This window comes from Podarcis melisellensis (genome assembly GCF_964234715.1).
Source record: "Podarcis melisellensis genome assembly, chromosome: 1".
In the NCBI taxonomy this organism is placed as follows: domain Eukaryota; kingdom Metazoa; phylum Chordata; class Lepidosauria; order Squamata; family Lacertidae; genus Podarcis; species Podarcis melisellensis.
In genome coordinates, this window is record NC_138528.1 from 62,117,768 (window position 1) to 62,406,125 (window position 288,358).

Consider the following 288,358-nt stretch of genomic DNA (forward strand, 5'->3'; position numbering starts at 1 on the left):
AAAATACCCTCACAAATGCCCCTGTTTACAAGCCCTGGTCACAAGCTCCCAAAGGCTGCATTCAGCTAAACAGAACTGCTGCTGATTCCTAACTCCTCCAACAACTTATAAAGGGTTCTGAAGGTTGTTATTATTATTCTTTATTTAATTTACATACCACCCTATACCTGGAGGTCTCAGGGTGGTTCACAGGAAAGATCACAATATATAAAATAAAAACAATAACCCAATAGGTAAAGGTAAAGGGACCCCTGACCATTAAGTCCAGTCACGGATGACTCTGGGGTTGCAGTGCTCATCTCGCTTTACTGGCCAAGGGAGCCGGTGTTTGTCCGCTGACAGCTTCCGGGTCATGTGGCCAGCATGACTAAGCCGCTTCTGGCGAAACCAGAGCAGTGCACAGAAACACCGTTTACCTTCCTGCCGGAGCGGTACCTATTTATCTACTTGCACTTTGACGTGCTTTCGAACTGCTAGGTGGGCAGGAGGTGGGACCAAGCAACAGGAGCTCCCCCGTCACGGGGATTTGAACCGCTGACCTTCCGATCAGCAAGCCCTAGGCTCAGTGGTTTAGACCACAGTGCCACCCATGTCCCACATAACCCAATAACATCCCCCCCCAAAGAGACACATTTTAAAAGGGTATAGGTATAGGGTCAACCAAAGGCCTGGTTAAAAAGGAACATTTTTGCCTGGCACCTAAAGGTGTATAATGAAGGCACCAGGCGAACCTCCCTCGGGAGAGCATTCCATAGATGGGGAGCTACTGTAGAGAAGGTTCCTATTCCTCTCGCAGAGCTACAATTCCAAGAGTGGTTAAAAAACTAGTGACTTTTCTCATGAAAGTCATTGAGCCTTCATCTCACAAATGGCTTGAGCTTAATAAGAATTCTGTGTGAGAGATGCTAAGCAAGCTCCAGTCTGGAATTCCAGGAATTCTAATCTAGGACTTGCAGCTGAAGTTCAGAAGTCAAATATTTTTCAATAGTCAATGCAAATGCCAGATCTGCAAAGATCAGATTGGCTAACACACCAGCAACCCACACATTAGAACACTTTGCTGTACTTTCTTCTCACACAGCTAAGAAAGATGAGTCACTCATTACCCATGAACATTCAGGTAGGTACGGCATTATAATCAAAACTACCTGAGACCAGCATAGGGTTATTTATTCTAACATCTCCAAAAGAAAAGAAGACATTAGAAGATTCCAGGTAATTGTCATACACTTCACATTTCGTCCCGTGTAACTTTGGTACATGCTGCTAAAAGTGATTAAGTGTATATGTGTCACAGTTGTTCACCTATGCAAATACATCTAACAAAAGACAGAAGCAAAGAGTCTATCTTTAGAATAAACCGAGCAAATATGCATAACTTCTGTAAACTAGGTATTTTGCAAAAGATTGGTTTATGGTCAAGGGCAGTGAAATAGGAATGTGTTAGCTGCAAAGCCACTGAAAATAATCCTTTAGCTTGGGGAAAACCAAATGCTGCAGAGCATGGAAAGTATGTCCATAGATATATGCTCTGGACCTCAATACTTGCAATTGCTGATCACCTCTTGCTTGCTAGTTGGATGGAAGCCTTCTTCAGTCCCTGGCTGAGCTGCTGCGACATCATGGAGTGTTCACAGCTATGAGGAGAATGTGAAGTGGTGCGATGTTTATGGGTTTCTTCCTCCCAGGAGACCTTGACTACCCTGACGCCTGCATAACACCCACAGAGCCTCATTTGAATTTCTCCTTTTCGTCTTCTTACCAGATGCAGACGCTTTAACACCAGCCAATTTCTTTAACACCAGCCAGTTTCTCTCTCCATCGCGCTGTTTATTTTCTTTACCATGTGTCCTGATAAATTGTCGAGATAACATTTTGGTCGACCTGATAAAGTTATTGTCCCAATATGATTTTGTGCACTGACCACTATGCTCAGTAGACAATCATAACACTTCCAGGTAGCATACCTCATGCAAAGAACTCAGCATCCTCCATTCCCGGTGGAAAATACCCCCCCCCCCCAAAATGGTTGCTGCTTCCAAATTTCCTTTTACATCCATGAACCATGGCCTCTCTTGGTAAACAAGCCTTCTGCACTGATCAAACCTTTTCCTGATATTCTGAGGTCTGGAAAGTACTATTTATTAATTTAAAAACACATTTCTTCATAATTCAGTGCCAAGTTTCATTGCACAACTCACACCCATCCTTGCGCACACAGCCAAAAGTGTGTATTCTTTGTTTCCGCTATGCAGTTGTCTAATGAACTCAGAGGTGACCTGTAAACATGCACAAATGTAAATCTGTGTACTATATTTTTTCCTCCTCCAAATGCTACTTTCTCTCTCTCTCTCTTTGCGAAGAGGAAGAAAAAGGACATTGGCATTAAAGTAAAGAATTCATTACATTTTTAACATTTCTGTATCAGCTAGTTCTTGGAACGTGTTGTAATGCCGGCTGCCTTGTAAAGGTCCGTGAAATATATCAACAGCAAAAATGTGTTTACACTTTGTAAAAGCTTTTAAATCTTGCCATTGAAAGTGTGCAGCTTTAAATACAGATGTCAAACATTAAATAAGAGTCCATTTTTGTTTATTGCAGCAGTTATTGAGAACAGTCTTCATAGATCATACTTTCCCGGCTTACTTATGGTAGCCGGCTGTAAAGGGGCTTAGGAAGCACGTCCCTTAAATACATCAAAGTTTGTCATGTTTCCTTCAATAATGCTTGCTGTGTATCTAAGAGATCCTCCAGAACTTAAAATGCTTAATAAATTCCATTTAACTAATTGGTCACAAATGCCTTCTCTTGGTTATGAGCAGGGCTGTGGACATTCTGTGATTCTGAAACAATTCTGTGCTAGCATGGAACCAGCTGCAGAAAATCCTCAGAGAAGCTGAACTTGGATTTCGTTTTTAAAAGCAACGCTCCAACCTTTATGGCCGCAAAGAAAGACCTGAAAATATTGAGGCAATGACTGCTGAAATCTGAGAAACTGGCCAGGATCACACACAGCTGCTTGCCCTTCAGAATCACCAATAAAAAAAACCCGCAATCAATATATACAAATCTGTATAGTTTATTCAGGTTGTATAATTTAGTTTTACTGTGGTTTGTCTTTGCGGGGGGTGAGGGGAGGGAAAAGAGATTCCAGATTAAAGTTATTAAACAAAACTCAATATTTATATTTAAAAAAATGAAATGATTGTCACTTCTGAGAAATCTTGTTCATATTCCGTTTTCAAGGATATTTTTCAATGAATAGTTTTCTAAAGCACCTGCTACTCACTATCCACAAAAGCATCTTGGTTTTTTTGTCAATGGCATTCTTGCAACATTTGCTTTGAATTCTAACCCTCCTACTCCACCTTCGCAATGTTACTTCCCTTTACAATATTTCATTGAAGCTCTCTGAATGAAGTTAGTCACAAAGGAATAAGTTGTCTCTAATGACCTTGTGGCAAAAATAAAGTTGTTATTGTTGATGGGGGAAAAATGCTTGCATAAGATTTGTGCTACATTGCCGAAACTGAGTCATCCTGCCTCCATGTCCATGTGGCATGCTCATCATGTACAATGACGAGAGCGCATAGGGGCTGAGATGTAGATGGAAGCCACTTAAGTGTCCCCATTTTTGTATGCAATCAAAATGTATCATCCTGTCAAATAATTATGCAAACACCTTTCCAACTAGTATTGTGCCCCATTTTGCACATTAGCTTTCAAGGCTGAACTTATTCATTCTCATGCATATTGGGTAGGATGTCACAAGAACTGAATAATCTCTTTTGTACATAGAGATGTTTTCCACTAGTGAGAGTAACTTCGTTTTACATGTGTACCATCATTCTCAAAGATGTACTTTAAGCAACTAGTTTTACAGCAATCAGGTGCATGGTTTGATTTGGGAATCTCCTACCATATTGGACTAAGCATTTTGCCCTGAAAAATGCTTAAACTAGTGCAGTGTTTAAGAGATGAGATTTTATTTATAAGTCTAAATTGACATTGTGTTTTCTGGTGACCTTTGCTTTGAGGAGTCAGAAACTGCAGCCTAGCTGACATAAGTGTTAAGCCACTTGGCTCTGTGCTGCTTGGATCTTCATTAGGACAGTTACAGTGTAATTGGGAATCTCCATGGGTGCACGGATATGCCCATTTAACTTCTTTGTTTGTTAATAAGGTATCATTACCTACGGAGATATAAATAAGTGGAAAAATGGTGGCACTCTCCTTGATGTCAGTGTAAAGGCTGAAGCAAGATGTCAGTCCACTTTGTTTCCTGAGTAGTGCATGCTACAACTGTGTGGAGAATTGTTTTCATTATTGAGCATTTCTTTGAAATGAAATAATATGCAGATTCTTTAAGTTTTTGCATCCATCTTGTACTCTCCAAGCGCCATATTCATACATGGCGAGGCCCCCATCATATCTTCCACTCATAAAAAGTGGGAAGAGATTTGTCCTACCACTCACATACCAGGAGTATCACATATTTGTTTAATCCATGAAAAATGTAAAACATTTGAGTACCAAGATCAGCCCTTTACTTTAGCAAAAACCATTCCACTTAGATCTGCAAGCAATTCCCCAGCTTTTGCTCATGACTCTTAAGAAACATATTCAGTTTTCTAAAGCCATCTTCAGGCATTATGAAACAGAGTGAACACACAAGGAGGGAAGTGTTTGGATAACCAATTTAGTCCCGTTCTTATTTTTGTCATCTTCTCATGGAAGGTGACCATCTAGCAGTGAGCCTCTTGAATCCACAAAGGCTCCATACCCATTTTGGAACCAGATTACTGCAATGCAGATATGTGGAGCTGTCCTTTCAGGCTGTCCGAATACTGCCACAAGGCTGCCAACAGGGACTAGGTGTTGCCATCACATCTCACCAGTGTTTTAAAAGCTGTGCTGTCTCCTGGTCTGTCACCAGGCTCAAGTCAAAGTGGTGGTGTTTTCCTCGAAAGTCCTGCATGGCCTAGAACTAATGTATCTGAAGAGCTGCTCGAGTCCATATCAGCCTCGTTAGTTAGGATAATCATCAAAGGTAATTCTGTCCCTCAAGCTCCACATATCTGAGGTGCAGTTGGAAGCAATGGCAGGGCCTTCTGGTAGTACCCTGAACACGCTCTGTAGCTGCCTTGCCCAGCACTCTTCTCTTTTTGATATCAGGCCCTTTAATCAGTCTGTCTTAATCTTATGCAAATTTACAGCAGTGATGGGGAACCTGTGGTTTTCGCAGGGCCAAGGTAACTCGGGCTGAGGGGAGATATAGCCCAACAACTGGAGGGCCGATTTCCCTACTCCTGATCTAGTCTGTCTTAATTTTTCTTTACTGTTAGTTTTTATTTAAAGGAGTGGAAATGTATTAACCATGTTAGAACCTTGGGAAAAGAGGCAGACTTCAGCATAGTTGAAAGTTCTCTGCATTACTCAGGTCTCAGTCGAATTTTAGGAGTGGTTCTGTATAAATTTTGTTGTTGTTGTTCACAGAGTTCTTGACTGGAGGGCAACGTTACCCTTGCCACTGCCACCACAAGAAAATACAAAAATAGATGGAGGAAAGGGGACAGATTCTGGAAAATTTCTGGATCCTTTCTGTTGAGCTGGGCATTAACATGCTTCCATTAAAATCAAGGACTTTTTAATCCTCAGGAGCAGTATGCCACGTATGTCATATCAACCTATGAGTAAAGCAAACTAATTGTAAGAGCCAGAGAGCTTCGAAGGAGGAACAGGTGTGTGACAGACTTTGGTTTTACAAAAAAAAAAAATTTAATTCACAAGCAACACAAGAGTTAATCTAAGACACACAGATACAGACTAAAAATACAAGGACATTTTTACATTCAAGTTGTTAGAAGGTTGTTTCAAACACCAGTTTGAAAAAGGAAATGTTGCCATGTGCAGGAATTTCACTAAGAGAGCACCTAAAAAGCCAATGGTGGGAAACCTTTGTTCCTCCAGAAGCTGTTAAACTACAGCTTCCATCACCCCTGGGCCACTGACTATGCTGGCTGGGGCTGATGGGAGTTGGAGCCCAACAGGACTTGGAGGACCACAGGTATATTGGCCTATTAGGTAAATTTTTAAAAACTAAAGTTCTTACATTCATTCCCTACGAGTCCCAATGAGTCATGAAATCCATGGATACATTCCACCCCTACTCCAAATTCAGCACAGGGAAGGACATACGATATTCCTGAGTCCACTGCCTCCATACCAGGCACAAGCAAGCATTATGATGCATGCACTGTAATTTAGCCAGCAATGCGAGGCAAAAGACATTAAGGCGAATCGCTTAAGATCCGTTTTGCACCTTCCTCGCTGGAATACAGTAGAGCTGGAATACAGTAGAGCTGTTTCTTCAAAGGTCCACAGTATGTAAGGTGTTTGCACCCTGCATTGGGCAGGCATGCAGGGATGAGAGCTCAATGCTACCTGCCATTTATGAAGAGCTGCATTAGCAGGAGGGGAATCTCGTAACATTTCCTTCTTAAACTTTATGATGCTTCATGTACCAACTAAGTACCAACTATGTACCAGCTAAACACACTATAGAGGAGCCCCACCGATCTTTCTGACTGTATTCTCACTGCAAGAGATTATTTCACTGAAATATGGCAAAGGGCAGAGATGTCAAAAGCAGCCATTTTTGAAGTACAATGCAGCTTCCAATTACATGTTAAGAGCGAGTGAAGGATGCACCAAAGCACAGATGCGAGCGTTCGAAAAATACATGTTTGTAAAGTATAATGAATAACTACTACCACAGGTAAGTGAGAAACAGTGCAGAGAGCAGATGGAAAGTTCACCTTTCCTGTCTTGCTAATAAATTAAAATCTGTATAAAGCAAGGATTTATTTCAACGTAGGTAATTTAAAATGCTTTTTTGGATGTCTTGAGCTTCGTGTCTAAGGTTGCATTTTCCTTGCCGTTGTTTCTGACACGTTTTCTTAGCACTTCATTTTGCTTCCAGCTTCTTGTTCTAGTTTCTATGGAACAAAAAATTAGCCATGTTAAAGAGAGACACAGATACTACTGCTTTGATTATGTTTATTATTTCCCTAAATGTTAAGGTTAACAGAACAGGGCAGACGTAGGACTACTATTACTATATCATCATCGTTGTTATTGTTATTATTATTTAAATGACATTAACTATATGCTTGAACTGTTAACTTCTCATTTTTTAATATTGCTATAAATGCTGGCTGCATCTGATGCTGCTAACATATTGTTTTACTTACTGTATTTTTGTTTTACTCCATAAACCACTCAGAGAACCGTGAATGGCTAATCAGTGTCTTAGCCAAGCAATAACTTGTAGTATCCTGTGGCTCAGAAAGTTTTCAAAACTTACCACACATAACTAATATGAGGCTCAGCTCCACCTAATGAATAGTTTGAGTCACACCTTTCTCAGACTGAAGCACTAAATTCAGATAAGGGATTTTTTATATCTGACGTCAGCATCAAGCAACATAGTGTTAAGGTTCAAAGAGAAACATTTGCTCAACAGTAAAAGGCAACAGAAAAGGCTGATTCCTGATCCTGGCACTGTGCTCCTCTGCCTGTTCCCTTTGAAGCCTGACATTTTAATCACCTGATGCCACATGACAGTCAAGTGGGAGACCACTTTTCAAAAACGGCTCCTGGCAAGTGGGCCAGTTCTGGATCTGTGCTCCCAGGTTGAAAGAGGTTCTCCACCCCTGCACACAGAACAAGCACAAGCATGTGCCTTGGAATATTGATAGGGTGGTTTTTTTTTTTTTTTTTGAGATTCTAAGCATGTCTAATGCGCTCCCAGCTTCTAAATTAGGAATTCAATTGCATGATTCTTTAACAATACAATTACAGTAATTGATGCTGGTATCCTTTATTACCTAACATTTGGTACAAATAATTAACACGAAGATAGCATTGTGCAAAGTACTGATAACACTGTATTCGGCTTCTATTAGCTCCGGGGAACGCTACGTGCAGCACTTCACCAGCTGCATAACAGAAAGAGAACATTAATTTTGCCTGGAGGAAGGGTGGTTAAAAGGACAAGAGGTAGCAAAAAGGCAATTGTTTGGGGACCTCTAGAGTATGTGAGCCAGAGAGCTGAGATTGTCCAAATCAAGCTTTCGTTGTAAATGCACAGATGCAACTGGAACCATGATGGAGGCAAAGGCGACCTGTTCTTCGGCAAGGGGAGCCTGGACAGTGGCATGCATAGACCCACATCAGCAAAACTCATGATATCCTTGGCTAATTTAAAACTACCATAACCCTACCATAACCATGCTGCCCAGGGAAATATCCTGCCTCTGCATTCCCCACCACACAAAAAGGTGTCTGAAGAAGTCACTCTCACTGCCGGCAAGAGTGGCTGGGGCCGTGCACCGAAGCAATTATTCTCCAACATCAACTTGTTGGACATGTTGTGCAGATGCCTGCTTATCGTTTTCCAAAGCAACTACTCTAGTCCGAACTTAAAAATGGAAAGCATAATGCTGGTGATCAACAAAAGAAGTTTAAAGGCAAATTTTTAAAAATGTAGTATAAACACCAGCAATTGGGAAACACTGGCCTGTGAGCGCTGCAGTTGGAGAACAGCCTTTACCAAAGGTGTCATGGGCTTTGCAGACAGTCAAACTCAGGATGCAAGGGAGAAACATGCTAAGAGGAAGGCACGCTTGGCAAATCCACACTGTGATCAACTCCCACCCGGAAACCAACGTCCCCACTGTGGAAGGATAAGTGGATCCAGAATTGGCCTCCACAGTCACTTTCAGACTCATTGTTAAAACCGTGTTTATGGAAGACAATCTTACTTGGCTACGAGTGATCGCTAAAGAAGAAGGTGCGTCCACCCACTCTTGACCTCACCACCACCTTGCCCAATGCCGGTAAGCTACAGTGCCACCACTGTCAGAGTGGCAGCATGGCACTGCCCCTCTGGCTCCTGCCTATCACTGCTCTGGATTCAAAAATATATGGGGCATGGCTATAATGGTTAGCACCAAGGAGGCGGAGACATCACAGAAAAGAGGTGGCGGAAGCTAGGCAAAAACCTGCCAGAAGGATCTCATGAGACACTGAAAAATTGTGGAAGGGTGTGGCGAAGAATTCAGCAGCTCCACCTTCTGCCACAGCTATGATGGGAACTCCCAACAAGCAGTGAAGAAGACAACAAACAGCTCCAGGGTTTATGCTCTTCCAAACAGATGGATGAATTGCTAGAAAACATCCAGGCTGTTTAATGTCACAGATAGGGGTAGGTAAAAGTGGGAAGATGTACAAACAGTCCTGACGTAAGGGAGAATATGTAATTCTGAGAATACTGTCAATCCCCTTTGGGCTATTTGGCTCCTCTTTCCCTATACAGTTGACCCTCCGGATACAAACTTAATTGTTTCTGGGGGTCCCTACGTACCCCGAAAATCTGCATCTAGAGGCACCGCTTCTGCGCACGGCGAAACCCGGAAGTACACACTTCCGGGTTTGCTGGGTTCACAACCCAAAAGTTATGATACCCGAAGGTAATGTAACCCAAGGGTCCACTGTATTAAAACATGGAATTGACTAAGTTTCTTAAGGAGTAACTTTTTCACTCAATTTAACTGAGTAGCTAAAATATATCGACCCAGCTGTACATCTAAATTACAACAGCAAAAGACTAAGAAAAATGGTAAATATCGGCCCACAATCTTGCCGCTCCTCCATAGCCACCTACTGCTCAAGGTTGGATATAATCACTGAAAATTGTAATTTGATACTTACCTGTTGATTTAGGGACTCTTAGAGCTTTATAACTTAACATGCTGTCTTGTTTAATACGCTTTGCAGTTGTATGACCGTGCTGATTTGTAATGTCGCTGTTCGATACTGAACTGTAAGAAAAAGTTATAACAAGTTTGCTTTTAGCGCAGTGAAGCTGGCGTGCTTAGTTTTTGGTTTTTGGAACAGAACATCTAAAAGTATATTAGATCGAGGACCACATGTGTGACGAATTTACTACAAGAAAGATCCACCACAGATATACTTGTATGGATTGTGGCTATTTCTTCTCCTGGTCCTAAGAAAAGCTGAACAAGTATGATTCAAATTATATTTCTGGTTTGTGTCTGTGCATTTGTTTCCCAGTGTGATGGAAAAGGACTTTCAGCTATTCTGTGCTGGATTTTTGGTTGTAAAACCTGAGGTGTAATAATGGTTGTGCTTTGCTTTAACGCTCCCGTATAGGAAGGTCAATAGTTTGCAGGTAGGCTCAAAGAAAATAGGAAATGTTCCGCTCAGGAAGTTCTGCACAGGAGCATTGAAAATTCAGTGCAGGAACCTGGCAATTAAAGGGTAGTCAAAAACTAATAAGGAGTTTACTCCTGGGAGTCTATTTTCCTGATTCATTAAAGGTTTAGGAGAGGGGAAAGGATCAAGAAATGATGCTTAACCTTATAACTGCTGTTAAGATTGTTGTTGTTGTTTAGTCGCGTCCGACTCTTCGTGACCCCATGGACCATGTGGTTTTTAAAAATGTGGGCATTGTACCTCCTACAAATATGCTCTGCAGGTAAAAGAGTTTAACAACCAAGCAGGCTTTAAGTTCATTTTACAGGCATTTGCCACATGTGCTACTCCACGTGTAATTTACGTGATTAGATATCCCTGTGGATTGTTGTATGTAGGTCATACTCTCAGACCTATCAAAGTAAGACTATCAGAACACCGATCTAGGATCAGGAACAATGTAATAGATGCTCCTTTAGTGCAACATTTTATTGAAGCACCTCATTCCGATGAGGATTTGACATTTTTTGTAATTTGGACGTATTCAGGACCTGTAAGGTAAAGGGACCCCTGACCATTAGGTCCAGTTGTGACCGACTCTGGGTTTGCGGCGTTCATCTCACTTTATTGGGATATATGGGGTGGGGTGTCCAACAGAAGATCAAGTCATGAGGACTACTGGATTGGGGTAATGTTCCTGCCTTCTACTAAACCACAGCACTGACACACCAGGAACCCATTTCACAGATGGGGAAAACAGCAATGAACCTGAAGCATGACTTACCTTAATAACTTCCTTTTCCTCTCAGCGGCAGATGTCATTGCCATATACGATGGCTTGTTATGTATGGGGTCTGGCTGCCTATTTAACAATGGAGCGACAGCAAGTCTGAAATAACAGCAAGGGGGGGGGGGAGTAGTTGTGAAAAATCCAGAATATTTATTTAAAACAAAAGCCACAAATTCTACAAATAATCTTGCATTCCAAAAAGTGTCGGTATTAAAACAAAATATGCAATGGAAGGATATTTAATTTGCATAGCTTTTAAAAATCCAGAAATTGCCAGTATTGACACTTGAATGTCTGTTTTCACTGGAGGATCTGTTCTGCAATATCTTCAATGGAAATACCCTGGTTTCACCTGGAATTGGGCCAGGATGAGAAATTTGCACAGGAATCAGCAGTTGACACTGTTGGGTAGCTGCAAAGGCCGATGCTCCAACAGGTGCCCTACTGCCAACTTCTGGAACCCTATGACCTTGCTAATGCTGAACATTTTCTTACAGCAGTGCCCTGAAACTCTGTGGTTTACACCCAGGGTCCACTCTAGTACAGTAACCTGATTAGCCAGCCAGGTGCTTCCAGGAAGCCCACAAGCAGCACTTGAAGGCAACAGAACTCTTCTGTTAACATCCTTGCCTACAAGAAAGGAAGATTCAGAGGCCCACTGCTGCTGAACCTACAGGCTGCATTTTGTCATCATGGTTTCTTTTTTTTGCGACTGATGAGACATCTGTCATGGGTTTATCTCATCCCCTTTCAAAGCCATGAGTGCCAGTGGTGACCACTACATCTTACAAAAATGAATTTCATCTTGTGCATTGGTCTGCACTTTTTACAGCTCTTCAATGTCATTTTCAAAAAGAGGCTGCCAGTTGTACCTTTGATTTATTTAAAGGCATCCTAATACAGGCAGATGTACCGTATTTTTCGCCATATAGGACGCACCTAGGTTTTTTTTGGGGGGGGAATAAAGAAAAAAAATATCCCCCCCCCCCAGGCACGGGGCTGGCGCAGGGGAAGCCCAAGCTTTCCCCGACCCCAGAACAGCCTGCTATCCGCAAGCCTAGGGAGCCGCGCCGGTCTCCCCAGGCTTGCGGACAGCTGTGCGATGCCCGGGCGTGCTCTTCAGCGCGCCCGAGGCTTCGAAATGCAGGCAGCTCTGCGCAACCCTCCAGAGCCCGGGGCGGCTTGGCGCCAGGCTCCGGAGGGTTGCGCAGAGCTTCCTGAAGCCTGTATTCGCCCCATAGGATGCACCCACATTTCCCCTTCATTTTTGGAGGGGGGAAAGTGCATCCTACAGGGTGAAAAATACGGTATTTCAATCCTTAGCACATTTCCCATTCTCACCACCATAAACAAGCCAACATTTTCAGAGCTGTTTAGAACAACCCCAAGATCTCTTTCCTGAATACTTACCAGTTCAGAGAGACCACACCAATGAATACGTTGCCATGATTTTTTTATTTTGATTTTTTGCCCCAATGTGATTTTGAAATTGAGCCTCACTTGCCATTTTGTTGCACACCCACTTTGAAGAGATGCTTTTGGAGCAATTCACAGCCTGCTTCGACTTTCACCAACCTGAATAATTTGGTGTTACCTGCAAGTCTGCCTACAATCCCTGACTCCAGTAGCACAGATCCCAAAATAGATCACTGGAGGAACCCAATGCTTCCATTGTGAAAACAGCTCGGTATTCTACCCTTGCTTCTTCACTTGCCTTATTGTCGTGTTTCGCCAGACTTTGTGTTCATGGACTGCAGAGTCCATGAAAGAAAGGAAAAAGGGATCAGCAGGAGGAAACAGCAACACGATCTTTTGGACAAGGCCATACATATTTTAACAATTCAGGCATGTCTTTCAGAGGCCTTAAATGCCACAGTTATCTGACATGAGAATGTGAAACAACTGAGGTCACACTAATTGTGCAAAAAGGAAAGAAAGCAGATAAACCAATATCAGGATTAAAGTGGCGAGGAAGGAGAGAGGATATTATACCTCCTCTTCCACAGAAAATACCTTTGTAAACTATTGTTGCTGCTGTCGGTCACCTGCAATTTGCTTTCAGATTCATTGGGAAGGTAGTCTGTACTGCCCATGTTGCTTTCATATAGAGTAACTGTCGAGTTCATGAGGCGCTCTGGAGTCACGATGCATATGTTATCCCCATGGCTCTCTTGCTTTAATGGCTCCTGAGCCCGTGCAGTGTGACTGTTCATTTCTTGAAGGCCTGCTGCTGCATTTAAGACTTCCTTTACCACAGTCTCAGTATGCAGGTTCTCCACAGGCTTCTGGCAGCCCTTGGGTGTATACAGAATGGGGTGGAATTCTTTGCTGATGGAATCCACCAGGTGATTAGGGCTTGGCCGACTGGATTGCTGAGGACTTTGTGCTGCCATGGGAGACTCCATCAATTTCCGCCTTATTCTTTTGTTAGGAGGTACTCCGTATTCTGCCTCAAGTTCCACATGGGTCTTCACTTTCTCTGATGGCATACCTAAGTTGAAACACAGGCAAGAAGAATCACTTAGGTGTGTGTTCTAGGCTTTGCAGAGAAGAGTAAGAACAGTTCTGTAGAGCTGGATCGAGACCAAGGTAGCTGAGTTTAGGTTTCACTGAAATCAATGGGACAAGTTAGTAGTGACTTAACTTTTTTTTTTTTAAAAAAAAGTTTTAATGTAATTGTATTACTTTAAGTCACCCTGGTCTCCCTTTGGATTCAAGTACAGTGGTACCCCGGGTTACAGACACTTCAGGTTAAAGACTCCGCTAACCCAGAAACATTACTTCGGCTTAAGAACTTTGCTTCAGGATGAGAACAGAAATCGGGCGGCGGCAGCAGGAGGCCCCGTTAGCTAAAGTGGTACCTCAGGTTAAGAACCGTTTCAGGTTAAGAACGGACCTCCAAAACGAATGAAGTTCTTAACCCGAGGTACCACTGTACCTTAGTCTGGATCATTTTAACCCCCTCCAAGCTTTCATTTATTTTTTTTGAAATTTGCATTTTATTTATTTGTTAACATTCTTATATTAGATCGGTAAACGTTGTCATATTACATTACAGGACTTACTATAATATAATTTCCTACATGTATACAAAATTTATATACAAATACCTATAAGTGCACCAGCAGCAGTGTGGGAGAGAAGGAAACAGGGAACTAATATAATAATTTATCAACACATAGTTGATAAAGGACAGCAGCATATAAGCCATAATTAAAAGCAGCTGAGCCAGTACAGAACCATTGTAATAATGGCTGATTGACAGAAAGTATCACACAGTGAAGGAGGCAAGGGCAGTGAGGAACAAGTAGGAGAACTTAAGAAGGAAGCATAAGAGACCATGGAAAACGGAAGGCGGACTATAGCAGTGGGGGTCTTAATTTCTTGCAGCTCATACACAATAAGCAATGGAAAGCAATACTCGTTTCTGTCAGATTGGTCTCCATGGATATCAGGCTATGTCTGATACAACATGAAAAAACATCCTTAAGAGTGCATTGGAACCCACAATGCATTTTCCAAAAAATATATGTAAAACACAGAACAGTGCTGGCATTGTGCTCCCCCCTCCAATAACATAGTGCCATATGATATGATCCTGCCTCAAAGTGATGACATTTTGATCAGAGGTAACCATAAATATGGTCTTAAACAGATTCCTGAGATGTAAAGAGGTTAGTGTTTTGCTGTATTATTTACTAGTCCTTTGGAACCAGAGAGAGGGAAAACATAACTGGCTAATGAAGGTACTCATGGTGGCCAAACACTTGACACTTCAATATTGGAAGGAGAGATCTTCTTCCCGTATAGTACAAGGGATGGAAGACATGAGCTAACTAGACACTTATGAGAAAGCGACTTTACCTAGGCAGAGGAAGGGTGGCAAATTATTAGACAGATGGACTCCCTACATTGATATGTTTGCATAAATAACAAACATCTGGCAAGTTGCGATCTCCAACTGAAGCCCTTACCTCTCTACTGTTTGTTTGGTTTAGTCGCTTAGTCGTGTCCGACTCTTTGTGACCCCATGGACCAGAGCACGCCAGGCACCTCTGTCTTTCACTGCCTCCCGCAGTTTAGTCAAACTCATGCTGGTAGCTTCGAGAACACTTATCCAACCATCTCGTCCTCTGTCGTCCCCTTCTCCTTGTGCCCTCCATCTTTCCCAACATCAGGGTCTTTTCCAGGGAGTCTTCTCTTCTCATGAGGTGGCCAAAGTATTGGAGTCTCAGCTTCAGGATCTGTCCTTCCAGTGAGCACTCAGGGCTGATTTCCTTCAGAATGGAGAGGTTGGATCTTCTTGCAGTCCATGGGACTCTCAAGAGTCTCCTCCAGCACCATAATTCAAAAGCATCAATTCTTCGGTGATCAGCCTTCTTTATGTTCCTGCTTTCACTTCCATACATCACTACTGGGAAAACCATAGCTTTTACTATATGGACCTTTGTTGGCAAGGTGACGTCTCTGCTTTTTAAGACGCTGTCTAGGTTTGTCATTGCTTTTCTCCCAAGAAGCAGGCATCTTTTAATTTCGTGGCTGCTGTCACCATCTGCAGTGATCATGGAGCCCAAGAAAGTAAAATCTCTCACTGCCTCCATTTCTTCCCCTTCTATTTGCCAGGAGGTGATGGACCCAGTGGCCATGATCTTCGTTTTTTTGATGTTGAGCTTCAGACCATATTTTGCGCTCTCCTCTTTCACCCTCATTAAAAGGTTCTTTAATTCTTCCTCACTTTCTGCCATCAAGATTGTGTCATCTGCATATCTGAGGTTGTTGATATTTCTTCCGGCAATCTTAATTCCAGCTAGGGATTCATCCAGCCCAGCCTTTCGCATGATGAATTCTGCATATAAGTTAAATAAGCAGGGAGACAATATACAGCCTTGTCGTACTCCTTTCCCAATGTTGAACCAATCAGTCGTTCCATATCCAGTTCTAACTGTAGCTTCTTGTCCCACATAGAGATTTCTCAGGAGACAGATGAGGTGATCAGGCACTCCCATTTCTTTAAGAACTTGCCATAGTTTGCTGTGGTCGACACAGTCAAAGGCTTTTGCATAGTCAATGAAGCAGAAGTAGATGTCTTTCTGGAACTCTCTAGCTTTCTCCATAATCCAGCGCATGTTTGCAATTTGTTCCTCTGCCCTTTCAGAATCCAGCTTGCACTTCTGGGAGTTCTCGGTCCACATACTGCTTAAGCCTGTCTTGTAGAATTTTAAGCATAACCTTGCTAGCGTGTGAAATGAGTGCAATTGTGCGGTAGTTGGAGCATTCTTTGGCACTGCCCTTCTTTGGGATTGGGATGTAGACTGATCTTCTCCAATCCTCTGGCCACTGCTGAGTTTTCCAAACTTGCTGGCATATTGAGTGTAGCACCTTAACACCACCATCTTTTAAAATTTTAAATAGTTCAGCTGGAATACCATCACTTCCACTGGCCTTGTTATTTGCAGTGCTTTCTAAGGCCCATTTGACTTCACTCTCCAGGATGTCTGCCTCAAGGTCAGCAACCACACTACCTGGGGTGTACGAGCCATCCATATCTTTCTGGTATAATTCCTCTGTGTATTATTGCCACCTCTTCTTGATGTCTTCTGCTTCTGTTAGGTCCTTGCAATTTTTGTCCTTTATTATGGTAATCTTTGTACGAAATGTTCCTTTCATATCTCCAATTTTCTTGAACAGATCTCGGGTTTTTCCCATTCTGTTGTTTTGCTCTATTTCTTTGCATTGCTCGTTTAAGAAGGCCTTCTTGTCTCTCCTTGCTGTTCTTTGGAAATCTGCATTCAATTTCCTGTAGCTTTCACTATCTCCCTCGCATTTTGCTTGCCTTCTCTCTCCTGCTATTTGTAGGGCCTCATTGGACAGCCACTTTGCTTTCTTGCATTTCTTTTTCATTGGGATGGTTTTCGTTCCTGCCTCCTGTATAATGTTGCGAGCCTCCATCCATAGTTCTTCAGGCACTCTGTCCAGCAAATCTAAATCCTTAAACCTGTTCCTCACTTCCACTGTGTATTCATAAGGGATTTGGTTTAGATTGTATCTTACCGGCCCAGTGGTTTTTCCTACTTTCTTCAGTTTGAGCTTGAATTTTGCTGCCCATCTGGTGATGTCCATGTGTAGTCGTCTCCTGTGCTGTGGGAAAAGAGTGTTTGTGATGACCAGCTTGTTCTCTTGACAGAACTCTATTAGCCTTTGCCCTGTTTCGTTTTGATCTCCAAGGCCAAACTTGCCAGTTGTTCCTTTTATCTCTTGATTCCCTACTTTAGCATTCCAGTCCCCTATAATGAGAAGAACATCCTTCTTTGGTGTCACTTCTATAAGGTCTTGTAAGTCTTCATAAAACTGGTCAATTTCAGTTTCTTTAGCACCACTGGTTGGTGCATAAACTTGGATTACTGTGATGTTAAAAGGTCAGCCTTGGATTCGTATCGAGATCATTCTATCATTTTTGAGATTGCATCCCAGTACAGCTTTTGCCACTCTTTTGTTGACTATGAGGGCCACTCCATTTCTTTTATGGGTTTCTTGCCCACAGTAGTAGATATGATAGTCATCCGAACTGAATTCGCCCATTGCTGTCCATTTTAGTTCACTGATGCCCAGGATGTCAATATTTATTCTTGCCATCTCATTTTTGACCACATTCAACTTACCCAGGTTCATGGTTCTTACATTCCAGGTTCCTATGCAATATTTTTCTTTACAGCATTGGACTTTCCTTTCGCTTCCAGGCACATTCGCAACTGAGCGTCCTTTCGGCTTTGGCCCAGCCGCTTCATCAGCTCTGGATCTACTTGTACTTGTCCTCCGCTTTTCCCCAGTAGCATGTTGGACGCCTTCCGACCTGAGGGGCTCATCTTCCAGCGTCATAACTTTTATATGCCTGTTGTCTTTGTCCATGGAGTTTTCTTGGCAGGGATACTGGAGTGGCTTGCCAGTTCCTCCTCCAGGTGGATCACGTTTGGTCAAAACTCTCCACTATGACCTGTTCATCTTGAGTGTGCTGCTCGGCATAGTTCATAGCTTCTCCGAGTTATTCAAGCCCCTTTGCCACGGCAAGGCAGTGATCCATGAAGGGGCTCTACTGTTACACAATTGTTTTATTATTATTCACTAGTGCTATATTTTCTTTGTACTTTGCTTCTTCCTTCTGTATGCAATATTTTAAACATGCTTTCCCTTCCATGCATAGACTAAGCAGATGGAGGGAAAACTATGAAAGGGGCTTAAGAAATTTTATTACAGCATGTGACTTGATTTCCCCTCTGTTCTGCCTGCTGAAATAGTTAGAAACCAAAACACAGAGGTTTAGTACTGCCTTTAGAATGTAGTAGTGCATTTAGCTTGCTTATCTGCATAAAAAAAACCTTTGCATTTATTTCCACCTCTGTCAGCCAATGAGCTTAGCCTTCGTAAGATATTTATTCAAAATCTACTACTGCTTAATTTTGATAGAATAAGTTCGGAAACCACATGTCATCAAGCCACTTCAAAAAAGGAATGTCACCCTAACTGACATGTTTAGTCCAAAACCAATGAAAGATGAACTACTGGGGTGGTGGAGGGGAGATCTTCAGCAATTTAGACAGCATTGCACCACCATTTTAGATCATTCACCCAAACAAGGTGCAACTAGATATAGCCATGATTCTAACCACAAGCTAAAGGTGTCTAGAAGGAAATATTTAGGGTTGGCTTACAAGTAGCAGACCTTTAAGCTGAAAAATAGTGCACAGAAGGTCAGGAAAAAGTGTATCAGAACATCCTAGGTTTTGATGTAGAACATACAAAGTATAGCTATGAATTATACTTATGATGGTGAAGGGTTGACATGCTCTGCATAGCAGTTGGACTAAGCGAGACCATTCCTGTGAATATGTAGTAGTTAACTGTTTAATCTCTGTTCTTGGTCCTACCCTCACAGGAAAATAACAAGAGAATCCTACCTGCACACTTGCTTCCAACTCAATGGCTCAGAGGCATTCTCTCTCTCCCCCGCCCTCTGGTTAAAAATTCAGATTGGTGTTTGGCTAGATACAATTCCAGTACTTCCTCGTTCATAAATTTTAGTCTGAAGTATTCCACATTGCATTTCTAGACAATAAACAAACTTTGTGTGCTCAAAATATTTATCTTCCAACATCCTATGGCCGAGAAAGCCGATTATATGAATAGTGATGCAGGGCTCCAATCATAACATTTTGAATAGCCACTTTGCTGAATATCAACAATATGCTCTGCCCAGAGAATCCAATTATAATCTTTCAAACAGCTATCCATTAAACATTTTAGGCAACATTTTAAAATATTAATTTATGAGGCGTTGCTGTAGCTTATGCATCTGAAAGTATGTGTTTCGGGGAAAAGTAGTGGTTGGCGGACCGTTGGTCTGTGTTTATACATTATAGCACTGACGTTCCTCTTTCCAAAGAAGAAGAAAAAAAGTTTTGTTTACTGTAAGGCACTGGGCTTTTTCAAAATGTCCTAAGAGAAACTGGGAACGAAGTCTTGGGGGAGAGAAACATTTTGGTGAGAGTGCCAAGTTTTAGAAGCTTCTCCCAGTACTGAAACCACTTTTAAATTACCCGTAAATGTAAGCATTTAAACTGTAAACCAGATAGGTAGAGAACACAAAAAGTATTGCCAACATTAATAATTTGTTGAACTTCAACACAATGAGCCATATTTCATACTGCACTGCAAGCTCATTAATAAAAAGCTGGTTGCTGGGGTTCCATGAAGCACAAATGCAAGCCATTAGGAAAAAGGAAACCCCGTATAGCTACTTAATGTCATCAGAATGAAAGAAATCCTTAGCAAAACAATCGTTTCAAACAACGTGGGCCCAAAGTACCTCCTGATTCCTTCTGCTTCACCTCAGTCACTGAGATCTTCCTGCCCCTGATGTGCCCCCTGGAACTCCTTGCCTGTAAAGATCAGGCAAGAGTCACCCCTGCCATATTTTAGAGGTCTTTTGAAAACAGTATTGTTCAGACGGGTCTTGAATGGAACATGAATAGATATTATTGTGGATATTATAATGCTGTACACCAACTTGCTATTATTATTTAATGAAAGTACTGTATATTTAAAAGAGCGATTGTCCTTGTTTATCCTGCCCTTAAAAGTGGCCGGCATGGGCAATGGTCACGGATAATGGGATTTGTAGTTCAGCAATGTTTGGAGCGCCACAGGCTGCCCAACCCTGGTTTACTGCTATGAGGACAAGCTTAGGTGTGCCTTGAACCCTTCTCTTCCAGTGAAGTCATGAAGAGGAGATGATCAGAGGTTGATGATCCTGGCTTCTTTGGACAAACCATAGTTAAAGCTCACCACTGCAAACCCCCTCCCCTACTTTCAACAAACTATGGTGTGCTGAAAATGGAGGCAAATGCTTGCAGCCATGCTGGAAAAGTGAGCCCGCATATATCTAGCCAGTCCCATAAATGAAGATAAATTGGATACAATACTTAAGGATTAATTTAGGATGCAAAATCGACCACATCCCCCCCCAACTTATTACCATATGTGTTATGGGGAAAGCAAATACACCTTATATTAAAGCTGCGTTCCTTTGCACAGTTACCTAGAAGTAAGCCCTATGGCAAGCAGTGCAACTTACTTCTGAGTAAACTTTCACAGGTTTGAGCTGCACCTGCCAAAATATATTCTTGCCATGCTTTAGAATCGACATGAAAAACAGGAGTTGAACATGAAGGTATTCAAATGAATGATTTCTCTCCCTTTCAATTAAGAATTTTTAGACAGCCTTGGCTATGCCATGTCATGCCTCCAGAAATCTCTGCCGATAAAGGAACTCATTTATCAAGAAGTGAGTATACAAAGACAAGACTTAGCATGGTATCAAGTAATGTGAAAAGCGTGAGGGAAGTATTTAGCAAACATGAGTCACAGTCCACAAAAGTCGAGTTCATGTCAAAAAGACATTGATGAATGGGACAAGTTCTAATTGGGTTTGGGACAAAATAACGGGTTGGGATTTTTTTATTCTTCCAGAACTCATGTTAAATACATGCATGAGAAGGTATTTCTGGAATGTGTGCTAAATTAAGTCTGCTCGCTTGTTCGGCTAAAGTGAAATCAAATATTAATGTATTCATTTCAATAAACATTTCTGGGCTTCCAGTGATTGATCCAATTACTCTACTAATCATAAATTTTGATTCTTTCAACAGCTTTCTGACTCATGGAATTCCGAGTTGCAAATGTTGCCTAGTGAATGAATTTTAGCTATTTAATATTCATGTGACCCCAACACGTTATTATGCCAAGCAATTTAAAGATATTCTGGAAGCAATAAATGCAATGTGGGTGTGTGGGAGCTACCAGAACCCCAGCTTGCATCCAAAAGAATGGCAACATTAGTGTGATGCTATTACTTAAGATGGCAGTTGTAACAGGGCAGCTTGGATGGGAAGAAGCTCTCCAGTACGTATTGAAGCTTACAGGTGGGAGAATGAATGAGGATGCAATCCTGCATCTCAAGTCAATGTTTTGACTAACATAAGAATTCACCACAATTAGCTCTTCCCAGTAATAAATTGGCTTTGCTTCTGGTCACAGGAGGAAGTAATGGGCACTTCCCCCTGCATTTAAAAATGGTCCCCACCCCCCTCTCTACTAATGCACAGCTACGCTTAAAGAAATGGGATATCTGAAACAAAGCCAGAAATACTGGCAAGTGCCTGGCTGTGAATGGAGCTCGCGTTCACATCTCACACACAGAGAGAACATGGATCACGCCATCAATCAAAATCCTACTGCGCAAGCCTTAAGAATGCTACTCTTAACTTAGAGCTTGTGTTTTTACTTGACTGGTATAATAATTTATGTTGCACTTCAATGGCAGGAGTTAAAATATCACAGCTGCCTATGATTTTGCAGTCTGCTATAAACTGCAGCTAAAAGGTAAGCCCCGCACTCTTTTTTTGAGGCAACAGTGTATTTGAAATTAAAGTTGTTTCAAGAGCAAAGGATGATGTTGTTATTCTGCTGCCAAGTCTCATTTCTTACTCTCATCCAAGTGCTACTGAAAGCATATAATAACAAGGCTTTGAAGTTGCCAAGCGAGGTAGAAAAGCCAAGAGTGATGGGTTCAATCAAACAGCAACCCCACCCTACTCTACCAGGAGAGAGAAATCTCTAACCAACCTTACAAGTTTTTGGAAGTGCGCTACCAAGTTAAGTTCTGGAACTGAAAACTGCCCAGAGATCTTTGTCATTAAAGTTTACTATGAGCAGCCTATCACCAAAGTACGTCTGTCTGTCTGTTTATAGCAAACACGGGGGCACTGTACTTTGGGCATACACATCCCAAGAACTGAGTTTTGCAAAATATGGAGATTTTTTTTTTAACCAGAAGAACCCTTAAACTGATTCCTTCACCTTTTATAGCCCTCTTCACCAATACAGTGAGAAAACAGTTAGAAATATGGAGGGAAATGAATGGGATTTACTGCTAAAGCTCATCACCCTCAGCTTACTCTCATGTAAAATTTTTGAAATCTTGCTGACTTCTTTGTCTTTGGTCAATGCTGATTAAGATTGCCTTGTCCCTTGATTGCTTTCTATGCCAACTTTACATTGCTAGTTCTCACAATGCCCCACTCCTTTAAAGCACAACCGCTGCCTTTGCTCTTTTTCTGCTCCTGTCTTTAACTACCCTGACTAGAATATCAGAGAATCAACTTTGCTCTAACTTCTGATACCAGCTGACTCTTCTTTGTGTTTCTCACAGTCCATTTATAAAGCCCTGCCTACTCTTTCCCCAAGTTAAAATACTGTACTATACTATATTTCCATCATATGCAAACCAGAAATGTTGAGGTGTGACCAGAAACAAAGGACTGGTTTAGACTGAACAAATGTCTAAGCCTGTTCGTTATCTTTTTTTATGCATTACTAGTGTGCTGAACAGATGCAAAACACCAATACAGTGGTACCTTGGGTTACAGACGCTTCAGGTTACAGACTCCACTAACCCAAATAGTACCTCGGGTTAAGAATTTTGCTTCAGGATGAGAACAGAAATCGCGCGGCAGTGGCACAGCGGCAGCAGGGGGCCTCATTAGCTAAAGTGGTACCTCAGGTTAAGAACAGACTTCCAGAATGAATTAAGTTCTTTAAGCCGAGGTACCACTGTAAATATTATAAATATGCAGAGACGTAAGCTATCATCCACTGATAATTCACAGTAGATGGCATTATTGGTACTAGACAACATAGCTGGCATTGATGGGCATTGCTACACTTAACATCTAAAGGAAGACATTTAAGGAAAAAGAATTTCCAAACTACACTTTCCTAGTAATCAATCCACATTTAAGGGCGAAACAGTAAACTACATATGCTAGCAAGCTGGGCTCACACACCCCTTCCTGTTTAATTCCCGAGATGCCCATTATTTTATTAAAATTATACTGCATACATACTTCAGCGTAAATGAAACATTATGATGACCAATTTATCCAAATATAGAGAATTTTGGAAAACCCTCTGAAATATTCCCACAGGAACATATATGTCTCTAAATTCAAAAATGGATTGGAATCCAAGAGTCTGGTGCCCCCAAAATGGAACAGCTTTACTGTTATGTTGACAAGTAAAGCCCATGCAATTATGCTGCAAGTAAAATATGGATTTTTAAATAAGGAATAATGACCACTGTGTAACAGGTGGCCAATGTTTTTTCAGCCTCTGTGCAAAACCCCATTTCCTGCCTAACATCTTGAATAGATTGCGCACCAAAATAAATAAATAAATAAATAAATAAATAAATAAAACCAATGAACCAAAAATGGTGCAATGGGATCTGTATGAATTGTCGTTTAAAAATTTCCTAACTAAAGATAAGTCAGGGCTTCCCATGACTTTTCTAAGGAATAATTTCTGCTGCTGGTGTTTTTTGTGTGTTGGATCCTTAAACAAAACATAGAAATGTTCCATCCTAACTTATAAGTACCATTTTGTTTATCCAAGTTTAGATGGTAAGAGCTCTAGAAGACTTATAAAATATCCAGTGTTTCACGAAGTCTTGTTCTTAAGCATAGCTCTCCATATCATATTTTGTTTCTGAAAATATTAGCATTTTGTTTAGGAGGGTTGGTTTCCTTTCTGCCTTGAAGGAACCTTTCCCACATCAATCTAACTGTTGAAGAGCACGTGTATTGTAGGTTGGACTACATACTCACATGGTGTAGTGACAAGATCTATTGGGCCTCATCATTTCCTACGGAAGCTGAGGGTGCATTCAGACTAGGGAAGATCAGGAATGGAAGCCTTTCAGTGAAGTTTGCCAATACTGATCCTCTAATTGTAGAAGAAATACCCAGGGTCACCTTGGACTCTCTAAAACCATAGGCTTGGGAAGACCAACAGCAATTCTCCCCCTTGTGTTTGCGCATAAATCAAATTATTTTCACTAGCGAGCTTGCAACTTTCCCCGCAATTCCTATCTGCATCGCTGCTTGCTCTGAAATGTCTCCAGGGAAGGGAGCGCCCAGGATGCAGATGTTGTAGAGGTACAGTAAATGCAGAAAATTACCGCATTAAGGAGGAGTCAGTGCAAACATTAGCGCTCACATTTCCAACAGAAAGCCACAGACAGGAAACAATGTTTGCTAAACCGATTGAAAGGTGCCTCACTTCATTTTATGACCAATAATACTGTTCATGGCATAAATTGGCCGGAACGTACAAATGCCCAGACTATCTACCGATAAGGATACTTGCACAAGATGACTGCACTGCACTAGGAAAAGCAGCACAAAGCTAACAAACGTCTTTAATCTGTCAAATCACCCTTATTTGTCAGGTGTACAGTGGGTATTTTCCTTATCTTAACAAAACAGCCCGCCTCCCAAATGAAACATCACAAGCGCTGTGGAGGAATTCAAAAAGGTTACAAAACAGGAAGGAAAAGGTCTTGCTGTACACAGGTATCTTTAAATAATTATCTGGATCAAGGCTTATATCAACATTTTCTACTTTCTTCGGTGAACTGGAGAAAAGCTACATGCAGACTCATTTCAATGCCCACCCTAGAACTGATATTTTCGCAAGGCTGTAACTGCTACATTAGAAAGAGTTGAGTGATATAGGCAGATATTCCTGAGGGGATGAAGCACACCATTTCCAAGAAAGGGCTTCTTTTGCTATCTTACACTTTAGCTGCTACACTAAAGTTAGGTTTAGTCACATTTGGCTGGATTCAGAATTCAGGCGAGCAGAACTTGTAATAATTATTGGCAGGTCTTTTGTCTGTAAGTTGTCTTGAGTCTCAACAGAGTGAAAGGTGGGGTATATATAAATATAAAATCTTCATAATAACCATTGTCCTATATTGAAAGATTTTTGGCAGAAGGTAACTGAAACCATCAACAGAACTGTATAGAACAACCTTACATTTACAGAGCAAAATATCCTCTTGAATTATTATATAACCAGCACATGGAACCTTACAAAAAGACAATGTGAGTGGACTCTCTGTGCCCTTACCACAAAAAGACTGATCCTGATGAACTGGAAAAATAAAAATGCGGCACCCTTCTACGATTGGATTGAAGACTTATACAAACTCGCAACCTATGAACAACTTGCATATAAACACAGACTTGCCATGGACAAATTCAATGATATTTGGAATCCACTCTTACAAATACAGTGGTACCCCGCAAGACGAACGCCTCGCGAGACGAAAAACTCGCAAAACGAAAGGTTTTTTCGTTTTCGAGTTGCCTCGCAAGACGAATTTCCCTATGGGCTTGCTTCGCAAAACGAAGCTTGCCCCGGGGACAGCGGGTCTTCTCTTTTGAAGCAAGCGGCTGCGGGGAGATCGCGTCTCTCCGCAGCCGCTTGCTTCAAAAGAGATCCCGGACCTCTTTTGAAGCAAGCGGCTGCGGGGAGATCGCGTCTCTCCGCAGCCGCTTGCTTCAAAAGAGATCCCGGACCTCTTTTGAAGCAAGCGGCTGCGGGGAGATCGCGTCTCTCCGCAGCCGCTTGCTTCAAAAGAGATCCCGGACCTCTTTTGAAGCAAGCGGCTGCGGGGAGATCGCGTCTCTCCGCAGCCGCTTGCTTCAAAAGAGATCCCGGACCTCTTTTGAAGCAAGCGGCTGCGGGGAGATCGCGTCTCTTCGCAGCCGCTTGCTTCAAAAGAGATCCCGGACCTCTTTTGAAGCAAGCGGCTGCGGGGAGATCGCGTCTCTTCGCAGCCGCTTGCTTCAAAAGAGATCCCGGACCTCTTTTGAAGCAAGCGGCTGCGGGGAGATCGCGTCTCTTCGCAGCCGCTTGCTTCAAAAGAGATCCCGGACCTCTTTTGAAGCAAGCGGCTGCGGGGAGATCGCGTCTCTTCGCAGCCGCTTGCTTCAAAAGAGATCCCGGACCTCTTTTGAAGCAAGCGGCTGCGGGGAGATCGCTTCTCTCCGCAGCCGCTTGCTTCAAAAGAGATCCCGGACCTCTTTTGAAGCAAGCGGCTGCGGGGAGATCGCGTCTCTGAGGAGATTTCACCCCTCCCATACCCAAGAATCTCCTGACCATCTCCTGAGGTCTTTGCTGACTCTACAGAGAGGAGGAGCAATGAACTGCTCTCTACTTAATTAGTCATGTGAGTGAATCTCAATGTGTGTGAGAGAGAGTCAGTCAGTGAGCCGGAGAGAGAGTGCAAGAGATATTATTTAGAGATATTTAGAGACTCTGCAGGCACTCAGAGTGTAGCATTGATTTATGCCGAATCTGTAGCTCTGTATATAGTTTTGTATGATAGCTGTAGTAATAGAATAAAGAAAGAAGGTATTTTACAGAGCTGCTCTCCGAGTGGTTTATACTCTGCAAGACTCTGCAAAACGCTGCTGCGCAACGACTGCATTACAGAGAAAGTAAATCCGGTGCTCTCAGCTCCAAGCTGTGAGTCCGCAGCACTGTCACCTGTTCCTGTGTCAAAGGAGGACTCTGGCAGTGCTACCCAGCTCGCCTAGCCCAGTCGGGGCTGTAGTGCATGAGTCCAGTTGGTACACTGGCTCAAGGGCGATGCTGACATCGGTTATGGGCCCAGTCGGAGCTGTAGTGCATGAGTCCAGTTGGTACACTGGCTCAAGGGCGATGCTGACAGTCTCTCCGCAGCCGCTTGCTTCAAAAGAGATCCGGACCTCTTTTGAAGCAAGCGGCTGCGGGGAGATCGCGTCTCTCCGCAGCCGCTTGCTTCAAAAGAGATCCCGGACACCTGCCCCAGCCGCTGGGCTTCGTAGCGCTGCTGCGAAGCCGGGCGGGGGGGGGGGGGGGCGGGAACACCTGCCCCAGCCACCCCGCTTCGGAACGCTGCTCCGAAGCGGGGTGGGGGGGCGGGAACACCTGCCCCAGCCGCCGGGCTTCGTAGCGCTGCTGCGAAGCCGGGCGGGGGGGCGGGAACACCTGCCCCAGCCGCCGGGCTTCGTAGCGCTGCTGCGAAGCCGGGCGGGGGGGCGGGAACACCTGCCCCAGCCGCCGGGCTTCGTAGCGCTGCTGCGAAGCCGGGCGGGAACACCTGCCCCAGCCACCCCGCTTCGGAACGCTGCTCCGAAGCGGGGTGGGGGGGCGGGAACACCTGCCCCAGCCGCCGGGCTTCGTAGCGCTGCTGCGAAGCCGGGCGGGGGGGCGGGAACACCTGCCCCAGCCGCCGGGCTTCGTAGCGCTGCTGCGAAGCCGGGCGGGGGGGCGGGAACACCTGCCCCAGCCACCCCGCTTCGGAACGCTGCTCCGAAGCGGGGTGGGGGGGCGGGAACACCTGCCCCAGCCGCCGGGCTTCGTAGCGCTGCTGCGAAGCCGGGCGGGGGGCGGGAACACCTGCCCCAGCCACCCCGCTTCGGAACGCTGCTCCGAAGCGGGGGGGGGGCGGGAACACCTGCCCCAGCCACCCCGCTTCGGAACGCTGCTCCGAAGCGGGGGGGGGGGGCGGGAACACCTGCCCCAGCCGCCGGGCTTCGTAGCGCTGCTGCGAAGCCCGCGCCCCCCAGCCTTCAGAAGAGGTCCGGGGACAGACTGTCCCCGGACCTGGTCTGAAGGCGGTTTCCCTAGGAACGCATTAATTGATTTTCAATGCATTCCTATGGGAAACCGTGCATCGCAAGACGAAAAAACCGCAAGACGAAGAGACTTGCGGAACGAATTAATTTCGTCTTGCGAGGCACCACTGTACCATAAACTGTAATAGGTTAAGATTTGGTGAAGTACAATAATAACCTTGTAAAATATACAGTTTTGGGTCCCCCCCTTTGTTTTCCCTTCTGCACAGGCTCTGTTTCTCTTTTTGGTTTGCGTTCACCATGTCTGGTATACATATAGTTAGGTACGTTTTGAACTTTCAATAAAAAGATCACCATCACCATCATTCTGTCTGCAAGGCACTCGTGCTAGAGAAAGTGGGTGGAGAGGCTGCTCTCCAGACCCCTCAAAAGTTGTTCTGGACAGTTCAGTGACCCTCCAAGGACTGGGAGCTGCAGGGGGTGAAGCTCACCTTCCCAGTCCCTTTCTCCAGCAGCTGCCTCTGCTGGAATTCCAGTCTTTCAGTACAAGGAAGGGGCATTCTGGATCTAACTCACTGTAAATCTACCTTCAAATTTGACCTTTTTCTCCTTAGGGAAGGTGCAACACCTTAAAAAATAGAAAAAGAGACAATTGTCTACTTACGGCAAGGAGTATTCTGGTAACTCACAAGTTGTGGAAAGGCCATGATAGCAGACATCACTGGTGAATCATTTTGTTTTGGTTCTTTTTCAGTCATCTGGTCAGCCCAGACAACGGCTTTCTCTCTGTGAATCAGCTGCTCAAAAGCCTTGAAGTCATCCTCAACAGCACTGTTTGCTAACCCTGCTGTTTTCAAAGCTTCGTACTGCTTTCTTATAACAGAAAGCAAAGCACTTAGTATTCTGTTAAAAAATGAAAGTTTCATGGTAAATAAGCAACAAACATCTCAGAGATAGCACTGCATGCTGCTTTCATGTAAATTGTATTTAAGGAACATTATATATATGCAGACATTCTACTTAGAAAGTATACACAAGCTTTTAAACACCAGTTGCACAGTGAGAGAAGACTATTGTCAGCAAGTCCTGTTTGAATTTTAACACTCTGACCATATTCCCATTAACCTAGTGTTTATATTTGTAGAGTTTCTTTCTGGGGTTAAATGTTGCAGAGTGCCTTCACAATTCTAGATTTGATTTTATGGTCATTAATCCTTAGGTGCCAACCTACATTTTCAACAGGATTCCTATACCCTAAAATATTTGAGTTGATCCTTCTGCATTCTGGATTAATTGCAGTTTCAGAATGCGGCTGCCGATACCATGTAACACCGGTCCTGAAAGACCTACATTGGCTTGCAATTGGCTTTCCGAGCACAATTTAAAGTGTTGGTGCTAGCCCTTAAAGCAAAAAAGAGATCTTGGTATAGGTCATCAACCAGGTCCCTCAAACCAGATAGGTAGTCAGACTAGAAATTTATCATCTCACTGTTAGGCACCAAAGAACTCATTCATCGGTATCTATTCTATAGGCTTCTCTAAGGGGAAAATTCCCAGGAAGGGAAACGCTATTAAGATCAGCTGTTTTAAAAGAGGGGTTATAGGAGTTCCAAAGGGAGCCAGTAATCTGGCTTCTATATTTTAGACCTGAAGTATCAGAGTTGTCTTCAAGGACAGTCCCAAGCCCTTGGCCAAGTCATTGTTTGGTGAGGGGGTGGAGGTGAAAACCCCCCATTCCCCCATTTATAATCAGCTGAAGAGAAGGGCTGGGCTGGGTACCTGTGGTGCATGAGATACCCACGACTGACATGTGCCCCTGAATCACTGGCCAAGAGTGAATTTGGCCTTCAGGCCAGAAAAAAAGGTTAGCTACCCACAGAATGGAACTAGGCACATTCTCCTGCCTACATCTTCCACACTGCAGGACTGCCCTATTCCTGGTTCCAGAGGCAAGACAAGAGGCAAAGCTATGAAGTCACAGCAGTCTGCCTATAGACTACAATGGATGCCAAAATGGCACCCTCATGCTCTGGATTTGATTTGCTGCACGCCTTCCAAAGAGATTGGCCACCACCGAGCTTAAAAGGTCAAAGTGTTCCTACTAAGATATTCTGAAAGAAATAGAGAGCAATCTGTTCAGCTTTTTGGAATAGGACAGAAAAAGAAACGTTGTCGTTGTCACTTTCAGACCTCTTGTTCAAAAGCAGTCCAACAAAAGTTTAATCAAATGTACCACAATTTTCGTGTAAAATTAGCCTCTTTGTAGCCTCCACATACGTCAAAAGCTTTAAGTAGGGAAGCTGTTCAAAATATGGCATTTCAAACGTCGACTTACTTTTCTGTCTGTTTATATTGCTGTTCTTGGAGGGATGCAAGAGTCCTCATGTATTCAGCCTGAGTTCTCAAATCCTTCACTTCCAACTTCAAATGGAAGTACTGCAGATCTCGGTTGAGCTCCTGGAAAAGGGAGCCATGTTGAAGCCAAGCTCATAGGCAGCCAACCCAGTAATGACAGGAATGCTACTACTTTGAAAAACAACAGTCCTACTTCTAGAGTGGAAGTCTTGCCAAGTGATGGGGAATAGGTCAAGAGGGTGGCATCCAATTGTGGCAACAGCCATTCCGTTAACTAACTGTTGGCTTGGGCCAAGGGAAATTTTGTGCAATTTTTTGCCTACCATACACTGATTGGTACTATCATGCTACTTCCCCTTGCGTTAACAATAGCTAACAATGCTTCTTGAATTAACGTTATACCTGTATATATTGAATCTCACTCAGAGCTGATAGCCGTCAATACAAATCAACCAAGGTACTTCAAGTTAAAACCAAACCGGAATGACCTAGGAGACCTCTTATTGAAGCCCCTTAAGTCTGGGACTGCTTGGGAAGCAAAGTATCAAACCCTGCCTGCATGCTGGTGCTTTGAAAGCTTCCAGGCTGGAGGAGGAGGGTACAGGAAACCCCCCCCCCAAAAAAAAACACCACACACAACTGAGGTAAAGTCCTTAAAAATGACCAGTACCATATCTAGTACTAAACTTCAGTGACAGTGGGGGCATACTTGCATTCATCAAGCATGGCTCTCATCCTTGCAACTCCCAGTTATTATCACATTTTTACATGCTAATAACTTCCATTTTCAGCAGTGGCTAAGATATTATTTCAGCGGCAGAGGTTGCGGGAAGAATGCAGCAGACACCAGGTCAATTTTGTTTAGAGGCTTGTTTGAAAAATGGAAGGCAGGTGCTTTGTTCGCTTCCGTGGTTTTCTTCTTTTCTTTCATATGAAGACAGTATCTACTCTTACGCTACATGAACGGCAAGAAACTACAATAGTCTATTGTAGATACACTACTATTCAGGGAAGTACAGCAATTTGTTTGAGACTTTTTTAAAAAAGGGGGGGAGGAATCGATCTATTTTCATTGAAAGCAGTGAAAAAACATGCACATTTAGAAGAGAAAATTGCAACAGAAAATATCTGTCTTCTACCACATTACAAAGCAGCTATCTGCAAATGGTTACAGTTAGCAAGCACTATTTTTAAGTAACCAAGGAAGGACACATGAAGCAAGATGGGAAGTGATTTGGCCTGAAGGGTCAGCTCAAAACCAATTCCCTGCTCACCCTCACTGACCCATCATCTTCCTTCAGTTCTGCCTTTCCAAGCAAATTCCTGGTCTGGAGTGTGGAAAGTCCACTATATATATATATATGATAGAGTCCATATATATATGATAGATAGCCCTTTGCTTACTGCTAGAGTGGAATAAAGAACAATCCCTCTCACTTGAACATCCAAAATATTTCCCAGGAGCCAAAGGGAACACAAGAACAGTACTACTGGATTAAGCCTGTGACCCATCTAAGTCCAGCATCCTGTTCTCACAGTGGCCAACGAGAGGCAAAGGAGCTTACCTGAGGAATATGGCCATCTTGACCTAGGAGGCGCATTTCGTTTTCGACCCGGTGCAACCAATTAGTGTTGTCCTCTAAGCGTTTAGTCTCTTCCGCTTCCCTCTGCTCTATTTGCAAGCGCCGGGTTTTAAGTAACGCAAGCCGGTGGTCGTGCTTGTCAGTCGCCTGTAACAAAACAAACCTAAGTTTCAAACTAAAGGACAGACCTGGATACTATGGCGAACTACATACTACCAAAGCAACAGCCCAGCATCTCATGATGCAATATTATTCAGTTTCCTCAACTGTGCTGGAGTTCACAGGCTGTTGTCGTCAGCGAAGCCCAGTGTCATGCCATCTGTTTTAATTTTTGTGTGGTTTTAATTGTATTATATTTGTTGTAAACCGCTTGTGAAAGCGTGGCATGCAAATGTTTTTATCAAAAAATAAATACACACATATTTTTTTAAAAACTTAAGATTTTACCAGAGGGAAAGCTGACTGCTGTTGCAAGCCGTTCCCTCTCTGTATCAGCTAGTTCACCCCACACTCTCCCAAATCATAAGTAACAGAGTTGGTCCAAATAATTCATTTAGGGTTTTTTTGCCTGAACCCAAAAGGAGTGGGGTGGGTGCTTGAATGTTCTGCATGTGAACCCAATATTTTCCCCAGTGTGATTTCTGAAGAATGCGGCCTCCAAATGCTCTTTGAACTCCCGAATTTAAGACATGGTTTTGACTATTAAGAGCAAGAAAGAAAAAGAAAAGAAAAAGAAAAAGCTGCCAGTATATGTACCCTGCATTTCAGTGTTTAAAATATTTCCTGCTTCGTTCAACAGAAGAAATTTATATCACCTTCCATTTCAGACAGCTATCACTATGCTCAATTGAAAGCAGATGTCTGAGAAAACCTAACACACAAAATTATTTTGCAACAGAACTTCAAAGATTGTCACTTACGGTTAACTGCTATGTGAGGGAAGTTTTATACATTTAAGTATTAGCCACTTGAGCCACATTATATGGGAGAGGCAATATATGAACAATGTATGATTAAAAAATCAGAAGTAAAAAGCCTATCCGTAAAATGCAGAGCCAGCAGTACAAAGTTCCTTCTTACACCACACAGAATAAAAACTGGCGGCTCAGGCTCAAGCCCTCTTTCCTGTCGTTCTTAAAGAAATGTCACAAAATGGAGTAACAGCTGAGGTGGTTCAGTTTGTGTCTTGGTGGAAAGCAAAGTAAGAGTAGAGAAAAAACGCTATGATCAGCAAACCTCGAGGGGCAGAAAAAGTAATGCTTGGGAGATCCACTGAGAGGAAAGTGCACCCAAAAAGTAAACTAAGAGCCAGCAGATTTGAGCAGCAAGATGGCCAAAGGAATGGGGAAAAAGAGTTGACAAGAGAAGCGGGGACCAAGGAAGAAGTATGCAGACAAGTCAGAGGACATATAAAAGATATTTAACAACACAGTGTGAGGTAGAACTCCTATTACGTACTCAGGAGCATAACCTGAGTACTACAAAACTGGTAAGAACCAGTTAAGGAGGAACGTAACAGGTGAATGTTTAACTAACTCCATACAAGGCGCAAGAAGCGTTCTAATAGATACAGTGAAAGTGGGTTGAACAAGTTGTATTTCAAGGACTGTGGTTGGATGAAGAGATGGTGAGGGGCTGGGGTGGCAGAAGGTGATTCAGTTAGAGGAGAAGCAGCTAAGATGATGTACACCTCGCCTATTTATAAAGCTCTGGTAGACTCTTTGAACTTTGTTCGATAATGCTTTACTAAATCAAGTCAGACCGATTAAGAATTTGGTATGAGCCTCTGCACTTGAATCCCCAAGGGAAATTTCCTGGACAGGTGGTGGGACGGGGGGAACCTGGACAGGAGGACAAGGTGAATTCTAATTAGAAACCACGTTAAGAGGATTCACACAAGCCCACATACACCAAAAGCACATGAAAAGATGGTGTCAGCTAGTGCTGCTAATATGTGTGCTGGGGGCTGAATGCTTTGTAGTCATGTGAAGTAGCTCCACGTTCCTCTAAATGAATGTGCATAGTGCTGCTTCAAATGACTGCTGGCACATGTATTGCCAGTGGGGAAGGTGGAGGTTAGCCAGTGCAACCTTGCAACACTCTCGTGCATGCTTTCAATAGGAGAGGGTTCAGGTGAACCCCCCAAAGATCTAACCCTTGTAATTCGTTTCAAGAAGCCCTGGATAACTGCAGTAAGGAGACACACAGGATCAGAGCCACGTTCTTTTCATTAGCCTAACAGCTTGGCATAAGCATGGCAGAAAGGACAGCAGAACTGTCATACTAATAGCTTACCCTCTCCATTCTCTCCGGACCGCACATCATTTCAATTTGTTCATGGCAATTTTTTTGATAATGGGTTTTCAGGATGTTTTCTTTGTGGCGCAGTTCCAGCTTCAGAAACTCTTGCCTGATTTCCTCTCGATTTGCGAACACGCACTTCAAAATTTCTCTAAACCTGCCCCAAACATTTATATAGAAAAAGGACCAAGTTACACAAAACACAGCTTTGTGGCAGGGCGTTACTCCGTAGTAAATAGCAGTTTCAATTAAAAAAATTGGTACTTCAATTCTTTCAAAGTACTTCAGATGGTTATTTGTTTATAAAATGATTATGATGATAATTATTTATTAAATTTATACAGTGCTTTACCATAAAAATACCAAAGCGGTTTACAGAATAAAACCACAAAACATAAAACCATAGAATAAAAACATTAAAAAGTTTTTTTTAAAAAAAAATATTGCTGGTCTACAGCTGCCATCATCCCTGACCATGGACCATGCTGGCTGAGGCAGATGGAAGTCCAGTAATATTTGCAGCAACCTACTGAGTATATAAGGGGCAAGACGGTGTCTCAAATAACCTGTTCTTTCCTGCCATTTAAACATTTAGTGCAACATGGTGGCATATTGATCAAAAAGCCACATTTCCATAACCATAACCCAACAGGACAGAACGGCATTATAATCAGGGAAACTAATAAAATAATCCCCAAATCTGAATGAAACCCCCATGTTCCCATATTCTCTCATGTAAGTGCATCAAAAGGCTACGTTACTGGATTGACTAGCACAAACCCCTTTGTTTTGGTCTAGGCTTTGCACTGTGGGTTGGCTGTGCTTTTCGTTCAGACATTAATCTCAAGGACAGGAGCCAGGAGATATCTGCTTAAACACTCGCCATGCCTTTACCATCTGAAGCAACAATCAGCTATGCATGCCATTCGACAGCTTAGCCAAGGAGCTCAGATGGGACCACCTCTCTTTATTTGCTACCAAGTTTGATACAGTAAAAAAAGGATGTGGGTGGCGCTGTGGGTTAAACCACAGAGCCTAGGGCTTGCTGATCAGAAGGTCAGCGGTTCAAATCCCCACGACGGGGTGAGCTCCTGTTGCTCAGTCCCAGCTCCTGCCAACCTAGCAGTTTGAAAACACGTCAAAGGGCAAGGAGATAAATAGGTACCGCTCCGGCGGGAAGGTAAATGGTGTTTCCGTGCGCTGCTCTGGTTTGCCAGAAGTGGCTTAGTCATGCTGGCCACATGACCCAGAAGCTGTATGCTGGCTCCCTCGGCCAATAAAGCGAGATGAACGCCGCAACCCCAGTGTTGTCTATGAATGGTCAGGGGTCCCTTTACCTTTAGATACAGTACGTTTTCAAGTGGCTTACTAAGCGGTACCTGGTCAAAAAGGAGCGCCAGTGTGCAGAAAACTGACTTTAGCGCATGTGAAAAAAAGGAATAGGCAAAAGGGGAAATGCTGTATTGACAAAGCAATGCTAGAGATTTTCTGGAAAGCTGTCTCCTGAAACATTGGTCATCAGCTGGTGGGCAGGTAGGTGGATTGAGCCTGCAGTAGCACCATAGTTTTCTTGGAGGTTCCCCCCCCCCCCAAGAATAATAGAATTGTAGAGTTGGAAGAGACCCCTGTGATAGCTGCTGCTCTAAAGGATCTAAAATGGCTCTGTCTCCAAGCATAAAAATGTTTTATCTTATAAATTCAGGTTGTCAATACAGCTGTAAATTATTAGAACTTAGATTACAGGTGTGCCTTTTTTGACAGCTTTTAGTAGCTTAAAAACTTCTTAATTGGAGCATTAAAATGCGGGTTACCATGGGAAAGTTCGACTGTAAAAATCTGTAATGTAACAAACGGTGATTAGCACCTATGATCCTTCCCTGGGGATATTTGTCTATATATGGAGTTATAGCAGCTTTAGTTTATGCCAGAGATTTAAAAGAGTAAAATTGCTTAATGTGTTTCTTATACAGAAAAAGGTCATTAAAAAGTTTTCTCGCTATATACACAGTTCTGCAAAACATAATTTTCCAGATTATTTTTAACCAAGTAGGCAGCGATTCTCTCTTAACAGAAGATTCTTTTTTTAAACACACCCCAGTAATAGTATTTTTGAATTCCTGTTTTTGAAATAAATGGTATTTTGAACGAAAACGGAGCTGCCGATTATTTGCTCTTAACACAAGATCTAGGGGCTCAAATTCTCGTGATTATCTTGATGTTACATGGAATATATTCCCACATTCTCAGTGGCTAGTGCTTGCTTCCCAGTTCCTGGAATCCTAATTTTGCCAGATTGGATAAGGACCCACTGTCTCAAACATGCACAAGTTACACAGCTGCACTTTTAACCCTTCCACTGCCCCTGTCAGTATTAGGTTATTTCACAGCTCAGCGTTAGAACTTCAAAAGAGAGATTTTACTGGGCATAATTTTTCTCCTTATGCCTAACTGAATTTCTAGAGCTTAGACAGAAAATATAGCTGTAAACAGCAGTTATATTTATTTATTGAAAACATTTATATTGCCCATTTTACTAAGAGAGCCCAAGACAGCTAAAACAATATAAAAAAGTTATAATACAAATGCTTAAAAAATACAAAAAGGGAAATGGTAAAAATAGCAGAGTAAAAACGAAAGTATCCATGGAAAACCATTTCCAGCACAAAATTTAACAAATTTTGCCCCAGCTTAAAAACACACTTGAAGAGCCTTTCTAAAAAAGGAAATTCAACAGCATGGCAAATAAAAGAAACCAGTAACAAGGAGGTAAGGTGAATGTTTCTTGAAAGGGAGTTCCAGAGCTTGGGTGCAGCAACTAAGAAGGTCCTATCCTTGGTTCTGACTAAACATAATTCTGGGGAGTACAGTCCTGACATGGGTTGTGGGTTCAAGCATCAAGTTTGGAAAATTATTCCTGCATTGCAGAGGGTTGGACTAGATGACCCTTGTGGTCATTTCCAACTCCACAATTCTCCAGTGCCATGATGTAACTATGACACGTGCTACAACGGCCAGATCTTCATTCTCCAGGAACAAGTGCACCAACTTAAGCTGGGCAAAGGCATATCTGGCTACATCTGGCACCTGAGCATTCAAGGTTAAGGACAGGTACCCTTAAAACTAGGAACCTGCATTTTCAGGTGTTGAATCCTTATCCCAGGATAACATTAAAGGCAATACAGTGATGCCTCGCAAGACGAAAATAATCCGTTCCGCGAGTCTCTTCGTCTAGCGGTTTTTTGTCTTGCGAAGCAACCCTATTAGCGGCTTAGCGCTATTAGCGGCTTAGCGGCTATTAAAGGCTTAGTGGCCAAAAGGCTATTAGCGGCTTAGAAAAAGGGGGGGGGGAGCAAAAAAAAATCACAAGACGTTTTCGTCTTGCGAAGCAAGCCCATAGGGAAATTTGTCTTGCGAAGCGCATCGAAAAACGGAAAACCCTTTCGTCTAGCGGGTTTTTCGTCTTGCGAGGCATTCGCCTTGCAGGGCACCACTGTACCATCAAGAAAAGAACAATGGCTGTTTTATAGGCACAATAAGATAATGAAATGTTCCCTCCTTTGTGCATGGGAGTGGACCATATATGGAAGTTTGCTTATTGACCAGGTGTTAAACTCGACTTCCCTATAGATCCCCAGGAGCTTTTACATTAAATTTTGGCAAGGGAGGCCACTGGATAACAATATGAAAGTATGGATGAGCCTCTCTGTTGTAAGGAGTGACCAGGTGCATTATGGTACATTGGCTGACCGGGTACCATTGACCAACTAAGGCTGACAAGAGAGAAGGTATTGAAGTATTTTGTCATCTTATACACACAAGTAGTTGTGGATCATGTCATAACTTTGTACAAGACAACACAATAAGTAAGCATTTTTTTTACCTTGAAATTTCCACCTGTTGTTGATCTGTGGCATGTCTGTCAGGAGAAGATGTTTTTTCCAACTCAAGGACTCGTAGTTTCTCTTTCAGCATTATGATCTGAAACAGGATAGTGTATTTTGAAAGAAAGGGGTGCATGTGCAGTTTGTATCTCATTTTTAGTATTCCATGAGTTTCTTTAAACAGCTTTTTCAAAACCAATTTTTAAAGCCATACTAATGATCTACATTACACCTAATATGACACAGAAACACCAGGTTTTCTGGAAATCTGGGGTATCTGAATGCACAACAATTAATGCCTTCTTTTAATTATGCTGTTATCTTTTATGTGTAACTAAAGCAACATCGGGACGTGGGTGGCACTGTGGGTAAAACCTCAGCGCCTAGGACTTGCCGATCGCATGGTCGGCAGTTCGAATCCCCGCGGCGGGGTGAGCTCCCGTCGTTCGGTCCCAGCGCCTGCCAACCTAGCAGTTTGAAAGCACCACCGGGTGCAAGTAGATAAATAGGGACCGCTTTATAGCGGGAAGGTAAACAGCGTTTCCGTTTGCTGTGCTGGTGCTGGCTCACCAGATGCCGCTTCGTCACGCTGGCCACGTGACCCGGAAGTGTCTCTGGACAGCGCTGGCTCCCGGCCTCTAGAGTGAGATGAGCGCACAACCCTAAAGTCTGTCAAGACTGGCCCGTACGGGCAGGGGTACCTTTACCTTTACCTTTAAAGCAACATTAACTATTCTAGTAACTGACATACCTCTTTCTTTTGTTCTTCACAAATCTTAACGTATTGACTTATATGGCTATCCAAGCTTACGACATTGCTCTTCAGCTGTGAAGAGAAGACACAGTTCAGCTTCATAAACATCAGAAGATAGTATATTCTTCCTTTGCGAAGGAAAACATACTATGTGATCATCATATCAAGCAACACAAACAACAGTCACAAAACCCCCGGATTAAATAAAGTTAACAAAATGGTAATGGGATGGATCCAGACATGCCTAAACATAATAAAAGTCATGGCTTGCATTCAGACTTCCACTCCATGATTATCACCAATTACTCTTTCCTCCTGCTGCTCCCACATTGTTCTGGAGTTTTCCCCAACCCTCCAGAACAGCTTTTCCCAGGGCCAGAGAGGAGAATGAATTGGTGACAATCACCACCTGCCGTTTTTCACCAGTGCCAGATAAACTTTGCTTGGTTTAGTTGCGTTTCAACCCAATGGGCAGGATCCAAAGTTGTACTCATCCCAGGGGGGAATTCCCCACTCCTTTCTGCAGATTACAACACCCAGTAACCACAACCGCTCCCAGGATCTCCTTTAAGTAAGGATACCCTTGAGAAAGGCCTAAGATATGCATTGAGGAGCTACAGATGGAGAAGGAAAATACGGAAGGGAGAAGGGAAATTGGATGTAGGTCAAGTGTATCAAGGAATTGTTTGAAATAATCCCATGAAACAGAGGGAATGGTAGATAAGAAAGTACAAGCAGCAAAGAAGGCAGTTGTGACACTGCTTGCGTAAAAAGAAAAAGTGCTCAGTAAGATTGCCACAATATTTAAAAATATGAAGCAAAAAAAAGAGAGAGAGAGGGCAGTATCTTTTCCCCGTTGCAATTATCCACTCAATCAGAACAAACATCATTTTATAATTTGAAAGCGACAGCACAGAACTTAAAAAGAAGTTTACTTACAGAGGATTTGATGTCCTTGGCTCGATTGGCATATTTAAGAGTGTTATATGTGTCATCATAGAACAGAGAAGACGGACTAACAGCAGCTATAATTATCGTGCGACAATTTCCTCCTAGAGAATCCTTCAGTAAACGAGTAAGCTTGCTGTTCCGATAAGGAATGTGCTGGTTCTTCTTCTGGAGGAACAAAAAAACACACACAGAAGAGGATGAGTGTTTAATGGAGTGCTGAGATTACTTTAGCATCAGACCATGACTTACTATGAACAGCTGTTTCACAATGCACATAAATGACAGGAGATAAAAACCTTGAATTTTTCCCCCACTAGAAAGCCTTTTTCAACACCTAGCCAATCCCTTAAAATGTCCTCCTATATGAGACAGGGTACCAGCAATTTAGATTCTCCAATTCTTGCAAAGAAAGGATGGGTGCTACATTCTCTCCACCTGCAGATCCCTGTACATACAAGGAGTCAGCAGTCTAGTGAAAACCCAGATTCCCTCCCAAATTCAGCAGCAGCAGTTCTGTGTTCCCAGCACAATAAATCCTGAAGCTCAGCGTATGCCAAGCACTGTTTACAGATTTCTAGAGGAACCGCAAGAGGGGAACACAAAGGGAAACCTGCAGTAGATTCAACCCACATCCTATATTTAGTTACTTCTTTCAAGTGCTATAAGTGATTTGATGGGCTTTGGTCAACCTGCTACTGCTATTCATCTCCACTTTAAACAGGGCAAATCCTGCATGGAAGTCCCTGCTGACCTAGGCTTCCTGCTCCAAACACCAAGAGAATCAGCTGGAACGGCTAGCAGCAGCAGAGTGGGTTGCTGCTGCTCACCTGGATAGATAAAAGCTTAAGGCATGGTTAATATGCAAACTAGAGATCAAATATTTTTTTACCTGTAGATCAGATTAATTATGTCACCTGAAAACAAAAGTTCATTTGAACCATCGCCAGACCTGCTAAGCACCCTGACTTCGATCCCATGAACCCAAATTTCACCATATCGTAGTCTTTAGCAATAGGCTAGATTGCGAGGCGTTAAAATGCCTGACAGCAATGGCTGCCAAAGACCCAAGCTCCAAAATTCCCGTTACAATAAATTAATGGGTCACTGTACTAAGTGAATTTTGATTCGTTGGGCCACCATACCAAAATGTTTGGGAACAACTACCGTATTGGCCTGAATGCAAGATGCACCCGAATATAAGCCGCACCTTTAAAATTGGGGGGGGGGGAGAGAAAAACATAGCTGAATATAAGCCGCTCCCTTCCTTGGTGCTCCTGGCTGTATACTGGGGGGGGGGGGGGGAGAGAGAGAGAGAGAGAGAGAGAGAGGGAGAGAGAGAGACAGGCCGAGCGCTGCGCTGTGTTGCTGATGGCCTTTCCCCTTTCTTGCTCTCTCTCCCTTCCTGGCCTTGAGGGCGGGTACCGCTTTGCCATACTCCTGGCTGCATACCGTAAGGTTGCAAATATAAGCCGCACTTTAACTTTTCATGGTTGGAATTTTTGGGGAAAGTGCTGCTTATATTCAGGCCAATACGGTACTTTATAGCACATTCCAAACTGCTTCACATACACTAATTCATGGGTAGGCAAACTAAGGCCTGGGGGCCAGATCCGGCCCAATTGCCTTCTAAATCTGGCCTGCAGACAGTCCGGGAATCAGCATGTATTTACATGAGCAGAATGTGTCCTTTTATTTAAAATGCATCTCTGGGTTATTTGTGGGGCATAGGAATTCGTTCTCCCCCTCCCCCCAAATATAATCCAGCCCCCCCACAAGGTCTGAGGGACAGTGGACCAAGCCTCTGCTGAAAAGTCTGTTGACCCCTGCTCTATTTTCTTGCATGCCTTACCATGCCACTATTCTTTTTGAGATTCATGAGTCACTTGTGACCTAAAAGGTATCCAAGCAACTTACATTGAAAGACATAAACATCCTAGGCCGGGGGGGGGGGGATAATATAGAACATTAACCTTCCTATGCAACACAATCCCAGCTGGGGGAGGTGGTGAGAAAAAAATGGGTACCTACTTTTGGGTCTGCCAGAGCATTAATGATATTGCCAAGGGCTAGCAGTGAGCGATTAATATTTGCCCCTTCTCTAAAACGAGCTCCCTTGGTCTTCGTGGCGCTGGCACGTTCTGAGCCTGCCAAGTCAATGAGGCACATTTTGGCAATACGGACATTTTGATTGATACATGCTGTCCTGTCTTGTTGTCTCAAATAGATCTGAAACAGAGGAGTACAGAACAAGGAAATGAGGAAAGAATCCAGATAAAACAATCACCCTTCCATGCCTATAAGTTGGGCAATGCAGGGAAGGAAACATGCACAAACCTAAGCTTTCTGTAATACAGACTTTCTGGCAGTCATGCAGAGAGTGCAAAATTGAATCGGACAAGGAAATTAAAAATGAAGATATGATGCTCCTCCTTAGATGAACACAGTGTTTCCCAAACTTGGGTCAACAGTTGTTTTTGGACTACAACTCCCATTATCCCTATCTAGCAGGACAAGTGGTCAGGGATGATGGGAACTGTAGTCTAAAAAAACAGCAGGAGACCCAGGTTTGGATTAACACACTTCAGAAAGGATTGTTTATTTTATATTCCCAACATTTTCATCCCACTTTCCACCCGCAATTCTCAAAGTGCCGTTTAAACAATGCAATAAAGGATACACAATCACAGCTGTCAACTTTTCCCTTTTCTTGCGAGGAATCCTATTCGGAATAAGGGAATTTCCCTTTTAAAAAAAGGGAAACCTTGACAGCTATGTACACAATGAAACCACCAATCGGAAAGCACACAATCTGAAAGCTTGCTATTCCAACAACACTCTCTTTGGGATCTTAAAACGTTTACTCAGAAATAAGTTTGCCTGAACTCAGCAATACTTTACTCTCCAGCAACTGTGCATAGGATTATACTTTTGGTTTGCAATCCCAGCCACATTTCCCTGGGACCAAGCACCACTAAACTCAGCAGGACTTCTGTATAAACATGCATAGGCTCAGTCTGCTCTATACTAAGTCAGCTGCTTTAGTGGGAATCACTTTTTGATATATTTTTATGTATAAAAATAAATGAATGCACAGAAGCAGTTAAGCATGAAAAAAAATATTGCCATTTATGTGAGCATGAAGCACATTTATTCCTCACAAGCAGCTATGACACCTCAATAGATTCCTCATCTGAAGTTGAGCAACGGCAGAGACCATGAGAGCTCCCCTCCTGAATGCTATTTAGCACAAAGGATTTAATGCAGACAAGAGTGCGAGCTGGATCTCTCTTCCCAAGACCAAAGCTATTATAGCTGGTGTGCCATAGGCCGAGGATTCTTTCTCTCTCTCTTTTTAAACAAAGCTTCAAAGGTTATCTAAGATCCTCAGACACCTTATCTGCTGTATCGTCTTACCTGAAAGACAGCATGGGACCGAGATGAGGAGGCATTCACATCAGTGGGATGCTGTGTTCTGTTTTTGTTTCCATAGTCCAATATTTGCAAGATCTCCATGGCAGACTTTGGCTACAAAAGGTGGAGGGGGGGGGGAACAGTCAAATGAAACTAGTAAATCTTTTTGCTAGATTTTAATCTGGGAGTTTCATTGTCATGGGATTTCAGTCATAATGTTAACATCGTAGCTTTGGCTTTTGTTGCCATCTTGGTCCCAGACACACACAAAGCAGGTAAGAAGATACCTTTTATCAGACCAGCTTCTGTAGGTGAGCATAAGCTTCAGCACCTGCCCAAAGAAGATTATGTTCAAGATTAACTTGTGCCTAGTGTCGCCTCGAGAAGTTGGGTCAGCTAAAAGGCATCATTTTACTTATTCCAAAACCGCTAGCCGTCAGGTTGTGCTAGGTACATTCTTTGAGCAGGTGGTGATGCCACTGCAAAGTTCATCTTAAAGCCGTTAGGAAGGGAAAGGCATTCACAAACACAGAATTAAATAAACCCAAATCAATTCATTGAGTAAGTAGATCTCACAGTAAGACTTAAACATTCATTAAAATTTAAAAAATAAGATACAATATCCAATAACTCTATTGATAGATAGAAAAATGTGGTTATACCCTATTTGTTGCAGAAGGAACTGAATATTTATAAAGGAGCAGTCCTATGAAAATGGACTCGGACCATTAATGGCAATGTTTGTTATAGGGAATAGTCCTCATCATCTCCAAGGGCTACCTTGGTTTGCTTTCTTGGCAGTTTGCTTCCATGTTCAGCCTTCCCAGAAAGCCTTCAAATATCTGATGTGAAGAGAAAATTATCCAGTAGGCTGAAGTACAAGCTGGGAAGGTGGAGGCAAACATGACTCCATTATCCTTGTTTGGGGCCAGCCACTTTACAACCCTAACCCAAACAGATGAAAATAATCCTGGACTGGGTGAATGGAGGGGGGCGCGGGGAACCTGAGCTGGGGATACGTTGAGGGTGACAAAGTGCACACATCCGTGGCCCCAATTCCCTCCAAAATTCTCCCATACACCACAGGGAAGCAAGAATACAGTCGCCCCTGCACCGTGTTATTCCAGTTCAGAGCCACATGAGCAAGGCTGTTGTAGACTGCCAAGCTTCAGGGCTTAGCAAGAAGAGGACTACCCAGCTGGTCCCCAAGCTCAGCAGCTTCACGCTGATACACTTTTAGGGATGGGGGATAGAATATTCTAATAGTCCCCCCCCCCCATTTTCTTTTTACAGGCCGTCAGCTAATTCTGGAGGGACCAAAACAAAAAAAATTCTTTCCAGTGCACCTTAAAGACCAACTAAGTTAGTTCTTGGTATGAGCTTTCGTGTGCATGCACACTTCTTTGTTTTGACTATGGCAGACCAACACGGCTATCTATCTGTAACTGGAACTCTGGAGGGACCATATCGCTTCACTGTTTAGTTTGCTGCTGCTGACATTAAAGGCATTAAGCAGTAGTAGTACCACCCCATCAGCTCCTGATATTTTTGGCCCTTTGATAGCTGTACAAACGGAAATGGCATAGGTAGAAGAAGACTGCCTGGCAGCAGGCTCTCTCTCTCTCTGCCCCTCCCCCCCTGCCAGCTTCCCTCCAAGCCTTGACCGAAGAAGCCAAGGTGCACTACGGGTGGCAATAGCAGAAACAGACATAGCATAGAGGAGGAGGGGAAAGTGAAGAAATGATAAGGAAGAAATGAGATGACAGACTGGGAGAAATTAGGTGCATGTGTAGCAGATATAAAAAATTAAGAATATGAGTTAGGATACAACTGTGATGAAGAGGTTTTTGTGTTTGATCAAATGCTTCAGCCCCCAAGCCACTTTACTCAAAAGAACTGTTTCAATTTTGACAGCGCAACTTTGAGATAAAGGGGTTGAAGATTGCTACCACGTTTGATTTAAACAGTTGTTTCATAGCAACTGCCTTCGCAAACAGGTCACTTAGAGCGGCCCGCTAGTATTTCAAGTGTCTTGATAAAGTAATGGTTTTCACTGTGTTTTCTTCCCAGAAATAAAGCTTGTAAATCTTCACATCAAGATGGATAGGATTGAACAGATAGCATTCGTGTAAAGGACTTGATTTGTCCATAGTATATGAATCATGGCTTGGGACAGCAGTCTGATCTCTTCTGCTTCTTTTGATAGAATTGTGCCCGTAGTGGGTTGAAATGACTCTGAAAACTTTTCAAGGTATCCCAGTTAAAACCGATTTAGGGGGGGAAAATTGAATTTTGGAAATGAAGCTGCAGGCAGGCACGCTTATCTACTGGGTCAAACTTCATAACTCTGGCATGCATGTAATACTAAACCATGGTTTAACATGATGTGGACAAGACAAATTTGGTCAACAGGGACAATCAATCAGAATATTGTGAAAGTAAAAACAAAACAAATAACCTTCTAACTCACACAAAACCTTACAATACCGAGAGATTTAATGCAAATATTTTCCACGTTCCCCATCTGCCAACTTTTTGGCAACTTAAAGAAAAACAACTTAGGTGACAAACTAGGTACCTCAAACTTAAGATCTCCCTCTTAGGCAAAGCCTTAAAGACTCAAAAACTGCTTTGAGAATTTGTTATAGAATTTCAATTGCTTTGTGAGCTACTCTGAGAACTGTGTTATAGGACTGCCTGTAAATACTGCAAGCAGGCAAATAGATAAATAAGCAGTTAATGAATAACATGGATAATATAAATACGTGCAAACCTGATGCATTGTTAACCCATGAACCAGCACTCCTTTTTGAGGATCTTCTCGAACAGCCAGTGGTCCTGAACTTACAAGCAAATCATGTATCTTCTCATTGTAGACCTTGGGAGGGAAAGGCATTGGAAAAGGCAGATATTAAGATACACAAAGGTAAGCAGCTAATCATACAGAAGGTATCTGGATTTGGTAGGTGTAGTCCCATTTTAAAAGATGAAAAATGCACCTATGCGAGATGGCATGCGCTTCCAGATACGTTTTATCCCTAAGTTTTAAACTCAGCTAAGAGTCCTAATTTTCTGTCCAAATATCCAAATTGCCGTTTTAACTTTCCAGCACAAAGGAGGCAGAGTGGCAATTTGACAGGAGGAAAGCACCAATACATTTGAAACTAGACAAGCAGAAAACTCTCAATAGTGCATGCTGTCATGAGACCTAATCCTAGGCTTGGCTACTGGGAAGTTATGTTGTATTCTGTTCTCTGGCAGCTGGGAGCAAAGCCCTTGGTTGGTTGGTTTGCTCGTTTGATTCCTTTCTTGAATCCCAAGAAGCTCCCTGAGATCAGAGCAGGGGAGCAGTTTTAAATCCTCCAATATCAGGTCAGAGAGGAATCCAAAACACTTCATTTCCAATTCTACCGGCTCCTCTGGTGCTGTAATGCCTTGAGTCGGGAATACTGGTATGTACTCCTCAGAAACATGGGACTGCACCGTAGGAGAACATCTCTCAAGCTGGCTGGAAGACAGAATGTTTGGCTGGAAGATAGACAATGTTTTCTCAGCCTCTGACTAAGCTGGTTTGGGTCCCTTTCACCCTATTCCGTATACAAAAACAACTGTTATTGTGCAAAATTATTCAGCCTGCTTACCTCAAGGTAAGAAACGGCAATAGCACAATGCTTCTCCTCTTTCATCCGCTCTATGGCATTGTAGAGCTCCAACATGGTCCGGTACATCACTCCAGGGTCTTCCTGGGAGCCCAGCATCGTATGAGTCTTCCCAGCTCCAGTTGCGCCATAAGCAAGCACTAAATTGAAAGCAGGCGATCACTTTTAGCAATTGTCAGCCATTTTCAGAAGGTTGTTTTACACAGTTTTTAGAAGTCTGATTGCGTTAGGGTTGATACCTTTGCTGCCACGGGCTTCTTTGGAGGAAGGTCTGAGATACAAACAGCAAAATTGGGTGTAGGAAGGGGCACGTTTAATTAGTGAATCCATTAAGTAGCTCAACATTCGAAAACAGGAGAATCTGGCTTCACCTGATATATATATTTGCTCATTTCGGGGGGTGGGGGGGAGAATGAGGAAAGGGGAAGAAACATGGCAGCCCTTCAACCAAGGCGATCAACTTATCATTCGACTTGTGAGAAGGTGCAAGTGAAATATGGTTGCAGAACGCTGTACCATGTATCTGTGATAGCTAGCAACTGCTCAGAACCAACAGTGTGATGGGGAGGGTCAACAAGAGCTGCCTTCTGATCATGGCTCTGCTGCTGCTTATCTGAATGGGGCTGGGAGGGCTGCATGCTTGCACTGACAGGAGCGCCGGATTGGCAGCGGTGGTTCCACTGGTGCAACCATGAATCCCTCCCCCAACATTGCAACTGTTCTGGTAAGCAGCAGCGCCACCAATGTTGGTCCGCTCCACCACACACAGTACCAAAGCTAGAAGTAACCGTTAGAATCAGAACTACCAGGAAGTAATGGTGAGGAAAGCTATTCTTCATGCTCTTCACTACTGCAATATCTATTTTTTAAAATTTTTTTTTGCAAATGGGATGCAGGGGGTTTTGGCTATCTTTTGCAGGAAGAGAGAGTTACTAGATGTGAAGCAAAGGACAAGAAACCAAACGTCCCCAACAGCTTGGAAAATAGCAACAACCAAGTTTTAAAGCTTATAAATAGATTAGGGGGCAGAAGGACACCCCCCTCCCCTGGCTCAAATTAGAACTGACTACTGATACAGGATTACTTCCATAACTAACAAAGGGAGAAATGCAGCAGAAAGTTACCTGTGCAATTATATCCATTCAAAAAGCCATCCAGCATGGTCAGGGTAGTGTCTTCAAAGACCTCCAGCTGAGAAGAATGTTCGTCAAATACAGCATCAAACACAAATTTGAGGTCCTTGTTTTGCCTCTTGTTAAGATCACGGCATGGAACTTTTTTCCCATGAAAGAAACTGACTTCCTCCACTTTGGGATCAAAGACCAACATATGCTTATCGACAACTTGGAGCACTTTCCTGAAGTTGCCATCTCTCTCTTTCTGACTTTCTGGACGAACACGGACCACTACCTTCACGTGATTGCAGACATCTTCTTGAACAGTAGGAGACATTACGAAAGGCAGTTATGTTGTCTGGGGAAGATCTGTCATATAAAGTAAATCCAGTTTCTTCTGCTGGTGGAACAAAATGAAAGCAGATTAAACAACAACACCTGCACTCCTATACTTGTGTACCTGGGAGTAAACTTCTCTGAATGAGGTAAGTTTCTCTTCTGACTAAACATATAATTGTGCTGCTAAACCAAGCAAGCAAATGAATTTAGGTTAGGTCTAGGGTTGATAATTTGACTGGCCGAAAATGTAAACTGACCGGTTATATTTTTAAAGCAGTAATTTAAGAAAATGCAACAAGAGGTTTATGCAAATGACAAAAAATATGCATGTGAGAAGACACACTGCTCTATGGGTTCCACGTATACTGGGATGTACAATTAAACCCAGCAAAATGTAATTTTGTAAGTGCTATTTTTGGTTTTACAAGCAGCAGTTGATCTGCAAAGCTTATATGTAACTCAATATTTTCCTGCCATTTGTTTGCCAGTGACTGGAGTCCAGTAAAATATGCTGCTTTGTTTGCTCCAAGTGTCCAGCTGAGCACCACAGATCCCATGCAACTATTTTAGACATACTAGAATTCTACCAAAACGGGTTTCTCAACTTAACGTGTGAAGAGTGCAAATATTCTTGTGTGGAGGGAGGATGAGGCTATGAAAGACTCACAAACTTAACAGAAAATAATATCTGCAAGTTTAACTCCTGAAGAAACAAAATGATTCAAAACACACTACAAACACTCATAGTCCAAAGAAACTCTCCTACCACAGAGAAATTTCAACGTGCGCAGGTTCAGAATATGCATTTTCTAGACTGACATAAGATCTAGTTTAAGAACTTGGTTTTTTCTTTACTGTTAATAATGTTCTAGAAGACATGACTTGGTGCTTGCTCACATTGTCATTTTTCAGTTAGAATATTCATATGCATTAGGTTTCACTCATGCTATACAATAATTACTCTGTCAATGCCAACAGCAGTTAGTTAAAGGAATAAGGTCTGGTAAACTCCATTTGTTGAGAGGAAGTCCTTTGTATTCCACTTTGCTACTCCAAATGTTCCCATACAGCACAAGATAATAACAACCATGTTTGGTCTCATAAATCCAGCCAATTGAATGTTAATGGATTCCAGAGTCTTGTAGCACCTTAGAAAATAATGAAGTGGATGGTAATCCACACAAAAAAATCCCCATAATATACGTGGCAGGTTGCTTCTAGTCTGCCAGCGCTTTCAATCACTATCATAAACCACTCTCAATAAAGTGAATACATTGTTACAAATAAGAACAGTGGTGCTCTATCTCTTCAAATGAGACTTCATGCTGTAAGAAAAGTAATGGGAAATGGTTCTGGTAAGTGTGGGGTAACTATCATGATAACCTAAGGGGCCTCACCTAGTCCTGTATCCGGTTCTCAGGGTTGCCAAGCAGATGCCTATGGGAAGCCCCAAAACAGGACATGAACCCAACAGCACTGTTCCACTTGTGATTCTCAGCAAGTGGTATGCAGAGGCATAGCACCTCCAATACTGGAGCTAGTGCATAGTCATCCTGGGTAATAGACTTGTCTTCCATTTAATTTGTCTAAACCACTTTAAAAGCCATTCAGATTGCTGCATATTACATTCGTGAATTCCACAACTTAACTATGGAGTTTTTCCTTTTGTCTCCTCTCTATATTCCATTGTTAAGCTTCACCACATGGCCCTGGGTTCTAGAGTCATGACTCATTTCATGCATAGTTTTCTACACCTCTCTCACATTTTTCCTAAACCTCAAACTCCATAGTTGCAAGCTTTCCTCATAGGAGAGTTGCTCCAGCCCCAGGGGTCATTTTGACTGCACCAAATTTGCAGAGATGATCTCAAGGGCTAAGACTCACAAAAGGGCAAACAAATCAGGACGCATGCTCAGCAACAGGTCATCTGGAGGCGACCAGTCTTGAAGGCGTTTACAAAACTCTTTACGCCGTTTCCATGGGATGCTATTGGTTCAATGTTGCCACCAACCGCGCGACATAGATATGTATTCACCAATGCTATCTTTCACAGCGTAATCCTATAAATGTCAACTTGGAAGCCGTGCCCACTGATTTCAACGGGACTTCATACCGGGTAAGTATGCAGAAGATCGTACCCCCACTCCCTAATAAATACACCGGATCCTAACCGCATTCTAACTCGAAGCCAGCTAGAATTTCCATCCAACCTTGCGCAGGGGTGCAGACTTAAAAGGCAATTTGGGGCGGAGAACTTCCCGATCCATCTTAACTTTCTTTCGATGCGGTACTATAAAGTCCCTGCAGGGACCTGGGCGAACGAATGGAATAAAGTCGCGCGGCTAATAAGCAGCGACCCTCCCAAGCGGTTGCGCTGCAAAAAGAAAGGCAAGCACAAGAGCGCAAGACTCCGCCGGAAAGTGTAAGCAGCCATGGGCCACCCTCGCTAATGCAGCGAGTTGATCGGGACCCTCTTTCAGCTGAACCGAGCTAGACACCCTAGTAGGCGTAAATGGAGATACTCACCCGGGCATTAGGGACCCTCCTTGCTGATCAGCAGCCCGCGCCGCTTCTTCGGGCGTCGCCGCCGCCGCCTCCACGCTCGCTCGCTAGCTTCAGCGAGCCACCAAATTCAAACCCAAGCAGCCTCTCGTTCCACGGCTTCTGATTGGTCGAGGGCCGCATAACGTCATAAGAGCCGCTACGCTTACGACGCGCCCTCGGATGTATTTTGGTCCAAAGGAGGACCCATCCCTCCGCCTTCAGCCGTCTCCTAAGCGAGGGCGTAATGCTGGGATTGTGGACATTCTGCTCGGTTTGGTGGCGCGCATGGAAATAAGGGGGGCGGGTATTTTCAGTGAGCGAATGAATGGAGGGCGGGACTCGCGCGAGCGGGTTGGAGGGGAGAGACGCGTATTCAAAGCAGGGGAAAGTCGGGGTTCGACTGTTTCTGTGCCGAACTGGGACGATAAGAAAGGGATAGTGTCTTTGCAGGAATTGTTGAGCACAAATAAGCAGGGAGGCTGCATTTTGCAGGAATAAAGCAACAGCGAAAGTTCCGTGAAGCAGCGTTTCGTCGTCCCAGTTCAAGTTTCGAATAGAAATAAGCTGTCGCCTAGTAGTCGGCGGTCATCTTAAGACATGAACTTGGCTTTAATTGGTTCAATCGCTGATTTTACAGCGCTATCCTAAACAGTTACGCAGTGACTCAAAAGTAAGCTCAATAGAAATGATTTCCCCCCACGCCGACGCGCGGTCAGGTTGTGCCTCTTCTAGCACAAGCGAGTGACTTGAATTTAAATTTTATTTCAGCCATGAGCTGAAATAGCTCTCAACGCCACAGAGATTAACCGTACACGCGTCTTTTTAGGTGCGCGAGCACTTGAGCTCAGCGCGCAAAGTTTCTGTGCAAGTCTTTAAAAGCGCACGTCCTTGAGGTTGTATGGCTGCAATTGCAGTGCGGAGTGAGGGGTAAATTGGACAGGAAACACCAACAGTTCGCTTGAAATGTTTTTTTTTAACTAAAAAGCAAAACTAGGAGCCTGAGATTGGGAGTTAAGGAATGCTCAGGGAAGGGTTTAACTTTTTCCAGCTCAGCTGGCTGGAAACTGACACCACCCCCAGCTGCTTTTATGCGGGGCGGGCGATACTGTTTTAGACTAGAAAGACATACGCCAGCCTTTCTCAAACTGGTGCGCTGTGAGCTGGTTCGAGAAATTAGTTTTGCCGCTGAAGCACTGAATGGGATCAAGAAAAGTGAACCTCGCGATTCCTTAGTTCGTTTCATAAATTGCAGTTACTCTGAGGAGTTGTGGGTGCTTGTTAAATGTGAAATGAGAAAACAGTAATTCACACGAGAGATTTGTTTGTAGCTGTGTTCGTGCGCGTAGCTGTACAAATACTGAATGAAAAACGAGCGCCCGTTCTGGGCGGGATGTTCTACTGGCAGATGTCAGAGGAACCTGTGCGCCTTCGGGAAGATGCTTTTAAGATGTTCTTAAAATAGAGCATTTGATGAGAGTATCTGCTGGTGGCTTAACGTTTGCGGATTGCAACAGATGTGTGTGGTAGAGAAGAGAAGGACGTATGTTAATGCAAGCGGGTGAAGACGGAGCACAGCATATCCTATAGCAACTCCGTTGGGAAAACGGTCTCTGTTAGGATTATATGGGCTGCGGGAGATTGTGTAGCGGCCAGCCTGATCGCAAACGGGTTACCTCTTACTACGTAACAAGACACGCATCCCAGTATTGTCACACCGCAGCATCCCTTGGAACAAACCTGCCCCCTTTATCCCTAATTGATGTCTCATAAAAAGATAGCTGCGGTTCTGCCGGTGGCGTCATAATTATTTTGCTTTGGGTCTGACAACCGCGTTGCAAAAATCGGGGATGTCCACCGGGAGGAAAGGAAATACGGGGCTTTGTGGAAAGAGGCAGGAAAAAGTCTGCGTAGAGATAATGGAGGGGGCGGTGGAAATCCCGCCAGTCTCGCTGGAGAACCTGCGCATCCCTGCAGTGCATTTGTTGAGTCAGCCCCGCCGCGTTCATCGAGGCCGATTCCGAATCCGTGCGCGCTGTGCACACGACCGCCGCCTTGCAACCCCCGAGCCCGCTTGAAATGAAGGCACTGCAGGCAGGCAATGATCGAGCAGCTTTTGAGCGGGGGGCGGGTGCCCAGTCCCGTATTTGTGAGGGGTGGGGAAAGGGAAGTGGGTGGGATGGGAGAAGCCCTGCGTAGCCCTCTCACCGCGTTGCTGCAAAGGAGGAGCGGGCTCTGAAGGCGGAACTGAAATCCGCAGCGCCTTGTTGCAGGGAGGAAGCCTTTTGGCAGCGCTCCTGGCGCTGTAGGCTGTGCGAGGAGGAGCGTGGGGGGCAGCGGCCTCGTCGAGCGCTGTGAGTAGTACGGTTCCGCCGCAGAGCGAGTGTCCCCAGGCGCCGGGACGGGGGTGGAGAGGCGAGCTGCGAGGGAGGGGAAGGCTCGTGCTGTTCTCCGGATGCGCACACTTCAGAAGCCTTGTCCCCCCCGCCTTCCTAGGTCCACAGTGGACCCCCACCTTCCGTCTCTCTCCCATCCACAAGGGAGCTCACCCGTTGCTAAGGTAATAGAGGTGGTGGTCAGACATTCCTCGTCCCCACTCTCCCTCCACCTCTTGCAGTGAGTAACGTCGGACATGTTCCACGTGTAAGCGCAATGACTCCTTGTCTGGAGCCTGCGAAGAGCAATCGCGACATTAAACTCCTTTAAAAATAACGCGAGGTGTAGAAGAACGAATGATTGTGCCAACATGGCTCTTGAGGCGAGAATGAAGCACTCGCTCCCCCAGTTGCCCCCCGTTTGCGCTAGCTTTTTATTCATTGTGTGGCATTTCTTAAGTGTTAATGCACACCGTTCTCAACTATGTGTGAGGTAAAGCAGGTTGGTAGTCATTCTTGAGTGGAATGAATATGAAAAAACATGTACATTGTGAGTTAAAAAAAGGTTAACACAATCAACTCTTGTGACAAGTAGCCCAAACAACTAATAATTATTGAATAATTCCCATACACACATACTTAAATATAACACTGTCCTAACCTGTTGAATATATGATATGGTGCCAGTTAACATTTGCTAGTCAAATAGTTCTCTCTGTCTGTCATTTCCTGTTGTTTTGAATTTTCCCCCCCACTTATCTGGTCTGTCCACTTTCTTCTTTTTCTGTTCTGCCCCTTAAGTGAAACTCAGTTTTTCAAAATCCAAATTTTCCCACTTGCTGTTTTCAAACAATCTGTGTGCCCGACAAATCTCATTTCTTATTTGATAGTTAGAAGCTTGGTAGGTCAGAAGAATGCTGTAGACGTAGTGTATCTTGACTTCAGTAAGACTTTTGACAAAGTCTCCCATGGTATTGTGCAGAAGCTGGTAAAATGTAGGCTGGATAAGGTAACTGTTAGGTGGATTTGTAGTTGGTTGACCGAACCATTAATGGTTCCTCATCATCCTGCAAAAAAGTGCTAAGTGGAGTTCTGCAGTGTTCTGTCCTGGGTCTGTTGTTCAACATCTTTATAAATGACTTGGATGAAGGAATTGAGGACACGCTCATCAAATTTGCTGATGACACCAAACTGGGAGGGATAGCCAGTGCCACAGAAGACAAAATCAAGGAATTCAAGATGGCCTTAATAGATTGGAGAACTGGGCCAAACCTAACAAAATGAATTTCACTAGGGACATATGTAAGGTTCTACACTTAGGCAGGAAGAACCAGCTACACTAATAAAACATTGCCAGTAGTATATGTGAAAAGAATCTAGGGGTCTTAGTGGACCACAAGCTTAACAAGAGTCAACAGTGATGCAGCACCAAAAAACCCCTAAGGCTATTCTAGGCTGCATCAACAGAAGTATCACAAGCAGGGGTAGTAATAGTACCATTTTATTATGCCTTGGTCAGACCACACCTAGAATTCTGTGTTCAGTTCTGGGCGCCACAATTTAAGAAGGACATTGACAAGCTGGAATGTGTGCAGAGAGGGTGACCAAGATGATCAAGGGTCTGGAAACCAAGCTTTATAAGGAATTGTTGATGAAGTTGGATACGTTTACCCTGGTACAGAGGAGACTGCTTTCACTGTTTTCTCTGACAATAGGAGCTTGCATTACATACTACTACCCCCTTGTTGGATTCAGATCTGGTTCTGACTCAAGGTTAGCCACATTTCAGTGTTTATCCTCAAATAAAGCTCAGAACCATTGTTCAGTTAGAATTCCACCTGATGTCACTTTCATTTGGAGGGCTCTTACACTCCTTAATTGTTCATGCTCCTGCATATTTGTTCATGCTCCCTATATTTGTCATCCTTGCTTCTGTGTTACTCTTTGATGCCAAGGACTTTTGTCTCATTGGCTGCTGGTGTAGACAAAGTCAACTAGTCCCCAAAGGATACTTTTATCAACCTGTGCTAGAGATTCTGTGCCAGGTCCTTCAAGTGTGTTATCTCTGCCTGTAGTGTTTTGTTAGCATCTCTTTTCTTCCAAGCTAAGTAGCCTACAGGTAATGAGCTTCCATTAGGGTACGCATACCTGATGCTTCAGAGGGTAGGTTTGGAAAGCCTGGAAGCTGTTGATCAGGGGCCAGTAAGGTTTATCTGGGCCGGACTGGTCCTGCGGAGATCCCTCTGTGGGCAGGATCGCTCCTGCGTGGGAGCCTGCAATTTCCGGCGTCTGCGCAGACACAATTTCCGGTGCCACGGAAGTGAGTTCCTGCACTGTGCCAGTTTAGCACAGCGCATGAGTGGGCAGCTCAGTTCAGGGGTGGCTTGTGGGCCAGTCAAACGACCTCTGTGCATCGCTTCTGGCCCATGGGCCTTAGGTTGCTGACCCCTGCTGTAGATGATGTTTCCTGAGCATTTTCTGTATGCACGCACCCCTGGGCTCTCCAGTGTCTGCACCCTGTTCTCAGACTCCTCGTCCAAAGGCATAATATAATTCTCCAATCTACATCTTCTTGCTATGTGCCCCACAATACTATATTTTATCCAAATAGATGTGAGCTTGTGTCCTCCAACTCACTTCCTCCTTCAGCCTCTCACAGTACCCTGGCACATGACCAAACATACAAACACGCAAACAAGCTTCCAAACAGCCCAAAGAAACAACCAGCCTTAATCCTAAAGACAAAAGCTGACTCTTCTAAATATTGGCAACCGGTGCAGTTGTTTGAGCAAAGGTGTAACATTCATATGGTTGGCTGCATCACTCAGCAACCCAACTTCTGCATTAACTACAGTTTCCAGACCTGCCTTAAGAGAAGCCTCACACAAAGTGCATAATAGCACAGCCCAGTGATATGAATTTATCAACACAGATATTTTCCAATGAAGTAAAGCCAAGCTTTATGTGAGTTGATTTCCTCACTGCTGTTCTGTAGGATTCCAGCTTATTTGCATGTATTGTCACAGTTATACTTCTTTTGTAAGCCTCAAAACATTTTTTCAAGTGTAAGGACCTCGGTTCAAAAGGAAGGAACCCGTTGTAGTCCAGTTATAATATACTGCCTGACCTCTAGCTTTTCCCAACTACAGTGGTACCTCTGGTTACGAACTTAATTCATTCTGGAGGTCCGTTCTTAAGCTGAAACCGTTCTTATCCTGAGGCGTTCTTTCACTAATGGGGCTTCCCACTGTGCGTGCGGGCCTTATGTTTGCATCCTGGGGCAATGTTCGCAACCAGGAGCAGCTACTTCCAGGTTAGCGGAGCTCGTAACCTGAAGTGTTCGTAACCAGAAGCATTCGTAACCAGAGGTACCACTATATATTTTGATTCTAAGACTGCAGTCATGTGTATACATACCTGAGAGTTTGCTCTACTAAACTTAGTGGAACTAAACTTAGTGGAACTGCCCTGCATTCTATGATCTCAAAGCAGTCAGCATTGTATTGAATTGTGCTTCCAGATAGTGGGATAGCTACTGAGGGGGAAATCCTTGCAAGCTGCAAAGAAGAAGGATACAAGAGATGCTATGAGGTCCGACACTGCTGTGACAAATGTATTGGGGAACTGGAAGGAAATTATTTCCTTGCACCTGCAGCAGAAATGTGGACAATCCATCTGTTTTCCCCAAGGCCTCTTCAGCAGTCACTGGGCTGTCATGCCATTCTCTTTTCAGCAGCCCTCCATTAGTGTGCCTGATCTCCATAGGTTCCTTGTAGCCATTCCTGCACTTTTCTTGCTACCTCCTTATTTTAACATTTTCAACAGACACTTGTTCTTTTTCCATTCAGCTTCTGTATTCTTGCACACTCTTGCGTTCCCTTGAGGGTTTTACTGTTGGGGAAGCTGTAGACTGCAATCCAACAATTCAGTCAATTTAAGCCCATTATTTATTCTAATTGTTGATATACTGCCTTTAAAAATATTTTTCTCTAAGGTGGCTCACAGAATAAAAATAACAGAAACAGTAACAAAACCACCAAACAACATTGCAAAAGCAAAAAAAAAAAAAAAGATACTCAGAAAAATCCTTGTACAATAAAAAAAACCTTCCGAAGACTGCTTGTGATGAGAAAGAGCCAGAAGATGTAGCTGCCTAGGAAGGCAGTTGCACATTTGGAAGACCCTGCCAATGTAATCTTTACTGGGGGGGGGGGGAGCAGAAAGCAGAATACTGCAGATGCTGATCTTAGGGCTCAGTTAGTTTAATATGGATGGACGTGGCCCTTCAAATAACCTGGTACTAGATCATTTAACGCTTTAGAGTTTGACACCAGCACTTTAAATTGAGTCTGGAAACAAATTGCAAACTGTTACTCATAATCCTCCTCCTACAAACATTTTGGCAGTCTCATTTTTCACCAGTTAGTTTCCAAACTGCGTTTAAAGGCAGCTTTGTGTAGACAGCATTATATAGTCCAGCCTAGATCTAACTAGTGCATGGATGACTGAGGCTAGCTGGGCTGTAGCTGGTGAACCATCTGAAGCTGGTAAAAGTGTTCATAGTTACTTATGTAACCTGGCCATTCAGTGATAATGTTGGATCCAGTTGGACTTTTATACTCTATACCAGTGGCGTAGCGTGGGGGGTGCGGGGGGGGGGCCCGGCCGCACCGGGCGCAACATCTGGAGGTTAGGGTTAGGGGGCGCAAATCCACAGGTTAGGGGTGCAAATTACTTGCCTTGCCCCGGGTGCTGACAACCCACGCTACGCCACTGCTCTATACTTGATTCTTAAGAACATAAGAAGAGCCTGCTGGCCTACTCTATGAGAGTGTTAACTCCATTCAAAACAGATTGCATATCTATGTCCAGATCCACAAAACTTCTAGTCACTGGATTTTCACCTGCATCTACACTAGAACTGTCCCTAGACACTGATTCGGGGTTTCCATAGCATCCCTGGGGTTGGCTGGTGGAAGCAAGAGATAAAGTTGAGTATTTTCAGTGTACTGAATGGATGATCTTTCCCAGTAGTATGATGTCAAAGTGAAATAACATGGATGACAATATAATCGGAAGGCATGATATTGGACAGCAGTTGTCATGAGTCCCTTGGCACTTTCAGTGTCAGACCTGGGGTGGCAGATTCTGGAGAAAGACATGGAGGGAGATGACAAATGGGAGGCTAATGACGTGGCCCATCATAGCTGATGGTATTGAAAAACACAAGATAACCAATAGGATTGTGTTTCACCCTCCTGGTGGATGTCATTATCAGGGTGAACAAGGTCCTGAAATAAGGTCGAAACCAGCCTGGAATAATCAGCATCATCCTGAGTTGAGCTGCTACTACCCACTCTAAAACTTTTCCCCAAAGTGGCATGTTTTACAGTGGGCAATATTGCTCAAATCCACCAGATCAGGATAGATTCCTCTGAGGCAAATACGCCTTTAAAAAACTAAAAAACAAAAACTGCAATTCAGAGGGCATTATTATTATTATTATTATTATTATTATTATTATTATTATTATTTATTTGAATTTATATACTGCCCTATACCCGGAGGTCTCAGGGCGGCATCTCATCATCTGAAGCATAGCTACCTCATAAATCCATTTAAGATGTTGCATAGATCAGCAGGCCAAGTACAGTCGTACCTTGGTGCTCAAACGTCTTGTGACTCGAACATTTTGGCTCCCAAATGCCACAAACCCAGAAGTGAGTGTTCTGGTTTGCGAATGTTCTTTGGAACCCAAAAGTCCGACACGGCTTCCACTTGAGTGCAGTTAGCTCCTGAAGCCAATCAGAAGCCATGGCTTTGTTTTCGAATGGCGAACGGACTTCCAGAACGGATTCCATTCAAGAACCAAGGTATGACTGTAGTAGGTTTCAAATGTTGAAGCAGACAGTTCATATTCTCAAGCTGCATAAAGAATCCCATTTCTAAAAGAAAATTCATGTATTGCTACCATGATGTAGATTGAGAACAAGAATGTACAATGAAATGTTCATGTAGCACACAGGCAATCCTATGAGGTTGCAAACATAGGATATGCTCCATGTTTTTCTCCATGATAATGTCTGTCTTCTATTTATAAGCTTCATCCTGGAAAGGCATTATATACTTAATAGTATTTTGCAGAGTAAATTCTTAGCTCATTTTTGCTAACACCAACTCTGAGATGGAATATAGACTAAGAGACAGTGATTTTCCCAGAGCAAGTCAGTGAACTTCATGACTGAATCAGACTGCAAAGCAGGGTTTCTAATATCCAAGCATCATGTTCTGGCTTCTGCTCAATACTGACCCAATTATGCTCGAATCTTTTTGAACTAGGAGCAGTTTGGGCGTCCCCAATCTACACTGTGTTCAATGAGGCATATATGTCAATATGGTTTATATTTGAATAGATCTGTGATTGAGAACAGTTGAATTTGTAACAGATGCTCAGGTTGTAAAGTTATGCTAGTGGAGTACTTGCAAGTACTAGAGTTGGCCAAATACAATAGCATCATTAGTGGCATATGTTAAATAGCATCTTGCAACATTTACTGGCACTGAAATCTCTTTGTGCTGATTAGTAAAACAAATTGCTATTGCTTTTATACAGTTCTTTTAATAGAAGCCATTTTAAAAATGTGAATTTTGACTTCTAATATGTTTTTTCCCCAGGTTGGCTTCTTTCTTTTATTACTTTTATACCCTGCCCTTCAATCAAACTTACCTACAATATGCCCCAGCTGCTGTATTTATGCAAGACCTGCAACCGATTTCCTTTTCACAGTTTAGTTAGATCTAGCCCAAATTGCTTAGGTACATGGGTAAAAAATATACACTCTTCATTAACCCGTAAATGTGAAACTGAAGAAAAATTGCATTTGCATGGTGACGAATACTTAAATGGCGGAGTAGACAATGAAGACTATCAACAACGGCATATACCAGTTATGGTTGAGGAAGTTGTGAATTTTTTAGCACCACGTAAAGGACAGGTAAGTTGAAATTTCTTTTCAAAGTAGATTGAATAATAATAAAGAATTGCAGGCTTTATTTTACACTTAGAGTAAGTTATAGATGAAATTGTTCTGTAATTTATGTCCTTGAAGATTCTCTGTTGTACTGAACTGATTTGTGATTGACTTGAATGTATTTTGCTTACTACAACAATGTTGTTGTTGATAATGATGATGATCGTGGTAAGATAATACAGTACTTCTCTATTTCTATATGAAACTGACTGGAGGGGAGGCCACAGGATCTAGCGTGAGATGCAAGTTAAAAGGTGTCAGAAAGTCCAGCATAGAAGTCATAGAAAGGGTGAGCAAGATCAATAGGGAAACATTTCCCATGTATATTTCAGAATAGAGATCTACCAAAGCTGTCAAAACTGTATCCATCCCATATCCAGGTTGGAAACCAGATGGACAGAGATCAAGGAAGGATTTTTCAAATCCAGGAATGCCTATAGCTGTTCAGCCACCACATGTTGCACAACTTTTTTCCAAAAGAAATGTTGTATGTGGACTTAAACCTGGCCAGGCTACCTCTTACTAAAGTTTTAAAAAGTGGGCAGATCATCACCTCTTAGTACAGGAGAAATCCTACCCTCATCAAGAGAGGCATTAATTTTTGTGGCTCACCATGTTCTTCCTTGCTGACCTTCACCACCAGAGATGGCCAGGCTCCACATTACCTTTGGTGGATCTCACAGAACCCTATCTACATCCTTGAGGATGACCAGGGCATATTCCTTTCAACAATTGATTCTGACACCTCCGTATATAATGTCATCCAATTTGGACTCCCCCTGCCCTGCCCTGCCCAGCATTCCAGGTTCTTACAAGATTCATAAGCCTTCAGCTGGCCAACGAGACAAAAATAAAGTGTGAAAGGATTTCTGAAGCAAGAGGGAGCTTGCAGTGAAGCTGAACAAACTTTGTGTTGGTCTTTAATGAGGTAGACGTGGCATAGTTGGGCTTCCAAAAGGCTTTTGAACATTAAACACACACACACTGAAAAGTCCTGTGATAATCTGTATTAACGTACCATCTCTAACTATACAGAGATATAAGAAAATCTATTTCTTAAGATATTCCCATATGAATTTTTGATTATTATTATTTTGTTGTATGTTGCATTCGATGCTACCAGTTCCAGTGAGACTTCTGAGAGCTATGACAATTAAAGAATTGTGCAGCTTGTTTATTGTTCCTAATAATGAAATCCTGTGCATGCCTGCTTATAAGAAAGTCTTGGGATGCGGGTGGCTGTGGTCTAAACCACTGAGCTTCTTGGGCTTCTGAGATTCTGAGATTCTGTCCCAGCTTCTTCCAACCTACCCATTCAAAAGCATACTAGTGCAAATAGATAAATAGGTACCCCTGCAGTGGAAAGGTAAATGGTATTTCCATGTGCCCTGGCACTCATCACAGTGTTCCATTGCTCCAGAAGCAGTGTAGTTGTGCTGGCCACATGACCCGAAAAGCTGTCTGTAGACAAACACTGCCTCCCTTGGCATGAAAAGCGAGGTGACTGCCGCACCCCATTGTTGCCTCTGACTGGACTTAACCACCCAGGGGTCCTTTACTTTTACCTTTTTTTACCTATAAGAAAGTAAAGTTCAGTGGTACTTACTCCCAGGTAAATGTGTATAGATTTCAGGCAAAGTCAACTGCAAGTTTCAGAGTGAAAACACGAATGATTAGAAATACTTGCACCATATGGCTTTTAAATAATAACAATAACAATACGGGATTAGAAAAAATTCATATTTGTTTTCACATTCAGTGGTAAATGATACTGTAAGCCACAAAAGTGTGCTTCACAAAGATTTATGTGTTAGTGAAGCAAAATGTGAGGCTCCATTTGGCAGAGGATCATCAACGTTTTCTCCTTTAAGCACCAAAACTGTAATTATTAAAAAATAACCAATGTTTTATACTTTGTGTTACTCTATTGTCTGATATTGTCTGCAGAAGTTGTGATTTTATTCATATATATATATATATAATATTATGCTTAAAGGGATATGTGAATTTCTGGTCTGTCTAATCTGTAACTTCAAGCTTCAGCAGCCACTTTATATACAGTACTCAGAATTGCCCCTCTGGAAGAATTTTGTGGTCATTTTGTGCTATGGCTTCAGTCTCAGTGTTGGCTAGGGATGCTGCTACTTCAGAACTTTAAATGCTGTTTCATAACCATGAATGGCTGCCACTTATATGCTTCTGTAAATGATAGTATCTTCAAAGTACCTTTATTACACACCAGTGAATTTTTGTTATGCCTCTTTAGAGTACAGCTATGCAGTTACGATGATGTAGAATGAAAGCAGGTACTATTTTTCTGTATTTTTGTTTATATCCTCCTATCTTAGGGGATGGCAAATATTCTGATTCTGACATGGAGGGTAGTGTATGAGTGCCAGCCAAGTTTGTTGGGCCAAATATTGCACAAAGAGTTAATATTATTTGGCCAGTTTCTTCATTAAAGTTGAGGTCAGTAATCAAGGCCAAAACTTGCTTGCCTTATGGTTGCTTATAAAATGTAGGCTGCTTCTGTGATAGACAGAAACTACGTTTTCCAATTCCTTCCATCTCTTGACCTACTCTAATGCAGTTTTAGCACATTGTTCCTTTTGCAGGCTTGACGGCACAAATTGTAACTATCTCATAGGTACTGAATATATTTGACAAAATATGTATCATAGCAGAAAATGAAGAAAGAGCATACTGGTTTGTTTGGGTGATGGGATCAGAGCTCTTTGAAATAGGTTTGAACTCTTTGCTCTTGCCTGTGGGAAAACTTTCACTTAATGTAAGGGATTGGATTTCCAGGCAAACTCTTAAGTATCTACCCATTGCTTTAGAACCCTTTCCTCTCAAATCCCTTTTGTGCAGTATTCTCTGAAGTACATTGTATGAATGAGTCACTCCCTTTTTAGTTCATTTTCTTCTCAATGGAACGCCTACTGCAGTAAGCCTGCTGAAACATACTTCCTGTAAAACTTGCTATATTAACTATTATTTTAGGGTATTTTTGTTCTAGTTCCCCAAAGGTTCTGTGCTAGTATGTACAGAGCTGTAGTGAAAAATACAAAAGGTCAAATCAACACAACCTTTTTATAGGCACATCTGGTTGTGGAGCCAAAACCACCCATAATACTTCATACCTTGACTAGTGCCTGTCCCTCATCTTCTGTGATTTGGAGGGTCCTGTAGCTAAATGGCTGGAGGACATTTATTTTTCTTCTTGTTCTTTTTTCTTTTTTTTCTTTTTTTTGCTTGCGATAACAGCCAGTAATGGGCAAAGCAAATAAGTGTGGGAGGGCTGCAAAATAATAGATGAAGTGTAGGCGTGCTGGAGCTGAGAAGGGACTGGCAGCATTGGTCTTAAAATGTACAGGCTGTACAATGAGATGCCCACATTGATGTTTCTTTACCATTGTTTAATTCAGCCTCCGTGTTGATGTTAAGTGTATCTAGCTTCTCTGGGAGCCGGGGGCCAAAATATGCATGGCACTAAATCACATGCAGCTTTTCCTGGACTCTTTTTTCCTCCTACAAAATGAAGCTGCAGTCCTCCATGGAAGAAGACCAGAGCTGGAGGCATCTTAAACCTTTCCCCTAATGGCTCTTTTTTTTTTTTTTTGGCTAGAAATTGCTCCTGCTCCAGAACTGCTTTTCAGTGTGCCAGAGAAAAAATGCAGGTAACTTCACACACCCCTTCGTGGGACGGAAGGTAGATAGCTTACGAGAGAAGAATTCTTAGTATAAAAGGCTTCGGAGAAGAAAGGAAGCCTTTTCCCATAGGTCTTCCATGGATGTTGGAGCTGCATTTTGTAAAATAAAAAATGGCAAGGGGGAACTAAGTGAAATCTGTTTTTGTAAAATTCTCTTGTGTCATAATTTTGAATTGTGCAATGGCTTGTGCAGAGTAGTGGGAGCAGCTGTCAATTTTAGGTCTTCTCGGCCATCGAAAACATTTGTTTATTTGGGTTGCTTTGCCATTGGTTGACCAACAGTTCACCATCATCAGGTTTCCTGAGAACTAAATCCCATTGAGTGTGATGGGGCTTGCTTCCAGATAAGTGTGCATAAATAAGATTGCAGCGTGATATAGTAAGCTATGCCATAACTGCTTTGCGATGTTACAATTTCAGCTAAATATTAAAGACAACTTGGGTTGCAATCCTATTCTCGCTTGGAGCTTGCTTTTGAGTAGACGTGTATCAGATTGTGCTGTTGCTAACTCATACAGGTTCTGCCTGAATTGAAGTGATTTCTATAGGTTATTTTAAAAAGCAGCCTCTACTTAAACTACATGATGATTGGCCATAATTCAAAGATAAGCATTTTTAGTCCCATTGATTTCAGTGGGAGACAGTTGAGCAGATTTCTCTCTGAAATCTGAGACTTAAAGTGGGACTTTCTTGATAGGACATTTAGGTCTACATTCCATCCCTATGGTTCATGGCCTCACCATCCAGGCACATCATATTATCTGTTATGTATCTGTGAAGCTTGCATCTCAGCCTCCAAATAGGGGACAGTATATGAGGATGAAATGTTAGATTATATTTCCTCACATCTTACTACCTCAGAAATTCTGGTCTTCTTAACTGAAGTATGAAGTTTGGATACGTTGTGCGGAAATAGCTGCTTCTGCAAATAAAGCAGCAGGCTTAGGATATGCAGCCGTATGAAGGAATTTTCAGGGATCATTTCAGTTTATCTTTTACTATAGCATATGTACACATGGTGATGTGCTGGGATTTATTTGTTATACCTAGTATAAAATGCTTCAGAAGCATAACTGCTCAATACAGTCTTTTTGTTATGAAGACATGAATGTAGTTGCAACATTTTATAGAATAAAATGTCATGGCTCTGAACCTGTGATGTGCCTGCCAAGATTGGGTTGGTGGGCAGGCATCTACTGTAGCTTTAAGTGCGAAAACCAACGGTTGCATCTAGCAACTTAGCTTTCATGTGAATTTTTTCCTCCCTTGCTCTTGCCTACCGGGCAATGAGTGCAGCTTTTCTGATAGCACCAATAATCAGTGAGATAAAACAGGAGACTGGAAGGCTTCACAAATGCAATGGCCTGCACCGAGCCTTCTGCTGTTCTTGGTGTTGTGAATTTTTGCACGAATTCAAAGATAGCGGTACCATTGTTTTAGGGTGTTGGCTTTATTGCAAATGTGGTTCACAAAGTGTGTTCCCAAATACCAATAAGTGGCAAAAAAAGCCTGATAAAATATTAAAATTATTCTTTGATGGATCTGTGCAGGTGTTCACTTACATTGCAGGGTGCAAAATGAGTTCAGAGTTTCAGCTTGATACACAGACGTTTTGGGCAGTTTGAGCTATGCAGATCCTGCTATAGTGTTTCATAACCTGTCTAGACTTTGTACTTGTACTTTGGTTCTCAGCAGTTAGACCTTCTTGGTACCATCGTCATTGCAGTTCCCACCAACTCTCTTCCTATGTACATTTCTACTGAAGGAGAACCTGTAGCTTCTACCAAGAAAGAAAACAGCAAGGCACTTGGTCTGCCCACTGAGAGCCGTGCTGTGTATGCACTTGATCTCATTTTCCTGTGATACTAAGTTAGCTTGCTGCTATCACTATATATCACGTAACAAATGATAGTATTTCAGGAGCCTATTTAAGGCACTATGTTATAATAAAAAAGATGCAGTGCTGTGGGATGACTCAGCTCGTAAATGACGCTGTGTACGCTTTCCCTCTGTGCTATAGCATTAGTCTTAGCACTTCTTTGGCAAAACTACTCACAAGAAAGTAATCTTAAGTCTTTTGAATGAGACACTGGTCCCAGAAGTAGTGATAGGAATAAGTGGTTCTATACTCTTCCCAGGATTGGCTAGCTTTATAAATATTTGAGGACCAGTTTACACACAGTGATTTAGATTTTCAGTTTTCTATCGCACCAGATAGTCCTAGGAGAACTTTAACACTTTATGCCATGAAAGTTAGTGACACAAATGCCACTGAAACCACCCGTATTATAAAAAAATGCTGGAATTAAAGTCCCAGGGACAGGCAATTTTTTAACCATACATAACTTCACTGGAAGCTAATTCTGAGCTGGAAGAGTGGTAGTTATGCATATAGAATCAGGACAACGTTTCCCAATATTTGTTCAGACATATTTTTACATGTTTCTTATTTCTCTGTATTCTTCTTCTGCATAGTTTTAAATCAATAGATGAAATTTCAAGAGTCAAATAATGATTGGGCTTAAGAACTGTGACATGAAAAACCTGATAAAATTCTGGTATCTTCTTATGTAGCTTCTACTTTTGTGTGAGTAGACTGTACCTGAAATAATTGATAAATAGAATGTGTTTGAAACATTATATCCTAAAGCGCTGTTTTGAGATAACAGTAGTTATTGTGGCATAACTATTATTTGGGCATAAGCCATTTCATATGAGAGACAAAGTTATTAAATCCAGCAAGTAATGTATAATTTAAGGTTCATAAGATGCATCTTTTTATAATATTCCCCTTAATAAAATAACTATTTTTTAAATTCTGATTGATGCAGTGAATATTCATAATCAGTATATATCTGTACCATGCGCCACATTTTTATATCTGGAGGGAGTAGCAAATTCAAAAGAAAAAAGCAATCTTAGCACAATAAAGTTTATGTAGAATATTATGGTACAGTACATCATATTTATCATGCAACAAAACAGTTAGATTTAGGCTGCAGACCTATAAACCCTTAACTGAAAGTAAATTTTATTAAACTGTGGGGTGTTTACATTTGAGTAAGCCTGCTTAGGAAAGTGGTATCAGTCACATGAACAGTTTAGGCTGCAATCTAACACTGCTTAACTGAGAGAGAGCCGCACTGAATTCAATATGACTTACAATCATAGAAACATAGAATCATTGCTTCTGAATAGACCTGGTTCGGATTGGACAGTTGAAGTTTAAGGATAGGGGTGCAATTATAGTTCTGTATGGAGGAAGGAAATCTATTTCTCAATTGGCATATGCGCTTGACTCATGTATGTATCAGAAAAGTTACCCTTTAATTAGCACTTGGTAAAAATACATATTTTTAAAAAGTCAAACAATTACCAACTGCTTAAAATTTTCAGGGTCTAGAAAGCATCTTGACAATTTCACAGGGGAATTACGTTGAGGAAATAATATCAGTAGGTACATGGATGCTTGATTGTGGTCCTTTCTGTTGAACCTGAAATGTCATGCGTTAGTATCTTCAACAATTTAATTCTCACATTTGAGCATATGAGGAACAATGAGCATTTGCCTCTGCAGAAGATTCATTTAACTTCTATTTCTATTAATATGGTTGCACCAATCATCTAGCATGATTCATAGCAGCTCTTTATTGCTATTAGTACTCTTACTGTAAAATTTAAACAGTGTAAATGTATTTCTCGTCTCCTAAACGCATTTGATACAGGAAATGATGTAAATATGTAATGTAGAAAAAGACAAAGACGATTACCAGATTGTTGTAATTTTTCCAAGTTTACTTTTATATACTTTCTTCTAAGTAAACCTGAAAATCTGAAATCTACTGCCTGAAATGTCACCTGTGAAAATGAGCAGATGCCAACATAACATTTAGGAGTTTGTGGCATTTTTGTTTAGTAAAAAGGAGCAAGGGGGTATTGCATAGAGAAAAAAGTGAAGAGAGACATGTTCCCTCTACTCTCAATGCTAGAATTCAGGGTTATCTAGTGAAATTGATTGGTGGTAGATGCATGACGGACACATGGAAATACTTCTTCACTCCGTTCATAGTCAAACTATGGAATTTGCTACCTTAAGATGGGATGGCCAATAGTTTTGATGCCTTCCAATGGAAATTAGACAAATCCACAGAAAGTAAGTCTATCAAAAACTGCTTTTCATGATGTGCATATGTAATCTTCCAGTTCCGAGAATGTGTGCCACTGAATACAAGTTGTTGAGAGCAAGAAAAGGAAGGAGGGGTATTGCTTTCAAGTCCTGATTGTTAGCTTCCCAGTGGCATCTATTTGGCAATCAGACGGGCTGTTGCTCTGATGCAGGAGGGCTCGTCTTATATAACAGTTTGGGCAAGACATGATACACGTTTTCCTTCAGATTGAAGCTATGAAAATAATATAATAAGACTTCGGCTAAATCGTTTAGGATGGGGCAAGGTCAGGGATAGAGAACATTGCTCAATGGATGTGGTTAAAGGGGCATGCAAGCCATTTGCTGTAATACAGTACTTGGCATCTCTGGAAAATGTTAGGAAATAAATGAAGATACAGAAAAGTAGAAGAACAACTCCTTTTCCTATTAAATGGGATTTGGAACTGAAAACAAAATACCTTTAATATAAAAGAACAATTAAAACAAGTTTCCTAAAAAACAAAATACTTCTGTAGGATTGTCAGTCAGTAATCTGAGCTGACAACTGTGCTTTAATTAAATTTGAGACTGTTACCAATTAGTCTATAGCACTACAGGCTTCAAGCTGCCTATGACTCAGTGCACTGACTCATCCAGCAAAACTTTTCTTACTAAAGAAATATCCAAGCACCCGCAAGGATGAAAGATCAAAAGGAAAGCAGGTTCACCGACCTCCTTTGCAAAACCTTTCTATTAAATTTCAATTATCAGAACTGTACAATGTGCCCCATATCCAGTTTAGTTTAGTGGTCAAAGCAATTTCAGAAGCACGACATTATTATTACTAAAAAGTAAATAATTCATCTTAAGTATATGTTATCCTAAGAATTCCAATTATGGTTAATATTTGAACTAGTACAAAATGAAGCTCAGTGGCTCATAAATGTGGCATATATAGCTTGCTAATATTTTCAATTACTTAACCATAACTTTTTACTCATTTGGTAATTTTCATTTTATTATTATCCTTGAGGAGGGTTTAAGAGATTCCAAATGCCATTTATATATTTCTCTTTCACACTGAAACCACCTCACTGCCTCTTCTGTATGATTCAGCTACCGCTCACCACAAAATATATAGAAAAAGGTGAGACAAAAGGTTGAGAACAAAGAATATTAAGCTGAACCTGTGTTACATTAGACCAGGCATAGGCAAACTCGACCCTTTAGATGTTTTGGGACTACAACTCCCATCATCCGTAGCTAACAGGACCAGTTGTCAGGGATGATGGGAGTTGTAGTCCCAAAACATCTGGAGGGCCGAGTTTGCCTATGCCTGCATTAAACTATAACTATTTTTACTCATTACAATTTCAGTAAAGATCAGGTGCCATTTTGCCTAAACAGTGGCACCCCATTAATGGAACCCCCTGTTGCTGGAGGTATGATTGGCCCCTCAGAATTGTCTTTAGGTGCCTTTGTAAACACACTTTTTAAACTTGGGCTACATATGTTTGAATCTTTGAGATTGCTTCCGCTGTTACTTTATCTTTGGGACTACAGTTCCCATCATCCCTGACCACTGATCCTGTTAGCTAGGGATGATGGGAGTTGTAGTCCCAAAGCATCTGGAGGGCTGAGTTTGCCTATGCCTGCTGTATGTGTTTTTGTGAAGTTAATTTTGGTATTTCTTCATAGCATCTAAGAGTTAATTTATTGAAATACCTATGCTGAATTTCATAGATTTCTGCCTTAAAAGGTCCTTTTAGGCTGCTACATTTATTACCAAGATTACCATGGAACGACACAGAAATGCCTTTAGTCTCCATTTTTCCATGTTGAATGATGGTGAAATGATCAACCAGAATTTGCTTACTTGGAACATTATCCAGCTCTGCTAAAATCATTAGAAGTTTCACCAATGACATGTAGACTATGTGTTTGTGTTAAATTTTGATGAGACACAACTTGAAATTGGTCATAGTCTTCCCCACTATGATGAGGTGTATTTCTTCTTAAACATAGTAATTATTTATTAAATTTACATCCAAATCTGCATCATGCTTTTTGGCAATGTGTAAAATGGTGAGTCTAATTCCATTACATCACAGCAGCTGAGCCAATTGCTGTCAAAGGATTCCCCATAAATAAGTGACATGTTTGTGTTATGTACCATATTAGATTTCAAGGAGCGTTGAACTTTCATGTACAGTGAAATATGTAATTGATCTAGAAGTCTCTTTTTTTGCCAGGGGGCAGAGTTTGCAGTAGGTCCCAAACGCTAAAAGCAGGACCTAGTCAACGTTACACAACATAAAGAGATTTCAGCTGTAGTCACCAGGACTCTGCCTCTCCCATTATTGGTGCTATACCTTTCTTGAACTCAGGACAACCCTATGTTCGCCTGTCCAGCTCCAACTGTGGAGCTTGAAAGAATGGCAGGGACTTGCTGGTTTGGTCCTGTGGAACTGAGTCATTCCAGATTCCTTGGCAATACTTTTGTAAAAAAAAAACATGCCTATATTGCCCCCAACTTTGAGCTAGAGCATTGGAGTGTGGGTTGGAGATCACTACCTATTTAAACTGAAAAGGTAAAAAGTTTAATGTGTGTTTGTTTTATCACCAGACATAAACAGAATTATAAACGAAAGATAAGGTTTTCAGATACAGAAAGACCACAAAATCTTCTGCCAAGGTGCTTTTGAGAAAGCTTTCCTGTAATCCTAGGTACACAAATACCAAATTATCCTTTGTTTGCACAAGTTCTTATCCATTGAAGGTGTGCACAAATCTACAGATGTCACTCCTGGCTACAGTGTGATGGAAAAGAATTTGCCGTACATTGTTAGTTTCAACTGAAAGGAAGAGACATCTTTATTGCCACGGTGTAGTTTTTGAATTTGTGGTTGAAAATGTTTCCTGTGTTATTTGTATAATTATATTCCGGAATATCACTTTCACAAAACAGTTTATCCCACAAGGTGGGACTCTTTCAGGAAATCAGGCTGGTGTTTTCAATTGATAGGAGTGGTTGGTTTGTTTGTTTTAATTGACAACAGCAAGTACAATTTAAAAACATCCATCAAAATGAGTATTGCAGTCCTCAGTATTCCAAATATTCAGCGGCCAAAAATGTATACCAGGGTGGGTGGGTGGTGGATTTTTCTGTCTCTTGCTCTGAACAATCAATGCAGAAATGGGAAAATGGCGGCCCTCCATACAGTACCTGCACAAATACTGCCACTGAAGCAATGGGACATATCTCCCTTCATTCCCTGTACCCCGCCTCCAATTTGACTCTGGGGGATCAAGAGTAACCCTCAGAACAGTGCATGGGGCAGGGAAGGGAGAACTTCTGTCTGGCAAGCTGATATGCTAGTGCAGATGGAACACTTGGAAGAGTGTGATGTTGAATTCTACCCATAGCTTTTAATTGATTGATTTCTCGCTGCCCCCCCTTTCACAAGTTTCTTACAAATATTATCAGAATTAAATTGAGTTTGAATAACTTTTGGGAAAATTTGCTCAAATAATTGGCTTATAGTTTATTAACTGATAGTTTCTTAACTAATTATTAATAATTGGAATGATTCTAAATAATGTGACAAACCACTTAAAATACAATTTAACATAAGCCTACTTAAGTGCGCAGTAGAGTATGTCGAATCAATTTTATATAATTTAGATATGTTTTTAATCAATAGATTTGTGAATTATATAAAGATATACAGTATTTCTTTCTGTCTTCAAGGTGACTAAGTCTAGTGATGACTAACATGCCCCTCAAGGTGGTTTTGCTCATTAGTTTGTAATGCCAAGCTCAGTTTGCAGACTTTTGCCTGCTAATTTGAAGTTTATGAAACTGCATTTGAAAGACTAATTGGAAGCATGCAATTTACCTTTTAAATTTTGTGTGAGGAGCAAGCAGAGTTGTAAAACTGTCTTGCAAATGGACTGTAATTGCTGTGCATTTTTAATTATGTTAGGTGTGAAGTTGATTATCTGCAATATTAAAACTAGCTAAACACCTGTACACAGTAGGGCGATATAGCTCTTTCTATGTATATTCACAATTTTTTACTTATAATCACCTGAAGTGATAGAATAAATATATATATATAAGTCCTACTGTTTTATTGGGTATAACTTAAAGAACGGGAGTCCACTTTCCAAGTAATTTTTATGTAAGGAATCCTAGTTGTAGTAAGATGCCAAATTGCTTACAATTTTCTACAGGTTTAGTTTGATCTTACACTTAATGTGCCTTGAAAGCACAGAATCCAGCTTAACTAAATAGTGAGCCTGCTTATTATCAGGACATTTGAAGAACTGTAAATGACACATGACTTTGTGCAAATGAGAGGGTTTCTGAAGAGGAGATTTCACCTCTTGCGCTATTCCCAAGATCCTCCTTGGCTACTGTAAGCCAAGCCATTATTTAGCTCACAGTATGCAAAGCACCTGAGCTCATGGTTTTCCTGGTTACAGTCTGTGGTTTGTCTGGAGACCAACCATGACAGTGGCTGCAGATGACACGTTAACCCAAAACATGGTTTAGTTTACAAGCAGGAATAAAATGCCTGCAATCTGTCTGGAAGCCTATTTATTAGCCTGTTCTTGCTAAACTATTCTTTGGCTTTGTGTTATATGAAAACCAGCTCATCGTGTGCCTAACACATAATGTAGATTGCTGGGATCATCTGGGTATTTCCCATTTCAGCCTTAAAGGATAAATGACACTCATTTGGGAAACACCATATACTGTCCAAGTAACTTGTATGATACAGAAATCCAGATACTACTTCTATGACATGGAAGTGGACCATGGGAAACAGTGTTGTCACTTAATCAGAATTCACATTTCTCTTTAGAGGCAAACAGGATTTTCATTCATGCAGAGAAATGGGAAAAAGTTCAGTTATTTCAGCAAGTCTACAACCCAGCAGTCCTCAACCATTATGTTGATCTCTTCCTATTCAACGTGGAACACTACATTGTAAGAGTTTTTTATTATTATTCTCTCTGTGTATATTATTTATTGATTTATTTTATGGCTGTGTTACTGTCATACTTGGCCTTGGAAATGGATGAAAGCGGTGAAGAACATGTTGAACTTCAGATGCTTGCATGCTCTTGTTTGAGTGGGTCTAGAAACATATATTGCCATCCTGGCTTAATTGAACTTTTGGATCACATTTCATTTTACTTGGCTGCTTTAGGGGACTTTAAGTGGATAAAAAAGCATGCTGTTTGCATAAATAAACTTTATTACATGTCTGAAATATGGTTGGCAGTTTCACATTTAATCTTTTGAAAACTTTGCAGGAAATTATGACGTTCCCACAATGGGAAAGTATAGCTGGCTAATTCTGAAATGGATATTTTAAACCTTTTTCTCCACGGAAGCGTGAAATGATTTCCAAACTAAACAAACACAATAATAGTTGATATGTTTGGAACAATAGACCACTCCAACACTTTCTAGTAAACACTTACTATTCAAATTTTAGTTTTGTAGTTTTTCTGCTTCACTGTTGCCATTGCTGTAACCCACTTTGCCCATTTTAATCCAGAAAAAATGGAATAAAGGTCAGTTATTGCAGCAATTCTGAAGCACAATTCTGAAACACAACCATCTCCTCTATGTGTGTTTGTTCACACAGAGAAATAGACGTGTATATTAAACACAGTCAACTTTAATTTTTTATTTCCCATATTTTAAATTTCTCAAAATAGAACTCATTTGCTAAATATACTCCTTCTGAAGAAGAAACTGAGACCCTATAGAGGTTCTCATTGGAGGCTGGCAATTCTTGTCTATTCCCCCTCCAGTTCATCCCCACATCTCCCTCCACACTGTTCCCAGTCCTCTGGAGCAGCTTTTCAGGCAGGGACAGAAGGAAGGAGGAGTTTAAATACCTCCCCACTCCACTTCTTCCATGAACCAAATCCCACTCATGGGAATTCTGGACTGTGTTTTCATGGTTCAGTTTTACTGCTGTTTGCTTTATCAGATTTGTTTTTAGTTTTGGCTGTTGCATATATTTTATCTTTGTAAGCCACCTTGAATCTGATTGTATCGTAGAATGCGGTAAATTCCAAAATTCTGAACTATGAAATAGCAGGATTAATATGCATTCTGAATTCATCTTGCACTTCATAAAATTAATAAAGGAACAGCTGCAATAAGTAAAAACAATTGCTGCCATATATGGCTGAGGAACTGTAGGCCTTGTGCATTTACCACTGTCTTAAGAAGATAATACAAGTCAATGGCACCTTTGTTCAGACGCATAACTATGAATTTTCCAAAACAACATTTCATCTGCCTTGGGAAAGGTGGCTTATAAATCTATACAAATAAAAAAAAAGCATTGTTGGAATGCAAAGCAATAAAGGTTTCAGGTTGAATCTGACAGCATTTGTGTGCTTCTGCATGAGCAGTTTACTTCCTCCTTGCAGCCTCTTGCACACTCTTTAAATCTAATTAAGCAAATTTGAGGGGTGCACAGAGGGCTGTTGGGGATTGGGGGGAGAGGAAGAGGAAGAAGTCTCATTGCATAAGTAGAAGTTTGGTTGTGCAACACTGACTTCCACTTTACATTCTGAGAATTCATTCCTCCTTTTATATAAGGAATCTATAGAGTTCAAGTTTATACTGGCTCAATTAGAGTCCATAGCTGTAAGCTGATAAAAGTGTTTGTCTGGGCATAAGTAATTGTTCATGGACCAAATGATTACTTAGGCTATAAAACACCAGAGTGGCTGCTTGTATCAGCAGGCGATAAACATTCTCTTGTGATGTCATGAGACAAACTTATATCTTTGTTTTTTCTTTTTACTTCTAAGCCTTACGATCTGGTTATTTTCCAAACGCAGTGAAATTCTGTTCTGCTGTCCTGACTGTACTTAAGCAAAACCAACAAAGAGTCTTGTGACTGTTTGAAAATCTGTTGCAGCTTGTTGTTGTTGGTATCTGTCTGCATATAGATCCTCGCCTACATGCACTGTATCATAGGACATTGTGGAGAGGTTACCTGGATATAAATTAACCTGTGGATTGTGTTGCTTGGTCATCATGGTATTAAAACAGGAAAACATACTTTGCATTTGTATGTTCATGTACATTGTTTAAAAGCTTTAATAATTACATTTGAGGGGGAGGGACAACTGCCCTTTAAGGCAGGTTAGGCCGAGCAATTGGGTGTGGAGGTTGTAAATTGCTTGGAGTGCAGTTCAATTTTATATTTACCTGGGATTAAGACCAAGTAAGCTTGGTGGAGCTTGCTTTTGAACAGACATCTATAGAATTGTGCTGATCTTTGTGGTAGAGCATAGATTTGAATCTAGTAGGCATACCAGGTCGAAGTGTGGCACTCCAAAAGCTTCACCAGACTGGTTATTGGATATAAAGTTCAGATTTTATGAACATGAAATTAAATAATTGATTGATTATGCAAGAAAACAAACAAATTTTACTACTTGAGAACTGGGAAGTTGTATAATTTAAGAAGATTCTATTTTAAGTTAAGGATAAAGTCTGTTGCAGGTGGGAGGTTAGGGAGCCTGAAAATCCTATATTAAGAAAAGCTCAGGCAAACCCTGACAGTCCTTGAAGATGAGTAATATGGCATCTCCATGGACCTCAGCCATACTAAAAAGATTCCCATTAAATAAGGAGGCCTAATAAATATCTCAGGATTACTTCTTGAGTGTGAGTGATGTCATGTTTGGAGTTCTGCTGCTGGGAAAATGCTGATAAAAGAGGGACTTTGTTTTTCTACACAAGGGCTGACAAATTAGATGGTGTAAAATTAGCATCAAATGTTCCTGTGTGTTGCTCTGAGGTGCTGTCACAGAAACCCTGGAGTACCAGGCCTTTGCGCTGAGAAGATTCTGATATGGAAAGTGAAACAGGACTCATCCCATTTGCCTTTCTTAAAATAGCTCAGTTTATTTGTTTTAAATGAAGGGTCGGCACAAAGTAACTTCTAAGCATGTATTGTAAGGAGAATAAGGACGTGCACGATATTACCTTTAGAGATCTTTTAGAACTATTTCAGAGTTTGGTTCTGTGTCTAAGATTGCATCCTATTCTTTCCAAATACGCAACTACAAATGAGTGAGAATTTTCTTCTGGGATGATTTTGTTGTTGTTGTTTAGTCATTTAGTCGTGTCCGACTCTTCGTGACCCCATGGACCAGAGCACATCAGGCATTCCTGTCTTCCACTGCCTCCCACAGCTTAGTCAAACTCATGCTGGTAGCTTCGAGAACACTGTCCAACCATCTCCTCTGTCGTCCCCTTCTCCTTGTGCCCTCTATCTTTCCCAACATTGGGGTCTTTTCCAGGGAATCTTCTCTTCTCATGAGGTGGCCAAACCCTATTCTTACCCTTACCTTATTCTTGCAGGTAATGAGGGAGGACTGAAAGAATTAGATGTGTTTATACAACTGGAAATATTGATAAAAATAGAACAATACAGGTAGTAAACTTACACCTAACTGTGACATTTTGTTCATCTCTCTCACTCGCTTACATTCTTTGTTTTTAAAACTGGTACTCCCAAAACAATGAATGGACAGTATCCAACAAAGTAGTTACGTTACTATAAGAACTTCAGGCTGCTTGATGGAACTTCCCTTCCCTCTTCCTTAATAAATAGAGTCGAGAATGTAAATTGTGGCTGAAGCATACCTGAAGTTAAAAAAAAATCCACATAATTCAATATAGTGTGTTGATATGCTCTTAATTTCAAACATGTTTGATAAATGACTGTTAGAAACTGCTGACTACTGCCCCAAATGGTAAGCTCAGGGAAGTTTGGGGAGCTGCTAAGCAGTGTCACATGTGGTCACTTACGGTTCTCAGTCCTAACTTCACCCAAGCTAGCTGCTGGTTCTGGCATATCTTGTGTTTCTAGTTACGGTATTCTCCTTGGTCATGACTCCTGACGTTTTTCTCCAATTCTGTCTTTTGGTTTATGCTCTGTTCCTAATTGCTCTTCATTTCTGACTCCTGGCTTGTTCTCTAGCTCTGCCTTCTTCATTAGCTTCTGATTCATTATTCTTCAATCCTGACTGTAGTTTCTGGTTTATTCAGACTATTGCTGACAGTTCATAATTTGATGTGATTTTCCTCAGAGACTATTTCAAAACAAGTCCCCAAAATTGTATTGAGAACAACACTTTTCTGTTTCATGTATTTTAGTTTTTTGAAAACCACTCCTCAATTCTGAACATTTTTTATAAGTTATTCCCATTACTGTACGTATATTCGTTTGGAAAAACATGTGGCATGCCATCAGTATTTAATATACATTGTATGCATGCTATATTGTAGGATTTTACACAGATTAATTTTTCATCGGACAGTTAGTTTGTGGATTTAATTTTTTCCAGCAGGTAGTATGCTGGTAGTTGTGTTATAATCATATACTGGTGAGAAATTTGAGCTTCAATAGTAAGAAATTAATCTGGGGTAAGAAATTAAAATAAGATTAATTTCCCTATGAGCTTGAAATACTCTCCATTTTGTAAAACCGACCTCACATAAATATAAATCACAATAACTTCATGTTCTTTAATTATGTATTGGTGTATTGTACCTGCATCCTAAATGAGAATATGAGCATCTCGAATTTCAGTGTATCAGAGGTCATTAAATCCTCTCTTCCTCAGAAGCATTGTATTTCTAATTACTGAAAAATGTAGTATATATGTAGTGTTCACTTCATAGTAGCTTTTCTCCTCTCAAGAGACATGGTTGCCTCAGTTTAAATCTGCACACACATTTCTGAAATGTACAATAACAAAAAACATCTATTGGGAAAACTAGAAGATAAAACAAGGTAGTAGTTATGTTTCAATGGCTTAATCTGATGGTCCTGCCAAGTTAGGTTTTCTGTGGTAGTCTGTTTTGTGGACATCAAATGTTAACTGATTTTTGCAGGTGTTCCTTTTTAATTGTTATTTGAAGCGTGGTATGTAGTTGTTTTGAGTTAAACATATTTTTTGTGCATTTTATTTTCCCAGTGTAACATCTTGTGTTTGACAAGGTGCTGAGTAATCTGAGCAATTTGCTTTTGCCTCCAACGCACCCACTAAATGTATTGTACTGCTGTAAAGCAGGGTAGCTGTGCAGATGCTAATACAGCAATCAACCGCATTGCATGTTAACGCAGGCAGATTTATATGTGATCTTCTCCCCTTCATGCTATAGTAGGGTTAATCGTGCTGGGCTTCTGAACCAGCCAACTGTGTTTAGCGGCCCCAGTGCAGGGCTTCCCCAGACAGAAGTGGAAGACAGGCTCTGCTTTCACCAGATATAAGAGGGAGCCTCTTGTCTGCTTCAAGAGACTGTTGGTCTCTTTGATCCGCATCTGGGCCTATTCGTTTGCCTGTTTTTATATATTCTGCACCTTATCAGTGTCTAGGCACCCTGTCAGAGAAGCAGGAAGGGAGGCAGAAAGAATTCTGTGTGGGAGCGGCTTGTTGCTTCATAGGACGAGATGAAGTGCTTCTGCGTGTAAGACGCTGAAATTCAGTGCGAGTTGTTTGAACTAAGAAAGCTGTTGATGACTTCTTTGGTGGTGGTGTAGAACTGCCTCTAACAGGCCATTGCTCCGACCCATCTCAACTATTTCAAAAACCCATTAGGGCAGTACCTTTATAAGGCCAATCAGAATGTCGCTAAATAGCTTTTGAGTTACCCAGAGCTCTTCATGAGGCTAGATGGTTAAACACATGCACACCAGCATGGAGAGAGAGAGAGAGAGAGAGAGAGAGAGAGAGAGAGAGAGAGAGAGAGAGAGAGAGTTTGCAGATGATGAAGCTCTTATACAGGCTGAAGATGGACTGTGTAACAGACATTCAAATCAGGCTCTGTTAGGAGCTGTGCTGGTCGTGCCTATGGCTACTGAGAAGAGGGAACCAAATGATGGTCGGTACCCCATATGTGAAAATAACAAACCCAGTTGTTATCCAGGTTTGTCTGCATCCTAAGGAAAAACATGCAGTTTAGAGCGAGCCCGACTTTTACTGTTAGATTTGAGCTTGCCTGTACATTTTCACTGTACAGGGGTACCTCGGGTTACATACGCTTCAGGTTACAGACTCCGCCAACCCAGAAATAGTACCTCAGGTTTGCTTCAGGATGAGAACAGAAATCGTGCTCTGGCGGCGCAGCAGCAGCAGGAGGCCCCATTAGCTAAAGTAGTGCTTCAGGTTAAGAACAGTTTCAGGTTAAGAACGGACCTCCGGAACGAATTAAGTACTTAACCTGAGGTACCACTGTATTGGGTACATTTTCACTGTTTTGATGCAACAAACCTCTGCTTGTTCAGTGGAACTTTCCCCTCCAGAGCAGATTTGGGGGAGGAGAAGAAGAAGAGGAAGTCTTGCTGGAAAACTCCTTTCTATTCCCGAAAAATATGGCTAAAAATAAAAACCATATTTTCATGCTAAAATCTTCCATTCAATCCATATTTAAAGTTATTCAAGTTTACCCGATTAATTAACCAAATGTCTGGTGGCTAATGAAATAAAATGCCCTACTGCAGACCTGGGGTACAACCCTAACCTCTCTTGCCATGCAGTAAGTCCCATTGAATTCAACAGGGCTTACTTCTGCATAGACATGGAATTGTATTATGAGTACACTTTATTCAACTGTGTGCATGTGTAGAATAGGTAGTAGGGGTGAGAGGGAACCATGTGGCTAAGAGGAGGAGGAGTAAACCATAATTGTCAAGTCCCACCCACTGCTATGATTGCTGTGAAATGTGTTTTTTTTTGAGGTCACCGCAATGGAAGATCACACACGGTGTGAATACAGTGTTGAAACCAACTAAAAAATCTGGGAAACTCTTGCAACAAGGTTGTGTCTGACTACACCACTATGCTGCAGTGAGCTATGTATTTTACTGATGTATAATGCTGAGAATTATTATTATTATTATTATTATTATTATTATTATTATTATTATTATTATATTAATTATACCCCACCCTTCTGGCTGGGTTTCCCCAACCACTCTGGGCGGCTTCCAACAGGAGATTAAAAATACATTAAAACATCAGTCATTAAAAAAACAACTTCCCTACATTTATTAGTATTGTTCAGCCTGAGATCAGTGCTATTTATTTAAGAGTCTCCATTTCTACCAAGTGCTTTTTGCTTTTACAAAAGCAAAATCCTTGAATCTGGGTAGCTTGCCTGATTATTTCCACAATCTTGCTCAATGTAAATCACTTGAGTCTTAGCTTGAAGTTATTGTTAATTTAGCATCTTCCTGCCTTGTGTCCTCCTATGCCCTCTTCACTGTGAATTACCATGATGATATGAAGTGGGGTAGGAAGCAGAGGCTATTTGTGTTGCTCTGCAGCAGAGCTACATTGGAATTTGGGAATAGACAACCAATCTTTGTTGTCAGATTAAATTTGTTTGCATTCATGGGGTCAAATTACCCAAGCCAGAGGAGTGGGGATATCTGTGTGCACCACAGTCTGTCTTAGAATTTTCTGAAGCACCTATTCCCACTTTTTATGACATTAGTTAATGTGTTATTAAAGTAGTTTTTAACTACTTTAAAGACATGATTTCAGCAGTGATGAAACTGCTGTGGAAGTGTTCTCCTTCCCTTGCTGTAACAGTTTTCAAAACCTAAAAAACAAAGAGGACACCCCCCTTTAGAAAGAATAGCAACAATAAAACATGTCTAAATATATAAATAACAGCTCTAAATATAGGGCACAAGGAGAAGGGGATGACAGAGGATGAGATGGTTGGACAGTGTTCTCGAAGCTACTAACATGAGTTTGAACAAACTGCGGGAGGCAGTGGAAGACAGGAGTGCCTGGCGTGCTCTGGTCCAGGGGGTCACGAAGAGTCAGACACGACTAAATAACAAAATATATGATTAAGAAGATAACTATTCCAAGCAGTGGATAAACAGAAGCAAAGTGCACAGCTCACTTGAAGCCCAATGTCTGGGGCACAATGTTTGCTCTAGAGCAGAGGTAGTCAACCTTTTTATACCTACCACCCACTAATGCATCTTTCTTGAAGGTAAAATTTCCCTACTGCCCACCAGTGCTCGATGGAAGGAGGATTCAGCTTGTGCTGTAGAATCCCCTACTGCCCACCGATAATCCTGAAACGCCCACTGGTGGGCGGTAGGGACCAGGTTGACAACCCCTGCATGCAGGTTAGTATAGCAGCAAAGGTGTAGAGAAGCAGAACACATCCTGGTGCTTCAGGTACATCTGCACGCAACCTCAAAATGCTGCTTGAGAAGCAGCATATAGAGATGAGAACCTGATCCTTGCTGATGCTGCAATCCTATGCCCACTTATCTGGATGAAGCTGTATTGAACTCCATGTAATATATAGTCACATATAGAACTGCACTGTGAAAAGGTTTAAAACATGCTAATCATCTGTGTGCCCCTTGTCCTTGTAGAAATGTATTATTTTGTAGTCATTAAGTGTTACTGTGTTTGATGCAAGCAACCCATCAACAATTTTTTCATAGATTTATTATTTTTGGACAGAAAGAGAACTGTTGTGTTGAATAATCTCTGAGAATAAGCATAGCATTCCAAGTTTGCTTATTGCTGGGACAGTGACAGCACTAGATTGTCCCATGCTATTGTTTGGCTTTCTCATAGATAGATGGTGGCAATCTGTTGCAGGTATAAAGGTATAATGCCTGAAATTGTATATTTGTAGCAGTGTTTCCTTTGTGGTAGTCAAATTCTTCTACAAATACTGTTTATACAAAATGACTACTGTGCAATGACTTAAACTGGGTCTCTTTTAAATTTCCCCCATATATTCAAGCTATTTCACTTTGCATTACATGTCACAACTCCTAGCATAATAATCTAATCTGCTCCCCTGCTACTTTAATTTGGATCATAATATACAGTGGTACCTCGGGTTACATATGCTTCAGGTTACATATGTTTTAGGTTACAGACTCCGCTAACACAGAAATAGTACCTCAGGTTAAGAACTTTGCTTCAGGATGAGAACAGAAATCCTGCGGCGGCAGTGCCGCGGCAGCAGGAGGCCCCATTAGCTAAAGTGGTGCTTCAGGTTAAGAACAGTTTCAGGTTAAGAACAGACCTCCGGAACGAATTAAGTATGTAACCTTGAGGTACCACTGTAGTTGAATTAACAGCCTGAATGTAATCTGATGATTTCATTCAGTTTTGGCCCAAAAACGTTTGTAAATATTTTGAAAAGATAATTCATGTTTTGAACAATGTGTATTAAATTATCATCCTAATTACTGTGCTTGTAGCTGACTATGACAATATTGCTTTAAAGTGCAGATTAAAGAAGAACATATATTGGTTCTAGTCTGTTTTCCTTAATGTTGTATTTATCGTTCAACAGAGAGCCTACTATTTACAATCACGATTTGAGTGTTCCAAAGCAATACATTATCATAGGCTGATGAGATTTATGCCATGATAGCTTTGTGTATGTTGTACTCGGCTGAGTTGTAAATTGAGTCCGAGCTTGAACTTGAGTTGACAGGAAAAAGACTCCATGTGTGTGTCAGACGAAAAGTGATACTGCTTCCATTAGTCTCCTTTAAATAGATTGATTGTTGCCATAATAAGCCATTCTGCAGTTGACACTGATATTTTGGATTGCTCCCTGAAATTAAACTGGTGTAAGCAATTTTGTTAATTTTTGGGTGCAGAATAGCAAAACAACCTGCAGAGAACAGCAGGAACAAATCAATTAAGGTTTTCATCAAAAAGAGATAATTATAGAATAGTTCTTTTTAAATAAAACTGCGCATCATGACATGTTAATTTAAGGGTATGTTTGTTGATTTTTTCTGCTGCGTTCTCTTTGCAATATGCTGCAGTCAATTGTAAAAGTGGCTAATGATGGATAGAAAATGAGGGGAATTCATTAACAGGACGGGGATGTGAGATGACTTTTTGACTATTACGTTGTATAATTCTGTAGCACCTTTTCAATTATTTAGACTTAAATTTTATCTTACAGGTTTTGTTACCGTATTCTGGGGTATGTTGTTGCTCAGGACCACTATTAGTGTAAGGACGCCTTCTCATCTGACTTGGGCTTCTTCTACCTTTTCAGAATGTTAGGTCAGATTTTAATGCCCTCTCACGTGTTTTCCATGAGGTATTGGGATTATGAAGCTCCTGTTAGAACAAAGTAATATGGTAGTTACAAAGAGAAGATGGCAGATTGTTGTCTGTGGTGGTGGGCTTTTGGGGGTGTTTGGGTTTTTTTTGCCTGTATCTCAGGTAACAAAATATGATGAGCTTCTTTAAGATGGAGAAATGTTTGTGAATAGGGCCATATCTAGGTATTTGTGAGCCCTTCCCACCCGCCCCTCCCTTGAACTTGCGCCTCACATTACACTCCTCCCTCTTCAGATCTTACTTTAGAACTACTCCACTTACCAGATGAAACAACAGACTTCAGACTCGTGGGATCTACTTTGAGTTGTTTGTTTGTTTGTTTGTTTGTTTGTTTGTTTGTTTGTTTTACTAGGGTCTTGAAATCCACCAAGCAGAATCTGTTGAAAAGATCATATTCTTACAATTAGTGAAATTTAATCTCAAGATTTATTTATTTTTCGTATCAGCACTTGGTATGGGTTCATAATCCTCCCACACACAATTTCCCCTCTGGTTACCCCAACCTTTCTTCATTCAGCAGTGTAATTTGGGACCTGGGAGGAAAGGGAGTTGTAGGTTCATTGCTGCTATTGTTAAGCAGCTGGGAGTCAGAAATCTTTGGTGATGCTCTGAAAGTCACCCAGAGATCTACCAGTTGTCCAGAGCTACCTTATGCTCAACTCTGACTTAACATGTAAAGTGTGTGTGTTTCTTTTTGAAATCTAACTTTAACTAAGATGTGCATTCTGTTTTCCTGTGTGAGAGGAGCACATTGCAAGCAAGCATTCAAAGAAATATATAGAAATTACATTGCAAATTACTGATAAGAATCATAGAATTGTAGAGTTGTAGTAAGAGTTAAAGAATAAAAAGAGTCCAGAGACCTTGTAATCCTGGTTTATCTTCATGTGCCTGTGTGGTGCTGCTTCGTCTGTGGAGCCACGCCCATTCCCACCCACTTCAAGTTAGTGATGTTTTCTGTACATTTTTACAGCATGGAAGTCCCTTGTATTTGGCAGGTACCTTTCTTGCTTCAGCCTTCTGCTTGCAGTGGTTGATGTTTGGAGATGTGGGACCAAGCATAGAAGGCTCTGTCTTAGGGACAGATGATTGAACAAATCTCTCATACTAGTATTTCATAATTGTGGGAGTTTGCAGTCAATACAGCTAGCAAACATGAGGCTGGTTAGTTAGTGCATGAAGTGTTAAGGACCACAACGCTGAATTGCTAGATGGACTCAATTAAGTCATGCCCCCTCTTCTTCTGGATAGTAAGTGAAGCTTCTCTCCCCCCCCCCCCTTCTGCATCATGTAACCATCATGTTCCTGAGCTTACAGCACATGCTTGGAACTATATTCTGTATTTTCTACCCAGGAATATTCTCCCTCTGTTTCTCCTTGCAGATGCATGGGATAATGCATGTATCAGACCTGTGAATCTGTAAGTAAAGCGTTATAACTTTATTAGCAGTATGTGGTCTGTTCCTTAAAAGGGGGGTAGAAAGAAGTGGAATAAGAAAAGTCTAAAAACCTATATTCCTAACACTGTACTGCAGTGTTCACAAGTTCACAAGTTGTGATTTTGAGAGTTTAATATCAGCTACTGGAAATCTCTCCCTGCAGGAGAGTGTGCAAAGCCCCACTTTTTGAATCCAGGCCATTTCTTTTTGTTGTTCACCCACATGTGGGTCCACGGGGATTCATATATTTAATTCCCCACAAAAATGCATTGTGACTGCTTCATAATTAGTTGATCACATTTTTGTACAGCAAGTTTCCTGCACTTTCTGGATCTGATGAGGTCGACTCTAGTGCACAAATGCTTCTCACTTTATAAATGTGATGGTCTTTTATAGAATGAGTGTAGTAGAAATATATTTTACCCACAACTGGGCTGTGGGGATGGAGCAGAACTACAGGTTCTTTAGAATTTTGTTCCCTTTTATTTCTAATGTAACAGATGTTGTGCGGGAGAATAGAGACCTTCTTTTAAAAAAGAAAAAAAAAGCTCAAGCTGGATTTAACCAAAAGCCATAAATATGAAGCCAATTTGATGTGTGTATGTGGAGATTCCCATGGCAGACAGATTTGTTGGGCACATCAAACAATGTCGTTTCTAGCTTTTTATATTTTACTTGTCAATCTGTCTAGATAACATAAACTGATAACTGTGTATGTGTGTGTATATTGGCCATATAAAATGATATATGAGTTGTGACTACATAGAATGAGAAAGCCACAACAAGTCGTGGCTCTCAGTGCACCGTCAGTCATGAAAAAGGTAGACTACTTCAGTCTTTTAATTTTCATGTACTTAGAGTTTATGGTCTAAAGCTGACTAAAAACAAGTTCGTTGCAGCAAGAGGCGATTTCTGCTGTGCAGAAGTAGGATTTTGAACAGTAAGACTAAATAGTAAGACCAAACATTTGCAGAGTTTAGATAGGATGACTCATCCTGGTAACACCAATGATCTTTGTAAAATGGAGGGAAAATGAAATATATAGCATAGCATTGATTTGTTTGGTTTGTCTTTATAGCTTTTCCCTTCCTGTGGATTTTCTCCTTACATAAGTATATAGCATAGATATATACAAGAAGAATGAGTTCTTTGTAGGCAGCTGCCCAACAGTGTCTGACAATGAGATGGAAAATGTTTAGTCTGACTTCTGACCTGGTTTAAGAACCAGGCTGATTACCTATACCAGGAAATGGACCTTGTTGCCTGGCTTTTGACCATCATAGCTTCCTGCTCTGCTTGGAGGAGCTGTTTTGTGCTACTCAACATCTGCATAAAACTGCTATAAGAGGTTGCTCAGAGATTTGGAATATGGACACTATGGTGGCATTGAGATGTAGTGGGAGATTTTCTGAAATGGGGCTTTAGATCATTAAGGGTGGGTTAGGGTAAACATCCCAAAGCACAACCCACATAAGGTCATGAGAACTTGGAGTGAGTAATATTCTTATTCCTTGTGGAGGATAATAGGATCATGCCTGCAGTTTGCTCCTAGAGTTGCCTGTGCTCCTGCAGACTCAGGTGGCCCATAACCAGAAGGGCCTTTACGAGTTTGGGTTGATATGACAGCGGCACCATATTCTGAGAAATGCTGTTCTGACCACGGGCATATGTATGCTGGTATTACTATAGTGAGCTGAACGTGGGTCTGTATTTGAAGACTATTCAAAATCTGCTGGCACAGCTACTAAATGTGAAACACATTATGCCTCTTGAAAGAATTGCATTGGATCACAGCTTTAAAGATACCAAACCGGAGCTCCTGCTGTTCTTAATTCTGACAGATCCTCTAAACAAACTTTCCATCAGTACTTCAGACCCTTGGGATCCTTTGCTGGGTTCTCAAAAGTATTGTGCTTGTAGTAGGGAAGCCCCCGGCATTGATTAGCTGCTATGGAGCGGCGGCAAAGAATGTTCATTTGCAATTGTCTGAGATTCAGACCAAATGCAAAGACTTGGAAGATATCCAGAAATGGACAGAAACTTAAGGAACCGGAAGACCATGGATAAAGGTTCACAAGGACGGTGCATAATAATCAGTGGAGTAAGAGAAGAATTTGAAGAAATGGTAGGTGGTAAAGGAGGCTTGAGAAAATTGAAATAAGGGAAGTAAGTCAGTACAGGTGGCTGAAGGAAGTGGCACAATGTAGGTACCTGAAAGGTGGGAGGGAACAGGTGGTGACATAGAGCTGAAGAAAGGAGGAGTCAAGTAGGAATGGGGCGAACCTTCCAAGTTGTACACATCAAGGATAGGGAGGGCAAATTGGTAATCACTCTGGAATCTGGGTGGGGTGGGGTGGTTACATATAGTTAAAAATGGATTACATTGTTTACTAATAACAATGCATAGACGATAAGAAAATATGAATGACTCATCCCCATCCACCACTGATTATGTATCATGGTGCCAATTAACTGTTGCTAGTGAAATAGCAATTTCTGTCACAGTCCATTCATTATGTTCCTTTTGCTCACTCTTTGTTTCTTTTTCCTTCTCTTGGCTTCTCTCCTCAGTTGCTTCTCCCCTCTTCAATCTTCAGCCCTTCCTCACTGCATGTACCTCTTCAGCTACTCTCTTGCATTAACTCCCCACCATTTCCCTCCTCTTTCTTACTATATCCATATATTATATTTCTCTCTTCGCAAATCTAGCACTATTACACCTTGCTGGGGTAGGCATTACACTGGAACTGTTCATTATTGACAGGAGGGAACTGAGCAGGCAAGGGAGGTTGGATGAGCTGGAAACCCATGTTATGTGGGTGTGAGATGCCAGAAGGGATAGGCTTACCCTGAGAGAGCTTTTGTTGTCACTGCAGTATTGTGAGCTGTAATCCTAATGGGGCAGTGAATGTCAAGAACTTGTGTATATATGTAGGTGAGTTTCCTATTGATTGGAACCAGCCAGCCATTTATTGGACTGCAGGTGTCATAGGCTATGAAATATTATACCATTAATATATAAGGTGATCAATAGGTTTGTAAACATTTGCACCCACACACATTTTGTTGGATCCAGAGTTGTGTGGACTAGTTGAAAATGGAAGAGGAGCAAACACGTTTCACTGGTTTCCCCTATGCTCCCCATTCACCTATTCCAGAGGTCTGGGAGACCCCTTGAAACAGTGGGAGGGTGTAGTAGGAACTTTGAGTGATCTGATGATGATTGGTGAAAATAGTCTCCCCTCTCCCTGTCTGCCTGCAGGAAGCCAGTGGAGCAGGAAATTCTGCTGGATCCAGATCTCTTCCATGAATGGAGAAGACTTTCCATTCAAAGAACAGCAGGTCTGCATCACACCCTTTGCATTTTGCGAGGTGGAAAAGCAAAGGCCCCAAAGCGATGACAGAGAAATATAAGCTTCTCAGGCGGCATCTTGTAATGTGTGATCAATGAAAGGAAGTGGGCAAAGCAGTCCTAATGAGAGGCTGGAGAGACATGGAGCGGTATCAGAAGCCCTGCTGGTTCTTGCTAGCAAGGCAGAAGGTCTGTGAGGTTTTATTTCACTATTCCATCTCCAGGCTGGCATAGGTGAAAGGTTGAAACATTGTGGGGCTTTAGGATCCAGTGCATTCAAGTCCTCTGGCATCTTGTGGCCCACCTAGCTACATTCATTCTGGGGGCCTTTCCACTGGTTACTACCAGCAATAGCTTAGAACAAGCTGGGACCTCCACTGCAGTGGTGCCCTCCCAACCCCAGTGGCTCTCCTTTCCACCAGCAGTGAGTGTGGCACACAAGAGCCTAACCCCACTCCCCATCCATCCACATCCAGGGTGTATGTAGGACTATAGCCTAAGCCATCATTGCAGACCTCACCGAAAAATAAAATAAAAAAATCCTACTACACTGTAAGAACTAAATTCATTAAAAAGAATGATTATCTCAAGATCAGTTTTAATACTCTTGCCTTGTGCGATTTATGCTTTTATTCAGTACAGCCAGAGATCTAATGGAACAAAATATTTTTCCGTATTTCTATCTAATCTTGTTAAAAGGTGAAAAAAATAGTGACAAGAATACATTAATTATAGAAAAGTAAATATTGAGACATACTGTTGAAAAACATGACAAAGTGATTTAAACCAGTAATATAATTTCAAAGTGAAGATCATTATCTCTTCTTTAAATGCAAATTTAAGGTGATGGACTTCCATAGATGTATCACTAAATTTGGGGTCGGGGGAAGCAGCATTGGAATGCTTTATTTTTCTGTGGCTATCATGAGAAACTTGAATACTTTCAAAAAATGTACAGTCACAAACTGATTATAAAATTCCTATGAGAAACTGTAGCAGGGCATCATAACTTAACTATAGAAGTGTGACTCATTGCAGGAAGTGGTCGTATAATAATCTTTTCTGGTATTTACAGGACCATGGGGATAAAATGTCATCTAGTTGTACAGAATTATCCCCCCCCCTCCAAAAAAGGGGGGGAAACGGGGGAGGGACCAGGCAAGGTGTGTGAAGTATGCCCAAACTAATGATCTGTTTTCTGTGCTCTTGAATGTTGAATGAATTCTGAAATTAATGTATTACGAAGTGTTGGGAATATGCTTAAGCTATTAGTACAGTGCAGCCCTATATGTCTGCTTAGAAGTAAATCCAATTGAATTCTGTCAGGCTTACTCCTAGGAAACTGGGTATAGGATTGCAGCCCTAATCTTCCAAAGGGAAGATTAGTTATATATGACACAATATATTTTCTTTAAAAATGTGTTGAAATCAGCCTTTCAAATACTGTCTCTGGGTTGGCCAGGGAAGCACAGGATAAAGCATACATGTTCTTCCTATTTGTATGTACTTCTGTCAAGTTCTAGTGCAAACCAGGAACTTTAATTATGGCATTTTATTTGGAAGTTCCATCTTACCTACTCTTAAATTTTAAAGTGACACAAAATGATCTGTGTGTGAGCAGTCCTGCTGTTCTGTCCATCTTACTTGGAACATAGCTGTAAACACCCTACACGTCTGGGATGCTGGTCCGAACTTTTGCTTTGTTACCTGCCACTTTGTTACCTTCCATTTTTTATGCATGACATGACCTTTTGGGTTTTTCGCTTTTGTCCAGCCATGTTGGCCTCTTCAGAGCGCTCTGATTTTTATTTTGTTGGAATTGTTTATAGTTGCAACTTAGGCACTCGTACATAGAAACTCCCACCCATCTTGGGCTCCTTTTCCCATTACTGTAGCTAGCCATAGACTACTGTTCCTCCGGGCTTTCCTGAAATCCAAGGTACATATTTAACTTTAGATACCTTCTATTAAGAACAGACAAAATTATCTTTCTTTTCCAATCTTAGCGCTAAGCAGTGGAGAGATAATGCCTGCCTGTTCTTTAAGAGTAAAAGGCAGCATTTCCACCTGCTCCTGCTCTGAAGTAGGGGTGTGAGGAGAAACGCTGCCTTTGCTTTTCACAGATCATAATGTTCAAAGTAAAAAGGCAGTGCTCCCACCCACCTTCACCTCCGGGCTCAAGTGGGAAGAGCTGGTTGTATGTATGCATGTGCACCTGTGTTTACATATGTTTGTGTGTGACAGTGTATGCATGTATGTGTGATTGTGTGTGAGAGAGCGCTGTGGGCCTGGTTGTCTCATGTGTGTTTGTGCTGTATGTGTGAGGTCACTACGTGTAATGTTTACGTAGCATATGTGTACACATACATCCACCACATCTACCACAGACCTGTAGCCTCAAAGGTATACCTGACCATCTTTAGGGTCAAAAGAGTTTAGCCACTCTTGCTCTGGGGAGATGTGCCTGTTCTTAAGCTTCACGTACTAGGGGCTCATGCCCCTGCTCTCATGCCACCCTCACCTCTTTGCCCCCCCCTTAAAGGTAAAGGGACCCCTGACCGTTAGGTCCAGTCACGGACAACTCTGGGGTTGCGGCGCTCATCTCGCTTTACTGGCCTAGGGAGCCGACGTACCGCTTCCGGGTCATGTGGCCAGCATGACTAAGCCGCTTCTGGCGAACAAGAGCAGCACATGGAAATGCCGTTTACCTTCCTGCCGGAGCGGTACCTATTTATCTACTTACATTTCGTGCTTTCAAACTGCTAGGTTGGCAGGAGCAGGGACAGAGCAACGGGAGCTCACCCATGGCGGGGATTTGAACTGCCGACCTTCCAATCGGCAAGCCCTAGGCTCTGTGGTTTAACCCACAGCGCCACCCGCATCCCTACCCCCTCCCTTAATCTCACCCAACTCCCCTCCATCCCTTCACAGATCCTTAAACCCTGCCTTGGTGGACAGATGGGGGGGGGACATGGGAAGCTCTGCACAGGCCTCCCACTTGTCCACTCACTGCCAGCCGGCTCACGAGTTGTCTCCCATAAGCAATCAACAATGGTAGCAACAGAGAGAGTGCTTGCCTGTCATGGCATCTCCCCACTGTCCTGCCTTGTTGTCACTTTCTTCATCCTTGGCCTCTGATGCTGCTGTGGCCAAAGCAGCAGCGACACAATGACATCAGATCAGGATTGTTGATGGGGAACTACCCTGCCCTGTCCTGGCTGTTCCTCTGCAGTTCATCTGGGTTACCCACGCTGCTTGCTTCCTTACCTACCTGTCTCTGCCTCCTGCCTGCTGTTCCGTCATCACACTGAAGTTGGCATGGCCACCTATCAGCGGCCATTCAAACTGCAGCATGATAACATATTTTGTTACAAAAACATAGTAAGGAAATGGGAAAACGGGTTTGATAAGATTGAATAGCAGAGCATAAAAGCCATACAAATATGTGATCCATGTGAGAACAACTCTGTTTTTCACTATACATTTTCTGTATCTATATTCTGCTGGGGTTTTCTTTTAGCAAATTACCTTTCAGCTGTTTCTTCAATTATGCTATATTAAAACAAAGCATCAGGCCAGTCGAACAGAGCTGTTGATAAATGGCAGAGCATGTGAAATTACCAAAGCAGAACATCTCCATATGCAGTATTGGTATCACTTAGTGAAGTAATAACTGGAAAAAAGAAGTGCAAAACCTGATATTATTCAGCAATTGCAACTTGAAGATTGCTTCTCTTGAGTTGTTTTTAGCACAAGTTGACTTTTTAAAGTCAGTCTTTTCAGAAATACATCCGCATTATGGCACTGTGAGCAACTCAATTCCATGTCTCCAGGTCAGTTCATGTTCTTTAATTGCCTAGTTTGTGAAATACATTTTAAAAATACAGTTAATATGCATGTACTATTGGATTGGCAGTCCTAGGAAAATGCTTAAATTAATATATGTAATCTGGACACAGGAACTTGTTAATAATTAACTTTTCATAGTAGCATCTAGGAGCGTTCTATCTACTTACTCTTTTATACAATATATATTCTACTTACTCTTTTATACAATATATATTAAGTTCTTTATAAGTATCCCTCACACGGCAACGCACAAGTAGAACTATAGAACTGCAGGAAATGTATAACATATTATCTTAAGGAAGCACAATATTACAAAGCTAAGTTTATAAGGCCATCTTGAATCCTAGTACTGTAGAGACCAAATGAATGTTAATTAGAAGAGAATTCCTCAGCTGCAGTGTTACCACTGAGAAGACCCTGTCTTGGATGCTCAGCATCTTGACCTATTACATGGATGGACACCTGAGCAGGATATCTGGTGCAGGTCTTGGATTACAGTACAGGTGATTCTAAAATTCAAGAAAAGGGAACTTCTGGTTTGTGGACCAAACTAAACCTGCCAGCAATCCTAATTTGACATGTGAGACTGGTTTTCCCCAGTCACACCCACTTACCCCACACCAGATGTCATAATGATATCAAGCGACTGACAGGTAGGCAGCCCCACTTACCTGTCAAAAGTGGACCACAGAGGGTGGACCAGTTCGGCAGCCAAATCCAGTTGCCCACCCTTTCTTAAGGTAATTGTGTTCCACACTGTTTAATGCCTTGAAGGTTAATACCAGTGCTTTGTGTAACCACCATAGTTGTCAGTGCAAAAATATTATCGTGCTCAAACCTTCTGGTCTCATTAGCATCCTGACAGCTGCATTTTGCATCCGTCGAAGTTTCCAAGCCTCATTCAGACGACACGCCACATAGAGCAGATTGCAGTGGTCCTGTTGGGACTATTGTGGCCAAGTTGTACCACTGCAGATAGCTTGACCTATCACAGCTATCAAACATGACCTCTGAATGGTGAAGTTTCTTTTCCACTTCTTTTGGAAGTTAAGACGTCTTCAAGGGTGTGGACTGATGGCAAATGGTTTTTCTGTGAGTTATGTTTTCCATTTAGGAACCTAAGGACTGCTGATGTTGATCTCAAAATGCAAATATACGCATGATGTTTGGGTAAATAATACGATCAACAATTTAAAGGTTAATAAGCAGAGATGGATGCTAAACTTTAATTCCCCCCTGCACTATTAAGTAAAATAACAAGGTTATTATTTTTCTACCTCTCAGTGTATTCTTGATATGACATTTGGAGCAGGAGGCCATACCAAGGCGCTTATGCAAGAGGCAGCAGATATTAAAATATATGCTCTTGACAGAGATCCCACAGCCTATCGACTAGCTCAGCGGCTTTCTGAATCTCACCCGTGAGTACAATTCATTTCAGGTCTAATATGTTAATAGCATAAGAGTGTGCACACACATGCATGTGTTTGCATGACCCCTGGGGCCCTTTCCAACTCTGAAACTCTTTGGTTCTATGATAATAAAATAAAATTAATGATACAGATTTACACCAGATAGTTTTCTCTGGTAGAATATATATATGTTACAGGTAGAATTTTGAAAGCAGAATTACATGCCCCAACTTGTGTGTGTGTGTGCGCGTATATACAGTATAATTTGAATTTAGTGCCTTGAGTTACTGTTGTTACAGCCATGTATACTTCAGCTAATCACCACCATGGGAGTCTTTAGGTTGAAGGTCAATTTTAAAAATGCAATAAATAATTTATAAGTTTTGTAAAATAAGTATATTACTTTTATTATTTATTGATTTATTAATCACCTCTACAACTGTCTCAAGGCAGTGCACACTGGAAACAACATAAACAAAGCAAAAAAACTAGCAAATGCAATTAAAACAAAAAGGAAACCAAGCAAAATAGATGTTCATGGCAAAGTTCCATGTATCCAGTTGGGAAAGCCTGTAAATATGTATTTGGTTGTTTCTGGAATGTTCAGACAGTGGCCGCCAGTTGTGTCTCAACAGGAATGCTATTCCACAAAACAAGGGCAGCTACGCTAAAAGCCCTGCTCCAAGTTGCTGTAGTGTGAGCTTCTGAGGTCTTTGGAAGCTAGAGGAGGAGCTCTCCTTCAAAATGAAGAGCGACTCCACAAAAGTTCTCTCTTTCCCTTCTGTTGTACTGGAAATATAAGGGATAACTTGTTGTCTTAAGTAACCTGTTCCTGATCTCTAGAGGGCCTCATGTGTTATTACCAACACTTTGAATTTGGCCTGGTAGCAGATTGGCAGCCACTGCAAATCCTGCAAGTAGGGTATTATATACTGGCAGTGTCAGAAACTGAGATATGAAAGCTAGGAGCTAAATGGCACCTTAAACCTAGGTTATGGGCACAACAACAGAATGTCTAGGCTCGCTTTTTTTATAACAAAAATACAAAGCTGAAAATGAATGAACTGCAGCTAAAATATTACGTTAATTTTTTCACATGGTCTAGTCCTTCCCCTGCCCACCTCACTAATATTCTTAAGAGGGTCTCTTCTCCAGTCTTCAGAGAATAGCTGGAACTGAGGAGGCAGAAAAAGGTCCTCCTTTCCTTCCACTCCACAGTTTTAACAGTTTTAATCTGAAGTCTTAAGCACAGTGCTGCACCCAGAGCTCAGAAACTGCTCGCGCTAATGAAATTCCCAGTCGCAAAATGCGCCTAGAACAATGGGAGTTTCGAACACCGTATACTAGCAGTAGTTTGTCCCCAGAGGCAACCCTGCCCCCTTTTCTACACTAGCTGCAGCCTCTGGACCAGATCCAAAGATAATCCCACATAGAGCACATTGCAGTAATCCAGTCAGGAGGTTACCAATGCATGGGCAACCATGGTCAAGCTATCTTGATCCAGGAATGGCCATAAAAGACACTCCTAACCATTAAGGATACCTTAGCCTCCAGTGACAGCTGGAGCCAAGAGTAACCTCAAACGATGCACTTGCACCTTCAGAGAGAGTATAACCCCATCCAGGGAAGGCAATTTACTGACTTCCTAGACCTAGGAATCACTCACCCGCAGAGCCTCTGTCTTGCTAGGATTCATCCACTTAACCCCACCACTGATTCAAGGCACTGGTTCAGGGCCTTCTAAGTCAGTCCCAGTTTCAATGTTTCAGAAAAAAAGAGAGTTGGATATTATCAGCATACCTTGGAGAGGGTGCTTGAGAATTGTATGTATGGCCCTCCACATCTCACTGTTCCCCAAGTATTACCGTACATAATACATACCTAATGATATTTGTATGCTGCCTTTCCATAGTTAAACCATGCTTAAGGTGCCTTACAACATGAAAAAAAATGAAAAATTGCAACATAACAAAATTCATAAACAAAAAATAAAAATATCAAAAAGTACACAACCAAACCAAACAATTTCCACATAATCCATAATAAGATCTAAAATAAAGATACAAACAAGTAATATCAAAAACTGCAAGAACCCCACCCCCAACGAAAACCCCTAAACAATTCCCCAACCCAAGTGTTTCTTCAGTAGCCTCAGCTTTATATGGAGTTAGTCAGGGCCTGCAAGGTAGGAATCAGGTCTTCCAGGTCTCACAGCCAAAATCAGCTAAAGACCATAAGGCTCCAGGGAAGGACCACCCTAATGAGTCCCCACCCCACCCCTACAGAGGAGGCTCACACTATCAGAGGCAAGTCATTAATCTAGTACAGGGGTCAGCAACCTTTTTCAGCCATGGGCCAGTCCACCATCCCTCAGACCATGTGGTGGGCCGGACTATATGGGGGAGGGGGGAATGAATGAATTCCTGTGCCCCACAAATAACCCAGAGATGCACTTTAAATAAAAGCACACATTCTACTCATGTAAAAACACGTTGATTGCCGGACCGTCCACGGGCTGGATTGAGAAGGCAATTGGGCCTCATCTAGCCCACAGGCCTGAGGTTGCCTACCCCTGATCTAGTACAGCCGTACCTTGGTTGATGAACACCTTAGCAGTCGAACGCTTTGGCTCTCGAACGCCGCAAACCCAGAAGTGAGTGTTCCGGTTTACAAATGTTCTTTTGGAAGCCAAATATCTGGCTGGGCTTCTGCAGCTTCCAATTGGCTGTATATGTCAGGACCCACCTGTACCCAGACTCTGAACACAAGATTTCCCTCAAAGAGAAGTAGTAGGACCTTACTCCCACAACTTGGAGAAATAAGTCAGCATTCCCTGAGAGACAACCTAAGGTTACCCTCTTTCACCCCATATGGCCCCTGCCCAAGCTTCAGGCCAGCTGATCCAGGCCTCTAGTCGGTGTCTGCTCTCACTGCTCAGATTCTGTCTAGTCTCGGACTTCTTGCTCAAAAACCTGAGTTAGCTGTTGATTTTCCCATCTTTTGAGAATGGCAGAGTCATATAGCATAGAGTTTACAACCAAATTGGATATTAATGCTGTATGTGGATTTGTTATGGCATGGAATGCTTTGTGTTTTTCCTGGAGTTTAAAACTCATAATTTTTGAGCAAGCTTAGCCCTTCTTTTTTTTTCTAGCTGTGGTCTTCATTAAAGATGCAGTGCTGTTTTAATAAGAAAAGGAAATGGGTCAGGCCCTATTAGGTATTCAGTGTGTGGGTAGGAATCCTTTGACGTGCATTCGGGGGAAGCCTACAAGTTCGGAATTGCTGCAAAGATTCCAGAGCAAAATAGAATTCTGTCAGTTGCAATATATATTACAAATAAACCCTCTTACAGCCACTGAAAGTGAAAGGTTATAAAAGGTGCCTGCAATCTAGCACTTATGTTAGTATCATTGCAAACTTGAAAGGATGAGAAACCTACGCAGATCCTACACAGTGGAGTCAAGTTGTTATAATATACTCAGTTGGAAATGAAATCATACCTTAGATGAAGGAGGAAATAAATTCATCATATATATTGACTGCCTAAAATGTGTGTGCTTTGGTTCAAGGTGAAATTAAGTTTACTGCAACAAAATGAATTCTGATTTGTGTGTGTGTAAAATTTAGAATACAAACCCAGACACGCAAGAGGGAACACCTACATTTCAACTTTCTGCCTCTCTATGTGCATGTTCAGTGCATTGGCTTTTGTAATCTTTATGTGGCCTCAGTTTGGAAGAAGTAATTCCAGGCCAGATGTCTACATTGTGCAGAACTGTCTCTTCAGCTTGTCGCCTAGTAATACTTGTCTTTCAAAACTGGTTTGTGTAGTTGACCTTACAAATCATTGTGTGAATAACCAGGAAGAAAGCCTTGAGGGTGCATTACAATTTTAATCATTTCTAAAAGAAAGGGCCATAGGTCAGTGGTGGTGTAAAATGTGTGTGGAACCTTTTCCAGTCCACGTTTCATGTGCCTTTCTGAGTAACCTTGTGGCAACCACCAGTAGTGATCGGGGCCAGAGGCAAAAGTGAGTATTACCTCGGTCTTTCAACCAAGCAGGCAAGAAACTTTATCTCAGTTAAGGACATATTCCAACCAGGCAGAAACATGCAAGGGGGTACAAAGCAGGGCCAGTAAGGGGCATGGCCTGGGGTGAGTCCAAAAAGCAGGATAGGGAAGTCTGGAAGGTTGCATTTGGCCTTGCATCTGTACATCATGTCTCTAGGTCAGGGCTGGACTACAACTCCCATCATCCCTAGTTGGCAGAACCAGTGGTCATGGATATTGTGGTCCAAAAACAGCCGGAGACCCAAGTTTGGGAAACCCTGAACTAGTTCAATAAATAATATATGCAACCATTTCCCCACCCCCATGCAATCCAAATTAGGAGGGACTAGGATGCATGCACTTTTTGCTGGGCACCTATCCCCTGCCCCCAAAATAGTGGCTGTACCAAAGTTCTCTGGATATAATGTTAATTTAGTTGCAGGGTTGTTCAAGGTTTTTCCCTCATCATCTTGAAATTGCTTTTTTCTTTCCTTCTTTGAGTAACTCATGTATTCTTGGAGAAACACTGCAAAATGACTATATAGTACTGCGTTGTGAATCATGCAAGCCTCTTTAAAAAATCAAATTTATATCAAATTTTCCTGTTGGTTGTAGTAATGGAATTTGACAGCGATTTATGCTGCCATCAGCCAGAACTTAAAAGACTGAGGTTTAATGTAATCAGATTTGCCTCTCTCTTGCTAGAGGTCCCCTATAGAACCCTGAGAATGCTGAATTACTTTGTAAGAGGTCCTATAGCTCTGTATCAGAACATGGTTTCCCAGTTTCTGAAGATAAGAGGCGGAATTACCGTATTTTTCGCTCTATAGGACGCACTTCCCCCCTCCAAAAAATGAAGGGGAAATGAAGCCTGGAGAGCGAGAGGGGTTGGTGCGCACCGACCCCTCTCGCTCTCCAGGCTTCAGGAAGCTATCCGCAAGCCTTGGGAGCCTGTGGGAGTTCCCGCTGGGCTCCCCAGGCTTGCAGATAGCAGCCTGTGCTGGGGGCTGGGGGTGGGGGAAGCTCGGCCTGGGGGGGGATTTTTTTTTCTTTATCTCCCCCCCCCCAAAAAAACTAGGTGCGCCCTATGGGCCATTGCACCCTATAGGGCGAAAACTACGGTACCTCAACTAGTATAGATACTCATGACCAAACATATATACCGTATATTGCACTTTGTGATACTTTGTTTCTTAGTGCTAGTTTTCAAATTATTTATTTGTTTGGAGCTCTTTACAAGTCAGAGAATTATAACATATCAGCTTTAAAAATAATTGGCTTACTAGATTCTAGTCCTGCTAAACAATTATATCTCAGCTTAATAAACTGAGATACGAACACACCTTTTTTTCCATGCACACATCCCCTTTGTTCTTCCCTTCAAACCAGGAAGTCTTTAATTAACCATAAGTTTCTGTTTTGTCTCAACTGGGAAACTGTGGTTATCAGCTTCTGAACAAGCTAGGGTATTAATCACAGTCTGAAGCTCTTTTAATATCTTTCCTTGTTCCAAAGCTGGTCTTTGCAGTGGTGGCTTATTGACAGTGTAGTAGTAGTAGTAGTAGTAGTAGTAGTAGTAGTAGTAGTATTTATTAATACCTTGCCTTTTCCCCTGACAGGACTGAAGGCAGCTTACAAATAAAAATGAGAATTGCTAAAAACGTAGACAAAACAATAATTCAAAAAACAATTGAACTGTGATAGAATTAAAACTATATACACATATAAAATCTGTTTTAAACATGCAAATGATTACATTAAAGACAGCATGATACTAACCCTTCCATTAAAAGCAGTCGGTTCCCAAAAGCCTGTTGGAACAAGAAGGTCTTTACTTGCAAATGGACATTACATAGCATGGATGTTCAGCGGTCCATAATAGGGAACAGATGTCTTAAAGAAGGGGTGCTCATAATAAAAATGGGGCTCCAGAATATATGAAAACCCATTTAGAGCTTATTTCCAGTGTCAGGCTTCATACCTGGAATGTGTGTATGAAGTAGTGTTAGGGAATGTTTCTGTGCATATGTAGAGTGGGCATATTTCCCTCATCTCTGGACAACCACAACTGTTCCACACATCTGCCCATAAGAGGTACGTCTTTTGCACTAGACTTCCTTGTAGGTACAAAGCCTTGCACTTCAGAAAGACAGAGAGAAAGAAAGAAAGAGAAAAAGTCTTTAACCGCTTAACATATGCCCCCTTTAATACGTGCCATTCCCTCCTACCTAATGACTCTAATACTGTTTTTGTTTAAAAGCTTCCTCAACCATATGTGGGGAAGACTCCTGAGTTAGTACTATGAAAAATCTACTAAGTGAGAAGCCAAATATATGATGACTTTCTCCATAAGCACTATGCAAGTAGTTAAGCAATTTCCTACCATTCGTTTAATGTGAAGTTTGGCCATTATTCCCCTTTTCCTTTTTGTCAGGTATTATATGTTATGTGCTTCACACTGAATCAGTCCTGAACTTGTTCTTCCTTCATTTCCATTCATAACATCGAATGAACCAGTTCTGGCCTTAGTATTGTCTTCAGCTGATGAGTCACCAAGCCCTCGACTGTGTTGGATTTCAGAATGTGCTAGTTAGTACCCTCTTGAAATCAGAAAAATACTGAAGAAATATTCTTGCACTTTCCTTCAGATAGGGAGATCTCAAAAGCTTCTTAAACTTTGCCAAGATTTCAAGTATGGCTATTTAATTCTGCCTGGAAGAAAATAATTTCACTGTAGCTTCCTCAGTGCTTCATGTTGTGTTGTCTTAAATTTTCAGTATAATTATCCAAGGTTCTTACCACTGCATATGTAATTAAAGTTATGCCTGTTTCCATATATTTTCCAATTGGAGAATGTGTTTCACACATGATCATAAATGGGAGCAGATAGGTGGTTTATAAAAGTCTAGATGTGTGGGAAAAGGCCCTGGAATTAGAACTCTGTGTACATTGATTTGGCGTTTTGGTATGTTTTCGCTTCAGCGAGGCTCCTTTGCCCTAGCCATCATTTCATGAATGCAACTCTCCTTGCTGCCTGGGATTAGTTGTACCTGCTGAGGTTACTGCAGTATCAATTAGAGATTAGACATAAATAAAACTAGAACTGTTGATACTGTAATGCTGCTATACAAATCTATGGTGCGACTGTGTACTTTTCTGGCTACTTCACCTCAAAAAGGATATTGTAGAACTTGAAAGGGTTCAGAAAAGGGCAACCAAAATGATCAAGGGGATGTAGCGATGCCCCATGAGGAATGTTTGCAGCGTTCACAACTTTTTCAGTTTAGGGAAAAGGCACATAAGAGGTTACATGACATGGCATGGAGAATATTGACAGAGAAAGGTTGTTCTCCCTCTCAATACTGGAAGTCCAATGAAGTTGAATGTTGGAAGACTTAGATAGCATTAAAAGAGGATTGCACACTTTAAAATCCTTGCCTGATGATGTTTTTTGTGTTGTTGTTTTTTAAAATGTACATTGCAATCGTATACATCATAGACTTGGAATGTCCTACTAGCTTCAACCAGATTCATATTGGACTATAAGATGCAATGAATTGGGCTGGATACTGAACCCAAGTAACTGTTACTTTAAATTCATCCATTGCATTTTTCATGCCCATTTTTATAATAAGAGTTCTGGGGGGGTATATATATGGCCACATACTTTCGCTTAAGGCTTTCTGTGCCCTGTACAATAAAAGGTACATATAAATTAGTTTGAATTCCAGGGTTCTTAAAGCTTTTAGTCATTGCAGGCAATGTTGCTGTTCTCTGGCCCTAATGCTATATACACAGTATAAGCAAATGACAGCAAACAGAGAAACAGGTAACTTCACAAGTAAGAATAAGTAATACTGTTTCTCATATAAATGTGTGTTTCAGTGTGATCTTGACTTCTGTGAATCAGAAATGTCAATTGTCAAGCGATTATTCAGAAGACTGACTAGATTCTGTCTATAGAAAGCTAACTGAATTTAGAGTATGGAATATAACAAACCATTGATAGAATGCTTTATATACAACCACTTCCATCCATCCTTATGCTTTCCCCTCCCAATATGATCTGGGAAACACCCACCCCAGAGCCAGCCCTGAATCAAATTGGGGTCAGGACTAATGTTTAAATAGGGTTTATAAACCCTTAATTACCATCAGGAGGTGGTGGGCGATACTGTGTCTGCTGACCTCAGAGAGTGGGAGATTCAATCCTGCTAGGGCTGCTTTCACAACAATTTCCATGTGAAGCAGACCCCTGTAGCCAGCAGAATTGCACTCTCCGCTCATCTATTGGTGAGGGAGTGTTTAGCCCTGCTCAGTTTAACTGTGTGTGTGTGTGTGTGTGTGTGTGTGTGTGTGTGTGTCCCTCCTAGGAACAGGCACCTGCATTCAAAGAAAGTGCTTTTAGTCCTAGGCTATTTGAAAGCCCTCTTGCAAACTGACCTGCCCTTTGTACAGCTTCAGTTTGCCCTAGGCAAACTGGGTTGGCTCTGCCCAACTTGGCTGAAGCCTGAAGCCTGTAGCCTATAAAATAATGATGAGACTTGAATGTTACCTTAGCTATGAGTTCCTGATTATTCCTGCTGTTACAATCCATTTATCAACAGGAGAGGTTTTCAGCAAACCATGGCTAGCTGTAAGGTAGTAATCCCATTTATAGACTGATAATAAGTGAGGGCTTGTTTGATGCAAACACATAAATTGAAAGCACAGGAGGGGCGGGATATCCATTCCGTTTAATCTTTGGGGAATCAACCGTACAGTGGTACCTCTGGTTACGTACTTAATTCGTTCTGGAGGTCTGTTCTTAACCTGAAACTGTTCTTAACCTGAAGCACCACTTTAGCGAATGGGGCCTCCCGCTGCTGCCGCGTGATTTCTGTTCTCATCCTGAAGCAAAGTTCTTAACCCGAGGTATTATTTCTGGGTTAGCAGAGTCTGTAACCTGAAGCGTATGTAACCTGAAACGTATGTAACCCGAGGTACCACTGTATACCTAATCTGAATGAATACGTTCTAGAGAATTATATAAAGTAGAAGTTATTTAACAAAACTCAAGCCTGGGTATATCCAGTGGGAGCTCTGGATATATTCCCTGCCAACTTCTAACATAATTCCTACATACTGTATTGTAAAACTTCAAAAGGAACAAGTTGTAAAACATTGGAACAAGTTGTATACCGTAATTGTTTTGAATTTGTTTTCAATGGCTGCTACAAATTTAAACTAATATGTGGAGAAGAATTTGAGGAAAATATAGTTAGTGGAGTAAACACAATAGCATCAATAACTAAAGGCAGCTCAGTGTTTCAGAAACATTGCTGCATTTTTCTGTGTTTTAGTGCGGAATCACTAAAGATTGGTCAGTCCATATCTGCCTGCAGTTGCATCGACACTCATTCTGTGGCTTCCCCACTTTTCATGCACATAGTGGAACTTACTTTCAAGTAGACAAAATGCTTGATTGAATTAATTCATTTTTAAGAAGCGCAGATTCCCCAGGAAAAAACACCCGCCTGTCTTATGATTTTTGGTACAAATCTACTTCGGAGCACTGCATTTTATTTTACATATGTGGATATTATTACTTTACAAATGAAAGCAGAAGCTGATCCTGGCTTTGGTTTCATATTTTTATGTGGGTGGACTTTGTTTTGGTTTTGTAAAAAAAAGTTTAGTAATTTAAAAAATAATAATTTGATAACCATGAGTGTTGTGTTTTTCTTTGCTTTAACTTAAAAAAACAATCCTGCAAAATAAAGTTGGTTATTCAAGTTCTTTTTAACAACCGAACAGCTGGCATTTAAAAATAAGACACAATATATTTTTGAGTTTCTTCTCTTTGCTATAAATGATCAACTAATTGCCAGGGTTTTTTTTTTGTTGTTTTTTTTTTGCAGAACTGACGCACTTCTTAAATTCTAAGGTCAGATCCTGTGAACATTTGAAGCTTGAATGACAATTCAGATAGTATCTTGGGGTGAAATGCTTGATGCAGCCAGTACTAAAACAAACCTTCTTGAGCTTTCTGACGTCTTTTTGCCCCATAATCAACTTAGGAGCTACAGCAGGTGGCTTGGAGGTAGAAGTAAGTTAACGATTAATAAGGCGTTTGCACATCTTTTGCGTCACTTTTTATTTCCAAAGCATCTTGCTAACAAGTCACCCAAGGGCTTGAGATCGATCAGGAAAATAACCAAAGGGATCCTGTGGTGCAGCTGATACTGATGATTAGAAAACAGAAAAACCCAGAAAAACCAACAAATAAGAGTAGTTCATTATTTACCTAGCTACAGTTTTTGCTGATTGATCAGGGTTTTCTTAAGTAGAAGGAATATGACTGTTGGCGTTTGAAATACAACTGCTGCATATTTTATATGTATGTCACTGTTATCAGTGCTTTGTAGAATATTGTTGCTTGCAATTTAATAATTTCAAAGGTAATAATGTGAAACTTAAAAAGAAAAAAAGCTTTACAAGAAACTTACCTTGCAAAATGTCCCAAGTAGGACATTATTATTTGGGGGTAGAATTGCTGGGCCATGAGAGTTCAACCCACTCTGAGCTCGCAATCCTTAATTAAAAAATATGCCATGCTGTTTAAAGATGAGCTGCATGAATAGTTAATAGGGTGCATGGTGGCTAATGAATATACTAAATAAATTAGGCAACGTGTATTAGTATTTCCATATTGCTTTTAAAAATTGCTGTGAAGCCTCTGTAAGCTGTAGCTGAATTTTCTTGATCAGAATAATTCTGGTCGTGTCTCATGATGAATGAAAATTGATGTGTTGGTCCTTTCGGACTTGGAAGAGGGCAGAGCAGGGTTGAAGCAGAACGGGCTGGGTGTGCTTATGCATGCTCAGCTGACACGCATAGGGGCGGGAACAGAACCCCTGCACAAAGCCCCGTGTACATTTTAAAATAAAACTTATTTGGTCACTTGCAATCTCATACTATGCACTTAACTATCTAAGATAGCACCCGAGTGTGCAAGCAAGAGAACAGCTGATGAAGCACCTCAGCCTCACTGACAAAGCTTCAAGGTAACAAAAGTTCTGAAAGAACTCAAATATGAAATTTCTGGTCTTCCAACCTCTAACCAAAATACAGTGGTAAGAACTTAATTCATCTGGAGGTCTGTTCTTAACCTGAAACTGTTCTTAACCTGAAGCACCACTTTAGCTAATGGGGCCTCCTGCTGCTGCTGCGCTGCCTCTGCACGATTTCTGTTCTCATCCTGAAGCAAAGTTCTTAACCCGAGGTAATATTTCTGGGTTAACGGAGTCTGTAACCTGAAGTGTATGTAACCTGAAGTGTATGTAACCCGAGGTACCACTGTATCTAACTTGCCTTCAGGAGCAGATGCTGTTCCGAGAGACAGAAAAGTGGCCAATGTAACACCAGTTTTTAAAAGGGGATGCAGACAATTACTGTGTCTTAATGTCTATTCCAGGGAAATTGGTGGAAAGCATTCAAGAGAGAATTGCCAAACATATAGAACAACAAGCCCTGCTGAAGCAGAATTAGCAAGGCCTCTGCAAGAGTAAATACTGTCCCACTAACCTTTTATAGTGCCTCATTGCCAAATCAAAAGGTATCTTTACAGTTCTTATCTACAGATGTCCAGTCAATATTTCTACTTGGATTCTTTGTAATCATCTCAAGATCAATATTCTCAAGACTGAACTTCCCATCTTTCTTCCCATTGTCACCTATTTACCCTGTTCATCAGGCACAACGTCTTAGTTTTCTATGACTCTTCTTTTCTTCCCACCCCAATTAGTATGCCATCAAATTATGTTGTTTCTTCCTTTACAACATTACAGAAAACAGCCTATCCTCTCTGTTGTCGAAGAGAAATCTTTGAAGCATCCGCAGTCCTCTCCCACCTTGACTACTGCAGTCTTCTTCTTTGTGCTCTTCCACTGACTTACCTCGGTCTCCTCATGTCCCCTCAACAATCTGTCCCAAATAGTCTTACAAAAAGTTCCATTAATGTCTTTACAATTGCACCGGAGCAAGCCATCACTGCATTGTCACCTAAGAGTAGGCTTGCAAAACACTCTTCCTAACTAGGAGAAGAGTCTGCTGTTATCTCAGGGTAAATATGCATGTGTGACATCTTGTGAATAGGTTAGTGTATGTCCCAACTTCAGAGCCAACCGGTTTTAGAGACTGTACATAGGTCATTCCACAAATGGAACAAGCATTGAATCATTCATGCAGATATGCGATATCAGGTGACAGAATATTCCTTTTGATCTGTTTGCCTGAATATGCAAATCAATGCTATCATTGGAGATCACTGTATTTCAGTGTACTGCTGCAGTATTTTATACACTTATGACTTAAGCTATAATATTGGTGTTGTTGCATAATAGCTTATTATGTCTCCTAATTTAGTGTGCTTATAAGAGTAATGCATTCATGCCAATGGAACTGGCTGGACATATACTGCTGATTCAATATACTTTGGAAGCACACTGTTTCGGAAACTGCTTAGTACGGTTGTACTCTGGAAGAAGTAGTGACTAGCGGTGTGGTTCTTCTCCCTGGCTTCCCATTGCTGCTGATTACTGAAAGAGGGGAAGGCAGTGGGGGTACAGTGTAGGCGCAGCAGTGGAGTCAATCCATTGTTCCTGCCACTGCACTTGTGTCAAGCTCCCCATTTTGCTCCTCCCTCTTGGTAACTGGTAGTAGAGCAAAGCATCAGGATGCCTGGTGAGCAATGCTTGTGCTGCCCTTACTGATTGGAAGGATCCTATTTCCCCTTGTCTAGAAACCTGCCTCTTCCCCTGTTGACTTTGGGTTTGCTTAATGCAGTGTAGCTGGCCAGTTTTGTGGGGCCAGCTGGGTGAGAAACTCGCTGAAGAGAGACACAAGGAAGTTTTTTGTAACTCTCTACTCCATACATTGCAGATTATTGTGGGTCCACATTTACACTTACTCCCTCATACGTGCACATACACAATCACACATGCAAAACCATTAGTTAGAGGCATGATGTGGTTTTCAGTTTGGGTAGGAAACCGGTTCAAAACTATTCTAGTTTACCAATATACTGCTTGTTCCGTTTTTGCTGAGACCCTTAAATGTAAAATGCAACAGTATAACCTTTGAGAGAGTGGAGTAATCTAAAAGCTCAAAACTCAACATGAGGAGAGGGGCTTCATGAGCCTGAAAATACTATTTTTATGTTATCTGCCTCCTTTCCAAACCATTTATTGGCCACAAATTGTATAGTGTCAGGTGGCATAATGACAGTGTGGTTTGCCATGCATTCTATTTTTATATCTTTATTTAAAACTGACATGTAACTCGCTGTACCTGAAACCCCAAGTGAGACAGTTATTGGAGTGTAACAAAGTTTTGACGTCAGAACTGCTATTTATTCCACTGGAAACCATTAGTGATGCATTACCCCTTGGCACTTGTGTTTTCAGAAACAGAGTTAAATTTTTATGACTGGTTTTGGCCAATTAGAGTTCTTTCTCAATATAGAAAGGAGAGGGGCCTTCTATAGAGTTTTAAAGATGTGGCATCTCAGCAATAGAATCACTGTAAATTCTCAATCATGATAGAATTAATTCAGTTGCCTTTACATACTTCTATTTCTATATTTAAACTGATCATGTGTACGCTTTGAAGTAGAGACTCGGGGGGGGGGGACAACTTAAAATAATGCAGTAGGGTGAAATAGAATATGGAATTCCACACTCAGTTTTGTTTATCAGTGAGGACTATATGCACCATTAGCCTGCATGAAAAGATATATAGTTCTATATTTTTATTTTAAAATAAATAATAGGGCATGATGCAACCGTAAATTTAAAACTCTTTAAAATCCACAAATCTAAGTGAGATACTTGTATGCACCTATTACTTCCACTAAACCTATGTGACTTCAAAACAGATGTGGCTAACCTGTGGCCCTCCAGATATTGCTGAACTACTGCTGCCGTCATGCCATCATATTCACCAAGGAGACCCTCATCTCTGCACCACCACAACCTCCTTGACCACTCTGCCCTACCAAGTACAGGGTCCACTAGTCACCACTGGTGACTAGGCTGCCACTATCCAAAAACTGCCCGCCTCTGCTATAGGGTTTTTAAAACCTGGCTCACAGGAAAGGGAAATAAGTCTTCTTTGTTTTGCCTCATTCCATAATAGGTGAATAGTGTTAAAAAATTAAGTATGATGCTTATGCCTCGCTAGTTTAAACGCACACACTAGGAAACAGATAATTTGGGGCTGTAGACGGTGTGTGAATTCCATTCAGTGTGAGGTTGGGGTGCCATCTGCTTATCAAGGTGTGAAGGAAAGAGAGATTGCTCTTAAGTGTTTGTTTACCACTGTCAGTCTGTTTGTATTTTGAAAATGAAGGATAATACCATTGTTTCCAAATGTAACATCAGCTGCAACAGACAGATTTTCCTGCTGCCTGGTTTTCAGTATCTCATGGGGATTTTGAAATATGCACGTTGCATATATGCATGATGCTCAAATCCCGTTTCTCAGGCCTATGTAGCACCGTCTTTCATATAATGCTCTGCCAGCACAGCTGATAGGATCTGAAGGCGTCGGTCTTGGTTACAAAAATGAGTTATTTCAGTTTCTCTCTTTAAGGTATAAAATGCTATGTTTAGTTCCAAGTTGTATCATTGATGAATTTACCATGACGCACCAATCTTACCATGATATAATACGTTTATCTTCTTTAAAGGGCTACAATCTAAATTTGTTCTGCTGTTTGCCTGTTTGAAAGGGATAATCAAGGAAAATTGGGACTCCTTAGCCAGTCTCAGCACACCATGTTCTCATCTGTTGGCTTTCAGCCCCACATTCACAGCCCTTATGTTTCCCACTTCCCTTTTTGGAGAACCACCAATGTAAATAAGTGCTTGCATTCAACATCCCGCTGCACCACTGGTTCCACCAGTGCAAGGTTTTCTCCCTGTGCAAGAGATCATTCTCCCCCTCCCCCTGTGCACCCTCTAATATCTGTCCCTGGGGTTCTCCTAACCCTCCAGCAAAGTACTGGAAAGAGAAGAGGCAAAGTCCTGTTGTGCTAGTGCTAAACTTTGTGCTAGCCACAATTATTTCATTGAATGCTGCCCATTGATAATACATAAAAGAAAATATTCAGAAGAAAGATGTTTTGTCCACTGGAGAAATTAATGCTACTTTTGGTTCTATCAAACTCTTGGAAGGAAGAGTTGTGTCCATTTAATATTGAATGTCAAGGATTTCAGACACAGGTTTAAAGATCCCTCTTACAAAAGCAAAAGTGAGGATCAGACACCCATCTTAACATGAGCACAACTCTTCCTTCCTGTTCCTTAAAATTTAGCTTCTGGAATTGTGTTTCATGCTTCTGATTTTATTTTTAAAACCGCACACCCTTTGTCTTTCATATGGACATCACAGAGTTCATAATGTTTCACGTTTAAAATATCCCCGTGGCTTCTGTTGACCTTACTAATAAAGATACATTATGGCAGATCAGCAGTCATTTTTCCTGTGCAGTAGGATTCCTGTCCTGCCTCTTTTGGAATCCAGGAGGCAAAAAGACTTTGCTGTGCGGTTTCAAAAACCTTCCTCTGCATATAAAAGAAAGGAGGGGAGCATATTAGAACACAGAGTTCCATATGCACTTTAGAACTGCTGGTTCCTAATCCAGCTCAGAATAATGGACAATGCCTTTTCTGGCAGCTAATAGTACCCCCCTCCCTTTTTGTATCAGTTACATTCTACCAGAGAAGCAGGTTTGCCATGTTTGCGAAAGCCAATATGCAAGGAATTGTCAGGGGGAAAATTCTCCTGGACACCAGCTTGGAGAGATGTTGTATAATAACTACATTAGCCATGTTTTGCCATTGGAAAATTTGGGATTGTTTTATGCCAAAGCAGAGAACCTACCTGTTGCCAGATGAAAATGGAAAGACAGGGCAATTTTCCTCACACTTAGAGGCTACTGAATTGTTAAGGACCTCATGAGAAAGGCTGTATCCTGTTCAGTCACAATGTTTTATGTCGAGGTATAAAATAAATAATGTTGTGTATCAGGTTTTAAAATGTCTTGAACAGTGGGCAAGGCAGTGACCTTTTTCCTCTTCCTGTTTCACCTGTATGCCTGGCAGCCTTACAGAGAATGACATCCTTAACACAGTGACATGCTTATTCCAAGAGAGATGCCAGAAGTGACTGTTCACTGCAATTCCCTAGGTAGTTGATTTCTCTGTAAGTTTTTCCAGTTCATGCATCACTTCCTAATGAACTCATCTGACTACAGCTTTTTATTTATTTAAAATCTTGTTGGAAAGCCATCAAAACAAAAAGGTTTTTTTGTAAGGGACAAAATGGGAAGCCCGCACTAATATGTGGAATTCTCATCAAATTTAATCACCTACCCTGTTTGCATTTCAGAGACTTTAGATTTTAAAAAGTTAGGTTATCATTCCTTTTCACACATGTGGTTTTATTTTCTGGAAAAAATGGCTTAAATTGCTATTTAAAAAGGGAGCCTTACTCTCAGTGCCCCCATCTCCAGCTGTTTTGGACTACACTTCCCATCATCCCTGATCACTGGTCCTGCTAGTTAGGGGTGATGGGAACTGTGGTCCAACAACAGCTGGAGACCCAAGTCTGGGAAACCCTGCTGTAGAAGCATTTTATATTTTTACAGAGTTTGTAAAGAAGAGATTGAAAAGCAGTATTTTGTATATATTTCACCTTCATTTTAAGTGTGTGTGTGTGTAGTGCATTTGGTTTGCCAGAAATGGCTTTGTTGTGGATACAACTAAAACCTTGCTAACAAATCTATTGATAAAGGGGAAGAGAGAGATACTGTAACTGCTTTCTAGATGTTCCTATGTAGGTACACAAATAATAATGCCTGTTCTCAGTAGTCAGTCTACACTATCACAAACTTCCAGTTGAAATGACAAGATTTCTATTGAAAACCTTGCACAATGAGATCATTAACTAGTCTCATTTAAAGAGAATTGGATTTTACTTTTACTGAAAATGAATTGCACCATGTTTTTATGCACTAGTTAAAGGTGAATTGGGGAACTTGTTTTCTTTGATCAAACTTAGGTTGAAAGGAGTAGACTGGAAGATCTGAGAGTGCACTGTCTATGCTTGTATTTCAGTGTAGATTCCCATAGCCAAAAATGTTCACCATCTTGTCTTGTAAGGATTTAATTTAACCTGGGGTTTGCTGTGGCATCTTAGGCACCTCTTGCAATTACTAAAGACCTTGTAAGAGGCATAACCCCTTTATCATTCATTGTTTCATCCAGCACTACCACTAACTAGGCTAAGGGTATGCATATGTAGCAACAGAACTGTTGAGGCAAAAGCTATGAAGAAGTTTACAAAAGACCTCTATGAAAAGACCTCCTTGAAGAGTTAACATTTTATGATGCGGGGCAGGGGGTGGGATGTATAAATGAGTTTTGCTAGCTGAAGAAAAACTTGGGAGTAGTAACATTTGTTGTCCAATTTTAGAGAAGATAATAAAAGTTCTATACTAGTCTTAGTGTTTATAACAGTCTTACAAAATGTAAATCAAGCTCAAGTGTGAGTCATATGTTCAAACAATTGAGTATGTAGGTGTGGAAAAAAAGATCCTGTTTTGACAGTCCATTTTCATCTACTTTCTGAACCCTTAATATTTCTGTCTGTTTCAAAAATCAGACTTGGTTTTTACACCCTGATGAATACACAGATGCATTTTAAATTAGCACAAATGTAAGGACCATTTAGCAATATTAAATTGAATTGATGTGATTAAATAAAAATGGGACTTAACTATGCAGGAGACTTGTAGTTCATGGCCAAAATGTTTCCAGAATGATGTGTAAATTTATGGAGATTGAATAATACTGCATTACTGCTTGGTAATAAATCCCCTATATTTGAAAAAGTGAAGGCTACAATCCTAAAAACACTTACTAGTGAGTAACCTCCACTGAATTCATTGAGCCTGTCTCAAAAGAAACATGCTTAGGATTGTGCTCTGAGTTGGGAGAAATGAGTAAGAATGCATTCATTAATTGGAGATCAGAAGTTTTGGAATTGCTTGATTCTATGTAATGACCAATACTTAGCTGCATTTTGCCAAGAAGAGTTGGTTGATTGGTTGAAGTTATTGTGCAGTTGATACTATAGCATTTTGCTGGATCAAAGCAGATGGTTCAGAGTGTTCAAGTGAAACTGAATAATAGAAAGCACGTTCATGCCTCTTCAAAATATGGCTGCATTTGCATTCTGAAGTACTGGTTTATGTCATCACACAAGTGGTATTATAGCACATGTAAAATTATATTACGGTACATACATTGAAATTGACCACATTTCATCTCTCTTCTGAATGTAGACCAGTGCTAGTCATTTTCCTAACTTTCTCCCGGCAATATACTATTCCAGATTTTCTTCTTCTTAAATGCACATTGATATACTTATTGTAAACAATTGTTACAATTTGTGATGTTCTATGAATAGTTAAAACTCTTACTGGGACTCTCGCTCAAGCAAAAGGCTCTCCCTCTCAGTCAAGGAGACTAGAACCTTTCCATTGTTTGTGTGATGGTGTCATGCCCAAGGCTGGTTTTATTGATCACTCAGCTGCTTCAAACCTATGGTCACTAAATTAAGCCAGTGTTAAAAGGTAAAGGGATTCCTGACCATTAGGTCCAGTCGTGTCCGACTCTGTGGTTGTGGCACTCATCTCGCTTTATTGGCCAAGGGAGCTGGCGTACAGCTTCCGGGTCATGTGGCCAGCATGACTAAGCCGCATCCCAAGCCAGTGTTAGTGGTCAGTAAATTTCTCCACACCAGTATGTTATCTTTTGTTCTATTATTTATTACTATTTTTTAATTTGCAACCATAAACAGAACAACTTACACATAAGCAGGAGAAGTGTCAGTATACTATTAACCCGTTCTTTTTTTCATGTTTAATTGGCCGATGAGAGATGAAGCAAAGTCTTGTTCAGTCTGTAGCTGTAGCCCTCGTGGCGTGAACCAGCCAGGAAAATTGTGTAAATCCATAAGCAACTTGTCAAGGGTAATCTTGTGTCTGTTTCCAAAATTATAATTTCTTGTGTGGTATGATGGTACACCTCTATTATGCCATTTAGCTATAAGATTACTTGTCTGAATTAAATAAGTGGAGAAATGAACTGAGGGGTGTCTTTTATTAGAAGCTAGTAATCAGGTCTTAATTTATAATTTGCCAATTGCTTTAAATAACCCTCTGATACTTTCTTATGATAAATGAACACCAAAACTGAGGTTTGTGTTAACATGATTTTTTTTAAAAAAAGGTAAGGTGTCAAAAAGGTAAAGGATTCCCAATCTTGTAGGTATTATATATTTGAGACTAATCTTGCTCCTTGTGCAGCCCCATATATCTCAACAACCTGCTTCTGGAATAAAAGTGTGCTTTTCATTATGTCCTTCTGGTGTACATCTGTTGGAGGAAAATTTGGTGAGGAAGAAAGCCAATAGATCATTTTCTTCATCAGGCACTAGTGGGATTGTCCTTTCTTCCAGTTGCTCTACACAATATGTTTTGTATCCTAAATATGACCGTTTAGCTATAGAGCCCTTTAACCCATTGTGGGTTTTTGACCATAAATTCCAAATATCTGGACTCTTGAATATGTAGTGTAATTAAATTGTACAGTACAGTCTATAGGTGCTTGAAATTAACATTTCTGTGGTTTTGCAGTAGGAAGCCATGAATGACAGTTGTTAAATTTGAGAATATGAGCTTTGCTTGCAGTGTATATTAAAAGAAATTGGATTTTTTTCTCATCCTGCCATTTTTCATTTTCTTTACGTTCGGAGATTGATGGCTGCTGACAGAACCTGGAACAACAAAAAGCTTAACCTGGCCATAGTTGAAGCATGTGATTCTTTCCTAAAATTGCTAAGTGTCCTGAGGTCTCAATATAAATTTGAGCTTCCTGTGATTTCTGGATAGATGTAGCATATTCTGCCTACTGAGACACAATATTTTCCTATTCAAATAATTTTACCTTATTTTTAATTGAGAACTTGTGCCAGATACATGCTTTGTTTTTGTGTGTGTATGCATTTGTTTATTTAATACCCAGCCTTTCCGAGTACAGAATCCAAAATGGCTCACAGCATAGATTAAAACAGATGCAGCTAAATACACACAATCATTAGAAATATTTTTTTAAACAAATCAACTAAGTAACTCTATTAAACACTCAAAACCATTTAAAAGCACATACAAAAAGAAGAAAAAACAGAGTGGTGGGGCAGGGAATAAAATATACAATACCTGGTGGCCAAAGGGCTGTGTAAACTGAAAAGTCTTTGCTTGCCAGCAAAAAGATCAAAAGCACAAGGGGTCCAGCTCTGGTGTGCCATGGAAGAGAGTTCCACTTGTTGTTTTGTTCTTTGTTGCTTTTGTATGTCATCTTGGGAATTTAGGCATAACGTGATTTGCATTTAAACATCATTTGCAGAGAGCTGGTTCACAATATACAATCTTGGTGGTTAGAGTTTAGCTGTTGGGCTCATCTCAACCTCCCAACAAATACAGAAAACGTTGTTAATGTTTCATACCTGCACTTTCCATGAAACCCCTTATCGTCAAGATCCTAATTGACAGAAATAGGAACTGCACTGTCTGAAGTTTGAAAGTCTGAAAACAACAATCTTTAACAGAAGGTCTGTCACATTCAGATTTAAAATTCTATTATTTTGGATTGGATTTGCATCACTACCTATAGACAAACAATGAATATTTGGTGCCTAAATACATTGTGGGCTAGGTTGTGTGAGAAGTTGTGTTGTCTTGCTTGGAATTGAGAGGCCTTTGGATTACACATAAGAAAGCTGCCACTACGCACAAATAATGGTAAACACTGTAATATTTTTTCATGTTTCTGCATCATTTAACTTCTTTAAAAAATATTGGGGTATGTGTGTGTTAGAAACTGCCATAAAAAAGAAATCTTCATATTTTTGACCTGTTTTTTGGTTACACTCCTACTGTTTGCCTTGGGGCAGAGAACTATAATGTGAATTTAAAGATGTAGATAAAAGTTATCATTAAAGCAATATCTGCAGTTATCTCTAACCACTAAATGTGGGTTTTAAAAAACAAACCTTCATAGGCTTCGACAGAGGAAGAATTCCAAATATTACTGTTTTGTAATCTTTCATTTTGTTTGCTTGCTTGCTGTTACTGTCCTATATATTTGCTGTCCTACAGTCTTTGCATTATCTCCATACAGACATACTTATTCCTCCTGAGACATCAAATGAGTTTAAAGATAAAATAAAACTCTCCTGTGGGGGTGGGAGAAGCCATTCCCTTGAGACAGGAGGCAGAGACAAAACTAAATTGACTCCGGCAAAGGGAGGAACCTCCCTTATCACATAGTGGCTTTGAAGCACATAGTATGCTTACTATCAGTCAGAGTTGCTCTTTAGTTATATATCTTCTCCTCACACCCTGGTCTATTATCTCTTTCCTTATCCTAACATAGCTAGTAGTTGTGGGTATTGGATTTGGTGAAGTTGAAGTGGAATTGCCTCCAGGGTATTTGGGGCTTGCCAAAAGGTGAAGCATGAGCAGGGATCCCTGAAGCACTTCACAATGACATGGTGACCCAGACATCTAAATAATGCTGCAGGCAAGCAATAGGGCCCAAACAGAAGGGTTCCAATTGCAAGATAAAAGATTAAGAGTAAATATTAGAAAGAATTTCCTAGTGGTATGGGTTATTCAACCGTCGAACAGGCTATCCTGGTAGGTGGTGGCCTCATCTTCATTATATGTTTTTAAGCACAAAATAGATGCCCAGCAATGGATTTCCTGCTTTGGAAAGTGGTTGGACTTTTAAGATCTTTGTGATCCTTTCCAACTCTGGTTCTGTGTCCTGTGGAGGTGTATCTACACATTCAGATCAGACACAGCTGTTGTTTGTTTGTTGTGAAGAAGATAGTTAATTGTCCACGTAGTTGTCAGGAAGAGAAAAAACTGTTTCCTCACCCTGCATTTCTTGGAGAGTGGTCCTCAACACATACCTGTACAAGCTTCTGTCTGTCAGAGGAGTATCAGCAGAAGATCTTGAGTAGGTTGCAACAGTTTAGAAACTAGACTGAGTATATCTCATTCAAATATCCTGCCAGGACCTGAGTCTGTTCTTGGGTACTATAGATGGTGCTGTATGTAGAGTGACCAGGCAACTCAGGCAGTCTCTGAACTATAGCTGCTGGCTTCAGAACAACTGTCCTGGGGAACGAGACTGTTTATGCTGGACAGGATTCTGATTACAATGCCAGCCTATTGAGTTACAATGCTCACCTGGAGGACCTGCTGACACAAGAGACATTGACTCCTCATTGTCAGACTGATATTCTTAGCATTCTTGAACTGGGTGTTATTTATTTATAGGATTTATATTCTGCCTTTCATTCCAGGTGGGTTCAAGGTAGCTTCAAACAAAGTAAAAAGAATCCATTCCCATAAAATACATGAAACAGCAATAAAAACACAAAATAAAGGTGGCAGAGCCAACAGATAAAACAGCCAAAAGGGATTTGAAGGATCTTAAATATTTTTAAAAGGATGAACATTGTCTTAGCAAAACGTTTACATTAACAGGCAGAGTGAATCATCTTCCATCTATTCATTGGGAAACAAGTGCCATATTGGTCAGAGTGAAGTTTCATTTCTCCTCCCTTAAGGCAGAGCATCTTGTGTATGATTCCAACATGGCAGTAATTATTGTACACACATCCTGCTGAGGTAATTGGACAGTGTGTTCATCAGCAAGACTTCTGAATGACTATTAGTTGCTTTGGGTTGCTAGCATCAGGTCTATATGTTGTCACCAGAAATCTTTCAGCTGGTGTTTATGGCATAACACCAGCGCAAAAATGCCCTATATAAAAACAAACACTTTCGATGCTGGGTAGCAAAGTGGGGCAGGGGAGGTACTGATGTGTGTCTTTCTGTCCAAATCTCTCAATCTCCCCCCTCTCTCTCTCTCTCTCTCTCTCTCTCACACACACACACACACACACACACAGAGAGCTCTTGAGATTTTAAAAAAATTGCCCAAGAAAGCTGTAGTTTTGTTCAAGAAGTCAATGCAGCTTCCCTGAAAGTTTCCCAGATAAATGGGAAACTTAACGTCTGCAACCAGATCTGTTCCAGCTGACAGCTTAAAAGCTCAGCAGTAGTGACTGAAACAGCTGGATTACTTGGTACCTTGAATAGTATCCCAGGGTGTCCTAAATACAGTTCTCTTTCTGGTCATCCCCATATCCATAGTATCAAGCAATGTTTTGGTTAAGTCTCTTTTCTATTGGCTACTTGAACTGAGTTCTGACAAGCCTGGATGAGAATTCTCTTGAACCTTCTTTCAATGTTCCCTTAACAATGCTGAATCTAAAGACCATGTTTTCTGGTGTCTGTTAATACCTTCTTCTGTGAACATCAGTAACAATGGAAAACCAATGGAAGTGAATGCACCTAGAGGAACATTCCACTTGAGTGTTTCTCTGGTGCTAGAACTACAAGTTATGAGGGCCCCATTATAACATTAAACTGGAATGGCTGCTGCTTTGGGGTGAAGAAGGGGCAATTGCAGTTGGGAAGTGGTGGGCCTGTCCCTCCCTAACACTTTTTTAATTATTTGCTTTGCAATATAGCCTTCCCAAATAATTTTGCACAATTTAGATTCTAGCCCCATCACAGACATGGGTTTAAAACTGGCTGAGGAGAAAACATTGGGCAGGGAAGAAAGGGTTAACTCCCCCTCAGTTCTCTGCAAATCATCCCCTACTGACACCATTTATCCAGAAATAAGTGGCTGGTTGCTTGTGCACTATCACTAGAAGACAAACCCCCTACACACAGACACACACACACACACACACACACACATGCATCACTGAAAATCAGCCCAGTTGCTTTTCCCCCATTTGTTGTTGTTTAGTCGTGTCCGACTCTTCGTGACCCCATGGACCAGAGCACGCCAGGCACTTCTGTCTTCCACTGCCTCCCGCAGTTTGGTCAGACTCATGCTGGTAGCTTTGAGAACACTGTCCAACCATCTCGTCCTCTGTCGTCCCCTTCTCCTTGTGCCCTCCATTTTCCCAACATCATGGTATTTTTCAGGGAGTCTTCTCTTCTCATGAGGTGGCCAAAGTATTGGAGTCTCAGCTTCAGGATCTATCATTCCAGTGAGCACTCAGGGCTGATTTCCTTAAGAATGGAGAGGTTTGATCTTCTTGCAGTCAATGGGACTCCCCCCCCCCAAAAAAAAACCCAAACCATGTACTCTTAGCTTTCTTTCTATGCCAGTTTCTCCTCCCAATTTTTAAAAACATTCGCCGCCCCGCCCCCAAGGGCTTGGTCTTTATTCAATAAAAATAATAATTGGAGCTGCTCTGTCAGAAAGTCAATGGCTGTAGAAGTTTTGGCCCTGTTCAAACCCATCCTGAATTGCTAGCTTTTGAGAGTAATTGCTGTATAACAGTTGACTGAGCCCCTTTCCAAGCGAGTGTCCATGCAAATTGTCACTTGTAGGCATACATGTTAACTATCTCACGGAAAAAAGCTGAATCTGTAAATAGACCTTTCTGTTTGAAGTTTGGAAATAAGCTTCTTTTCGAAAGCATTGACTTTTGGCATGTTCCTTACATTAAGCGAAACACTTTGGGTTGCTAGTGTTGGCAGGCGGCAGTTAACTGCTAAGATTAAGCAGCAAGTGACATGAATAGAATGCTGTGATTTGGGAATTACCTACCCTTGCTATGAAGTGCCGAACAATAGCTGTGAAAGTGATTGTAGGTGCAAAGACCTGTCCCCGTCCCCACTTTATTTCTGTGGCTTTTACACAACAGGCAGTTAAAGCGGGAGCAACCAACATTTTAACAGCAATTTGTTTAAAATATTTCTTTAAAATGAAGAAGCCCTAATGCAAAGGAATTAGGAACAAAGGCAAAGGAAAGGAATGCAAAAGAATCAGTTGAATATTTCAGATAATAGTTAGAAGGCCATTCAAGTGTGGATGCTATGCAAAATGGAGGGGGAAAGTGGCGAGGGCCAAAAAAATTGTCTGTGTGTGTGTGTGTGGATATCTAAGATGGTTATGATAAAGTCAATGTTTGAAGTTATAAACCCTTGGGTTGTGAATTTCCTAAATGCCAGTCCAATTTTATCATCATTACTATTCATCCTTGGACAGCTCACTTAAAATTGCATCCTTTGTCTCATACAGTTTCCCAGTTGAAAAGTAGAAATACTACTACTCAAGGATTTTATGAGTCTTCTGGGGAAAAGGGTGAATTATGGAAAAATAATAATGTGCTAAGGACCTTGAATTGCTGCACATCCATTTTATTTCTTTAGAGCTTAGATGTCATCAGATTTTCTTAACCAGACACAGATCAGACTAGTTTTCCTCTGTGTGGGGTGGAACATAGTCTTTTTAAACTAAATAAATGGGAAATGATAACAAGACACCTTGAGAATGAAAAGTTGTGCTCTATTTCTGTTGGACATACCTTTCACTTGCTTGTCCATCCCTAATTGACACTTGTACCCCCTGACACATTCTGACAGGCCCCTGAACACCACATCATTCAATCCAATTTCCTTCCCACACACCCAACTTCTCAATTAACTGGTTGAAAAATGCCTCCACGTAGTCTCATTCAGGTATTGATCTGGCAGCAGTAGCAAGGCTGTTAATTTATGAGTAGACCTTTGGTGGTTAGGTTCATTGTGTACCTCTGGGAGTTATTTCATTCACCTTGGTGATCTTGACAAAATGTGTGCACCAGTTGAGGAAGCAATGTGTTCGCTTGGGACAATCACTGTTTCTCTTGATGTTGCAAGAGCTGTGCTTTGAATAAAGCAACAGGGTGTATTTAAGATATCAAACAGCAACTCTGAGTTTAATTTCCTTTTTTAGAACTAAAAAAAAGTTACACACCCATGTATTTTGACACATAAAGCAGCCATCTGTGGTCTTATTTTATATTGTTGTTGTTTAGTCGTGTCTGACTCTTCGTGACCCCATGGACCAGAGCATGCCAGGCACTTCTGTCTTCCACTGCCTCCTGCAGTTTGGTCAAACACATGCTGGTAGCTTCGAGAACACTATCCAACCATCTCGTCCTCTGCCGTCCCCTTCTCCTTGTGCCCTCTATCTTTCATAACATCTGGGTCTTTTCCAGGGAGTCTTCTCTTCTCATGAGGTGGCCAAAGTATTGGAGCCTCAGCTTCATGATCTGTCCTTCCAGTGAGCACTCAGGGCTGATTTCCTTAAGAATGGATAGGTTTGATCTTCTTGCAGGCCATGGGACTATCTAATATTTTATATTAGGAGTTAGCAAACTTTTTCAGCAGGGGGCCAGTCCACTGTCCCTCAGACCTTGTGTGTGGGGCGGACGGACTATATTTTGAAGAGAGAGAAATGAACGAATTCCTATGCCCCACAAATAACCCAGAGATGCATTTTAAATAAAAGCACACATTCTACTCATGTAAAAACATGCTGATTCCCAGACCGTCCACGGGCCGGATTTAGAAGGCGATTGGTCCGGATCTGGCCCCCAGGCCTTAGTTTGCATACCCATGTTTTATATCATAGGGCACTAGTTTGCATTTTAATTTTTTCATTGGTAGAACAAAGACTTAAACAGTTTTTGAACTTCTGTTAGGTTCTTATCCAAGTAAGCATACCAGATTGCAATGAGAATAGACATCCCAGTCACAGTTCTGCTGACTTCGGATGAAGGAGTTGCTGATTATATGCATAGGGATCCAGGAGGAAATTAAGTTAAACATCGCTGTCCTTCTGCTAACTATATATATATTATTTTCTCTTCTTTTTTTTCTTGTAGGCAACAAATCCAAGCTCTTCTTGGACAGTTTAGTCAAGCAGAAGCCTTGTTAACCTTGGCTGGAGTGCAGCCAGGGAGTCTGGATGGAGTCCTTTTGGATGCTGGTTGCTCTTCGATGCAACTTGATACTCCAGAAAGAGGTTTTTCCCTAAGAAAAGATGGTCCTTTGGACATGAGGATGGATGGTGGCAGGTACATATTGATAAAACATTTCTTTCTTCAACAAGAAATCAATTTTTCACTAGCATGCTGAATTTAATTTCCTTTTCATGTTGCAGAGCTGTGATCAAATCCCCATATTTACCTCGGCCTATACACCATAAATCATCTCCCCGCCCCCCATGGTAGAATACTTTTTCTAATGTTCAGTGTGTAGGCCTTAGTGCCAGTGTTTGTTTTGCTTATTGGCTTGTTACAAATGTTTGCAAATGCATGGATTTTAAGTATGGCATTTAAAATAGAAACTATGGTTGATGACAGCAACAGCAAACCATATGGAACACAGAACTGAAATGTATGTAAAAGATTCGCTGGAGTATGACCAATGAGGCAATTCTTATATAAGCATCTTTCTTATCCTTTTGGTTAGATCAATTATGCTTTTCTTCCAGGTGGTTTCTTGGAATTGTAAACAATAAAAACAAAAACTCCTTAAGCTTCTGAATTAAAACTGACTTCAAGGCATTGCCCATTATGAAATGGCCCCACATAGATAACTGTTGCCTACTAGTGTCAGTGTGGAAAACTGGAGTATTACGTTGTGTGGCTGTACATTTTACTGAATGTATAGCAGCTGTGTATAACCTGCCAAGTGTCTTCAACGATAAATACACTTCATTAAAAAGTATTCTAGAATCAGTATTGCATTGAGCCTACTGTTAGATGAGCCAAGTGGAACATCTATAGTTTACAATGGCAATGAGCTAGTACAATTCCGATGGCTTCAGAACTGGCAGAACTTTGGTGTCTGATGCACAGATTGATAGAGCAGGTAGAATGAATGAATACATTAGAGACCACTTTAAAAATTTTAGTCAAAAAATATTTCCAGAAGCTCTGTATATAAAAATCAGCAGAGTGTCCGTGGTATTAAAAATGCAAATTAATATAGCCAGGAAAAGCATAACCTAAGCCAAGATCCGTATAAATTACACTTGAAATCAGTCATGTATATTTCTCTTAAGAATGATTAACCATTAAATGAGATTGCTAAGGGGCTTGACAGATTTCCTGTCACTCAAAGCACAATCAACCCCTGACCGCCAAAAGAAAGAAAGAAATATGCTTTAGTCCTGTTGAAATTTCATAACAGTGTGTGTGTGCTTGGTTTTTTTTTTAATGGCGTAAAATTAAATAATCCAAATAAAGAAGCAATACAAATAATAATTTTTGATTCAGTGGTCTCCTACTTTGCAGTTTCTGGGAGATCTATAATTCTGAAGATCCTCCCCACCCCCTGCATCTTGGAACAGTGCTGGGGGGAAATCTTAAAGCACACAAACTTCTTTGCCTCACAACATTTTTCTGGTGTCTGAATTGTCACATTGGTTCAGGTCAATAAATCTCGCTTAAGTTTGTACTATGGTACAACCTGATTGTACTGCTACTTGTGGATTTGGGTGGTCTAATGTTTATAACAAAATCCCTTGCCTGTGATGTGCACACAGGACTCTGAATCAGTCTCTGCTGCTGCTGGTACATAAAATCCCTCACATCATTCCAAAAAGGCAAATGAAAGAAATGCTGGTTTCTCCCTTATGTTCTGGGAGTGTTATCCAGGCTGATCATTTCTACTACCTTTCTTCTAAAAGAGAGACCATTTTTGAATTGAGAGACCTTTAAGTGATCATTAAATACCTCACAGAAGATCATTTTTCATAACACCAGATGTGAGGGAAAAGGTCACAGAGATTAAGGTTCTCTTTTTTTTTATCAGGAAATAGATCAAGCAATGTGATGTCTTGGAAAAATATCTGCTTGTAAAATGAGTTCATCTCCTGGCATTATACAAGCCAAGGCAGCCTTAGCAGTGTTTTGTCTTTCGAATTTTATTTGAGCTACTGCTATAATGTTAAAGTTTATGATAAAAGGCATCTCAACTACTCTTTATAGCTAATTAATGTTAGGAGGTAGGGTTGGAGGGAGAAAGCCTCCATGTGAATTAATAAGAGGTGATTTACAAGATAGGAGCTATTTCTGCTTTAAAATGATCTCTGCCTCTTATTGAGAAATCTCAGAAGCACTTGCATGCAGTGAATGTGTGTTTGACTTTATGTCTCAATGCTGTGAAGCTTCACCCCTTGTCAATGAAAGCTGACGTCAGTGAACTAATTGGCTGTTCTTGTGCGTAGGTATCCTGACATGCCCACCGCTGCTGATGTTGTGAATGCTTTAGATCAACAGGCACTTGCGTCCATCCTGAGAACATACGGGGAGGAGAGGCACGCCAAGAAAATAGCTTCAGCAGTTGTTCAGGCACGCAGCATCTACCCCATCACCAGGACTCAGCAGCTTGCCAGCATTGTTGCAGGTACCCTCATTAATTCCAAGCAGTGTCTGAGAGAGAGAAAATATTAATCCACTAAGTCCCAGAGGGATCTATTTGTACTTGAAATCATGCAAGATCTAATCCTGTCTATCCTGCTCTGATGTCAGCTATTTTTCCATATGCTCTATCTTTTTTATATTGTTGGATGCTGATTAGTTTAATAATAGACTTTACATGAAGACGTTTTTAATTTTGCCTACCAAGGTGAAACCCTGGATGACAAAAACAAAGGATCTGTTTTATCACTATTGTTGAGAAGCGTTCAGTTACCTGAAACAACAAAGCTTCTGTCTTAATTTCACACAATTGGATGTAGTTGTGAAGGAAGAAGAAGCAATTGCCCACCTAGTAAAATAACGGTCTACTAACTGATTTCTCTTTTCGGTAGAAATAGGGTGCGGTCCAACATGGCATAATCACGGAGTCTTCCCCATTTTCTGCTCCCCACTGCAGCGATCTGCACACCCAAAAATATACCCTGAAGGATTGGATGACCCAGCAGAGCAGATTTGGGGGGAGGGGGTATGAGAGGCTGGAGAGGGGAGAAAACAGAAATCCTGTTGCCCAAGTGGATTTCCATTGCACACACAGGTAGACATTATTGATTTTAAGAAGTAACGGACCCCTGGACAATTAAATCCAGTCAAAAGTGACTATGGAGATTCGACACTCATCTTGTTTTTCAGACTGAGGGAGCCGGCATTTGTGCACAGACAGCTTTCTAGGTCATGTGACCAGCATGACTGAACCGCTTCTGGCACAACAGAACACCGTGGCGGAAACCAGAGCACACGGAAACGCCATTTACCTTCCCACCACAGTGATGCCTATTTATCTACTTGCACTAGTGTGCTTTCAAACTGCTAGGTTGACAGGTACTGCTCAGAGTAATGAAATATTTCACCGATGCTAACAAGGTGAATTGGGGAGGGCTTATTGAGGCATACAATCTTGGCAGCTGTTTCCAGAAACCTTCCAGATTTCTAAAGGGCCATCTGATCCTCCTTAAATCTGCCTGGACTTTTAAGGTGGGTCTCAGAGTACTTATTCAAAGTCCCCCCACTATCTTAAGTAAAGTGGCTGTTGATGAAAGACAAGTCCTTTTCAGTTCTGGTACCTTGCCTTGGAGTTATTTTCCCAGAGAGGTTTGCCTGGAGCCATCTTTGTTTTTCATGGTGCCACATGAAAAACCTTTAACCAAGACTTTTTTGTTTTTTAACATCTTGCTGCATTTTTTAAAAATTAACTTCTCATTTATGCTGATTTTTTAATTTACTCTATAAGACTTTCTGAAAACTTCAGCTAAAAAACAGCTTCCAAATAAGTTGTGGTCCATTTCTTATGGATTCTTGAGCAAACAGTGATTCCTGCCTCTATCTGGGTGCATGGAGAACGTGCAGTACACAACAATGCCATCTTTCAGCTATTTCACTGTGCAAGTTCTTAATGAGTTGAGTGAGTGAACACTCTCATTTTTGTATCATTTAGCCAAAGAAGGCATCAAATGAACACGTGACAGTTTGCTAAATACAGCCATCATCATGTTCCTAGGAGTGTTGTGAATGAATATATAAAGCTGCTTTTTACTGAATCAGACCATTGATCCATCAAGCCCAGTCTACACTGACTGGCAACAGCTTTCTAGGGTTTCTGGCAGTAACTTTCTCACCTGTGCTAGTTCAGGTTCTTGTAAGTGAAGGTGCCAATGGTAGATTTTTTGCACACCGCACATGTATGCCACTGCCCTTTGGCTCCTAGAGAAAGCTGTTTTGTCTTTGTATCCCAGGATAGAAGTTCTTCGCTGTAGTTTCTATCAGGTGGTCAATACAGTTTTATCTGGAAGGTTACACATTGCAGTGAGCAAACCAAAGTGAGTAATTAGAATTGTTAAATTTTGAGGATGCTTGGTATAGATGATCTGTCAGACAGTATAGATTGCCTTTAAGCCTTTCCCTAAGTCCACAGTTACATGACTGTGACAACTCTGATACAGCAAGAACAATGATTCACAAGATTCAGTAAAAGACCTCTTAAATTTTACAGGGGCCATGTTTGAAGTGCTACCCTTACTATAACTCATCCACCGTTTAAGGAATGGCCATAGAGACTTCATAAATTTCAATTGTAATGTGTTCAAACCATCCTGGTAAACTGTAACGTTTACCTCTCCCCTTTGATATGTTATTCTGCCTGGTCATTAAGGTCTTTGGAGGAGTCATTGTTAGTGGTCTCCGATGGCTCAAATGCACAACTGGTACCCATTAGGAGCTGTGCATTGAGCTATTATGGGCCTCATCCTGTTGAACTTCAAGTGCCTATTTTTTTATTCCAGTAGGCATTTTAACTGTATTGCGATTTTATAGTTTTAATTTATTTTTTGTCTGTACTGGGTACACCACTTAGTGACAACTGTAGTTCAGCAGTATATAAATTGTCAATATAAATAAATTCTCTGCAAAGAAGCAGGAAAAAGTTCCACCAGCATAAGATCAAACTTTTTGGCCAGATAGCTAAAACATTTTCTGAACCTTTTCATCATCCCTGGGGCAGGACAATACAGAGCAAGGGCCATTTGCAAAATACTTTGGATATATGCCACTTTACACTGAGGGCATTCTAAAGGTTTTGCATTGAAATATAAATGTAATACATAAAATACATTTCCTCTTCCCAGTCAGCAACCTGCATTCTCAGAGCGCAAAGTACCTGTCCAGACAAATACCTTTACAGTTACCCTTGATGGGTTATGTTTGCCCCAACAATGGTCTGAGGAGCTAGCTGTGATGAAATGGCAGGGATGATGCCTAGAGTAAACCTTTTATTGGCTGTCAAGGTGCAGAGACTATAGGAACTTGAGCAATCCAAAGCTACTGAAGAATGGACATTGCCATCTGCTGGTTGATCATTTATCGCAGAATAGGAGGTGACTTGTCCCTTAAACTTTTAATACTTGGTTCTGTGCTTATACATGAAGCAAACTCTCTTGTAAAACTTTAACTCAACTTTACATTCAAAGGGCTTATGGAAAGACCTGTGCTGTTGCTGTGTATTATTATTAAATAGATTTGTACGACACCTTTTCAGAATTGTTTGAAGTGGCTTTGAAAAAATGACAGTAGAAACCCACGCACACATACATAACTGCAAAAGCTAAAGACTGCACAGAGAAGGTAAAACAATTGCAGTAAAGTTCCAGTACTGAAAACAGCAATACGGTCATACCTTGGAAGTCGAACAGAATCTGCTCCGGAAGTCCGTTCAACTACCAAAACGTTCGGAAACCAAATTGCAGCTTCTAATTGGCCCCACTGGACGTTCGGGTTCCAAAAGAACGTTTGCAAACCAGAACAATCACTTTTGGGTTTGCAGCGTTTGGGAGCCAAAACGTCGTGAGTTCCAGGGTGTTTGACAACCAAGATACAACTGTATACAGAATTATAAAATGCCTGGTTGGATAAAAAGTTTTTACCTGTCCCTGAGAGGTAAGGGCTGTAGGCATCAGGCATTGTGAAGGAAGGGAGGGAGCATTCCAGTTACTCCCCAAGCAGGAGGACTCAGTGAAGAATCCTACCATATACAGTGGTATCTCGGGTTAAGTACTTTATTCGTTCCGGAGGTCCGTTCTTAACCTGAAGTGGTTCTTAACCTGAAGCACCACTTTAGCTAGTGGGACCTCCTGCTGCTGCCGCGCCGCCAGACCACAATTTCTGTTCTCATCCTGAAGCAAAGTTCTTACCCCGAGGTAATATTTCTGGGTTAGGGGAGTCTGTAACCTGAAGCGTATGTAACCTGAAGTGCATGTAACCCGAGGTACCACTGTACATTCAATGCACAAACAGGGCTTGAGAAATCTTTCTCCCAAATATAGGGCTATCTAGGTAAACGCCAGCACTCTGAATTGCACTCAAACACACAGGAATTCATTGACGTCATTTCAGAATTGGGACGAGATTGTTTCACATAACCCATGCCACTCCGCTGCCGAGCAAATGCATTTTTATTTTTGAATCAACTGAAGGCTCTGACAGGTCTTCAGGAGCAGCCCCCTATACAGTGCGTGCTAGTAGTCAATCCCAGATGTTATGAGTTGCCAGGCCCCCTCTGTCTGTGTGGTGCTGCCGCCACTTTGGGCAGTACAGTAAGGGCGAGGTGTGACAGCACTCCAAACCTACATCGAAAACAAGGGCAGATGGGCCTTTTACAAAGTCAGAAATCTCGGCACTGCAGGCCCTCCAGGATTTTTTTTATCTTTATTGCTGTTGCTCAGTTGTTTTGCATTTTGTTTTTCTTTGTTCCTGTGGAAGGGAAGGTCGTCCCTTTGTAAGCATTAGTCAGATTATATAAGATGGGTAGTAGTCACTACTAAACTACTGTGCTGGACTAGTGACACAGTCTTTTATCTTACTCATTTGCAAGTCGTAGTCATGAGCCCTGATGCATCTACTAACGTCTAGGTGTTGTCTAATGATACAAAATGTTTGGACATCTCAGTGTACCTATTGTATTCTTCCCCAGGGCCATTCCATGTACAGAAGCTGACTGGACTAGCAGTTGAATCTTACTTCACTTCTGACAATGAAATATGTCTGCCAGTATATCTGAGTGCAGCAGGCTATTTTAGGGGTGTATGATGCCACAGTGACAGAGGGAAATGGCCAGGGGGCTCAGGAGGAGTGACCAGAGGGTGGCGGGCAACCACCATTTCCCCCTAGTAACTGCTGCCTGAGGCAATTGTCTCACTCCGCCTAATGGTAGGACTGGCCCTGTTCTTCCCTCCTTCTGATCTTTCCTTTTGGTGGCTGGTGTTCCTTGTTACCTGATAGCTTTCGTGACTTTTTTCCACTTGCTTTCATTTAGATTTGTGACTTGTTCACAGACAAGTAAGATTATGTAAGCCTTTAAGATTCTCTTGATGAGAACATAAGTTTATGGGCCAAAAAGGCAATTAAAAAGAATCTTGGTAGGTAAATCTAGTTTATCCAGATCTATCCAAGTTCACAGACACTTAACTAATGTCTTGAAATATGTAATATTGCTTGCGTTTCAGATGGATATATGATATACATCCACATTTATTAAGAAAGCCTAGACAAAAGGACATAAGCTGCGTCATTGAAACTTATTAAATGTGATTCAGATCCAACAGGAAATTCCTGTAAACAGGTGCCCGCTCAGAATTAATTTTTGAAGTCTGCCACACACTCTGTCTCACAGGGGACTTGAATGCTGCCCATTGGCAGGCACTGCACGTTGCTAATTTCATTCTGAAGCTTAAAGTTTCAATGCATTTTAACATGTGAATCTATTAGATTTTCAATAGTGTAAGCAACATCAGGGTATCCCAAAACTAAAAAAAGATAATTTCTCTCCTTGGGATTTTAAATCATTCATCTTGCCAGAAGCATGGTTTTTTTTTATGAATGAAATCTATTTTGCATGCTTCCCATACAAATTTTGTTCTATTATTATCCGTAGTAAAGCCTGTTACCAAGCAAGATTTTTCTTCCATTGGCAATTCTTTTTTGTGGAAAGGTCAGAACATGATGGATTCCCCCCCACCCCCCCGGATCCACAAATGTTCCTTCGTTTAAATGATTAAGAATGAAATAACATACATCTCTTCCTGGCTGGGCTAGTCCAATTAAAAGAGGATAGAAGGAATACACTACTAAATTCTTTCTGTTGTTTTTTCTCCTGGCAGACCCCAGCAGAGATAAACATATTTATTTAAAATTTTTGTACCTACTTTTCCTAAGAATAGTCAAGACAGCTTACAACATCATTATTAAAACAATGAAACATTAAACAAACATTACAAAACTTAAGGGGCATAAAACAGTGAGCTAAAGCATAATCTATAAAAACGTCCTTGTAAAAGCAGCAGCAGATGATGATTACAACCGACACTACATCTTTGTAGCATAAAAAGCATCTTAGCCAGAGGCTTTTCTAAGAAGGATGATCTTTGCCAGCCACCAAAATGCCAAGACAAGGTTTCCTAGGAAGGGAATTCTGGAACCTTGGCATGACTACAATGAGGTCTCCCTGGTCAGAGTCAGAAGGATAATATGTATAGGATATGAGAACCTATGATGATGATCTTAATAAAGCTAGTAGGTTCATACAAGAAAAAGTAGTTCTTCGGATATACTGGCCCAAATCATAACATGGCTTTACATGTCATTAATATAATTTTGAATTGGGGACCGAAACAAACTAGAAGCCAGTGCAGATCCTTGTGATAGGTAGCTCCCATTAACAAATGCGGCTGTCATATCCTGGACCAGTTTTAAGTTTATGGATATTTTTTCAAAGGCAACCTAGATAGGCTGCATTCCAGTAGTCTAGATATGATGTAACTAAGAAAGATATTCCCATAGCCAATCTACAATCTCCAGGAATGGGAATATTTGGTGCAGCAACCTAAGGTGAGCAAAAGCATTCTATTGAGAACATTTTGTGTTCTTAAGGGAAGTAAAATCCCAACAAACACTAATTAAATCATGGATCAACAGTCTTATGGACCCATGAGACCTGTCTTGTCTAGACTAGGCTTCAGTTTGGTAGCCCACATCCAGTCCATTACTGTCCCGGGCACTTATTTACAATGGCAATAGTATCTATAGATGGAAAGAAGAGAGAACTGTGCATCATCTGCATATAGGTGACACTTTTCTCTAAATCTCTGAATGGTTTCATGTAAGATGGAACCCTGAGGGGAAGCCAGAGGCCAATGGGTAATGTGTTGAGAAGAGTTCTCCCACCACCACCTTTTGCAGTCAACTGTCCCGGACCTGAATAATATTTTAAAGCAAAGTCCCACTTTTGCTAAGCAATTCAGATGGATATCATGGTATTTAAAGCTGCTGACAGATCTAGTACAACTGATAGGTATGTACTTCTTGGCAAAGGTCATCAGTCATTGAGACTGGGGCTGTTTCCATTCCAATATTAGGCCTAAGTATAGAAAAACTTCCCTGAACAGGGCTGCCTTCAGATGTCTTCTGAATGTCAGGTAGATGTTTATTGCTTTGACATCTGATGGGAGGGCGTTCCACAGGGCGGGCGCCACTACCGAGAAGGCCCTCTGCCTGGTTCCCTGTAACTTGGCCTCTCGCAGTGAGGGAACCGCCAAAAGGCCCTCGGAGCTAGACCTCAGTGTCCGGGCAGAACAATGGGGGAGGAGACGCTCCTTCAGATATACTGGACCGAGGCCGTTTAGGGCTTTAAATATAGATAGGCCTCCTAAAACCTCAGCACCTTTCTCAGGGATGGAATGTTTGAGTCCAGCTGGAATTTATCCTACATGGTAGAACCAAGAGGGAGCTGCTTCAGAAGTGTTTGAAGAAGCCTGTTTTAAGTTTACAGGAACCACATCATTAAGCACCCTTCCCACTCACTCAGCTAGTCTGCCTCTAGCTGTTCATGAAAACTTGGAAGGACAAGGGTTGAGTATGCACATGATCAGCTTCTTTTGTATACCTCCCCAGGCTACATAAATATTGAGAAATATCCAACAAAACTAAACAAGACAATGTGAAAGGTACTTCTATGGACTCTTCCTAAGCTCTGGTGTTTAAGTTGAAACAAGCATGAGCTGTTCAATCCACTAAGCGCCTGGTAGATTGGTAACACCAAGCCATCGAGTGGTCATCATCTCGTCCTTGATGGTCCAGATGACTACCTGAGAAAGATCTAATTTTTCATGAGCTTTCTGCCACAGTCACTCTGTTCGTTCATAAGAATAAATTGTACCTTTTCATTTGCTTGCTCAGGGTGGCTAATCTAGATGTCATCCCCATCAGCTCTGCAGACCACCATGGGACATGCATTGCTCAAGTAGCTGCGGAAAAGCTTCAGTGACAACCATTTGTAGAACAGCTATTCTGGATCCAAGATATAGAGCATGTTCTTTCCTTGTAGATGTTTTATCTGTTGTTGGACCTGCCAGTTCAGTAATTCAAATTTAAAGGCAGATGAAATTCAATACTGATTATGTTCTTGATAAGAGGTAATGTTAACTTTGTTGTTATTGTTTAGTCATTTAGTCATGTCCAACTCTTTGTGAGCCCATGGACCAGAGCACACCAGGCACTCCTGTCTTCCACTGCCTCCCGCAGTTTGTTCAAACTCATGTTAGTAGCTTCAAGAACACTGTCCAACCATCTCGTCCTCTGTCGTCCCCTTCTCCTTGTGCCCTCAATCTTTCCCATCACCAGAGTCTTTTCCAGGGAATCTTCTCTTCTCATGATCTGGCCAAAGTATTGGAGCCTCGGCTTCAGGATCTGTCCTTCCAGTGAGCACTCAGGGCTGATTTCCTTCAGAATGGATAGGTTTGATATGAACTAGGCTGCCCCAGAGGAGGTGAGAGGAAGCAATTTCTTCCCTATGGGAATTGCCAAGCCAGGCAAAATGCATAAGACCCCTGATGGATCAAAACAAGGATCCATCTAGTTTAGTATTCTGTTTACATGAGTAGTTTACATGAGTAGTCAGCTGGATGTTTCTAGGGAGGCCACAAGTAGAGAGAGACCCAGGAGTGGTTCCTTGCTTGTGAGGGCATGACTTCACAATTTTCTTCTTAAGGAACAAGGGATGTGCACAAAGGAGAGATTTCCCTTCGTATTCAGGTTTTAAGCACATTGTTTCATCTTTATCAAAGAATACCGTAAGAGCATTGACCACACTGATACTGTTTATAGTTACTCATTTAAGTGCTTACCACAGTGAGCTTTACAGTATATGGAAGAATTGCTTTTTTCATTAAGATGAAGGATTTAACCTATAAATGAAGGTATATTTTTAGATTTATTGGACATAAGGAGACATATGTCTTGCCATATATCTTTTTTCCCAGATCTCTTTGCTTGGCTCAGGTGTCGGCCTTCTATACACAGTGTGCTGAATTTTCCTTTTGTCTGTTTCTTTATTCTATCCAAGTACATAAAATAAGAGACTGGATGCCATAAATACATCCAAGATCATAAATAATATGTGTTAACAAAAAAAACCTTCCTAGCTGATTCTTCCATTTGCTTTTAACATGTAGGCAAGTGGAAGATGACAATACATGCTTTCATGTAAATGCCTAGGATCCATTCTGTGGAGCCAAAGGGGCAGAGAGGATAGTCTGGAAGGCAGAGTGACTGAAGATCCATCATTCCCCTGATTTCAAAGTGGTGTGTGATGTGGTGGGTGGGATGGGTTGCTTTGCCAAAAAAGAAGAAGAAAGCAATCCCTCTGTGCAGATGTGGTTCATTTGCTCTGCTGGATTACAGCCACCACCTTTGGTGAATACGTAACCCGTGGATCAGGGGACATCATTTTATAGCTCCTTTAACCAATTTAAACATTATTTCAGATTCATGGCTGCCATTGGAATTGGTTTCTGCGGGATTGTGGCTTTACAGCTGCAGTGATGTTCAAGTCTGCTTCCATTATGGGTTGGTTAGACTGCATTTCAAGCAGCCATGCTGCAGCCCTGCTGGTTCCAAAGATTGAGGCGCCAGTGTGGATGCTTAACAGGCAATGTGGCAGAACAATGTAGGAAGCAGATTCAAATGTTGCAGCAACTGGAATTAGATGAATAGCAGTGAGAAGAGCAGGGAGTGCTAGCAGGGAGTACTTGCTATGTTTTCTCTTACATCCAAACATGACATTATTATTATTGAAATTAATACACTATTGCAGTGCAAAAACTTGGATTGCCACAGCCTGATGCAATATGGGTCCTAAATCTTTTGCCTCACAGATATTGAAAATTTAAAAATTGTCCAGTAGCACCTTAGAGACCAACTTAAGTTTGTTCTGGGTATAAGCCATCGTGTGCATGCACACCTGTTGACGAATGACCTGGTCTGAATAGATATATTGGATTCTTGTCTCACTACACGTGCTGAAGCAGTGTTTAGTCATCTGCATACTATCCCTTGCTTTTTCCTGTAGGACTAATTGCAGTCGTTAACAGTCGTCCACAGGTTTACCATACCCATTGAGTCAATCACCCATCTCCTACTACCCTTCTGAGAAAAATCCCACCCCACCCTCCCACTATATATAAGGGTCTGGTGACTTCTGTTTCAGTGTATCTGAAGAAGTGTGCATGCACACAAAAGCTTATACCCAGAACAAACTTAGTTGGTCTCTAAGGTGCTACTGGGCAATTTTTTATTTATTTATTTATTTATTTATTTTATTTTATTTCGACTGTGTCAGACCAACACGGCTACCTACCTGAATCTAGATTTTGAAAATGTTACTATACTTGTCAGTTTAGACAAATCAAAATGACTGATTTTTTGTCAATTGAACCATGATGATGGGAAGCAAGTCATAGTTTAAAGATGAACAAAGATAAATGTGGTAGTATTTAGGGGAAAATATTTGTATGCAAACAGAATATATGTTTATATTTCACTTCCGAATAGATTGTGATACTAATTCTCCATATTCATACATAAGAAAACTTGAACATCAGCTGACACTGAATGGACTCTGTAGGATGCCAGATAGGACAGAGGAGGCTGCCTAACAGCCTGATGAGTTCAGTCTTCCAGTAGGGCAAAAAATATTGAATTAGGTCCTTCTAACTCATGTATGGGGACACAGGTGGCGCTGTGGGTTAAAGCCTCAGCGCCTAGGACTTGCTGATCGAAAGGTCGGCGGTTCGAATCCCTGCTGCGGGGTGCGCTCCCGCTGCTCGGTCCCAGCGCCTGCCAACCTAGCAGTTCGAAAGTACCTCCGGGTGCAAGTAGATAAATAGGGACCGCTTACCAGCGGGAAGGTAAACGGCTTGCCAGAGCAGCGATGTCACACTGGCCATGTGACCCGGAAGTGTCTCCGGACAGCGCTGGCCCCTGGCCTCTTAAGTGAGATGGGCGCACAACCCCAGAGTCTGTCAAGACTGGCCCGTATGGGCAGGGGTACCTTTACCTTTACCTTTTTAACTCATGTATGTATAGAAATATAAGAAAAACATTTTGATGACGATGGTTATTTATTGACATTGCTATGTGGGAATCAGTAAAGTTATTAGTATATCTCCTAATTCTATATATTAAGAAAATCCCCCCCCCCCAAATCTTCACAGTTCTGACCACTTCTCAGTTTGCCCCAGTAACGCTAACATTGATTAGAAATGATGGAAATAAGGATGGCATTTTTATATTGGCCAAAGACATTTGATTAACCTGTGGGATTCAGAGGCTGCTAACTTCTGGCCACGAGACTTCTAAAATGTTGAAAAGTACCATTAAATATCAACATTTACAAATTCTAGCACTAATATAGCTAAGAGTAAAAATAAAGGGGAGTAGAGAAGGATCATTTGGGAGTTCATTGCTACTGAAGAGTAATCATTTAATTCATTCTCTTTTAATCATAACAGGTGCTTTCCCAGACACAGCTTTGTATGCTCGAAAAGACTTGCTTCACAGACCAACGCATGTTGCTACCAAAACGTTCCAAGCCTTGCGCATATTTGTCAACAATGAGCTGCACGAACTATTTGCGGGGCTAAAAGCAGCCGAGAAGTTTCTAAAACCAGGGGGGCGACTTGTAGCAATTTCTTTCCATTCGTTAGAAGATCGTATCATCAAGCGGTTTCTTCATGGAATAGATATATCAGAAAAATTCAATCTCAGTGTCAGGCAGAAGATCAGGCAAGTGGAGAAGAATTCTTCAGAGAATGAGGAGGTGGAGGAATTGTCCAGTGGAACTTCTAACTCAAGATGGACCTCAATACAGAAGAAGGTGGTCACTCCCCAAGCTAAGGATATTAAAGGCAATCCAAGAGGACGCTCAGCAAAGCTAAGAGCAGCTATTAAGATGTAAACATTTTTTTAAACAGCAAATCTGTAGCATTTTTAAAAGTTAGCCACACATTGTTCCTACTTCACTCACTAAATCAGAATGCCAAAGAAGGGAATGCCACATGACTAAACAACCTTTTTTCTGCATTGCTACAGAAAAATATCTTCCACATATACAGATTAAAGGACAAGAATTATGTTAGTTTCTATATAACTCACCATGATAATATTCAATAATATCTAAAATACAGGTACATATATTTTAAATATGCCTACTTTCCCCTATAACAACAAATGCACAGCCATGTGCTATGTAGCTGCATTCGTTTTTATATATGTTTTTATTGTAAATTGCATTTATAATCTATGAGAAGGGGTTAATAAAGAAACAAATTAGGGTTAATGAGTCGGCTCAGATTCAGAGTGTTAAACAAGTCATGCTGTGGTTTTTTGATGCATCCAAATGGACCAATAGGCAATGGCATGGGCTGAACCAGAAACCTAGCAATATGATTCTAAAAGAATCCACTGCAAATCCTAAAATGATGTATTGTGGCTCAGAGCTGCATGTGAATATTGATTCCATACCTAACAAAAGCAAGTCTCATTGTGCAATGAAAATCAGGCCAAATTGCCTTCCTCTTTTACTAGAGTAAAACTTTGATGGATTGCTGTTGAGCTGCATGCACTCTCTATAAGATCTGCCAGTTGGAATTTCTAAGCAACCTCAGGGAACCATATAGTGTATCCCATTACTTTAATTGGCTTACCATGGTATTCCATGCAATTTGCAGTTATGATCTGTAAGCCTGAATATCACATGCTCTGAAGAAAATATGTTCAGTTGTGTTTCCCGTTCTCCATTGTACTGTTAAAGATCAGTCACAAGCACCTCCTTAATCATGGTACAGCAAATGCATGTTGTTGTTTTTTAAAAGCACTGTTAATTGTTACTACCACCATCTATGCAACTTCCCTGTAAGTTAGTGAAAATCTCAAATGTACCATCTTCCAGCATCTTGGTACAGTGGTACCTCCGGTTACATATGCTTCAGGTTACATATGCTTCAGGTTACTGACTCCGCTAACCCAGAAATAATACCTCTGGTTAAGAACTTTGCTTCAGGATGAGAACAGAAATCGTGCCATGGCAGCAGCGGGAGGCCCCATTAGCTAAAGTGGTGCTTCAGGTTAAGAACAGTTTCAGGTTAAGAACGGACCTCCAGAACGTATTAAGTTCGTAACCAGAGGTACCACTGTATTAGTATGCAATTCCAAAGGATGACAACTATGGGCACTCTTGGCTGGGTTCCAAGTCAGTAGAGAGCTTACTGCCCTAAACAGTGCTTTCGTTTTTACTTTGCATGGAGTATCCAGGAAAATCAGATGCCACCTAAGAGAATTATCAGCTTGAATGTCCTGTTTTTTTCCAGGTTAGGGGGCCTACAGGTTAGCAGGTCCATGCCTGAGTCGCTGAAGGCACACACTGCCATACATTTTTCAGGGATGGTTATCCCAAAGTGACATGCTTGTAATAAGCAGCATATTAGTGATTAGTGGTGTGTTCCAAAACACAGCAGATATTTCTTTTCTTTTCTTTTTTATTAAATTAGGAATTTAATAACATATATAACAAAGACAAAATATATAGCAATATAGCAATATATAGATATTTCTGATTGATTTTGCCTGATGATCTGATCTCTTCCCTCTGCCCCTGGACAAATACAATAAAAATGAAAAATCATTATTTTTACTTCGCCCTTTTGTAATAAAGAGTCAAGTTATTCCCATTTTTCCTAGTAAGGAATGTGTAGGATCTGTTGTGAACTTAGTCTAAATTAATAACGTTTTTCACCAAAAATGAACAGATAGGCAATTTCTAGGATGGAGTTTTCAGGAGGATCCAAGAATCCGCAGTAGGAGTGGTGTTGTTTAACTTATTAATGGTCGAGGAAAGGAGCTCCACTTCTTCCTCGTGTAGCGATAATTTCATCAGAATTACAATACACGTTATGAGAGCTAATTTGAAGAATTGCATTGATCAGTCTTTCTCTGACTGGGGAGTGTAAGCATCTTTCATGAAGGAAGGGAACATGGAGCGCACTGGAGAGATTTAAGCAATTTATCATGTTGTGTCTATAAGCAGACAAGATTCATGCTTTTCTAAAGGATGGGTAGTGGATCCTATTGCAGCTTCCAATAGAAAGGAGGGCAAATCCTTGACCATTTGTATAGATAATATGATAGTAGGAATGCAGGTGTGCCAAAACTTCAGGGGAAAAAGTGAAAAGCAGACAAGGATTGTAGGAGCTGGTTGAGTAGGAAAGGCTTATGGAACAAAGAATATAGGGAAAGGGGTGATTCAGTGATTGGGAGACGATGGACTATCCTAGATAATTACCTCTCCCCCCCCCCCCCGGTCAGTTTTTTGACGTTTGAGCACAGTATAGCATAGCACGTTTACAAGAAGAAAATCAATAAAATACGTCACTATCTAGCACAGTAAGGCTAGTTGGATGCATACTGATCACAAACAGGCATCTCTCTCTCAGCACTTGACATGCCAGGGTTGAACTTGTGATGGACTCCCAATCCTATAAATCCCTTGCAGCCTGCTTTGTTATTGGACTCAGAGGGCCCTTACGTCCTGATGGCTCACTCCATGTTGTCTTCTTCCTTTCCATATCTAGCTTGATCAAATGATCCCTCTGGATTCTTGGCCCTTTTTCTTAGATGACTCAGAGAGTGAGACAGAAAGTGACTCTTTTGGCCCGTTTCCCAGCTACTACTTGATAGAGCTCCAAGCCATTCAAATGCTATTCTTTGTCTTCGAGAGGAGAGTCTAGCGTTCTTTTACATTTCTTCCAGAAAAGCCCTAATCTTTTAAGTTTTTACTTTATTCTACAGATATATTTGGTGTAAAAAGGTCAATCGTAGACATAATACATAGGCAATATGATCAGTGGGGGATTTTTGATCATACTGCTCTTTTATGCTGTAAGCCGCCCAAAGCTACTGTGGAAACTGAGCTAGAAGGCCGGGGTATAAATAAAATGATGATGGTGATGCTTTGTTGGAAGCCGCCCAGAGTGGCTGGGGCAACCCAGTCAGATGGTTAGGATACAAGAAATAAATTATTATTATTATTATTATTATTATTATTATTATTATTATTATTATTATTATTATTGTGGCAAAGTAGGCTTCTTCCTAGGATTCCTACCTCATGCTAGAAGGAGGGAGGAATAATTTCTGCTCCATTGTGTATGTCCTGTCCTCAGGTAGCCATAGATGCACTGGACGAAGGGGAAGAACTAGGAAGGTGGGGTGACTTACTGTGCTATTCCTGGCAAAGGTCTGGTCCATAGCTGTCAACGTTTCCCTTTTTAAAAGGGAAATTCCCTTATTCCAAATAGGATTCCTCGCAAGGAAAGGGAAAAGTTGACAGCTATGGTCTGGTCTTCCCATCCTCAGTAAAGTGCAATATGGCTTATATATAAACAAGATATGAGTACCAATCCCAAATATACTCTCTCATTGTAATGGCTGTTGGTTATCCCAATCTAATAGGATTATTGTTATTATAGGCAGTTACTATTACATTAGCAGAGTTATTTGTGTTCATAATATTTAGTTGTTTATTTAGTTATTTAAACCATACTACTTCATTTAAAAAACCTCAGCTACATTGTGACTTTGTAAAAAACCTCAGCTACATTGTGACTTTGTAAAACTCAAACTTTTCCTGTGGATTATCTAGAAGATCACAATGACACTGTTGTTTCTATTATTATTTAAATGACTTTTAGGAGAACCCGGAAGACAAAGCAAATAATGTTGTTTCATTGAATTATGAGAGAAGGCAGTAATTGACTGTCATGGCACACTAAGTCATCTACTCTTGAAGAAAATTGGTAATAATCTGCTTTATCTTGACAGACCTTTTGGTTATGGCTATCACTCGCTCATTTAAGCAAGTTAACATTTGCACTATTAATACATAATAAAAATTTCTGTCAAATAGGTTATTAAAATATCACAACCCTTTAAAATTTATTAATTTGGCTGTCGTAAATCCATTTCTTCAAAGTGCAAGAACTAATATGACTCACAGTATCTTTGCTTGAACCTGCTCAATGAATGTCAATTAATTCTTCCTATGACAGTAATTTTGAAATATTCTGGGGGCTGCATGTCTCAATTCTAGATCTGTACTGTGACTCAGAGCTGACTCAAACATGCAGAACATACAGTAGAGCTCTAGACTATACCACTTCAGATATCAGAGTGACTTCATTACAGTAATAATATTTTGGCTTAACAAGCCAAGATATAAGCTGCTTCACAGCACAAGGAAGCAAAACAGAAAGTCTTCCATTAGCCACAGTTTACTATTTTGTATGAGCTGGGAAACTGTGGTTAACAACTTCAGAACAAGGCAGGCCATTAAACCATAGTTTGAAACCAATTTAAGATTCTGGCTTGTTCTGAACATTGTAGCCATAGTTTCTTGATTTGGACCAAATGGGAAACTGGTTTGTTATAGGCTTCCTTCTTCGTGCAAAGGGCCGTAATGTGCAGGGTGAGGAACTCATTCATATCTTGTTTTATAAAGTCAAGATCTTGCAAACTACCCCATTGTCTTCCCAAGTAAAAGACTTTGCCAAACATTGAAAGCTGTATCTAGAGAAAGACATTTCCCAGTGGTCACTCACTCTTCTTCCTCTACCTACTCTCACATCCTCTGTTTCACTCGCAACCTCTACTGTATGCTTTTTCTGCACTCGATGTGTCAACGAGTCCCTGTGTTTCCTGTTCTCGATGCTTCTCCAAATACCGGTCCCTTGAAATAAAATTTTCACATCTTCCCACCCAAGTGAGGTGCACTGAAGCCTGGAAACAACTTGTACATTTCACTGGTAAGTTAGCATCACCAAAAAGAGATTTCCATGCAGCTTTCATATGTTAATTTTATATGAACTGATGCAAATTTAGAAGTTATTATTGTGATTTAAATAGATACACATCTCACCATGACCTGCTGTCCCGGTGTTAAAAGTATCTGGGCAAATTGAAGGCCTCTGCTCTCCCTTTTTTTGCTTCTTTATCTTGGGCCAGATAGTCTTTCACATACAGGACACTTTCAAATACAGGATTATCCTCATGGCCACCCTACTCATTGGAGGGATGAGGTTTGAAAGCTCTTATTTCAGTAATGATGGCTAAGAGCTAGGAAACACAATTGAAGGTCCCTGTGTTCCAAAATATCCAGGTACGGTCCCAGGCACAGTATGCCCTAGGGACATATGAGAAGGTGAGGCGACTATCAAAATGTCACTTGGGATTGAAATTTGCCACAGCTTTATAGATTACAGCTGTAGGTTGGCTTTGGTTTGGCATTGGGTTTGCTTCCTCATTAATACTACTGTTGACTGGATCATGCCTGGGAAGGGCCAACTCAAGATATGGGTCAATTAAGTCACCTGGGCCACCATCTGTAAGTTCTGTAGCCCAACTGTTTCCTTCCAGGCTTCAAGAAAGAACTATCCAGGCCCTTTTACCGGGGTACCCAGAGATATTGCACCTACCAGAGGGAAATGGGGTGATGCGCCACTTCCAGAAAATGGACTACAAGATTCAACCCAATGCCTTATCTGCCACACAAGCCAGCCGTCACTTCCCCGGCTCACCATCAAATCCGTCCACGGCTGCAACTAACTCTGCAGGCCCCAATATATGTCTAGCAACAATTTTTCATTGCAGGCAGGTGATAAGTGCAAACCATCTGGGCGATACGAGTCCTTTTTTTTCAAAAAGAACGACGCTGCTGCTCTGGCACACAGCTTGCTTTTTAAGCTGCAGCAGTGGACCAGAGTGAGGACTTGCTCCCTCTGGTTCACCAGTGAATCCCTTCCATCCAAAAGGCTGTGACTGACCAATTCAAACTAGAGATTTTGGCAGGCAATCCCAGGTTTCTTCACGGCCAGCCTCAAAGGAGGGAGGGATCGCCCTCCCCACGTCCTGCGGGGCTGCAACCATCACCCGACAAGGGGTAAGTGATCGTCTCTGCTCTTCGTGGGCACACCTCCCAATCTACTTAGTTATATATTTGTGTACATGGCTCTTCACAGAGTCACATACAAAATAGATGCCTCTTTCCTGATGAATCTAAACTTCACATGTGAGGGAAACAGGCAGGAGAAGGGGAGAAAGGGGTGATGACTCTGCAAAGAGACTTGAATTTCCCAAAGTGACGTCTTCATGCAGAAAATCATGAGTATTCCCATGCTCATCCACTTCTTTTTTTTACTATCTAAATATAACATGCTATTCCATGTTATTAGACCACATGCAACATACGAGAATAGTTTTCCGAGTGCTATTTCATTGCATCCCAGCATATCAAATAGACTCTCAGACGGTTTTCTAAAAAAGTGTTTTCACATTTAATAAATTTACTTGTTGCTGTGTCACTTACTAAAGGACACATGCTAATTAATTACCTTTTAAGTGGAATTGCTAATGACTGCTCATCACAATTAGGAAAATTTCTGGACTGAATCTACATGTGACTTACCTGTGGTGGAAATAGTTTTACACTTAACCAAGGTTACTGGCTGCAGGCCATCACCCTTATTTGCTTTTTTTTTTGTATTTGGCCAATAAATTGCTTTGCATAGATGCAAAAAGACTGATAAAAATAGTAATGCTTGCAAAAGTGTTTACGTACTTTGCTGTACATAGAACTACTGCTGAGGCACTCTTCTTGTTTTTCTTCCTACTTATTCAGTAGACTCTCTGAAGGTATTCTTAGTGATGGAATTTTAGTCATTCTGGTTGCTATTTCCTATTCCAGACAATGCAACTTGCTTGTATATGTAACTTGCAAAGCAAAAAATAATAATAATTATTGCAAAGTATGACTTGTACCATAAGCAACTATCCGTGTTTACTGAGGTAAGCCCTATATACATATTGAGAGAGAGAGAGAGAGAGAGAGAACGAACACTAAGACCTATTAAATATAGTTGGACCTACCTCCAGATAAGTTTATATAGGACTAGAGTCTAAGACTACATTCCTATACATGCTTACATGGGAGTAAGTCCCACTGAACCTAATGGGGCTTACTTACATTGGAGTTGACATGCCTAAGATTGGGCTGTAAGGCAGCAATCCTATGCACACGATAAAAAAAGTTCCATTGAATTCAATAGGATTTCCAAGTAACATGCATAGGGTTGAGACTTAAAAGTAAAGGGAGCCCTGACCATTAGGTCCAGTCGTGACCAACTCTGGGGTTGCGGCGCTCATCTCGCTTTATTGGCCGAGGGAGCTGGCGTACAGTTTCCGGGTCATGTGGCCAGCATGACTAAGCTGCTTCTGGAGAACCAGAGCAGTACACGGAAACACCGTTTACCTTCCCACAGGAGCGGTACCTATTTATCTACTTGCACTTTGACGTGCTTTTGAACTGCTAGGTTGGCAGGAGCAGGGACCAAGCAATGGGAGCTCACCCCGTCGTGGAGATTCGAACCGCCGACCTTCTGATCGGCAAGTCCTAGGCTCTTTGGTTTAACCCACAGCGCCACCCACGTCCCTTAGGGTTGAGACTTACTTCTTAGTAAATATGCATAGCACTATGCTGCCCCCGTCTTACTATGAATTTGTTCCATGCAACAGATTATACTGCCAGACTGTAATAGCAAAAAGACAAAGATCTGAGGAGCACCCTCAAGACCAAGGTCACCCCACTTCAAAAGGGATATTGTAGAGTTGCAAAAGGTAATTCATGGAGGAGAAGGCTATCAATGGCTACTAACCACGATAGCTGTCTTCTGCCTCTACTGTCAGAGGCATTATGCCTCTGAACACCAGGTGGTCAAAGTGCTATTGTCCTCATGTCCAGCCTGTAGGCTTCCCACAGGCATCTGGTTGGCCGCTGTGAGCAAAGGATGCTGGACTGGATAAGCCATTGACCTGACCCATCAGGCTGTTCATACGTCTTCTGTTCTTAGCTGGCATGTTGTGGCAGTTATTATTATTTTCTTTTTTAGGTATCAACTTGGCTATGAAATACCCGTGCCTGAGAAAGCCATAAAGTGCCAGCCATTCAGATTAAACCTCAACATATTTGTCAGGCATTTTCTTATACTGCACCTGGAGTTCACGTACCCACTCACCAGGTCATCAGTGGCATCTGCAAATTTAATTCTGCCACCACATTCCAGTGCATACAGTGCTACCTCGGGTTAAGTACTTTATTTGTTCCGGAGGTCCGTTCTTAACCTGAAACGGTTCTTAACTTGAAGCACCACTTTAGCTAATGGGGCCTCCTGCTGCTGCTGCGCCGCCGGAGCCCGATTTCTGTTCTCATCCTGAAGCAAAGTTCTTAACCTGAAGCACTATTTCTGGGTTAGCAGAGTATGTAACCTGAAGCGTATGTAACCTGAGGTACCACTGTATTTTGTCCTTGTATTTTCCATTATTAGGAGCAGCTGCCAAAGTGGGAGGTTGTTCCTCAGATGCTCAACCCTTTTCTTTTGTGAATGACAAGTGTGGCCATTTATATTTGTTTGTTTGCTTGCTTGCTTGCTTGCTTGCTTGCTTGCTTGCTTGCTTGCTTGCTTCTCTGAAACATGTGGAGTTGAAGCCACAGTTGCCTGCCAAGCTTTTATTAACGTCCAAGCTTGTGAGGAAGAAAGTGGGTTATGCTACACAGAGTACTGCAAACAGGTCAAACAAAGGTGTTCTCCATCAACTAGCTAGACTTTGTGACCTTCACGGGTGTATTTCGCTGCTTGCTAACCACAAAAATCTGAAAAGGCATGAGATCCATGCCTCCCTAAACAAGCCTCACTCACCCAACAACTAAAAATACTTGAGTGGTGTAATTTATGTGAAAGGTTTTCAAATTGTGTACTTTCACTGGAGCACGGTAGATTTAAGTCTGTGCACTGAATAAAAAAATGAACCCATTGAACAGCTGTCAAGGAGACACTATGAACTCCCCCCCCCCAAAAAAAGCTAAAATATTTTCATTGTGGCCGAACTCAATTTTTTGTTCGTATATTAATGATTTCCCTTTTACGCAGAAGCTTCCACCTCCCTGATATGCAAGTGTCTGTGTGTTCTTTCTCCATTTTAGTATTAACAGCAGCCTTGTGGTTTATTCTTTAAACAATAAGGCAGCACCATAATTCCCTTTCATCCCTGTTAGGAGCAGAGATTCCTTGTTTGACATTTGGCTGGTTTTACCATGCTTCCATACACAACCATTGTTCCCTTTTGTCTTCTTGACAGAGAACAAAATCCAGCCGTGTTTTTACTCATTATAACATTCCAACACTTTGCCTCGGGCCCCAAGAATGATCTGCTACCACCTGGATCAGCAGAATAATGCTTAAAGTCTTCATTCAAAATGCACTTTTGTCATCCCTCTAGATGCACAAATAATCCCAAACTAATCTGTCTCCTGTATACTTCTAAGAACCTCATTCATTTCAGGATCTGTTTGCTGTGTGTTAACAAAAAGCATGAGAGCACTCCCATTCAACCAAGTCTAGTTCTGCTGCAATAATGTATGAAAAAGGAACATTATGTCGTCCGTCCCCCCGCTGTCTCTTATTTTCAAGGTTAGCATTATCAGGGACATTATCTACTGTGCATTATTCTGTTAGGGTTTTTTTGGTTGGGGGGAGGCAGATACTCAGCCAGTTAAAGTGAGCCAGTTAGAACATTGTAAATACAATGCCAACCAGTATGAAAATAAACACAGGTTAATGAGATAAACAAACTAGAGGAACTTTACATTTCTCAAATCAGACTCTTAAAGGGTTAAGTGCTGGATTCTGTTTGTACTGTAGTTTACTTTAGTATCTACAAGGATGGCCACAGGCTATTATTTTGAAAGCTTTGTGACCTAAACCAATATTAAAACTTTATTTAGCAGCCTTGTGAAACAGATCTCTCACTCGCTTAATCTCTTTAATCTGTTGTGTCTGAGATAATATAGATTCATTCTGGGCTTTTAACATACACCCCACATCTCAAGTTGTCCTTAGAGAATCCACAGAATTTTGTTTATTTATTACATTTTATTCTCCACCTTTCACATCAAGGTGGTATACATGTATTTCCCCTTCCCAATTTTGTCCTCACAAGAACCCTGTGAGGTAGGTTAGGCTGAGGGACAGCGACTAGTCCAAGGTCATCCAATGAGCTTCATAAATGAGTGGTGGTCCCGGGTGGACAGCCCCAATGTTCTAACCATTGCACCATACTGTTTGCAATCCCCTTACCTAATAACCCTGTATTAAGGATCTAAAACACTTTACACTGGCATGGCATACAAAAGGCACCTGACCAATCAAGAAAAGAAAATGTGAGCCTTGCAAGTTTCCCCATTTGAGAACATATGAAATTGTCTTAAATCATTCAAAGTGGTCTTCAAGCCCAGTATAGTCTAAGTTCTGTGGCAGAGGTCTCGTTTAACCTTACTATCTGGATGTATTGGGAGTTTGAACCAATACTACTACTACTGCTACTAATAATAATATACCCTGCCCATCTGGCTGGGCCTCCCCAGCCACTCTGGGCGGCTCCCAACAGAATATTAAAAACACGATAAAACATCAAACATTAAAAATTTCCCTAAACAGGGTTGCTTTTGGATGTCTTCTAAAAGTCAGATTTCTTTGACATCTGATGGGAGAGGATTTCACAGGGTGGACGCCACTACTGAGAAGGCCATCTGCCTGGTTCCCTGTAGATTCATTTCTTGCAGTGAAGGAACCACAAGAAGGCCCTCAGAACTGGACCTCAACTCAGTGATGGGGGTGGAGATGCTCCTTTAGGTATACTGGGCCAAGACCGTTTAGGGCTTTAAAGGTTAGCACCAACACTGAATTGTGCTGGGAGTCACCAGTTTAGCTGCCACATTCTGGATTCATTGTACTTTCCTGATCACCTTCAAAGGTAGCCCCACGCAGAGCGCATTGCAGTAGTCTAAGTGGGAGATAACTAGGGCATGTACCACTCTGGCGAGACAGTCTGCGGGCAGGTAGGATCTCAGCCTGCGTATCAGATGGAGCTGGTAGACAGCTGCCCTGGACACTGCTGACCTGCGCCTCCATGGACAGCGGTGAGTCCAAAATGACTCCCAGGCTGCTCACCTGGTCCGTCAGGGGCACAGTTACCCCATTCAGGACCAGGGAGTCCTCCACACCTGCCCGCCCCCTGTCCTCCAAAACAAGCCCTCTACAGTGAAGGGTGCCCTCAAACTGGTCAAGCTGAGTTGTCCAACCTTCCAATCCACAATTCAGCTGAGTAATATGGTCCTGTCCTGTCCCTTCTATCATCCAACACTTAATGCTGCCTCTGGGACATGTGAGTAATGCTGAAGTTACCCCTTTTTCAACCACCTCACTATGTCCCTGTCATACATACAGTGTGCATTGTGTTGTGATAGAACATAACAAAAATACTTGGAAATGTTTGCTTGGTTTCCTCTTGGCGCATCATTTTCTCAGTGAGCAGGAAACAAGTTATTACAAACAACATAATGGCTGCCCCAACCACCTTCCATCCATTCAGTTTTTCCACTCAGTCTGGGAAACAGAGAAAGCTCTTATCCGTTACTGCAACTAGGACCACCACTTACATAAAACCTAACACGGTTTTCTCCCTAGCTCTGCTATTTTGCTTAAATAATAATAGTGAAGTGATAGTAATAAATCGTTTGACGTTTCTTTTTCCTTTCACTGTTGTGTCATGCACCTCTGCTGTAGGAACTTCTGTGTGCGCCGAGGGCTTTGTGAAGAACGAAAGAGGGAAAAACTGTTCAAGATTAATGGACTAAGGTTAGCATCAGGAACATGCCAGCAGGAAATGTGTCTTGTTTTGTACTGCTTGTTTGTGGGAGCATGAAAGAGTACCCTAGCAGTTCTTTTAGAAACTGTTCCTCTCCTATTTTGCTTTGTCAAAGCTTTTCAGCCCAACTGCTGGAGGGTTGGGGAGGACCTCCAAAGATAAGTGTGTGTGTGTGTGTGTGTGTGTGTGTGTGTGAGAGAGAGAGAGAGAGAGAGAGAGAGAGAGAGAGAGAGAGAGCGAGCGCACTTCGGTTGTTTGGCAAAATTTCTAAAAATAAAGAATAACAAGAATGGGGAAAGGGAGGATTGCCTGATAGATACAAGATAGTATTGGAATCTGTGGAAATCCTAGATGTTGTTATTTATTTTTATTTCTTTATTAAATTTCTATACTGCCCTTCATCCGAAGATCACTAGACAGTTTACAATTTTAAAATACAAAAGTACATACCGTAGTCACAAAAAAATGTAATAACCTTCCAACCCACAAATGTTGCTGGACTACAGTACCCACCATCCCTGAATGTTGGTCATGTAGGTTACACTGAGGGGCGATGGAGTCCAACAACACCTGGAGGCCCACAAGTTCCCCATTCCTAGTTTTTAAAAAAACTTTGTGTGGCTTTTCAAGCAGCAGAGGGCCCCTAATGAAAAGAAAAATTGCAATTAAGGAAGTCTAATTACAACCCTCTGCCTCCTAGTGTTTTACCAGGTAAGCCTTCCTCCATTTTGCAGAAGGCTTAATATGTGTGAAAGAAAGTGGGTATTTTATGCTTTTGGCCGACGCATCTGCATCTGCTTAGGCTGCTGCAAATTCTGCTTTGCAGCTTGCCTTGAGAAGCTGCTGGGGTGGGACAAATAGGCTTCACTTTGAAGTGGACAAGAAAGCCCTTGTCTGTGCACAGCTTTCTGGCTCTTGGGTACACTCTAGAATATTTTCCAGGTGTATCTATACAAGGACTATTTATTGCCCTTGTATCTTGTAGTAGTTTATAGCACAATAATCCTGACTGTACCTACTTAGAAGAAAGTCCTATATGATTCAGTGGGACTCACTCCTAGGTATGTGAGGTTAGGATAGCAGCTTTATTGTAGGTGTGTTTTTCCTTTAATTAAGCCGCAGAGTCGAGAACTATAAGATTATTTTATAAGAGTCTTTCTAAGCCAATGACTAATAAACAAAAAGAAACCTCAAACTACGATAAAATCATTAAAACTTCACAACGTTACAAAATCATAAAATACAGAACAAACAGCTAACACTGAATCAGATGAAATTCTTAAAAACACTTGACAAAACAAGGAATGTTTTCAGCAGAGCTGCTGAAGGGCAAGAGTGTTTGCAATCAAACCAGCACCTCCCGCATCTGATTTGCAATCCATGTAGTTGAAAATGGCCCCTCACTCCACTTTTCACCTTTCAAGATCCCCTCGTGTGGTTGCTTCTTGACTCCTGTGGTTGCTGATCTGTGCAAACTGAGCAATCCGACCGGATAGATTTCTACCTCCCTACCACAGAGAATAAATTAAGAACTGGCTCTTTTCCAAGTTGAATATCCCTGAATATTATGCGAGAGCTAAGACCGTAGCTGTGCAAACACCATTACAAAATAACTGAGCAGCGATTTAGAAGTATCGTAGACATTACCACTCCCCACAAAAGCAAAACCATTCCTGAAGGAAAGTGGTGAAAAGGTGTGCTTAGAAATGAAGCTTCACTATGACCTTAGTAATAAACTAGAAAAAGACAAATTGGTTGGATAAATTCAGTTTTATTGAAGTCAGTGGGGGAGATGTTGGCTTAAATCCAAATATTCTGTCTTAATTGATTTGTGGACAGAGTTAAAAAGATTTACCTGAAGTTTAAGGGACATGGATGAAGTATCTAGGTTCCCTGCCCCCACAGGATTTATTTATTGAATACAATATGTGTAAAAATAATGCCCCCAAGCATGAGGGATGGAAGTATTTATCATGTCAATATTCAGTTCAAGTTTTTTAACTTGATAATGCATAATTCCATCACTAAAGCGAGATGAGGGCCGCAACCCCAGAGTCGTTCGCGACTGGACTTAACTGTTAGGGGTCCTTTACCTTTTTTCATATATACTGTGGAATTGATCTCCAAACATCTCTTATGCACCGCATCTGTAATATTGGATAAACTATAAGCTCAACCAGAATAAATATGCCATGGGTAGCTTTTTACCTTTCAGTTTTCCCTTGTGTAGAATTTGCCTCCCAGCATTTGGCAAAAGTTAATATTATTTATTTACCTTTTTTTAAAAAAAAGAGAAAAAGACAGCACTTCCATATCATATATCACATGACAGAATGCAACCTTAAAGTGATAAAAATGTCGAACACTCTTGAAAACTTTCTTCACCTAATTCAGCAAGGAAATAAAAGGATCTAAAGATAGATACATATTTATCATTTCCATCATTGTTTCCTTTCCCCTTTTCCAGAAAAGGATGAGGGATGCTGGGGAATAATGAGTGAAATCACCTGTAGTGCAGGCACAAAAATCACCATTTACCATTATCAATTTTATATGTTTTGGACAATTTCAATGGCGTTCAGTGTCATTTCATGATAATCTTTAAAAAGCTTTTCTCTGTTATTCATGTGATTTTAAGAAGAGACCCCTCCCCCCAAAAAAAACAGTGGCAGCCATCTTCTTCCCCTATGTCACAATGCTCAAGAATTACTTAACCTCTGAGGCATTTGAGGCAAATCTAAGATGGCAGATCTAAGAAGCCACCTTGGAACTAGGAAAATATTCAATGGAATCCAGGGCTAGCATTAGTGGTGAGCCCTTGCAGCAGCTTGAGTATGTTTTGTGGTGGCATGGAGCAGGGGGAAGCTGTAGGAGGAACTGGTTTTGCAGGTTGGTGGCTTCCAAGTGAGGGAAGGGCAGTGTAGGACTGGAGACTTGCATTTTGTGGGGCTTGCAGGAGATAGGCAGGGAGAGTGATCCTAAGTCAAGGAGTGGGTGTTAACTGCCTGTCGAGCTGTGGTGCCATAAAGTCACAATTTGCAACACTGAGGCTAAAATAGATGAATAAGATCACACTCGCCAGCAATTCTTGACTTTCTGAATGTCACACAGGAGACTTGGAGAAGTTTATGAAGAGTCTTATTTGAAGAAATTATACTACAAGGTACTTTCATATTAGCTTCCATCTTTAGTCTTGCTATTTAATTAAGAGTGTGAGGGGGGGGAAAGGGGAGAGACATCTTTAGACTGTGTTTTTTAAAATCATTCATGAAATGAAAAGCTCTGAAATAATCAAGTTTTAGCATAGAAAGGCAACCCAAAGTGCTCCAAAGATTTGGGGGTGTGACTGAATTGAAGCCAGGGCTGCTGCGAATCCAGTGGTTCAGATTTGCTACTAACTAGTGGTAGATGAATCTGTCAGATTCATTTCTCCACACTTCTCATGAATACTCAAATACTCATGAAAATTCATTAGCATTTCAGTGCAAAATGCTCTTAATACATACATTTTTGGTATGCAGTCTTGCCTAATATACAAGTTTTTGAAAGCATTTCCCCCCTAATATAACACACTGTTAGGTTATTTTCACAAATATATGCATTTTCATGCAAACTTTAGTTTAGCATATGCATTTCTGTACACATAACTTGTGTCATGTGTACAGAACTGCCTTGCAAAATCCAGCCAAGTGCAAATTTCAAAGGATGGCTGTGTTTTTGCTCATGCATTGTTTCAGGAAGTGTGCACTGAATCCAATAACTTCCCCCATCCCAGCCATGAACCTAGAAGTGTTTATAGAGGTTTCCATAAGGCCTGCTCAGCTTTGAGGGTCTTCTGCCAATTCTTATATTAAGGTGTGTGGTATGTGAGCTTCCTGTTTGGGCAGGTGACCCTCCTTCAAACTCAGCTCCTCACATGACACTAAAAATCAGAGGAACATGGGAACAGCCCTGCTGGATCAAGCCAGTGGCCTGTCTAGTCCAGCCCCCTGTTCTCACAGTGGCCAGTCAGATGCCTATGGGAAGTCCACAAGCAACGTAATTTTGAAGTTCCTCAGATCATCTCCTCTCATGTGGTTTCCAGCAACTGGTATTCAGAAGTGTACTGCCTCCAACAGTATAAGGCTTGTTGTACGGACTACACAATGGTGATGATCTGAAGAACTTCAAAATTACATTTATCCACACAAAAAGGCCTTTAGTGTGTGTTTCTCAAAGTAGTAGTTCCCCAGCCTAAGCTATAGTGCAAGCTCCTTTTCAACCATGTAGATGGAGCAAGCAAAAAACATTTTGCCATGAGATCTGTTCAAATTTGTGTGTATAACCTCACTCACCAAACTAATAAGCAAAAGCCCTTGAGCTTTGGATCCTAGTCTCCTGCCCGAAACAGGGAAGGGGAAAATCAAATTGGGCATACTCAAACTTTTGAGCCTAACCTCTAAAGTATATCTTTTGATTCTGGCAAGTGGTTAAAATAGCACAGCTACTTCATAACTTGATGGCACTCTATATGTTGTGTGAGAATAATGCTGAAGATAAAATTGGTGAGCCAAAATCCAACAATACAATATATATATAATTAAAAACTTCACTGCAACAGTCTGAGAAAGTATTGCAATAATTCTGTGTTACTTATACTTACTTTCTATGTAGATATTTGGCTCATGGAGCTATTGTTGGCTCTGAGTCCATAATGTTTCCTACTGGGATGCTAAATATCCACAAGGTAGTGTTGTTTTCTCTCTGCATGCCACAGAAGTTGATGATGCCAGCTTGATTTGTACTGCTCATTTTCTGCAGACAATATGTATACTTAATAAGACTATTAGGTTGCTGGCTCCCTTTGGATTTGGGGTGCCTTAGGTTACTCTGAGATACTCTGGAAACCTACTCAATACAAGAGCAAATAAGGAATTACATATATGAAGTCTAATCTGTATTCGTTTCTGGACTGTAATATAGAGCTTGGGATTTTCCCCCCTGCTGGAATATGAATATTGTGATCCACCCTGAATTTGTTTCTATGATGAAGGGTGGAATTTAAACTCTATACATAAATAAATAAAGATTCAGTGAAGTTTTATTTCTACTGACTGATGTGCAAATATAGTCTGATTTGTAAGTATGTTTGGAATAGAAATGTTTGTGACTACAAAAATACTACGTGGTGATCCAAAAACTGGGGGTGGGTTGGGAAATCTGTGTTTACAGAAGATGGACACATTGTCAGTGCGTATCACTGCATGCTGAAAGTGGTGTAGCATTTTATGTCATGCAAAATTTATAAATGATCAGGCATCCAGTTAAGAAGCATGATGAAACCCTGTCCAGCAAGGGAGATCTGCATGTGGAAGCAAACTTTTATGTGCACAGAAAAGAAAACCTTACCTGAGAAGCTGCCCTATGGTTCGCTACTAAACTAATTATGTACTACGCACACACACTCAATAGCACATTTGCCAAGAACAAAGATTGCAACTTGCAAACATTTCCCATGTAATGGAACATGTGGGACTTCCTTCAAAATAAATTCATCACATCCAAATCCCAATGCAGGTTTGTTTTTTGTTTTTTAAAAACTTCCTTTTCAACAGTAATTACTGACCTGAGGTGTGTGATTGCCTTTGCAAGAGGTTATTCAACCCTGCATGATGTTTACTCTAATGACACTTTGGCAAGCAGCCCATCCCATTTTGATGGAATTTAGTAAATAGTATCACATTAGTTTACAGGTTTACTCCATATGATATTTATTGGCTGTCAGCCAGAGAATGACACTCAGCCAACACTCTGTTCAGTGGAGTTTTCCATCCATCTGTTTATCCATCTGTAACTGGGAAGATATATCAATCCCATCCCCCTAAAATAATCCTATCTCCCAAAATGATTGTTAGAGGAACATATTTAATTCTTACACTCTGTGCAAGTATATTAGTGAAACCACAGTCAATTTATTGATCTTGAGATATCACTATAAATTCATGGGCACTAGTAGGAGCAAAGTAGCAATAGCAGCCAAGGCCACTATTCGCATAGCCAACTATTAATCTCTTTCTCGTGTGTTTGTGTGTTACTTTGTGTGTTACTTTGTCCTCTCTGAACTTTGATTCTAGAGCCTACAATCAACTTTAAAGTACATAGAATGTCAAGCAATTGCCTTTCTGCTCCTGCCTCCAAAGAGGAGAAGTTCTGGGGTCTGAGCCCCACAGAAATGTAGAGTACAAATTGAGGGTAACACTATAACCGTGTTGTTTATACCTGGGTCTGATCATCTGCAGGGTTCTATAATCATAGCAGATCATTGCTGTTTTTTTTTTCTTTTCCAGGTAGTTACCTTACAAGCAGCAACTCAGAGGGAAGGTGATAAACCTTTCACAGGATGCTTACAATTTGCATCAATTTGCATGTATGTGCTCCTGTATCAAGAGCCGGGAAGACTCTGTGCAAGAGCATTTTTTTAAAAAAAGGTCTGTGGGTGCCGAGTATAGTCAGTTCACAAAGTGGCAAGCCACATGGAGCAGCTTTGACGCAGTTCTGTTCCCAAAGGCCACCCACCAGGCTGGTTCTGTAGGTGGCTCAGGCCGGAGACCCTGGGAAGCAGATGATGGAACACAGACAATACATCTGGCATCTTGGTCCTGATTTCCTTGGAAGCCTCTGCTAGAACATCCTGTACACTCTGATGATCATTTACGACAACCCAGTTAACTCTTAACTTGGTTTGGCATGGCCTCTGTTTTGTTTATATCATAGATAAATTCCGGTCTTGATAGTTTGTTGCATCCTTCATTTGTGTGCAGAAAGCGGCAATTGCCACAGTGTCCCGTGAATCCCAGTATTTGCTTTGAAAAAAGACACACGTCACTCCTGTGGTGGTGAATATTGTAGTGGACAGCACAAAAACAAAGTGTCTGCAAAGGCAGGAGTGTTGGGGTAGGGGAGGGTGCTTTTGTTGCCTTTTGGGTGAACTCCTCCTTCCTTATGCCCCCCCCTCGCTTTCCATCGCTCAGCCATTTTTTAAATGTTGGGAAAATAAATTGGAAAGAGCTGCATAAATCACACAAAATGAAATAAGGAAAATGTTGATTTGTAGTTACACAAAACTCTTTGGCTTTGGTACTAACACCTGTACTCCTGTACTTGGTATGTGAGCTTTTTGTTTGCTTTAGTATAATATACAGCACATTGTTTGGTTTATAGTTATTATTTAGGGCTACTTCATGTGATAGCCCCTACTGTGCTTGTTTATAGTTTTTGTTATTTATTAATTAATGTTTATACCATTTTAGAGCCCACAAGAAAGCTCTAAACAGTTCACATACCCCCCCCCCATATCAACACCATGTTCAATATTAAACAATATTATTGCTCTGCTACTACAACAGTGGCTCCCCATTTCTGGAGTGCTCTCACCATTGAGTTCTGTGTGGTGCCTTCATTGCCATCTTCCTGGCACCAAGTAAAGACTGAGGGCTTATCCACACTTCTTCCTGTCGTGCTGCAAACAGCAGTTTGAGTTTTCTCCAGGTTGATGTTTGCTCTGATTTAGAGCTAAAGAGGGGGGTTTTGTTGGGAAAGCAGCAGGTCAAGGGGGAAACCACTCCGACCTGTTCTTTTTTTCAAGCCTTTGATGGACTGAGCTGATTCTGATCTACTGTTTGTGTACTGTCCAAGCTTTCTATGACTGTTATGGTGGTGGGTTGTTGTAGGATGGAAATATTAATGTTTTATGTTAATGTTTTATATGAATTTCTCTTCCCCTGGTAATATCTTCATGTTTATTTATGCATTTCTGTTCTTGTTTTTTAAGTGTAAGTCGCTTTGCAACACACGACTGAGTAAGTAATCACACACATTTTCAGTAACATAACTGAACAACAATAAATATCTCAGAATAAATACCACAGAAGCAAATCATATACCAAACATCAAAATGCAATATAATTACCCTACATAGTTAGAAAATCTCATGACCGATACAAAAAAGCCCTCGTGTAATAACAAAGTCATCAATATCACATGCACATTTGCACGACAGGAGGTTGGATCAGATGGGTCATTGACCCAACCCTGCAGAGATATTCTTAGGCCTCATAACCTGCTGAAAATGAGTTTGAGGTTTGTGGCAACTATTCTGTATTCCTACCAATCAACAATCAACCTAACAATGAATCAATCATGCAAGAAATACATTTTTTGGACACTACTATAAAAATACAGGATGGGCGCATAGACACCACCTTATACCGTAAACCAACTGACCGACAAACATATCTACATGCCTCTAGCTACCATCCCAAACATACCAAACAGTCCATTGTATATAGCCAGGCACTACATTACAGCCGCATCTGTTCCAATTCTACAGACAGAGACTCTCACCTAAGAGATCTACAGCAAACCTTTTTAGAACTAAAATACCCAGCAGATGAAGTTAGACAACAGATCAACAGAGCCAGACTGATACCCAGAGAGAACTTGCTACAAGACAGACCCAAAAAAGAAAATAACAGAACACCTCTAGTCATCACATACAGCTCACAAGTTAAAACAGTACAACGCATCATCAGAGATCTACAACCTCTCCTGGACAATGACAGTTCTCTTTCTCAAGTTCTGGGAGGAAGACCTTTCATTGCCTACAGACAGCCACCCAATCTTAAACAACTCCTAACCCACAATAATACTACAACCAGACCTAACACGGACACTGGCACCAGAGCCTGCAATAAACCCAGATGCCAACTTTGCTGCCACATACACCCAGACAACACCATTACTGGCCCCAACAACATCACACATACCATCTCGGGACTATTTAATTGCTCATCGTCTAACATTGTGTATGCCATCAAATGCCAACAGTGTCCTTCAGCTCTCTATATTGGACAAACAGGCCAGACCTTACGCCAAAGAATAAACAGACATAAATCGGACATCAGGAATCACAAGACAGAGAAACCAGTAGGAGAACACTTCAATCTCCCAGGACATTCTATACAAGATCTCAAAGTAGCTGTTTTACTACAAAGGAATTTCAGAAATAGACTGGAAAGAGAAGCTGCTGAATTGCAACTTATCACCAAACTTAAAACCATGGAGAAACCTGGCCTGAACAAAGACATTGGATTCTTATCTCATTATACATGACAATGCCACTTTTCACCTTCTCACCCCTTGCTTTTTCCTGTAATACCTATTGCAGTCGTTAAGAGTCGTCAACAGGCTCATCACAGCTATCTGCCCATCACCCATTCCCACCACCCTTCTGAGTAATACCCCTCCCCACCTTCTCACTATATAGAAGGGTCTGGAAACTTCTGTTTCAGTGTATCTGAAGAAGTGTGCATGCACACGAAAGTTCATACCAAGAACTAACTTAGTTGGTCTTTAAGGTGCTACTGGAAGGAATTTTTTTTGTTTTGTATTCCTACCAAGTCTTCTCCAAGAAGGTGGAAAAGCAACTGTTGTTTAACTGAAAGTGTCCCTTCACCAAGAATTGCTTTAGAATGATGTTTCATAATCTGTATGTGGCTTTTACTGGTAATTTTACAAAAACTGTGAAGAGAGTGTCCACAGATTTACTTGTTCATAATGCCTTAAATGCTTACAAATAATTGCAAATTTAAAAATGTGTGTCAGGCTGTCTTATCCTCCATTTATGTTGATACTATGATACGTTGATTGGTTAAGCTGGAAAAGATGGCAATTGCCAGAAGAGAAATGCAGAGCTGCAACTTTACTCTTTGTGTGGGAGAGAGAATGATTCTTCAGTTCAGGACTGAGAGGCAAAGCAATTACAAAATGGAGATGACAGCAAAGCTTTCCCATTCAGACAGACGACACCATCAGAAATGTTTTATAATTTAATTTTTGAATGCATTAGTAATCACTCAGTATTAAATTTAATCCAGTCCCCTAGGGAGCATATTTATAGACCTGACCAATATAAATAACTTGGTTGGGGGACTGAAAGATACAGTACACATCGGGATCTGGTTTTTGTTGTTGTTGTTCCTCTATCTCTTCCTGAGACAGAAGAAGTCTTGCTTTAATGTATTGTGTGGCATAGTCTACAAGGATGCACTCAGAATCTGTGGTGTGTTGCTTAATGAATATGAAAAATGTGTCAGATCATCTGGAAGCACTCTAGGTGGAATGGAGTTGGCTCCTTTGGGTCCAGACTTGCTCTGACTGCTGGTGAGACCAGAGGAGCAGACTTCAACTTTGTGTTGGTTTAGTCTGTTTGGAAAACTGAAAGATCATGTGGTTCCTGCATATACCTGTAAGTAGCCAAAGTAGGCCAGGAAGCAGCAGATCCACGCAGGTTTTCCCACCACACCCTCTGGTACAACTGCTCTCTGCCTAGTCTGGACTGCCTTGCTAGACTATTCTGAGGGCACCTGGACTCATCTTGTGTGACATATGTTTATGATTTATATACTTACATGTTTGTGGGGCTGTGGGGGGGGGGGGTTAGATTAGTGGTGTACTATCTGCTATGTATGCCCACGATCTAGCCTCTCCAGGAAGACCTGAGGAAGACTCCCTGTCTAAAAATCCTGGACAGCTGTTGCCATTCAGTGTAGTTAGATAGACCAATGGCTGAACTCTGTATAAGGTACTTTCTTGGGATGCCATGTTCGTATGTAATATATTGTTTGTGTGAGAGAGGATGGGGAAGGTAATTGGGTGATGGAGGAAAAGGAAGAAGAGTGGGGGAATGGAAATGTATTATCTTTTTTAAAGAATGTATACCCCACTTTCAACTATATGGCTGCAAGCCTGCAGTAAGTTATTGAATTTTTAACCCACTCTTCATCGAAGAATGATCCCCGTGAAGACCACATAATGAATTATTTGTTCACGTAGAAAATCAATACAAAGTAAATCTTATTTGATACTGCTATTGGTATATATACAGAATTTTCAATATGATGATAATAGGGTTTTCCCTGATAAATGAAAGTAAATATTAATTTTAATTGGTTCTGAGATGCAATTTAAAGATTGGGATAATTTGAGGAATGAATAGTCTTTTAGGCCTGCCTCTACTTATATGAGCGAAAATTCATTAAAATGGACTCATCACTGGTATCAATGGTATATTTGCCTCTTGGTCACCTTTTTAAAAAACAAAACATGGGATTTTCAGTATTTATTGTCATTTATAGTGGAAATGCATTTATATGAAAAAAATCTTTGGTTTCATGAGGAAAGGCTTCTTGTTACTAACAAGAAAATATAGTTTAGGCCAAAAATTGTTATTATTGAATATTTTTGTCTGTGATAAGGAGGCTATATTCTCAAAATAACTTAACATTTATGTGACTGGCAGCAAAATTGGTAATAGTTTCACAATGGAAAGTGTCTCCAGATCTGTAGAATATAGTCATTATGGAAAAGGTGACTGATCAGAGAAGGTAAAGGAAAACCAGACTCTTTCCACTTGATTTCACCTTGAAACATGGATTATTATAGAAGCCGTCCATTCAGGCTTGGGAAATAGGGCAGCATATATAAATAACTCCTTAGTCTTGTATATTTTTTTATTACCACTTTACTGTTTTTGTTGTCTTTGCTACAGAGTGAAATTAGGTGATGTGCTATCTATAACTCCTCTGCATGCGATACACACCTAAAGGCTCCTTTGTTCTGTCTTTTTGTTGTGCTTTCTGTATTGTATCCCAGTGCTGCCTCAGATTCCCCCCCACCAAAAAATAAAATAAAAAAAATTACACTCCTTGTGCTTGAGAGACTCTGCAAAAAGGAAAATGGTAATGAGAAAATATATATATATCCAGTTGTTACATTCCAGTAGATAACTACCAACAAAAGCACTTGAAGTACAATGTAGGCTGAGCAACTTTTTATAAAGTAGTTGTGATTACCATTCAGCCAGGTAAAAGATGAAATGAAGGAGGAGAAAGGGGGATAGCTACTTTTCCCTGCCCATCTAAGTTTTCTCCCCTTGAACCATTGATGGGCTGTAGTTTTTAAAGGCCTCACCCATGCCTGGTACCGTTTCTTTCCTAGGAATTTACTAATCAGGAAAGCTCAGGCCTGAGTTTCAGGGCCCATCGTGCTTAATTCCCTCAAGCCGCATCCTATGAGGCCCTTTGTTGTGGTTTGTTGTAAGTAGCAAAGTATCGAGCAGGCATCAATAGCCATATTTTAGGACATCATTCCTGGCAGCGTGTAAGAACAGTTACTGGGAATGCTGCTGCGGCAGAACCACAAGTGCTCTACTTCCTGGAAGGACATCTCGGTTTACAGATGATAAGCAATAATAAGGCAGCTGCAAACATGTTTCCTTCCAGAAAAAAAAAAGAGATTGGCACTGAAGCATTTCAATAAAATATCAAATGCTCTGCTTTGGGGTGATTATCCTGATGACCACTGTATCATGGTTGCCTTGTGAAGCAACACTGCCAATGTATTATTTAGAATCCAGATTACAGAGTTTGTCTTCCTAATATATTTGATACATATACAAAGGCAAATAACTTGTATTATTTTTTAAAAAACTGTTTATAAGGAACATAGGAAGCTGCCTGATACTGAGTCGGTCTGTTCCTTCATGTAGCTCAGTATTAGCTGTACACACTAGCAGGGACTCTGTGTTTTCAGATAGGGGCTTTTCCCGACCCTGCCTGGAGATGTTGTGGATTGAACAGGGAATGTTTTGTGATCAAAATATTTCCATCTTTTTCTGTGGGCAAAACAGCTGATGCTGCAAACCAAACAATCTCAAACGACTAACTGGCCGGCCTGCCAGACAACCAAAAGACTTTCTATTTCTCCTTCTCTTCTCAAATGTCACATGTTTCAACTATAGATGATGATAAAGGAAAAAAGAGAAGTGCAGCAGAATTGAAAGGAGGAAGGGAATAAAGGTGGGGTTTAGGGCAGTGATTCTCAAAGTGGGGGGGGCACCCCCTGGAGGTAGTGGAATTACCTAGGGCAGTGGTTTTCAGCCAGTATGCCATGGCACCTTGGGGTGCCTTGAATGATGGAAGGGGTGGCGTGGGCAATAATAATATTATAATAATAATTTATTATTTATATCCCGCCCATCTGGCTGGGTTTCACCAGCCACTCTGGGCAGCTTCCAACAGAATATTAAAATACAATAGTCTATTAAACATTAAAAGCTTGCCTAAATAGGGCTGCCTTCAGATGTCTTCTAAAAGTCTGGTAGTTGTTTTTCTCTTTGACATCTGGTGGGAGGGCGTTCCACAGGACAGGTGCCACCACCAAGAAGGCCCTCTGCCTGGTTCCCTGTAACTTAGCTTCTCACATGGAGGGAACTGCCAGAAGGCCCTCGGCACTGGACCTCAGTGTCTGGGCAGAATGATGGGGGTGGAGACGCTCCTTCAGGTATACTGGACCGAGGCCATTTAGGCAACACTGGCCTCTGTCCCTCTTTCCTTCCATCCCTTCCTCTGATGTCTCTCACGTCTCTGCCACCCAAAGGCTTGTGCAGCTGTTTGTTGCAGCAGCCAAGGCTACAAGCTTCCCAGGTGAATGGTGCCTCTGGGACTGGCCAGGTAGTGCTTCCCAGGCCCCTGTGGGACAGTGTGAAGAGGCACCTCTCTTTGAGTCAAGGGGGGGAGCAGCTCAGCTGCCCAGAAGACTCCCAAGGAGAGGGGAGAAGAGAGGAGGCTGAGGGTGCTCAAAAAAGGGTGAGAGGCTGCTGGCTCTGCAGGCAAGGGCTAACTGGGCTCCACAGGGAAGCTGCAGAAAGAAGGTAGTTGGTCAAGGGAGCCATGGACCCAAAATGGTTGAAAACCTTTGACCTAGCAGGCTCTAAAATGTAAGGGAGGTGTTAGGGGGAAATGGAGACGTAAAAAAGCTGTCATCAATGGATCAAGTCCATCAATTTTATAATTTAACTAAATAGTTTTATTTGGATTTTGAATAATTATGCAATTAATTATTACTGTTTTGAATTTTATTGTGTTATTATCTTTCTTAGTGGGTTGAGATAGTGGGTAATCAATATTTCATCACGGGCAAATTTAATTCTCTGTTCCACTATTGGAAAAGTTCTCTTGTGATTGGAGTATCTCTTGGTTTCTTCCATGGCGCATAGTGCCTTTAACATAGCACCATTAGAAAAAAATTAATGATAGATGAAGAGTCAGATGTTTGCTTCTTGACCAATACTTTTCACTGCCAAGAGGAATGTAATGAAACGCACTGTGGCTGTTTACATAAGATTATATTAAATGTTATACAAGATTTATAAAGAGTATAATTTATGGCTATTACAGTCTTAACTGTAAGAATCTACAGTTTGGGATTATTGATTTTTGGATAGGATGATTCCGGCTCCTTTTCCCTCATTTGCTGTTTATGTGTGCTGTTGTTCAAGAGATCTGGATTCTATGACAATGACCATTCCCAGAGGAAGAAACAGGGCGGGATGGGGAAAAATCTGTAAGGATCTTTTCCAGTAAGAGCATCTGTGGTAACATTATGCCAGTTACAGAAGCGAGATGTTCTCAAGAAATACGAAAATTCAATCAGTCAGCATTTGGGCTATTTAAAACTTGTCAATCTGACTAATTTAGCAACTATCCCATTATTGTTCGTCATAATGGAAGCTTTATTGAGTCAGGCTTAGTGAGTACACCAAACTGGAACATTAATAAACCTGTGAAGAATTCTATTTATATGCAAAATATAGACACCCAATATAATACATACATGCAAGGTTTTATTAAAATCACCACACCGAGCCTTATTCTCCTTGGGATGAGAACAATTTGCTTAGAGGACAGTGCAAGGAAGAATACTTCTCAACTGCAGAATCTAAATCTCGACATGTCAAAACCTAAGGCTCTCCCTACTGTTGATAGGCATGTAATTGTACAGGACAGCCTAATGGTTTGTTGTGCCATTTGGTGATATGGGAGAATAATACAATTCTATGAACTAATTCTATGAACTACACCAAAAGCAAATGAGCTGCTCCATAACAGTCATGCTGGATCGCATGAAGGATCCCTGTAGGTTAGCCTGTTGCATTCACAGGGCATTAAGCAGAAGTGGGGTCCTTTTTCCAGCCCAAGATCCACTAAAGGCCAGTGTAGTGTCATGGTTAGAGAGTTGGAATCCCCATTCACTCATGAACCTCATTGGGTGACCTTGGGCCAGTCATTAACTCCAAGACGAACCTACTTCACAGGGTGGTTGTGAGGATAAAAGCTGTACATAGAACCCCTTGGAAGAAAAGTGGGATATTATCTCAATCAATCAATCAATCAATCAATCAATCAAGATATAATAATAATAATCTAATATCATACACAAAGGAGCAGTACTTGGAGGTATAAACCAAAGCTGTGACTTGGGGATCCAAATCTTATTTTACCTTCTTGGGTAGTTTTAAAAAAGGAGAAAATATAAGGCCTCCTTTTTTTAAAAAAAAAAGATTAAAATGATGAGTAAATTAGTATATGAAAAGGAAATGAGAGTGCTGATTGGTCACAGACTGTCTAAAAGAAATGCGGAGGAAATGCAGTCCCATAGAGGTAAGACTTGCTAATTCAGCTGTGTGAGTCAGAGCTGCAATGTTCTTTTAGAGCGGCCACACTATCCCCTGGCAAAGATAGAATTATTATTTTTTTGCTTCCCAGCATTTTGTTTAGCCTAGCTTCAAGTGTCCCAGGTGGTGACAATTCTTCAGAAGTCTTTGAAACTGACCTCACTGTCAGAAAAGTTGCTGCTGCTATTAGCTGAATTGACCCTAGCCTCTCCGTATCTTGTGTATCTGTCCTCCTTTATTTCATTTCATTTCATTCCTTATGTGCCCTTTGCTTCCGAAATATTTCCAAGGAAGAATTCACAAGTGCATGTGGTCTTCACCTGATGGCTGTGACATCAAGTGCATAAAACATCCACTGGGCCTCTTTCAAAAAGAGATGCTGGTATGGCAACATTGCTATGGTTGTTGTGAGGGCTTTTTAAAAGCAACAGCAACGAGTCTCTCTTTGAGTTAACTTTGAGTGGCACCAAGCAGGCCTTTGGATTTTGCAAATTGTTTCACATTTTATGCACAAAAAGTGCAGAAGTCTCAAATAGAGCCCAAGTCCCAAGCTTGGAGGTGGTGTTGAATTTCCCAGATGATGCTGATCACTTTAGGTGTGCTTAGCAAATCTGGAAACACTGGGAAGTGTGACTGATGACTAAGGACATTCCAACATTTTCTGCCTCACTTTTGATGTCTTCGTGAACTGCAAGGAGCTTGTAGCGTTTTCAAGCAGGCATGTTTGAAATGTCTGCACTTCACATTATTATATTTTATGACAACAATACATTTTGCATCATAATATCTTTATGCCAGTTATAATGCCCATCTTTTGGTTGCAGCATTACTCTTCCTGTGATTCTCTCCCCACCCTTCCTCCATTTCAACCCTGTTTATTTATTTATTTTCTATTTGGAGCCAGAATGCAATCCTGGAAAACAAGAAGCCACAAATAGAAGAAAATAGTTTGATCAATTTTATCAGCTGCCTGCTTGGTGGAAGCTGTGAAGCTGTGACTCCAATTTTAAAGTGGATTCAGCTTTCCACAGTGAAGTTATGATGATTCATTGTTTCTAAAGGGCCTATTTTTAGTTGGCCTGAATTATTGGGAGATTAGAGAGGCTCATTAGCATAATTGTCACCTTGATAAAAGTCCCAAGAACATAGTATACAATAAGCTCTCAGAAATAGATACAATCCCTCCATCCTGCATACATTTCCAAGCAATTCCAGAGTGAATGCAAAAGACAAATCTTTGACCATGGAAACATATTAGTTTAGTGATACTTTCTGCTGAATGCAATGCATTGCAATGCTTTTCTTTTTTGAAGGGCTGTTTTCCTAGGGTTATTCACAACACCAGAGAACCAGAGCACCCTCTGTAGGGCCAGCTCAAGGTTTGTATATGTCCCAGTGCAAGCAACTTACATTAGATTCCCCCTAATGTAAAATGGTGCGTGCTAATTTTGAGAGCTCTTTATTGGCTCTTACTGTTTTCTGACTTCTGTTTATGTATACCAAGCCAGAGAGTGCAGAAAGGATAGCCAGAACATATTGTAGTTGGTGGGTCACTCTACTGCCACACCAACATCATGAAGCGGACCCTACAGTTATCATAAGGGAGGCTTCTGCTAGTTTTGGAAGAAGCTGAGGCAATAGTGGCAATGCTCATCTCAACATCGCCTGGCTTGAGTCATGAAGACCACTTCCTGCAAGGCCCTTTCCACCTGGCCTAGGGGACAGAGCCCAGACTCACCAGCTCTAATAACGAGGCTCCTGGTGAGACCAGAGGGACATCAAACCCTAACTATTGGATTCTTTTGCCCCATCTTTTTGTGCCTGCCAAACAGCCATTTCATGCTTATGATAATATTTTATTCTTTTGTTAATTATGCTGTTTAAAATGTGTATTTTATATTTGACTTCATTTAGCTTTTTTTTTTTGCTTTTTGAAATGTTTAAGGTTTTTTTTTTTTTTGTTAACTGTGTTTTAAATATGTATTCTGTAGTTGACCCCCGTGGGAATGTTATATTTTGAAATCTTTAAGATAATGTTTTAGTTTTCTGTCAGTTATGTTGCTTTGACTGTATATACATTTGACTTTCTTCAGAAATGTTTGGTTCTGGATTGTTTTATTGATGTTTTAATATGCTGTAAACCACTTTGAGATTTTTCTTTAAAATATAAAGCGGTATAGAAATGAAATGAAATAAATAATACAGTTCTGGAGATGAGTACTGATGCAGCAAACCCCTCAAGTCTCAATTTGGCAATTCTGGAACATTCTGGTTGTGCAGATTGGTTGTAGAATAGTATTGTGTGGATAAAGCTCCACCTCTTTTCTGACTGAACTCTCCAATTCCTAGACCCATGGCTTCTTTGAGGACCTTTAGATCTCCATGGAGATCCATTTCATCTTTACATTTAGTTTCTCCCATCATCACAGCAGTGAACATTTCTGGCAGAATAGCTCATGCATCAACAAGAATAAGAAACAGGTTATGGCATGTGAGTGGGGCTGAAGCATGAACCAAATCAGAGAAAACAAGCAACTCTTTAGATCCTGCCTTCAGGGTCCTCTAGAAGCACAACACCAGCATTCTGATCAGTTTCTGCTAGGCTTACTCATTAAAATGTGTCTTGTCAATCAATCACTCTTCACCTTGTTTCCTGTTCTGTTCCACTTGGGTGGTACCTTCTGTTTTAAAATGTAGGGAAGGATAGTCAAGGGAAGTGAGACTCTCAGATGGAAGATAAAGGGTTAGGCAAAGAGGACCAGAGACCCAAGCCCTCAGACTTTTCTCAGAGAAAGACTGAAGTATTAACAATCAACAGTTTCATTTCCTCAAAGAGGAAGCACTGAAGGTCAGGCTAACCTCGAGCTTAGTCTACCCTCTGCCATGAAATTCCTTCATCTGTTATCAGATGCATGTGGAGAATTGTGCTTCACCAGCCTTGAGGGAAAGGCACACCTCTAGATGCTCAGGTGAGCATATTTAATTATGAGTCTTGTCATGAGTTCATAGCTTAGCTTTTATGAACTGGTGTTCAAATAGACACCTGCAATGAATTCCATCATATTAGGAATCATTTTTTTCTGTTGTTATTACATTATTATCTGCTCTATTATCTTTAGACCTCAAAGAAAAGAGGTTGCCCAGCCCTAATTTAGCTGATGGTCAAGGGTTATTTCTCTGTGTCATTTAGTAATGCTGTAATCTTATACAAATTTACCTGGGAGTAGTTTTCATTGAACCCAATGGAACTTGCTTCAAAGTACATTGCACTCCATATGCCTTTCTTTACTGAAACAATATGCCTTAGAATATGAAATTCAATGACTTGACAATAATGTTTCCTTTTATATTACCATGTCATTGAAGCTGAAGTTATGCAACCTTATCCTTTTGAATTGGATCTCTGGATTTTTATGCAGCCTCTGTATTTTGGATCAAGGTTTATTTTCTTTTTCTTAAAAAAGGTTCCTATTTATTTTTGGTGTCAAATACCTTCTTGCTGTTGCCTTTTAGAAAAAAAAGGTTTACAGCTGCAATGTTTGAAAGCTTGCTGTTACAGGTAAAACATGTCCTTGATTTTTTTTTAATGAAGAGCTGTCTGGATACTATGCTAATTGAACAACAGAGTTCATTCTGTGTGCAGAAGAAGAAAGATTTCTCAATGAACCACTTTGAGATGGAAGTTATTTGAATTATTTTTCTGAATGACGCAAGGCTGAGCTCAAGAGAGGCAGATCAAAACCAGTTGAAGAAAAGAAGATGTTGAGAGGGAATGAGAGTCCAGCTGGGATTCCTGCTATTCACAGACTCACAATAAAAACTTTGATAAAACATGATCCTTCTGAAGTCCAGGCTCTCTAGGGGAGGTAAAGCAATTTAAACTGAGACAATGAATATGTGAAACATTTCCCTCTATTAAAGCTTGCTGGTTATAACCAAAGTCTTGTAATAGTTTTATGATTTCAGAGTTGATTATTTACATAATAAATTCATACAATGTCACTGATTGGTTTTTACAGTTCAGCATTGCTGTGATACATAAGATTGTGGTATGATTGCTTATTAATCTTATTACAGAATACCTTCCCGTTGTACTTGGGTACGCTGTTGTTAACAGCTGGCTCTAGACTAGCTTCTGAAAAATAGCACATCAATCTTAATAGCGGAATGGATTTCATCAGTCTTTCTTCTCATGTCTTGGCCTTCAGATTTTTGGAAGTACTTCAGTAAATTTTGTTTATTTGCCAACTATCATCATCAACCATTTATTACCAACACAAAGGAGAATGAGAACAATACTGAGCTAAACTTTGTGGAATTTTCTTTAAATGATGGTAGAATACCTTTGATCACGAGAAGATCAATACAGTTTATTCTGGGGAAGCTTGAGGTGAAGTGGGCAATCTCTGTTCCAAGTGATGTGCAAGCAGATAGCAGGGAAGAATAGGACCTTGGACAGTTCCAGGGGGCCTGCAGGCTGAAGGGTTGTCCTCCTGAGACAGCTACAGTAGATACTGTCTCTGCAGGGAGCTAGAGCCAGCTGAAGCCTTTTGTAAGGTGACCTTGCTTTTTTCCGTAGTATTGAACTTCTGAGAGACTGGGGAAAGAAAGGTATTGCAGGGGTTAGATCTGCTGAGTCTGAGGATGGTAGGGCCTGGAATACTGAAAGTTCATCTCTCAAGGGATCATCCTGAGCTTTGTCCTCATTAGAATCTTCTGCTATGTAGTGTCAGGTTCGAAAGTCATAACAAGTACAGTGTTGAGATATTGAACTTGAACCAGCGAGTCCTGTGTTCAAATCCTTACTCTTCCATGAAACTCATTTGGTGACATTGCATTGGTGCCTTTCTCTCAGCCTATCCTACCTTACAGAGTGGTGTGACTGATAGCTAAGTCTAGGCAAAAAGAATAATAAAAAGTTGGTCCGTGATATGGTTTTATGTGTCTTCTAAAAGCCTAATAATAATAATAATAATAATAATAATAATAATAATAATAATAAATGATGATAGTTGAATAAAATCTGTTACTCAGTTGGCATCATATCCAGATATAAGAAAAAGAATATTCTTCATAAGAAAAGAATTAAGTAGCAAGGCACATTCAGTATCAACATTTGTTGGGCTTTCTTGTTTTGGCTTTAAGAATATTTTTTGTGAGTTTTATGGTGTACAGGCTTTGGTTAGAATTGGGTAGGAAAAAGTAGAATAAATACATAATTTGTTCTATTAACATCTGGACCTACTGGGACAAAGCAGGTTGTCTGTAAAGCAATCCTGCAAGTACACTCTGGGAAATTGATTCTCTTGGCTGGTATGGCCTGCTATGACTGGGCACCATGTCAAACTTGACTTTGTCAAACTCCTGGATTTGTAAACTCACCCTGGTTCAACAACTTCCTCCCTTAGACAAAAAAACAACAACACCTGGCACTAACTAACTGTGATATCCAATGTTAGTCATACTCAGAGTTGTTTTTTGACTAGTAAAATTGGCTCCATGCTGCAAGGGAGTTACCAGAATTATTGTACTGTGGGCACATGTAGTCAGGTGAGAATCTGCTCAGTCCTGTCAGAGAACTAGCCCCTCCCCATAATAATTTCAGGTTTCCACCTCAAAAAAATGGTAGCAGCCTACTCATAAATGACATGAAATCTGGTCTAGCTAGGTCCTGCATTGCAAGGCAGGGAGAAGGGTCCATTGTAGGTACACTCTGAAACAAACCTGTGCTGTACAACACCCAAGGCCAGGCAAACTCCAGGCAAAATCCTCACATCTTCTGATGGTGTGACTTAAGGAGTAAGTCCCGCTTCTTGACCTGCGGATTTTTCAGACTTCAGAATGAGTTACTTCCTTCTCTAAGATGAGCAAGGGTCTGGAAGCCAAGACTTTTGAGGAATGCTTGAGGGAGTTGGGTATGTTTCACCTGGGAAAGAGGAGACTGAGAGGAGATATGATAGCCATCTTCAAATATCCAAAGAGCTAACACATGGAAGGTGGCACCAACTTGTTTTCTCCTGCTCTGGAGGGTAGAACCCAAACCAATGACTTGACGTTACAATGAGGTTGGATGGCCATCTGTCATGGATGCTTTAGCTGAGATTCCTGCATTGCAGAGAGTTGGACTAGATGACCCTTGGGGTCCCTTCTAACTCTATAATTATAATATTCTACAATTTTGTATCCCTCCACATCCCTTTTAATTAATTGCTGCTGGCTACTCTTGATGGAGAACAGCTTCTCATTTGGGAGTTTCATGGGAACGTCTACTCTTTTGTGGCTTTGAATTTGATTTATTTATCCCAAATGCTCCCCTTGTAACACTCGAAGTGTGCCTTAAGCCCACATCTTGTGCCGATTGTCTTGTTATGCTACAAATGGAATTTCCTTGCTTGTAATAGCTGTGCACAGATCATGGCAACCACAAATGACAACATCCCCCAAACATTTTTTTTCCCTTTTCTGCTCAGCCATTTTCCCCACAGCCACCTAGACAATATTATGTTTCGTGCACCACCATGAATAGAAAATATTTTCCACCAGACATTATGCATAAGTGAGGTTTTAAAGCCTTTATTTACTACCACTTGGGCTCTTGAATGCACAGCACCAGAGTTTTGAAAACCATTATACTTATTAGACACAGTGCTTAAGCTTCATTCTCCTTGCAATTTGAAGGCAAATCTGTTTGAAGTTACTGCCTACTCACATTCTGGCTTTTCAAGCTCCCCTTCTCCATGCCAGAATCTAGCCTACAACTAGAAGCAGCAAATGTCTATTGTATACAAATATACGATAGTATTCCTGAGCCAAAATCTCCATATGCAGTCTCACTGCAACCTGCTCTTTTCTGTTACCGCATGAGCCTGAAATCTAAGTATCGCTAACAAGGGTGTGCTGAACTTTGCTCCCAATTGGGCAAAAGAAAATATTTTCAGTGTGGTGCTTTATAACCCATTTCATGGGAATATTAGAACAATTGCTTACATCTGCTTTGCATTAGCACTCTAAATGCAAAGAGGTGGGAGGTTATTTTGTAAGCAGCAATGTGCTTGTGAAATACCAGGCACATGCAAAGTGTGGTAGAAGGCTACAGGATAAAGGCCGGGGAAAGCAAAATGCTGAAAGAAACCAATGAAATGTTCTTGGACATGGTGGTCTATTTTATACATCTACTGATAATAAATCTCTAGTAACCTGAAGTCAAAGATTTGGCTGCTAATTTCAAATCAAAAGCAACATGTGAATTTCAGGTTCCTTCTTTTCCTTACCCTGTCAAACCATCCTCTTTCACCCTCAGTCTTCTGGACCAGACTGCTGCTTTCTTGGACCCTGAACTCCTCCTTCTGCATCCCTCTTCCCTGGTTGGTTCTCCTAAGGTCTCAATTTCATGCTTGCTCTAGTGGCATGTATCAAGTATCTTCTCACAAATATGCAGGGTGGCGTTTTCATCTTGGATGATTCCACTCATAGCAATCCAAGAGGAGAATGCTCTGATTCATGGCCTCTTCTGCTGTGGCCAAAGGTTAATGGCTAATCTTCCTTTATGTACATGACAAGCTCCTCCCACTGGTACAATGGCTACGTCTGATTTGGTTGACCCTCATTTCCCCTTGTTAAGCCTGTCTATTTGAAAAGATGAGGCTAATGCTGTTTTAATCATCTCTCAAGGAACTCTCCAGGAAAGAGCCTGACTGGTATGATATCAATTATGTAAGTCTTTATGTTGGCATCCATCTGTTTCAGGAGACAATGGAAGAGTGCACCTTTGGGGGTGTAGTCAAATTGTTGGATAGTTACAATACCTGCTATGGCTGTAGAGACCAATATGCGAGAGACATATTTTGTTGCAGCTGGGGTAGATGAAGTCTCTATAAGGATGGGGGGTATTGTTTTTAGAATTATTTTTAATCTCCTCTTGCTCCCTTTTTTCTCCCCCATCATATTGTAGCAGGACTTTCCCTTCCTCTCATCCCCCACATGCACCTCCAAAAGCTGCTCTGGAGAGTCTCCTAACTCTGGAGCAAATTTTGAGTGACGGGGGCAGCAGGTGGCAGCAGTGGAAGGGGAATTTTTGTTGCATGTGGGCAAATGTGTTGTACGGACAGAAGTGCAGCACTGAATAGAACTCAGTGCTTTGTTTTGCCAAACGAAGCACTGAGAATATTCGCTGAGAATAGAGGGTCACAAGAGAAGAACTTTTGGATAACCTCGGGTACCAATATGGCCAAGGCTGTATAATATATACCACCTCCCCTCTACGCATCCTTGGCCCAAATAGAAGAATGAGTGTAGAGGTTCATGGCCTTAATTGATTTGTCCCAGCATGGGCAGGAATTGTTTGTCCTGGGAGTATCATGTGCTCCCATATTTCCCTGCAAGAAGGGGAAGTAATCATTGAATTTCCTGCTGGATGTAAGTGTCTTCCAATCAGCAGCTTATTCTTTACTCGGGGCTGAAAATGACCCTTTCCCCCTTCCAAATATTTCAGTAATGACAGAGGTACTCTATGCCACGAGGCTGTAAATATTTATCGCCTTTGTCAGCGTGTGAAATGCAGGCACCATTTCTTGCCACCAAAACCCACCAAGGGAGGTGGCACGGGGTCTGGGGGACAATTGTGATCAAGCGGAGTCAATTTCATTGCTAAGAGATGAAAATTGGCTGGTGTAGTTTAGCAAATCAAAGCAAATTCTCTCAGCCCAGACGTAGTCAAAGAGCTGTGTCTATGTGACAGCTAAATTACAGGAGTGCTTTACACACACATTATATTGTCACAACATAAGAGCTGCCTACTGTGCTAAAGTACCACTTTCAGGAATAACATGTAATTTTCTCTTATTGCCGAGGAGGAAGACAAGGCGGTCGGGTCTTTTCTGCTTATGGTTCCTTGCAGTGCTTTCCTTAAGGCAGGTAAAACATTGATGCTCTGCGTAGTTAAGGAAACTGGGTTTTGGAAGAAGCGTTGGTTTGTTGTTGGTTTTTAATCAGCTGTTTAATGATCTCTCTGTGGAGATCCAGTCGATGCGGAAATTGCTGTACAAATTTCATACGTCTTTTTTTAAATCGTAAACATATATGAGATGCATAAGGATTTCTGCTGGTATTGAAATGTGCATAAGAGGTTGACACAGGACAATTCCAATGTCACATACCTGGGACTCAAACACTCCCCCCTCCCCTTTGGTTGTGAGATGTAGAGTATTCCTATTTCTTCCTCTCAGTTCTCTTTCCCTGCCCCTATATAAGCAGGAATGTGTTGTGTGTCCCCCCCCCCAATTTTTATTGTAGAATACCTAGCAAAATATGTGTTGAATAAATATTAAGATATTGAAAAAGAATCAGTTCCACCCCCAATAGGATGAAAAGGCTGTACATGTCAATTTCTCACAAACTTTCCACATGTATCCTTTGATTTTGGACATCTACACTGGTCTTGCCTTGAATTTCCTCTAGTTTGTTGATATTCTTTATTTATTACTCTACAGTGGTACCTTGGTTCTCAAACTTAATCCATTCCAGAAGTCCGGTCCAAAACCAAAGCGTTCCAAAACCAAGACGGGCTTTCCCATAGAAAGTAACGCAAAACGGATTGATCCGTTTAAAAACAACCCCCAAAACAGCAATTTAACATGTAATGTACTATCTAACGAGACCATTGATCCATAAAATGAAAGCAATAATCAATGTACTGTACTATATAATAAATAAAACAGTATTGTAGGTTAATAAAATTAAAATTATTTTTCTGCACCGATTGATCCATACAATGAAAGCAATAATCAATGTACTGTACTATGCAATAAATAAAACAGTATTGTAGGTTAATAAGATTAAAATTATTTTACTGCACCGATTGATCCATACAATGAAAGCAATAATCAATGTACTGTACTATACAATAAATAAAACAGTATTGTAGGTTAATAAGATTAAAATTATTTTTCTGCACCGATGATAGTCATTGTTTGGATGGGGGGGCTTTTATCCATTTCTGCAGTCACACAATCAATCAGTCAGTAACTGAACTGGGTTTCACACAGTCACAAAAACAAATTAACCAAAAAAAGCCTGAAAAACAAAAATGCAAAATAAATAGCAAAAAGAAAAGCACCAAACTTAATCCAATCTGGAAGTACGTTTGACTTTCGAAATGGGGGTTTTGCTGAGGATGGCAAAAGCGCCATGTTGAGCTGCATTCCACAACACCCCACCCCACCCATTGGATTCTGGAACGTCTTTGGGGCATAACTAGGATTCATTCAAAGCGTACAGCTGCATCAACAAGACTGCACTGGACAATGATGAAATCAGTTTGCATCACCACATGATATGTCTTATGCCTTCCATACATCACACAGTGACAATGATGCTTGATTGGGTTGGTGATACTGCAGACTCTCAGGATGTGCTGGATGTGTGTTCGGTGAAACCGTCTTCATGGATTTCCTCGGGCTTCAGTAGGCTCTTGCCATACATACACCAGCCTCCATAATTGCATTGCCAGAAAAAGACAAAAAAACCTTGTGTCCTATTTTTTATTGATCTGATGCTTATCTATGTAAATATGAAATTCGTCCACTTCCCCCCAAATTTCCAGGCATCAGGAATCAAAGCATGGATAATGTACCACTTGAATTGTCTCTTAGTGTTATCTTTTGATGCCTAGCAAGAGTTCTCTTTCATATACTTTGGTCTTAACGTTATCAGTACTTTCATGTTTAGAAGATAACTGTTAATGTTTCCATTCATTTGTGCATTAAATAAGTTAACAACTGGGGCACATGTGTTTCTTTTTTCTTTTTAGCTCTAGTGCAGGAGCTGCCAGTTACTCTATGTGTGCTACTGCCCTCTACTGCATGGAATTTGAACTAGGGGATGCTAATTGTGCTGAGCTGTGCTGAATTGGATTGTTACCACTTATCAAAGGCTGGAAAGGGCATTCATAAGAATTCAGTTTAATTGCAAGATAAATTCTCTATTTATTGCTGTTTCGGGGGTTTTAGTAGAACAGCAGCTGAATTGGAAATATGTTATCAAGAGCAATTTGTTTTCCTTTAAAAAACAATTTCGCAGCCACAGAATATCGGAGAGTTGTGCTCTTAAATGTTGCCATCCAAAAAGAGAAGTAATGTATTTGGAATAAAATTCACCAAGGCTATTCAGTCTTTACAGGGCTTTATTCTCAGGGACACAACAAGAAGCTCTTTAGCCTAGGCAAATAAGCAAATGGTCTTTATTTAGCGGCATAGAAAGCATTTTTTAAATATAAAGAAATAGTCTCTAGTTTTGCTGACAATAAAGACTGTCCCCTTTCTCTACCATTCCCTGAGGTCAAAGGAGCTTCGCAAATCATTTTTAAAGTCTCTTTGAGCTCTCTTTTCTGAAAAAAACAAGAAGAAGAAGAAGCAGCAGCTTTCAACAGGAAGACTGGGCATAAATTACTAATGATATTTTTTTATTTTTAAGGGGTTTTATTTTAATTTACTACTTTGTCCCTCAAAGACTCTTTGATAACATGATATTTGAGCAGGGGTCATGTTGCACACCTGATCTGCTCTAGCCCATTTCCTTCATCTTGCAGGATATAGTGTCAGGATAGGTTCAACATCCATTCCCCTTTTTCCTTCTCTTGAACATAAGCCTGAAAAAGAATCCTGTAGCATTTCGAAGGTTATATTCTGGCATATTGGACATTATCCAAGAGCACAGTCCAAACTCCCACCCAATAGCTGTGTGTCTGTCTGGGGTGGATGACACATTGCCAGCAGAGAGGAGTGCCACAGGTGTAGGAAGGGGACCTGTAATGGCAGAGGTTTGACTTATGCTCTAGTAGGCAGAAAGCTAACAGTAGGAATTGTCTTGCTTTGGAATGGGACATTTGGGTGAGTGGATTCCCAAGAGGCTTAATCCACAAGGCCTTCAAGTATGTCAGCCTGGAGCTGGTGTTGCAAAATGGATGGCACACCCACCACCAACAACACACACCTTGTAAGCCAGCAGAGCTTCGTTCTCAGTGCTGGAGAGAGAGAGAGAGAGAGAGAGAGAGAGAGAGAGAGAGAGAGAGAGAGAGAGAGAGAGAGAATTGCTTCGCTTTGTTGCTGCTCCAACTGATCTTCCATTCTGCCTACTAATGACATGTTTTAATGAACTTTAGCAGCAGAGCAGTCAGAACTGCATGTCTCCCAGCTGATGCTGTGAATTTCCAAGAGTTGATGGTGTTGAAGCTTTAATGACAACTGTGAGAACCGATGTAAATAAAGAGGGAATGAAATCAAACTGTTAAAGAGAGGGTACGAGATGATATTTTTAAAGTGCAGAAAGGTGCGAATCAGCTTGTTGGAGTTGATATACTATATGTCCACAATTGGTAGTAACCGTGTCTGTGTTATTATTTAATGAAGTAGCATTTTTGATATACACACAGTAGTGAAACATTGGTTCACCTAAATGGGCCACCCTGATGGATATAGATGGACATAGGTTTTAGTTCCACATAAAGATTGATTCCCCCCATCCCATTTCATAGTCATCTACGCCACCCACAAAGGTTTTGGACTGGATGTGATTTTTTTTTTTAAAGGTGAAAGATTTAAATATAACATTTGCATGTAAAGATAAATAAGTACCTGATCCTTCCCCTTTTCTTTTTATCCTAACTACAACCCTCTAAGGTAGGTTAGGCGAAGAGCTGATGACTGGCCCAGGGTCACTCAGTGAGCTTCATGGCTCAGTGGGGATTTGAACCCTGGTCTCTCAGGTCCTGGTTCAATATAGCCATGAAAGGCATGGGTGACCTTTTCTTGCCTTTGGTCACCTTGAGAAGGGGCCCAAGGATTGTGAACCTACCCTGGCTTGAAATTTGAGCCTTACACACTTTGCAAGTTCCTAATTTTGGCAAAACAACTCTTCCCACTTCCAGTATGTTTCTTACCATTCCTTCATACCCCTTTGCAGATCACACATGGCAAGCAGATGGGAGGCAGGGATAATCTCGATTTTACCATAAGCACCTACACAGACCTTCTAAATGAAATACTGATGAGAGAAGACTCTGTAATGTTGCAGTCCTGATGTGGACACTTGAGTTTATCACAGACACCATCTTTGATCCTTACAGGAATTAATTAAGTTGTCTCTTTTATTCCATACCAATAGTATTAATCTGATTTTTCTCTTTCTGACAGTAGGATTATTACTAACTTGGAGATTTTGGTTTTCTATTCAGGAAAGGTCTCTAGCTTATGCAAATCAAAACTCCTCTCTGGCTGAGAGTTTGTCCTTCAGGCTCTGTGGCATCTTTGTGACTTGAATAACTGAATGCACCCAGATTGCTGCAAGTGTTTGAATAGCATAGTTGGAAGCCCTGCTAGAGAAGTGGGAGATCTAGCCATATTTTGGATCTAGCGGAATTTTTGTGGTTCAGCCGTGCCCTTATCTGGACAGGGACACCCTAGCTATACTTGTTTATGTTCTGGTAACCCCTAGGTTAGATTACTGCAACACATTATATGTAGGGCTGCCTATGAAGATGGTTCAAAAAATTCAGTTAGTGCAGAATTCAGTGGCCAGGTTGCTCACTGGGGCAAGACGGTTTGAACATACTACACACTGATGGCGCTGGCTACTAATTAGTTTCCGGGCCCAATTGAAAGTGCTGATTTTGACCTACAGTATAAAACCTTAAAGGGCTCAGGACTGCAGTACCTCAAAGACAGCCTCTCTCCATAGGAACTCACCCAGACCCTGCAATCATCATCTGAGGCCATTCTTCATGTGCAAAGAAATTCTTGTTTAACCAGGCCTTTGGCTGATTGACATCTAATGCCATTTTAAATGTGTTGTGGAAGGAGGAATTATTGGCTTGTCTTTGTTTTTACTTCTATTATCTATTTTTTATATATTGTAATTTTATGTTGTGAACTGTCCTGAGATCTACTGATATAGGGCAGGATACAAATTTAATCAATAATCAAAATATTATGCACCTCCTCAGCTCGGCTCCCTGTGTGGGGGACCTGACTGCCCGGCCCTAAATTCAGTGCTGTTCTCTTAGCTCAACTAGCCCAGTGTACAAGAAGAAGACAACAAAGGACTCTCTCGCTAGTGCAATGGGACTTCTCCCCAACTCCTCCAAATCTGCTCTGATTATGACAGAGCCACAGTCTTAGTACAACACTGAATTCCACCAGGGTCTGGGTTAAGTTTGACAAGCATTTTCTCACCCCTGTTCACAGCAGCCAATACTGGGAAGTAGGGCTGAGGATACAACACAGCCATGTCAGCACTTAGGCTAAGTTGTACTAGAACTTATGGAAAGGGAGGTGGAGGAAATTCTCATGGTACCGCACAATGCAGGAACAAATTTTGCAATGTCAGGAAGTACCTGACAATTCTGTTTCTCTTTGTGTCATCTATTAACAAGTTAGGCATAAAAAGAGACAGCTTTATCATTCTGCAGCAAAAAAATATTTTTGCTGCATCACATTTGTGTATCTCTTCCTCATTCCTAACAAAATAGATTGCATTTTTTTATTAAGCCCCCCCCCACCAAACATTTTCGACTCTACTGCCCCCTTGCCATTGCTCTCACATGTATCCAGTGTGAAGATCTGTTGCCATGGAAAGAACTGTGATGCTTTAAGGATGAGTGTGTTACCATGAGTGAAAACTACAAGCATGAGAAAGACAGGCCAAATATGGGTTTGAAAGCGTTTCTCTCTCATACTGACACAATGAGACTCTGGCCCATCCGCTCATCTCATTTAAATCAATGTGACTAGCCAGCTGTCATGGCTATTCCATTTCCTCACTGCTTTATGTATTCTTTGCTAACACTGGATGTTGACAGTAGGGCTGTGGGTGTGGCTTTGAATAAAATTTGTATCAGTGTAGCCTTCACCGATTCAGATGCTGGATCCAAAGCTAAAAATGATAAACGTTAATATGTGCCAATGAGGTGGTTATGCTAAATCAGGTGGCAGAGGGTGGCTCTTGATGTTACATTTCCCACAAATGATTGTCAGTGCTTGATTATAAGAAATGTCCAAAGACAAGTTGCACAAGCTATACAGTGGTACCTCGGGTTACAGATGCTTCAGGTTATAAACGCTTCGGGTTACAAACTCCACTAACCCGGAAGTAGTTGCTCTGGGTTGCAAACTTTGCCCCAGGATGAGAATGGAAATTGTGTGGGGGTGGCGGGTGGCAGTGCGAGGCCCCATTAGCGAAAGCGTGCATCAGGTTAAGAATGGTTTCGGATTAAGAACCTCCAGAACGAATTAAGTTCGTAACCTGAGGTACCACTGTATTTCCATCTATACAATTTTCCTCCCTACAGATACCATAAAGAAGCACTGAACCACCAGCCCTATGTATACTAGAGGTTACACAGATGCAGGGTCTCCAGCTCCTTTTGGGGACCCCCAAATATTTTTGGGGTAGGGGCCATGTCCAAAAAGCAAAGAAGCAAAATGCAGAGCAGAGTGCAGCCTGGCTCCAGTGGCCGGCTCCTTCTCCTTCTCCTTCTCCTTCTCCTTCTCCTTCTCCTTCTCCTTCTCCTTCTCCTTCTCCTTCTTCTTCTCCTTCTCCTTCTCCTTCTCCTTCTCCTTCTCCAGGGGTGTTTGACTCTGCCTCCAGCTCCTCCTGATGTCCTGACATCATGTGAGGACATCATGTGCATGATGTCAGGGCACCAGCATCACGTGTGATGTCACATGTGTGATGTTGGTCCCCTCAATTTCCCTCACAACCTGGCGCCTCTGAACAAGTGGTCGGTGAACCTTGTGTGTAATGGCAAGGGACATTCAGAGAGCCCGCAGGAGCTTTGGAAAGCTCCCAGGATCCTGCTATTCTCTTTGCAAGCCCCTCGCACTAACTGAAGCCAGGACCTGCAGTATAGTAAGCCCTCCATCATGACGACAAGGGTGGTGTTTTTTTTTTGGGGGGGGGAATCCCTTTGCTGCCAATGAGAACTTTTTTTCTAAGCTGCATCTCCTAGCTTCATCTGTGATGGTGGAGGAGATTCCCATCCTAATTTCAGCTTGGGGAAACCTCTCTCTGCACATAATAATTGCCTCATACATACATTATGAAATCTGAATGGGAATCCCAAACCTGGAAATGTAGCTGCAGGCTGGTACCCATTTGGCCCTCAGCTGCATTTTGCTAGTTTGGCCCTCGAATTATCATCTTTCCACACGCTACTACATCTGTTCAAATGACAAGATGCCTTGTCCTTCTCCAATCTCTCTTTTTCTCCAACACACATTTACAGTCAGAGGTCCCAGCAAAGTTCTTTGATGGCAGAAACGGGAAATCGTGCCTTTTCCAATGTTTATAGCTTTGTAAGAGGCATACCAGGAAACACACAAGTGTTGCTTAATATTCATCTTTTTTTTTTCTTTTTAAAAACCTTCTTGCTGGAATGCATCCCTTCTGTTTCCTGACACGTTTTATTTTGGCCGAGAGATTTTGAAGACTAGGAAATATCCATCAATAATTAAATGTACAACCGCAGCTGAATCTTCAGGTAGTTCTTCCCCCACTCCCTCTTCCTTACTGACATTTGATGAATCACAAAGCCAATGACATCAATATGGGGGAGGTTTTCTTTTCTTTCTTTCTTTTTAGCACTTTCTCAAGCTCAGCACACTAGCTCTTAAGTTAAACAGTGACACGAAGTACGATATTTCTCTCAGATTGCAGTGGTGTGGCTGGTCAGGAAAACATTATTTTCTTCATTATCCACAGTCGCCTTCATAAAGTTCCCCACAGATGTTCTTGCATAGAAGGTAGGAACATTAATTATTTTTTCATCTCAATTTCATGGCTATATATAGTTGGTTTTGTTACTTGTTTGTATCACAGGAACATGTTGGGCATCTCCAACAGAGTTGGGCCACCCATTGAGATATGGTTCATCGTTGCATCACAGACAGAGAACATACCGGTAATCTGAAAACTTGGTATAAAAATAAATAAAAATCAACCCCAAACCATATTATTGAATGTGTGAGTGCAAATCTACATGGGGAGAATAGTATGGCACAGGATGTTGACTCACTGAAATTCCTTGGACAACTGAAGGTCATTAATGAAAATATTGTATAAAATGCTCTTTTGCTAGGTTTTTAAGGAACGTGGTCTTTTGAGTTTTTACTATGTGGGGCCCCCTCCATAAGATCACCTTACGCTGGAGCAAAATGCATGAAAATACAGTGTGATGACTGTGGGAGAATTTATTTATTTACTTTTTATTTGGATTATATTTCTATGCCACTTTTCATTCAAGCGAATCCCAAAGTGGCTTACAAACAGCAAATAGCAATAACATGATAGAACATTATAGAGCATCACAAATACAGTATAAATCGTGTAGAATAATTTACAGATCATCCGTGAAACAATTGCAATCTGTAAAACGCAGCTAACATGGCAACAACTAAAAAACCAAGCTATTTCCCTTTGGGGGTTCAATTTGGAGGCTCAAACCAGCTTCCTAATAAGTCAGACTTTATTCAAGACAGAGCCCCAAAGAGTCTGTGAGAACATAGCCATTAGTACACCCCCTATGTAGGCACAATATGTGACCTTGGCTGTTTATTCTATAGCCAGATGCCTTCTGCCATCCCAGCACCTCACCATCTCTTCATCCAACCATAGTCCTCAACCTCACTTATTCAACCCAAGTTTTTTGCTGTATGTGCAGAGCCCTCTCTGGGCGTCTTCCTGATGAAGCACAGCCCGGGACGTTCATAAATCTTCAGTCCTGGTGCACACCAGCAAAACATATCTGGAGATATGTGCACACTCAATCAGCAGAGTATAGCAGAAACGATGTGGAGCTTAGGTGTGTGCATTCTAAGTAATTTATTTAGCAATATATACAGGACAAAGCAATTATGGTGTCCCCTCACATCTTCTCCAAGATGTGGAGATGTTTTCCATTCTAGCAGTCTGTGTTCAGCTGTTCCCAAACTTGTTCTTGCCAGTTTTGTGGTCAGTCCACAGTCTCACATAGTGACATTGGCCTTACGAATAATGGATTTTGCAGAATTTCTACCTCATGATTCTACTTCAACTAGTTGTATGTGGTTGTGCTGGCTGTTAGTGAAGAGAGAAGCTTCTGGGTGAAGACATTGATAAGTATGGCTGCTTGTCCTTGAGCTCCACAGTCTGTTCAAGTTTTAATTTGTTTTTATCTTGAATAGTTTTAAAGTTTTAAAGTCAATTGGCTCAGCAGTTAATGTTAATTGCTTCACGCAGGCAAGGAACATGTCTGTATTACTTCTGTGTGGCCTTAAAAGCTGTATATTTTAATTGGAGGACAGAAACTGGGAGAGCAACTGTTTTGGCTCAGTGTTTTTAACCGATAAAAAATGCTTAGAAGATCATCTCGACCAAAGGATACTCTGATGTTTTAACAGTTTTAACATGGATATTACATGAGTGCAGACCCACAGTGCTTCAGTTAAAGCATCCAGGACTCCATTGCCAAATTTAGTTCAGAAATCTATGCTGGACTACTGTGACTCAGCAAGGGAGGCAGAGGTAACTGCAAAACAATTGCTGCAGTATGAAATTAATATGTCTTACCTGGACAGCCCTAGCCCTTTATATTGTGAGTGTGCAAGTAATGGGGCTGGAGAAGCCTTATCCCAAGTAAGAGATTTTGCTATATATATTTCTCCTAATGAAAGCTTAGCTAACTGGTCAATTGACCCAGACTTGTTAGGAGCAAATATATATGCTCCAGGCAACCTCTGCTTCCTCCATTTAACAAAACCTCAACCAGACATAACAACAATCTTGGCATAATAGACTGGGATGCAACAGAGATTGAAACTCACTCACTGTGGGAACTTTTCCACAACCAGTGCCTTCTGTCTAAACAAACAGCAGAGGAAATCTTTAGCAGAACTGACACATTGGAAAAGGAAGTTTTGGGTTTGAATGCCATAACTGGTCCACTGGTTGGGTTAGTGGAGACAGGAATTCTGATTGTAGCTCTGCATATAAGACCTACCAGCAAAGAAGTTAGTGACAGTTTGAAGCTAGCTCAAGATGGGGGTTGATCTGAGCTTGCTAAATCCCTATCAGTCTGAATTTGCTAAATCCCTATAAGATTTTTGTATCATGGATGCATGTTCTATATTATTTTATTAATACTATTGCCTAGTACAAGTTGGTCATGGCCTTTGGCTAGAACAATCAACTTATGAACTTGGTGAAGAGAGAGCTTAAAAGTAAGTGCCGGTTTGGACATCATGCTAAGCTAAACCATGGTCTAAAATCATGCTAAGCTAAACCCTAGTCTAAAAAAAAAAAAGACTAGGGAGCTTTGAGATCCAGGTGAGCCATGGTTTGGATTGCCTTGTAATGCGAATGAGGAGTCATGCTTTCTTGCACTTCTCTTGCCTGTCCGCTCATGTTTTCTACTCTCTCAGTTCTCACATTCTCAGTTGGGAAGATTAGAAGTTAGGACTAGGAGGGCACACACTGGTCAGTGGAAAAAAGAATGTCCATTGACGGCTGTAATTCAAAAGATGGCTTCTGGTGTTCACTTCAAACTAGAGTGCACTTGCATAGTTTGAAAGGGCATACAACCAGCCTGTCGTATGAAGAATCCTACACATATGGGCTTTCAGCAATTGCCCATACAGTGAAATATGTGTGTAGAAGAGATGTCACTTTGGAATTTAGTCTTCATAAAAATGTACAAGAATAAGATGCAGCAATCAAGAAAGCAGCTTAGTAAGAGTGTGACTATTGTATGAATGGTAGAAAGGCCTTCTGAAGCAGAGGTTGTGTGGTTTGAAAATGTCAGGGGCGAGGCCAAGGGATTCTGCACATAGGAGTGATTGCGCCTGCTGTATTGTTGGGGCCCGCAGTCCGTCTCCCCAGACGCCCATGTATTTGTCCACTGCTTAAATGAAACTCAGAGAAACTGAGAAACGACCTGTTAAATACGCAGTCCCAGATTCTTTTTGTTCTCTCTGCTCACCCTGATGTTCAACCCCTGTCTTGGAAACCTGTACTCTGAGTCACTTGAACTTTAATATAAAAGTTTGCTTTTAGTTGGGGTGGTGGTAGAAGAAGGGAAGCTATTATAATTGGTCTTGCATTTAGTTGAGGGTGGGAAATGGAAAGAAAAAGGATTCTGCGTGAGAGAATATACTGAGAGCCACAATGAGAACTTCTTAGACTCAAAAGCTGTTTCTAAAAAAGAGAGCTCAGCAAAAGGGCAGGGCAACGATAGGTTAGCTTAGTAGGTGTTCTCTGTGGGTTCTGACAACGTCCTCTAGTAAACCCTCCGACCTTGCCCCACTTCAAGCAACAGCAATGTCGCACAAGCCAGAGTCTTCCACAGACTCTAAATTGGTTATAGCTTGAACTTCTAAGGTTGCATGAATCACAACAGGGCAAGGTTGTGAAAAGGTGCCTGATCTGCAATGCCCGGAAACAGGAAGAAAAGAAACAGCAAATGAGGTTTGGGCATAGCACACAGACCAAATGTCAGAGCAGCATTTGAAAGGTGCAAAATGTTAGCAGACTGCAGCTCAGACATCTGTTCTCATATAGTGAGCTCCCTTCCTCTGCCTGCCTCCAGTGTCTGCCCCAATTATTATTATTTATAAAAAATCTAGGTAGCTTTTTTCCTGGCCAGTGGTACTACATGGACTTCACAGGTTCTAATTTGTATAGTATATTACTTGCTTATATGGTGAAATGGAAAGGTTGTTTATAAAAGTACACATAATGACTTTGTTTTAGACAAGGTATTTTTTTTGGGGGGGGGGAGTCTAGGTGCTATGTAGTCATGGCCTGGCAACTGGGCTGCTGAGGAGGAAACAGGAAACAGGTGACTCCTGTGTTGCTGTTTGTAGGGCCTGGCCTCTGCCTCTTCTAAATCCCTCAGTCTAGGCATGGGAAACTTGTGCCCTGCCCCCAGCTGTTGTGCCAGTGTGGTGTAGTGGTTAAGAGTGGTGGACTCGTAATCTGGGGAACCGGGTTCGCGTCTCCGCTCCTCCACATGCAGCTGCTGGGTGACTGCTGTGGGCCAGTCACACTTTGTTGAAGTCTCTCAGCCCCACTCACCTCACAGAGTGTTTGTTGTGGGGGAGGAAGGGAAAGGAGAATGTTAGCCGCTTTGAGACTCCTTCGGGTAGTGATAAAGCGGGATATCAAATCCAAACTCTTCTTCTTCTTCTTCTTGGACTCCAGCTTCTATCAACCCCAGCCAGCATAGCCAACAGTCATTACCAAGGATGATGGGAGTTGTAGTTCAGTCACATTCGGAGGGCTGTAGGTTCCCCATTCCTGCCTTTATTGTTTTTCCAGCTCAACCATTTCCCTCAGGTCTACTAGGCTGGTGCAGAATGGATTACAGTACACTCTCAGCTGAGGCTGAGGTAAGGTGCTCTATAGCCTGCCTTTTTACCGTGACAAAATTCAAGGTGGTGTATGTGGGATTCCCGAGCCATCTCACATCCAGACACTAACCAGATGCAGATCTGCCTATTGACAGCAATACTCCCAGCTTGTGTGCTCAGCCCATCCCTTGTTAAGTCCTGACAGGCAAGTGCAGTTGTCTATCATTTGCCTTTGCAAAAGGGGGAACATTCATAGCTTAGGAAAAGAAGAGCCCAGGTTCAGCTTCTGCCATCTCCAGTTAAAAGGAACTGATAGCAAGTAGTGTGAACAACCTCTGCCAGTGATCCAGTTGCTGGATCAGAAAATCTGAGTTGCTGTCAGTCAGAGAGTTGCTGTCAGTCAGAATATACTGGATTAGATGGGGAGGGATAGTCTGATTTAGGTATCCATGTATTGCATCCCTCCTTCCCTCTCCCTTTCTTCTTTTATAGAGATAAAACAACAACAACAACAACAGTTTTGTTATTTATTTGTTGCCCATCTAGCTGGGTTTCCCCAACCACTCTGGGCGACTTACAGTGAATATAAAAACATAATAAAGCATCAAACATCAAAAACATCCCAATTCAGGGGTGCCTTCAGATGTCTTCTAAAAGTTGTGCAGTCCTTTATCTCCTTGACATCTGAAGGGAGGGCGTTTCACAGGGAGGGATTCACTACTGAGAAGGCCCTCTGTCTTTTTCCTAGGTGTGGATTTGGTATTACATAAAATCACATGACACCTGCCTAGGGAGTCTAGAGCTGTGTGTTGCAAAGACCACAATTAACTTAAGTTTTTACAAGCTCATTATGACACCACATTAACTGAAGTGTTTAAACTCTTTAATCATACAGTGGGCGCCATTCCACACCCCCACCCCATACCTTTAGTTTTCAGTTGCGTCATCCCTGTTATATAATTAATACAGCAAAATGTTATTAATCATCCCTATGATACAGCTTTTTCTCAGTATTTCTCAACTGGTACACAGGGTGATATAGGGAGACGTGGTTTCTCAGTAATGAGCACCATATATTGCCCCCAAAGCAAATTGTTGCAAGTGTAGTTACGCAATATTGGTTGGATGTGCTGGCAACTTTCCCTACTTGTTAAATGACTGACAGCAGGATTGTGCAGCAGCTTCAGAGTCCTTTTTAAGAGTAGCCACACATAAGTGCATTGTAGTAGCCAAGCCTAGAATTGCCAAAGCATGGATTAACATAGCACTATTTTTCCCCCTTCTAAACGGGCCAGAGCCTAAGCAGTAGATGTAAATCAGGGGTGGGTAACCTGCAAGCCTCCAGGTATTGCTGGAATTCAGCTCCATATCCCTGACCATTGGCCATGTTGGCTGGGGATGATGGGAATTGGAGTCCAACAACATCTGGGGGACTAGAGGTTCTTCACCCTGATGTAAATAACAAAATGTACTAGCCATGACTGCAACCTGCTTTTCACAGTTCAACCTCAGCCTGAGACAACCCCAAGGCTCTTAACTTGATCAGATGGCGGTATCTCCACTCTACATCAAGTAGGACATTCAGGTAACATGTGTGTCTGGGGTATGGAATCTATGTCCATCTTTTTCTTTTTCAACAGAAGGCATTCCCACTGCCCTGAAACAAGGAACCAAGAGGTTAGAAGCTTATATATCAGCGCTTTGGCTATAGTTATTGCATGAAAGAGGTAAAAGGAGCATAAAACCAGAAATAGCACAATAGCCTTAGATACTGCCACAGCTTAAATGACATGGGCATGATTCTTAGCTACCAGTTCTCTAGCTAAGGTCATTTATACATTTCAGGCATGTGTTTCCCAGGAAGCAAAAGAAGTTTGTCTGTGTCATAACATGGCCACACTGGATACCGACAATTATCAAGGATGGAAAGAGAAGAGAGAATACCAAGGTAGCCAGGGACACACTCTTTTTATGGCAAATGCACTCTCTGCAATAGAGGGTTTCATGTAGCTAGAACCAATCAAAAAGTGATTCAGTTATATTTTTATGATAGACAAAGGACTCAGAGTGAATTATGAGAGAAACAAAAGGGATGGTTATCTAGCCAGAGTGTGTGGAGTCCTTTATGCATTTGTTAGGAAAAGCTTGTGGAAAATACTAAGGATGGTGCTGAATTCTGAAAGTCTTGAAATTCTCCCAAATTTCTGGCTTAGTTCATGAATTAAATTTGAGATGTAGCCGCCTGAGAAACAGTTTCTATTCAAATGCGATTTTGGTTTTAAACGTAAGGTAGTCTCTATGGGAGTATATTGTATTTAATTATGGGGTATCAGAGTTTTTAGGGGGCTTAACCAGGCTGGGATAGCAGACTTGTTGGTTTTTGAATGTCTGATGTAGATTTTTTCAATTTCGTTGTTCTGTATGGGACAATGATAATAAAGATTATTGTATCATATCATATTGAACATGCCAGTTTTGTGCCTGTGTGGTCGACATTCATTAGAACAGACATCCAAAGTCTGTCACTGCTGAGCATGCTCAGAGATGGATTATTTCCATTCCTCACTATCCCATGAAACTGCCCTTGGTTACTGAAATTACTTGAAAAGTTAAAATGGGAGTGTATTTGCAGAACAAAAGTTTAGTCACTTGGCAATCATTTGGCTCATGTGCTGTTTGTGCATCACTGGGGTGGACCCATACTGGATCTCAGTCTGGCTTGAGCTGTGCTACTGGAAACTTTCCCTGGAGGAAGCAAGGAAGATTCCCATGTGTTTCATCACTGCTTGCTTGATGGGAAGAGCATGTGTGTGACAGCCTTCTAGGTCACTGGTGGCTTGAGGCTGGTTATTTTTACCCCTGCAATACAATTCCAACAGCTGGATTGTGAGAGCAAAACACTTCAAGCCAAAAAGGAAAAGGAGTCCATTACACCAATCAGCCAAGACAGTGAATGTGAAATCTATCTAAATCACTTCTGAACAAACAAAAATGACTATTGGATCTAGCATGCTGAAAGCTGGCTTTGTATGTAGGAAGTTGCGCCTTGGGTCATGAAGGACACAAAAATTAATATGCAGAATCTAGTGGCAAATTGGGCACGATGAACGTGTGCATGTATTATGGTGTATACATATTTTTTATATTGTCTTACCTCAATGTCACCTGTGAGGTCACTCTAACTTAATTTGAAAGGTGTGGATACAGGCTAGAACACAATTTTCAGTCACCCTAGAGTAGCTAAATTAGATGACTCTCTGCAATGTTTGCATGCTTGCTCCCCATGAAGAGACAACTAATTTGCCCAGTAACTTCTTCACCTTTGCTGATGTTTTGAGCAAGTAATTATGGAGGGTCAATGTTCGGTCAAATGAAAAACCAAGATAAACAGGACTAACATCATGGCTCACCCTCAGGCAATTTTAAGATGGCATTTAATTCTTAACTAGCGCTAGCGTTGCAAGGATGGAACTCGCCTGAGACTGTTTTTGACAAACCAGTGTTGTCAATAATCAGTTATAATAACTATGTGCAAAATGTTTTCCCAGTCAGGAAAGGGTCAGAAACAGGAGGCAGAAGAGACCCAATCTTTTGTTTTGTACCATGATGTATGTGATAATGGCGCCTTAAGGCTTACTGCTCCAAATTAGTTGGTTGCACCTTTGATTGCATCTCTCTTAGTCATGAAACCTCTAGGTCTATTTTATAGAAATAAAACCGGCCAGTTTTGCTGAGTGTGATGATGCAATTTTAGATAAACTGTAGAAAGTAGCTGGAATGAGGGAAACAAATGTTTTCCTACATCTGGATATTTTCCTCGCGTTTGGAGAGTTGGATGTAACAAGATGAAAAGTGCTATTAGTTATAGGCCAATACTGTCTGGTTTTCTGCAGGGGACAACTTAATGGCAACACACTTCCTCTGAACCTGTAAGAAAGTTCAGCATCTTGCAGTTAAGTGCTAAATCTTTTTCTTTGTGGGAAAATCTTGGTGGAGGAACTTTAGTTTCAGGAAGCTTTTCTAAAAAAAGAGACAATGGAAGAGTGCTCCATAAGGGTAAAGGTAAACCGTTGGAAAGTTATAGCACCTGCTGTGGATGAAACCAATATGGAAGATACAGGTTTCATTGCAGCTGGGGCAAATGAAGGCATCGGCTTTCACTGTTACAGATGCACAATGGCGTTTCTTTTCTCTGAACTCCTCCCAGTGGTAATTTCTTTTCTGGTCACTGCTGTGGATACATGATCTGACTCAGTTTCAGATTTTTTTAAAAAATAGTACTGACCTAGGATATGCACAGACAGATAGAAATAGACAACATTTGTCACTCACCCCCACGTGACAAGGTAGCATGTGGCCTGTGAGTTCAGTAAATAATAATAATAATAATAATAATAATAATAATAATAATAATAATAATAACAATAATAATAATAATAATTTTTTATTTATACCCCACCCATTTGGCTGGGTTTCTCCATCCACTCTGGGCGGCTCCCAACAGAATATTAAAAACATGATAAAACATCAAACATTAAAAACATCCCTAAACAGGGTTGCCTTCACATGTCTTCTAAAAGTCAGATAGTTGTTTATTTTCTTGACATCTGATGGGAGGGTGGGTGAGAAGGCCATCTACCAAGAAGGCCCTCTGCTTGGTTCCCTGTAACCTCATTTCTTGCAGTGAGGGAACTCCCAGAAGGCCCTTGGTGCTGGACCTCAGTGTCTGGGCTGAATGATGGGGGTGGAGACGCTTCTTCAGGTATACTGAGCTGAGGCTGTTTGAAGTACTCTTGCAGCCCACTTGGTATGAAAAGTTTGGCTGCCCTAAATAAAGGACTGTCACATGGAAGATGGGGCAAGCTTTTTTTTCTTGTGCTCTGGTGGCTAGGACCTGAACCAATGGCTTCAAGTTACAAGAAAGGAGATTCTAACTAAATATCAGGAGAAACCTTCTGACAGTAAGAGCTGTTTGACAGTAGAACAGACTCCCATAGAAGGTGGTGGATTCTCCTTCCTTGGAAGTTTTATGCAGAGGTTGATGGCCTCCTGTCATGTATGATCAAGTTGAGATTCCTGCATTGCAGGGGGTTGGACCAGATGTTCCTCAGATTCCCTTCCAACTCTACAGTTCTATGGTTCTATATGATGAGGCAATCTGTGAAAAAGCACACATTTTTGGATGAGATTCAAAGGCTAGCAACCCAGTCATATGCATGTTAACTCAAAAGTATGTCCCAATGTGTTCAGTGGAACTTACTGCCAGGTATGTATGCACAGTACTGCCGTCTTAATCAAACAGCTCTGACCTGATGTGGTCCTTACCTGCTGAAAAACCAGGGAACATTTCTTTTCTTTTTTAAGCCATATGATATATTTTGGATGTATTTTTCTCTTTGTTTCCTCAAGTTAAACCAGCTCACTTCATTCAAACAGCATGTTCCAGATGTCCTCCTGTTCATCCCTTAAAATAGTTTCTAAGATATTACACACAACTGACGTCAACTCAACTGTTTTGTGATTCCTGAGCATTTCCTGGGGCCCATTCTTGAATAACATTGTTACATTCATTTCTTCTTGATTCTCAAGTGGTCCCTTCTGAGCTGAAGTGAACCTGTAAAAACCTTCATTTTAAACCTCTCCAATTTCTGTCTTAGCACACTTGTGAATACCGCATTTCAATAGCAAATGCTGTTTGGCAATGCTCTTAATAATTTCAAAGGTTATTTGTGATCCATCTAGCTCATGACTTTCCGTTCATGAAGAAGTGTTCCTGTAAAACAGACAAATTGAATTGTCCTGGAAGCACTAAAGCTTCCTTGTATCTGACAATGGTTTAGTCATACATTTTAGAAAGCCTTAACATTTTGCAAATAGCACAACTTCAAGGCACCTGCAATGCACATATTGGTGAAAATACAAATGCACTCACTATATGAGGTAAAATGACAGACAAAAATGTGTATATTCAGAGAAATTCATACTAAAGTGCTGATGATTTTTGTGATGACTTTTTCAAAAAGTGCTGATGTTTTTGGCATCACCGTTTGCTTGAACTTCCCCATTGTTTCTTGTAGGTTGGCCTCATCCACATAATCTAACCGCCTAGATCCATAGGTTCAGTACATTTCCAAATTAATTTGATAAATTTTATTTTATCATAATACTGCAATATTTTATTCTTTTGTTGACAGCCACTTTGAGGTCCCCTATGATTGAAAAGGTGGCCAAACAATAAAATACAAAAGCAAATGTAAAGTAAAAGATTTATATAGCGATTTATCTTTGTGATCCATTTTCAAATGTAGCATCAAATGTTACTGCCATTCTGGAGCTACTACTAAAAAAACAACATCCATGCTATCCAAACTTGTGTCCTGGTCCTGTTTAATAGATGGAAGCTTCTCAGTGGGTCTACAGAAGTTTTCAATCAGTTTTGATTGTGGTTTTGTGCACTGATCTGCTAGAGGACACATGAGAACATCTACGAGCCACAAACACCCGCTCCTTCCTCAAGCTTTGGAAAATTGTGAGACCACAGCTCTGATGAATATAATTAAATTAGGGAGGGATGGTCCGGTTTCATAATTTTTGCCTTAGTGAAGTAGATTCTCCTTGCAAGAATAGTGTTCACCTGTTTCCACCAATCTGCAGCATGAAGGTCATGATTACGTCTGAATTAAATGCAGCAGATTGACACAAACAATATTATCCACGGGGCAAGGGTCCTTACTGTGTACAAACTGGACACAGATGTGAATGGCAAGAAGCTGGCCAGCTTTCCCCTCAATTTTGGCAGGCTATTTGTGGAAAGTCATACAGTAGCTGGCACATTTGGGGGCTGCTTAAAAGGTCAGCTCTACTTTTATTGCAGAAACGTGTATAATGATATCCTCTAATAGGGGTTGTACATCCTTCCAAGAACCATTTTTAACAAGAAGAACACTCATGTGCTTCTCCTCCTTTCCCTTTTCTTTCCATAAAATGTCTCCTTAAGTAATAGTTCTTGGGTATGTGAAATTAAGAAGGGGAAACATTATGCAGGCATATTGGATTTTGTTGTCATTGGTGTTGTTGGTTATACAACACAAATGAAAACCTCTGCAGGAAGTAAAAGACAGGAATCTGGGCAAGATTAATATAGATGTAAAATAGACAAAGCAGAAAAGGAAGTCCAAAGGGACAGCAGAATTTGAGCCACAATGGAATTAGATGGCTATCGCAGATGTGCGATGCAGTAAAATGTTCCATAGAAATTAGATATGCACAGTCGTGACTGCTGACTATAATAAGTCAGCAACCCTTTGAAGAATTCCTTGAATTTGCAAAGGGCAGCAATTGGCACTTGGAGGTGGCATTTTCTTTTCTTCCGAGGACTTATTAGGGGAAAGGGTAGACGGTGGGCTGATTGTGAGCAACATTATACACTGCAAGAGGCCCTGCCTTCAAAATCAATATACAGCACTTTCCTGTAAACCGGTAGCGATCTACATCCATGTTTTAGAAATTACATGTTGGCGGTGGTTTGGTCAGAGGCTGGAAAAACTTGTGGCTTGAAGTCTGTCAGCAGATCCACCGCTTTTGGATTGGTTGCTGATTTGCATGCTTTTTATATTTACAAATTTAAGCTGACAAGCTCTTGGAAGGGGGGAGAGAAGTAGTGGGCCATTTTTTTGTGCTTTGCAGACGAAGAAACGTCCTTTGTGATAACTACATGCATGTTCATTACTCAGCGAGGCAGGGATGTCCCAAGACATTTTGCTGCCTGAGGAGAAAGACAAAATGTTGACACCCCTCTCCCAAACACACATACAGATGATGACTAGACTGGCAGCTGAAACTTACGTACTTCACGACTGGCAACAGGATAGCATCCTCCACCCCACCTGAGGCAGCAGGCTGGGGTGTGAGTTTGGATGGACCATGTGGCCTACAAATAAGAGGAGGAGGTGAAATGGGGAGGCAGGAGGCACTGGTGATGCTACACGCAGACAGTTCATGTCTCTGCACATCACCTCAAACACACCACACCTGGAATTCCTATGAGGCACCTTCCCATGGGCCTTCCAGAAACTGTATACAGCCTGGGGAAATGGCAAAGAATAGTACACAAAGATCTGTGGTTTTTTTTTAAAAGAAGGAAGAACACTTCTTGGTAGCCTTATCATATTTCTTATTAATAAGTATAACCCTGCTTAAATTTAACCAAAAGGCTCCTGAATGTTGTGGTGGTTTGTTTCCACTCCACAAACTGCCTCTAAAAGCTGGACCAGCTCTACTTCCAAGAAGCATCCACCCCTAGACACATATCAAAAGACCTGTGGGGTCCTTGGTTCTTTGTAAAAGGATGAGGCACTTTGATTTTGTTCTTCTGCAAAACTTGGGCTTCCCCCAACACCTTCTTGTTGTGGAGATCCCATTTTGACTACATAAGGATCCCCAGTGAAGGGGTTCTCTACAGGGTTGGCCAACTCCCAAGAGACTGTGATCTATCTCAAAGAGTTAAAAACTGGCAGGGTTCAGGTTGCATGTGCCTGGTATATAAGATTATGTTCTTGGTGGTGTCAAATAAATGATTAGTCAACCCCCCCCTTAATATTTTGCACTTCTCCAACCCTGTTTATTTCCTCCCTTATCCTTATGCTAAACTTCTCGTTGTAGCTGATTTGTGTCTTCAAAGCTTTATTTTCTGTAGCCCTCAGGTCCTTAGCTTTTCAAGATCAAGGGTGTCAGTGGTAGGGGAGAGAAGACATGGTAATAGCTTATAAATATTTCAGCAGTGTAGATGCTATTTATTAGACTATGTGAGGCTATAGCTAAAGAGTTCTGAGATGAAATTAAGTCCATAACGTGATCAGGAAAAATTCTTTGAGATTGTGATCTGTAAACTGTAAAACCAGCGTCGCGACTAAATACTCTTACGTGTAATGGCTAAAGGTCTGTTTCTACGTTTTCTGGAAGTCTCCCCCAACCTGATGCTTGAACCCCACCCGAGCCATTGGTCAGGGATGATGGAAGTTGTAGCCCCAAGCTTTTGAAGGATTTTAACTATGTCCTGTATAGGGAAAAATAAGGGCCTATGGAGGCCTTGGTTTATTTTAGCTGAAATTATGGAACTTTGGTTCACAATGGAGCCATGTATTGCATATAAAACCAAGAGCAAAATATATTGTCCTCATCTTTTGTTATGGCTGTAAGGTTGACTAGATTTATGGCGATGGTTAGACCTTACTATGTAAAGAAGACAAGCCAATAAGTGGCCAGAAAGAATTCTCAGCAGACGTGGCACAAGTGTGAAGTTTTTACAATTTCTATACATTGGCTCTGTCATGGATGCTTTAGCTGAGATTCCTGCATTGCAGGGGGTTGGACTAGATGACCCTTGGGGCCCCTTCTCACTCTACATTTCTATGATTCTATGCTCCTATATATACACATACAAAATAGGAATCGAATGTAGCACTATGGAAATCAATCCATCAGTGTAAACATGTCAGTTTGCCAGTCATCATGATCCCCCCTCTCCTCATCCTGCAGGCTGTACTGGGTGTTCTCCTGACTCTTGTGAGACTGTAGTAATTTTTCTTGTATTGTTTTATATACTGCCTTTATTACTGGTTTGGTTCTGGCCCTTTGGCCACTAGCCATTTACTTGCTGGAGCAAATGAATAGAGAGAGAATTGAGAATCTGATTTATCAAAGGGCCTCAGGCTGGAAGGCTAGCAGACAGCAGACTGCCTTATACTGGCCATTGGTCCATCTAGCTCAACGTTGAGCCCCCAGTGTGTAGAGTTCATTGGGAATGGGCAAGGAGGGCATGGCAGAGGGAGCAGTACCACTCCCCCCCTCCCACCATTCTGAACAATTTAATATGTTCTAGTGTTCACCGAATGTTCTACAATCTGGGTTTGGGAAGCGAAAATGGCAACCATGTCAGAATAATGCCCACTCTGGGAAAACTAGAGTAAAATATGTGTTATTTTCAGAATTGAGTTCTACGGAATTAAATGGGAGATATTTAAGAGATATTTAAGACCCAATGAAATAATCAGAGAGTTGATTCTCATTCCACTGTGCCCCACAATCAATAATAACTTAAACATGAACGTTAATTACGTTTTCCTTGCATACTAAGCTCATGTTTTACAAAGGCAAAAAGGTACTCTCCATCACGTATATCACATTTATTCTCGTGTTACAGATAGATGTGTGTGCATGTACACACGTACACAGGCTTTTGTAAGTCTCTACATATTTGTCATATATAAGAGAACATTATGAGCTCCCTCTTGTGGTTAAATTTTCATTTCTATGTGTGCCATGAAGTTCATCATACTGCACCATGCACCAAGTGGTAAATCAATGATTTTTATTTATTTATTGTAAACCCTCTAGTCTGAGTCTGGCATTCTTTCAATCATAACTTCCTGTCCCAGATATTTATGGCAAGAAGCACTGTCATTCATCAGCAGCCTGTCATGAGTCCCATGAAGGTGACATGGATGGGATAGTTGGATCATGAGGAGGAATGGGATGATCTCAGAGAGTTGGAGCTGTGGGGGCCCCAGGGGAGGGTCTTAATAGGATGGGGGAGGAGGATTGGGACCCCAAGAAGTGTCTGTTCCTGGGAGTCTGTTCAGAAGCCTGGGAGATGGAAGTTAGGAGCCCTGGGGAGGGGTTGAGTGGGTTCTCAGAGGAGCATCCATTGCTATGCAAGTGGAATTCCTCTTGCCAATGGGACTTTGCCTTCGTCTTCTCTCCCTGGACAGACTTCCCCCTCTATGGACCCCTTAAATCTGTTCCAGAGAGTCCCCCAACCCTCTGGAACTGATTTTGTGCAGAGGACTACAGGGGAGAGGAGAGGAAGGGGAAGTCCTGTTGCAGACAACTTCATCACCCTCTGTGTGATGTTATGCTAGTAGACAGCTACTAGCATAGTAGCATCAGTAGACAGATGTGCTTTTGCTCCTCTTGCACAAGCACCCTCTGCCTCCGATGCATTCCAGGAGCTATGGGAAGACTAAGCTGGTAGCCATTTGTAGACAGAGATGGAGAAATTGAGCTTGGTTCACATTTCAGTGTGACGCTACCTAATTTGCACTTCTGGAAAGGACACAAGCACACCCATGTTTCAACTTTTTCACTTCTCCAGATTTTGCAATTCAGTCCCCCAGTGTACTAAAATGCATATGTTAGTGAAAATAACATAAAAGTGCATTTTAGTAGAAGAAACTGCTTGCAAAAATGGTTGCATGAAACAAAAGGGCCCTTAAGCACTAGGGGAAATGCATGCTAAAACTTTCATGAGAGTTTTTTTTTAAAAAACCACAAACTGGTGCAGATATGTGGCAACCAAACTTAAGACTGGGAAACGAGAACTTGAAATGGACAGATAACATCCGTCTTTATTTGTGGGTAAGGCTGGAGAAAGCTGTGATTTGCTCCAAACAGCTGGCACACTAGGAAAGTGGAAAGTTAAAATACTTTCCTACACTTAGTCTTGTCATATTTTCCCACCTGTATTTGGGTTTGGGGAAAATCCTAACACTTTCTCTTAGTTCCGTGACAAAGTTTCTAAAAGACTCTTGCGGGGCAATCCTATGCATTTTTACTGATATATCTACCCTGCAGTGGCGTAGCATGGGGGGTGCAGGGGGAGCGGCCGCACCGGGCGCAACATCTGGAGGTTAGGTTTAGGGGGCGCAAATCCACGGGTTAGGGGCGCAAATTACTTGCCTTGCCCCAGATACTGACAACCCATGCTACGCCACTGCTACCCTGTGTTCAGTACAGCTTATCCCCTATGAAGTGTGTTTGGGTGCAATCCTAAGAATACTTTCTAAGGCAGGCATCCCCAAACTCAGCCCTCCAGATGTTTTGGGACTGCAATTCCCATCATCCCTGATGACTGGTCCTGTTAGCAAGGGATGATGGGAGTTGTAGGCCAAAAACATCTGGAGGGCCGTGTTTGGGGATGCCTGTTCTAGGGGGTAAGTCCCACTGAACTTAGATTCTGAGTAATCATGCTTTGGGATTGTGTTATTCAATATGCCATGGGGGGGGGGTCTACTTATTTACTCATCGCCACTCTGGAAATGATCAGCATTGCTCTATGAGACTTAAAGGTGGCACAGAAACCCAGAACACCTTTTACTCTTGATTCTTCAAAAAGTATTCACCAGTGAACCGCTTGCTTCTTTTCCCCGCCTTTGCTAGGTGCTCTGCAAGGTAGCAGTCTCTTCTGCGAGCTGTCCAGAAATCAATCACATTGCAAGCTGTCACACAAAAAGGCAGCTACGCAAGTGTTACTCCTTGACTTGGCATCCTATTACTCGTGCTGACATAAAATAACTGCTAACTAGCCATATTGCCATGTTGCCATACGGCACCATATGCCTCCTAGTTCTTATGGCACTTATGCTTACCTCAATTAAATTAGCACATTTCATGCATGGAATTATTGTCCATAACAAAGAGATGAAATGTATTCCCACAATGATGACTATAGTAAATGAGTAATTTGCTGGAGTCATGTTCCTTCTGTCAGCTGACAGAACTGTTCACTTCAGCCTAATTAATGTTCCAAAGATTCCCAACACATTAACTATGGTTGTTGGCATGGTTTTCGATGACCATTTTTGGACGCTGTACAGTTGCCTGCAGTAATCTTGAAGTGATGTCACTACAACATGGCTACATAAGTATGTTAGAAAGATGATTATCTTTAGAATGATCATAACCCTAATTAAAAAAAGAGAGAGAGAAGCTACTCTTCTAGCCTTTCCAACAATTGCACATAAATCACAAATTTGCTCCTGCCCTCATGTTCTCCAAACTAATCATCAACCTGTCGCATTGTCTACCCTGTCAAGAGCCGATCCGAGCTTTCTTTGGCACATACTATTAGTCAATGTGGTGTGGTGGTTAGAGTGTCAGATTAGGACCTAAGAGTGACCTTGGACCAGTCACAGTTCTCAGTCTAACCTACCTCACAGGGACGGTGTGAGGATAAAATGAAGGGAGGGAAAACTTTTTATGCCACCCTGACCTCCCTGGAGGAAAAGTGAGGTAAAAGGGTAATAACAAACAAACAACAGCATGAGTTTGTTAGAGTTGCACGCTGACATCACAATGGATTGTCTGAAAAATGCAGATATTTTTTCAGGGTGGTATATGAATGAATGAATGAATGGATTTTGTACACAAGAAGAGCAATCCTACACTTAGATTATTCCACAAGAAGAAGAAGAAGAAGAAGAAGAAGAAGAAGAAGAAGAAGAAGAAGAAGAAGAAGAAGAAGAAGAGGAGGAGTAGTAGTAGTAGTTTGGATTTGATACCCCGCTTTATCACTACCCAAAGGAGTCTCAAAGCGGCTAACATTCTCCTTTCTCTTCCTTCTCCACAACAAACACTCTGTGAGGTGAGTGAGGCTAAGAGACTTCAGAGAAGTATGACTAGCCCAAGGTCACCCAGCAGCTGCAGGTGGAGGAGCGGAGACATGAACCCGGTTCCTCAGATTACAGCTCTTAACCACTACACCACAGTGGCTCAGAGATATGTTCAGTGCACTGAAGGAGAAGTACAGTGGTACCTCAGGTTACATATGCTTCAGGTTACATATGCTTCAAGTTACAGACTCCGCTAGCTCAGAAATAGTACCTCGGGTTAAGAACTTTGCTTCAGGATGAGAACAGAAATTGTGCTACAGTGGTGCAGCGGCAGCAGGAGGCCCCATTAGCTAAAGTGGTGCTTCAGGTTAAGAACAGTTTCAGGCTAAGAACAGACCTCTGGAATGAATTAGGTACGTAACCAGAGGTACCACTGTACACATATAATCTGAAATACAAAAATTGTGTTAAAATGACAGGCATGCTCAGTGTGACCCTTGAAACATTGCCACAATTCATCAGTCAAGGACTATGCTGGCAACGACAATCACATACCACACACCAGCACAGAGGAAGCCAATGAACTCACAGTGATGAGGATACTCCCCCAGCACACACTTCTGCATCAACACATGGACAATACACAAGACTGCTCTGTTGCGTAGTTTCCCACCCCAGAGTTCCCCTTTGTGAGTGTGCACAACATGAAGCCACACATGCCCCGTCATCTGAGTTATGGTTTCCCTGTGAGGTTGTGTACTGTGATTGGGTGTTGAGTTATACCACATCCTGTGCTCCGCCATGGTGACGCAGTGGGGCAGTTGTTGACACGCAAAGGAATCTTCCATTTTTAAACTGAAATCAGCTGGAGGAAAATGTTTTGTGGCTGGTATGGGGCTGTTGCTGCTGTCAAGGGATGGGGCATGGGGTGGCAGCAGCTGTGGATCGAAGGGGACTAGAATACATCATAAGGGTGCTTCTCCCCTGTATTGTCCACATCCTGCCCACTGGCACAGCTCTGCATCTGATGTATCTGAGGGGTTTCACCATTGTATTTATGGCTGTTTCAATCATATCCTATAGCCCCCAGCCACTATATTGTCAGTATAGTACTGGATACTAAGGAGAATAATCTGATGACTGTTACTGCACGTCTTTACATTGGAAGCTTTCAGCAGAGAGAGTTTTCACAGCATTCACATCTCAGGAGGAACCCATGGTTCCTAATAGCCCAGCACTGGATTTGCAGACATCTCTGTGTCTCTCTCCCAGTCTGCCTTCAGCCACCTGCCAAGATGGCTCTAGCCTTCATCAAGCTCTCCCTCTTCTTCCCTAATTTCTAAATTTCAAAAGGACGCATTTTCCTGTGTGACATCACAGCTCCCGTAACTTCCCGCTCCCAACTCTGCTATTTATCCAGAACTCAGGCAGAGGGTCAATGACTGTAATTACACCTTCATGAACCTACTCCTCAGGCAATTTCCTGGTTTAGCCTGCATTTTAAATCTAACATTTAGCATCTTCAATACTTCAGATATTATCTAAATTCTACCATTTATTGATTTCTAACATTCCCTAACTGTAGCAGTTATAGGTGCACTTGCACCCCCAAACTCTGTTACCTCAGATCTGTAACATTTTAATTAGCAGGAATAATTGTGCTGTTTGTGCTCATATCCTTCTAGTGGACATCTAATTGCTCATTGTGGGTACAGGGTACTGATCCTTTAGTCTGATCCTAAGTTACCGTAACTAAAACTCATAAAAACACACTTCCTATGCAGGGTTTCGTTGTTGCTGCTGTTTGTTCCACAGCGAGTCCCAAGGATTTGTATTCCACAATAGGCTGGATTTCAGAATTAGAGAAGACAAGAGAGTTCTTTGCTTCAGTTTAAGGGATTCAGCTTACGAAAACTTGCCCAAATTGATTCTCAAAAGAAATTGGATCTGTGCTGAGAAACTGAAAAGGTCATGACAGCGATTTAACTAATTTCTGCTCTGCAGCCAAAAAATTCTGCCTGTGATGAATGTGAAATGTTAAGCTGGACAAATCCGAGGAGTGCTAAGTTTCAGTGAACTCATTAGGAACAGATTTAAAGGTGTCTGTGCAGGGTAAAGGGACATGCTAGTGAGTCTCCATCTGGACTTTTAAATATTACTAATAAAATATATTATTATATATGTCAGTGACTATCATGCTGGGAAGGGCTGTAGTTCAGTGTCAGAGCGTCTGCCTTACACACATAAGACCCCAAGTCCCTGTCATCTTCAGAGAGGACCAGGGATTGTCCCCTGTGTGAAACCCTGGAGTGTTGCTGCCAGTCGATTCCAGTGGTTCTCAACCTGTGGGTCCCCAGATGTTGTTGGACTACAACTCCCATCATCCCTGAGCTCTGGCCTTGCTAGCTAGGAGTGATGGCAGTTGTAGTTCAACAACATCTGGGGACCCACAGGTTGAGAAAGGCTGGTTTAGACAATATTGGGCTAGGTGGACCTGTCTTGATTCACTATAAGGCACTTCTTATGTGTTCTGATTATCTGGCCTTTTTCTATATCCTAGCAATTTCAGTTGGATAGGTGTTTGATTTTTAAGTTGTCCCTTTTGCCTTTATGTTTGCTCATCTGTTCCGATATTACTTTTGTTTCTGATTTATTTATTTACTGGCCCACCTTCCCTTCGCTCTTTTGTTCTAACTATCATACCCTTTAGAGGCAGCAAGAAACCCCTTTAGAGATGCAGTGTTGCTTAGCAATGTCATGCATCCCTTTTTGTCACCGTTAGAGCTATGGTAACCCGGTTTGCATTGCTAAGATCACCCCTTTTTGCTACATGCTCATGATAAGGAATGATAAGGCTGGAGAGTGCACTAAGAATATGACTGAGTGATGCAATTTGATTAAATCTTTATCTCTGTACCAGAGCCCACCAATACCTTGCCTCTGAAAGTTCAACAGCTTTTATTTTATCTCTTGCTTTCCCAGATAAGCTCTTTACTTTGGGCTTCAAATGCAGCATGGCAACTCCTGATAGGAGTTTGGAAAGAAAACCTCTCCTGCTGTTATCTCATTCAACTTTTGACAGTGAGACATTTTAATTTCATGAATCATTCCTTTGTGCTTGCTTTGGTGTTTGAGAGCAAGGACAGTGATCTTCGTAAGAACTCAGTTTGTTAGACTACACAGTATTTTCATGTAGGGGAAGTGTCATAGCTCAGTGGCAGAGAGAGGATAATAACCTGCCATAAGAAGGTCCATACAGCCAGTGGTGGACTTTGTACTCTCAAATTTCAATGGTGCCCTGTGCAATGCTAAAATTTGGCACACCGCCCTGCCACTCTCGCTCAGCTGAAGCAGTGATACAAAGTCTGTAAAAATACCAGTTATGGGTTGCTAATCAGTTTGTGTCATTATCAGGCTTTTTGATGATATACTGTAAGCCTGCCTGGAAAGATTGCAGAAGTTCATTCTCAGTTGTCCCTACCCACTGACCCTGATCACTTGGCAATGTGAACAGCTCTTCCAGGGCTTCCCCTTCTAGCCCTTTATGCACTGCATTTTTTTCCAGTAGATTTACATGTTTCTAAAACATGGCACCCTTCAGATAATTGCTAGACTACAACACCCATTTTCCCCATCATTGGCTATGCTGTCGGGGGCTGATGGGAGTTGGAATTCAACAACAACAGCGGGGGGTGAGGGGCCATGTTGGCTGTCCATGTTGGGGACCTGCTGTTTAAAGTGTTTTGGGGGGGTAGGAATTATCTTGGTGTGTTTGAACTCTGCTAGTAAAAGTCCCCAAAGCATGTGACTGGCTGCAGTTGGAGAGAGTATGTGGGACTAAATGAAACATCTCTCTCAACCCCCTAGGCATGCCTAAAATAGCTATTTTGGATCCCACTCATCAGCATTATACCTCGTTAGAATGACAACATTCTGATCTCTTGTCTGAGGTCGGCTTCAGCCTTCAAGGTGTAAATCTCTCCACTCAACAATGATGGAAGAGAAATATAAATAGAACAACAAAACTTGCACCGCTATCCTGCCCATTAAATGAGCCCAAGACCATATGCTATATTCTCTCTGCTTACCCCCCCTTTTCTATCTTGCTTGTCTGGTGTTAATTACTCCCAGCAGCTTGTCTTTTCAGATTTCTGCCCTGGACTGTGAAATGATCACTGCATAGTACTTGGGGAAACCATCCTAATATAGAGGCTTCCCTCTATATTACAATGAAGAGAGCTCCATCTTAATGGGATAATACATCTGGCCTTCACTTGCCCCAACCAACACAGTCATTTTCTGATCTCCTACTGCAATAGTAGGAGAAAACAAACGCTGGTGAATTCTAATCGTTACCAGTAGTAGTGAAGTTGCTACGAATCCAACCCACAACTTGGGTGGACAGAAAGAGACACACACACACAAATACACACACACACACACACACACACACAGAGAGAGAGAGAGAGAGAGAGAGAGAGAGAGAATGAATAAGCCAATATCTTTTATACGAAGACATCTGTTTTATGAGACATGCCAATAAATATTAGATCATGTGCTCTCAGTGCTATTTGTGAAGATGACATAGAGTGACTCTTGAATAGGAACTCTCCAATTCTCACTGGCTGGGTTTTGTTGCTGCTGATAATCTTCTCAAATACACCAACATGTGTTTGTATTTCCTTCCCCTGAAATACTTGCTCAAGGCCTTTTAACTGATTTGCTTCAGCGCTTTCTTGTTACACTCAGCACTCCCCCCCCCCTCCAAAAAATCATGTAGCAACCACACTGGGTGTTAATTTGCCTGTGTCAAACTGCTTTGGGTTAATTAGCACTGTCAGGCACACTTACCCATCTCAGATGCAGGCTTTTGTCCTTCCGTATTGTGCAGTCAGCCTCATCATAGAGTCCTTGCCCTCCAGCCAACAATGAATCAGTAACCTAACATAGCACAACTGTTGTTCCAACTGTGCAAGCTCAGTAAGGAAACAATTGGATTTTCTGATTTAAATTGCTCGCATTTGTTACCCTCTTTTTTTCTACTGTTGCGAAGGTTGGTTATTTTAATTTTCAAGTGATTGTAAGGAACTATGGACCACCCAGACTTTTTGGACCTCTGATGTACATTTTGGAGTACTGGAGGAACAATACAGAGTCCTTAATTGTTAGCTAACCAGTGAGCTAACTAGAAATCTCCTGTTGGTGGCTTTTCTTCCCCTTTCGTTTCTCCCAAGTACAGCAAAATCATTAGCTGTCCTGGTTATCAATAGAAGTAAAAGTAAACCTAAACACTTTACATTAAGTATAGAATGCATCTAGTAAAAAACCAACAACAATGGCAACACAACTCAATTATGGATATGATTTTATCTCTGATTCATCTCATCTAGCCTCAAGGAAGCTTACAAAAAAAGAGAGGAAAAACAGCAATGGTGGGTTGATTTCGAATTGTGCAAATGGAAGGTTGCTCAAGTAATGGAGTTTGATTGTGCCTTCCTTTCCATCTGCAGCCCCCATACCTCCAAAAAGCTTATTGGGAAGGAGGTAGAATGCTCTTGGACTCCTACAAAGTGCCAGCCCCTGACACATGTACTCTGTTGACTGGTGGCTGTCAGTACCATCTGACAACAGCATTCCCTGGGGCAGGGAGGTACAGGAATTTTATCCACAGGATCTTCTGGGTCTTTTGCTCCAGATGGAGCTGAGGTTGATTCTCTGGAAATGCTGGAGGTGTCCCAAAGGTGTATTTTGATTTTGTGTCATCAGGATCCTCATCGCACTAGATAGCTGGTTTAGCAATTGATCAACACCTTTCATTCCATTAAGATTTGGGTGAGTTCCAGGGCTTTTTTTAGCTGGAACTCAGCTCCAGCATCTCTCAGGTAGGTTCCAGCACCTTTCAGGTGGGTGCCATTGCCATTCTAAGAGAATAAGGGAGGCATTCATGGTGAGTTCCAGCACCTCCTTTTCTAGAAAAATAGCACTAACTTAGCTCTTATTAAAGGAGTTCATACCTAATTTATATTTTGGAATCATGGTATCTGAATTTTTAAAATATTGCTATTTTAACCTTTAGATCCGTTTATTTTTTAAATGTATGCTTTTGTACTTTGTATCACAAACTGTTTTAGGTATTTTCTGTTGACAATGATTAGGAATAAATAAGTAAATCCTTTTTGAAGCAAGACAGTAGCTTTTTTGAGGGGTGGGGGAATCAAGCATAATAAAATAATTTGCAAGCCAGAAATAGAAAGATGTTTAAATGAAAGAAGAAAAATATGTAGAATGCACTTCAACTTTAAGTTTCAGAAGGTAGGTCCTGTTCTTTAGCTATTTTTGGATAGTCTGACAGTCTTTTTTCCATGAACTTTCTGAATGGCACAGAAGTGACTGTTTGAGTTCAGTATTGTGATGTCCGAAAGGATAGGGCTGCTACTCTTGGGAAGGGGAGGGAATATGGGGATTGGACATCTGGTTCAAAACAAGAACTCCTTCTGTAGTTTTAAAGGAGTGAATAGAGTTAGAAATCTTGAAGTTAACCTCGGATTTTCATTACAAATGATAGCTACAGTCCAAGTAAACATTTTTATTTGGAAGAATGTTCTATTAAGTGTGATTTATTTCCAAATAAGCATATTCTGGATCATTGAGAAATGACCAGTTAAATGAGGTTTTGGGGTCTCTTTGAACAATGAAAGGAACTATAGCTAAAAGGTTCCCGGTCAGATGCTGCTTCATGCATAAGGTGTTCTTCCTACAGATAAATTTATTTACTGATAATATGATTTAGATGCTGCTTTTAAAAAGAGGGACCTGGCAATGGATCTCATGAAAATTAAACAATAAAAACAATTTAAAATAAAAAACCCAAGAAAAGAACAAAGCACAATAGCATAACCAGCAAGAAGAGACAGACATTTCTTACACATATAAAAGCTAGGCAAAATTATCAGCATTGCGAAGAGACTGCGAAGAACTTTGAAAGGAGGACCTATCCAAACTTAGCTGGTGGTAAAACTGCATATGCAATTCAATGTAAACAAGCGTCAAGTGATGCGTGTCAGTGCAAATAACCTTATCACACATATACGTTCATGGTGTCTGAACTGGCAATAACTGATCAGGAACAAGACCTTGGAATCATAGTGGATCATTTGATGAATATGTCAGCCCAGTGTGTGGCAGATGCAAAAAAGGCAAATTTCATGCTAGGGATCATGAGGAAAGACAAGGAACATAAAACTGCCAATATCATGCCATTATACAAATCTATGGTGTGGTAAAGGTAAAGATAAAGGACTTTGGATGGTTAAGTCCAATCAAAGGTGACTATGGGGTTGTGGCACGCATCTCACTTTCAGGCCAAGGGAGCTGGCATTTGTCCACAGACAGCTTTCCAGGTCATGTGGTCAGCATGACTAAACCACTTCTGGTGCAATGGGATATTGTGATGGAAGCCAGAGCACACAGAAACACCGTTTCCCTTCCCGCCACTGTGGTACCTATTTATCTACTTACACTGGTGATCTTTCGAACTGCTAGGTTGGCAGGAGCTGGGACTGAGCAACAGGAGCTCACCCCATTGTAGGGATTTGAACCACCGACCTTTTGATCGGCAAGCCCAAGAGGCTTGGTGGTTTAGACCACAGCACCACCAGCATTCTGACCACATTTCAAATACTTAGTAAAGTTTTGGTTGCCTCACCCCTAGAAGCGTGTTGTAGAACTGGGACAACTCAAATGGACAACTGAAATGGTCAAAAGGATGGAGCAACTCCCCTATGAGGGAAAGATGCAGAATTGGGGGATTTTTAGCTCAGAGAAAATGTGACATGATAGGAGTTTATAAAATTGTACGTGGCATGGAGAACATGGATAGAGAAAAGTCCCCCCCAATAGCACTGGAAATTGTGGACATCCAATGAAGCTGAATGTTGGAAGATTCAGGACAGACTAAAAAAAGTACTGTGCTAGCTACGATGGCTGAGTTCTGCTTCCGTGAGCAGAGACATTTAAACTTCTGAACACCACAGGAAGGCAGAGTGGTCTTGGGCCTCGCTTGCAGATTTCACACAGGTGTCCGGTTGGCCAGTGAGAATGTTGGACTAGATGGGCCATTGGCTTAATCCAGCACTCTCTTCTTATATTTTTATTATCATCTGGTACCACCACCATCTTAATCAATTTGCCTAAAGCTGGAGGGATCCAACAGTACTTCTCTAGGGAGAAAGTTCCACAGCAGCAATAGAAAAGATTCTGTCTTGCGTCCCAGTCAGCTGGACCGCCCTAGATGGTGGATACAGAGCAAATGCTGAACAAAGCAGGTGGGCAGGATTGCATGGGAGGAAGTTACCCTTCAGAAATCCTGGGTTCAAATGACTTAGGTCAGGAGTCACCTTCAAATGGGTTCTGTAATTGCACTCATAAACAAATTAGTTATATAAAATAATATCTGTAAATGCAATATCTATATCATCTAAGCGAACCATTACTTGTGAAGTGCAACACCAATCTTTATTTTGCCACAAATATACAGGTCAGAAAGTGGTAGCGTTCCACACACCCCTCAATGTTAATTTGTGTGTATGTGCTGTGTCTGGAGGAATCATGTATGAAGCTGTGCTCACACAATGGTGTCAGATTTCTGATTAGCAGAGAATGTCAGAGGCTGGATGAATCATTTGACTGTTATCTGACGAAAAGTGAAAGAGAATGTAAAGCATAGGACAAATATTTTTAGATGTGTTCCCCCTCCCTGCCCACTGAAGAATTGCACCTCTCTCCAGATCCTGTGATAAAAATATACTTGTGTAGTTTCAGAATCGACCCCCCCCTCCTTTAATGTTTATTTTATAAAGGAGAAGTGTCACAAATGTTGAAAATGGGAAGGAGGGAAACAAAAATATATCAGAGAGATTATGTGAAACATGGAGTGTGAAAACATACCAACTTGTCATTCCAAAGGCTTTGGTCATGACACCTGAAAGTGTGCTTTCTGTAAGATGCACACTATTTTAGGGCCATTGTTGCCACCAAGCACTAGTGTCAGGATCCAAAGAAGTAACACATGTACCTAGGGAAAAGTTGCAGTCTTCATTTGTTTTCACTGCAGCAGATCCCACCCATCTCTTTGGGGGAACCAGTTCACTTTTTCTGTCTGTGCACACCCTCCTTGGATCCCTAAATACCTATGTGCACAAATTTAGGGTTGAAGCTGAAATCTGGTACACGGTTACCAGGGAGTAAGCCTCCTTGAACTCAATGTATTATACTCAGACATGGATAGGATTTTACTGGAAGTCTCTCTGGATCAGTTTGCCTCAGCATCTGCTCAAAGACTGCAGTATTCCTGTTTGCTCCACATACAATGGACCAGTTCATGTGCTTATTGAACAAGAGAGCAACAGTGCATGCTAATTCCTTCCTTCTTCCATTCATATGGTGTAATGTGTGATACGGATAGTCATGTGGACAGGCATATGTCACATTTTCCTCTCTAAGAATGGAGAGACATGTAAACTCAGTTCTTAATGAGAAGAACGATGTCTGTAGATTAACCTTGTGTGGCTGTTACACCTGTATGACTTAGCCTCATTTTGTATTGTCCTCCCTACAATTTATCAATATGCATGACATGTCAATTCTTATGCTATGGGAGCTCTGAAGCACTTATTAAGGACTTCCAATCAAAGTCCAGGGGTTCATGAACCAAAATGGATTTTGGAGTCAAAAGGTAGAGCTAATATCTTTTAATAATATAAAGTAAATATATTTTCAAATAAATTATTTGGTTTGTTATATGACGTCACAATGTTTAATTTATTTCTGATAGAATCCTAACCCGTCTTAATAATGCTTTCTCAAAGCCAATTATCCCTGCATTACATCTGCATATTTTGGAGTTGTTGTCATTCATCTTATGCTTATCTCCTTTCCTGTGTTTTGTGATACTTTCTTAGCCTCCTTGAATTTTGTTGTAAGGTTATTCCACCCTTCTGTCCCATTTACTGAAATAATTTTTAGGGTTTTGTGTATGTGTGTAAAAATGGCTTTCAGAAGGTTTTCATTAAGTTTCACATATTGTGACTTCTCTCTTCCAGTGTTTGAAGTCTTCCCAGTGAACTGTCCACTTATAAAGTAGCTGGCTTATGGTAGCTTTTCATAAGAAACATGGGTTTTAGTATGAAATGGGTTTTTGTTTAGAAAAAAGATGGGCTTGTGTTAAAGGTTCTTTAAGAAGGACACTGACTAGCTGCAAAGTGTGCTGAGGTGGGCGACCAAGATGGTAAAGGACCTGGAAACTAAACCTTATGAGGAATGGTTGAGGGACTTGAGTTTGTTTAGCTTGGAGAAGAGATGACTGGGAGGCAATATAATAGCCATCTTCAAACAAGTAAAAGGCTGTCACATGGAAGCTTGTTTTCTGCTGCTCCAGAGGGTGGGGTGCAAACCAAAGCATTCAAATTACAAGAGATTTCAGCCAAATATTAGGATTAACTTCCTTACAGTAAGAGCTGTTTGACACTGGAAAGGACTGCCTTGGAAGTTGGTGGAGTCTCCTTCATTGAAGGTTGTTAAATAGAGGTTGGGTGGCCATCTGTTGGATGATTTGCTGGAGATTCCTGCATTTAGTCCAAAAATATCCCAAGACCAAGAATGGCACAATAACCAGTAAGTAGAAAGATTGCCTGTGGATAACTCTTCAGCATTCCTTCCTCCACTGTCAGTGATCTGATGAGGAAGACAGAAAAGAGGCATTTCACAGGCCTTTTGGAAGCAAATCCACAGACCTTCTGCTCCCCATTATGATCCAGAAGGGTAGGAAAGTATCCCATCTCTGCAGCGGATTTCCCTTCCCACTGAGTTCAAAGGACCCAAATATGCGCTGGAGCAGATTTGGGGGGCATGCTGGAGAGAAGAGGAGGTGAAGGTGAAGTTTTCTGGATGCAATTCCATGTCTCACTGCTCCTTGTCCTTCCTTCAGTGGTGGGATTCGGCATAGAATTTTCCTTCTTAAAATAGAATAGACCATTCTGTTCCATTCATGGAAATTCACTTAGGGCTGGAACCCAAAGTATTTGCAGCAGCCAAACCTTGTGCTTGTGATCTTCCAGTGCCTTTTGATTACTTGTGAGCGAAGGATGAAAAAGAAGGGGGAGGCAGGAGAATTCAACATGAAGAGTAGACAAAAGAGATACATTTCATTTAATCTGTTCTTGAATCCCTTGCAACAGCTAAAACAAAACATTCCTTTCCTCTCTGGTCTGAGATTTTTAACATTTTCAAAGAGTAGCCAAAGCCTCCTGGAAATTGTTTTATTATTTTAAGCACCGTCTAACATCTGGGGAGGGGGGGAGGTTTCAAACAGCTGCCGCAAGAGGACAGATCTAATTTGTAAAAACAACTGGGCAGAATGCAGCCCCAAACACAAGAGGTAAGAGGAGATGACAGTTCAATTTCTTGCTTTCTTTCATTCTCTTCATTGGCTTGATTGATAAACAGCTCAAAGGCTTCTTGCGAGTGACCTCAGTCCTTTTTTCATATGACCAAGGGGAGGCAGGCAGGAAGCCAAAGCTTGCCTTTAGTCAGTGATCTGTGAATAACCCTCAATCCCTCAATGACGTGAGAGAAGCCTCCAAAGGGAGGCTGTGAGTCAGACCTAAGGAGGCACAGAGATTGCTTGAACAACCATTAGCACGTCATTGGTAATCCCAGGGACACCTTTCACATCCGTGGCATTTTGTCTCAGTGCATTCTCCTGAAGACTGATACTATGCTTATTGGAAGCCTTTTCACTGGCTCTCTCTCTCTCACTGAAGTCTGACTGCTTGTTTGTTATGGTGACTGTCATTGGGTGTGCTAGGAGGGAGAGGAAGGGTATGAAATCCCTGCTATTATTGGATAGTGAAACATTATTTACAGAGCACCTAATTTGATGCATAAAGTAGCTGACATGCAAGCAAACAAAAAATCCCCAAAGATGGATTCTGTTTACATCATCTCATGATCGAGCTTCATTTCATCTCACATCAGTGTGTAAAAATATACATATAATTGCTGATTCAGTGCATTTTGCAGTCTTTGCTGGCTTTCAGAAGGTAAGATCTAAAAGGGCTTTAGACTGGCAGCCTGAAGCTACTGAAATGCGAACTGGGGGAGCTCTTGGCAGAAGCAGAAAACACGGCAGTCAGAAGGTATACATAACATGGTAGCATATTGATGCCTGTGTTGTCATATGGCCTTCAACATCATAAGCATTAAACAATGCACAAGACCACCAAGTATATTTAACTCACTAGAAATAAGTGCCTTGAAAGTCACCATGAGTGGACAGGGAGAAGAGACAGGAAAATACTCCATTCCCCAACGTATGCTGTGACAGTTCTTTCACATTCACATGCGTTCTTCATTTGCTTCCCTCTTCCACAGCTCTTGGTTCACTGTTCTTTTCCTCAAGCCTCCCTCTCCGCCATCTATTCACTCCCCCAGGTGCATGTTTCCTTTTTCACTACAGACTCTGCTTACCGCACCCATAGTTGAAATTGACTAGACTTAACCGTCCAGGGGTCCTTTATCTTTTTTACCTCTTTCAGCATTCCCACAGCATGGAACCTGCTTGACTCAGACTTCCAGTCTTCTCAGTGACTTACAAGTTTACAGGTAGAGCAGAGGCCCCAGCCTCTTTGGGGACATGTTTAATTTTTGGGAAATGCTGTAGGTATCACCACCAAATGACTGCTGCAGAGTGTGGCCAGTCACAGAAATGACTGCCATGACTGTGGTTCTGCCTCCTCCTCCTCCTCCTTCCTCTTCTTCCTCCTCCTCCTCTTCTTTTTCTTCTGTACATCTACTACTACAACTATTTCTTAGTAGTTGGAAAATAAATTGCTTAAAACTTTAAGTTAAGCCTTTGGTCATGTAAAATGACCCTTTCACAAGGATAACAAAGTTGCATTTTAGCAATGTGCCCATGTTGTTTTGGACCTTCCAGCTGCAATCCTGAACTCGTTTGTGTTTTAAAAATAAAAAATAAAAGCATTAACACTCTACCATACAAAGTGAGGGACCTGTGTTGGTACTTTCAGCAGCTATGAAAGTGTCTGAGTGTAAAGGTAAACTGGAATTCTTGCGCTGAGCCCATAATTCGCACAAGAAGAGAAGCTACGGTAGCAGGTAGGTAGTAGTAGACTTGTACTGCTTGCCTTTGTACCTTCTTTAAAAGGTATGCCATGCAGGAGTGGGGGGCTGAAATTGTAAGCACAAACCTAAAACCATTCTTTGCCATTTCCAAATCTATCTGTTAGCAAATGTTCCTAATACCTCACAGGAATTGCATACTAGTGGTCATATGATGCAGAGTCTGGATGGATATGTTTGTAGGGGGAATAGCTTCTTCCTCCAGTACTGCAGAACCTGAAAGTTGATGGGATCTCACCACAGAAATAAAAAATTGGTGCAGGGGTTTCCAAGATATAAAAAGCATGTAAAAAAGGTGAGGTGTGGCCCACATTTGGATAGGAGCGGAGGTAAAAATTGCTCCGCAGAGGAGTACAGAAATCCAGACAAAGCCTTTGGACAAATAATCTAAGAAGGCCTTGTAACTCTGTTTTGTACTAAGCATTATCATAAAGACCAACAAGGCAAACAGGCAGAAACAAAACACTTGGGTATCATTTGTAAACAGCTGTGAAGTTAAGCTAATTAATTAAGTGCAATAGATATTCAGTAGCAATGGGAACAGAAATGAGAGTTAGATTAATAGGGGCATGATCCTAATCTTTTGCAGGTGGGGGCAAGCTGTTCAAACCAGTTATAGACAAGTTCCTTGTAAAATTAGTCTGCTGAAGTTTAAGATGTTACATGCCACAGTATTAAAAAGAGAGAGAAATAACTCTCCCCCCCCCCATTACTCTGAACAATCATTTTATGCAGTGAGTCATTTGACAGGAGGCAAGTGTATTTGCAAGAGGGGTGAGAAAAGGTACATAGCAGGTGTGTGCATGCATCCTGCATCCATGTTTGCATGCCAAAATAAATGCAACACCGAGGATCCATGGTAACCAGATCACACGGCAGTGTTGTTGTTTTTTAAAAAGTCACAAACTAGAAGAGGCCAAAATCAGATAAAGATTATGCCACAAGGAGGAATGGGTTAACCGTTAATCGTGGATTTATTTAAATTAATATTTTTATCACTTCTCTAGTGGCACATGGAGGGTGTGTGTGTGTGAAAGGGATATTAAAATTTGGTATTTTTTTTTCCTTTCCACCACACATTCTGCTCCTATTTGAGCCTTTTTCAGTGCACTAGAACTGTGGTCAATAACCACGTGAAGCCAATGGTGTGTCAAGATGCAGGAAATAGAGTTGGACCACTTTCATCAGTGCTGCTTATACCTACACCGATGGGCAAGAAACTTTTGTGATTTGAACACTAGACCTCTGTTGCTAATAAATCCTCGATTAACTATGAAATCTCAATTTGCATACAGTTTTATGCAGGCAGTTGATAATCCCAGGGCTGCTAGAGTCTTCAGCATTGAGGCCAATAGGTCAGCACAACTAGACTGCCAAACACATCTGTCAATGCCCAGTGCAGAAATAATCATGACCAGTTGCTTAAGAATGGAGCACCCTCTGCACCCTGAATCTGGCCCCATATCACCAGGGTGGGAGTGGCGGCTAATGTTAAACTGGGTTTTTTAAAACCTTAATTAATCACACTGTGGGAAAGTGGGTGGAAGAAGAAGGAAGCACTGTGTGTCCTTCCCCACCTCCAGAAGGTGAGAAGAACGGCCCGATCCTGCAAGTGCCTTCCCTGCAGGGAACATGGCTGTGAAGGAGCACCACACAGAATTGAATCTTGACTCCATACCCAAGGCCACATTGCCATAACACTGCCACAGCAATGTGATGTGTCCCTGGTGTATCTTCAGTTGTAGCACAGCCTTTGCAGCAGTGTTGGGCTTTGCCAGTTGTGGCTCCCTGTTTGCTTCTCCTCAACCAGGTGCAGTCTCCTCCAGATTGCTGGACTTATCTGCAGCTGGTGGTAGGCCTCAGTGGTTTCCATGCCAGTGAAGGTTTGGGAACCGGTTGTGAGGTCTGCAGGTGATAGGAAGTTTGGACCCTGACTAGCTGGTGAATGGTGAATTCAGTCCTGCTGAAATCCACCTTCCAAGTCACACTGCTGGTTTGCTGCCCAAAGCCCCATCCTCTAACAGCCCCAGATTGTTCTGGGTGGACCAACCGAAGGTGGTCACCTCCCGACTTCCCCTCCTAAATTTGGTTCAGAATTTGGGCTTTGGTCCAATCTAGTACACAGCCCTAGAAAGAATAGCCAATGGGTAAGCATTCATGCAAACACTCCAGAAATTGATGGCTAACTCATCAAAAGGATTGCTATTTCACCACCACCGCCATCAATTTTATTTTGTGTTTTTTTTAGTGCCTTCCTGGACATATAAGGATGCTGAAGTGTAGCTATTGCCTGGCTGAGTGGGAGGTGATGCAGGATTACGCTATTAGTGAGCAGGAGGTGGGAGGTGAGTTGGACTGAGGGGCAGGTGGGCTACATATGTTTATCGATATTTTTAGATGAGAATATGGAAAATGGAAACACCAGCCTAGTGAGACATAGGGCGTATAGCTGACGTGATGCAACGGGAGTGGAAATATATTTAGAAAACAAAAACTGATTTATTTATTCTTACCCACGTATAAAGATCGTGCTTTACGTTAAATTAAAAAAGGAAATCCAAATGGCAGCTCTTCCCTGAAAAGAGAGATATATATAAAAGAAACAAGTTCCAGAAATATAGATGAGCGTGCAACCTTCAGCTTTAGAACAGAGACCTGGGTTGGAAAGAGAATTTCAACTTTGGGGAAATAAAAAGAGTGGGGCAGAGTTTGGGGTTAGGCTTTTGCTCTCCACCTTCCTGCTTCAGCACCATCTGGTCTGCTATTTTGCTGCTGTAACTGTACAGTGGAGGCAGGTGGAACCTAGACTTGGTAGGGTGCATAGCAGTTTGCATGGGTAGTGCCTAGGAGGTTTCAGTCTGAAGATCTTTTTTCAGTGTCATACAGTGGGCTTCATAGACGGCTGGGGATTTGAAGTCTGGCAATGTACCTCACAATTGTACCTCACCGGAAGCTCTCAGTGGATGTTCTGGATCAACCTGATATGACTTCATAGAGAATTGCACTGGATATTTGAATTTGAATCCATCTCCGTTAGCTGTTGCTGCAAAAACAAAACCTAAGTTTGACAATTTGCACCCCATTCAGAATGGCGATGCACACATTGCATTTTTGTATATGGATTTCCCAGATAATTGAAACACACACCTGGCACTCAGGAATGCATGTGTATAGTGCTTTTTAAAATAAAATAAAAGAATACTTCTGTTAGTCTTGATCACCAGTTGAGGCGAGTTTCTGAGTTTAGCCCCCACCCTGCAAAAAAGTAGGTGACTTCCTCTGTCACTGATCATTCATTCAGTACTTGGGATGGATATTGGATGGCCTTTTTGCTCTTTTCCCAATAATGGGCAGCAATACAGTTCCTGAAATGTAATTGAATAGTATGTCATAGGGCAAGCACAACAAAAGAGATTATTGTAGTTATGCGGGCAAGTGGTAGATGCTAAACAATTTGGGCTAGTACATAATGCCATCTCAGAAATTGCCATTCTCTCCCTTTCTTTTCTTTTCTTTTTTTTGCATTTATATTCCTCCAGACTCCTTTCCAGGGGAGAAAGAGAGAGAAAGCACTGATGGAGTGTAATGGCTGAGGATGAACTGTGAACTGGGAAGTCTCTGGTTAAAATCACACATTGGAAATAAATTCTGTGGGGGAATCTTAGACAAGTCATTATCTTTAAACCTCAGCCCACTCTGTGTCCATGATGTGAAGAAAATAGAATTGTTCTAAGGATTACTGATATAATATATGTGAAGATGATATAGGTGGACATTTTGAGAAAGTGCTATATAAATAATCTTATTATCTTCAGAAAGCAAAGTTTCTGAATGTGCCTTGGCAAATAAATCCTAAAAACTGCTGTTTGACATTCATGCTTCTCATCAGGTTCTCTATTTTTTCACATCTGGCTAGTCTAACTATTTACCATTTATGATGAGTTATACTTGAGAACACTGGCACAGCTTGGGTTTAGATTCAGGGTGGGGAACGTGTGGTTCTCCAGGTGTTGCTGGCAGGGCCGGCAACACCCATTAGGCAAGATGAGGCAACCACCTCAGGTAGCAGAATCCACAGAGGAGCAGATACCAATGGAGACATTTATTCCCCCATTGTTCTTGATGTAGATCTTCACTCACCCCTTATTCCCTGGCAGGGAGTGGGAAGCCATTTTGTGGTTTGCCTCAAGTTCCAGAGTGTCACAGGCCAGCCTTGGTTGCTGGAATACAACTTCCATTAATCTCTGACCATTGACCATGCTGGCTGGGATTGATGGGAGCCGGAGTTCAGCGACAACTCGAGAATGTGCATTTTCTGCTGCTACTTCAGCCCATGAACTGGGACTGATTCCAAGACACAGGCAAACACAGAGTTAAAGCCTTACTAAGCAAGAGGTTGAAACAAAGTCATATCTGAAGGGTTTTTAGAGTTAGGACCAGGTTGCTCAGGATCTATGTTGTTTACTCTAAATTACCAATTGTGACTCAGATAAAAGGGTTTGTTTGCTGCCTTGCCTTTTTCATAAACCCATTAGTTGCTTGTGCTTAAAGAAAAGATCATGCCAGTTCCATCATCGTGGTCCCATGGGCTCTGTGCACCCAACATGCAAGTTTATCTGCTTGAGTGGAGTACTTCCTATTTTTAATCTATTTTTAACTTCATCTTTCTCTCTCTTTCCCCGCTCCCTTCTCTCTTTTCCTCTCATTCTTTCTGGCTTTCTGAAACTTCCTTCATGAATATTTCAGGCACATGCTATCAAGGTGTCTTACTGCTTAAAGTAAGGAGTAGTACACACAGAGTATGCATGTTACCAGTCTGATGGTCCTGCACTGCACCCACGCTGTGCGTCACTCTCCTTACTTAGTCCCTCCCACTGGCAATGATGATTGGTACTTCAAAGGCATGTGAGCAATGCTGCCCAGCCTGTACCACCCCCTGGTCTCTGCTGCAGTGGGGTTTATCCCAGGAAAGTGGGTCAGAATTGCAGCTTAATTTGTTAAATGAGTATGAATAATTAAGTAATAACCTGTAGCCCTTTTTCAGACAATTCCCACTATCTAGCAACTACAAAAGTCAAGAAAAAAGCCTGTAAAAGCCTGAACCCAGCTCCTTGTGTCATACCTTCATTTGAGAGGAAGGGAGAGCTATAAATTCATTAAATGTAATTGATTGACTGGTTGATTTTGTTTGTTTCTTTTTTAAGGAATTGCATGAAATCTGGTTCTTGTCCCTCTTCAGAATCAGTGCACACCATCTAATCATGTTGAACAATCTCTTTCAAAATGAGAACAGATAGTTAGTTACTCTCCTTAAGAGACGTAAGTGTCTTTGGCAAAAATATGAAAACACAGTTGCAGAAGGAGAACAATGAACTCTGCTCAAAACCTCAAACTACATATCTCTCAGAAAGATGAGGAAAACATTTGCTCTACGTTGGACATTATACCCCCTCATTCGCCTTTACGTTTTCTTATTTTATTGAGAGGGGTCAGTGAAGCTAGCAATGTAAGAAGGCCCTATACTTTCTGTTACAGCAATTCTGGGGAAATGTGGCAATTCTGCACAAACACTGGTTCTAGGAACAGTGGATCAAAAATAAAAATGAAACAGCTACAACAGAAAACCCTGCACAATCCTGTTGTTGACACTCCTGGGGAGCAAGATAATTTGCTCTGATATTAAACATTTTTATTTATCCTACTGAGAATTTCTTCTCTGAATTGCTAGTGTGACACTTAGCTTTCTTAAGTTCTTGAGAGTGTATTTCCATCCGCCTTATGTCACCATTAGACCCTGTAACAAAATGTTTCTTACTTTCTTTTCCTTTAAAGTATTTATAGCCCTTTGGCCACTGAATATTTTAAATCTCAGATCCAGGGAGTGAGGACAAGGAACACCAGGAGCAAAATTTTCAACCCTTTCTCTTCACTCTTCTTTTCTCCTTGCTGGGTCTGAGGGATGAGAAGCAGAAGAAGCAGGTGTGTGTGTGGAGAAGGGAGATGGTGGCTTTGGCAGGAAAGGGCTGAAAGTTTGCCTGGACTCTTTCCTTGCTAGCTCAGCAGGAAGGAGAGGGAGAAGTCCTCTCCTTTGCAGAAGCTTCAATCCCCTTGGTGTGTGCTGGGGAAGGCATTGCTCTGGGCTCCCCACCAAAATCCCCTGAGCTCTGCGAGTGCAGCTTTCTCCTGATTGAAGTGCAGAGTGTTTGAGGATTGGGACATTCACAGGGAAACCAAAATGCTTGTTTACAAAGCTATTGTACTACCAACCTCATTGTATGCTTGTGAAACATGGACCACTTATAAACGCCATCTCCAACTCCTCAAAAGATTCCATCAACTGTGTCTCCATAAAATTTTACACATCACTTGGGAAGACAGGTGAACTAATACCAGTGTACTGGAAGAAGCAAAGGTCACCAGTGTTGAAGCAATGATTCTTCAACATCAACTTCGTTGGACTGGTCATGTTGTGCGGTTGCCTGATTATCGTCTTCCAAAGCAACTACTCTATTCTGAACTTAAAAATGGAAAACGTAATGCTGGTGGTCAACAAAAGAGGTTTAAAGACTCTCTCAAGGCAAATCTTTAAAAAATGTAATATAAACACCAACAATTGGGAAACACTTGTCTGTGAGTGCTCGAGTTGGAGAACAGCCTTTACCAAAGGTGTCATGGGCTTTGAAGACACTTGAACTCAGGACGCAAGAGAGAAACGTGCTACGAGGAAGGTGCTATGGTTTCCTGCCTGGAAACCAATGTCCCTACTGTGGAAGTTGTGTAGATCCAGAATTGGCCTCCACAGACACTTACGGGCTCATTGTTAAAACCGTGTTTATGGAAGACAATTTTACTCGGCTACGAGTGATTGCCAAAGAGAAAGAGAAAATAGTGGTAGGAGGCATAACTGTGGTACAGGCATAGGCAAATTCGGCCCTCCAGATGTTTTGGGACTACAACTCCCATCAACCCTGACCACTGGTCCTGTTAGCTAGGGATGATGGGAGTTCTAGTCCCAAAACATCTGGAGGGCTGAGTTTGCCTATGCCTGTTGTAGTAGGACTAGGCTGAGGGGAGGCTTCTACTTTCTTCCTCACCTGAAGAAAGCAGCAAGATGAGGGTCTTGTATGGCTTGTAGGGTTGGAAGCAGAGAGGGCTGTGACAGGGTCCTACAGTCCACCCTTCTTCTTCCCAAAGCCTCATAAGTGCTCCCCAATGCTGCTGCCAACCCAGGAATGATTTCCATGGCCCCTGTCTGCTAGCTGGGAGAAATTGGGGTGCCCTGGGATCAAGGAAGAAGCTGTGGTGGCTTTAGATATTCCAGGGCCGTCCCAGCCAAATTGGGATGCTTGGAGGACATGTACATGTACACACACATTTGGGATACTCAGACAAACACATGGAGGATACTCACATATAGCTCTGCCTCCTTACCTCCATGCAGATCAGCTGAGGGGGCTATTGCTCCCTCCCTGCTCATGAAATGACAAGGCCAATGAGCAATGAGTTAGGACAACTTGTCTCCATGTCAGAGCAATGGACTGGGGTGAGGCGGAGAGGGTGGGAGAGGTTTAAAACATCTTTGCCTAGCCCAGCTATGCAATAGCAATGTAAGTTGCCTTTCCCTCATGGTTTGGATGATCTGGTAAGTTACATCTTTAGCAACCTATTGTCTCTGTCAAAACAATAGTGTCATAATTAAGTAACACGTTTCAATAAAGGCTGTGGAAAGTTCTGGATACAAGTAAACAGAATCTAGCAGTGATTGCCCATTGGAACTAATTGGGAAGGAAAGGCCCACATCTCAGCTTCCATGACAGTCTGGGCATTGAAGTTAGATACAGCTAAACATAAAAGGTAAAGGGACCCCTGACCATTAGGCCAGTCGCAGATGACTCTGGGGTTGCGGCGCTCATCTCGCTTTATTGGCCGAGGGAGCCGGCATACAACTTCTGGGTCATGTGGCCAGCATGCCTAAGCCGCTTCTGGCGAACCAGAGCAGCTCACGGAAATGCCGTTTAGCTTCCCATCAGAGCGGTACCTATTTATCTACTTGCACTGTGTGCTTTCGAACTGCTAGGTTGGCAGGAGCAAGGACCGAGCAATGGGAGCTCACCCCATCGCAGGGATTCGAACCGCCGACCTTCTGATCGGCAAGACCTAGGCTCAGTGGTTTAACCCACAGCGCCACCCACGTTCCTTAACTATGACAACTTCTGGTGCCTCAAAAGAAGTGTAAGTATGACTCTTAATATGCCATGACCATTGCATGCATACTTAACATACATTTGTTTTAAGAGCTCCTTGCACTTCAGTAGCAATTTACAGGCCACCTTTTATCACATTTAAAAAATAAAAAATAAAAGCTTAATACAATTCTCAGCCAGCTGAGTGGCTTAAGGAGGCAATATTTAAAGGTCTAATTGGCCTGATGTAAATTTAGCACCAATATTTTCCTGTAGTGCCACATCTGTGTAGGGCTTCAAAAGTGCTTCCAAATTAGTTTAATCATATTTAAAATTTTAATCTTTTTGAACATTATCACAGTTGCCCCCAGCTAAACTGTATAGTACACTGAACTCCCCATGACTCAGACTAAAAACTATTCCAGTGCTTTGTGAATCACCACTGTTTCAAATCAACCTTTATTTTTATTTTTTTGCATTCTTAATTATACTCTTGAGTATATGATTAGTATGAACATTTGAGAAATTTATATCTTCTCTAACTATTATAGACATATTTTGTGCAAGCAATGAAGGAAAATTACAGTAGGGAGCAAATTGTATTCTCTTTTTTTACAGGGCATATTTTTATTTCTCTGACTAATTTAAGAGAATGTTTATAGATGTGTGTTTTTCAGGACTAGGTTAAGAATATGTCATCACCAGCAGTCCCAACAAACTGGTGGTGTATTATTATTCTAATTATTCTAATTAGTTTGTTATTTGCTTTATCTTGCCAATGCCAACCCAAAGTGACTTACAACCAACCAACCAAACAAGCAGATAATAAACTCCACATAGATACATTAAAACCAAGAGGAAAGAGAAATAACATTTAAAACATCCCAGCCATTTCTAAAAGATAGTTAAAGGGCAAAGGCCTGTTTATATAGGAAAGGATTCGCCTGGTGCTTAAAGATACATAATGATGGCACCAGGCGAGCCTCCTTGTGGAGAGCACTTCACAAATGGGGAAATGCTGCAGAAAAGGTCCATTCCCAGGTTGCCACCATCTGGACCTCTTGTGGAAGGGGCACCTGAAGTATATAATGTTTATGCATATCAGGGAGCATTCAAACAAGGTGATTATTGTGTTAGTTTTCACGATTCCCAACCTTCTTTTTATATTTGCATCAGCTTTTGTGTTATGGAACTGTGGCTTTTTGAATGATATACAAACAACATCAGGCTAAATTTCATTCACACCACTGGGGGTGGTTGACACAACTGTGGGCATCATGGGACGTGCTGCCGCTCTTGATGCACACAAGTGCTTCTCTTCCCCCCACAATTCATCCATGAAAGTGATGGGAAAGAGCTGACTGCTGAAATACTGACCCAAATTTCATCCTTGTGATCTATGAAAATTGCAGGGAAAATACATTTTAAAACTCCCATGATATTCTGGGTTAGTGGGGTGTCAGATGAATCCCTGCCCCACCCCCTGAAAGCAATTAACTTGGACTAGATTTTTACAAGTCGTTTTTGCCTTGTGTGAAGTGGATATTATTAGGTAAGGAAACACTGGGAAAACGTACTGTCTGAATGCAGCCTCAGTGAGTATAGCAAGCCAGTAGATCTAAGTAAAAGCAACATTTTGCTTCTCTCAGCATGAATGTGTGTGCACGCACATCTGCACATGGCGTGAGGGTGATCAGTCATGTTTTTCACAGGAAAAGTAATTGGCACACACTTTGCTCTGACTGTTGTAGGTCTTGAGCAGTGAGACACAGAGGAACAGAGGAACAACTTTTGTAGCAACAATTGCAGCAGGGAAGCTTGAGTGACAGCGTCCTTCTGCTTTCTTTACTAATGAATGATGAACAGTAAAAGTCAAACTATGCCTTGGGTCTCTGCCAGATACATGCAATTCTCTTTCAATTACCTTGTGGACCACAGCTTAGAAACAAGCAGGCTATAGTAAAAGAGAAGGGGCCTTAATTAATTTTGAGCTTTGTACTTGCGATGTGAAAATTAATGCACTCCTTATCTGTAGATCTTCAGAAGCTACAGATTGGAATCACTGTAACCCCAGAGTCACTAGGCTAGCTTCCTTGGGTTAGCATGAAAGATGCTTGGGGTGGGGGTTGGAAGTCACTTCCTTTCTCTGGGACACTTCCTGCCCTGACATCCTGCTGAAGAAAGATAATAGCTGTCACACAAATTATTGCCATGAAGCGGGCAGGAATGGGCAGAGAACCCTCACAGGTTGGGGCAGCAATTGTACTATGGTTGACAAAACCAGCCCCATCTTTACCCATCTCACTACTATCTCGGGTACACAATTTCACTGATGGCACTTGGAACTGTTACCATGATGCCCTCACCAAAGCAGACAGCAGCCAAATTGATGCTGAACCAGCTTGAATCTTTATTAAGGTCCAATACATAGACCCTTGATAAGTTAGTACAGGAGGCAGAATTCTGATGCATGACAACACTAATATCAATAATTCTGATCACACACTGCTTTGTTAAAGCATCCACCTCTTGACAAAAGCATTAGCATTTTAGGTACAAGGGTAGGGGTAGGGGGATCTGAACATTTCAGTTCCTCTCTGTTTTTCATTTTGTCCCGTCTTAGGTTCAATCCTCCATTTCCCCACATAAATTCATCAGCATTTTGTGTGAACTTCTCCTGATATACACATTTTTGCCTGCAATTTTGCCTAATAACATTTTCGCAAAGAAATTATGCACTTTTGTAAATGCCGTTTCATAGCAAATTACTTGGCGAGAGAACACATTGCAAAATTCAGAGAGGCATGATGGCTGTGTTTCAGTTCACCCATTTTCCCCAGAAACAAACAATTACTAAGGAGAAAGAAACTGGAAGCTGAAAGAGCCGCATGGCACAGTTTGGTTAAGGCATCGCACGAGAAAGATACTACTTGCTTTTGGCGAACCATATCTGGTCTACTGGACCAGGAGCATACTAATTCCATCTGTACAGTGGAACCAATGGAGTGGTTGCGCCATTTTCAATCTTTGTTCTATGACCAGGAAGCCCAACATTACAAACTATGCATTCAATTGGAGGACCTACCTCATTGGCCACCAGTAACTGCGAAGGAAGTTGAGAATTTAATCGCACAATTAAAGAACAACAAGGCCCCAGGGAATGATTACATCCCTGCCGAACTTCTGAAGTCCAACATTGGCTGGTGGGCCCCCCTGCTGGCGTCTTTATTTTCTTGGATCGACTCAACGGGTTTACTCCCAGATGGTTGGACTGAGGCAATAATTATCCCAATCTATAAAAAAGGACCCATGACAGACCCGGCGAGTTATAGACCAATCAGCCTTCTGCCTATACCCAGCAAACTATATGCCAAACATCTTTATATCAAGCTAACTAGCTGGCTGGAAACTGAAGCTATTCTAGCGGAAGAGCAAGCGGGTTTCAGGCAAGGCAGATCCACCATAGACCATTGCTTCACCCTAGCCTATTTAATTGACAAATATGCCAAAAAATCCCGTGGGGTGTTATATGCAGCCTTTATCGATCTAAAGGCTGCTTTCAATTCAATTCCACGTGTAAGACTCTGGGATAAATTGAGCACATCAAGTATAGACAAAAGACTATTATTTCTGATCAGCTGTTTATATAAAGACACGGTGCTGCATGTAAGAACTTCGTTAAATGGCCATCTTATAGGACCAGTTCCTGTCAGTAAGGGGGTCAAGCAAGGTTGCATCCTGGCCCCAGTTCTATTCAACATCTACATCAATGATATGGTTAACTGTTTGTCATCTCCGGACTTCCACGCCCCCAAACTGGCTGACAAATCAATATCAGTGCTTTTGTACGCTGATGATGCGATACTCCTATCTCGTACAAGAATAGGCTTAAATAGGCTCATAGGTGAATTTTCAGCATACTGTAGGAGAGAGCAACTTGCAATAAACTATCAGAAAACCAAAATTATGGTTTTTGCAAGGAAACACAGACAGTACAGCTGGAGGATGGATAACCAGACAATTGAACAGGTTAAAGCCTTCAAATATCTGGGTATCGTTTTCCAGTCGACCGGGTCCTGGGATGTCCATCAAAAATGTGCCAAAGAAAAAGCAGCTCAAAGTATCAAGATGCTGTCCCGCTTCTTTTACACGAAGGGGGGCAGATACATCCCAGCAGCCCTTGAAGTTTTTCAAGCAAAACCTCTGGCGCAGTTACTGTACGGGGCACAAATCTGGACGGGGAACCACTGCTCCAGTCTTGAAACTGTCCAGTCTAAATTTCTAAGGCAGATATTCGGCGTCCCCTCCTGTGTTCCAAACGCAGCATTACGACTCGAGGCCTGCCTTCCATCTGTGGAAACTCGGACCTGGCAGAGAACATTCAACTATTGGCTTCGTCTTAATCTGAATCCACCTGGTCTACTGCCTCTAGTAATGCAAGACCCTCACAAAAGCAAGTGGTTCAAAACTGTGCATCAAAAACTCCTTACATGCGGTCTGCATTCACAGTCCCTACTATCAATGGGCCTCATTAAAGCAAAGAGTCTAATAGGCCAGCGCCTGAAAGACATTGAACGACAAAACAACCTGACTATCTTAAAGAAACTGTGCCCATGGTATACCTACTTTCCCCCTTCTCATTTTGACTCTCCAGCTTCATATTTGTCTAAACTAACCATCCCAAAATACAGACGTGCCTTTACATTGGCTAGATGGGATGTTCTTCCCTCTGCTGTACTCGAAGGTCGTTACCAAAAGACTCCATTTGAAAAACGACTCTGCCCATGTGGAGATGGTAACACGGAAACAGTGTCTCACGTCCTTCTATCTTGCCCCCTTTACAAAGACCTAAGGAATGAGATTATTACTCCACTCATTCTCTTCAACCCTGGCCGTTCACCAGACATTACACTGTATTTTCTATTATCTGATACGGATAGTCAGATAACAGAGAAGGTCGCGAGGTACATCGAGAGAGCTGCGAAATTGAGGGCCACCATCTGAGTGACAGACTTGTTCATCTGACGGACCTCCTTTTGCCTGTTCTTTTCTTCCTTTTATCCCTATTTTCACTTTTAACTCTTGTATAGCTGTGGCCTGTTGGCTTTGCTAATAAAGTTTTGATTGATTGATTGACCCATTTTCCCCAGAAAGGTTGGATCCAAACAGATTTCTTCCCCACCCATATAGAGGAGGATCATGCTGTGTGCACAGTATGTGTGTAGTTAAGAACTGTAAATCATTTACCACATAAGACATAAAACTTGATACATTTCATTGTACACAGGTTGTACATTGACAATAAAGGTGTTATTATTATATCATTGACCTGAAAGGAGGGGTTAGAAGAGAGAACCATATGAAGTGAGCCTTATTGTAATATGTTCTCCATCACCACCTGTATAATTGGGAAGGGGGAGGGTTTTGTTTGGTGTTGTTTTTTACTGCAAAAAAACCCTCAAAAACCTTTAAACAAACAATAATAGAGAGTAATTGCCTTACATTTCTCATTTTTTGTTCAGGCTTTGTTTTTGCTTTTCTAAAAAAAATCCCTAAGAACCATTTCACAAGGAAACTTATTTACAATGCAATTATTTTCTAATTAAATAGTTCAACAACAATACTTCTAATTAATTATTTGCACCTCCTGTTAGGAATGCAGTCTTGGGGGAAGGGAAACCAGAAGACTAAAGCAGTTGTGTTATAAGAATGCTCCCTGAACAGAGATCTCATATGTAAATGCAAGTTGAATCACTCTTCCTCCATTTATTGGCCAGGAGGGCTCCTGAATAACCTGGAGAGAGCAGGGGATAGGAAACTTTCCTCCCATGAACTTCCTTGAGTGAGCTTGTCTTAAGAACTAAGAACTTAAGAACTAAGGCTGCTGCAATTCTTGCCAGGGAATAAGTCCATTTAATTCAATAGGATTTACTTCTGAGTACAGTAAATGGTTAGGACTGCCATTCATTAGTTATCTGACATAACCAAAGGTGGACATGTAGATTTGAACTCAGGATCTCCCAACTGTCCAGTCTGCACATTCCATTATTTGTTCCTTTCAGTTTCTTCCCTTCCAATTAAACCAATCCCCCATGTTTTGTGATTCTTTTATTTGAGCAAGGATTGTGTCATGTGGAATCATTTGAAGAAAAATGGCCATTCTATTCCATTCCGCCTCCCTCCCTCCCTAGTAGCTACACTTTGACCTATCTGTGAGTGACCTGTATTTCTCTACTCCTTCCAGCCACATGACTGTGATCTATCAAGGCAAACTTGTGCATACATGAGAGTCACTAAAAAATAAAAAACCACTAGATATAATAAATGGAATTTTTGCTCCATACTCTGCATTTTTTTTTAAAAAAGCCTTTCTGTGGGGTGTTTTTTTTTACCACTAGAGAAATGTTTCCATTTCCACCCTGAAGCTAAAAGGCATTTTTAAGTTCACTGGCTAAAATACCACTGAAGAATCAGCTTGAGGCGCTGCACAATAGAAGATAGTGTCCTCGCAGATGAAACGTACTATTTAAAACCACCAGTAGTACTCTCTAGCTTGCTTGAAATAATTAGTGGCTGTATGCTCAACGGGCACCCATATTCAAGGATACAAAGTTCCTTCCCTTCCCACCATGCTAATAAAGAGAGCTTACATATAGATGTTGCTTCAAAGAAGGGGATGCAAGGCTGTTGCCAACAATTGTGTGTGAGCAAAAGTTTAATTAGCAACTCTTCCCAGAGAGACATTTTGTAGGAAGAATGACTCATAGGATAATAATACAACTTTGCCAATAGTCAGGCAAGGAAGGAAAAACATAAAGGAAAAACTTCCACTTAAAGACGTGGAGTTAGTTGTGGTGTCTATAGGAACTTTAAAAGGACCTTTGTTGCCTGCTTACTCATGTCCCTGCTGTAAGTTCAGCAAGGTTTTCCTTAAAGGAAAAAGACTTTTTATTTCCTTTAGTAACATATGGCAAGGGCAAAAGGATCAGCAAAATGCATCTTCCACAACAGAAATAACTTTTTGTGCCATGTGAGAAATTGCGCCAAGAAGGACATATCCACCCATCACCCTACCCCTAGGATTTCCTCTTGCTCCAAAATTTCAGGTGTTGCTCGGTAATTAAATCTTTCAGGAGGAAGAGTCTTCAAAGGTAGCTGTGCTGGTGACAGAGGAAATTGAACTATGTTTCCCAGGCTCTTCAGAGAATTTTTTTTTTCCAAATGAAAAGAATGGTGACATTTATTGTTAAGTTTCCCATCTTGCTTCATCACTCCTACTAATGGAGCATGCCGTAGACAACAATGATACATTGATTCTGGTTTTTTCCACAGTCTTTCTTTTCCACTTGTTGGCAGTCAAGTTGAATGTCTTATCTGCCACTGGAGACCTTTCCTTCAAAGCAATTTTGAAGTTCCTACTTTATGGCATGGTCACTCGGTAGGGTCATCCTATAAATGGAATAACCAATTTTCTCTTCAATAAACCATTCAACGCACTCTTCACCTAGACTGTTTTCTTTCTTCTGAAGAAGGCAAGGCAACTTCCAAGCATTTGGCAGGAAAATCAAGTGTTCAGCAAGGCTCCCGGTTGAATTTGCTCTTGTGGGTGGCGCTGTGGGTTAAACCACAGAGCCTAGGACTTGCTGATCAGAAGATCGGCAGTTCGAATCCCCGCAACTGGGTGAGCTCCCATTGCTCTGTCCCTGCTCCTGCCAACCTAGCAGTTCTAAAGCACATCAAGTGCAAGTAGATAAATAGGTACTGCTCCGGCAGTTTCCGTGCGCTTCTCTGGTTCGCCAGAAGTGGCTTAGTCATGCTGGTCACATGACCCAGAAGCTGTACACCAGCTCCCTCAGTCAATAAAGCGAGATGAGCGCTGCAACCCCAGAGTTGGTCATGACTGGACCTAACGGTCAGGGGTCCCTTTACCTTTACCTAATAGAAATCTAATGAAAGAACATCTCACATTGTGTGACTGCGAACCATTTGAAGATCAACGCTGGCCAATTTAATGGCAATGTTAAACAATTAAGGGTGCAGTCCTGAACCCTGGCTGACAATGGTGGGGCTTGATGGAGCAACACAGCCAGCATCGTATCCAGTGGTGGCTGGTGCCCCTTGAGACCAGTGGGGTAGAAAGTAGGGATTCCAGCAGTGGGTGGAGCCAGAGCCAATGGCAGGCAGAGCCAACTAATTCTAGGTCTGCCTCCATCCTCCTCCCTGCTGAGTTATATGATAGCAACAATGAGTGTAAGGAGGCTGAAGCTGACAGCATGGGTGGAAGAAAGATAGCAGGCTGATGAGGGCTGACTGGGGGCACAATGACTGAGATTGGTGGAGCAGTGTCCTATTTGCCCTAATGTACCAGCCCTCCTATGGCCAGGCAGAAATGTGCCCTCCTGTGCCAGGCAGAAATGGGGGTGGGAGAAAAAAAATCATTTCATTAACCTCTGACTTCACCGCTTATATTCCCCACCACACACACACACACACAAACACACACACACACACACACACACACACACACACGTGTGTGTGCATATCTGCCAACTCAGGAAGACATTCCATGCATCAAAGTGATGAACAATAAAAACAGCAATGACTAAGCCATTAGTTTAAGTTGCTATTCTTTTTGGTTGGGACCTCGCTCGTTTTCCATTTTTGGACAGCAAAACATGGGCTGCAGTAGTAGCATACATACATAGTCTTTTTTGACACCTGGGAATTTCCCTCTGAATTATCCCCAACAAAAAGGACTAGGGTTTTTTTGGGAAACATACTTTTAAACCTTTCCCCCCCAATTCATTATATATCATTTCCCAATACTCCTTAACCCTTTTACAAGTCCTCCACATATGATAAAACGTACCCTCTACCTCATTGCACCTCCAGCACTTATCTGATTCGTACTTATACATTTTAGCAACTCTACTTGGTGCAGCTTGCAGATTTAACAAATAGAATAAGAGAACAAGAAAAATATATGTTTAAAGAAGACTGGAAAATGTTTACTGATTCTATACGTGAAAATTGTGTACCTTTAAAAATGCTGGTAGCATTAAGATAAATTACACAATGTAAATAAGTTTTGATGGTGTAACAATGAGTTACTGAATGGTTTAGTTCATTTAAAATATGCAATGATGTATGGTATGCAAAATGAACCACGGAAAGAGAAGAAGGGAAGTCATTGATTTAAGGTTGTTTAAATGAATACAGTGGAACCTCGGGTTGCAGACGTAATCCGTGACGGAGGCACGTCCACAACCCATAGCGTTCGCATCCTGAAGTGCCATGTCTGCTCAGGCGCAGGCGCAATTTAGCGCTTCTGCACATGCGCGAGTGGCAAAACCCGGAAGTAACCCATTCCAGTACTTCCAGATTTCTCGCGGTCCACAATCCTAAAACACGTAACCTGAAGTGTCCGTAACATGAGGTAAGACTGTATTTTGAAATGTAAATTAGAAAAATCTAATAAAAACTCTATCTATCATCTATCTTTCATCTGTATGTGCGTACGTAAATACATACATACATACATACATACAATAATAACAGCAACAATAGGACATATAGAACACTTGCATATAAAAAACAATTAAAACAATGTGTTATATAAAAACAATTCCAGCCCAAAGCAGATACAGTCTAGGTTGAAATTTTGCAGCTGCTTATTGTTGTTGACTATTCTGTGGTATCCATCATTGGAGTGGGGCATGACAAAGCCCTGGTGTAAACCATCAAGGCAGAGGTAGCTTGCCAACTGAGGGAGAAAGGGTGACACTGCTTGTTGACAAGCCCCAGCTGCTAGGCAACCTCTCTTTCCCTCCTGCTGCAGGCCACATGCCTTCTGTGGCCATCGGTTGTGGGGCAGCACACTGACTGTGAGCAGGGGTGGAGTCAGCAGCAGGCATAGAACTAAAATTGGACAAGGAAGCCCCATGTCTTTTTCTTTCTACAGCTCTTTCTTTTTTTCTTAAAGGAGTTAAAATTAATGTGAAAGTCAAGCTTTGAGAAAAGGAAAGAGAGGAGTGGTGCCAAGTAAAATGAGTTCTTTTATAAAAGGAAATTGAACATGAGATTGAAAGAAAGTGAAATGGGATGAGTGCTATCAAACTATTACTTTTAGTGTGTGTGTGGCAGTGAGAATATGAGGCGTGAGGGTGTGGTGTTTGTGTATGTGCATACATATGTAGGGGTATGGCCCTGACCCACAACCACATGCAGTTCTCAGGATCAAAAAGGTTTGCCCATCCCTCTTGTAAAGGTGTTTGACAGTATAGAATGGGCTTACTTGAAACCATTTCTATTACTACTACTACTACTACTACTACTACTACTACTACTACTGTTTCTTTACCTGTAAGGTCTCAGGCAATTTAAAACAGTTTAGAATTCAATGTTAATAACAGTTTATTTTTTTGTCTAAGATAAGATGGGTATTGGTTCCAACCTTCTTAGAGTGGTCCAAGATAACATTTAAAATGAGGCATGATGCTTATGACATGGCAGCCATCATTTACTAATCCTACCTTGGTTGGTTATTGTTTTATGGGGAATTAGAGATACTGTAAAGTCAGTAATCTTAAGTATTAAAATTATAATTATTTTAACATTGCAATTTCTCACAATTTGCCTCAAAATGTCAAGTCCAAGTTCTTTCTCTTATTTTGCTGCCCAAATCATGGAAGCACATTGGAATTCAAATTTCTCCATATGATGTAACATTCAGGTGGGTTTGCATTGCTGTCCCAAATATTCTCTAATCTTGATCATGCACTTTGATAGCACATTCAGTGCAGCCAAAGTACTGAAACATCTGGCCAAGTATTAATTTGCTTTGCTGCTGTTCAGCCCCCCTTCTGTTACCTTAACCTTCCCCCTTCTTCTTTGCCATCTCTATCCTTGGCCTCTTTTGTCCATAATTGGCTGTGGCATTCCCTGTAATCCAGGCTTTCTCAACCTCGGCCCTCCAGATGTTTTGAGACTACAGTTTCCATCATCCCTGACCACTGGTCCTGCTAGCTAGGGATCATGGGAGTTGTAGGCCAAAAACATCTGGAAGGCTGAGGTTGAGGAAGCCTGCTGTAATCTGTCTGCAAGTGTGTATTACCTCATCATGCCAGACCAACCATTATGACATTAAAAAAAAAAAATCACATGTGAGGGCAAATGAGACTGAGGCAAAAAAAGAAAACAAGAGTTGCCTTTCAACACACAAAATCTAACATGAAAGAAGTAAAGTCATTTCGGCAGCTCCAGGGGTTAGTACCTGCAAGTCTGTGGGGGGTTATGGCCTTAAATTTACATTCCTAAAGCCCAGTTATGTAGACTGGGTTGAAAATGCATAAGGAATTATTTTGTGGAATCAACATCTGATTTCTTTTCGATCAACAACTCAAAACACTTGCATGCATTTATCAAGAAGATGTTAAGGTAAAAAAGATATTGCCTTATGTATGTTTTTCTTAGTGAGGAGGATATTATTAAGGAATGTGATCTTCTATCACTTGCTTTTCATTCCCACAGGTTTTGGTGTGTTTTTTTAACCAACTCTAATTCTTATTAGGACTTGGCATTTTGATGTAATGGCTGCTGGACTCATCTCCTCTCTGTTGTTATTTCTGTACCTGATCTCTTCAATATACAGTTATAAAAGGCTGTATTGAAGCCACTCTTCTCTCTGCAACCCCTGCACTTACTTTGAGGCCAGCACATCAGAGACTATTCATTTTCCGCCAAGCACTCACCTTGAAGTGATTATTACATATTCACCCTCAATCCCAAAATACATCACTTTTAAATAGCCTGAAATTTCATGAATCAAAAGGATTGAAATTTCTCCAAAGTGAGGTGAAATATATTTGGAAGGTATTGAAGATCAAGAAAACTGCTTGGCAGCAAAAGTTGCTGGAGTTCTGTGTGGAGTGGGGCAGCAAAAGGAAATTAAGTCTGATTGTTTATTATTTGAATACACTGAAGACTCAAACAATGAAAAATCGTGACTATAGAGAGCCCTTCTCAAGAATCGTCATCGATGAAAAGGGCCCTTCATTTGGCGATTTGAAGAGGGTTTAGGAACAGGGGCAACCTTTTTCACCTGTGGTATGAGTCTGTGGTTTGTCTGTGGTTTGTCAGGACTTGCAGAGTACTATGTGATATAGATTATCTGAAATCAAATGACTGACAACTGGGTGGCTTTTTAAAAATAAGGGAAAAAAGCATGTGCCTAAGTCAGAGTACCAGTTATGTACTACGTGCAATTGTTCTTTCTAGTACAGTGGTACCTTGGTTCCTGAACAGCTTAATTGTCAAACAAATTGTCAAACAAATTGCTGCCAAGGAGTGTGGTGGCGTCTCCTTCTTTGGAGGTCTTTAAGCAGAGGCTTGACAACCATATGTCAGGAGTGCTCTGATGGCGTTTCCTGCTTGGCAGGGGGTTGGACTCGATGGCCCTTGTGGTCTCTTCCAACTCTATGATTCTATGAAATTGGCTCCTGAACGTCACAAACCCGGAAGTAAGTGTTCTGGTTTGCAAACATTTTTCAGAAGTGGAACGTCTGACATGACTTCCGCTTGAGTACAGGAAGCTCCTGCAGCCAATTGGATGCCACACCTTGGTTTTTGAACGGTTTCGGCGGTCGAACGGACTTGTGGAATGGATTAAGTTCGAGAACAAATATACCACTCTACTATGCTTTCACTATGTCAGTCAGAAGCAGCTTGTCAGGTGTGGCAGAGTCACCACACTACCTTTGGGGGGAGGGCAGGTTGCTTGTTGGGAGGGAAAGGGAGAGGGGAAAGGTGGCAGGTAGGTTGGTGGAGTGGTCTTATTTGTTCAGCAAATGGCCGCTTTAAAAAACCCAGGATCTGTTAAATGAAATCAAATTTTGTCATGCCTATAGTAGACTTGCTGAGATCAGTGAGATTTCATTTAGTCCATAAAGTTTGCTGAAAGCAGAGAAATAGAGAAGTTAAAATGGTAATATTATTGGTCCCCATCCTGAGAAGTCTACGCCATGAAGGAAAAACATTAAGCACAGTTCCTCATGATGCCAGCCTGTTGCTGCTGCTCTTGTTGTTTTATTTTAAGCCACATTGTAAAGCATGATGTGTGAAGGGCAACTAAGCGATTATTCTAAGAGTGGTCTTGCCTACCTTCAGCTGGCCTTGAAAATGAAAAATAAGTACGGGGGCACATGCAAGTGGCATAAATAATTGCCGAGAAAGTGGAAAGGGTAGTGTTCTTCTCTATTCAGCTTAATACTAGAACCTGGGGTCATCCAATATAGCTGAATGGTGGGAATTTCCAGACCGATAAAAAGAAGTCCCTAAGCTGCAGACAGGATGTAGTGATAGCAACCAACTTGAGTAACTTTAAAAGATGATTGGACAAATTTACAGAGTATATGGAGAGCTACTTGTCAAGATGGCCATATATTGCCTTCAGTATCAGAGGCAGCCTGCAGAATAAGTCATAAATGTTTCACCACTGGAGACATTCTGACTGCCACGCTATCACCCAGCTGTGCCACATACATGGGATTATAATGAATGAATCTCTGTCTGCGTCAGCCATCGGCCATAGCAATAAAACAAAAATACAATGTACAAAGAATAGAAATAAAAAGTCAATTATACAAAATTAGGGTTTTGAATCAATAGTCAAATAGTGGATCTTATTCTGATTGCCCCAGCTAAAAACCTTGCAACCTTTGCTGTCACCTGCTCATCTTGATCAGCCAAGAGAAAGGACCCTGTGGCAGTGTTTGGGTGACCTGGAATGAACAATAAAAGAGGGGTGATAATCTCATTCCTCAAGTCTTTAAAAAGAGTGCAAGCCAGAAGGGCATGCACCACCGATTCGGTACTGCCACCTCCACAGGGACATAGGCATTTTTCCTGTGGAGTCTGTTGGAATTGTCCCTCAAGTACAGCCGAGGGCAATACATTCAATCTTGCGAGAGTAAAAGCACGTCTATATTTTAGAATTGCTAGGTTATGCAGATAGGGTGCCAGAGAGGCAAAATGGGAAGGTGGAAAATAGTCATACCATGGGCAAAATTTCCTTACTGTGGCCAAGTTGTTCTGACGCTCGATATCATTTAGGTGCAGACAAATTAGACTGTTTGCTTTACTAAAACCCAAAGTGAGTAGCTGTTGTGGTGATAAACCACAAGAGTGAAGTTTTTGATAGACAATTTTAGTCCAAGTGTATTTGTGACAATCTTGCAGCACTAGGGATATTAGATCGGGGGGATTTGAGCTTAGGTGAAGCCAATAGTTAAGTGTCCTATGCCAGATCTGTAATTCTACTGAGGGGAGATTAGCCTCTAGGAGCAATGATGTGTTTGGGACACAGGGTAGTACATGGTCTTTCTATTTGTGGAAGTGACTAAGATTCAGTGGACTCTTCCTTTAAAGGAGAATCTGCAACCTTCTTGATGTTGTTGTATCTTCCTTCACACCCAGCTAGAATGGCCAATGATCAGAGATGATGTGCCATAGGTTGGCCATCCCTACACTGGCAGATGAGGAAAGGTTTATTTTTTTTTTTACCAAGAACCTTTTCTAGGGACCGAGAGGGAAGGAGGTGTTGGGAGAATCCATCTTCATTTTTAGATGGAACATCTCATCAGCAGAACCCGTGGGGAATATGCATCCAACCCAGGGTAGTTCCAATGGTTTCTGTAGCAAGTAGGAGAAAGGCAGACTTCATCTGAGCCTCTGGTGCAACATCGTACCGGCCAAGTGGCCTGAGACAATGGACGTTCTGTGCGTTGCACATTGTGGTTTAATTGCAGCGGCACGCAAGACACTACATACAGCAGAAAAGCCTAAATCCTACTCCGTAAATCCAGGCTGCGGAAAACAAATAAGTTGTGGAAAAATGTAATCCAGCCTGCTCACATACCCAAGTGTTTAAAGCATCTTGATTTATTTTGCAAAGCCGTATGATCGCACGAAGCAAGTTGAAATAATGCTTCTCGGTTGTTAAAATGTGACACAGAGACTGATTACTGCATTTGAAGCTATCAATAAATGCTATTACTCACAGAGACAACTCAATAATAGTTGTTCTGAATGGATCTCCCCCCCCCCATTTCACTCCCCACAATACATGGGAAACACCTGCTTCTGATTTGTAGAATAGAAATATGGAAGTTTCCATTTCACTTATGGAAGTCATTGGTCACAAAAAGAACCACTATCCGTAAATCTTGTGATAATACAGCGTGTTTCTCTGATGCAGATTCATACTCGCGCAATATGAAAAACTTCATTCTCAATTACCCACACTTCTGATTCACTATATATTTGAGAGTCCTTCTGGCAAGAAATTAGACTGTGCAATGCAAAACAGCTTTCCTTGTTTAAACCACAAAATAGTTTACTTTTTTGAAAACATCTCTCCTGATCTAGAAATTACAGAAATAGAAAAAAGACCTATCCACACAAGTTTCCCCCTTAGATGGCTTTAAAAGAAGATTAGACATATTCAGGGAGGATAAATCTATCAGTGGCTACTAGGCATGATGGCTATGTTCTCCCTTCACTTTTGGAGACTCTACTGTATGCCTCTGAATCCTAGTTGCTGGGAGTGGCCTGATCCAGCAGGATCTTCTTATGTTCATAGGGTTGGATCCAGCCAAAGGTACTGTGCAGTCCTATGCATAATTACCCACTGTGTTCAATGTGGGTTGTTACCAGGTTAGTGTGTTTAGGATTGTGGTCATACCTGCTACACTTTAGTTCCACTGAAACCAACAGAACAAGATGGCCGTGGCTCACTGAAGTCCCTTGATTTATTTCAAGGGGGCCAAATCACAACAAACAGTACAATCATAACCATAACTACTCGGAAGTATGTCCTATGGAATTGGATTCAACTCATTGCATTAAAGCATTTATAACCAACCTTTTGACCTAAGAAGGTCTACAAAGTGACTCACACATTTAAAATGCAAATATGTCTTCAAACAATAAGTGAAGAAGAAGAAAGAAAGAAAGAAAGAAAGAAAGAAAGAAAGAAAGAGAAAGAAACACAATAATTAAAAGAAACGAAAACAGTCGCTAAAATAAGCTGCTATAAGACCCAGCAGAAGCAGCTCACTCAGCCAAATCTACTCCAGCATCCCATTCTCAGAGTGGCCAACCAGATGCATATGGAAAGCTCACAAGCCAGTGTGGTGTAGTGGTTAAGAGCGATAGACTCGCAATCTGGGGAACCAGGTTTGCGTCTCCACTCCTCCACATGCAGCTGCTGGGTGACCTTGGGCTAGTCACACTTCTTTGAAGTCTCTCAGTCCCACTCACCTCACAGAGTGTTTGTTGTGGGGGAGGAAGGGAAAGAGGAATGTTAGCCGCTTTGAGACCCCCTAGAGTAGTGATAAAGCGGGATATCAAATCCAAACACTTAAGCAGGACATGAGTGCAGCAGCCCTTTGCCCACCCCTCACGACCCCCTTCAGAAGCATACTGCCTCTCATAACTGGCAGTAGTGCACAGCCATCATGACTAGTTGTCATTCATAGTCTCATCCTCTCTGACGTTGGGAGCTTGTGCATCACAACTGTTTTATGGGCAATGTTTAGTTTGGTTTTTAACTGCTTATTTATTGATAGTCTGCTTATTGTTCACCCTGTGTGCGTGTTTCCAAGGTTTTCAAGGTTGCAAGCTGCTTTGGGTGGGCTTAGCCAGGTGGGGGGGGGGGAAACAGCTTTAAAATACCTATCTTCCTTTTTTTTCTATTTTTAAAATATTCTTTGTGCCTCTTTTCTTTTTAGATGAAGTATTCTAGTGTATTATAAAAAGATACTTTGAGATGGGTATTGTAGGCAAGTATCAATAAAAATACTAATGAAAATAAATAATAACCCCCCCTTTTTTTAATGCCCTAACGTTAGATAAATATGCAATCTGTGTTCTTCCTAAAGTTTATCTAAATCATATGAAACTGGCTTAGGCTGAATCAGATCATTGGTCCAAGTAGTTCGGCAGACTGAAAACAGCTTCGCCAAGGTTTTGGGCAGGGATTTGTCCATAGATGATGGAGATGATAGGGACAGAACCTGGGGTGATTGGAAGCAAAGTTTGTGCCCTGCCACTGACTTATAAGCTTCATCCATTATTCAATTCCACCTCTCCTCCAAGGGTTTAGGGTAGCACACATGCATCATTCTCTCCCCTCCATTTTAAAAAGAACTTTTTCATTCATCTCCCCCTTTTCCAGTTACCAAAGTAGCACTCAAGGTGGCTAACAGCATTCGAAATGCAACAAAACAACCAACAATTAAATGTTAAAGTGAAGCAGCAGAGCAGGTAATTAAAACAGAGTTACCTTCACAATTAATGGGAAGTCCACCTGAACAAAATTGCCTTCTAAACTTCTTCGGGAGAAAGTTTCACAATGGGGCAGAAGCTACAGAAATGACCCAGTCCCACATTTTGACTAACCTCACATCCACCCATAGTAGGATACAAAGAGGAGCCTTTTCATCAGGATCCTGCAGTGCTGAACAATCTTTTCTCTATTTCCTTCTCTGTTGTCTTTCCCCCCTACTGATTTTGTTCAACAGAATTGAAACCATTCCAATACATAATTTCTTCCACTTGTCTTTTTCTCAAAAGCAAGAAATATCAAATATACTTTTAATCCTGGAAGCCATAGAAAATGTCCTTTACTGTGCTACACTGAAATAATTAGTATGTATGTATGTATGTATGTATGTATGTATGTATTTATAGGCATTGTGAACACTATGGATTTTCTGAACGCATAAGTGGTTTTATGAATAAAGCCATGTTGGAGGCTTTTTGAAAAGGTCAAAGGCAAGGATATATAATATATTCAAAGAGCAGTGTTTGGACTGAATTCATGAATTCAGATTTGGCATTTGTATTTGTGCCCTTAGAATGAAATTTTGAGTGCACCTGTTCTGAGGTGCATCCCGCGGATATCAAAGAACTTGCTCCCATATAAATATATTTAGGTTTGGAATGTGCTATGGATGATTTATTGTGTTGTGCCACCCTGTGGAGTTTCTCTGTAATTTCAACAAACAGCACCTTGAATTATTTCTGCACATATTTCTCAGCTGGGACAGATGCTGGGATGCATTTTTCTTTTCTTTTTAAAATGTTGCCTATGACAAGATTTCCTGACGAGGTTGAAGACAGGTTGCATACAACACATTGTATGCTGAGAGGGATTGAACAAATTGAAATAGCACATGATCAAAATTGAGATTAAAACCCAAATTCTTCTACAAATTGCGTATGTTTTCATTCATAATTTGCTGAGATTTTGACTACGAGTAATGAGGCACTAAAACACTTCAGATGAAATAATAATAATAATAATAATAATAATAATAATAATAATAATATCTTCTTTTGATGCAAACTTATATTCTTCTAAGAAGAAGAAGAGTTTGGATTTGGTATCTCGCCTTTCACTCCCTTTAAGGAGTCTCAAAGCGGCTAACATTCTCCTTTCCCTTCCTCCCCCACAACAAACACTCTGTGAGGTTAGTGAGGCTGAGAGACTTCAAAGAAGTGTGACTGGCCCAAGGTCACCCAGCAGCTGCATGTGGAGGAGCGGGGACGCGAACCCGGTTCCCCAGATTACGTGACTACCGCTCTTAACCACTACACCACACTGGCTCTTGAGAAAGCTTTTAGAGAGGTGCTGGTATTGTGCATATGGCCATATTTACAATCTTTAGAGTTTTATACAGTGGTACCTCAGGATGCGAATGGGATCCATTCCGGAGCCCTGTTCGCATCCTGAACAGAACGTAAGATGCGACAGCGTGTCTGCGTGTGCGCGGACCGCGTTTTGCTGCTTCTGCACATGCGCATGATGTCATTTTGACCGTCTGCGCATGCGCAAGTGACGAAACCCGGAAGTAACGCACTCCGTTACTTCCGGGTCAGCGTGGAGCACAACCTGAAAATACTTATCCTGAAGCATATTTATTCCGAGGTATGACTGTACTCCCGTTTGTATTGTAGGAAATATATGACTGATAAGATTTTCTTTTGCATTCAGTGCTGAATTCCTAGTTTTAAATGGAAGAGATTCACAGCAAAATCCTATATATGTCTACTCAGAGCTAAGTCCTATTGAATTCAATGGGAGTACTGCCAGGTAAATGTGTACAGGATTACAGCCTCAATCTTTTCCAGTTTTCAAATAAAAGTGGAAAACTGCAGGATTGCAATGGATATCATTCTGGTAGAATGGCTACCCTAATTGCTGCATCCAACAAATTTTTAGAACATAATGTTTTCTGTTACTGGATCAATCCATATATCCACCTAGCCCGGGGGTGACCAATGTAAAGCCCTCTATATGCGGTTGGACTCCAATTCCCATCAGCCCCAGTCAGCATGGCTAATGGCCAAGAGTGATGAAAGTTGGAGTCCAACAGTATTTGGAAGGCACAAAATAGGCTGCCACTGAGCTAGTTAAACAATAGCCTGTCAGATGCCAAGAGAAGCTGACAGGTAGAACATGATGTCATATCCAACCCCTGGAGCATCCAGCATCTAGCAACTGGAGGTGAGCCAGCCTCATCCAATCACTGGGGTTTCATTTGACAAGTCTATATTCCTTGAATTCACCTAATCTCCTTATAGTAAGTTAAACTAGGAATTATCGCCATAAGTTGGTAATGAATCATAGAAGTTGCTACTACATGGTTCGAAGTCTAGGTACATCTAAATTCACCTCCAATCAAATTGCTCCATCTATCTGAGCACAGCATGGCTGTTAGTTTTACCCCTAAGTCAACATTAGTTGACTACCTTGGTTGACCCTATATCTTGCCCCCAGAATTGAAATGTACCACTAAAAAAAGAAGACAAAGGATAACACAGACAGATAAATGTGCATATGCAAATTTATAAATGCAAATTTGGAAATAATTATTATAATTTAAATAGATATACCATACATCTCACCCAGATGGGGTAGACTGTGACCACATGCTTGCTCATTCTGTTGTCCAGGTCTCTATTGTTGAGGGACAGCTCCAAGTCTCCCCTCTTAAATTTCTTAATCTTAAAACTTCACTTGGAGTAGACAGTCCTTCAAATAGAGGATTCCTTCACTGTCTACTGATGACCTGGTTTAGTTCAGCTGGTAGAGCAGAAGACTTTTAATTTCAGGGTTGTGGGTGAGCTGAGAGTTTGTTTGGACCTTGGGCGAAGACCTGGAGGCTGAGAGGGTATGTGTGTGAAAAGGAATTAATACATTAGTAACTGCTCTGGTTCACCAGAAGCGCCTTAGTCATGCTGGCCATATGACCCGGAAGCTGTACGCCGGCTCCCTTGGCCTATAGAGCGAGATGAGCGCCGCAACCCCAGAATCGTCTGCGACTGGACCTAATGGTCAGGGGTCCCTTTACTGTACCTTTAACTTTGTATTAATGTAGCATTTTTATATGTAACTGTATATTTTTGTAAGATTTTGTTTAAATTGTCTGTTGCTTCTTTTTTGTACACTGCTTAGAGATATTTTAAATATTAAGCAGTATAGAAGTTAAATAATAAAATCTCTCAGATCCTACTAGCTCTCCTCTCATTGCTATGAGACCTCCAGTTCACTGAGTATTCAATAATTATTCATCCATTCATTCAATTTGCACATTCAACACTTCATACAAAAAATCCCAGAGTGGCTTACATAACAAAACTTTAAAATACAAAAACATCCACTCAGCATAACTCTGATAAATATCCAGTATACAGAAGAAGAATGCAACAAAACAATCCAGCAGCAACAGCTTCAATTACAAAGGTGGATTCACTGAATCTCTCCAAAAGGCCTGCGTGGAGAGATGCTTCTCCATCTAAGCATCATCAGTGATGGAGGCAGTTTTAGGGGAATTGTAAGCACTTCATCTTCCCAGCTCCTGGACACAAACACCACCTACCAACAGTATCCCCATCTAACTGGGATTTGGTCTCATCCAGCTCATTGCCACCTCCAGGCATCAATCCAGACCTGTCCAACATCACCTGATTAATATAGTATAGGATAACAGAGCTCTGCGTCATCAATATCTGATGATGCTGAGCTGCACACCTCTGGATGACTTCTCCCAGTGACTTCAAACAAATGTTAAGTATCATGGGGGACAGGACGGAACTCTATGGGAACCTATGGCCGAGGATCCAAGTTGCTGAGAACAAGCTGCTAATGCCATTCTCTGGCAGCAACCCTACAGGTAGAAGTGGGGCTGCCATAACACTGCATCTCTAGCTCTTAACTCACAGAGATGCTCCAGGAGGGATACCATGATCCAAAAGTCATGGGAAGATTGATGAGACTCAACAGGGTTGCTCACCCCCTGTCTCTCTCCTGACAGAGGCCATCAACCAGGACAACCAAAGCTCGGTCTCATTCCTTTGGTTTTTGGCGAGGGAGGCTCTTTATCTTAATTGTGCAAACAGATTAGGGCTAAGGAGTATTAAGCAATAGTAGTTTCATATGTTCTACACTCTGATGTTCAAAGAGGATGTGTTGTTTGATGATTTCCAAATCATTTTATTAGCTTTTACCTGGACTGGGGAGAACTATTGTGCACATTCTATGGAAGAAAGACTTTTCTTTAACAGAACATCTGTATACACACACACACTATTGTTGCTTTTTTCTTTTTTACAAAGGACAAGCCAATAGTTTGGTCTGGAAATCATCAAACAACACATCTTCTTTGAACACCAGATAGTTGTTGGTTTTTTAAATCAGCATAATTCACCAGCTCCTGAACCATAGAAGACAAGCGTAACTTAAAAAAAACCCAACCCCTAAAGAGCCTATTTGGCTGAGTTGATCTGCATTATGTTAACAGACTGAGTTTTAATTGTAGTCTGGAGTTATGGGCAGCCTGTAACACAGCACCGTTGTCTGAAAGGCACGCACGCTTTGTTGCAATACCTTTACATCTGTGTAATATGAGATGTTTTGCATCAGAGAGTAAAGTTTCTAGTGTTTAAATATTTACCAACAAGCTATTGGCCATATGTCACAGAGTTTGCCTGGTGACAGACTTGATATTCGTCACCTTTTGCAAGACGCTTCTGTTAAATCTGCTGTGTGATATGCAGGTGCACAAAACTATTTCAAAGAATCCTATGTTTTTGTCCTCTGTCTTCTCTGTGTGAAGCTGGTGTCAATATCGCATTTATGTTCCACTGGAACGTTTGGCAGGAACAAACTTGTCTGGGTTGCTATTTTTTTCTTTTTTCTTTTTGTTACTGGCATCACGTAAAAGATGTCAACAGCATTCCATCTTTGAGTGATATTTATTTGACAGTGCTTGTGCTGGATTACTATTCCTTTAAGCACAGAGATACCTTCCAAGCAGAAAGGACGTTAGTCATATGATATTGCAAGACTACAGGTGTGTCCTCACAGAAGCTACCTACACTTTAGAAGTATGGGAAATGTCTAGGCAGGCATGCTATCCCCAGTCTCTGCTGGTACATCTGAAGTAACCATCCACAGAGGACCAGTGCTTGCAAAATTACACCAAGCTCAGCTGTCACAGACATGTGACCTTATAAACTCCTCTCCCTTTCTGAATATTATGCAAAGGTAGGCCTACGTAAAAAGGGGTTGCCTGAAGAATCCAGTCTCTTTCCTTACCTGCCAACATTTGTGGTTCAACAGACCGTTTCCCAGTTAAATGTAACAGGGGAATGGGGTCAGACAATTAAATCGCTTAGGTATGTGTAGTGGGATTCATCTCTCTTATCTGCATATTGGCAGACAATGAACCGACATGTGGGCTAGGCACAATTAACATCTTTCTGCATCACACAAGGCCTTGAAAATTTATTCTGTGTGCATGATGTCTGTTAAATCTGTGTCTGGGCTGTCTTTCTCTAAAGATTAGCTTGCAATCCTGTTGCAGTCTCTGTCTCTCTTCTACACACACTCCTTTTCTTTCTAGGAAACTCCCTTGAAGGCTATCTATAGGGTGAAACAGACTTTCTAAAAGCATTTCTTCTCAGTGTTTATTAGCCAGCCCTTAGCCACCGCTTATTTATTTATAATAATTTATATCAAAGCATTCCAGTAATATATGCGCTTGTGTGTAGATAGATTGTGTGTGTGTGTTTCTTTGTACAAAGTGTCTAATAAGCAATACATTTTAAAAAAATGCATTAACAGAGAAATCATAGCCTCTGGTCTGCCATACTGTGCAGAGATATGGTGAGGCAGAGGTTTCTTTCTACCGTCTCCAGCTGAAGAGCCAATTCTACCCATGAAATGCCCTATTTACAATGGGAGATTGGTGGAAGCCACTGTAAATAGGGCATTTCATGGGTGGAATTGGCTCTTCAGCTGGTCTAAGCTGCCCGCTATGGGCTCAGTCAGGGTCTTTCTATTGCACCAGCCTGTAGATGGTGCAGAGAAAGCCAGAATTTTTGCTGCTGCCCCATACCTGGCAAAAATGGCCTCCTCCTTCACCCAGTGGAAGTGTCCTATGAGCAAAGGTCTATTCAGCAGTAGTGGCTGCCGTGGTGGTGCAGTGTGACAGAGCTGATCTCAGGCATACTGGCAGAATGCCACCACACAGCATGCACCTTGTCACTGCCTGGCTGTGCCTCAGCGCCATCTAGGTAAACTGTAGCTATACCAGTGTCAGGAGGGTGGTTCTACTACTCTGCCCTATCATGCCAACTGCTGCTGCTGCTCACAGGAACTCTGGATCCAAGCTCATGACTAGTAACCCAAGTGCAAAACCTCAAGAATGTATACTTGATTTAAAAGATGCTTCCCTACATTCTATTACTGTATAGGAAACCATGGGCAGGACCCAACCAAGTTCTGCTAGTGGAAGGTTTTCCATTTCATGGTGTAACTTCCTCTCCCTCTCCTCTGGTGCTCTGAGCCCTCCCCGCTTCTACTGCAGAGAGTTGAGGGAATTGAAAGAAGAGATTTTGGGGTCATGGAGAAAGAATGCAGAGAGACGAGAAGGAGAAGTTCATTCCTGCAGCCAGAAGTCCTCGTGCTAGTTTCAAAACTATGCAATTCGTTCCCATAGGAAGCAGGGATGGCCACAGCTTTAAAAGAATATTTGATAAATTCATGGAGGAGAGGTCTATCAATGGCTACTAGCCATGACAGCTGTGCTTCAACAGTTGGAGGGAGCAATGCTTCTGAAAACCAGTTGCTAGAAACCACAGGAGGAGAGAATCCTGCTTGCAGATTTCCCACAGGCATCTGGTTGGCCACTGTGAGAACAGGATGCTGGACAAGATGGGCCATTGGCCTGATCTAGGAAGCTCTTAAGCTCGTACTTTATTGGATAATGCCAAGGCTCTGCGGCATAAATTTCTGTTTACGTCTTTGCAACCATGGAGTTGTGGCTTCAAAACCAAGGTGTCAGCAAAATTTCAGAATGATCGCTTCAGCAGTTTTTCAGCAGCAGCAGACTTTACAGTTCCAGGGTTGGTTAATAAAAGATCCACCTTAATATCTGGTGGCAAAAGGTCCAAAATCAGGAATATATATATATATATATATATGCAGGTTTTGGTGTCCTCGGGTGTCTTCCCGTGTAAAAGTTGGGGTGTCTAGGCGACGTTTCGACGAGGTCTCACTCGTCATCTTCAGGCTGGTGCTTTCGGCTTCTTGTTACTGGAACAGAGCAGGATCTCAGTGTTTGAGTTCCTATAAATACTGTTGAGGGGGTGTGGTGTATAGCCTCCAATGTTCTGGGCAGAGAGGAAGTTCCCAGGCTAGTGTGCCTTTTCTTCTTTTGTTCCTTAATTACTTGAGGGATATCCTGAGTGATTTCTTGAGTGATATCCTGAGTACCACTTAGGTGGGTCATTAGGTGTGGATTAGTTGCTAAAGTCTTTGTGTCTTGACCTCTTGAACTTTGTGAAGAGTTTTTCTGAGAAGATGGCTGTACTGCACTTAGTTGTGCTCTGGCTTGGCTTCGTGTATAGGGGCGAGCTGTGGTTTTGTGGCTTGTGTCAGCCAGATCTGTGTAGGGATTGCAGGGGGGTGCAGCATCCGGAGGTGCCTCCATGGTTTGGCTACTGGATGGTGTCTGTAATTTATCTGTGGAGAGGGTCTGGGTTTGGGTCTGGTGTGGTTGATTGGTGATGGCGTTCTGTGTGCCTCTGGATCGCAGCTCGCCCCTATACACGAAGCCAAGCCAGAGCACAACTAAGTGCAGTACAGCCATCTTCTCAGAAAAACTCTTCACAAAGTTCAAGAGGTCAAGACACAAAGACTTTAGCAACTAATCCACACCTAATGACCCACCTAAGTGGTACTCAGGATATCACTCAAGAAATCACTCAGGATATCCCTCAAGTAATTAAGGAACAAAAGAAGAAAAGGCACACTAGCCTGGGAACTTCCTCTCTGCCCAGAACATTGGAGGCTATACACCACACCCCCTCAACAGTATTTATAGGAACTCAAACACTGAGATCCTGCTCTGTTCCAGTAACAAGAAGCCGAAAGCACCAGCCTGAAGATGACGAGTGAGACCTCGTCGAAACGTCGCCTAGACACCCCAACTTTTACACGGGAAGACACCCGAGGACACCAAAACCTGCATTCCTGTACCCGTGAAAATCTACGAAAGCAATATATATATATATATATATATATATATATATATATATATGAAGAGGCCAGCATCACTTGGTAAATGGGGAATTCCCAGCCTCAAATTTTACTTTGAAGTGAACCAATTAAGACAAATTATTCATTTTTTTTAAAAAAAGATACATCAAAGTCCTGATTTCAGCTTGAGAATACTTTCTCTTGTAATGTCCCCACAGATGCACCACCATTACTGGATAAATGCCTTAAATCTTTAGGTTGGGCTGCCAGTCCATATCTCAAAACAACATTCATAATCTGGAATACCCTAAAGGGCACTTTGGCTACTGCTCAGTCCTTCCACATTGTTTAATCCTCAGTTTTACAACCAAAATAGATTGAAATATTTCAAGGGCTGAGGGGAGAGGGGTCTGCACAGGCTTTGGGGTTTCTATGCAAATGGAGAAGTAAAAGGAGAAAGGGTAGTTCAGGACTTGTGGAACAAAAATGGATTTCCTTAAAGCAAAGCACTTCATTTACTAGCAGGCAAAATATAAAACTAGAAGCCACCAGATACTTGATTGCATTGGAAATATGGCACTATCTGAAATAAATGATACCAAGGGCTTGATTGCATAGATTTAACATCTGCTGACTGCAGTTCAAATGGGTTCTAAAAGAATATTGGGAACAAGACTTTAGCTATCAACTTGAAGAACGTGTTTGCCAAAAAAATAATAATCTGGGAGCATTTGATTTCAGCATTAGCTAAGAAAACAAGTCTTAAAATTATTTTTACTGTATATGGCACCTGACACCTACTAGATTGTCACATATAACACAAACATTTTATCTAAGCTGTTGGAGATTCGGGGCCTCAAAAGCTACTTGCATCCACATGTGGACGTATTCTGGTGCCAGGTTTTTGAGGAACTAACAGGATATTACTCACCAAAATGTTGTTCTAATTTCATCCCTAGCACTTTTAAATATTTGAGAAAGACAAAATCTTGACAGCAACAATAAAGACCTAATCAGCTTCCTCTTATTAGTGACTACTGATTTAACAATGACAAGATTCTGGAAATATTTGGAATATGACACTTAAGAATATATTGGTATAACAGGATTTGGTTTCTGACTCTATCTGAAAAGATACATTTATATAAAGGTTTAATAAAAAAAGATACATTTTATTTGATATAATGTGGTAGTGTGATTTTATTAACTCTATCAATGAAGTAATTGAGGCTCTATTAACCCCAGCTAGGTATTGAATACATTGAATTTATAGCTGTAATATAGCTTCCGTGCCTTCAGGATCACCAACTGTATTTGCTAAACCCTTTAAAAAAATATGAAGCCCATAATCCCCCCTCCTTATTTTTCTTCATTTGGATTGAACTATGGATAATACTGAAAGACTGTTTGAAATGTTTTATAATGTCATGCCACTTTTATATTTTGTTTTAAAAATCAATAAAAATGTTAGTTAGTTAGTTAGTTAGCTAGATGGATAGAGTGCAGCCTGGGAGTCATTCTGGACTCACAGCTGTCCATGGAGCTGCAGGTCAATTCTGTGTCCAGTGCAGCTGTCTACCAGCTCCATCTGGTACACAAGCTGAGACCCTACCTGCCCACTGACCGTCTCACCAGAGTGGTGCATGTTCTAGTTATCTCTCACTTGGATTACTGCAATGCGCTTTATGTGGGGCTACCTTTGAAGGTGACCTGGAAACAACAACTAATCCAGAATGCAGCAGCTAGACTGGTGACTGGGAGCGGTTGCCGAGACCACATAACACTTGGAAGATCTACATTGGCTCCCAGTATGTTTCTGGGCACAATTTAAAGTGTTGGTGCTGACCTTTAAAGCCCTAAACTGCCTCGGTCCCGTATACCTGAAGGAGCGTCTCCACCCCCATCATTCAGCCCAGACACTGAGGTCCAGCTCCGAGGGCCTTTTGGCAGTTCCCTCACTGCGAGAAATGAGAATACAGGCAACAAGGCAACAAGGCAAAGGGCCTTCTCGGTAGTGGCGCCCTTTCTGTGGAACATCCTCCCGTCAGATGTCAAGGAAATAAACAACTATCTGACTTTTAGAAGACATCTGAAGGCAGCCCTGCATGGGTAAATTTTTAATGTCTAATGTTTTGCAATTTTTATGTGCTGTAAGCTGCCCAAAGCGGCTGGGGAAACCCAGCCACATGGGCGGGGTATAAATAATAAAATTATTATTATTTATTAATTTCCCATACTCTTTTGTGGGCTTCGAGATTGCTCAGTATCATGAGTGCATTATTGTGGGGTGGGATGATCACCACAGTAAGATTTCACCCTCAACATCTCCACTTGCGTCAGTTCTTAGAAATCCAGATTGAAGGCACTGTTGTTTGCAGGAGGTATCTTCATTAGTTGCACACTAATCTGGATGGTGTGCATTTCCCTGTAGGGTCATTTTGACACATGTGCCTTCATGATGGAATAACTATAAATCATGAATTATAATCAGGACAGTAGTACAATGCCTAGAAAGGTGAAAATCTGCAACCGGAGTCATGCAAATCAATATCTTTCCCATATTGCTCCTTTGTAGAAATCTCTTTTTGCTAGCCATGGGGAAGAGGGATAAAAATCTATAGATTGCTGGAGGCCCACTTTCCGACCAGCACGAGTCCAGCTTGTTTTCCTCCTGTTTCTGCCCACATGCTTTGTTTCTTCAGTCAGAAGGGATGGACACTAGTTTTCTTTGAAAAATGGAAGAGTGGTATCTCAGGGTTCTGAACATGTGCAATAGGTTCCAAATTCTGGGTATTTGTGTTGTGGGATTGGTGGTATGTGGAAAATGCACAGTCCTGAGGGATAACAGTTGAGAGTATGCAGCCTGCTCCCTTTAAATTCTTGCTCAACTGCATGTACAAATTTGATCTGTTACACTTGGGTTTAAACACAGCTTGGAAAGTTCATTTTAACTATAACTCTGGTTCAAGTTCAACATGCTGAAAAAGAAACCTAATTCCAGCTCACATTTGAACATTACAAAATGAACCAGTTTAGTTCACATTCATTTCCAGTTCAAGTTTCTTAAGATGACTAAGAATATATTAAAGTTCACCTGTAGAATGCAAATCGAATTGTGCTGGGAGAAGTGTTGTTGTTGTTAATTGAATTTATATACCGCCCTATACCCGGAGGTCTCAGGGCAGTTCACAGAACAATAATAAGTATTCACTGCTATCAACACAACTTTAGAGCTAGTCACTGCAACTGAACTATCATAAATCGAAGGAATTTACTTCTAAGTAAATCTATTTTGGATAAAATACACTGGTTAATCAAGGTCTTCTAGCTTATTTGGCCTGTGGATAACTATTCAGCCATAAAAAACTCTCCCTCCAAGCTCTGCAAACCAGCCCCAGTAGCTTAAAAATGACTCAGTATCTCTTTTCCCTCAGCATCCTGTATAATGAAGAATTTCTTACCAGTCCTTCACCATAAGGTCCCAGAATAGAAAATAAAATGATAAAAACACATAACCATTAAAATTATAAAATGCAAAACACCTGTTCCAAATAGAAGTGAAGACAGTAAACAAACAAACAACAGCATAAAGAAGGAAGCATCTTTCCCATCTGTAGTTTTGATTCTGATATCCTATTAACAACAATATAAACTCCCAGGAATTCAAACACTAACGATAGCGATATCTTTATTGTCATTGTCCCGTGAGGAAAATGAAATTGAAAAACTACATAAAACTACATAAAAACTACATAAAACCACCATAAAACTACCATAAACTACCACAAAACTACTTAAAACTACATAAAACATTAAAAAACCCTAAAAACTCTAAAACCCCATTTTATAATACACTATACTATAGAGACCCCTTACGCTGCGTTTAGAACCAGAATTGCATTTGCATAGAAACTGTTTTTCAGGTGGCTAGTCCTGGCCTTTATAACCCTATACCTTCTTCCAGAAGGCAGAAGCTGAAAGATATCATTTCCGGGGTGCGTACTATCCTGTGCTATCTCTGCCGCTTTCTTATGGCACCTGGCAGCATAGATTTGATCTAAGGTGGGAAGAGTGCACCCAATTATTCTCTCTGCAATCTTTACAACCCTGGATAGCATTGTTTTTTCCCTGGCCATGCAGCTCCCAAACCACACACACAGACCATAAGTTAGTACGCTCTCCACAGTGCAATGGTAAAATGCCATCAACAGGTCCTTTGAGAGATTGTTTTTCCGGAGGATTCTCAGAAAATATAGCCTCTGCTGTGCTCTCTTCACCAGGTCTTTGCTGTTCTCTCCCCAGGTTAGGTCATCTCTCAACTCCATTCCCATAAATCGAAACACCAAGACCTGTTCCACACACTTCCCCTCAATAATAAGTGGCTGAATATTCAATTTACATTTCCTAAAGTCCACAATGATCTCTTTTGTTTTCTTTAAGTTAAGGAGTAAGTTGTTTTTCCTGCACCACTCCCCCAACTGCTCAACTTCCTTCCTATAGGCCACCTCCCCCTCTCCAGCCATGATTAAACCAACCACCGTTGTATCATCTGCGAATTTAATGATCTTATTACTGGGGTATTTGGGGGCACAGTCAGCTGTATAGAGCGTATATAAAAGCAGGCTCAACACGCACCCCTGCGGCGTCCCCGTATTCGTGATGAGATCCGCAGAGACGTGGGAACCCAACCTGACCCTTTGGGAATGGTTTGATTGAAAATCTAATATCCACCTGCACAAACATGGTGGAAGTCCCAGGTCTAATAATTTGGGCACCAATCTATGCAGAAGAATAGTATTAAATGCAGAACTAAAGTCTACAAATAACAGTCTCGCATAGTTCCCTTGCTTCTCCAAATAAGTCAGGACAGCATGTAAAGCCATTGTCACAGCATCCTCTGTGGATCTCTTTGCCTTGTACGCAAACTGGTAAGGGTCAGGTCCCACTGGCAGACAAGATAGGATGCGGTTCCTCATCAGTTTTTCGAAACATTTCATTATAATGGGTGTCAACGCCACAGGGCGAAAATCATTCAGACTGTCTATCTTTGATGTTTTTGGCAGGGGTATAATGGTAGCGGATTTCAGACAGGGTGGAACAGTGGCTTGGGCCAGAGACTGGTTAAAAATCTTCGTAAAGGTTCCTGCCAGTTGGTCCGAACAATCTCTTAGCACCCTGCCAGCCACCCCATCAGGGCTCATAGCCTTCCTCATGTTTACCTCCCTTAATATTCGCCTCACTTTTCCCTCTTCCACCCTAGCAGCATTTCCTGTAGGTAGTGACACCAATAGCTCTGGCATCCCTGTTGGAGTCACTGTTGGTGTCACCTCAAATCGGGCAAAGAATCTGGAAAACAGGCAAAAGGGAGTAAGCCGCATCAAAATCATCTTTGATGTGCTGCATGTTGGATGTGTGTGAAGAATGAGGTTTATTAAATCCAAATAGAGTCAGTCCAACTTCTTTGGATTATGTGGCTATTTTCCAGCAGGGCTACCTAAGTGTTAGTAGCTTGACTCTAATCCTGGAATTCTAAGATTGCATTTCCAGGTATATGTGAAAGTTTAGTCCAACTGAATACAACTCGGTGGGACTTATTTAAGACAATATGCAGTCCTAAACAGGCTTAAATCAAGATAAATCCTACCACTTCAAGTAAGACCTCCAAATGGAGCTGAGCTGAAACTAAGCTATTAAATTTGCAGGCTTCTCCATGAAATTTGAAGCTGCACCCCCTTTTCCCCAGTGCTTCCTGTCACAGTGCCATTTTGTTGTTTTTTTTCAGCACTGTGCTGCTGCAGGAAGATTGGGAGAGTCACCTGGTTGCCTAGGCAACACAAGGATGCTTCCTTGCAATACAGCACTGGAAGATAGGGAACCTGTCCCTGCATTGCCCTGGGCATTTAATGTCTTCCGGTGCTTGGGATGCAGCGCAGCACTGGAACAGCAAAATGGTGGAGATCATTGTGGCATCACTATTACAAAATTAAGTAACTTTGAAGATAAACTGGTGTGGTTTTTTGGGGGGGGGGTTAGGGGGCATGTCGTACCCCACAAAACCTCACATTCTTCCTGAATTTTCTACTGAGTGATATTTCTGATCAGCTTTAATTCCAAGAAATTCTGTCATTACATCATTTATACATGCCAACTTGTTATCTGTGCCGCTCTAAAATGAGAACTTTTAAAATGTATTTCTTTCTTTTTTTGTCTTTGATACCTGTGATATTTTAAGGATATTTTAAACCAATTAAGAGATTTTCTTTGAAATATGAAGCAATATCTAAATCACCAAACAGAGCAACCCCCAACCTCTATGCCAGGCTGCGGCCTACCAAGCATGAAGGTGGTTAGGAGGCGCCCAAGAGAAATACTTGAAATGGGGTGTTCTGGAAGTGGGGAGGGGGTGAGGCTGAGGGGACCCAGGATCCACTGGATCCTGAGTTGCTCTCACTGACATCAGCAATGGCATTGGGGCCCAATATGAACTTGATCACTACACCAGCCTGGAGCTTATGCTGATTTCCTTGCCCCCACCATCTTCCACTGCAGCAGCCAAGAGTGACTGGACTGCAGATGTGGTTGCTGGTTCTGCGTGAGAGAGGTCCGGGTCAGGATTGCAGCCTTAATTAATTAGTCAAGGCTCCAAACAGCTCCTCATGAGCAAATGGCTTGATTTCTGTGGGCCCTGTGCATGGCACTCCCACTAGATTCTTAACATATTTTTCTCTTCTCACAAACTGTAACCATAACAGGGTGATGACATTGCACCCTTCTTGAAATTTACAATGTACAATGGACTTCAGAGCAACATGTTGCAATGAGAAAGGGGCCTTAGAAAATGAGCAGATGCTAGCAAAGCCTGGAAGACTGTGCATGGTTTTGCTATAATAACAGTTAATAATTTTCCTCTGAAAATTCAACAAAGGCAGACAATGACTTTTTCTTTTTGCAATTTCATGGAAATATTAATCCCATTTGAATGAAATGCAAAGGCCAGGCAGACATACATGTAGCAGTTTTATAGTGCAGGTGCTGTTTAAGGGATCCATATTAGGATCAACTGGATCCTGGTGTGAGGCAGAGATGTATCATGCAACAAACAAGACTAGGTCCAGACCCATGCTTTTCTGTGAACCACCCTGAGACCTCCAGGTTTAGGGAGGTATATTATTAATAATAATAATAATAATAATAATAATAATAATAATAATAATAATAAAATTTCCTTCCAATAGCACCTTAAAGACCAACTAAGTTAGTTCTTGGTATGAGCTTTCGTGTGCATGCACACTTCTTCAGATACATGCACACGAAAGCTCATACCAAGAACTAACTTAGTTGGTCTTTAAGGTGCTACTGGAAGGAAAAAAAAATTTTGTTTTGACTATGGCAGACCAACACGGCTACCTATCTGTAATAATAATAATAATAATAATAATAATAATAATAATAATAATAATAATAATGCAAAAATTTTGAGTGAAACTTTGGGGCTGCACAGACTCCTTCAGTCAAGCCACATCTTTAAGTTAGCTCTCAAAGACCTAGCCTCCTGGGTCATAGCTGTTTATGGGGCCATGTGCCAGATAATGTATAGATTACCTGCACACACGCACACATATGCATGCAAGGAAGCAACACGCACACAAGGACACACACACATATGCATGCAAGGAAGCAACAGATAATCAGCCCATTTTCACAAGGAGAGAATATTTTTGTGAAAATGGAAGTGGGATTTCATCCCAGACATAGCTGAGATCCTTACTGTAGCAATTTTCTGAATTCACCTCTTCAAATGTGCTCTTCATGGGCCCTGGGACTCCAGCTGTGAGATGTGGGGCACCACAACCTTTTGGCTAAAGTGAAATATTTGAGGCGAATTTCTAGGCTCTTGTTCAAATAAAGTAGTTAAGATGTATCTGAGCAAATTAAAAAGTTTGGACTAGACTGAGAATTTTTTTGGGGGGAGTAGGCAATCTATACATACCTAAATTGCCTCAAACTTTAGACGGAAGTGAAATTTAAATATTAATTGAGAGGATTCTACTTGGGTTAAATGTCAAAGGAACTTTTTGGAAAGCAAAATGATAAATCTGGAGAAATTTTTCAGGGAGATTCTGCACATTCTATTAGTTGCACTGGCAACATTCCAGAGTTACCACTCTGAAAGAGTTGCCCCATTACAACCGCTAATAATACCCAGGCAAACAAATTCTGACCTTGTGAAGTAATGAACCCGAATTGAAAAAGTCATCTCTTGCCTTCAAGTTGCTCCTCAGCAATTTCCAAATGCCTCGATTGTGGAAGGGGTAGTAAAGCTTTATTTTTCCAAATAATTCCAGGATTCCCAGTTCTGACTGTATATATTGGGTTGCTTATTGTTCAATTAAAGTCTTCAGCATAAATGTCGCCTCTGAATCCTTAGCCTGCCTACACATTTGGCGTCATTAAAAATATTTTAAACTTTCATTGAGACCTCTGTCATTTCAGCAGGGTAGTCATTTGATTTGTGATGTTTGAACCTCGCTCTTTGAGTCTCTCTCTCTCTCTCTCTCTCTCTCTCTCTCTCTCTCTCTCTCTCTCTCTCTCTCTCTCTCTCTCTCGTGTGTGTGACATCAGTGGGTTTTAAACTTTTACCACTTCTGCACCATACACTTAAAGCTCTCACATACCACATTGACTGTCATGGCTTCCTTCAAAGAATCCTGAGAACTGTAGTTACCATATTTTTCCATGTATAACATGCCCCAGTGTATAAGACGATCCGTATTTTTGGGGACTCTAAATTAAGGAAATTGAGGGAGATTGCCCAGTGTTGTTGAGCTTTTTTCTGGGGGGGATTGCCCCCAATCGCTCACCCACCTGACCAATCGCATGCCTCGCAAAAGCCACCAATCATCTACCCGCTCATCACCAGCCGCCGCCAATCACCCGCCCACTTGCTGCAGCAGCAGCCAATCAGCAGCAGGCCTTACTGCAGCCACCAATTACCCGTCCAATTGCCGTATTACAATCTCCTGGTCGTGGCTGCTACCAATTGCACGTCCCCCTTATGCACTATCCGTGTACAAGACAACCTCCAATACTTTATAATTCTTTATAATAAAAAAACCTTGTCTTTGACATGGAAAAATACAGGACTTATGGATGCTGAAAGTTCCAGAAGTTCCTTTCACAGAACTACAATTCCAAGAATTCCCTAGGGAGAGGGTAAACCATAGTGTAAGTTGCAGCAACTCTCAGCAACCTTAACAAACTGCACTTCCCAGGATTCTATGAGAGAAGCCATGACTGTTAAATTAGTGTAAGTGTGTCTTAAATGGTGTGGATGGGGCATTTATGTCATTATAGGTCTTGGTATCTGTATACCTGTACTGAAATGATAATTCTCAATTCATAGTTTACTCTAAATTGGAGCCAACACCTTTTTTTGTTTTTCATTTTTTTATATTAAAAAACCCACCTTAATTGAGTTGTGTCTGACCCAAATACCCAATTAGTCAAATGCCCTTTTTGAAACTGCTACAACCGAGCCTGTTGGGTGGGGTATAAATAAATATTTTTTCCCCCTAAATGAATGAAAATTATGTACCTTTTGTTGGACGATTTGGCTCTTGTCTTAGTTGGAACTCTGACCATATGTTACTGGCTCATAATATGAAGCTTTTGAAACAGAATAAATAGTTCAAGGGAAAAAAATGTTGTATTGAGCATTTTCTGGAAAATTGTATAATTTAAAAAGAGCTGGGCTGGGCTGGGGGAAAAGTAGCACACAAAACATCTGTGTAAACAGCCACTAAATAATATTTATATGTTTTTAATTAACATTAAGAAGAAAGATCATTATAGACATGTCCTTGGTAAGGGGGATAAGAAAGCTTTCATGCTAAACCACAGAAAATACGCATTGTGGGACATGCTGGGCACTTAGCAGAAATGAGGTTTGGAATAGCCGACTGCATATTTAGTCTGCCTTTGTTAATAAAATAAAATAAAATAGCAACAAGAGCATTTGTTCCCTTAAAGGGATCACGGGCAACTGTTATGCAAAACAAACAGGCCATAAGTAAGAAATAAATGTTTTGTTGCATGATGGTTAAAGTGAATAATGTGCCTTGCATTTAATATGAATAAAGTAGTTCTCTCTGTCCAGAACTGTGGGTTCATTGTGGTGAAGTTATTGCAGCCTAAAAACAACTGGTGGGGATGCATACGGTGTCTCTGTCTGATTTCATTGATTCCATATGAGTTGTCTAGATTCTTTCTCCTGCTCATTCTGTATGTTCTTCTTTTGCTTCCATATTTCTTTCTCTTCCCACTGACAGCTGGGACCCGCATTATTTTGGGACTGATTACCTGCACATAAGACTGCTCACATAAGTGATCTACTCAGGCGAACACCAGAACGACAGAGGAATTGCTTGTGGAAGTTCATAACAGCTACCTTCATGGCTAAGGTGAGGGCTCTTCCAGATGGGTGGTTTATTGGAAATGCATTCTGCAACATGCTCTTGAGGCAGTTAGTGGTAGATTTATTCTGCCTTAGTCTCGTGTGCAATGCTTCCCCAGATCTGCCACATTCATTGCAATAAAAGTGGGCCAAAAAAACCGAACTTTTGCGGTATAAAAGTTACAAAATTTCAGGAGGAAGTTACAGTATCTGAATAGCTTGGAAATGAATCAGTGCGACCACCCCCAGACTTTTGCAGGCACATCTAATATTGTTTTTTTTTTTATAAAAATTTTTATTAAGATTTTTTACAGATACATATTTAACAAACAAAATAGGTTTCATAACATCTTTTCATTCTATTGCGGACTCCCTCACGTCTCCCGCTTCCACTTTCATCATTAAAAACGAATTTTTCCAAGCAAATTATCATCTTGTTTATACTCTTAAGTGCAATATTTAGGTTAAACTCAAATAAAAAATTATAATTTAATGGTAGACAGTTATTTCTGCTCTGGCTTCCTTGTTAGGATTCAACCAAATTACAGTACTTTTGTAAATAAATCTTAAATTTCTTCCAGTCTTCTTCAACCCTCTCCTCTCCCAGGTCGCGGATTCTGCCAGTCATCTCAGCCAGTTGCATATAGTCCATCAGCTGCATCTGCCATTCTTCCAGTGTTGGTAGATCTTGGGTTTTCCAGCTCTTAGCAATAAGTATCCTTGCCGCCGTTGTAGCGTACATAAAAAATGTTCTATCCTTCTTTAACACGTTCTGGCCGACCATGCCCAGAAGGAAGGCCTCTGGTTTCTTGGTGAAGGTATACTTAAATACCTTTTTTAACTCATTGTATATCATTTCCCAAAAGGCCTTCACTTTAGGGCAGGTCCACCAGAGGTGAAAGAATGTTCCTTCATTTTCCTTACATTTCCAACATTTGTTATCAGACGAATGGTATATTTTAGCCAATTTCACTGGGGTCATGTACCATCTATATATCATTTTCATTACATTTTCCTTCAGAGCATTACATGCTGTGAAGTTCAGCCCGGTAGTCCATAACCTTTCCCAGTCCTCAAACATAATGTTGTGCCCAATATCCTGGGCCCACTTTATCATAGCCGATTTAACCAGTTCGTCTTGTGTGTTCCATTTCAGCAGCAAGTTATACATTTTTGAAAGTACCTTGGTCTTAGGTTCTAGCAGTTCTGTCTCCAGTTTCGATTTCTCCACCTGGAATCCTAACTTTTTATCAATCTTAAACACTTCCTTAATCTGAGCATAGTGTAACCAGTCTCGCACTTTATCTTTCATTTTCTCTAAACTCTGCAGTTTCCAATTGTCTCCATCCCTTTCTAGTATTTCCCAATATTTTGGCCAATTGGCCTCCATATTGGGTCTTTTTCGGGCCTTGGCCTCCAAAGGTGACAGCCACCTCGGTGTTTTGTTTTCTAATAAGTCTTTGTATCTTGTCCAGACATTAAATATTGCTTTTCTGACAATATGGTTCTTAAAGACCTTGTTGATCTTAACCTTGTCGTACCATAAATATGCATGCCATCCAAATGCATTGTTAAAACCTTCCAAATCCAGCACATCCGTGTCCTCCAGAAGTAGCCAGTCTTTTAGCCAGCAGAAAGCTGCGGCTTCATAGTACAACTTTAAGTCTGGCAGGGCAAAGCCCCCTCTTTCTTTTGCGTCCGTTAATATCTTAAACTTAATTCTGGGCTTTTTGCCCTGCCAGACAAATTTGGAGATATCTTTCTGCCACTTCCGGAAGCACTCCGTTTTATCTACAATCTGCAATGTCTGAAACAAAAATAACATTTTTGGCAATACATTCATCTTAATAGCAGCTATATTGATGTAATTTACAGCCCTGATATCATCATGAACGCAAATAATTATGGAAGTGCAATAAAAGGACATCTGGAAGGACACTGAGTTCAAGAAGTAGATTTTTGTGGAAGTAAGTGCTGCATAGAAGCAGCCGCTGTGAGCAGCTTCCCCAACAGATATTTGTGCAGGAGAGAAGTGAATAGTCGCATCTGCAAGGCTTCTCATATTTTGTCTTGAAGTTACATCAGCTATGGCCAACTTCAGGGTCAGCTTGAGGCAGGGTTGGAGGAAGGGGTGTGCGGTGGGGCGGGCCACCCCAGGTGCCACCACTGAGGGGTGTGACAAAATGCCGACTGGCACTCACTGCAGGGCCTGCAGCACGCCCAAGCCACACGTCTCTCCTGGGAGTGCAGCGGTGGCTTGGGCACCCACAGGCTCTGCGTTGCCCCAAACGGTCTGCCGACTGCCTCCCCCCCAGCTATAGGTCAGCTGAATGGGAGGAGTCAGGCAGACTCCTTGGAGGCCCTGCAGAACATCCTGCCCCGGCTTGCTCCACCCCACAGGCGGCTGGCCCCACCCCTGGGTGCGGGGCACACGCGCCATACCAGGCGCCTAATCGGCTTGCTCCACCGCTGGCATGAGGCCTTTTGTTACCTGAAGTAATAATAAATAATAATGATAATTTTATTGTTTGTACCCCACCCATCTGACTGGGTTACCCCAGCCACTATGGGTGTCTTCTGACAAATATAAAAATATAATAAAACATCAAACATTAACAACTTCCCTATACAGGGCAAGTAAAGGACAAGATGTCTTCCCTCCCAATTCCATGTACTGGGTAGCATCCTCCAATGTACCTGAAGCAAGCAAGCTAATTTAAGGGGTGCATGGCAGATCTGTCATACACACAGCTGACAGAGGACAATGGCCAGGGGTTCAGGAGGAATGTTTGTGGCAGCTGTTGCTGCTGCCCCACAGCATCTGCCACTTGAGGTGATTACCTGACTCTGCCTCAGCTTGTGGAGGCTAGATTAGTACTGTGCTAAAAAATTATCCTGTGTTTTCCCGCAACCATTCTTCAACAATTAAGTTAAAGGAAATTGCATTTGAAAATCATCAGAAGGGAGAGAAAACTGTGGTGAAATTGTCATGGGTTGATGCATGCTTTTTGTCCAAGTTACTTTACTCTCAAGAAGACTACAGGATGAGTGTCCTTTTTCTTCATTCTAGAAATCATCTGTCCTGTGGTTGCTCTCTGCAGCCTTCTTGGGTATCTGCTTCCCTGAGAACCCCACTAAAATTATGGAGCTGTGTTCTCCTTTCAGCAGAGGAAGCTGGGCAAGCTGACTGCAGTGTGCGTCTTAGCTCTTCAACCTTTTCTTTAAAAGTGTAGATCCCCATCTCCCAAACTGGATAAAAGGAAGAGCTTCTCTTCTGAATTTCTTTTTAATTTTCTTGTTACAAACTTGTACACACATAAGTCATAAAACATGACTAACAAAATTGGGGCGCTGGGGGGGGGGGATAAAATACCTAACATACTGTTTTCTAATAATGAATTTATTACATTAAACCAGTAAATGAGTTCTTCAGTAAATCAACCAGGAAAACACTGAGTAGTAGGAGTTTGGTAATGATTAGTGTCTGCTTATCTACACCATATTGAAATATATGTTGTAGGTATTTCCCATCTTTGTGTTGTTTCATTTGTATATTTAATAAAATCACACAACACTGTGCGAAAATTAGCACTCTCTCACGATCTCTCCCCCTCCCTGGAAGAGCTTTTCTTAAAAACAATACGATCCTACTGATCTGAAGTGCTAAGTAATCAGCCCCCTTGGGTTCCCTTTAATTAAAATCCATTATATGGTAACTTGTCCAATAGGGACTTCTTCAGATCACGAAGCATAGGCAGCTGGGGAGGCTTCAGAGCACATGGGAAATGTTTAATGGAAATAAACACACACATACACACCACTCACAGCCACCTTGCAACAATAAAATAAGCTCAATCTTGCACCCACACTAAAATTATGGAGAACTTCTGAAGAGTCTTGAGGAACAGGCAGAAAAATGGAAGCTTCTAGAAACCAGACAACAGGTTTCAGAACAGAACTAGGCTAGATATTTCCTGGCCAAGATGCTTGGGAAGTCAGTATGCTATGATCTTAGAAGAACAGGAACATGGCTAAATTCAGTTGTCTGTCAATCGGGACTCAGCTTTTCGTGAGGCAGGCCCTGTCCTGTGGAACTCCATGCCAACAGAAGTTTGGGAGGAACCATCCCTCCCTTCATTCAGACATCTTCTGTAAACTATACTAGACCAGCCTTTGTAACATGAATTCTCTCTTTTTTAACTCAGTATTTACTGATGTTTTAAATGAAGCTTTCATGCTAATTTTATCCCTATATGTTGAATTTTTAAAAATACAAATGTGAATTATAAATACATTAATAAACAAGCAAAAATATAAAATCAAAACCTTCCAGCTGAATTGCTTCCTAATGTGAAAAGTATACATCCAGTTGCTGCAGGTTTCTCGTAAAGACATATCTTTTTGCCTAGGCTTTCCCTGACTTAGAAGATTAGTCTCTGTTTTTATTTGTTTGAATTCCATGAAGCCCTGTTTTAATTTGTTTTTATAATGCTATCTTACTGGTTTTATATTGTATTTTGGTTTTAAATGATATTGCTTTTAGGTTGTAAACCGCTTAGAAATTTTTAAAATCTTGAGCAGTTCACAAATGCTTTTAAATAAAATAAATAATAATTATATGAGAATGTGATGGCTGTTTGTCTGTCATATGTTTGTCAGTGCCCCTCCTTGCTTGTCAAAATGATGGAGAATACGTAATTTCCAGATCAGAGTCGTGGCATAATTGACAATGGGGTTTCCACTTCCTTCAGCCCAGCCCAGGTAGGCCAATATTTCATGTCTCCCATAATAGAACTCATTTCCCTTTAGACGACAAATTCTTCAAGAGGAGCAGCAATCTCTAATGTGGCCTTGCCAACCACATTAATGAGTTTACATTAATCACTCTAATCTTGGTGTGTTTGTTTTTATTCACAGATGCTTTTCAAGCCCACTCGTGTGGGTTTTTTTGTTGATTTTTGGCTTAACTTTGGCAAAACCTGCATTAAGATCAGGGGTAGTTTGCTATTTTGTAAAAAAAAACCACACCCAAAAACCTATTTCTGACCTCGATCGGTTTCAGTGTCAATGACTTCCTTCTGCTCTCCCCTGCAGAAAAATATAGGGAGGAAAAGGGACAAGTAAAAGAAGGGAGCTGAGGGAAATTCCCTCTGTCATTTTCCTTCCTTTCCATTCTATGTGGGAAGCAGCTGGCTGCGGATGTGGGGAACAGAACCCCTGTGCTAGTTTCCTGACAAGTGGGTTGCTGTTGCATATTGGAAGAGTGAGGATAAGGCCTTGGGAAAGTCTATGTGATACAAACACTCTGTCAGGAACACCGGATTGCGTCTGCCATGTGTAATGGAAGAGAAACAATGGGGATCTCTTTCCATTTTGATTGAATAAGGACTTCCTGTACCCAACTATAAACAAGTTCCTCTGCAATGCAAAAACTCAAAAGATTTTGGTAGTGTTCCATTTTTCTCAGAGTTTGTTCTCATATTTCTCTCTCCAGAGAAATCAGACCCAAATTGCTATAATAATACACTTGCCTATTACTAGAAATCTTTCAATTCCCAAGCTTTTCATCTGCACTCAGTAGCCCCAGTTTTCTTACAACTCGGCAGCTTGTATAAACATCATCACACTCAATTCCCTTTCTTTAAGGGGGTTTGTTTAAAAGGGCTTTTTTATTGTGCCATGTTTGTGTCAGTTTAAATTCTGTTTTGGGTCTGTCTTTCAAGTGGTTAGTCATGGCTGTTTGGTAACAATACAACTTCACGTGTCCTTTGAGACACTGCTGATGGCATTCTACCAACTATCTGTTGGGCAAATCTTGCAGTCATTATGTTCCAGTCAAAGATTTGAGCAAATTGTTTTCAGAGAGCAGAGAATTCCCCGCATTAGGAAGCGAAGAGCTAAAACCATGGTAGTTTGGTGAAGTGTTTCCTCCCCCTGCTGGTGAAAATTCAGCTCTAATATGAACACCCGTGTGCAGGAGTCAATGGTGTCATTTTCTGGAGGTATTTAGAGTACACGGAAGGTCCCTGAAGCTGTTATCTCTACAGTGAGGAGAGGTACTAGAATGGGATTAAGAACTTCCCATTACAATAAAAAATGAATGTGAAATCCTACATTCTAATCCATCCATCCATGCATTGTAAGTGCTTGAAATTAGGGATTCCTAATATTAAAAGCATTAAAGGGAGTACTGCAAACTAAATGATGATTACCCACAGGACACAAGCAGTTGGTTTTGGTGTTCTTCCACCCTAAGGTAAAGGTAAAGGTACCCCTGACCAGTTGCAGGTGACTCTGGGGTTGCGGCGTTCATCTTGCTCTATAGGCCGAGGGAGCCAGCTTCCGGGTCATGTGGCCAGCATGACTAAGTCGCTTCTGGCAAACCAGAACAGTGCATGCAAACACTGTTTACCTTCCCACCGGAGCGGTACTTGCACTTTGACGTGCTTTTGAACTGCTATGTGGGCGGGAGCTGGGACTGCACAACGGGAGCTCATCCCATCGTAGGGATTCAAACTACCGACCTTCCGATCAGCAAGCCCAAGAGGCTCTGTGGTTTAGACCACAGTGCCACCCTCTTCCACCCTAAACTTTTAAAAAAAGTATCTGAACATTCTTAGGATTAGAATAACAAAGAAAAATCTGCTAAATTTTCTCAACTGAGAAACCATGGTTATTTGTGATTTTGTTCAAGTTGTTCAATTTTACTGGGCTCCATTCTTCATGGAGGCTATTTAAAACATTTGAAGTTTAAAATTTAAATGCTCTGGATTCAACAAATGACCCATGGGATCCACTGCTTCAACTGCCATGTAACACTTAGTTTCATATCTTGTTGCAACACAAAGGAACCCATGACACCACACTGAAAAGCAATGAGATGATGCTACTTGTTGCATTTAGCAGGTTGGTTAGTATGGATCCAACCCAGTGAAGTTCTCCCTCTGAATGATGGCCAAAAATTGGTGACAAATTGAAGATGCACACGTTCGTATTGCAAACCTGGTAGTTAACAAACTTTAGTAATCTTGTTGGTCTCTCTGGCTATTGTTTCAGCTGAGGTTTGCAAGCCCTCATGGCTTGCAAATGGATCATTTTTGCATGGGGCCACAGTATATTCTACAGTATCTGGTAAGGTTCTTGTGCATCTGTCAAAATGGGAAGATCAAACTTGAGGACTGAATATGTGTCTAGTGGTGCATGTAGATGGGGAAAAGTTTTGGAAAAGGGGTTGGAAACAAAGCATTCTCCCTAACTCTAAAGTCAGGTGCTGCTTATAAGCCACCCCTGTATTCTAACATGGTTATCATTTCTCAAGATTGTAGTAGTAGTAGTAGTAGTTGTTGTTTTAAAAAACAACTCTCTCATTATTCAGGAGTAAAAAACTACAATTTCCAAAGGTAGCCACAAGCTGTTTATTCACTCTGCAATGTATACCCTGTGCAGAGCCATGAAACTAGCTTCCACATGTAGACTCAGAATCCAAAGCATCCTTGTTATTATTATTATTATTATTATTATTATTATTATTATTATTATTACTACCCTGCCAACAGAATATAATTATTATTATTATCAATAATAATAATAATAAAGCAACAAAACATCAAACATTAAAAACTTCCCTAAACAGGGCTGCCTTCAGATGTCTTCTAAAAGTCAGACAGTTGTTTATTTCCTTGACATCTGATGGGAGGGCATTCCATAGTGTGGGTGCCACTACTGAGAAGGCCCTCTTCCTGCTTCCCTGTAACCTCACTTCTCACAGAGGGAACTGCCTGAAGGCCCTCGGAGCTGGACCTCAGTGTCCTGGCTGAAAGATGGGGGTGGAGACGTTCCTTCAGATATACTGGGCCGAGGCCATTTAGGGCTTTAGAGGTCAGCACCAACACCTTGAACTGTGCTCGGAAACATACTGGGAGCCAATGTAGGTCTTTCAGGACCAGTGTTATGTGATCTTGGCGGCCACTCCCAATAAATATTCCCAGTAAATATGAGGGACCTTTTTTCTTTACCAGTGGGACCTCTGTGTTTTTTATTTGCTTTTTTAAAGCAATGCTGGTGATGTGCGAATAAGACAGAACAGGTAGTGGAGAGACTAGGTCAAATCAGCTTCCAAGCTATTAACTCTGCTACAAACCAAATAATTCTATTTTTGAAAACCCAAGACTGTTAACTGCTGATAGAGCTTTTTTTTTACTGGGTGATTAAAAGCATGATATGGCACCCCCCAAAAACAGTCGATAACAGTCTTTGGAAGAACAATGCATCAAAGGAAATGGCAAGAGACCAGGTTAAGCCATTTGGAATTGATGGTGTGGGTTTTTGCCTCCCCTTGGTTATATATTTGCTTTCTATTGTTGTTAGCAGGATATAACATTTTAAAGATAATTAATTGGATTAGACGTGGAGGAAAATGGAAATTTTAGCCTAGCAGCACAACTTCAAGAATAACAAGCATCTCATTGCAGTATTCTGGAGACGCTCACGATGCATCTGAAGCCCTACTATATTTTATTTATATTGGTGTGAAAGATAATGTTAAGCACAATTTCGCTTACAAGCGTTCAAAGTCATCTGTCATCTAATGACTCATAGAAGACAGAGCTGCAAATTAGTAATATGTTAAGATGGGTTTTCACTTACACTTGGGTTTACTGTGTAGGAGGCAGGAGAAGAGGGAACACTGTTAAGGTGCCAGCTTGCTTATTTTGGCTAGCATTTCTTAAAACAGCAAGGGTAACACAGCCAATCTATTACCTTCTCTTACGAATGTCGGAAGATTCCCCCACCCCTACTCAGACACACTTTATTGGCTCCATCTCTTATCTGAGATTTTTTTGGTTTTGCTGCAGTGATTACAGGAGTCTTAAGACCATATATAAGCTTCTCATTAATGTGCAAGACAGAGGTTTGCTTGGAAGTTAACAAGAAGAAACAAAGCCCAAAGAGAAAGCTTTTTCATTTCATTAGAGCTCCAAAATTCCCAACAAACTCAATATGCAAAAGCAGATGGAGAGCAAAAATAGGGAGTGAAAGAGCTGACGCACACAAGTGCTGAGATCAGAGTGAAAAACTGGATTTCTTGAAGACAATGCCAGCTGAGGTAACAGAGACTTTACCTCTGGCACTTCAATTGAAGTTGAAGTTTGTCTTGTAATGTTGCAATGGCTTCAACCTTCTATTTTCATTTTCAAGCTGACAGTCTCTTCATCCTCCTGATACATACGCAATCCAGAGGAGTTCTAGTAACGCATTTTCTTATATAACAGTTCTCTGTTTGCTCTGAAGATGTAAAATTCCACCTTCTTCTATGTATTCATTTTGCCTGACTTCTTTGCTAGTCCTTGAAGATAAAGGGAAATCTGTATGGGCTTATGCTCAGACTGTATTTCCTCTTCTTAAGAACCCATTATGCATTATGAATTCCACAACGGATTACACTGGGAGGTAACAATGTTTGTTAATCAGTCTTGCAATGTAATAAAACCATGGGAGCCAAATAGTTTTACTCTATCTGCTGGTGCTTTTTGACTTCTGTGACTACCTTCATGCACAACACACACTCTCACACACCTTTTCTACATGAACTAAAAAAATAAACATTTTAAATTATGGAAGTGGAACGATGTACCATCAGCAGGCATAGTTATAACAAGATCTGCTGCTACTTGGATGGTTCCCCTGAAATATCACATAACAGATTCCTAGATAGCCATGTAGATACTGTTAAGAACTTGAAAGTGAAGAGAAATCCCCACCTGATCACATTCTTGTTCTATTTTAATAACTGTTCTTCATTATAGAGGATATAAAATAATAGGTGGTAGAATACTGTGTTTCTATCTACAATTTTATGGTACCATCTATAATTTTATGGTACCGTAAATAATAGTTACCAATTAACTCTGGAATAACCCAGATAATTTGATGCATTCTGGATCCCCATTAAATCATTTCAGACTGGATGTTAGACTATTTGAAATTCATGTCTGGCATGCACAGTGTTACTGGTGAGCTTTGTTCATCTGGCACTCTACATAGACAGTACAAATAACTATGTTATTTCATTAGCTTTGTGAACAGAGGAGTGTGCAATGAGCATGGACTCATTATAAGTGCACAGAAGAAGCATATGTGGCTGCCTAGATAGAGCAGATATTACTTGCATGTGTGACTGTGAAATATGAGGACTCCAGATGCATGCTAGTGCCCAGTTATGTACCTGATCATTTGCTAAATCACAGCATAGGCACTAGTCTCTATTTAGACTTGTATTTTATACCTTTGGTAACACGTTTCCCCTTACAAAACCTTGATTTAGTTTTAATATAGTTAATGCATGCCCATGATGTTCTTTAATCCCATAGCTGTTTAGTTTACCAATCAATGGATCACTTTTCACTGACGGTTAGAAGTCTTCCTACAAAGGAAAAGCTGTTTGGATACCAACATGAAAAGGCACTTCCCAAAGACAACTTAGCTATAAATAGAGCAGTCGTGACGTCACTTCAGTGCAGGCGACCTCACTCCATTAAAAACTTCACTTAAGAAATGTAGCAAAACATTTAATAATTAATAGGCATGATTTAAGCCCATTTGATACTGATGTCTCCCACCCCCCAACCCTTATTAATATTACAGGAACATTTTAAAACAAAACCAGTAACGATCTCCCGTAATTCTAATGAATGGATTTCCCCGGCCTTTACTGAAAATAGCACAAGGAATAAGATTTGAATCTGCTGGAACTTCCTAAATCACAAAAGTGGTTCTACGGTTTACAAGAATATCAGTTATTTTCCATGTGTTTTCAACAGTTTTTTTCCTGAAGCCTCTCCAGAAAAAGAAACCCAAGAAAGTGCTATCTGTAGGTTATATATATTTTTCTCAGCAAACTTTCACATATAGCAAGGATGACTATGGACATTTCTGGGCTCAATTCCGGGCTTCACATTTTTCATCGTTTTACCAAATTAGTCCTTTTCGGAATGCCACACTAGGACTGAAATTGTGAGTGAAAGCGTCCTGTACTCTTTGTAAGAGATCTTTGTGTTATTTATTTCACAGCCTCATTCATTTTTGGAGCTTAGCCAAAATGGGTGATTCCTTTCCATGAAACTATTTCCCCCCTAAAACAACCAATTTAAAGGAGGTGACTCCAGTGCAATGCATAGGACAGTTAGCCAATGGAAGGGGAGAACTGAATTGCACATGAATCTGAAGATCTAAAAGGACCACAGTGACTTTAGCAAAGGCCATTATCAGTATAATTCCCCATGAGATCTCTTGGGATGCCTCCGGGTGGTCACTATTATGCAGGAGGTATTGAAATGCATACTGAAAATTTAGATCATAGAATTGTAGAATTGTAGAGTTGGAAGGAACCCTGTGGATCATCTATTCCAACTCCTTTGCCTTGCAGCTGTCCCATACAGGGATCAAACCTGCAACCTTGGTGTTAGCAGCACCATGTTTTAACCAACTGAGCTATCCAGATATGTGCAATTAAAGTATATTAAAGTGCTCATCACCCTAGTGCAACAAACATTTTTTAAAAAACAACAGCACAGACTTTTTAAAGTTAGAAACGTGATGAGGAATTCCACTGAAAAGCGTGGGGTGAATTGATTAATGGTTAGACCTCACAAGTAAATCAGGATGAATGCTTATTGTTGTATAACCACCCCACAAAGAAATCAATTACTGCCAGGCTAAGTTCAAAATGCTGGGTTTTTTGTTTTTGTTTTTATAAACCCCATGCACAGCATGAAACCAGGATACCGGAGAGGTCATCTCATCCTTCATATACGCAATCAATCATTGTGCTCTGCAGGTGAGAGCCTCCTGAAAACACTCTCTTATCAGGAGGTCAGGAGATTCTGCACAATATAGGAATCAGGCCTTTCGTGTTGTGACATCTATCCTTTGGAATTCCCTCCCCTTGAACATTAGGTGCCATCTCTGTTGTGCTTTCCGTGCCTAATGAAGACCTTCCACTTCTAACAAGCCTTTTAAGTAGAGAACATTTTCATTCTGTTGCTGCATTGGAATTGTTTTAGTTGTTTATGGGTGTTTAATTGTTTTATCGTTTGTGTGTTCGCTACCTGGGGCTCCTTTGAGACTAAGGGAGGGATATAAATTTAAACAACAACTGTTCAACAAAGACTGGACATAATCTACCATCCACATGAGCTTTGTGCAAGTAAATCAGGATGGATGCTCAATAAATAGGTTGTCTTGTTTACCAGGTTGGTGGTAAATACTTTTATCAAGAGATTGCAATTTTCAGAAAAGGGCATGCAATGATCTTTAAAAGAGAACTTTGCACTCCTCAAAATTGCAGCTTTTTGTTGTGAAAAACAACCCCTGCCCAAATGCAGTGCATTTTTCAGAAGGACTAGCATTATGGAGACTGCAGGTGAAGTTTCAGCAAAAGCAGGAGCCTTGTGGCATTTTAACAGGTTTACTGTGGCATAAGCTTTCGTGGACAATGTTAGTTTCTGTTTGTGCCTCTGTGCAGTTGCTTGGAGTCACAGGACTCTGCTTACATTCCAGGGATTCCAGACTGTTGGAAGTCTCATGGAAGACAGGAGACGGATATGATGTTACTGTTTCCTGTTCCTTTGTTTTTCCAGTTGCTCTCTGCCTTTCACAGAGAGAGGATGTTTCTTTTCTGTCTGCGTAGTTAGGAATAAAACTCTTCACAATGTTGCTCGTGTTTCTCATCCTTCCCTGCGTGCGGGATATTCTGTGTAATGGGAATGTGCTTGGAGCCTCATCAAAGGCTCAGGTCGTTAATTATCGTCGGAGGATAAGCTTTATCAGCTCGGTTGTAGCGGAGGCTCCGACAGACAAGAGTCCACTTCACTAGGTACATGAAGTGTCAGATGAAGTGAGAAAGAGAGATGAATTGTAGCCAAAAGGCCAGTAAATGCAACAGGAACAGACAGTCCATACTATATACCTTCTGCCAACAGCAGTGGAAGCTGGGATTTGATACCTTTCCTTCCGCCTGGATGTCTAGAAGCTAAATAAGTAAGCTGGCTGTTCTGGTGTGTTGCCATAGTCAGTGTTTGATTTTTACACCATGCCCACAATCAAGTTAAGTGTGGTGAAGCCCACTGATTTCAGTGGGTTTAAGAATACCTAACTCTGTGTGTAGTCGTATTGGGCAAAAAAGAGAGGATTGAGCTTTTAGGAAAAGAAATCCTTGTACCTGTGCTATAAATATATCAGGCTTGCTACTCCTACTCCTGCTAAACGCTAACTCATTTGTTTAACTCAGAAGCCAGAGGCTTAGGGATTAGGTGCATTATACAATCAATTCATAATACATAAACTGAACATAGAAAGATATTGTGTCAGTGTGACGCATTGTACTAAGATTGGATCCTCAACCCGCACAAAAGCATCCTTCCATATTCCTAAGTGGATTGAGTATGTAGAGTGGCTACATGTGATCAGATGCTGAATGTGACTCTCTTTTTTTCAGACACCTGAATTTAACAAGCATGGTGCCTGATGTCAGGGACAAGACCAGGAAGTATGGCCATCCTCTTTATGTTCCATTCTCTATAGGCTCCTTATTCCATGTGTTTTCCCTATCTGAAAGGAACTGCTATCTTTCATAGTTTCAGATACAGTCCAGGCAAAGTCAGATGACAACTTTTTAACCTCTGGAGTTCAAAGAAGTTGAAAATTGTCAAGTGGGTTTTGTTCTGTTTTGTTCTGTTGTGTTCAACTGGCCCTGTGAATGATTCCACATGCATTTGGTTATGCCTCCTCAACTCTGGAGAGTGTGCATCTATGCATTTTGAACATGGAAGGCAACTCAGAGTAGGCTTCATTTTGGAAAGGAATCTTATTTAATATTGAACAGGTGCCAGCTTGATGTCTATGCTAATCTTATGAATGAATTTTTCAGGCTAAGTCCAAAGTATTTGAAGAGGTTGCAGAAATTGTATTTAAAAGAGTGACTTTGAAAATGAAAGGAGCAAGCAACTGGTAGGGAAAACATCCCTCACCCATTGATGAAATAGTTCTATAAGATTTGGGACATTGTAAAAAAAATGGGCTGAAGTAAACTCACTGGTTATGTTCAAGTTTAGGAAGCAATAAATGTTTTATAGAGATATGGTTTCAAGGGCCTCTTACCCATAGAAGCTAGTGGCACAGGGCTCCAAGTTCTGCATTGTGCCAGGGGAGAGGTGGAGGCTGGACGTGGCACCTCCTGGCATCAGCTCACCACCTTTGCCCACCTCCACCATGCTGCGCTGAAGCAGCGCCATGCCCAGAGCTTCCATCTGCCATGGCCACCATGGCACGAAGTGTCCAGCTGAGCCAGAAGGTGCCGCATCCAGCCGCCGCCTCTTCCCCACTGGAACAGCCGCCCTCCAGCCGCTGTCCACCTCCTCCAGCCCCGCCGTCCTCCCTCAAAAAAGGTGGACAACTCTGGGAAATGCGGGAGAGGGGCACCGTCGGAGGGAGCTTTGCACCACGGCACCGGATATGCTTAAGACGGCCCTGTATGGTTTATATTTTGGCATCATAAGTTACACATTGATGTAAGGCCATGTGGTCTATCTATTTTAAGTAAGTAAGTAAGAAGTAAGTAAGTAAGTAAGTAAGTAAGTAAGTAAGTAAATAGTACTTATGACAGACCTAATGGGAAACCAGATGAAACAAAAGGTTTGCATGCAAAAACTTTATACCTGATTTCAGCTCAGTGGAGTAGCGGCATTTCCTGGAGCCCAGGGGACATGCATGGGCATGTGTGTGTGCATGCCAGGCGGGGAGCAGAGAGTGAACTGAGCCCACCACACCAGCTCAGCCCCTTGCTACTGGAGCTAAGCACTTATCCAAACATGAGGAATTAGTACCCAAACCTTACTATACAAACACTGCAGAATCAGATATCCCAACAGTCAGACCTGTTTGTAGTGCTGTAAACAAAGAAACAGTCTTAAACAATCCTATTTTCTTGTGCTTTACTGGTCTGCAGCAGCCCTTTCGTCAGAACCCATTGCGGGAGGGAGCAGGGAGGAAGGAAGAGAGATGGGATGAATAAGAGAGCCTTTTCCTTTCCTTTTTTGCCTTCTGTGTGGTTTGAGAGGGTTTTCCCGGGTTTTCCCAGGTTTTTCATCATTTTGGGGTCAGAATTCTGTGGTTGGGAATGCATTAGAAATTTCCCCAAATAAGAGTACAAATAATAAGAGTATATTCATTTGTAAAAAAGGAATATACAACGGGATAGACAGGAAGTCTAGTGTGTCGGTATGTATATGTTTTTTGGGGGGGATTGTTTTTGTTTTTTCTCTTTGTTCTTTCCTTTTTTTGTTTCATTTTCTCTCTAGGTATATAAAATTTATATATAATGTTTTTATACATGTTGGAAATTATATTATAGTAAGTCCAGTAATGTAATATGACAACGTTTACCGACGTAATATAAGAATGTTAACAAATAAATAAAATGCAAATTCAAAAAGAAAAAAAGAGGAAAAAATAAATTTCCCCAAAGGATTAACTGGAATGTAACTGAAATTAGGATTCTCTGCTTTCTGTACCATTCACCACATTTTACAAATAGAAGGAGTTAACATGTGCCCCAGGAGTCGAAATGTGGGAGGCAGCTTGACTGATCGGAGCCTGCTTGATCCTTAATGTATGGGCCATAAGGATGCAGGGGAGGACATTTAACCACTAGCTCAGTGGTGCTCCTTTTCCCTTCCTCTCATGTACGTGAATGGTTACCAATCACTCTAGGAGGGTCAGAATAACATTTATGAGTCAATGGAGATTAAACGCCTGAATCACTCTTTCAAGCCTATTCAAGAAAAGTGCTCTCTGTGACAGCTTATTCAATTTGACTGATATCCTCTCAATAATGTTCTAAGAGGCAATCCTACACCCACTTGTCCGGGAGTAAGTCCCATTCAACTCAGTAGCACTTGCTTCTGAGTAGATATGTACAGGGTTGTACTGGAGGCATTCTTTTAAATACTTTAAAATAAATAAATAAATAAATAAATAAATAAATAATCATCAGATAATTCCGGGATGGTGTATGAAAGCATGAGCACAAGTACATTCACTTCCATTCCCAGCTATCAACAGTTGCCTGATCATGTTGCCTGGTGCTGGCAAGTTTTGTTAGGCACAGAGAGTGCGCCATGAAGCAGGACAGATGAGCGTTCCTTTGAACATCTGTTAAAGTGTACAATTGTGCTGTTCAGGAGATCAGAACAATATAACATTGCATATGCCAGACGCTACCACTGCTACATGTTAATAAATTTTGTCCCCAGCATTGCTGTATGTTAATGAATTGGCTTTGGTGAAAGATTGCTTTGCTTGGATGTTATGAAGAAGAAGAAGAAGAAGAAGAGGAGAAGGAGGAGGAGGAGGAGGAGGAGGAGGAGGAGGAGGAGTTTGGATTTGATATCCCGCTTTATCACTACCCTAAGGAGTCTCAAAGCGGCTAACAATCTCCTTTCCCTTCCTCCTTCACAACAAACACTCTGTGAGGTGAGCGAGGCTGAGAGACTTCAGAGAAGTGTGACTAGCCCAAGGTCACCCAGCAGCTGCATGTGGAGGAGCGGAGACGCGAACCCGGTTCCCCAGATTACAAGTTCACCACTCCTAATCACCACACCACACTGGAAATGAAATACTGGGCCATAGGATCAGACTTTTATATTAATCTGAATACAAAATTGGTGCCATTCAATTCAGCTGAGGTTTGTCGGATTGATACAGACCCACATAGCAGAGGGCAATAATTAGAATCTATAATTCTTCTATGAAAAGAAATCTAAGATTTGATATTGTTAATATCCCCCACCACAGAATCGTGCTTTTATTCAGGATGCAGTGAGTAGCTTTAGTAATGGGCCTCTCTCCTTCCTCCTATCTCCTGTTTTTATTGGGTTTAACAGGTGAATTTGAAGAACACCGTGTAATGGGTACCACAATGGAAGCTCAAGTCGGGGAATGTAAATGTAGCAATTGTTGACACAGTCACTGCTAGTTTGTTGTGGCTTATATAGTTTTGTTACCCTGTTAAATAGATTTTGTTACAGAGCTAGGTAGCAGAAAATTGCTCACTTGCCATGTTTTGCACAGCTGCAAAGCATGCCTGTGTTAATTGCGTCTTTATTTAAGAGTTTTGAATCTCTTGTGGAGCTCTGGTCCTGAAGGTGGCCGTTTAAATTAGCTTGATTTAAAAGCACATTACAGCCTGCAATGTGAACTATTCATGCTTCACTGCAAAGCAAAGTGGGGAAAGCACTTAGCGGGGAAGCTGAGAGCGGGGAAGAATTGGCACAAATGGACCATGTGAAGCCAGCTATTCCCAACATGCTCTGCTGAGGGGCCGTACGGAAGCCTTTGCTTTTAGGACAAACCCTCCCAGAGCCATGAGTACCACCTGCTCAGTTCTGCTCAGGATAAAGCCCTTCAGTCCAGCAGTTTTACTCACGTAATGTTAAAAGGTTGTTAAAATGATTGTGTGCTTAAAAGCCACCTGCCTGGTGACAAACAAACAAACAAACAAAAACCCTGAAAAAACCCTGCTCAGAGACCCCCCAAAACCTGCTCTGAAAAACATCTCATTTTCTTCTGGCAAAACCCACCCTTACTGAAATATTGCTCAAGTGCATTTTTCCAACAAAACCTTAGCTAATACACTCACCCATTCACAAATGCTGGTGTTTCCATATATTTTGGGCAGAATCCAATGAACTCATCCCATCACTGGATGTTTAAGTTAAATATCAGGAGGAGGATATTGCCATTGGCATGCGAGGGGAAGTTTAATTTGTGTTCTGTGTGCTTTTTGGGTTCTTAGAGATCTAGAGCCGGATATGCTTCTCTATTAAAGGAAGAACCAAATAAGATCAGCAGCCCTCTGATCTTGATAGACTAATACACTGAAGAACAGTGTATTAAATAACTACATATAGTGCAGGACTTGATTGTGAGACAAAGTCACAGCTAGATAGTATTTTTCTGCATGATAGGTTTCATCATGGTCATCAAAGATAACTGTTGCCTGTTTAAGATAATTTTATAATTGACAGGCATCCCTTTTGTACCTGCAAGCAGAGTTGCCATTTGCATGTCAAGACCTCAAGGCCTCCCCTTTATGTTGAATAATAACACGTGGACACCATATTTTAGGTTAATGGGCAAAATTTAGGCCACAATTTTATTGGTTACAGAATGTGAGCGATACTGACAGGCATTGGAATTGAACTGACTATACAGTGGTATCTTCAGGTTACAGACTCCGCTAACCCAGAAATATTACCTCGGGTTAAGAACTTTGCTTCAGGATGAGAACAGAAATCATGCAGCGGCGGTGCAGTGGCAGCAGGAGGCCCCATTAGCTAAAGTGGTGCTTCAGGTTAAGAACAGTTTCAGGTTAAGAACAAACCTCCAGAACGAATTAAGTACTTAACCCAAGGTACTACTGTATCTGACTCCTGCTCACCTGCAGGAAGTCTCACAAGGATTAACCACCAGTAGGTCACCGGAAGGTCGTGCCATGGCCCTAGGCTCCGCCCGGACTTTGGACAGGAGCCATGAACCCCGGATTCCTTTAACAGAATACCCTTTAGTATGGAGGGGCAGGTGATGGCCACACACCCCTCCCCCAAACAAGGTTTTACCAATGCCTAACTGCCAAACCTTACAAAGTTGTGACGAGTGCTACGAGGTAGGAGAAAAACAAATGGCCAGTGCCAATTTGCCAAGTCGAAATATTCCTACCAGGCCCCTTCAACAGGCGACCAACCAAGGTCCATAGCAAGGCCAATATGATGAACGCATGAAAAGTGGGTGGGAAATCCTCGGAAGCCACAAGATGGAGATCCCCTTGCCACGCTGTGGTTTAAAAGGGGTAAGCCATGCCCCCTGGCTGACTGGATTGGCCGGCTGGAGGCCATGACGCAGGGGTTCGCCAGCCCCCACTGTGTGTGGAGACCATGTGATCTGACCGCAACACCATCCCACTCGCCAGTGGGACGGCTTTATGCCACCACAAAAATGGTACATCAGAAACTTTCTAAAGAAATAGGATATCACGATGGATTGAAGGGCAGGTTACAAATTTAATAAACTGAACAAACCACCACCAAAACCAACAACAACAATCTAATTATCGCAAAAACTAGTTTGCCTGTGAATGCTATATAAACAAGGAGATATGAAGTTCATCCACACTTGCCTTTTGTCCTGTCTTTTCTAGACACAGTTCTGTGTTTTTCTGGTCTGGGTCTGAGCACTGTTCCCACTCCACCCCCTTTGCTTTCTCCAGGAAAATCCACTCTTTAATGCTGAATTGGAACAAATGGCAATTTGGGTTTTCCACGGAATTGTTTTCAGCACTAAAGAACAGGTTTTCACAGGGAAAGTGTTGGAGGAGGAAGGGGGGGGAGCACTCAGTCAAATGGATTTAAAGTGCAAAGCTGTGACTAGAAACATAGCACGACACAAAAGGAGGTCTGGATGAGCTGTCTTCACTGAATTGTGTATTCCCAATTCCTCAGATACCATCACTTTTTAACAGGAATATCAGATATGATGATAATATCCATGTGACCTTGCTCTTATACAGTGCTTTTTTTCTAGAAGTAGAGGTGCAGGAGCACCCACCTCTTTTGACAGACAACCCTGAGTTGTTGAGCTTCTTTCAGGAGGCTGCCAAAGCTGTTGACCTTTTTTGCTTTTTTCATGGAGCCGCCGAAAACACGCCACACCCTTAAAAAGCCTCTTTTGGAAGAGAAGCAAAGTTCCAAAAATGTGCAATGTGCCAACTCCCGATCCATCCAAAATCCTCCACCCAGAAAACACACTGCCTGCCCACAACACAAGGATGATTATGGACACAGAGAGGATCTGCCAGAACACTCAGGAGAGGTGAAACGCGCCCCCCCCCCACTCTTAGATGAGAATACCCAGAAATTGCAGTGGTGATTATGAGGCAGTCACAATATGTTTGCCATTGATATTAAACAAGTGATTTTTCAGCTGAAGAGCATGAAAACTATGTAAACTACTTCATATCAAGAGCACTGGAAGACAATTTAAGGCATCAGTCATATATACATACTTATCTCCAAGTGTGTTCCATTTAGCTCAAGGAGGTCCTCTACATAGATATTATAGGACTGATGTCTAAAACACCTGAAGCGTCAGATGAAATGAATCAGTAAGGCCTAAGAAGACATTTTCATACACAGAACCAGAATTATCTGAGACACTTTATCACCATTAGCTGAAGGCTGGTCAAAAGCAGGCCAAACTATTTTCCCTCATATGTACAAATTATTATTGATATTAAACAATAACTGCTATTTTTCATAAGATTGCAGAACTTAAGTTTGATCTAACATGTTATCTGAAGATCTGTATTCAATAAGGAAGCAACATTGACCTAGACATAGGGGTCGGATCTCATGAAAATTTGCTGTATCCTGGCTACTTTAAAATGTACCATGTTGCAGATGTAAAACTAGTGTAGACATGTGTGGAATTGATAGAGCACCACCATTCTTCTTCCCTGAATTTTTCAGTGTTTAAGGAGAATCGTAAAGTTCAGGAATTGACAGAATCATCAAATCATCACATAGTTAACAGCAAGCATGTGGCAAATAACCAAATAGTGATGTGACTCCATCCTTCCTAAGTTTCAAAATGTTTTGGTGCTGCCTATGGAGGTATGCCTGTTTACTCTCACAGAAGTTCTGGCTCCATATTTAGACCTCCCTGGAAATAATTTCATACCAGACTGGTCTTCTTGGAAGGGGATGTATGCCAGGAAATTGCCTCAAAGTATTTTCCTTAAGATAAGGAAGCATACTCGCCATAGTTTAGTTGCGTGTGTGAAGTAAGCTGGAAATATTTCATGAGCAAAAATGTAATTATTTTGACTAGCTGTGCCATTATTTTCGGAGTGTGTTGTGAATGAAACATGGATACAACTGGGAAAAAACTCTGGCTGCAAATCAGTATGAAATAACTGATGCATTCAACAGTTACGCGAAAAAGCACCTTTACTAGGCCCAAAGGAAATACTGTATTTTAATATGAGATGTTCCAAAGAATTGTCCCCAGTTATCATAGCATTGCTATTATACACTGAATTCTAAGAGCTGGAGGAAAATGAATTAGTATCTAAAGCCATCCAAAGGAGAAACAGCTGCAGCAACGGGTGATTTCAATTCCCTTTTAAAAAAAATCAAAATTATAACAAGACATATTATCCAAAAACATAGCATCCTTGTTTCCCCCCCATTTTTCCTTCCTCCCCCCTCCCACACAAAACCCACCCACTCCCACCCCACCGCCGACTTCCCTCAGTTCCAGTCTTTGGTTTCTCTAAGAATGCTGTTTTCTGCATGTTACAAAGTTGTATATCAATTCCCTGAATATAGATTGGGCATTAGCCATTGTGGCCATGTATTATCTCCCCTGTCGGAGGCAGTACACTAGTCTGTACCACACCAATTACCAGGAATAGCAAGTGGGGAATAGCCTTGATCCTCTGATTCTATTGAACTCTCTTCCCCTTGCTCACTGATTAGCAAAGGACATGGTCTACATAAATTTTAGTAGTAGGGTAAAAACGTTCTTTGCCCAAGTATACATTGGCAGTCAGGGTTCATAGAAGAAGTGACCTGCAAGCTTCTTCTTTTTTTAATGAAATAAAATTAGTCAGAGACCTAGAGAGCCCTCTGAGCCTATGGAATATTTTCATATCTTCTGAAGTGTCCCTCTCCAGTTGTGGATCCTTGCACTCTGAAGTTACTGGCTTGGAATTAGCATCTGTTTTCAGTGGCGCATCTCAACTGTGAAGGCACAGAGTTTAGCAAACACCCAGTTCATGATCTAGGGAATAGCAGCTGAGGTTATGGACTCTCCTTCATCTGAGGTGTTTAAACAGAGGTTGGATGGCCACCTGTCGTGGATGCTTCAGCTGAGATTCCTGCATTGGGGGTACCTTCCATGATTCTATTATCACTAACATGCTTGTTGTGAGTAGGACCCGGCAGCACTTCCTTGTTCTAGTTTTCCCAGCAATATGGCACCAGATCAAAAGCATGGGACACATGCTTTAAAAAAGCCAAGTCTTCTGTTCTCCAGATCACAGCTATATTCCACTCACTGCTGATTTCCTACATAGATCTTCTACAGTGTGCTCAGAGACAGATGTTCCACTAAAATCATCTATGAACCAGATACCACATTTTTTTAAAAAAGTTAAGAAATGGACAACATGTCTCTCCTCTCTCTCTCTTTTCTGCCCAGTAGCCTATGTTCAGCCAAGAACTTAAGTGTGTGCTTAATTCTAATTTTGGACTTTGATGACAGCTATGTCTTTATTTGAATTTTGCAGCATTGCAGGGGGTTGCATTGCAACCTTTCATAATTGCTCCACAATGCAAACAGCTTTATGTGGACTTTAAATGTCAGCTCTGAGCAAATAGTGAAAAATATTTCCCCACACATTTATTTTCGAACATGAAATTGGCTTTTAATACGACCAGGTTCCCAGTCCATTCATCTCTGTTTTCTATATGTGCTAGGGTGAAGGAAAGCTACCTAAACTTTAATGACACCGACTGAATATTTTCTTCTACAGTTGTTGCTCTCAGTAAAGAGGGTGGCAGGGAGGAACCGTCCTTAGAAGGAAAAAAACCCAACATCTGTATTGTGCATCTGTAGTATATATTCCTGAGAAATAACAGCCTAACACCCTGATGTACTACAGGAACATCTGCCCACTGGGTTTCCCTCCACACCAGCACACACAATCCAGATTTCTTACCTATCAGCACAAGGAAAGAACAGATCCTCTTTTTTTGGCATAAAAAAATTATTTATTGAAATTCATTAATATCATTACAGATTTAACTTCACACATTCACATACATACATACAAAGAAAAGAATATTCTTAAATTATATTACCATAAGATATTAACTTAAACTTCTAATTACACATAGATTTCAGTTAACTAAGATCAAATAATAATACATAAAATAAAGTAACATATAACAAAGTAAATTAAATTAAATGGACGCGGGTGGCGCTGTGGGTTAAACCACAGAGCCTAGGACTTGTTGATCAGAAGGTTGGCGATTCAAATCCCTGCGACGGGGTGAGCTCCCATTGCTCGGTTCCTGCTCCTGCCAACCTAGCAGTTTGAAAGCACGTCAAAGTGCAAGTAGATAAATAGGTACTGCTCCAGCGGGAAGGTAAACGGCATTTCCGTGCACTGCTCTGGTTCGCCAGAAGCGGCTTAGTCATGCTGGCCACATGACCCGGAAGCTGTACGCCAGCTCCCTCGGCCAATAAAGCGAGATGAATGCCACAACCCCAGAGTCGGTCACGACTGGACCTAATGGTCAGGGGCCCCTTTACCTTTAAATGTAGACTTCCCATCATTTCCCAATATAGTTCCCAATATACTAGTCCTCAGCACCATAAGTCCAGAAGGAACTAAGCTAATGAGGATTGAAAATATCCCTTCCTGAGACATCGGGGAGTCATGGCCAAGCAGAGGAGACAATACTAGGTGATGTGAGCAACGATCTGATGCAGTATAAGACAGCAGTGTTTGTTCTTCTGTACAACAAATTCAATTATGGTGTATTATTTCTGCAGTTCAAGGTCTTTTCTCCTGATACTTTCATCTTCATCTTCCCTCCCACCAGACTTTTCCCCATGACATTCCCTTTCACTGCCACACCTGGTTTTTGCTTGGGATGAAGGAGAAATTATATTTAGTTCGCATTTAAAGGCGCACCCTACCAAACTGGCACTCTATGAAACAACAGGATTATTGAAAAACAGCCATCCTTCAAAATATGCACTTTTTCTATTTTGCAATGCAGTTCTCTAGTCAAGCAATGTGTACTGGGGTACAGTGTCCACAAAAATGCATGTATCAGTGAAAGCAGCATACAAAAATACATTATTTTAAGGGTAATGGCTTGGAAAAAAGATGTATATAAGGCAAAACTGTGTAAAATGTGAATATTGGGGGTGGGGTGGGGAAATCTCATTGAAATGCTGATGCATTTTCATGAGGACATCATTTTTTGATATGCAAACTCCCATGGAAATGTGGAGAACTTAAGATTTGAAAAACTGAGTAGTAGAGAGGAACCAATGAGGTAATGAGGTCTTTACCATATGCACATAAATATAGTGTTGTTTTCTTCTCAGTGTGTCCTGCTCACTTTTGATGTGCTGTTAATCTGTTCAGCTCCCTCACAATCACCACCTTCAAATAATTCTGTCATGCACAAAAATTGATTTTCTGTTCAGAGTATGTTTAGCCAATATAGTTGATAAATTAAACATCATAGGAAAACACACACACACTTAATCTACCTTGACTTCTGTGCACACATTTCCCAATATGGATAACTTCATTTTCTTCTCCTAACATCTGCCATGTTATAGTAAGCACTATGGCGCCCTGAGTAAAAGTTAAAAGTCTGAAGGCATTTGAGGCCACTACCTTTCTGAAGCTAAGCAGACCATTATCTAGATGGAAGACCACCTGAAAACCACATTATTGATACCTTACATTCCATAATTGGGTCCCATAATTGAAGAAAGGTAGGCTACAAATGTAAGGAATCAATTGCTATTTGAGGAATATGCCCACTTGTGTTGTAACATGATTCAGACTTCTGCTTCAGGATTCCTGGAATGGATCAGTACCTGGACTTGTGATGTGTGGACTGCAGCATCTCACAGTGTTGAGTATGCTCCAATATACCGTACTTCTGTCTGCAGGTTGTGTCTTTTGGGTATGATTGGGCAGGGTGACACTGTGGAAACATTTCCCACTGCTAGATGCTGAGTGGTCATTAACAGAGATGGTTGATATTAGAGCACTGTTAGCACAGCATGACATGATCAGGTTTATTAGTATTCTACTGGAGGACTATCTACTCCTATGCTACATGAAGGTTAAAATGACACTGCATTCTTTTCGGATTTGATGCTGAGAGTGCAGAGGGTCCCAACCTCACTATGGCAGTTAGCAGACTGCTGGTATATCACCGCCCACTCACTGGATCATCACCTTGTCGTGGTGAGTGGGCTTGCATGTTCCTATGACCCTTGTGAGCGAAGCCATCGGGAATCTCGTACTCCTAGCAGGGTCACCCAAGGCGGTAAGGTCAAAGGGAAGGAGCTAGACAAAGAATGATCCAAGAAGTCCTCAATGTCAGAACAGGCGGATGATAAGAAGCGGTATGTTACAATGGCTGTGAAGGTGGATGAAGGCTGCAGCAGATAGGAATCTACCAGTTTGTCGTGAATACTTCATGCCATCGGAACAGAGCCCTATTGCAAAGACTGTGCGTTGGTCAGCGTGCATTGATCTACACACATAAAACAAATTCATGCACAGGCGTCTTCCAAAAACCCACCCCCCCCCCCAGTTCCATGACGATCAGCAAATGGTAACAGGGGCAGGATCATGAAATTTGGAAGCCCCTAGTCATGAACTAATATCAGTGTACTAGAAAAAGCACCAGTGTTGAAGCAATGATTCTTCAACATCAACTTTGTTGGACTGGTCATGTTATGCAGATGCCTGATCATTGTCTTCCAAAGCGACTACTCTATTCCGAACTTAAAAATGGAAAGCATAATGCTGGTGGTCAACAAAAGAGGTTTAAAGACTCTCTCAAGGCAAATCTAAAAAAAATGTAGTATAAACACTGACAACTGGGAAACACTGGCCTGCAAGGGCTTTGCCAAAGGTGTCATGGGCTTTGAAGACACTAGAACTCAGGACGCGAGGGAGAAATGTGCTAAGAGGAAGGCACACTTGCAAATCCACACTGTGATCAACTCCCACCCAGAAACCAATGTCCCCACTGTGAAAGGATGTGTGGATCCAGAATTGGCCTCCACAGTCACTTACGGACTCATTGTTAAAACCGTGTTTATGGAAGACAATCTTACTCGGCTACAAGTGATCGCCAAAGAAGAAGAAGAAGGTATATCACCATCATAATTGGGTAGTATTCAATTAAGGTTTATTCAGAGTAAACCCGTTGAAATTAATGGGTCAATTTCAATGCTTTAACTCTGGATAAAACATAGTTGGATTCCACCTATAGAAGAAGAGAAGAGTTTGGATTTGATATCCCGCCTTTCACTCCCTTTAAGGAGTCTCAAAGCGGCTAACATTCTCCTTTCCCTTCCTCCCCCACAACAAACACTCTGTGAGGTGAGTGGGGCTGAGAGACTTCAAAGAAGTGTGACTAGCCCAAGGTTACCCAGCAGCTGCATGTGGAGGAGCGGAGACGCGAACCTGGTTCCCCAGATTACGAGACTACTGCTCTTAACCACTACACCACACTGGCTACTATAGGATTGAGCTATGGTCTTAGCAGACCATCAACACTGTCTTTGCTAGGCAGATTCCTGGTCAGCAGCCCAGAATGGGAAATAATCATTAGATTATTATTTACTTGTGAGATACTTGACTCAGTGGCATCCATCCATCATATTTTATGGATGGATGAGCTGGAGAAGAACCCAGGAAATGGTCATGCTTGTCTCACATCAAAGCCAAGGAACAGAAAGCTTAGGAGGCTCTCAGCTGCTAAATGTCAAAGGTATTATCAGCTGAGTCTGTTTTTAGTACATATTTGACTAAGATAGGGCAAAGAATGGAATGCTGGTTTTGCAAATGGGAAATTTATTTCAAATTCCTGCTTAGCCATGGTCTGGCCATGGGGATATTTTACTTGAAAGGGAAGAATGTATTTTAAAAGACATCAGATCTCAAAAGAGTTCTGCCATTTGAGAAAGTGCAAGCTTCTCAGCAGCACAGAACTCCTGCCTTTTTGAAGAAGAGTTCTATGCAACTCATCCAATTGCTGCCTTAAGTATGATGGATTAGAACAAACCCCAGCCAGAGAAAAAATAGTATTGAGGTTTAGCTAATAGTCTCTGGGCACATATTTCATGCAAGTTGATTCTTAGGCACTCTTTTACTTTAATCTTTTACTCTACTACTCTAAGCATTAACATTGGTGCTGATTATTTCTGACGAAGTTGCGAAGGCAAGATGGACAATTTGTAGACAGAGGTTGAGACTCAGACCTCTGACCCAGGCACCATATAAAAGAGAGACTTCCATGCATAGGAAGGTGACCCTATTCCAGATGACACAGCTAGGATGATCACAATGGACTTTCATGAAATGCCCTTGCCCACCATTGAATGATAGTGGAGATGATGCTTTTCTCCTGTCCCTGTGGTATCTATCCACGTGCAGAAATTTGCAGTTGGTGGCTGCAATATCACGTCTATTCCATAACTCTTTTGTCCCATAGCTAGATCAAGAAAGGTGAATTGTCTCACATTTAAGGTGTTTTTATTTTTAAAAAGGAAACATTTCTAACCTCTTCCTCAAAAACAGCTTCTTGTCCCCTGAGAACATTCAGTATAGAATCATAGAACTGTAGGGACCGCCAAAGGCATTTAGTCCAACTCCCTGCAATGCAGGAATCTCAACATGCTGTCCCCCATCCAATTTGAAACCGTACCAAACCCTGCTTATCTTTACAAATGTGCTAGCAGTTTTATTGCTGCTCTGAATCCTCTAAGCAAATCAGAATTAGTGCACAGGACACATACGGAATGTGATTAGACGGGCTGTCTGAAACAGCCAAACAGGTACAGGGAAGGAAAACTAAATACATCTGTTTAGGCAGGAGTGAAAAGCCCCCAAGGAAACATCCCAAACAACCTCCAGGAAATTGTGATTTCAATACATTAACCTTGTGTAAGACTTCACTTTATTCCCTGTCAATTGCTAAATAATGAATATATCCTGGGTAAAAACCACCTACACTCTTGTAGGCGAGGGTTGTATGCCCTGGGGATGTGTGTATTTGTTTGATAGAATGGAATGCTCTTTGCTTCTTAGTCTGCTGTAATAGAAAACACACAAACAATGTGCAGAGCCCCGAAAATTGCTAAATGAATTGGGGAAAGTTTATGATCTTTCTGTTATTGGTAATGAATATGACATGGTGCATGTTGCATTAGGAATCAAAGCATGTGCGTCTTAGACTTTTGAGCCAACAACAGAAGCACACAACTGCATCCCCAAGGTGCGGTGACTAATGCTTCCAGTGAGGTCTCAGCATTCCCTTTATAGATCAGGTGCTAATGTACACTGACATTCCAACTCACAGCACAGAAAATTAATACCAATGTGGTGGGCGAAACAAAGTACCATTCCAGAGATGCAAATGCATCATAGAATAAGGGCAAGCTGTTTTGAAGCCTTTACCAATCATCTTCAGTTAACAAAACAACAACAAAACAACAACAACAGTAATTTGACACGTCCACTGAATAGCTGCCCCAACATTACCCTAGTGGTGAAAATTGTGAGAGTCAAACATTTCGTGAGATTTTGGGTGGGATGTCTGCTTGTTTTAGTCAGATTAGGGCTGGCCCACCCATGAGGGATGGCGCTCTGCCCACTCCATGGCCTCTGCCCCCCTCCCCAAGAAGCGATGCTGACTTCTAGCGAGATCTCACTGAAATCTCATGAGAACTTGCTGGATGCCACTGTTTTGTGGATGCTGCCACACAAGCCGGTAAGGGAGGCTTTGACAACATGGCAGCACATTCCTGTTTTGCCCCGTCGGTGAAATGGGAAACACCATCCCTGACGAGAAGAGCTTGTTCAAAGTAACAACAGGGGTTTCAACCATGTGTGCAGGCTGGCTTTCATCCCTCATTCAATAACAAGGATGCCCAGATGGAAGAGAGACAGTAGAGCTGAAAGACATGCCCCCCCCTCAATATTATATACCACCTTACACAGTAAGTATATAATCAAAGCAGGTAACCAAGATATTATATATAAAATGTGTACTTAATCTGTTTCCCTCCCTCCCACTGTCCACTCTGTGCAGCCCCAGGCTCTGGCAACCCATGTTATGCCACTGATAGAAATAGTGTCCCCCCACCTTTGGCTACCAGAGGGCTAACCTTGCATCAATGCAACTCGTGATCCCAAAAAAAGTTAGCCACCCCGGATAAAGATATATCAGTTAGAGGCACCAGATGGGTCTTCTGGTGTCATTTGACATCTCTGACTAGGAGAGTTAGGTGATGTGGTGTAAATGTCCCATGTGGAATTCCTCACAATTCCTTTTGACCAAATAAACAATAGAAACACAGGATTAACACTGAGCAGACTATTTCAGAGCAGTATAAGCCAGTGTTTCCCAACCGGTGTGCCGCGGCCTGGTGTGCCGTGGGAGGGAGGCGGGCGAGTCGGGTGGCGAGAAGCGAGAGGATCGGGCGCGGCAGAGGCCAGCCCCGCGCTTGGAGAGGACGCAGCAGCCGTCGCCAAACCCGATCCTCCTCCTCCTGCTCCGCCGCCGTCCTCTGGCTCTCGGCCGGGAGGAGCCTGCGGCGACGGGGCGGGCGCCGAAGTTGGCAGAAGTTGGCGCGCCTCCTCGGCAGCGCCTTCGTCCTCCTCCTCCTGCCTCTGCTCTCCGGCGGCGGGGGCGCGCCGCCGCCGGATCCGCGCGCAGCCTCTCGCCTCTGCCCCTTGCCGCGCCGGCCCAGCCAGTCAGCCAGCCGAGGGCGGGCGCGCTCTCGCTCCTCGCTCGCTCTCTCCGTGGCCGCGCCCGGCGCCAGCCCCGCAGGACGACGCTGCGACGAGCGGCCCTGTGTCGCGAGGGGCGGAGCCCAGGGGAAAGGACCGCCCAGCAGGCGCGGCTGAGGCGCGCATGCGTGGCTGGGGGGGTGCGCGCCCTCTGCTCTCTGCCTCTCTCCCCCTCCCCCCTCTGGACCCCGTGCGCGAGGCTCTCCGGGGGTGGGAAAAGGGTTTCCCTCAGGCGGAAGGCCCCGTGGGAGCCGGGAGGGGGGCAGCCGCTGCTCTGGCTCCCCCCCGCCCCGAACCGGCTCTTCCTTTCGGTTCTGGCGGGGAGCGCGCTCTCCCCCCCCTTGCGCTCCGCTTTCCCCTCAGAAGAGCCCCCTGCTCCCCGTAATCGAGGGTGATCGTGCCCAGGGGCTCGCCAGATCCCCCTCCGGCTGTCTCTTAGTCCCCACACGATCCCAGGAGCGCGACGTGGAAGTGTGTGGACACCCGCAAAGGTCAGGGATGCTTCTCAAACTGCCAAGAGGCAAAGCCAACGTCCCTCTCACCTGGCCCAGGAGTCCCAGATGCGCCAGTTCTCAACAACAAATGCATAGAACAGGGTGTGCAACCCAAGTGAATCACTGTTTTAAGCCATTCCGGGGGGGGGGAGATGCAACCCATTCTTAAATCTTTCCTACTGAAAATGACCTAAAAGTGTTACATTTGGACGGATCGCCCCCATAACTAATGTTGCATCATCTCACTATTTGCAGCAAGCATATACATTCTTTTCCACGGTTAACTTTTGTATACCTCAGAGCACCAAAGTTTATTTCCTAATTGCTTACTGATCTGCTGGTGAAGCAAGTTTTCTCTTGACTCCCCTTTGAACCATCAACATATCCTTTAACATCCTTTTGACACTAATCAATAAGTTACATTTTTTCTATCTTTTTTATTTAGCTATAAATGCCAGGCCATCTCTTTTCTCTGCCTGGAGAGGAACAGATTGCTCTTGCCAGAGGTCAGATGTGATGGACTTGAGAGGATTCCCTGCTTTCCACCATTCTGTCTGTCTTGACTGCCCCCCCCCCCGTTTCTTTTTCAACTTTCTCTCCAGACTTCCCCTATCAGCATAAAATTAGGCAGAAGAAGCTTGGTTCCCTACCCCTGATCCAGTGCAGGGGGGGGGGGGACGACAAGCAGTTGTAGACAACCTTATTTTAAAAGTTCTCTTCATGTAACTTTAGTACAATTACATCCTCTGTATATCATTTATATCAGAAGTGGGGAGATGATAAATTATGCTGTACCATGCAGCACTAGGGACGCGGGTGGCGCTGTGGGTAAAACCTCAGCACCTAGGGGTTGCCGATTCGAATCCCCGCGGCGGGGCTAGCTCCAGTCGTTCAGTCCCAGCTTCTGCCAACCTAGCAGTTCGAAAGCACCCTTATGTGCAAGTACATAAATAGGGACCGTTTCCGTGTGCTGCGCTGCTGCTGGCTCACCAGAGCAGCTTCGTCACGCTGGCCACATGACTCGGCCGGGAGGAGCCTGCGGCGACGGGGCGGGCGCCGAAGTTGGCAGAAGTTGGCGCGCCTCCTCGGCAGCGCCTTCGTCCTCCTCCTCCTGCCTCTGCTCTCCTCCGGCGGCGGGGGCGCGCCGCCCTCCCCGGCCGGGGGGCTCGGCGGGGCCCGCGGGGAAGGAGGCCATGTTCGCGGCGCGTGGGATCGCGGCCCCCCTCGCCCGCCTCCGGCCCGCTCCCCTCCCCCTGCGCGCTGCCCTAGCCATGCGGGTCTCCTCCCCCTGCACCGCCGTCCCCTTTCCACATCCTAGGAGCCGTGGTCCGCCTACCGCCCCCGGGCCGCGGCGCGGCTCCCAGCCCGGGCTGGCCTCCGCCTCCTGGGACGCGCGCCCACCCCCGCGGCCCCCCAAACTTCGGAGCAACTCTCCAGACGCTTCTCCCCCGCCTCGGTCTCCCTCCTTTCCACTTCTCTTCCCCCCTTCCTTCCCTCTTTCTTTCTCTTTCTCTCCCACCCGCCTTTCCTTCTATTAACTTTCCTTTCCCCTCCCTTCGTCCTTCCTACTTTTACTCCTGGGCTCCTCCCCCCTTTGCGCAGCCACAAATCAATCTCTCTCTCTTTTTTCCCCTCTCTCTCTTCTTTGCTCAGACGCAAAAAAGCGCCGCTTTTTGGAAATCCGGACTGCTGTCCCCGCTGAAACGATACTTTAAAAAAGGAAGAACCCACTGGCTCTTATTTCTGTTTAAAGCAGTAGATCCCGAACTCTTTTGGCCCACTGCCCCCTTGGTTCCACATCCCCCAGTGTCCCCTATGCTTACTCTATAGAAAGCATTACAGGGGTTAACGCGGCTCGCTAAGGAAGATATTAATAGAATTCTGCATTTGGGGGGAGACCCTAACAGTCATCTACCATTACCTTCTATGCTGTTACTATTTTTTTTTTTTTTTTACATAAGTAAAAAGTGACCTTTCCCCATCTGGCATGGTGGTGTGCCTCGAGATTTTTTTCATGAAACAAGTGTGTCTTTGCCCAAAAAAGGTTGGGAAACACTGGTATAAGCTGATGTCTTTTCTTTTTTATTGTCAAAACTTACAGCCATTGGTAAAATGCATTAGGGTGCCACCTAGATGTATTTGGAATGAATTCACTTGCAGACTTTGCTTCCTGGCAACCTTCTCAGTAGTATTTAGCCAAATTAGCACAGGGTATAATGAAGATAAAAGGATATGAATACTCTAGCATCTATGCTCTAGCACAGTGTTTCCCAACCTTGTGCCTCCAGCTGTTTTTGAACTACAACTCCCATCATCCCTGACTAGCAAGACCAGTGGCAAGGGATGATGGGAATTGTAGTCCAAAAACAGCTGGAGGCACAAGGTTGGGAAACACTGCTCTAGCATAAGTGGCAAAGAGCTAGTTTTCCTTTTCTATTCAATGTCTATAGGAGAAGGAAAATCCTAAAAGCAAATTTGCTTGCATATCAGCTGGTTGTGATGTGGTGAATGGATTAATTACTGAAACTGTGAGGGGATGCAATTAGAGAGTCTTCACATAGCTAATTGGAAGTTAACATAATTGCTAATTAATGTAATTGCCATTGGAACCAAAGGAAGGGAAAATGAGAAGCTGGAGACTGGTTTAGGCGCTATGTCTTCCTTCCTGGAAGTGCTCTGGTGTGATTTCCCCAGGAAATAAACATACACACTATAGTGGTGTACTGGCAATTTTTGGAATGACAGTTTATCATTGCAGTCCACACAGCCACCTCCGCCACTCTTCAGGAGACTCCAAAAATCCAAATTGCTGTGTTCATCCATTTTATATAAAAAAATAATATGTAACCTCCAAAAGAGCAGTCAGCAGTACATAGCATAATAGCCAATGTATTATGTATCCTAAGTGGGGATCAGGCAATTGTTGGGAATGGGTGATGTTGTAGTAGCACGGTGGAATTTGGCTGGGGAGGCATGGGGTCACATCCCTGATCAACCAAGTGGCATGACAGCTATCCTATGCATACCAGTTTCTGGAAAGTGCAGGAGCAGAGAGTGCTGGGAGTAAGCCCCAGTTTACTCAGGGATTGTTACTCCTGACTTCATAGCTTCAATTTGTAAAACACATTGAGCTTTAATAGAAGATCCTCAGTGAACTGAAATGTGAAACTGGACTTTTAGTTAGAAATTAGATCTTGCAAAGAAGTGTTATTCTTTAAACTGGTAGCATGACATAGGAACCACATCAAATTAAAGGAAAGAAGTACCTAGTCTTCGCTTGATTGCTTCCCCCATTCTCTAACATCCTCTAAGCCAGGTATAGGCAAGCTCGGCCCTCCAGATGTTTTGGTACTACAACTCCCATCATCCCTGACAAATGGTCCTGTTAGTTGTAGTCCCAAAACATCTGGAGGGCCGAGCTTGCCTATACCTCTCTAAGCTAATCCATTGCTATCAATGGTGAATCTTGAAATCTTCATTGCCATCAAAATTCAACTGCCAGAGCAAGGGGGATGCATGAATTACCCTGGCACTCTAGCAGAGGACGACATTGTTCCTGCTCTGGAAAAAATAAGATCCAGAGCAGCACCATCTCAGACTGGATAAGCTGTGTGATCTTCTCCTTGGACTTTCCCTTGAAGCAGTAATTAAAGCAGCTCATCTTTCAGTGACTCAGTTGAAAAGGAGGGACAGTGCCATCATTTGCCAGTGTTTCTTCCTCAGCTTGGCATCC

At 41.6% G+C, this 288,358-nt stretch overlaps 2 protein-coding genes across 9 annotated transcripts; one reads left to right on the top strand and one right to left on the bottom strand.

Annotated features, from left to right (window-relative positions):
• Positions 1-6,849: 6,849 nt before the first annotated feature.
• On the bottom strand, positions 6,850-51,114 carry KIF18A (kinesin family member 18A). Of its 3 annotated transcripts, none has more exons than XM_081882818.1 (17): positions 50,965-51,114; positions 48,109-48,496; positions 46,967-47,124; positions 46,099-46,203; positions 43,329-43,439; positions 41,943-42,140; positions 39,903-40,079; positions 38,961-39,035; positions 38,209-38,306; positions 34,323-34,485; positions 32,010-32,174; positions 30,425-30,546; positions 28,754-28,992; positions 13,082-13,559; positions 11,063-11,167; positions 9,775-9,884; positions 6,850-6,998 (listed from the first exon to the last, which is right to left on the bottom strand). In XM_081882818.1, exons 2-17 carry the CDS (start codon positions 48,434-48,436, stop codon positions 6,883-6,885), a joined length of 2,748 nt encoding a protein of 915 aa, XP_081738944.1. In that variant the 5' UTR covers positions 48,437-48,496; positions 50,965-51,114; the 3' UTR covers positions 6,850-6,882. The 3 variants fall into 3 exon arrangements, 2 of the variants coding, with proteins under 2 accessions (XP_081738944.1, XP_081738943.1); XM_081882817.1 differs by having other exon boundaries at positions 48,109-48,499; positions 50,965-51,111; XR_014161909.1 differs by lacking the exon at positions 6,850-6,998 and having other exon boundaries at positions 13,114-13,559; positions 48,109-48,499; positions 50,965-51,111.
• A 217-nt stretch (positions 51,115-51,331) lies between these two features.
• On the top strand, positions 51,332-135,257 carry METTL15 (methyltransferase 15, mitochondrial 12S rRNA N4-cytidine). Of its 6 annotated transcripts, none has more exons than XM_081883009.1 (6): positions 51,332-51,652; positions 60,030-60,349; positions 93,365-93,501; positions 120,466-120,657; positions 122,817-122,995; positions 134,400-135,257. In XM_081883009.1, the coding sequence occupies exons 2-6, from the start codon at positions 60,089-60,091 to the stop codon at positions 134,843-134,845; spliced, it is 1,215 nt and encodes a 404-aa protein (XP_081739135.1). In that variant the 5' UTR covers positions 51,332-51,652; positions 60,030-60,088; the 3' UTR covers positions 134,846-135,257. The 6 variants fall into 6 exon arrangements, with proteins under 6 accessions (XP_081739135.1, XP_081739133.1, XP_081739134.1 ...); XM_081883007.1 differs by lacking the exon at positions 51,332-51,652 and adding an exon at positions 53,222-53,333; XM_081883008.1 differs by lacking the exon at positions 51,332-51,652 and adding an exon at positions 53,353-53,539.
• Positions 135,258-288,358: the final 153,101 nt, after the last annotated feature.

What these genes read in the sequence shown, in the direction of transcription:
- KIF18A (XM_081882818.1), bottom strand. Translation starts at nt 48,436, where the DNA reads ATGTCTCCTACTGTTCAAGAAGATGTCTGCAATCACGTGAAGGTAGTG. An exon ending in TTACCAGAATACTCCTTGCC is followed by an intron (nt 13,560 to 28,753) that starts GTAAGTAGACAA and finishes GTTTCAACTTAG; the next exon opens with GTATGCCATCAGAGAAAGTG. An exon ending in AGCAACAATAGTTTACAAAG is followed by an intron (nt 11,168 to 13,081) that starts GTATTTTCTGTG and finishes CTGTTATTTCAG; the next exon opens with ACTTGCTGTCGCTCCATTGT.
- METTL15 (XM_081883009.1), top strand. Translation starts at nt 60,089, where the DNA reads ATGCCCCAGCTGCTGTATTTATGCAAGACCTGCAACCGATTTCCTTTT. An exon ending in TAGCACCACGTAAAGGACAG is followed by an intron (nt 60,350 to 93,364) that starts GTAAGTTGAAAT and finishes TCTACCTCTCAG; the next exon opens with TGTATTCTTGATATGACATT. An exon ending in CGGCTTTCTGAATCTCACCC is followed by an intron (nt 93,502 to 120,465) that starts GTGAGTACAATT and finishes TTTTTCTTGTAG; the next exon opens with GCAACAAATCCAAGCTCTTC.